This window comes from Cynocephalus volans, chromosome 13 (genome assembly GCF_027409185.1).
Source record: "Cynocephalus volans isolate mCynVol1 chromosome 13, mCynVol1.pri, whole genome shotgun sequence".
Classification (NCBI taxonomy): Eukaryota; Metazoa; Chordata; class Mammalia; order Dermoptera; family Cynocephalidae; genus Cynocephalus; species Cynocephalus volans.
In genome coordinates, this window is record NC_084472.1 from 16,200,477 (window position 1) to 16,488,834 (window position 288,358).

A 288,358-nucleotide genomic window follows, 5' to 3' on the forward strand; every position below is an offset into this window, starting at 1 on the left:
CCCCCTGACTCTGCAGAGAGTCCCCCCCCGCCCCGTTGGAGTAAGACCCTCACTAGATGTACCCCCTCTGCTTGGACTTTCCAGCCTCCTAAACTGTAAGAAAAAAATGCTCGGTTTCTTTAAAAATGACCCAGTTTTAGGTGTTCTGTTGTAAGCAACAGAAAACAGTAAGATAGTGAATGAGACTGTCTTCGCCTCACCCAGTTCCACCCCTGCGCCTGACCTTCAGCTCTGGATATCTGACTCATGAGCTGGTGGAGTGCCACCACCTCCTCTGGCGGCTCTGGTTCTAGAGTTGATGCCAGCTGTGACACTCTCCAGTGTGCGGTCTTGGGCGTGCACCCCGGCCACCCTTCCCTGTTTCCTCATCGGGAGAGGATCCCCTGAGAACTCATATTACTGTCGTCGACGTTGTCCCCGGCACCCCTGGAGGAAGAGGCAGACACAGGCACGCTCCATGAGCCTCGTTAACCTCCTCGCCACTCTGTGAGGCCCGCACAACAGGCTCGTCGTCATCCCTACGGTCTCCGGGTGAGAAAACAGAAGCCGGAGGCGGGGGCGTGCCTTGCCCAGGGCTTCGCGGCCGAGGCCTGGCTTCCTAGAAACTGCTGGGCTAGTTTGCCGAAGGAAGCCCTGCCTACCGCATCCACCAGCGGCCTGGAGGAAGCCACGTGCCGACAGGATGGAGCAGCGTGCGAGGCGGACACCGGCTGCTTCTGCAGCTCCTCTGCCCTCCTGCACAGCCGGGCTGCCATCACTGCGTCCCGTCACCAGGGCTCCTGCCACATTCTCCACCTGGCCACGGCAGACACATCCTTCTCCTGCTAGTCCGCGCAAGACGGGACTGAAGTTTTCCTGTCAACTTTCAGTGAGAAAGCAAAACGCACCACAACAAAACCAAACAACTCACCTCTGCCTATGTCCCCAAACACCTGCCCCCATCTCTCAGCCTCTACTTTACCTTTTTGCTCAGTACCTTCTCTTTTCTACATAAGTTTTCAAAACTACGGGAGCCTTTTCTGTGAAGGGGAAAGAAAGAAAGATTAATTTGGGAATAATGGGGCGACCTGTAAGTTCAAGTTTGTTTGTTTATCTGTTTGTCTGTTTGTTTTTTTGAGACTGCAAACAATCCAAACTGCCTTGAGGAGAGTTGTCAGCTGGCTTCCTCTGAGTCCTGTGGGCTCCGGGGCCCTGGGAGAGGGGCTCTCGTGTTGGTCACCTGGGCCCCGTCCCCATTTCAACTGAGAAGCTCTGTTTTACAGTTTAGACGTGAGTAGGACAAGGTCTTATTGTGTCTAGCAAACACTTGAAACTGCCAGTTTGGTAAAAACCCGTGCCTGACACTTAATGAAAGTAGAAAACAAAGCAAAATGAAACTTTAGCTTGGGGTAAGAAATCCTGGGCTAAGTTCCCGGGGAGTCTCCCAGGGAGACCCTAGTCATGAGCCCATTCTTGCCTCAGTGCCTCTGACCTCCCGGTCCCTGCCACGGTCATTAAGGGGGCAATGCCCAAACCTGTGGGGGCGTCCCCGGTCCACCCCTGTGCTCCTACAGAAAGAGGCCCACCCACCTGGAAACTTCTCTCCATGTCCTTCTCATTCGATGGATCGGTGTGCTCTGCAGAGCGGAGAGGATGGCGTGGACTGAGGAGAAGTTCCTGAGGACCAAGCACTCCTGGGGAGGAAAGAGAATGAACCAGGAGGTGGGGAGTTGGAGCCCGCCTGCTCCAGCTTCAGCCCCTCGGCTGACATCTCCCCTCTTGGATGAGGCAGAGAGCCGGGCAGCCACGGGAGGGCACAGCTGGAACCCAACGAGCAGAACTCACAGAGGGAGGATGTTAGCTCAACCCAAGAGCCCAGATAGGAAGTGAGCCTCCAGCACTGGGACATGGGGGTCAAGGCCAGTGTGCCCTGAGAGGAAAGGCCCAGGGATTGTGCAGGGACTTGACCACAGGCGACTGCCCTGATGGTGGTTGTTAATAAAAGGCAGTTCCCAAGTCTGCAGAGAGGGGATCCCCTGGGTCCTCCCACGGCTTACCCTGGCCACCTTGATCCAGTGCTCCAGCACCCTGGCTCTGTCCTGGGCCTTCCTGCTGTCATCCCCAAGGCAGGTGGTGATGACGCAACTGGCCACACTGTTAAATTGGGCGACGGTGGCACGAACGGTGGGTGCCAGGTGCTCCTTCCCCTTCTTGTGGCGTTGGGACCAGATGGAGCCCAGGCAGTCATAGGGCACCACCTCCCTAAACAGCTCCTGGAGAGGAAGAGTGTGTCACACACAGGCTACTCTTGTGAAAGAGTTTGGATCTGGCTATGCGCCCACTAAAGGCACCCAAGAGCTAATACTGGCAGGCAAGGAACGAGTGGCATGGTCAGGCAGGCCGTTCTCACTAGCTCCGAGCACTAGAAAATGGCTCGGGTGTGCTCATCTTGAGGCCGCATCCAGTGTGCATCCTGATGAGCCCTTTGTTCTATTTCCTTCCTCAGATGCGCACTGCCTGTGGCAGCTATGACTACGGGTTCTCTTAGGGTGTCTGCTAGGGAGTCGAGTCCATATCAGGTCCTAAGAAGTGCTGAGGTTGGTGAGGTCACACGGGAGGATGGGTGGGTAACTCCTGAACCCAGCTGCCCCTCAGTGAGCACCCTCCGTCAACCAGAGAAGCCAGGCCCCCGTGCTGCCTTCTCTCTGTCCCTTTTCATGTTAGCTTGGGTCGCTCTGCAACTGGTACTGTTGATGTCTCAACTTGACTGTCGACATGTGGACAGGGAAGGCTTGGGAATGAAGAAACTCATCCAGGTCACATCATTGGTAAGATGTGGAGCTGGTATTGGACCCAGATCACTGGACTCTGGTGAGTAATGGCTTGTCTGGGACACCAGGTGCAAGAAGGACAGCCTGTCTAGGCAACCGCCCTCCTCGCCCCCCGCAGAGGCGAGCTGCTCACCGCGTCCATCAGAGTCAGCTGCTCTGCCAGCAGCTTAGGAGGGAATGCCCTGATGTCCCACAGGTCTCCACGGGGCCGGTTCAATGTTGCCACAGGAGAGGGGCACGAGGGCTTTGAAGGGTCCTCTAGCTTCAGCCGTATCACATGTGGTGGCTCTTCTCCTGGCACTGCTGCTGGCACGGAAGCTGGCGGTGGACCCAGTTGCACAGGTGACTCTGAGTGCAGGGCGGGCCCCAGCTCTACCGGAGGTGCTGGCACTGGCTCTAGAGCTTGCCTGGGAAGTGCCTGTGGTTCTGGACATGAAACAGGAGCAGGGGGGAAAATAGAAAAGGTTCACCAGCATCAGTCATTTCCCACTGGCCTTTCCAAACACGGAAAGGATCTGACTGCATTAAAGGGAGTTCTAGCCCCAAAGCACCACCCCTGGTAATTCTTCCAGACTGCGGTCCCCTCACCATCTGTTTCTGCCTCAAAGAGCTCTGGGTGCCTCAGGTTGGTCAGCAGAACGTACACACTGGCACCCGTGTCCAATCCAGGCAAGCTGACCTGCACGTGGTCGATCTTCACTTTCAACGATGGAAAGTGCAGGGGCTGATGGAAATCTGTGCAGAAACGCTCCGGCATAGTGACCACAGTGTGACAGATGGTGCTGGAAGTGTGAGAGTGGGCAGCAAAGTCAGAGGCTGGCCTTTGCTTCCACGCTGTGCTCCCAGGGCACGCTTGCGTGGTTCTGGGCCCCTGGGCCTGCCACTGCCTGTCTGGAGGACAAAGCCCCCCCCCACCCAAGCCCTGTGTGGCGGTCCTGACAGTGGCAGACCTGGCCATTAGACAGGACAAGTACAGACCCTCGTGAGCCTCACCCTTACACTCACATGGGTTTTCCGAAGGGACGGGACACCCACCTATGTGCACCTGTGAACTAAGGACCAAGGCCCCAGGCAGGTCTGTGGGCAGGTTGCTCATAACTTCAGGCCTGAGCCGCTGTTGTCTGGGTCAGGAGGGACAGAGGTGGGATGGAGGACGGGCAGAGCTAGGATGCCACTGTCCTGGGGACGTGTCTCTCGAGAGCTGGCGGTGAGCCCCAGACTCCCCCTGTTTTGCAGGGAGACTGTGACCCCATCCACAGCTCCGTTGGACTCCTTTTCACTTGCAGGGAAAGCCCCCAGACCTCAGCGCCCTCGTGGGAATTACAAGTTGTCTCAGATTCACAGCTTTGTCAGTCCCTCCCCAGCCACGGTCCGTATGTGCCCCCGCACTCTGGGGTACAGTGAGCTCTCTCTCTGGATCAAAAGTCCACATACTTTCTAGTTGGGTGCTGGGCCTGTCATTGTGGGTAGGACGCGGGAGAATGCACCTCCACCTTGAGGAGGCCACGAGGGCGTCACCACTGACATGCTGTGGACGTGACGTGCTCACGGTGTCTACCGTGAGTATCTCACTCCATGACCAGAATTGAGACCCAGTGTCTGTGGTCTGCTTTGGTCACTGAATTATGCCAAGCGTCTAGAAAAGTGACTTTACAAAGGAAGGGCTTCTAAATGTGTTGAATAAGTAAGCCCCAAGCAGAGCATTCCCAGATATCTGAGTGGACCTGGGGTCCCTTCCTCTGGTGCCCATGGAGCCTGTTCGTTCTATATCAGGGACAAAGACAAGTTAGAAGAAATCTCAAATAAAAGTGCTAAATCAGATATGCCTTCTCTGGGCTTTTGCAAACTCAGAGAGACACCGGCCATGGGGTGGGGGTGGGGGGCATGAGGCAGAGAGCTTTTTCAGCCAAACAGGAAAGAAAAATAATAAATATGACCAAGCACAGTGCATCCAGCTGAGCCAGGCACTAGGCATCTCCTTGCCATGTCTTATGAAATTTGGCCCCTATAAAGACTCGATGGGGTTCATCCTCTTACCACCCCACTCCTCAGAGGAGCAAACAGGCTCAGAGTGCTGCAGTGGCATTCCCGAGACACAGCTTCTAGGTGGCAGAGTCACCACGGTGCCTTGGAGGGGGCGGGCACTCACCTACTGAAGAGCTGGTCCAGGAACTGTGGGATGGTGGCGAAGTCCCAGTAGGAGCAAAGGAAGGTGGAGAAGTGGGGGACCGTTCTGCCCTGGAGAACTGGCACCAGGGACTCCAGCAGCTTCGCCCTTGTGCCTGGCTGGAGGGTCCGCATCATGCGGATCTCTTGCAGGTCCAGGGTACGACCCTTTTTACCCTGGAAGGAACAAGGAGGGACACGCTTTCAGTGTCATCACCGTGAATCGCCAGAGAACTGGGGCCTGGAGCTCAGACCAGGAAGCCCCAACCCTTTAGGGATCTGCTCATGTGGGAGACATGAGTGACCGTCGTGAAAAAGATTATAGGCTCTCAAAGCAAAAGTTGACGTGGGGGCGCTGGACAGAAAAGAACTAAGAAAGTAGTACCTTGGCAGTATCTTCAGTGTGGTTTGTTAGCTGTGGAGCAACTAAGTGCCTGTATTAGTAGCCTGTATTAGAGATCACTGTCCCGGTGAGTTCTCAAAAATGACTCCCACTGTAGCCACAGGAAACACAGGCATTTGGATGTCAGTGGCTGCTCGACAGCACACAGGTCGGCGCTGAGAACTGTCCTCAGCTGTGGCTGCAGGTTCCCACTGAGCTCCCAGGGGCTTGGTCTGCTGCTGGCATGGGAAGGAAGGGGGCGGTGGGAACCTCATTTCCTCCCCATTTTGGAGACTGTGTGCAGAGAAAGACACCTGAAGAGAACCCTCACAACTTAAACAACACAATTGTGCTCCTTTCATTTAGATCAGAGAGAGCCACGCTGATCCCAGATGCCACACAGTGGGAGCGCTGGCAGCTTCTGGGGCAGGAGGAAGCCCATTGCAGTGCCAAGATCTGAGCAGACGATTGAGGAAAAAGAAAGACCAAGTGTGCGGTAAGTGGCTGACTGTGACTGAGACGTATCCGTTGCGAGGTTGAAAATGAAGGAAAACAAATGGTCATCTTATTTGCCACAAGGTCTCCAGACGGGTAAAATATCGAAAAGAATGTTAACACCCAGGAAAGGCTGAGGCAGGGAAGCAGCTCCGTTCTGAGACTGCTGCTGACCATGCACCTGCTACATCACTTTGGAAAGTCATCTGGCTTTAGCTATCAACATTTGACACGTGCACAGCTTTTCACCCAGGAATCCCTTTCCCCGGAGGCTGTTTTAGGAGGGGATTAGTATATGTTCTGGGCTGAACTGTATTCCCTTCTTAAAATTCACGATTGATGTTGTAATACCCAGTGCATAAGGTGATGACTGCGGTAGGACACAGGTCTTTGGAAAGGCAATTAAGTTTGAGTAAATTCGTTAGTGTTCGCTTTGATTTGACATGACACGGGCCGTCACAGGAAGACGTGGTAAGGACACAGAGAAGCAGTAGAGAAGAGCATGTGAACAGAGGTATAGAACGTGGCCGTCTCCAAGCCCAGGAGAGAGACCTCAGGGGAAACCACCCCAGCCAACAGCTTGACATCAAATTTCTAGCCTCCAGAACTGTGGGAACATATATTTTTGTTGTCAGAGGCCTCTAGTGTGTGGCGCTGTGTTACGGCATCCCTAGCCAGCTCACACAGTCTGTCGGGCACACATAAGATGTTCCCTGCAGCGCGGCTGAAGTGGAAATTACAACTGAACCGTGTCACGTTCCACCGGCACCGAGAGACTGAACTGCCAGGGAAAATGGCCTCTGTTACAGGAAAACATGAAGACATGGGAGGGCACAGCTCCCGGCCTGGTGGGGCTCCAGCGATATGCTCTGCGAGATGACCCATTGCAGACAAACGTGTAGAACAGCCGGACCCCCTTTTTTGTGTGACTTCTCTTTTGTGTGTGTGTGAACACACCCTGCCCCATAAGGGGGATGGTTTGTAAGTCTTGGAGGAGACCTGGGAGGCAGTGGGGCTGACTGCTGCACAGGACACCTGGGGTGGGGAGCTAAAACAGTAAGAAGAGTGGCAACGAGCAGAGATACTCACGGCCTAGTGTAGAGTGAAACCACACAGAAGTGCCTACTCTTATAGTCCTGCAAGTGAGAGAACAGGGACTTTGCACCTTAAGCGAGTTGCCAGTGGGTAGTACTAGAGGCCAGATTCCTGTGGGAGTGGGACTGTGGGTCACTCCAGTGGGAACGCTTGAGTATAGTTTCCAGGGGAGTCCCCATATTTGGGTCGGGGTCCTGGGCCCACTCTGGTCATTTTGCGTTCCTTTCTGTGGAGACCTCTCTGTGCCTGCTCTCACCTTAGACCAGCGCTGGCCTTGGTTGGTGACATGGTGCGCCTGCCCCTTGTCCAGGGAGATGGGGTATTCGGACCCATCGGACACCTCCTCGGTGACCTCCTGCGTGGAGCTCTGTAATGAGAGTGGCCGGCATTTGGGCCAGTAAGAGTCAGCAGCCTCCTGCCTGTGTCCGTGGGAGATACCCCGACTAGAAATTCTGCCCCCCTGATCGGGCACAGAGAAGCATCTGCATAGACCTCTAGCCAGGGAGGAAACCAGATAACAGCTGGAGGTGAAGAATTTACTTCTGAGGATACAGACTTGGTCCCTAACAGTTACTTTCCCATCCTTCCAGCCACAACGTGAGACGTGGACAGACCTTCCAGGGTTTCATCCCCTAACGCGACCATCTCCTGTTCAGGAGGGGCCCTTCTCCTCCTCTTTATTCTCTCTCTCTCTCTCTCTCTCTCTCTCTCTCTCTCTCTCTCTCTCTCTCTCTCTCTCTCACTCTCACTCTCTCTTGCACACACACACACACACACACACAGGCACACACACACAGGCACACACCCACACCCACACCCACACACACACACACACACACACACACACACACGGTGATTGGAATTTGGTGGAAAACTGCCCAGATGGGATCACAGGTGTGGACTGTCCTGGATTGGGCTACCCTGTGTTACCTGGGGGTGCCCCCTGCCAAACGGCCACAGGCATCGGAGGAGAGGACGGAACCAACGTCTCCATCGTCTCCACAGGCTCTCTCTCCAGGAATTCCTGAAGTGAGATCGTCGAAAACTCGGGATGCGACCTGAATCCATCTTTCTCTCTTGGCAGTTGCTTGCCAAGTGAGCTGCACGGTTACCAGAGTTCTAAGTTCTCTTGCGGTCCATCACTAAGGAAGTGAGGTCACTTCTTATAAGATTCCATGACATGGGGTCCTTCCTTCAGTATGATCTACCCAGTGGTCTCTCTGGGCTGACGACTGCTCACCCTCTTCCCCCATGTCAACTCCTTAACTGCACACAAGTGTGCAAACACAGCACTCCCTCAGCCCCTTGGGTGTGCAGCAAGGGCCCCAGGTTTCAAGGCAGGGGTTGGTCAGAATCTGCTTTTTCTCACCATTTCTGTGATCCAAGACAGGATATCGTGTCTTTCAAGACCTGCCCAGTTTCCCAACATGCCCAGTGGGGATTGTGCAAGCCTTTATTTCCTATGAAATTCATGAGGTGTCTATGAGATAAATCTTATGGAAACTCATGGGTTGGTGTCTGTAGTGGATTGAATTATGTCCCCCCAAAAGTCATTGAAGCTTGCATCCCCCGAATTTTATGTATTAGAAACTTAGTCCCCACTGCGATTGTTAAGAGGGTGGGAAATCCTGTTATGGTAATTGGAAGGCAGAGCCTTGGAGGGGATCGGATTGTGGGACTGTGCTGAATGGATTAAAGATGGTGGTCAGGGGTGTGGTTCTGAGAGCTTTAAAAGAAGAGAAAAATCTGTCTTGCTCTCTCCTCTCTCTGCTTCCACCATCTTGCAATGCGAGACCCCTGGGTTGCTGTCACCACCTCCAGATGGACTTTGGACTTCCCAGCCTCAGAAACTGTAAGCAAATAAATTTCATTTTCTTTATAAATTACCCAGATCCAGGTATTCTGTTAGAGCAACACAAAAGGGAATGAATACAGTGTCAAATGTACATACTGCACATACATGGAGATATTTGAATTACAAAAAAGAGTGAAATATAGCAGGAGATACAATTCAAAGAGGCCTGAGTTCCAGCAGTATAATCTTGGGAAAGTCCTTTGTTGTGACCAGGTTTTTTGTGGTTTTTTTTTCCCCCCTGCAGTGATAACACACTGAAATTAATTTCAGGTATTGTCATCTCCTAATAGTAAACTTTTCACTGCCTTCCTATGATATTTAGAATCAGTCCCATGGGCTTTACCTCGGCCTATGTGGTGGCAGCCTGCACAATGAATGGCTCCCAGCACTAAGTGGTCAGCCACTTCCTTCTGACCAGGAGAACACAGCACAAGTGATGGGATGTCACTTCTGTCTGAGTCAGTTCAGGCTGCTGTAACAAAGTACCATAGTGTGGGTAGCTTATATCCAACATCAATTTATTCCTCAGAGATCTGGAGCATGGAAGGTGGAGATCAAAGTCCCAGCAGAGTTGGGTTCAGGTGAGGAATCTCTTTTGGTTTGAAGACAGCAGACCTCAGGTTGTATCCTTTAGAGACAGCACTCAAGTCAGCTTTCCAAAGGTACCTCTGACCGTTGACGACAGCTGAAATAACGGGTGGACAGAAGGTCAGAGACAGAACGCGGGAAAGTTGCGGGACACGAGGGAAGAAAGCCCTTCCCGCAGCACTTGGCAGGGAACAGAAACTTAGCGGCCAAACCTCCACCCTCCTGGAGGAACTGCCACACCAGGGAGAGACCTGCGAGGGGAGCGGCGTGGTGGAGCCGGTAGGACCCGGGTGAGGGGGCTGTAGCTCCCGAGCGAGGCAGGGGAGTAGCGTGGTCGGGCTGAGACGGAGGCGGCACGGGGTGCATTAGGAGGGTTCCCCAGGTCCTGAGTTCAGGAGGGGCGGCGGAGGCCAGCGGGGAGGGATGCAGACGGCGGGCGGGGTGCCCGGCGCTGGCAGAGACAGGAGGCTGGGACGCCCTCCTCCCCTCCGGTGGAGCCCAGCGCTGCCCCACCGTCCGTCCGTCCTTCCGTCCGTCCGTCCCCAGCACGCAGGATCGCCTTGTCCCAGGGCTGCTGCGGGAGCAGCCGGTCGGGGGCGGTGCGGGGGCCAGACCGGAGTAGCAGGTGCAGCTGGGCTGTGGCCTCCTGGTCACGGGCCGTGTCTTGGGGTCCCGGGCCTGGTGAGCCATCGCCGCCGCTGCGAGTGCGAGGGCGGCGGGGACGAGGACACTGGGTTAGGGCGGGGAGCGGTTTTGTCGTCATCCTTGTAGGTTGAGTGTGTTCTTTGTATTTCTACTTCCATGACTGCTGACTTTCGTCCCTGCGGACGTGGTGCTGGGGCACGTCAGCGTCATCTTTGAGTTGGAAGAGCCCTGTGCAGCGCTTTGGGAGAGCGGTCAGCTGTGGGGGATCCTCTCGGCCTTCGTCTGTCTGGGAGAGGATTGTCTCTCTCCCTGTTTGAAGGATGCTCTTGTCCGGTACAGTGCTCTTGTCTTGTTGTTGTTGTTGTTGTTGAATTTTTTATTTGACTAGAAGATCTCTTTGTCTCCTGGACTGGGTGTTTTCTGTTGAAGAATTTACTGAAATCTGTATTAGGACTTTCTTGTGAGTGAGTGACTGAGTGAGTGAGTGAGTGAGTGAGAGTGTGTGTGTGTGTGTGTGTGTGTGTGTGTGTGTGTGTGTGTCTGTATGTGTGTGTCTGTGTGTGCATGTCAGTTTGTGTGAGAGAGTCTGTGTGTGTGTGTGTGTGTGTGTTTTCCTCTCATGCAGCTTTCAGTATTCTTCCTTGGCGTTCTGTGTGGTTTTGACTGTTTGACTAGTGTAAGTGGGGCTGATCTGAGGTTTCATGTACAAACTTTTGTGTGGACAGATTTTCAGTTTTCGTTCGTATGTACCCAGCGGTAGGATTGCTGGGCCACGTAGTAAGTTTACATTTCACATTTTGAAAAACTACCGACCTGATTTCCTGGCAGTCTGTAGCATTTTCCAGTCTCTCCGTCAATATATGAGGGTTGTGATATCTCCATAGCCTTGTGAACACTTTGTCTTGACTGTCTTTTTGATTTACAGCCCTTCTAACGGCTACGACACATTATGTCACTGCGGTATTGATAGATATTCCCTTATGGGTGACGATGAATATCTCTTTCGGTGCTTATTGGGCTTTCCTATATCTCACTTAGAGAAATGCTTATTTGAATTATCTGAGCAGGTTTGTGGTTGGTTTGTTACGGCGGCTGGCCTGTGTGGGGATCCTAAGCCTTGATCTTGGTATGAGAACACCACACTCTAACCAACAGAGCGAACTGGCCGACTCTTCCTCTGACCATTTTTTAAATTGAGCTAATTGTCTTTTGCTGTGTGTATATTGGATGAAACGTTTTCAGTAGTCTTGTTAAATAGGAACTGTCCAAGGTCATAATGCCTGTTACGTTAAATGAGCCATTGACCTCATTAAATGGTGATACTGGTGAAGCTTTTTTTTAATTTTTTTTTTTTCCTGCACCTGCTTCATGCCCGGAAGAACGGGCACTTCCCACACAGGCTCTAGAGCCAGCCTTGCCTGCTCTGCACCCAGAGTCACCTGTAGGACTGGATCCATGACCATCTTCCGAGCCCACACCAGGGGCAGGGAAGTGGTCACCTCCAGTGATGGAGCTGGAACTTGAGCGATCTCCAGAGCCCTTCTACCCCTGTCCTGTGATACGATGAACCAGCCCAGTGTGGACATGCGTGACATCATGGCATTCTCTCCCAAGCTGTTGGCAGAGCAGGTGATGCTGATGGACACGGTGAGTGGCTCGGCTCTGCAGAGTGGGGCCTAGACAGGCTTCCTTCTTGTGCCTGATGTCCCAGACCAGCCATTCGTGACCAGAGTGCAGTGATCTGGGTCTGGTATCAGTTACGCATCTTACTAACCACGTGAACTGACCTAGTTTTATAATGCCTGTGACGTTCCTCTCCACACGTCAACAGTACAGATGGGGCACCGACAGCACCAGGTGCACGGAGTGACTGTGAAGATCAAATGAGTTGGGACGTATGGGAAGCAAGTCCAGGCCCTGGGCCATTTGGGGATGGAGGGTGCTCACTGAGGTGCAGGCAGTTCCATGGGTCTCTTCCACCCACCCTCCCAGGAGGCTTCACCAGCTTCAGCACTTATTTAGCACCTGATGTGGACTAGACACTGTAGCAGAGGCCCAAGTGGAGCCCCTAGTTGTAGCTTCCAAAGGGAGTGTGAATCTGAATGGGGAAATGGACCTGAGGACTCATTAGGATGGGTTAAGATGCCACCTTGAGATGTGCATGCCCGGCACAGCTTCTGGGGGTGGGGCTGGTGAGAATAACCTGGCTGCAGTGGTACAGACCCTTCGTCAGCAGTGGTAGGCCTGGGACATCATGTATTTAAATACCCTCAGTGGGTAGAGAACCCAACCCAGGGACTCCTGCCAGCCTCCGGCCACATGCTGAGCTTCCTGGGCTCCAGCTCAGACCACCGTCACCTGCCTGGGGACTGCAGGATACTGTGGATTCTGAACTGGGGTGGGCCATGCCCCCGCAAAGTTCTCCTCCTGTCTAGTAGGTGTGCAAGAAGGTGGTGCCCTGTGACCACCGGAACCCCCGCTGGTCCCAGTAGAACAAGAAGGTCAAGGAGCACCTGGCAGCAACTGTCCATGCCACCATTACCCCGTTCAGCAGTGTGGCCGACCGTGTCATCAGCACCTGCCTCGGGGACCACAGCTGGAAGGCCCAGGAACTGCTTTCCGTTTCATAGATTTTTGTGTTCCCTTCTCAGGAGAGCCACCATTTAGGACGTTTTTCTCACTCTCTGCCATTGTCTGTACCCCGCCTGGCACGTCTGCTCACTGTCTGAAGAAGACACGGAGAGACCTTGGGAGGTAGGGAGGACATCTCCCTACCAGGGAAGGAGCACCAGGGACGACCGGGGACCTCTGTTGTGCTAAACATTGCTTCCTCGGTGAGCCTGGAAGTCGCTGGGGCCAGGGACACTGGAGGCTGGGATGAGCTGGTTGAAGAGGCCTGTCAATCTTTCTGGGACCTTAGGCCAGCAGTTCTGCCCCAGGATTCAGTGTTATCAACTGTCAGGCACAGGCTGGAGCCAGTTGGACACTATCAAGTGTTTAGTAACAGCAAAGGAACTCTCTGCACAACTGAAATCTCAACTGTAAAACCAGAGCCGCTCAGTTGAAATGGGGATGGGGCGCAGGTGGCCAGCGTGAGAGCTCCTCTGCCCAGTCCCTCGCAGCCCTTAGGACTCAGAGAAGCCCAGCTGGAAATTCTCATCCAGACAATGGGAATTCTTTGGATTTTCAAACTAAAGGAATTTGAACTCACACAACTCCACATTATTCACACTTTTTCCTCTTTGCCCTCTTGGGCGGGGGGGGGAAGCTTCCTGACATTTTAAAGCTGTGTGCCAAAGACAACTCACTGAGCAGAAATGTGCTCATCTAGTAAAGAGGAGGTGAGGGGATAGGGGAGTGAATTGGGGGAAACAACAGGGCGAGAGTGGAAGGGGGTTGCCTGCCTGGTGGTGATTTTAACTTTCCCCCTGAATGTTTCTGTGAAAACTCTCAGGCTTGTCCAGATTGATGGGAATAGAGATGCGTTTGTGCAGAGGCACTGGGCGTTCTGGGGGCAGGAAGCCCTGGAAATGGGTGCAGTGATGCAGCTGGGCTGTGCCGGGGTGGAAGAGAAGGCCGTGGAGAGAAGGAAGGGCACCTACCTTCCCTGGAATAGAAGGGATGAGAAGTGATGACAGCAGACACAGTCAAGTAGTCACCTGAAATTCGTTGTCATCTGAAGGCTCACCCAGGAAAGAATGGGCTTCTGACCTCACTCAGGGTGTTGGCATCATTCGTGTCTGGTGGTGTGTGACTGGGAGCCCCAGCTTCTGACTGGCAAATGTGGGCTGCCCTCAGCGTAGGGGCCACTGCAGTTCCCCACCTCGTGAAACTTTCCACAGTTCAGCTGGAGGGTGTCTCTCCAGGCTGCTCCGTGGTTTCTTGTACAACAGACCAGATTCATGGTGGCAGCAGCCTGTCAGCTTTCCTCTATTCACCCGGACTGGAAAAATCACAGATTCTTCCCACACTTAAAAGAGGAGGGTGACACAGAGAGCAAAGGTTGCGGACGTCATGAGGCCATTTTAAGATTCTTCCTCCTACGCCCACCTTTCTACGGAATCCGGTTCGTGATTTTAGAAAAAGCTTCCCCTCGCATTATTGGAGAAATGGTGTTCTATTAAAGAAAACCGACATAAAAATAACGGTCCCCAAAGGTGGGAGAAAAGAAGATTTCCCTCGATCGGGACTTCTCAGCCTTGGCAATCTTGATATTTTGGGCTGGGTAATTCTTCGCCAGGCATGAGACGGTGCGATGTAGGAGATGATGGTAGCTACCTACTAGACGCCAGTGGAAACCTTCATGTGAAAACTAGAAATGTCTCCACAGGTGTTACAAGGTGTCTTGTGGGAGGCAAAACTGCCCCAGCCGAGAAGCACTGCTACACCCCATCTGCAAATATACACACGTGCGGGCAGTCTTTGCTTGGCGTGGTAGCGCAGAACTCTTAAGAATGACCATACGAGCTTCCAGTATTTTACTGTTTGAACTTTCAGGGCTGTGAAATACGTCTGGGATTTCCTTGAATGTGCAGTGTTACTGGCATCACTATTTCTGGGCTATCTGTTCCTTTGACAAGTTCTCTTATTTGTGTGTGTAAGGTCACCTTCACTGTGGCTGAGTAGTGGGAGTCTTTGCAATGGCAGAAGTGTCAAGATTCTCACAGTTGCCCACTTTCCCCGCCTCTATTTACATTTGATTCCAGTTTCCTTTCCAGCCTCATCACTTCTTGTTTCTTTGTTGCACTTTCATCCTTGTCGGCAAATTCCCTTTCCTGAGTGAGTGAGTGTCGGTCTCTGTTAACTGCCACATGGCTTATCCCTGGGAGTCCGGGAGGCGACACAGCTACACAAGCTGCTGTCTGTGCGTGTAGTAGGGAACAGATGCACAGCCACCCCTTGCCAAACAGACTTGGAAAGGAGGGACATGACTGGACACTGATGATGACGCCCATCTGTTGTTTGTGTAGGGACTGTGGGCCGACGGGAGAGCCCTGAGTTTGCACGGTAGCACTTGAGGTGTTCGCTCACGGTTCCTGGCCTGTGGTACTGACATTTGAACAGTGTTGTTGAGGGACTGGTGTACTTAACTAGACGGTGGTGACAGAGAACCATGCGTATGGACACACTTCAAAGAAGGAAACACGTGTGTGTCCACAGAATGCTGAAAAATCTAAACTTTCTAACCCCTCCAAGCAAACGTGGGAAGATGTGGAGTGAGACAATATTTTAAAACCGAGCACCAACCAAATGATCTGCCACTTCTCCCTCAGGAGATTAGACCCTGAGAATCTACAGAGAAGAGAAAATGCAGCTCCACGCAACTGCTATCGGTGCAGAAAGCTTTGCAGTAGCTTTCAGCGAGAAAGAGCTCTTCCGTCGGTTCAGCAGGAAAGACAGATGGTGGCGTGTGTGCGCTGCTGGAGCTCGCTGTCACGTTGAAACGCAAGCAGTTATTCTGTCTGTGTTCATAGGGCACCATCTCCAAAGATCAGATATCGTCAAATTAAATATTGAAAGACGCACAACGTGCAACGTGACTATATTGATTTTAATGAAAACACCAAGAAAGACAATACTCCTGTGATTCCAGGTAAAGATAGGTGTGTTCGTCCGTTTAGTGTTGCTATAGGAGAATACCTGAAACTGGGTGATGTATGAAGAAAAATGGCATTTATTTCTCTCAGTTTCCGAGGCTGGGAAGTCTAAATGCCATTTGGTGGTGGCGACAGTGACTCGGGGTCTCACCTTGCATGATGGTGGGAGCAGAGAGAGCAGAGAGAGAGAGAGAGAGGGGCAGACTCTCCTCTTCTTCTTAATGCCCCCAGAACCACGCCCCCGACCACCATTTTCAATCCATTCACTACTGCAGGGTCCTACAATCCTCTCACCTCTTCAAGGCTCCACCTTTCATATTACTGTAATCGGATTTCCCACCCTCTTCACAGTCCCACGGGGGACTAAGTTTCTAATCTACAAAACTTGGGGGACACATTTCAAGCTTAAGTGAGTTTTGGGGGTACATAATTCAACCCACTCCAATAGGTAAAACTGAAAAAGGGATTGAATTTATTAGAATCAGGGCCGGTCGGAGGTGGAGCTGGGAAGGCAGTTGCCGCTGCCTGGCTTCCTTGGGCCTGCTCTTCTTTGCCTCGAGGGTGTCGCCGGCCTAGTGGGATGGGGGCTCCAGCTGGCAGGAGAGCTTGTAGCTGCAGGACAGAGAGGCAGCTGCGAGTCTACCTAGCGGGAGCCACATCTCAGCTCTCCCTCCCAGTGCGTGCCCCCTAGCTGGAGTCCTGGTGCCCCAGGGGTCACCGTGCAACAGGGTCTGCGGCTGACCAGACAGCCATGGCCCCAGGCTCTCTGCAGCTGCCACCAGAAAGAGTCCCCTATGCCCTGACTATCGTCAAATTCCTGCAAGGCCCTCACCTCTCGTTGTCACTGAGCCACTCAGTGGAGGTAAACCAGTGTCCGAATTCTTCCTCCTTCTCGATGTGGTAATTGTTGGCTGCCACCTGGAGGAGCTGGATCTCTCTGAGGACTTTAACTTCCTGGGGCCACAGAAAAAAACAGGATGCTGACAGGGCCTGGGTGGGAGATGCTAAAGGGGCCTTGTGGGGGAGGGATGGAGCAGGGAGCTGGTTGGCAGACTTGTCTCTCAAGTGATACCCTCCTCTCCTTCCATCCCATCCATGCCCCAACCTGATCTCAGAGTCGGGTTCCAACAGTCTGTCCCCCAGAAATGTGTCCTTGATTCCTGTCCCCTTCCCACACCCTCCAGTGGGATGGGATGCCCCCCTCCGTCTCTCAAATCTTCCTAATACATCAGAGTTGCAGGGGATGCAGGCAGGAAGTGTCCTGCCCGGGTGAGAGGGGCCGTCTCTGACTTCCACATCCCCACGCTCCCTCGAGCGAGGGCCGCAGCTACTCACCTTCCGCCTTTTCTGGGTGTTGAATACCTTTCCCTGAAAGAGTGATGGTCCGAATCTCTCAGAAAGGCCCCCTAGCCCATTTCTAGCCCCATCCTCACCCGTTCCCGTGTTGCACTAAGGCCAGGGCCACCGGGGTCAGGGGGTTTGCACAAAACAGGGCTTGCACCTAGGTCAGGCTCTGAGCTCTGGAGAAGGATGACATGGGAGCTGAGGATCGAGGACCTTCTGTCTCAGCCCTCCCTGATGACAAGTGAGGATGCTGAAGCCTCTGATCAAAAGGGGCTGCTGGCCACTCCCAAGCTGCCTGCCATCAGAGGGGCCCGATCTCACTCTCTTCCCATGGCAAGCAGCGAAGGGAGAGGCTGAGTCCAGCTGAGCTCTGCGACTTGTCCACTTGGAGAACAGGGACTGGGTGGGGGCTTATGCGGAGGCTCCATCGCTCACGGGTGAGAAGGGCGTGACCCCCCCAGCACACGGGCAGCCGTGAGGTCTCGTGAGTAGAGGTTTGCCGAGTGCTGAGTTCTAAGGGCTCTCCCCTCCCCAGCCTCAGGGTCCTGGCCCCCGAGCTGCCCGTCCCCAGGCTCACTCACATCCACATAGTCGTCCATCGCAGCGTCTAGCATCACCAGGTCGCTGAGATAGGTTCCCAGGAAGGGGACGATGCCCTGTGACATTGGGGTGGTAGTGGTGATGAGCACCAGCTCCTGGGTGTCCACACTTGGCTTATTCTATAAAAATCTTATCAACCTCGTCTTTCTGGACCCCCCCCCGCCCCCAGCCAGGTTTTCCACTTGGAGCCACAGAGCAACCTCGGGCGCCTCCCCTCTGTGGCCACACTGCTCTCTCCCCGGCTGGCGTCCAAAGACACCGTGTACCCCCTAGCTACCTCTGTGGTGAACGTTTCATGTCACAGTGGTTACGTGGTTCCTGCCACACCTCGCTCTGTAATCCCCTCTAGGCCAGCTCTTCCAGGTCCTGGACCTGGTGTCCCTAACAAAGGCATCTCAGATGCCCTGGCCACAGGAAGGCAGGCCCCTTAGGGTGGAAGCTGTCTCCTCTTTGGATGTGGAGGCCTCCAGCTGGAAGGGAGGGGCCCCTGTCATCTACTCCCTAGAGCCCCTCCCAGTCACAGACACACTCGCCTTTTTCTGCTGCCGCTGCCTCATCTGGGCTCTCTGATGGTTCATCTCCAAGGTGGCCAGTTTGACAGTCCCCACCTGACAGGGTCAGGGACAAGGTTAGTGCTATGTCCAAATGAATGTCCCCTCCTAAGTTCATGTGGAAACATGATACCCACTGTAACTGTATTAAGAGGGTGGAAGATTCTACAACACTGTTTGAAAGGTGGGGCCCTGTAAGAGGTGACTGGATTAGGACTACTCTGCCCTCATGAATGAACGAATTCGTTCGTGGGCTATCGTGGAACCGGACTGGCGGCTTCCTAAAGAGTGCGTGGACATACGCTCTTGCCCTCTTGCCATCTGATACGCTGTGCCACCCCCTGACTCTGCAGAGAGTCCCCCCCCGCCCCGCTGGAGTAAGACCCTCACTAGATGTGTACCCCCTCTGCTTGGACTTTCCAGCCTCCTAAACTGTAAGAAAAAAATGCTCGGTTTCTTTAAAAATGACCCAGTTTTAGGTGTTCTGTTGTAAGCAACAGAAAACAGTAAGATAGTGAATGAGACTGTCTTCGCCTCACCCAGTTCCACCCCTGCGCCTGACCTTCAGCTCTGGATATCTGACTCATGAGCTGGTGGAGTGCCACCACCTCCTCTGGCGGCTCTGGTTCTAGAGTTGATGCCAGCTGTGACACTCTCCAGTGTGCGGTCTTGGGCGTGCACCCCGGCCACCCTTCCCTGTTTCCTCATCGGGAGAGGATCCCCTGAGAACTCATATTACTGTCGTCGACGTTGTCCCCGGCACCCCTGGAGGAAGAGGCAGACACAGGCACGCTCCATGAGCCTCGTTAACCTCCTCGCCACTCTGTGAGGCCCGCACAACAGGCTCGTCGTCATCCCTACGGTCTCCGGGTGAGAAAACAGAAGCCGGAGGCGGGGGCGTGCCTTGCCCAGGGCTTCGCGGCCGAGGCCTGGCTTCCTAGAAACTGCTGGGCTAGTTTGCCGAAGGAAGCCCTGCCTACCGCATCCACCAGCGGCCTGGAGGAAGCCACGTGCCGACAGGATGGAGCAGCGTGCGAGGCGGACACCGGCTGCTTCTGCAGCTCCTCTGCCCTCCTGCACAGCCCGGCTGCCGTCACCGCGTCCCGTCACCAGGGCTCCTGCCACATTCTCCACCTGGCCACGGCAGACACATCCTTCTCCTGCTAGTCCGCGCAAGACGGGACTGAAGTTTTCCTGTCAACTTTCAGTGAGAAAGCAAAACGCACCACAACAAAACCAAACAACTCACCTCTGCCTATGTCCCCAAACACCTGCCCCCATCTCTCAGCCTCTACTTTACCTTTTTGCTCAGTACCTTCTCTTTTCTACATAAGTTTTCAAAACTACGGGAGCCTTTTCTGTGAAGGGGAAAGAAAGAAAGATTAATTTGGGAATAATGGGGCGACCCGTAAGTTCAAGTTTGTTTGTTTATCTGTTTGTCTGTTTGTTTTTTTGAGACTGCAAACAACCCAAACTGCCTTGAGGAGAGTTGTCAGCTGGCTTCCTCTGAGTCCTGTGGGCTCCGGGGCCCTGGGAGAGGGGCTCTCGTGTTGGTCACCTGGGCCCCGTCCCCATTTCAACTGAGAAGCTCTGTTTTACAGTTTAGACGTGAGTAGGACAAGGTCTTATTGTGTCTAGCAAACACTTGAAACTGCCAGTTTGGTAAAAACCCGTGCCTGACACTTAATGAAAGTAGAAAACAAAGCAAAATGAAACTTTAGCTTGGGGTAAGAAATCCTGGGCTAAGTTCCCGGGGAGTCTCCCAGGGAGACCCTAGTCATGAGCCCATTCTTGCCTCAGTGCCTCTGACCTCCCGGTCCCTGCCACGGTCATTAAGGGGGCAATGCCCAAACCTGTGGGGGCGTCCCCGGTCCACCCCTGTGCTCCTACAGAAAGAGGCCCACCCACCTGGAAACTTCTCTCCATGTCCTTCTCATTCGATGGATCGGTGTGCTCTGCAGAGCGGAGAGGATGGCGTGGACTGAGGAGAAGTTCCTGAGGACCAAGCACTCCTGGGGAGGAAAGAGAATGAACCAGGAGGTGGGGAGTTGGAGCCCGCCTGCTCCAGCTTCAGCCCCTCGGCTGACATCTCCCCTCTTGGATGAGGCAGAGAGCCGGGCAGCCACGGGAGGGCACAGCTGGAACCCAACGAGCAGAACTCACAGAGGGAGGATGTTAGCTCAACCCAAGAGCCCAGATAGGAAGTGAGCCTCCAGCACTGGGACATGGGGGTCAAGGCCAGTGTGCCCTGAGAGGAAAGGCCCAGGGATTGTGCAGGGACTTGACCACAGGCGACTGCCCTGATGGTGGTTGTTAATAAAAGGCAGTTCCCAAGTCTGCAGAGAGGGGATCCCCTGGGTCCTCCCACGGCTTACCCTGGCCACCTTGATCCAGTGCTCCAGCACCCTGGCTCTGTCCTGGGCCTTCCTGCTGTCATCCCCAAGGCAGGTGGTGATGACGCAACTGGCCACACTGTTAAATTGGGCGACGGTGGCACGAACGGTGGGTGCCAGGTGCTCCTTCCCCTTCTTGTGGCGTTGGGACCAGATGGAGCCCAGGCAGTCATAGGGCACCACCTCCCTAAACAGCTCCTGGAGAGGAAGAGTGTGTCACACACAGGCTACTCTTGTGAAAGAGTTTGGATCTGGCTATGCGCCCACTAAAGGCACCCAAGAGCTAATACTGGCAGGCAAGGAACGAGTGGCATGGTCAGGCAGGCCGTTCTCACTAGCTCCGAGCACTAGAAAATGGCTCGGGTGTGCTCATCTTGAGGCCGCATCCAGTGTGCATCCTGATGAGCCCTTTGTTCTATTTCCTTCCTCAGATGCGCACTGCCTGTGGCAGCTATGACTACGGGTTCTCTTAGGGTGTCTGCTAGGGAGTCGAGTCCATATCAGGTCCTAAGAAGTGCTGAGGTTGGTGAGGTCACAGGGGAGGATGGGTGGGTAACTCCTGAACCCAGCTGCCCCTCAGTGAGCACCCTCCGTCAACCAGAGAAGCCAGGCCCCCGTGCTGCCTTCTCTCTGTCCCTTTTCATGTTAGCTTGGGTCGCTCTGCAACTGGTACTGTTGATGTCTCAACTTGACTGTCGACATGTGGACAGGGAAGGCTTGGGAATGAAGAAACTCATCCAGGTCACATCATTGGTAAGATGTGGAGCTGGTATTGGACCCAGATCACTGGACTCTGGTGAGTAATGGCTTGTCTGGGACACCAGGTGCAAGAAGGACAGCCTGTCTAGGCAACCGCCCTCCTCGCCCCCCGCAGAGGCGAGCTGCTCACCGCGTCCATCAGAGTCAGCTGCTCTGCCAGCAGCTTAGGAGGGAATGCCCTGATGTCCCACAGGTCTCCACGGGGCCGGTTCAATGTTGCCACAGGAGAGGGGCACGAGGGCTTTGAAGGGTCCTCTAGCTTCAGCCGTATCACATGTGGTGGCTCTTCTCCTGGCACTGCTGCTGGCACGGAAGCTGGCGGTGGACCCAGTTGCACAGGTGACTCTGAGTGCAGGGCGGGCCCCAGCTCTACCGGAGGTGCTGGCACTGGCTCTAGAGCTTGCCTGGGAAGTGCCTGTGGTTCTGGACATGAAACAGGAGCAGGGGGGAAAATAGAAAAGGTTCACCAGCATCAGTCATTTCCCACTGGCCTTTCCAAACACGGAAAGGATCTGACTGCATTAAAGGGAGTTCTAGCCCCAAAGCACCACCCCTGGTAATTCTTCCAGACTGCGGTCCCCTCACCATCTGTTTCTGCCTCAAAGAGCTCTGGGTGCCTCAGGTTGGTCAGCAGAACGTACACACTGGCACCCGTGTCCAATCCAGGCAAGCTGACCTGCACGTGGTCGATCTTCACTTTCAACGATGGAAAGTGCAGGGGCTGATGGAAATCTGTGCAGAAACGCTCCGGCATAGTGACCACAGTGTGACAGATGGTGCTGGAAGTGTGAGAGTGGGCAGCAAAGTCAGAGGCTGGCCTTTGCTTCCACGCTGTGCTCCCAGGGCACGCTTGCGTGGTTCTGGGCCCCTGGGCCTGCCACTGCCTGTCTGGAGGACAAAGCCCCCCCCCACCCAAGCCCTGTGTGGCGGTCCTGACAGTGGCAGACCTGGCCATTAGACAGGACAAGTACAGACCCTCGTGAGCCTCACCCTTACACTCACATGGGTTTTCCGAAGGGACGGGACACCCACCTATGTGCACCTGTGAACTAAGGACCAAGGCCCCAGGCAGGTCTGTGGGCAGGTTGCTCATAACTTCAGGCCTGAGCCGCTGTTGTCTGGGTCAGGAGGGACAGAGGTGGGATGGAGGACGGGCAGAGCTAGGATGCCACTGTCCTGGGGACGTGTCTCTCGAGAGCTGGCGGTGAGCCCCAGACTCCCCCTGTTTTGCAGGGAGACTGTGACCCCATCCACAGCTCCGTTGGACTCCTTTTCACTTGCAGGGAAAGCCCCCAGACCTCAGCGCCCTCGTGGGAATTACAAGTTGTCTCAGATTCACAGCTTTGTCAGTCCCTCCCCAGCCACGGTCCGTATGTGCCCCCGCACTCTGGGGTACAGTGAGCTCTCTCTCTGGATCAAAAGTCCACATACTTTCTAGTTGGGTGCTGGGCCTGTCATTGTGGGTAGGACGCGGGAGAATGCACCTCCACCTTGAGGAGGCCACGAGGGCGTCACCACTGACATGCTGTGGACGTGACGTGCTCACGGTGTCTACCGTGAGTATCTCACTCCATGACCAGAATTGAGACCCAGTGTCTGTGGTCTGCTTTGGTCACTGAATTATGCCAAGCGTCTAGAAAAGTGACTTTACAAAGGAAGGGCTTCTAAATGTGTTGAATAAGTAAGCCCCAAGCAGAGCATTCCCAGATATCTGAGTGGACCTGGGGTCCCTTCCTCTGGTGCCCATGGAGCCTGTTCGTTCTATATCAGGGACAAAGACAAGTTAGAAGAAATCTCAAATAAAAGTGCTAAATCAGATATGCCTTCTCTGGGCTTTTGCAAACTCAGAGAGACACCGGCCATGGGGTGGGGGTGGGGGGCATGAGGCAGAGAGCTTTTTCAGCCAAACAGGAAAGAAAAATAATAAATATGACCAAGCACAGTGCATCCAGCTGAGCCAGGCACTAGGCATCTCCTTGCCATGTCTTATGAAATTTGGCCCCTATAAAGACTCGATGGGGTTCATCCTCTTACCACCCCACTCCTCAGAGGAGCAAACAGGCTCAGAGTGCTGCAGTGGCATTCCCGAGACACAGCTTCTAGGTGGCAGAGTCACCACGGTGCCTTGGAGGGGGCGGGCACTCACCTACTGAAGAGCTGGTCCAGGAACTGTGGGATGGTGGCGAAGTCCCAGTAGGAGCAAAGGAAGGTGGAGAAGTGGGGGACCGTTCTGCCCTGGAGAACTGGCACCAGGGACTCCAGCAGCTTCGCCCTTGTGCCTGGCTGGAGGGTCCGCATCATGCGGATCTCTTGCAGGTCCAGGGTACGACCCTTTTTACCCTGGAAGGAACAAGGAGGGACACGCTTTCAGTGTCATCACCGTGAATCGCCAGAGAACTGGGGCCTGGAGCTCAGACCAGGAAGCCCCAACCCTTTAGGGATCTGCTCATGTGGGAGACATGAGTGACCGTCGTGAAAAAGATTATAGGCTCTCAAAGCAAAAGTTGACGTGGGGGCGCTGGACAGAAAAGAACTAAGAAAGTAGTACCTTGGCAGTATCTTCAGTGTGGTTTGTTAGCTGTGGAGCAACTAAGTGCCTGTATTAGTAGCCTGTATTAGAGATCACTGTCCCGGTGAGTTCTCAAAAATGACTCCCACTGTAGCCACAGGAAACACAGGCATTTGGATGTCAGTGGCTGCTCGACAGCACACAGGTCGGCGCTGAGAACTGTCCTCAGCTGTGGCTGCAGGTTCCCACTGAGCTCCCAGGGGCTTGGTCTGCTGCTGGCATGGGAAGGAAGGGGGCGGTGGGAACCTCATTTCCTCCCCATTTTGGAGACTGTGTGCAGAGAAAGACACCTGAAGAGAACCCTCACAACTTAAACAACACAATTGTGCTCCTTTCATTTAGATCAGAGAGAGCCACGCTGATCCCAGATGCCACACAGTGGGAGCGCTGGCAGCTTCTGGGGCAGGAGGAAGCCCATTGCAGTGCCAAGATCTGAGCAGACGATTGAGGAAAAAGAAAGACCAAGTGTGCGGTAAGTGGCTGACTGTGACTGAGACGTATCCGTTGCGAGGTTGAAAATGAAGGAAAACAAATGGTCATCTTATTTGCCACAAGGTCTCCAGACGGGTAAAATATCGAAAAGAATGTTAACACCCAGGAAAGGCTGAGGCAGGGAAGCAGCTCCGTTCTGAGACTGCTGCTGACCATGCACCTGCTACATCACTTTGGAAAGTCATCTGGCTTTAGCTATCAACATTTGACACGTGCACAGCTTTTCACCCAGGAATCCCTTTCCCCGGAGGCTGTTTTAGGAGGGGATTAGTATATGTTCTGGGCTGAACTGTATTCCCTTCTTAAAATTCACGATTGATGTTGTAATACCCAGTGCATAAGGTGATGACTGCGGTAGGACACAGGTCTTTGGAAAGGCAATTAAGTTTGAGTAAATTCGTTAGTGTTCGCTTTGATTTGACATGACACGGGCCGTCACAGGAAGACGTGGTAAGGACACAGAGAAGCAGTAGAGAAGAGCATGTGAACAGAGGTATAGAACGTGGCCGTCTCCAAGCCCAGGAGAGAGACCTCAGGGGGAAACCACCCCAGCCAACAGCTTGACATCAAATTTCTAGCCTCCAGAACTGTGGGAACATATATTTTTGTTGTCAGAGGCCTCTAGTGTGTGGCGCTGTGTTACGGCATCCCTAGCCAGCTCACACAGTCTGTCGGGCACACATAAGATGTTCCCTGCAGCGCGGCTGAAGTGGAAATTACAACTGAACCGTGTCACGTTCCACCGGCACCGAGAGACTGAACTGCCAGGGAAAATGGCCTCTGTTACAGGAAAACATGAAGACATGGGAGGGCACAGCTCCCGGCCTGGTGGGGCTCCAGCGATATGCTCTGCGAGATGACCCATTGCAGACAAACGTGTAGAACAGCCGGACCCCCTTTTTTGTGTGACTTCTCTTTTGTGTGTGTGTGAACACACCCTGCCCCATAAGGGGGATGGTTTGTAAGTCTTGGAGGAGACCTGGGAGGCAGTGGGGCTGACTGCTGCACAGGACACCTGGGGTGGGGAGCTAAAACAGTAAGAAGAGTGGCAACGAGCAGAGATACTCACGGCCTAGTGTAGAGTGAAACCACACAGAAGTGCCTACTCTTATAGTCCTGCAAGTGAGAGAACAGGGACTTTGCACCTTAAGCGAGTTGCCAGTGGGTAGTACTAGAGGCCAGATTCCTGTGGGAGTGGGACTGTGGGTCACTCCAGTGGGAACGCTTGAGTATAGTTTCCAGGGGAGTCCCCATATTTGGGTCGGGGTCCTGGGCCCACTCTGGTCATTTTGCGTTCCTTTCTGTGGAGACCTCTCTGTGCCTGCTCTCACCTTAGACCAGCGCTGGCCTTGGTTGGTGACATGGTGCGCCTGCCCCTTGTCCAGGGAGATGGGGTATTCGGACCCATCGGACACCTCCTCGGTGACCTCCTGCGTGGAGCTCTGTAATGAGAGTGGCCGGCATTTGGGCCAGTAAGAGTCAGCAGCCTCCTGCCTGTGTCCGTGGGAGATACCCCGACTAGAAATTCTGCCCCCCTGATCGGGCACAGAGAAGCATCTGCATAGACCTCTAGCCAGGGAGGAAACCAGATAACAGCTGGAGGTGAAGAATTTACTTCTGAGGATACAGACTTGGTCCCTAACAGTTACTTTCCCATCCTTCCAGCCACAACGTGAGACGTGGACAGACCTTCCAGGGTTTCATCCCCTAACGCGACCATCTCCTGTTCAGGAGGGGCCCTTCTCCTCCTCTTTATTCTCTCTCTCTCTCTCTCTCTCTCTCTCTCTCTCTCTCTCTCTCTCTCTCTCTCTCTCTCTCTCTCTCTCACTCTCACTCTCTCTTGCACACACACACACACACACACACACAGGCACACACACACAGGCACACACCCACACCCACACCCACCCACACACACACACACACACACACACACACACGGTGATTGGAATTTGGTGGAAAACTGCCCAGATGGGATCACAGGTGTGGACTGTCCTGGATTGGGCTACCCTGTGTTACCTGGGGGTGCCCCCTGCCAAACGGCCACAGGCATCGGAGGAGAGGACGGAACCAACGTCTCCATCGTCTCCACAGGCTCTCTCTCCAGGAATTCCTGAAGTGAGATCGTCGAAAACTCGGGATGCGACCTGAATCCATCTTTCTCTCTTGGCAGTTGCTTGCCAAGTGAGCTGCACGGTTACCAGAGTTCTAAGTTCTCTTGCGGTCCATCACTAAGGAAGTGAGGTCACTTCTTATAAGATTCCATGACATGGGGTCCTTCCTTCAGTATGATCTACCCAGTGGTCTCTCTGGGCTGACGACTGCTCACCCTCTTCCCCCATGTCAACTCCTTAACTGCACACAAGTGTGCAAACACAGCACTCCCTCAGCCCCTTGGGTGTGCAGCAAGGGCCCCAGGTTTCAAGGCAGGGGTTGGTCAGAATCTGCTTTTTCTCACCATTTCTGTGATCCAAGACAGGATATCGTGTCTTTCAAGACCTGCCCAGTTTCCCAACATGCCCAGTGGGGATTGTGCAAGCCTTTATTTCCTATGAAATTCATGAGGTGTCTATGAGATAAATCTTATGGAAACTCATGGGTTGGTGTCTGTAGTGGATTGAATTATGTCCCCCCAAAAGTCATTGAAGCTTGCATCCCCCGAATTTTATGTATTAGAAACTTAGTCCCCACTGCGATTGTTAAGAGGGTGGGAAATCCTGTTATGGTAATTGGAAGGCAGAGCCTTGGAGGGGATCGGATTGTGGGACTGTGCTGAATGGATTAAAGATGGTGGTCAGGGGTGTGGTTCTGAGAGCTTTAAAAGAAGAGAAAAATCTGTCTTGCTCTCTCCTCTCTCTGCTTCCACCATCTTGCAATGCGAGACCCCTGGGTTGCTGTCACCACCTCCAGATGGACTTTGGACTTCCCAGCCTCAGAAACTGTAAGCAAATAAATTTCATTTTCTTTATAAATTACCCAGATCCAGGTATTCTGTTAGAGCAACACAAAAGGGAATGAATACAGTGTCAAATGTACATACTGCACATACATGGAGATATTTGAATTACAAAAAAGAGTGAAATATAGCAGGAGATACAATTCAAAGAGGCCTGAGTTCCAGCAGTATAATCTTGGGAAAGTCCTTTGTTGTGACCAGGTTTTTTGCGGTTTTTTTTCCCCCCTGCAGTGATAACACACTGAAATTAATTTCAGGTATTGTCATCTCCTAATAGTAAACTTTTCACTGCCTTCCTATGATATTTAGAATCAGTCCCATGGGCTTTACCTCGGCCTATGTGGTGGCAGCCTGCACAATGAATGGCTCCCAGCACTAAGTGGTCAGCCACTTCCTTCTGACCAGGAGAACACAGCACAAGTGATGGGATGTCACTTCTGTCTGAGTCAGTTCAGGCTGCTGTAACAAAGTACCATAGTGTGGGTAGCTTATATCCAACATCAATTTATTCCTCAGAGATCTGGAGCATGGAAGGTGGAGATCAAAGTCCCAGCAGAGTTGGGTTCAGGTGAGGAATCTCTTTTGGTTTGAAGACAGCAGACCTCAGGTTGTATCCTTTAGAGACAGCACTCAAGTCAGCTTTCCAAAGGTACCTCTGACCGTTGACGACAGCTGAAATAACGGGTGGACAGAAGGTCAGAGACAGAACGCGGGAAAGTTGCGGGACACGAGGGAAGAAAGCCCTTCCCGCAGCACTTGGCAGGGAACAGAAACTTAGCGGCCAAACCTCCACCCTCCTGGAGGAACTGCCACACCAGGGAGAGACCTGCGAGGGGAGCGGCGTGGTGGAGCCGGTAGGACCCGGGTGAGGGGGCTGTAGCTCCCGAGCGAGGCAGGGGAGTAGCGTGGTCGGGCTGAGACGGAGGCGGCACGGGGTGCATTAGGAGGGTTCCCCAGGTCCTGAGTTCAGGAGGGGCGGCGGAGGCCAGCGGGGAGGGATGCAGACGGCGGGCGGGGTGCCCGGCGCTGGCAGAGACAGGAGGCTGGGACGCCCTCCTCCCCTCCGGTGGAGCCCAGCGCTGCCCCACCGTCCGTCCGTCCTTCCGTCCGTCCGTCCCCAGCACGCAGGATCGCCTTGTCCCAGGGCTGCTGCGGGAGCAGCCGGTCGGGGGCGGTGCGGGGGCCAGACCGGAGTAGCAGGTGCAGCTGGGCTGTGGCCTCCTGGTCACGGGCCGTGTCTTGGGGTCCCGGGCCTGGTGAGCCATCGCCGCCGCTGCGAGTGCGAGGGCGGCGGGGACGAGGACACTGGGTTAGGGCGGGGAGCGGTTTTGTCGTCATCCTTGTAGGTTGAGTGTGTTCTTTGTATTTCTACTTCCATGACTGCTGACTTTCGTCCCTGCGGACGTGGTGCTGGGGCACGTCAGCGTCATCTTTGAGTTGGAAGAGCCCTGTGCAGCGCTTTGGGAGAGCGGTCAGCTGTGGGGGATCCTCTCGGCCTTCGTCTGTCTGGGAGAGGATTGTCTCTCTCCCTGTTTGAAGGATGCTCTTGTCCGGTACAGTGCTCTTGTCTTGTTGTTGTTGTTGTTGTTGAATTTTTTATTTGACTAGAAGATCTCTTTGTCTCCTGGACTGGGCGTTTTCTGTTGAAGAATTTACTGAAATCTGTATTAGGACTTTCTTGTGAGTGAGTGACTGAGTGAGTGAGTGAGTGAGTGAGAGTGTGTGTGTGTGTGTGTGTGTGTGTGTGTGTGTGTGTGTGTCTGTATGTGTGTGTCTGTGTGTGCATGTCAGTTTGTGTGAGAGAGTCTGTGTGTGTGTGTGTGTGTGTGTTTTCCTCTCATGCAGCTTTCAGTATTCTTCCTTGGCGTTCTGTGTGGTTTTGACTGTTTGACTAGTGTAAGTGGGGCTGATCTGAGGTTTCATGTACAAACTTTTGTGTGGACAGATTTTCAGTTTTCGTTCGTATGTACCCAGCGGTAGGATTGCTGGGCCACGTAGTAAGTTTACATTTCACATTTTGAAAAACTACCGACCTGATTTCCTGGCAGTCTGTAGCATTTTCCAGTCTCTCCGTCAATATATGAGGGTTGTGATATCTCCATAGCCTTGTGAACACTTTGTCTTGACTGTCTTTTTGATTTACAGCCCTTCTAACGGCTACGACACATTATGTCACTGCGGTATTGATAGATATTCCCTTATGGGTGACGATGAATATCTCTTTCGGTGCTTATTGGGCTTTCCTATATCTCACTTAGAGAAATGCTTATTTGAATTATCTGAGCAGGTTTGTGGTTGGTTTGTTACGGCGGCTGGCCTGTGTGGGGATCCTAAGCCTTGATCTTGGTATGAGAACACCACACTCTAACCAACAGAGCGAACTGGCCGACTCTTCCTCTGACCATTTTTTAAATTGAGCTAATTGTCTTTTGCTGTGTGTATATTGGATGAAACGTTTTCAGTAGTCTTGTTAAATAGGAACTGTCCAAGGTCATAATGCCTGTTACGTTAAATGAGCCATTGACCTCATTAAATGGTGATACTGGTGAAGCTTTTTTTTAATTTTTTTTTTTTCCTGCACCTGCTTCATGCCCGGAAGAACGGGCACTTCCCACACAGGCTCTAGAGCCAGCCTTGCCTGCTCTGCACCCAGAGTCACCTGTAGGACTGGATCCATGACCATCTTCCGAGCCCACACCAGGGGCAGGGAAGTGGTCACCTCCAGTGATGGAGCTGGAACTTGAGCGATCTCCAGAGCCCTTCTACCCCTGTCCTGTGATACGATGAACCAGCCCAGTGTGGACATGCGTGACATCATGGCATTCTCTCCCAAGCTGTTGGCAGAGCAGGTGATGCTGATGGACACGGTGAGTGGCTCGGCTCTGCAGAGTGGGGCCTAGACAGGCTTCCTTCTTGTGCCTGATGTCCCAGACCAGCCATTCGTGACCAGAGTGCAGTGATCTGGGTCTGGTATCAGTTACGCATCTTACTAACCACGTGAACTGACCTAGTTTTATAATGCCTGTGACGTTCCTCTCCACACGTCAACAGTACAGATGGGGCACCGACAGCACCAGGTGCACGGAGTGACTGTGAAGATCAAATGAGTTGGGACGTATGGGAAGCAAGTCCAGGCCCTGGGCCATTTGGGGATGGAGGGTGCTCACTGAGGTGCAGGCAGTTCCATGGGTCTCTTCCACCCACCCTCCCAGGAGGCTTCACCAGCTTCAGCACTTATTTAGCACCTGATGTGGACTAGACACTGTAGCAGAGGCCCAAGTGGAGCCCCTAGTTGTAGCTTCCAAAGGGAGTGTGAATCTGAATGGGGAAATGGACCTGAGGACTCATTAGGATGGGTTAAGATGCCACCTTGAGATGTGCATGCCCGGCACAGCTTCTGGGGGTGGGGCTGGTGAGAATAACCTGGCTGCAGTGGTACAGACCCTTCGTCAGCAGTGGTAGGCCTGGGACATCATGTATTTAAATACCCTCAGTGGGTAGAGAACCCAACCCAGGGACTCCTGCCAGCCTCCGGCCACATGCTGAGCTTCCTGGGCTCCAGCTCAGACCACCGTCACCTGCCTGGGGACTGCAGGATACTGTGGATTCTGAACTGGGGTGGGCCATGCCCCCGCAAAGTTCTCCTCCTGTCTAGTAGGTGTGCAAGAAGGTGGTGCCCTGTGACCACCGGAACCCCCGCTGGTCCCAGTAGAACAAGAAGGTCAAGGAGCACCTGGCAGCAACTGTCCATGCCACCATTACCCCGTTCAGCAGTGTGGCCGACCGTGTCATCAGCACCTGCCTCGGGGACCACAGCTGGAAGGCCCAGGAACTGCTTTCCGTTTCATAGATTTTTGTGTTCCCTTCTCAGGAGAGCCACCATTTAGGACGTTTTTCTCACTCTCTGCCATTGTCTGTACCCCGCCTGGCACGTCTGCTCACTGTCTGAAGAAGACACGGAGAGACCTTGGGAGGTAGGGAGGACATCTCCCTACCAGGGAAGGAGCACCAGGGACGACCGGGGACCTCTGTTGTGCTAAACATTGCTTCCTCGGTGAGCCTGGAAGTCGCTGGGGCCAGGGACACTGGAGGCTGGGATGAGCTGGTTGAAGAGGCCTGTCAATCTTTCTGGGACCTTAGGCCAGCAGTTCTGCCCCAGGATTCAGTGTTATCAACTGTCAGGCACAGGCTGGAGCCAGTTGGACACTATCAAGTGTTTAGTAACAGCAAAGGAACTCTCTGCACAACTGAAATCTCAACTGTAAAACCAGAGCCGCTCAGTTGAAATGGGGATGGGGCGCAGGTGGCCAGCGTGAGAGCTCCTCTGCCCAGTCCCTCGCAGCCCTTAGGACTCAGAGAAGCCCAGCTGGAAATTCTCATCCAGACAATGGGAATTCTTTGGATTTTCAAACTAAAGGAATTTGAACTCACACAACTCCACATTATTCACACTTTTTCCTCTTTGCCCTCTTGGGCGGGGGGGGGAAGCTTCCTGACATTTTAAAGCTGTGTGCCAAAGACAACTCACTGAGCAGAAATGTGCTCATCTAGTAAAGAGGAGGTGAGGGGATAGGGGAGTGAATTGGGGGAAACAACAGGGCGAGAGTGGAAGGGGGTTGCCTGCCTGGTGGTGATTTTAACTTTCCCCCTGAATGTTTCTGTGAAAACTCTCAGGCTTGTCCAGATTGATGGGAATAGAGATGCGTTTGTGCAGAGGCACTGGGCGTTCTGGGGGCAGGAAGCCCTGGAAATGGGTGCAGTGATGCAGCTGGGCTGTGCCGGGGTGGAAGAGAAGGCCGTGGAGAGAAGGAAGGGCACCTACCTTCCCTGGAATAGAAGGGATGAGAAGTGATGACAGCAGACACAGTCAAGTAGTCACCTGAAATTCGTTGTCATCTGAAGGCTCACCCAGGAAAGAATGGGCTTCTGACCTCACTCAGGGTGTTGGCATCATTCGTGTCTGGTGGTGTGTGACTGGGAGCCCCAGCTTCTGACTGGCAAATGTGGGCTGCCCTCAGCGTAGGGGCCACTGCAGTTCCCCACCTCGTGAAACTTTCCACAGTTCAGCTGGAGGGTGTCTCTCCAGGCTGCTCCGTGGTTTCTTGTACAACAGACCAGATTCATGGTGGCAGCAGCCTGTCAGCTTTCCTCTATTCACCCGGACTGGAAAAATCACAGATTCTTCCCACACTTAAAAGAGGAGGGTGACACAGAGAGCAAAGGTTGCGGACGTCATGAGGCCATTTTAAGATTCTTCCTCCTACGCCCACCTTTCTACGGAATCCGGTTCGTGATTTTAGAAAAAGCTTCCCCTCGCATTATTGGAGAAATGGTGTTCTATTAAAGAAAACCGACATAAAAATAACGGTCCCCAAAGGTGGGAGAAAAGAAGATTTCCCTCGATCGGGACTTCTCAGCCTTGGCAATCTTGATATTTTGGGCTGGGTAATTCTTCGCCAGGCATGAGACGGTGCGATGTAGGAGATGATGGTAGCTACCTACTAGACGCCAGTGGAAACCTTCATGTGAAAACTAGAAATGTCTCCACAGGTGTTACAAGGTGTCTTGTGGGAGGCAAAACTGCCCCAGCCGAGAAGCACTGCTACAGCCCATCTGCAAATATACACACGTGCGGGCAGTCTTTGCTTGGCGTGGTAGCGCAGAACTCTTAAGAATGACCATACGAGCTTCCAGTATTTTACTGTTTGAACTTTCAGGGCTGTGAAATACGTCTGGGATTTCCTTGAATGTGCAGTGTTACTGGCATCACTATTTCTGGGCTATCTGTTCCTTTGACAAGTTCTCTTATTTGTGTGTGTAAGGTCACCTTCACTGTGGCTGAGTAGTGGGAGTCTTTGCAATGGCAGAAGTGTCAAGATTCTCACAGTTGCCCACTTTCCCCGCCTCTATTTACATTTGATTCCAGTTTCCTTTCCAGCCTCATCACTTCTTGTTTCTTTGTTGCACTTTCATCCTTGTCGGCAAATTCCCTTTCCTGAGTGAGTGAGTGTCGGTCTCTGTTAACTGCCACATGGCTTATCCCTGGGAGTCCGGGAGGCGACACAGCTACACAAGCTGCTGTCTGTGCGTGTAGTAGGGAACAGATGCACAGCCACCCCTTGCCAAACAGACTTGGAAAGGAGGGACATGACTGGACACTGATGATGACGCCCATCTGTTGTTTGTGTAGGGACTGTGGGCCGACGGGAGAGCCCTGAGTTTGCACGGTAGCACTTGAGGTGTTCGCTCACGGTTCCTGGCCTGTGGTACTGACATTTGAACAGTGTTGTTGAGGGACTGGTGTACTTAACTAGACGGTGGTGACAGAGAACCATGCGTATGGACACACTTCAAAGAAGGAAACACGTGTGTGTCCACAGAATGCTGAAAAATCTAAACTTTCTAACCCCTCCAAGCAAACGTGGGAAGATGTGGAGTGAGACAATATTTTAAAACCGAGCACCAACCAAATGATCTGCCACTTCTCCCTCAGGAGATTAGACCCTGAGAATCTACAGAGAAGAGAAAATGCAGCTCCACGCAACTGCTATCGGTGCAGAAAGCTTTGCAGTAGCTTTCAGCGAGAAAGAGCTCTTCCGTCGGTTCAGCAGGAAAGACAGATGGTGGCGTGTGTGCGCTGCTGGAGCTCGCTGTCACGTTGAAACGCAAGCAGTTATTCTGTCTGTGTTCATAGGGCACCATCTCCAAAGATCAGATATCGTCAAATTAAATATTGAAAGACGCACAACGTGCAACGTGACTATATTGATTTTAATGAAAACACCAAGAAAGACAATACTCCTGTGATTCCAGGTAAAGATAGGTGTGTTCGTCCGTTTAGTGTTGCTATAGGAGAATACCTGAAACTGGGTGATGTATGAAGAAAAATGGCATTTATTTCTCTCAGTTTCCGAGGCTGGGAAGTCTAAATGCCATTTGGTGGTGGCGACAGTGACTCGGGGTCTCACCTTGCATGATGGTGGGAGCAGAGAGAGCAGAGAGAGAGAGAGAGAGGGGCAGACTCTCCTCTTCTTCTTAATGCCCCCAGAACCACGCCCCCGACCACCATTTTCAATCCATTCACTACTGCAGGGTCCTACAATCCTCTCACCTCTTCAAGGCTCCACCTTTCATATTACCGTAATCGGATTTCCCACCCTCTTCACAGTCCCACGGGGGACTAAGTTTCTAATCCACAAAACTTGGGGGACACATTTCAAGCTTAAGTGAGTTTTGGGGGTACATAATTCAACCCACTCCAATAGGTAAAACTGAAAAAGGGATTGAATTTATTAGAATCAGGGCCGGTCGGAGGTGGAGCTGGGAAGGCAGTTGCCGCTGCCTGGCTTCCTTGGGCCTGCTCTTCTTTGCCTCGAGGGTGTCGCCGGCCTAGTGGGATGGGGGCTCCAGCTGGCAGGAGAGCTTGTAGCTGCAGGACAGAGAGGCAGCTGCGAGTCTACCTAGCGGGAGCCACATCTCAGCTCTCCCTCCCAGTGCGTGCCCCCTAGCTGGAGTCCTGGTGCCCCAGGGGTCACCGTGCAACAGGGTCTGCGGCTGACCAGACAGCCATGGCCCCAGGCTCTCTGCAGCTGCCACCAGAAAGAGTCCCCTATGCCCTGACTATCGTCAAATTCCTGCAAGGCCCTCACCTCTCGTTGTCACTGAGCCACTCAGTGGAGGTAAACCAGTGTCCGAATTCTTCCTCCTTCTCGATGTGGTAATTGTTGGCTGCCACCTGGAGGAGCTGGATCTCTCTGAGGACTTTAACTTCCTGGGGCCACAGAAAAAAACAGGATGCTGACAGGGCCTGGGTGGGAGATGCTAAAGGGGCCTTGTGGGGGAGGGATGGAGCAGGGAGCTGGTTGGCAGACTTGTCTCTCAAGTGATACCCTCCTCTCCTTCCATCCCATCCATGCCCCAACCTGATCTCAGAGTCGGGTTCCAACAGTCTGTCCCCCAGAAATGTGTCCTTGATTCCTGTCCCCTTCCCACACCCTCCAGTGGGATGGGATGCCCCCCTCCGTCTCTCAAATCTTCCTAATACATCAGAGTTGCAGGGGATGCAGGCAGGAAGTGTCCTGCCCGGGTGAGAGGGGCCGTCTCTGACTTCCACATCCCCACGCTCCCTCGAGCGAGGGCCGCAGCTACTCACCTTCCGCCTTTTCTGGGTGTTGAATACCTTTCCCTGAAAGAGTGATGGTCCGAATCTCTCAGAAAGGCCCCCTAGCCCATTTCTAGCCCCATCCTCACCCGTTCCCGTGTTGCACTAAGGCCAGGGCCACCGGGGTCAGGGGGTTTGCACAAAACAGGGCTTGCACCTAGGTCAGGCTCTGAGCTCTGGAGAAGGATGACATGGGAGCTGAGGATCGAGGACCTTCTGTCTCAGCCCTCCCTGATGACAAGTGAGGATGCTGAAGCCTCTGATCAAAAGGGGCTGCTGGCCACTCCCAAGCTGCCTGCCATCAGAGGGGCCCGATCTCACTCTCTTCCCATGGCAAGCAGCGAAGGGAGAGGCTGAGTCCAGCTGAGCTCTGCGACTTGTCCACTTGGAGAACAGGGACTGGGTGGGGGCTTATGCGGAGGCTCCATCGCTCACGGGTGAGAAGGGCGTGACCCCCCCAGCACACGGGCAGCCGTGAGGTCTCGTGAGTAGAGGTTTGCCGAGTGCTGAGTTCTAAGGGCTCTCCCCTCCCCAGCCTCAGGGTCCTGGCCCCCGAGCTGCCCGTCCCCAGGCTCACTCACATCCACATAGTCGTCCATCGCAGCGTCTAGCATCACCAGGTCGCTGAGATAGGTTCCCAGGAAGGGGACGATGCCCTGTGACATTGGGGTGGTAGTGGTGATGAGCACCAGCTCCTGGGTGTCCACACTTGGCTTATTCTATAAAAATCTTATCAACCTCGTCTTTCTGGACCCCCCCCCGCCCCCAGCCAGGTTTTCCACTTGGAGCCACAGAGCAACCTCGGGCGCCTCCCCTCTGTGGCCACACTGCTCTCTCCCCGGCTGGCGTCCAAAGACACCGTGTACCCCCTAGCTACCTCTGTGGTGAACGTTTCATGTCACAGTGGTTACGTGGTTCCTGCCACACCTCGCTCTGTAATCCCCTCTAGGCCAGCTCTTCCAGGTCCTGGACCTGGTGTCCCTAACAAAGGCATCTCAGATGCCCTGGCCACAGGAAGGCAGGCCCCTTAGGGTGGAAGCTGTCTCCTCTTTGGATGTGGAGGCCTCCAGCTGGAAGGGAGGGGCCCCTGTCATCTACTCCCTAGAGCCCCTCCCAGTCACAGACACACTCGCCTTTTTCTGCTGCCGCTGCCTCATCTGGGCTCTCTGATGGTTCATCTCCAAGGTGGCCAGTTTGACAGTCCCCACCTGACAGGGTCAGGGACAAGGTTAGTGCTATGTCCAAATGAATGTCCCCTCCTAAGTTCATGTGGAAACATGATACCCACTGTAACTGTATTAAGAGGGTGGAAGATTCTACAACACTGTTTGAAAGGTGGGGCCCTGTAAGAGGTGACTGGATTAGGACTACTCTGCCCTCATGAATGAACGAATTCGTTCGTGGGCTATCGTGGAACCGGACTGGCGGCTTCCTAAAGAGTGCGTGGACATACGCTCTTGCCCTCTTGCCATCTGATACGCTGTGCCACCCCCTGACTCTGCAGAGAGTCCCCCCCCGCCCCGCTGGAGTAAGACCCTCACTAGATGTGTACCCCCTCTGCTTGGACTTTCCAGCCTCCTAAACTGTAAGAAAAAAATGCTCGGTTTCTTTAAAAATGACCCAGTTTTAGGTGTTCTGTTGTAAGCAACAGAAAACAGTAAGATAGTGAATGAGACTGTCTTCGCCTCACCCAGTTCCACCCCTGCGCCTGACCTTCAGCTCTGGATATCTGACTCATGAGCTGGTGGAGTGCCACCACCTCCTCTGGCGGCTCTGGTTCTAGAGTTGATGCCAGCTGTGACACTCTCCAGTGTGCGGTCTTGGGCGTGCACCCCGGCCACCCTTCCCTGTTTCCTCATCGGGAGAGGATCCCCTGAGAACTCATATTACTGTCGTCGACGTTGTCCCCGGCACCCCTGGAGGAAGAGGCAGACACAGGCACGCTCCATGAGCCTCGTTAACCTCCTCGCCACTCTGTGAGGCCCGCACAACAGGCTCGTCGTCATCCCTACGGTCTCCGGGTGAGAAAACAGAAGCCGGAGGCGGGGGCGTGCCTTGCCCAGGGCTTCGCGGCCGAGGCCTGGCTTCCTAGAAACTGCTGGGCTAGTTTGCCGAAGGAAGCCCTGCCTACCGCATCCACCAGCGGCCTGGAGGAAGCCACGTGCCGACAGGATGGAGCAGCGTGCGAGGCGGACACCGGCTGCTTCTGCAGCTCCTCTGCCCTCCTGCACAGCCCGGCTGCCGTCACCGCGTCCCGTCACCAGGGCTCCTGCCACATTCTCCACCTGGCCACGGCAGACACATCCTTCTCCTGCTAGTCCGCGCAAGACGGGACTGAAGTTTTCCTGTCAACTTTCAGTGAGAAAGCAAAACGCACCACAACAAAACCAAACAACTCACCTCTGCCTATGTCCCCAAACACCTGCCCCCATCTCTCAGCCTCTACTTTACCTTTTTGCTCAGTACCTTCTCTTTTCTACATAAGTTTGCAAAACTACGGGAGCCTTTTCTGTGAAGGGGAAAGAAAGAAAGATTAATTTGGGAATAATGGGGCGACCCGTAAGTTCAAGTTTGTTTGTTTATCTGTTTGTCTGTTTGTTTTTTTGAGACTGCAAACAACCCAAACTGCCTTGAGGAGAGTTGTCAGCTGGCTTCCTCTGAGTCCTGTGGGCTCCGGGGCCCTGGGAGAGGGGCTCTCGTGTTGGTCACCTGGGCCCCGTCCCCATTTCAACTGAGAAGCTCTGTTTTACAGTTTAGACGTGAGTAGGACAAGGTCTTATTGTGTCTAGCAAACACTTGAAACTGCCAGTTTGGTAAAAACCCGTGCCTGACACTTAATGAAAGTAGAAAACAAAGCAAAATGAAACTTTAGCTTGGGGTAAGAAATCCTGGGCTAAGTTCCCGGGGAGTCTCCCAGGGAGACCCTAGTCATGAGCCCATTCTTGCCTCAGTGCCTCTGACCTCCCGGTCCCTGCCACGGTCATTAAGGGGGCAATGCCCAAACCTGTGGGGGCGTCCCCGGTCCACCCCTGTGCTCCTACAGAAAGAGGCCCACCCACCTGGAAACTTCTCTCCATGTCCTTCTCATTCGATGGATCGGTGTGCTCTGCAGAGCGGAGAGGATGGCGTGGACTGAGGAGAAGTTCCTGAGGACCAAGCACTCCTGGGGAGGAAAGAGAATGAACCAGGAGGTGGGGAGTTGGAGCCCGCCTGCTCCAGCTTCAGCCCCTCGGCTGACATCTCCCCTCTTGGATGAGGCAGAGAGCCGGGCAGCCACGGGAGGGCACAGCTGGAACCCAACGAGCAGAACTCACAGAGGGAGGATGTTAGCTCAACCCAAGAGCCCAGATAGGAAGTGAGCCTCCAGCACTGGGACATGGGGGTCAAGGCCAGTGTGCCCTGAGAGGAAAGGCCCAGGGATTGTGCAGGGACTTGACCACAGGCGACTGCCCTGATGGTGGTTGTTAATAAAAGGCAGTTCCCAAGTCTGCAGAGAGGGGATCCCCTGGGTCCTCCCACGGCTTACCCTGGCCACCTTGATCCAGTGCTCCAGCACCCTGGCTCTGTCCTGGGCCTTCCTGCTGTCATCCCCAAGGCAGGTGGTGATGACGCAACTGGCCACACTGTTAAATTGGGCGACGGTGGCACGAACGGTGGGTGCCAGGTGCTCCTTCCCCTTCTTGTGGCGTTGGGACCAGATGGAGCCCAGGCAGTCATAGGGCACCACCTCCCTAAACAGCTCCTGGAGAGGAAGAGTGTGTCACACACAGGCTACTCTTGTGAAAGAGTTTGGATCTGGCTATGCGCCCACTAAAGGCACCCAAGAGCTAATACTGGCAGGCAAGGAACGAGTGGCATGGTCAGGCAGGCCGTTCTCACTAGCTCCGAGCACTAGAAAATGGCTCGGGTGTGCTCATCTTGAGGCTGCATCCAGTGTGCATCCTGATGAGCCCTTTGTTCTATTTCCTTCCTCAGATGCGCACTGCCTGTGGCAGCTATGACTACGGGTTCTCTTAGGGTGTCTGCTAGGGAGTCGAGTCCATATCAGGTCCTAAGAAGTGCTGAGGTTGGTGAGGTCACACGGGAGGATGGGTGGGTAACTCCTGAACCCAGCTGCCCCTCAGTGAGCACCCTCCGTCAACCAGAGAAGCCAGGCCCCCGTGCTGCTTTCTCTCTGTCCCTTTTCATGTTAGCTTGGGTCGCTCTGCAACTGGTACTGTTGATGTCTCAACTTGACTGTCGACATGTGGACAGGGAAGGCTTGGGAATGAAGAAACTCATCCAGGTCACATCATTGGTAAGATGTGGAGCTGGTATTGGACCCAGATCACTGGACTCTGGTGAGTAATGGCTTGTCTGGGACACCAGGTGCAAGAAGGACAGCCTGTCTAGGCAACCGCCCTCCTCGCCCCCCGCAGAGGCGAGCTGCTCACCGCGTCCATCAGAGTCAGCTGCTCTGCCAGCAGCTTAGGAGGGAATGCCCTGATGTCCCACAGGTCTCCACGGGGCCGGTTCAATGTTGCCACAGGAGAGGGGCACGAGGGCTTTGAAGGGTCCTCTAGCTTCAGCCGTATCACATGTGGTGGCTCTTCTCCTGGCACTGCTGCTGGCACGGAAGCTGGCGGTGGACCCAGTTGCACAGGTGACTCTGAGTGCAGGGCGGGCCCCAGCTCTACCGGAGGTGCTGGCACTGGCTCTAGAGCTTGCCTGGGAAGTGCCTGTGGTTCTGGACATGAAACAGGAGCAGGGGGGAAAATAGAAAAGGTTCACCAGCATCAGTCATTTCCCACTGGCCTTTCCAAACACGGAAAGGATCTGACTGCATTAAAGGGAGTTCTAGCCCCAAAGCACCACCCCTGGTAATTCTTCCAGACTGCGGTCCCCTCACCATCTGTTTCTGCCTCAAAGAGCTCTGGGTGCCTCAGGTTGGTCAGCAGAACGTACACACTGGCACCCGTGTCCAATCCAGGCAAGCTGACCTGCACGTGGTCGATCTTCACTTTCAACGATGGAAAGTGCAGGGGCTGATGGAAATCTGTGCAGAAACGCTCCGGCATAGTGACCACAGTGTGACAGATGGTGCTGGAAGTGTGAGAGTGGGCAGCAAAGTCAGAGGCTGGACTTTGCTTCCACGCTGTGCTCCCAGGGCACGCTTGCGTGGTTCTGGGCCCCTGGGCCTGCCACTGCCTGTCTAGAGGACACAGCCCCCCCCCCCACCCAAGCCCTGTGTGGCGGTCCTGATAGTGGCAGACCTGGCCATTAGACAGGACAAGTACAGACCCTCGTGAGCCTCACCCTTACACTCACATGGGTTTTCCGAAGGGACGGGACACCCACCTATGTGCACCTGTGAACTAAGGACCAAGGCCCCAGGCAGGTCTGTGGGCAGGTTGCTCATAACTTCCGGCCTGAGCCGCTGTTGTCTGGGTCAGGAGGGACAGAGGTGGGATGGAGGACGGGCAGAGCTAGGATGCCACTGTCCTGGGGACGTTTCTCTTGAGAGCTGGCGGTGAGCCCCAGACTCCCCCTGTTTTGCAGGGAGACTGTGACCCCATCCACAGCTCCGTTGGACTCCTTTTCACTTGCAGGGAAAGCCCCCAGACCTCAGCGCCCTCGTGGGAATTACAAGTTGTCTCAGATTCACAGCTTTGTCAGTCCCTCCCCAGCCACGGTCCGTATGTGCCCCCGCACTCTGGGGTACAGTGAGCTCTCTCTCTGGATCAAAAGTCCACATACTTTCTAGTTGGGTGCTGGGCCTGTCATTGTGGGTAGGACGCGGGAGAATGCACCTCCACCTTGAGGAGGCCACGAGGGCGTCACCACTGACATGCTGTGGACGTGACGTGCTCACGGTGTCTACCGTGAGTATCTCACTCCATGACTAGAATTGAGACCCAGTGTCTGTGGTCTGCTTTGGTCACTGAATTATGCCAAGCGTCTAGAAAAGTGACTTTACAAAGGAAGGGCTTCTAAATGTGTTGAATAAGTAAGCCCCAAGCAGAGCATTCCCAGATATCTGAGTGGACCTGGGGTCCCTTCCTCTGGTGCCCATGGAGCCTGTTCGTTCTATATCAGGGACAAAGACAAGTTAGAAGAAATCTCAAATAAAAGTGCTAAATCAGATATGCCTTCTCTGGGCTTTTGCAAACTCAGAGAGACACCGGCCATGGGGTGGGGGAGGGGTTGGGGGGCATGAGGCAGAGAGCTTTTTCAGCCAAACAGGAAAGAAAAATAATAAATATGAACAAGCACAGTGCATCCAGCTGAGCCAGGCACTAGGCATCTCCTTGCCATGTCTTATGAAATTTGGCCCCTATAAAGACTCGATGGGGTTCATCCTCTTACCACCCCACTCCTCAGAGGAGCAAACAGGCTCAGAGTGCTGCAGTGGCATTCCCGAGACACAGCTTCTAGGTGGCAGAGTCACCACGGTGCCTTGGAGGGGGCGGGCACTCACCTACTGAAGAGCTGGTCCAGGAACTGTGGGATGGTGGCGAAGTCCCAGTAGGAGCAAAGGAAGGTGGAGAAGTGGGGGACCGTTCTGCCCTGGAGAACTGGCACCAGGGACTCCAGCAGCTTCGCCCTTGTGCCTGGCTGGAGGGTCCGCATCATGCGGATCTCTTGCAGGTCCAGGGTACGACCCTTTTTACCCTGGAAGGAACAAGGAGGGACACGCTTTCAGTGTCATCACCGTGAATCGCCAGAGAACTGGGGCCTGGAGCTCAGACCAGGAAGCCCCAACCCTTTAGGGATCTGCTCATGTGGGAGACATGAGTGACCGTCGTGAAAAAGATTATAGGCTCTCAAAGCAAAAGTTGACGTGGGGGCGCTGGACAGAAAAGAACTAAGAAAGTAGTACCTTGGCAGTATCTTCAGTGTGGTTTGTTAGCTGTGGAGCAACTAAGTGCTTGTATTAGTAGCCTGTATTAGAGATCACTGTCCCGGTGAGTTCTCAAAAATGACTCCCACTGTAGCCACAGGAAACACAGGCATTTGGATGTCAGTGGCTGCTCGACAGCACACAGGTCGGCGCTGAGAACTGTCCTCAGCTGTGGCTGCAGGTTCCCACTGAGCTCCCAGGGGCTTGGTCTGCTGCTGGCATGGGAAGGAAGGGGGCGGTGGGAACCTCATTTCCTCCCCATTTTGGAGACTGTGTGCAGAGAAAGACACCTGAAGAGAACCCTCACAACTTAAACAACACAATTGTGCTCCTTTCATTTAGATCAGAGAGAGCCACGCTGATCCCAGATGCCACACAGTGGGAGCGCTGGCAGCTTCTGGGGCAGGAGGAAGCCCATTGCAGTGCCAAGATCTGAGCAGACGATTGAGGAAAAAGAAAGACCAAGTGTGCGGTAAGTGGCTGACTGTGACTGAGACGTATCCGTTGCGAGGTTGAAAATGAAGGAAAACAAATGGTCATCTTATTTGCCACAAGGTCTCCAGACGGGTAAAATATCGAAAAGAATGTTAACACCCAGGAAAGGCTGAGGCAGGGAAGCAGCTCCGTTCTGAGACTGCTGCTGACCATGCACCTGCTACATCACTTTGGAAAGTCATCTGGCTTTAGCTATCAACATTTGACACGTGCACAGCTTTTCACCCAGGAATCCCTTTCCCCGGAGGCTGTTTTAGGAGGGGATTAGTATATGTTCTGGGCTGAACTGTATTCCCTTCTTAAAATTCACGATTGATGTTGTAATACCCAGTGCATAAGGTGATGACTGCGGTAGGACACAGGTCTTTGGAAAGGCAATTAAGTTTGAGTAAATTCGTTAGTGTTCGCTTTGATTTGACATGACACGGGCCGTCACAGGAAGACGTGGTAAGGACACAGAGAAGCAGTAGAGAAGAGCATGTGAACAGAGGTATAGAACGTGGCCGTCTCCAAGCCCAGGAGAGAGACCTCAGGGGGAAACCACCCCAGCCAACAGCTTGACATCAAATTTCTAGCCTCCAGAACTGTGGGAACATATATTTTTGTTGTCAGAGGCCTCTAGTGTGTGGCGCTGTGTTACGGCATCCCTAGCCAGCTCACACAGTCTGTCGGGCACACATAAGATGTTCCCTGCAGCGCGGCTGAAGTGGAAATTACAACTGAACCGTGTCACGTTCCACCGGCACCGAGAGACTGAACTGCCAGGGAAAATGGCCTCTGTTACAGGAAAACATGAAGACATGGGAGGGCACAGCTCCCGGCCTGGTGGGGCTCCAGCGATGTGCTCTGCGAGATGACCCATTGCAGACAAACGTGTAGAACAGCCGGACCCCCTTTTTTGTGTGACTTCTCTTTTGTGTGTGTGTGAACACACCCTGCCCCATAAGGGGGATGGTTTGTAAGTCTTGGAGGAGACCTGGGAGGCAGTGGGGCTGACTGCTGCACAGGACACCTGGGGTGGGGAGCTAAAACAGTAAGAAGAGTGGCAACGAGCAGAGATACTCACGGCCTAGTGTAGAGTGAAACCACACAGAAGTGCCTACTCTTATAGTCCTGCAAGTGAGAGAACAGGGACTTTGCACCTTAAGCGAGTTGCCAGTGGGTAGTACTAGAGGCCAGATTCCTGTGGGAGTGGGACTGTGGGTCACTCCAGTGGGAACGCTTGAGTATAGTTTCCAGGGGAGTCCCCATATCTGGGTCGGGGTCCTGGGCCCACTCTGGTCATTTTGCGTTCCTTTCTGTGGAGACCTCTCTGTGCCTGCTCTCACCTTAGACCAGCGCTGGCCTTGGTGGGTGACATGGTGCGCCTGCCCCTTGTCCAGGGAGATGGGGTATTCGGACCCATCGGACACCTCCTCGGTGACCTCCTGCGTGGAGCTCTGTAATGAGAGTGGCCGGCATTTGGGCCAGTAAGAGTCAGCAGCCTCCTGCCTGTGTCCGTGGGAGATACCCCGACTAGAAATTCTGCCCCCCTGATCGGGCACAGAGAAGCATCTGCATGGACCTCTAGCCAGGGAGGAAACCAGATAACAGCTGGAGGTGAAGAATTTACTTCTGAGGATACAGACTTGGTCCCTAACAGTTACTTTCCCATCCTTCCAGCCACAACGTGAGACGTGGACAGACCTTCCAGGGTTTCATCCCCTAACGCGACCATCTCCTGTTCAGGAGGGGCCCTTCTCCTCTTTATTCTCTCTCTCTCTCTCTCTCTCTCTCTCTCTCTCTCTCTCTCTCATTCTCACTCTCTCTCACTCTCTCTCACTCTCACTCTCACTCTCTCTCACTCTCACTCTCACTCTCTCTTGCACACACACACACACACACACACAGGCACACACACACAGGCACACACCCACACACACACACACACACACACACACACACACACACACGGTGATTGGAATTTGGTGGAAAACTGCCCAGATGGGATCACAGGTGTGGACTGTCCTGGATTGGGCTACCCTGTGTTACCTGGGGGTGCCCCCTGCCAAACGGCCACAGGCATCGGAGGAGAGGACGGAACCAACGTCTCCATCGTCTCCACAGGCTCTCTCTCCAGGAATTCCTGAAGTGAGATCGTCGAAAACTCGGGATGCGACCTGAATCCATCTTTCTCTCTTGGCAGTTGCTTGCCAAGTGAGCTGCACGGTTACCAGAGTTCTAAGTTCTCTTGCGGTCCATCACTAAGGAAGTGAGGTCACTTCTTATAAGATTCCATGACATGGGGTCCTTCCTTCAGTATGATCTACCCAGTGGTCTCTCTGGGCTGACGACTGCTCACCCTCTTCCCCCATGTCAACTCCTTAACTGCACACAAGTGTGCAAACACAGCACTCCCTCAGCCCCTTGGGTGTGCAGCAAGGGCCCCAGGTTTCAAGGCAGGGGTTGGTCAGAATCTGCTTTTTCTCACCATTTCTGTGATCCAAGACAGGATATCGTGTCTTTCAAGACCTGCCCAGTTTCCCAACATGCCCAGTGGGGATTGTGCAAGCCTTTATTTCCTACGAAATTCATGAGGTGTCTATGAGATAAATCTTATGGAAACTCATGGGTTGGTGTCTGTAGTGGATTGAATTATGTCCCCCCAAAAGTCATTGAAGCTTGCATCCCCCGAATTTTATGTATTAGAAACTTAGTCCCCACTGCGATTGTTAAGAGGGTGGGAAATCCTGTTATGGTAATTGGAAGGCAGAGCCTTGGAGGGGATCGGATTGTGGGACTGTGCTGAATGGATTAAAGATGGTGGTCAGGGGTGTGGTTCTGAGAGCTTTAAAAGAAGAGAAAAATCTGTCTTGCTCTCTCCTCTCTCTGCTTCCACCATCTTGCAATGCGAGACCCCTGGGTTGCTGTCACCACCTCCAGATGGACTTTGGACTTCCCAGCCTCAGAAACTGTAAGCAAATAAATTTCATTTTCTTTATAAATTACCCAGATCCAGGTATTCTGTTAGAGCAACACAAAAGGGAATGAATACAGTGTCAAATGTACATACTGCACAAACGTGGAGATATTTGAATTACAAAAAAGAGTGAAATATAGCAGGAGATACAATTCAAAGAGGCCTGAGTTCCAGCAGTATAATCTTGGGAAAGTCCTTTGTTGTGACCAGGTTTTTTGGGGTTTTTTTTTTCCCCCCTGCAGTGATAACACACTGAAATTAATTTCAGGTATTGTCATCTCCTAATAGTAAACTTTTCACTGCCTTCCTATGATATTTAGAATCAGTCCCATGGGCTTTACCTCGGCCTATGTGGTGGCAGCCTGCACAATGAATGGCTCCCAGCACTAAGTGGTCAGCCACTTCCTTCTGACCAGGAGAACACAGCACAAGTGATGGGATGTCACTTCTGTCTGAGTCAGTTCAGGCTGCTGTAACAAAGTACCATAGTGTGGGTAGCTTATATCCAACATCAATTTATTCCTCAGAGATCTGGAGCATGGAAGGTGGAGATCAAAGTCCCAGCAGAGTTGGGTTCAGGTGAGGAATCTCTTTTGGTTTGAAGACAGCAGACCTCAGGTTGTATCCTTTAGAGACAGCACTCAAGTCAGCTTTCCAAAGGTACCTCTGACCGTTGACGACAGCTGAAATAACGGGTGGACAGAAGGTCAGAGACAGAACGCGGGAAAGTTGCGGGACACGAGGGAAGAAAGCCCTTCCCGCAGCACTTGGCAGGGAACAGAAACTTAGCGGCCAAACCTCCACCCTCCTGGAGGAACTGCCACACCAGGGAGAGACCTGCGAGGGGAGCGGCGTGGTGGAGCCGGTAGGACCCGGGTGAGGGGGCTGTAGCTCCCGAGCGAGGCAGGGGAGTAGCGTGGTCGGGCTGAGACGGAGGCGGCATGGGGTGCATTAGGAGGGTTCCCCGGGTCCTGAGTTCAGGAGGGGCGGCGGAGGCCAGCGGGGAGGGATGCAGACGGCGGGCGGGGTGCCCGGCGCTGGCAGAGACAGGAGGCTGGGACGCCCTCCTCCCCTCCGGTGGAGCCCAGCGCTGCCCCACCGTCCGTCCGTCCTTCCGTCCGTCCGTCCCCAGCACGCAGGATCGCCTTGTCCCAGGGCTGCTGCGGGAGCAGCCGGTCGGGGGCGGTGCGGGGGCCAGACCGGAGTAGCAGGTGCAGCTGGGCTGTGGCCTCCTGGTCACGGGCCGTGTCTTGGGGTCCCGGGCCTGGTGAGCCATCGCCGCCGCTGCGAGTGCGAGGGCGGCGGGGACGAGGACACTGGGTTAGGGCGGGGAGCGGTTTTGTCGTCATCCTTGTAGGTTGAGTGTGTTCTTTGTATTTCTACTTCCATGACTGCTGACTTTCGTCCCTGCGGACGTGGTGCTGGGGCACGTCAGCGTCATCTTTGAGTTGGAAGAGCCCTGTGCAGCGCTTTGGGAGAGCGGTCTGCTGTGGGGGATCCTCTCGGCCTTCGTCTGTCTGAGAGAGGATTGTCTCTCTCCCTGTTTGAAGGATGCTCTTGTCCGGTACAGTGCTCTTGTCTTGTTGTTGTTGTTGTTGTTGAATTTTTTATTTGACTAGAAGATCTCTTTGTCTCCTGGACTGGGCGTTTTCTGTTGAAGAATTTACTGAAATCTGTATTAGGACTTTCTTGTGAGTGAGTGACTGAGTGAGTGAGTGAGTGAGTGAGAGTGTGTGTGTGTGTGTGTGTGTGTGTGTGTGTGTGTGTCTGTATGTGTGTGTCTGTGTGTGCATGTCAGTTTGTGTGAGAGAGTCTGTGTGTGTGTGTGTGTGTGTTTTCCTCTCATGCAGCTTTCAGTATTCTTCCTTGGCGTTCTGTGTGGTTTTGACTGTTTGACTAGTGTAAGTGGGGCTGATCTGAGGTTTCATGTACAAACTTTTGTGTGGACAGATTTTCAGTTTTCGTTCGTATGTACCCAGCGGTAGGATTGCTGGGCCACGTAGTAAGTTTACATTTCACATTTTGAAAAACTACCGACCTGATTTCCTGGCAGTCTGTAGCATTTTCCAGTCTCTCCGTCAATATATGAGGGTTGTGATATCTCCATAGCCTTGTGAACACTTTGTCTTGACTGTCTTTTTGATTTACAGCCCTTCTAACGGCTACGACACATTATGTCACTGCGGTATTGATAGATATTCCCTTATGGGTGACGATGAATATCTCTTTCGGTGCTTATTGGGCTTTCCTATATCTCACTTAGAGAAATGCTTATTTGAATTATCTGAGCAGGTTTGTGGTTGGTTTGTTACGGCGGCTGGCCTGTGTGGGGATCCTAAGCCTTGATCTTGGTATGAGAACACCACACTCTAACCAACAGAGCGAACTGGCCGACTCTTCCTCTGACCATTTTTTAAATTGAGCTAATTGTCTTTTGCTGTGTGTATATTGGATGAAACGTTTTCAGTAGTCTTGTTAAATAGGAACTGTCCAAGGTCATAATGCCTGTTACGTTAAATGAGCCATTGACCTCATTAAATGGTGATACTGGTGAAGCTTTTTTTTAATTTTTTTTTTTTCCTGCACCTGCTTCATGCCCGGAAGAACGGGCACTTCCCACACAGGCTCTAGAGCCAGCCTTGCCTGCTCTGCACCCAGAGTCACCTGTAGGACTGGATCCATGACCATCTTCCGAGCCCACACCAGGGGCAGGGAAGTGGTCACCTCCAGTGATGGAGCTGGAACTTGAGCGATCTCCAGAGCCCTTCTACCCCTGTCCTGTGATACGATGAACCAGCCCAGTGTGGACATGCGTGACATCATGGCATTCTCTCCCAAGCTGTTGGCAGAGCAGGTGATGCTGATGGACACGGTGAGTGGCTCGGCTCTGCAGAGTGGGGCCTAGACAGGCTTCCTTCTTGTGCCTGATGTCCCAGACCAGCCATTCGTGACCAGAGTGCAGTGATCTGGGTCTGGTATCAGTTACGCATCTTACTAACCACGTGAACTGACCTAGTTTTATAATGCCTGTGACGTTCCTCTCCACACGTCAACAGTACAGATGGGGCACCGACAGCACCAGGTGCACGGAGTGACTGTGAAGATCAAATGAGTTGGGACGTATGGGAAGCAAGGCCAGGCCCTGGTCCATTTGGGGATGGAGGATGCTCACTGAGGTGCAGGCAGGTCCATGGGTCCGTTCCACCCACCCTCCCAGGAGGCTTCACCAGCTTCAGCACTTATTTAGCACCTGATGTGGACTAGACACTGTAGCAGAGGCCCAAGTGGAGCCCCTAGTTGTAGCTTCCAAAGGGAGTGTGAATCTGAATGGGGAAATGGACCTGAGGACTCATTAGGATGGGTTAAGATGCCACCTTGAGATGTGCATGCCCGGCACAGCTTCTATGTGTGGGGCTGGTGAGAATAACCTGGCTGCAGTGGTACAGACCCTTCGTCAGCAGTGGTAGGCCTGGGACATCATGTATTTAAATACCCTCAGTGGGTAGAGAACCCAACCCAGGGACTCCTGCCAGCCTCCGGCCACATGCTGAGCTTCCTGGGCTCCAGCTCAGACCACCGTCACCTGCCTGGGGACTGCAGGATACTGTGGATTCTGAACTGGGGTGGGCCATGCCCCCGCAAAGTTCTCCTCCTGTCTAGTAGGTGTGCAAGAAGGTGGTGCCCTGTGACCACCGGAACCCCCGCTGGTCCCAGTAGAACAAGAAGGTCAAGGAGCACCTGGCAGCAACTGTCCATGCCACCATTACCCCGTTCAGCAGTGTGGCCGACCGTGTCATCAGCACCTGCCTCGGGGACCACAGCTGGAAGGCCCAGGAACTGCTTTCCGTTTCATAGATTTTTGTGTTCCCTTCTCAGGAGAGCCACCATTTAGGACGTTTTTCTCACTCTCTGCCATTGTCTGTACCCCGCCTGGCACGTCTGCTCACTGTCTGAAGAAGACACGGAGAGACCTTGGGAGGTAGGGAGGACATCTCCCTACCAGGGAAGGAGCACCAGGGACGACCGGGGACCTCTGTTGTGCTAAACATTGCTTCCTCGGTGAGCCTGGAAGTCGCTGGGGCCAGGGACACTGGAGGCTGGGATGAGCTGGTTGAAGAGGCCTGTCAATCTTTCTGGGACCTTAGGCCAGCAGTTCTGCCCCAGGATTCAGTGTTATCAACTGTCAGGCACAGGCTGGAGCCAGTTGGACACTATCAAGTGTTTAGTAACAGCAAAGGAACTCTCTGCACAACTGAAATCTCAACTGTAAAACCAGAGCCGCTCAGTTGAAATGGGGATGGGGCGCAGGTGGCCAGCGTGAGAGCTCCTCTGCCCAGTCCCTCGCAGCCCTTAGGACTCAGAGAAGCCCAGCTGGAAATTCTCATCCAGACAATGGGAATTCTTTGGATTTTCAAACTAAAGGAATTTGAACTCACACAACTCCACATTATTCACACTTTTTCCTCTTTGCCCTCTTGGGCGGGGGGGGAAGCTTCCTGAAATTTCAAAAGCTGTGTGCCAAAGACAACTCACTGAGCAGAAATGTGCTCATCTAGTAAAGAGGAGGTGAGGGGATAGGGGAGTGAATTGGGGGAAACAACAGGGCGAGAGTGGAAGGGGGGGCGCCTGCCTGGTGGTGATTTTAACTTTCCCCCTGAATGTTTCTGTGAAAACTCTCAGGCTTGTCCAGATTGATGGGAATAGAGATGCGTTTGTGCAGAGGCACTGGGCGTTCTGGGGGCAGGAAGCCCTGGAAATGGGTGCAGTGATGCAGCTGGGCTGTGCCGGGGTGGAAGAGAAGGCCGTGGAGAGAAGGAAGGGCACCTACCTTCCCTGGAATAGAAGGGATGAGAAGTGATGACAGCAGACACAGTCAAGTAGTCACCTGAAATGCGTTGTCATCTGAAGGCTCACCCAGGAAAGAATGGGCTTCTGACCTCACTCAGGGTGTTGGCATCATTCGTGTCTGGTGGTGTGTGACTGGGAGCCCCAGCTTCTGACTGGCAAATGTGGGCTGCCCTCAGCGTAGGGGCCACTGCAGTTCCCCACCTCGTGAAACTTTCCACAGTTCAGCTGGAGGGTGTCTCTCCAGGCTGCTCCGTGGTTTCTTGTACAACAGACCAGATTCATGGTGGCAGCAGCCTGTCAGCTTTCCTCTATTCACCCGGACTGGAAAAATCACAGATTCTTCCCACACTTAAAAGAGGAGGGTGACACAGAGAGCAAAGGTTGCGGACGTCATGAGGCCATTTTAAGATTCTTCCTCCTACGCCCACCTTTCTACGGAATCCGGTTCGTGATTTTAGAAAAAGCTTCCCCTCGCATTATTGGAGAAATGGTGTTCTATTAAAGAAAACCGACATAAAAATAACGGTCCCCAAAGGTGGGAGAAAAGAAGATTTCCCTCGATCGGGACTTCTCAGCCTTGGCAATCTTGATATTTTGGGCTGGGTAATTCTTCGCCAGGCATGAGACGGTGCGATGTAGGAGATGATGGTAGCTACCTACTAGACGCCAGTGGAAACCTTCATGTGAAAACTAGAAATGTCTCCACAGGTGTTACAAGGTGTCTTGTGGGAGGCAAAACTGCCCCAGCCGAGAAGCACTGCTACACCCCATCTGCAAATATACACACGTGCGGGCAGTCTTTGCTTGGCGTGGTAGCGCAGAACTCTAAGAATGACCATACGAGCTTCCAGTATTTTACTGTTTGAACTTTCAGGGCTGTGAAATACGTCTGGGATTTCCTTGAATGTGCAGTGTTACTGGCATCACTATTTCTGGGCTATCTGTTCCTTTGACAAGTTCTCTTATTTGTGTGTGTAAGGTCACCTTCACTGTGGCTGAGTAGTGGGAGTCTTTGCAATGGCAGAAGTGTCAAGATTCTCACAGTTGCCCACTTTCCCCGCCTCTATTTACATTTGATTCCAGTTTCCTTTCCAGCCTCATCACTTCTTGTTTCTTTGTTGCACTTTCATCCTTGTCGGCAAATTCCCTTTCCTGAGTGAGTGAGTGTCGGTCTCTGTTAACTGCCACATGGCTTATCCCTGGGAGTCCGGGAGGCGACACAGCTACACAAGCTGCTGTCTGTGCGTGTAGTAGGGAACAGATGCACAGCCACCCCTTGCCAAACAGACTTGGAAAGGAGGGACATGACTGGACACTGATGATGACGCCCATCTGTTGTTTGTGTAGGGACTGTGGGCCGACGGGAGAGCCCTGAGTTTGCACGGTAGCACTTGAGGTGTTCGCTCACGGTTCCTGGCCTGTGGTACTGACATTTGAACAGTGTTGTTGAGGGACTGGTGTACTTAACTAGACGGTGGTGACAGAGAACCATGCGTATGGACACACTTCAAAGAAGGAAACACGTGTGTGTCCACAGAATGCTGAAAAATCTAAACTTTCTAACCCCTCCAAGCAAACGTGGGAAGATGTGGAGTGAGACAATATTTTAAAACCGAGCACCAACCAAATGATCTGCCACTTCTCCCTCAGGAGATTAGACCCTGAGAATCTACAGAGAAGAGAAAATGCAGCTCCACGCAACTGCTATCGGTGCAGAAAGCTTTGCAGTAGCTTTCAGCGAGAAAGAGCTCTTCCGTCGGTTCAGCAGGAAAGACAGATGGTGGCGTGTGTGCGCTGCTGGAGCTCGCTGTCACGTTGAAACGCAAGCAGTTATTCTGTCTGTGTTCATAGGGCACCATCTCCAAAGATCAGATATCGTCAAATTAAATATTGAAAGACGCACAACGTGCAACGTGACTATATTGATTTTAATGAAAACACCAAGAAAGACAATACTCCTGTGATTCCAGGTAAAGATAGGTGTGTTCGTCCGTTTAGTGTTGCTATAGGAGAATACCTGAAACTGGGTGATGTATGAAGAAAAATGGCATTTATTTCTCTCAGTTTCCGAGGCTGGGAAGTCTAAATGCCATTTGGTGGTGGCGACAGTGACTCGGGGTCTCACCTTGCATGATGGTGGGAGCAGAGAGAGCAGAGAGAGAGAGAGAGGGTGGACAGACTCTCCTCTTCTTCTTAATGCCCACAGAACCACGCCCCCGACCACCATTTTCAATCCATTCACTACTGCAGGGTCCTACAATCCTCTCACCTCTTCAAGGCTCCACCTTTCATATTACCGTAATCGGATTTCCCACCCTCTTCACAGTCCCACGGGGGACTAAGTTTCTAATCTACAAAACTTGGGGGACACATTTCAAGCTTAAGTGAGTTTTGGGGGTACATAATTCAACCCACTCCAATAGGTAAAACTGAAAAAGGGATTGAATTTATTAGAATCAGGGCCGGTCGGAGGTGGAGCTGGGAAGGCAGTTGCCGCTGCCTGGCTTCCTTGGGCCTGCTCTTCTTTGCCTCGAGGGTGTCGCCGGCCTAGTGGGATGGGGGCTCCAGCTGGCAGGAGAGCTTGTAGCTGCAGGACAGAGAGGCAGCTGCGAGTCTACCTAGCGGGAGCCACATCTCAGCTCTCCCTCCCAGTGCGTGCCCCCTAGCTGGAGTCCTGGTGCCCCAGGGGTCACCGTGCAACAGGGTCTGCGGCTGACCAGACAGCCATGGCCCCAGGCTCTCTGCAGCTGCCACCAGAAAGAGTCCCCTATGCCCTGACTATCGTCAAATTCCTGCAAGGCCCTCACCTCTCGTTGTCACTGAGCCACTCAGTGGAGGTAAACCAGTGTCCGAATTCTTCCTCCTTCTCGATGTGGTAATTGTTGGCTGCCACCTGGAGGAGCTGGATCTCTCTGAGGACTTTAACTTCCTGGGGCCACAGAAAAAAACAGGATGCTGACAGGGCCTGGGTGGGAGATGCTAAAGGGGCCTTGTGGGGGAGGGATGGAGCAGGGAGCTGGTTGGCAGACTTGTCTCTCAAGTGATACCCTCCTCTCCTTCCATCCCATCCATGCCCCAACCTGATCTCAGAGTCGGGTTCCAACAGTCTGTCCCCCAGAAATGTGTCCTTGATTCCTGTCCCCTTCCCACACCCTCCAGTGGGATGGGATGCCCCCCTCCGTCTCTCAAATCTTCCTAATACATCAGAGTTGCAGGGGATGCAGGCAGGAAGTGTCCTGCCCGGGTGAGAGGGGCCGTCTCTGACTTCCACATCCCCACGCTCCCTCGAGCGAGGGCCGCAGCTACTCACCTTCCGCCTTTTCTGGGTGTTGAATACCTTTCCCTGAAAGAGTGATGGTCCGAGTCTCTCAGAAAGGCCCCCTAGCCCATTTCTAGCCCCATCCTCACCCGTTCCCGTGTTGCACTAAGGCCAGGGCCACCGGGGTCAGGGGGTTTGCACAAAACAGGGCTTGCACCTAGGTGAGGCTCTGAGCTCTGGAGAAGGATGACATGGGAGCTGAGGATCGAGGACCTTCTGTCTCAGCCCTCCCTGATGACAAGTGAGGATGCTGAAGCCTCTGATCAAAAGGGGCTGCTGGCCACTCCCAAGCTGCCTGCCATCAGAGGGGCCCGATCTCACTCTCTTCCCATGGCAAGCAGCGAAGGGAGAGGCTGAGTCCAGCTGAGCTCTGCGACTTGTCCACTTGGAGAACAGGGACTGGGTGGGGGCTTATGCGGAGGCTCCATCGCTCACGGGTGAGAAGGGCGTGACCCCCGCAGCACACGGGCAGCCGTGAGGTCTCGTGAGTGGAGGTTTGCCGAGTGCTGAGTTCTAAGGGCTCTCCCCTCCCCAGCCTCAGGGTCCTGGCCCCCGAGCTGCCCGTCCCCAGGCTCACTCACATCCACATAGTCGTCCATCGCAGCGTCTAGCATCACCAGGTCGCTGAGATAGGTTCCCAGGAAGGGGACGATGCCCTGTGACATTGGGGTGGTAGTGGTGATGAGCACCAGCTCCTGGGTGTCCACACTTGGCTTATTCTATAAAAATCTTATCAACCTCGTCTTTCTGGACCCCCCCCCGCCCCCAGCCAGGTTTTCCACTTGGAGCCACAGAGCAACCTCGGGCGCCTCCCCTCTGTGGCCACACTGCTCTCTCCCCGGCTGGCGTCCAAAGACACCGTGTATCCCCTAGCTACCTCTGTGGTGAACGTTTCATGTCACAGTGGTTACGTGGTTCCTGCCACACCTCGCTCTGTAATCCCCTCTAGGCCAGCTCTTCCAGGTCCTGGACCTGGTGTCCCTAACAAAGGCATCTCAGATGCCCTGGCCACAGGAAGGCAGGCCCGTTAGGGTGGAAGCTGTCTCCTCTTTGGATGTGGAGGCCTCCAGCTGGAAGGGAGGGGCCCCTGTCATCTACTCCCTAGAGCCCCTCCCAGTCACAGACACACTCGCCTTTTTCTGCTGCCGCTGCCTCATCTGGGCTCTCTGATGGTTCATCTCCAAGGTGGCCAGTTTGACAGTCCCCACCTGACAGGGTCAGGGACAAGGTTAGTGCTATGTCCAAATGAATGTCCCCTCCTAAGTTCATGTGGAAACATGATACCCACTGTAACTGTATTAAGAGGGTGGAAGATTCTACAACACTGTTTGAAAGGTGGGGCCCTGTAAGAGGTGACTGGATTAGGACTACTCTGCCCTCATGAATGAACGAATTCGTTCGTGGGCTATCGTGGAACCGGACTGGCGGCTTCCTAAAGAGTGCGTGGACATACGCTCTTGCCCTCTTGCCATCTGATACGCTGTGCCACCCCCTGACTCTGCAGAGAGTCCCCCCCCGCCCCGCTGGAGTAAGACCCTCACTAGATGTACCCCCTCTGCTTGGACTTTCCAGCCTCCTAAACTGTAAGAAAAAAATGCTCGGTTTCTTTAAAAATGACCCAGTTTTAGGTGTTCTGTTGTAAGCAACAGAAAACAGTAAGATAGTGAATGAGACTGTCTTCGCCTCACCCAGTTCCACCCCTGCGCCTGACCTTCAGCTCTGGATATCTGACTCATGAGCTGGTGGAGTGCCACCACCTCCTCTGGCGGCTCTGGTTCTAGAGTTGATGCCAGCTGTGACACTCTCGAGTGTGCGGTCTTGGGCGTGCACCCCGGCCACCCTTCCCTGTTTCCTCATCGGGAGAGGATCCCCTGAGAACTCATATTACTGTCGTCGACGTTGTCCCCGGCACCCCTGGAGGAAGAGGCAGACACAGGCACGCTCCATGAGCCTCGTTAACCTCCTCGCCACTCTGTGAGGCCCGCACAACAGGCTCGTCGTCATCCCTACGGTCTCCGGGTGAGAAAACAGAAGCCGGAGGCCGGGGCCTGCCTTGCCCAGGGCTTCGCGGCCGAGGCCTGGCTTCCTAGAAACTGCTGGGCTAGTTTGCCGAAGGAAGCCCTGCCTACCGCATCCACCAGCGGCCTGGAGGAAGCCACGTGCCGACAGGATGGAGCAGCGTGCGAGGCGGACACCGGCTGCTTCTGCAGCTCCTCTGCCCTCCTGCACAGCCCGGCTGCCGTCACCGCGTCCCGTCACCAGGGCTCCTGCCACATTCTCCACCTGGCCACGGCAGACACATCCTTCTCCTGCTAGTCCGCGCAAGACGGGACTGAAGTTTTCCTGTCAACTTTCAGTGAGAAAGCAAAACGCACCACAACAAAACCAAACAACTCACCTCTGCCTATGTCCCCAAACACCTGCCCCCATCTCTCAGCCTCTACTTTACCTTTTTGCTCAGTACCTTCTCTTTTCTACATAAGTTTGCAAAACTACGGGAGCCTTTTCTGTGAAGGGGAAAGAAAGAAAGATTAATTTGGGAATAATGGGGCGACCCATAAGTTCAAGTTTGTTTGTTTATCTGTTTGTCTGTTTGTTTTTTTGAGACTGCAAACAACCCAAACTGCCTTGAGGAGAGTTGTCAGCTGGCTTCCTCTGAGTCCTGTGGGCTCCGGGGCCCTGGGAGAGGGGCTCTCGTGTTGGTCACCTGGGCCCCGTCCCCATTTCAACTGAGAAGCTCTGTTTTACAGTTTAGACATGAGTAGGACAAGGACTTATTGTGTCTAGCAAACACTTGAAACTGCCAGTTTGGTAAAAACCCGTGCCTGACACTTAATGAAAGTAGAAAACAAAGCAAAATGAAACTTTAGCTTGGGGTAAGAAATCCTGGGCTAAGTTCCCGGGGAGTCTCCCAGGGAGACCCTAGTCATGAGCCCATTCTTGCCTCAGTGCCTCTGACCTCCCGGTCCCTGCCACGGTCATTAAGGGGGCAATGCCCAAACCTGTGGGGGCGTCCCCGGTCCACCCCTGTGCTCCTACAGAAAGAGGCCCACCCACCTGGAAACTTCTCTCCATGTCCTTCTCATTCGATGGATCGGTGTGCTCTGCAGAGCGGAGAGGATGGCGTGGACTGAGGAGAAGTTCCTGAGGACCAAGCACTCCTGGGGAGGAAAGAGAATGAACCAGGAGGTGGGGAGTTGGAGCCCGCCTGCTCCAGCTTCAGCCCCTCGGCTGACATCTCCCCTCTTGGATGAGGCAGAGAGCCGGGCAGCCACGGGAGGGCACAGCTGGAACCCAACGAGCAGAACTCACAGAGGGAGGATGTTAGCTCAGCCCAAGAGCCCAGATAGGAAGTGAGCCTCCACCACTGGGACATGGGGGTCAAGGCCAGTGTGCCCTGACAGGAGACGCCCAGGCATTGTGCAGGGACTTAAGCACACAAGACTACCCTGATGGTGGTTGTTAATAAAAGGCAGTTCCCAAGTCTGCAGAGAGGGGATCCCCTGGGTCCTCCCACGGCTTACCCTGGCCACCTTGATCCAGTGCTCCAGCACCCTGGCTCTGTCCTGGGCCTTCCTGCTGTCATCCCCAAGGCAGGTGGTGATGACGCAACTGGCCACACTGTTAAATTGGGCGACGGTGGCACGAACGGTGGGTGCCAGGTGCTCCTTCCCCTTCTTGTGGCGTTGGGACCAGATGGAGCCCAGGCAGTCATAGGGCACCACCTCCCTAAACAGCTCCTGGAGAGGAAGAGTGTGTCACACACAGGCTACTCTTGTGAAAGAGTTTGGATCTGGCTATGCGCCCACTAAAGGCACCCAAGAGCTAATACTGGCAGGCAAGGAACGAGTGGCATGGTCAGGCAGGCCGTTCTCACTAGCTCCGAGCACTAGAAAATGGCTCGGGTGTGCTCATCTTGAGGCCGCATCCAGTGTGCATCCTGATGAGCCCTTTGTTCTATTTCCTTCCTCAGATGCGCACTGCCTGTGGCAGCTATGACTACGGGTTCTCTTAGGGTGTCTGCTAGGGAGTCGAGTCCATATCAGGTCCTAAGAAGTGCTGAGGTTGGTGAGGTCACATGGGAGGATGGGTGGGTAACTCCTGAACCCAGCTGCCCCTCAGTGAGCACCCTCCGTCAACCAGAGAAGCCAGGCCCCCGTGCTGCTTTCTCTCTGTCCCTTTTCATGTTAGCTTGGGTCGCTCTGCAACTGGTACTGTTGATGTCTCAACTTGACTGTCGACATGTGGACAGGGAAGGCTTGGGAACGAAGAAACTCATCCAGGTCACATCATTGGTAAGATGTGGAGCTGGTATTGGACCCAGATCACTGGACTCTGGTGAGTAATGGCTTGTCTGGGACACCAGGTGCAAGAAGGACAGCCTGTCTAGGCAACCGCCCTCCTCGCCCCCCGCAGAGGCGAGCTGCTCACCGCGTCCATCAGAGTCAGCTGCTCTGCCAGCAGCTTAGGAGGGAATGCCCTGATGTCCCACAGGTCTCCACGGGGCCGGTTCAATGTTGCCACAGGAGAGGGGCACGAGGGCTTTGAAGGGTCCTCTAGCTTCAGCCGTATCACTTGTGGTGGCTCTTCTCCTGGCACTGCTGCTGGCACGGAAGCTGGCGGTGGACCCAGTTGCACAGGTGACTCTGAGTGCAGGGCGGGCCCCAGCTCTACCGGAGGTGCTGGCACTGGCTCTAGAGCTTGCCTGGGAAGTGCCTGTGGTTCTGGACATGAAACAGGAGCAGGGGGGAAAATAGAAAAGGTTCACCAGCATCAGTCATTTCCCACTGGCCTTTCCAAACACGGAAAGGATCTGACTGCATTAAAGGGAGTTCTAGCCCCAAAGCACCACCCCTGGTAATTCTTCCAGACTGCGGTCCCCTCACCATCTGTTTCTGCCTCAAAGAGCTCTGGGTGCCTCAGGTTGGTCAGCAGAACGTACACACTGGCACCCGTGTCCAATCCAGGCAAGCTGACCTGCACGTGGTCGATCTTCACTTTCAACGATGGAAAGTGCAGGGGCTGATGGAAATCTGTGCAGAAACGCTCCGGCATAGTGACCACAGTGTGACAGATGGTGCTGGAAGTGTGAGAGTGGGCAGCAAAGTCAGAGGCTGGCCTTTGCTTCCACGCTGTGCTCCCAGGGCACGCTTGCATGGTTCTGGGCCCCTGGGCCTGCCACTGCCTGTCTAGAGGACACAGCCCCCCCCCACCCAAGCCCTGTGTGGCGGTCCTGACAGTGGCAGACCTGGCCATTAGACAGGACAAGTACAGACCCTCGTGAGCCTCATCCTTACACTCACATGGGTTTTCCGAAGGGACGGGACACCCACCTATGTGCACCTGTGAACTAAGGACCAAGGCCCCAGGCAGGTCTGTGGGCAGGTTGCTCATAACTTCAGGCCTGAGCCGCTGTTGTCTGGGTCAGGAGGGACAGAGGTGGGATGGAGGACGGGCAGAGCTAGGATGCCACTGTCCGGGGGACGTGTCTCTCGAGAGCTGGCGGTGAGCCCCAGACTCCCCCTGTTTTGCAGGGAGACTGTGACCCCATCCACAGCTCCGTTGGACTCCTTTTCACTTGCAGGGAAAGCCCCCAGACCTCAGCGCCCTCGTGGGAATTACAAGTTGTCTCAGATTCACAGCTTTGTCAGTCCCTCCCCAGCCACGGTCCGTATGTGCCCCCGCACTCTGGGGTACAGTGAGCTCTCTCTCTGGATCAAAAGTCCACATACTTTCTAGTTGGGTGCTGGGCCTGTCATTGTGGGTAGGACGTGGGAGAATGCACCTCCACCTTGAGGAGGCCACGAGGGCGTCACCACTGACATGCTGTGGACGTGACGTGCTCACGGTGTCTACCGTGAGTATCTCACTCCATGAACAGAATTGAGACCCAGTGTCTGTGGTCTGCTTTGGTCACTGAATTATGCCAAGCGTCTAGAAAAGTGACTTTACAAAGGAAGGGCTTCTAAATGTGTTGAATAAGTAAGCCCCAAGCAGAGCATTCCCAGATATCTGAGTGGACCTGGGGTCCCTTCCTCTGGTGCCCATGGAGCCTGTTCGTTCTATATCAGGGACAAAGACAAGTTAGAAGAAATCTCAAATAAAAGTGCTAAATCAGATATGCCTTCTCTGGGCTTTTGCAAACTCAGAGAGACACCGGCCATGGGGTGGGGGTGGGGGGCATGAGGCAGAGAGCTTTTTCAGCCAAACAGGAAAGAAAAATAATAAATAAGACCAAGCACAGTGCATCCAGCTGAGCCAGGCACTAGGCATCTCCTTGCCATGTCTTATGAAATTTGGCCCCTATAAAGACTCGATGGGGTTCATCCTCTTACCACCCCACTCCTCAGAGGAGCAAACAGGCTCAGAGTGCTGCAGTGGCATTCCCGAGACACAGCTTCTAGGTGGCAGAGTCACCACGGTGCCTTGGAGGGGGCGGGCACTCACCTACTGAAGAGCTGGTCCAGGAACTGTGGGATGGTGGCGAAGTCCCAGTAGGAGCAAAGGAAGGTGGAGAAGTGGGGGACCGTTCTGCCCTGGAGAGCTGGCAGCAGGGACTCCAGCAGCTTCGCCCTTGTGCCTGGCTGGAGGGTCCGCATCATGCGGATCTCTTGCAGGTCCAGGGTACGACCCTTTTTACCCTGGAAGGAACAAGGAGGGACACGCTTTCAGTGTCATCACCGTGAATCGCCAGAGAACTGGGGCCTGGAGCTCAGACCAGGAAGCCCCAACCCTTTAGGGATCTGCTCATGTGGGAGACATGAGTGACCGTCGTGAAAAAGATTATAGGCTCTTAAAGCAAAAGTTGACGTGGGGGCGCTGGACAGAAAAGAACTAAGAAAGTAGTACCTTGGCAGTATCTTCAGTGTGGTTTGTTAGCTGTGGAGCAACTAAGTGCCTGTATTAGTAGCCTGTATTAGAGATCACTGTCCCGGTGAGTTCTCAAAAATGACTCCCACTGTAGCCACAGGAAACACAGGCATTTGGATGTCAGTGGCTGCTCGACAGCACACAGGTCGGCGCTGAGAACTGTCCTCAGCTGTGGCTGCAGGTTCCCACTGAGCTCCCAGGGGCTTGGTCTGCTGCTGGCATGGGAAGGAAGGGGGCGGTGGGAACCTCATTTCCTCCCCATTTTGGAGACTGTGTGCAGAGAAAGACACCTGAAGAGAACCCTCACAACTTAAACAACACAATTGTGCTCCTTTCATTTAGATCAGAGAGAGCCACGCTGATCCCAGATGCCACACAGTGGGAGCGCTGGCAGCTTCTGGGGCAGGAGGAAGCCCATTGCAGTGCCAAGATCTGAGCAGACGATTGAGGAAAAAGAAAGACCAAGTGTGCGGTAAGTGGCTGACTGTGACTGAGACGTATCCGTTGCGAGGTTGAAAATGAAGGAAAACAAATGGTCATCTTATTTGCCACAAGGTCTCCAGACGGGTAAAATATCGAAAAGAATGTTAACACCCAGGAAAGGCTGAGGCAGGGAAGCAGCTCCGTTCTGAGACTGCTGCTGACCATGCACCTGCTACATCACTTTGGAAAGTCATCTGGCTTTAGCTATCAACATTTGACACGTGCACAGCTTTTCACCCAGGAATCCCTTTCCCCGGAGGCTGTTTTAGGAGGGGATTAGTATATGTTCTGGGCTGAACTGTATTCCCTTCTTAAAATTCACGATTGATGTTGTAATACCCAGTGCATAAGGTGATGACTGCGGTAGGACACAGGTCTTTGGAAAGGCAATTAAGTTTGAGTAAATTCGTTAGTGTTCGCTTTGATTTGACATGACACGGGCCGTCACAGGAAGACGTGGTAAGGACACAGAGAAGCAGTAGAGAAGAGCATGTGAACAGAGGTATAGAACGTGGCCGTCTCCAAGCCCAGGAGAGAGACCTCAGGGGGAAACCACCCCAGCCAACAGCTTGACATCAAATTTCTAGCCTCCAGAACTGTGGGAACATATATTTTTGTTGTCAGAGGCCTCTAGTGTGTGGCGCTGTGTTACGGCATCCCTAGCCAGCTCACACAGTCTGTCGGGCACACATAAGATGTTCCCTGCAGCGCGGCTGAAGTGGAAATTACAACTGAACCGTGTCACGTTCCACCGGCACCGAGAGACTGAACTGCCAGGGAAAATGGCCTCTGTTACAGGAAAACATGAAGACATGGGAGGGCACAGCTCCCGGCCTGGTGGGGCTCCAGCGATGTGCTCTGCGAGATGACCCATTGCAGACAAACGTGTAGAACAGCCGGACCCCCTTTTTTGTGTGACTTCTCTTTTGTGTGTGTGTGAACACACCCTGCCCCATAAGGGGGATGGTTTGTAAGTCTTGGAGGAGACCTGGGAGGCAGTGGGGCTGACTGCTGCACAGGACACCTGGGGTGGGGAGCTAAAACAGTAAGAAGAGTGGCAACGAGCAGAGATACTCACGGCCTAGTGTAGAGTGAAACCACACAGAAGTGCCTACTCTTATAGTCCTGCAAGTGAGAGAACAGGGACTTTGCACCTTAAGCGAGTTGCCAGTGGGTAGTACTAGAGGCCAGATTCCTGTGGGAGTGGGACTGTGGGTCACTCCAGTGGGAACGCTTGAGTATAGTTTCCAGGGGAGTCCCCATATCTGGGTCGGGGTCCTGGGCCCACTCTGGTCATTTTGCGTTCCTTTCTGTGGAGACCTCTCTGTGCCTGCTCTCACCTTAGACCAGCGCTGGCCTTGGTGGGTGACATGGTGCGCCTGCCCCTTGTCCAGGGAGATGGGGTATTCGGACCCATCGGACACCTCCTCGGTGACCTCCTGCGTGGAGCTCTGTAATGAGAGTGGCCGGCATTTGGGCCAGTAAGAGTCAGCAGCCTCCTGCCTGTGTCCGTGGGAGATACCCCGACTAGAAATTCTGCCCCCCTGATCGGGCACAGAGAAGCATCTGCATGGACCTCTAGCCAGGGAGGAAACCAGATAACAGCTGGAGGTGAAGAATTTACTTCTGAGGATACAGACTTGGTCCCTAACAGTTACTTTCCCATCCTTCCAGCCACAACGTGAGACGTGGACAGACCTTCCAGGGTTTCATCCCCTAACGCGACCATCTCCTGTTCAGGAGGGGCCCTTCTCCTCTTTATTCTCTCTCTCTCTCTCTCTCTCTCTCTCTCTCTCTCATTCTCACTCTCTCTCACTCTCTCTCACTCTCACTCTCACTCTCTCTCACTCTCACTCTCACTCTCTCTTGCACACACACACACACACACACACAGGCACACACACACAGGCACACACCCACACACACACACACACACACACACACACACACGGTGATTGGAATTTGGTGGAAAACTGCCCAGATGGGATCACAGGTGTGGACTGTCCTGGATTGGGCTACCCTGTGTTACCTGGGGGTGCCCCCTGCCAAACGGCCACAGGCATCGGAGGAGAGGACGGAACCAATGTCTCCATCGTCTCCACAGGCTCTCTCTCCAGGAATTCCTGAAGTGAGATCGTCGAAAACTCGGGATGCGACCTGAATCCATCTTTCTCTCTTGGCAGTTGCTTGCCAAGTGAGCTGCACGGTTACCAGAGTTCTAAGTTCTCTTGCGGTCCATCACTAAGGAAGTGAGGTCACTTCTTATAAGATTCCATGACATGGGGTCCTTCCTTCAGTATGATCTACCCAGTGGTCTCTCTGGGCTGACGACTGCTCACCCTCTTCCCCCATGTCAACTCCTTAACTGCACACAAGTGTGCAAACACAGCACTCCCTCAGCCCCTTGGGTGTGCAGCAAGGGCCCCAGGTTTCAAGGCAGGGGTTGGTCAGAATCTGCTTTTTCTCACCATTTCTGTGATCCAAGACAGGATATCGTGTCTTTCAAGACCTGCCCAGTTTCCCAACATGCCCAGTGGGGATTGTGCAAGCCTTTATTTCCTACGAAATTCATGAGGTGTCTATGAGATAAATCTTATGGAAACTCATGGGTTGGTGTCTGTAGTGGATTGAATTATGTCCCCCCAAAAGTCATTGAAGCTTGCATCCCCCGAATTTTATGTATTAGAAACTTAGTCCCCACTGCGATTGTTAAGAGGGTGGGAAATCCTGTTATGGTAATTGGAAGGCAGAGCCTTGGAGGGGATCGGATTGTGGGACTGTGCTGAATGGATTAAAGATGGTGGTCAGGGGTGTGGTTCTGAGAGCTTTAAAAGAAGAGAAAAATCTGTCTTGCTCTCTCCTCTCTCTGCTTCCACCATCTTGCAATGCGAGACCCCTGGGTTGCTGTCACCACCTCCAGATGGACTTTGGACTTCCCAGCCTCAGAAACTGTAAGCAAATAAATTTCATTTTCTTTATAAATTACCCAGATCCAGGTATTCTGTTAGAGCAACACAAAAGGGAATGAATACAGTGTCAAATGTACATACTGCACAAACGTGGAGATATTTGAATTACAAAAAAGAGTGAAATATAGCAGGAGATACAATTCAAAGAGGCCTGAGTTCCAGCAGTATAATCTTGGGAAAGTCCTTTGTTGTGACCAGGTTTTTTGGGGTTTTTTTTTTCCCCCCTGCAGTGATAACACACTGAAATTAATTTCAGGTATTGTCATCTCCTAATAGTAAACTTTTCACTGCCTTCCTATGATATTTAGAATCAGTCCCATGGGCTTTACCTCGGCCTATGTGGTGGCAGCCTGCACAATGAATGGCTCCCAGCACTAAGTGGTCAGCCACTTCCTTCTGACCAGGAGAACACAGCACAAGTGATGGGATGTCACTTCTGTCTGAGTCAGTTCAGGCTGCTGTAACAAAGTACCATAGTGTGGGTAGCTTATATCCAACATCAATTTATTCCTCAGAGATCTGGAGCATGGAAGGTGGAGATCAAAGTCCCAGCAGAGTTGGGTTCAGGTGAGGAATCTCTTTTGGTTTGAAGACAGCAGACCTCAGGTTGTATCCTTTAGAGACAGCACTCAAGTCAGCTTTCCAAAGGTACCTCTGACCGTTGACGACAGCTGAAATAACGGGTGGACAGAAGGTCAGAGACAGAACGCGGGAAAGTTGCGGGACACGAGGGAAGAAAGCCCTTCCCGCAGCACTTGGCAGGGAACAGAAACTTAGCGGCCAAACCTCCACCCTCCTGGAGGAACTGCCACACCAGGGAGAGACCTGCGAGGGGAGCGGCGTGGTGGAGCCGGTAGGACCCGGGTGAGGGGGCTGTAGCTCCCGAGCGAGGCAGGGGAGTAGCGTGGTCGGGCTGAGACGGAGGCGGCATGGGGTGCATTAGGAGGGTTCCCCGGGTCCTGAGTTCAGGAGGGGCGGCGGAGGCCAGCGGGGAGGGATGCAGACGGCGGGCGGGGTGCCCGGCGCTGGCAGAGACAGGAGGCTGGGACGCCCTCCTCCCCTCCGGTGGAGCCCAGCGCTGCCCCACCGTCCGTCCGTCCTTCCGTCCGTCCGTCCCCAGCACGCAGGATCGCCTTGTCCCAGGGCTGCTGCGGGAGCAGCCGGTCGGGGGCGGTGCGGGGGCCAGACCGGAGTAGCAGGTGCAGCTGGGCTGTGGCCTCCTGGTCACGGGCCGTGTCTTGGGGTCCCGGGCCTGGTGAGCCATCGCCGCCGCTGCGAGTGCGAGGGCGGCGGGGACGAGGACACTGGGTTAGGGCGGGGAGCGGTTTTGTCGTCATCCTTGTAGGTTGAGTGTGTTCTTTGTATTTCTACTTCCATGACTGCTGACTTTCATCCCTGCGGACGTGGTGCTGGGGCACGTCAGCGTCATCTTTGAGTTGGAAGAGCCCTGTGCAGCGCTTTGGGAGAGCGGTCTGCTGTGGGGGATCCTCTCGGCCTTCGTCTGTCTGAGAGAGGATTGTCTCTCTCCCTGTTTGAAGGATGCTCTTGTCCGGTACAGTGCTCTTGTCTTGTTGTTGTTGTTGTTGTTGAATTTTTTATTTGACTAGAAGATCTCTTTGTCTCCTGGACTGGGCGTTTTCTGTTGAAGAATTTACTGAAATCTGTATTAGGACTTTCTTGTGAGTGAGTGACTGAGTGAGTGAGTGAGTGAGTGAGAGTGTGTGTGTGTGTGTGTGTGTGTGTGTGTGTGTGTCTGTATGTGTGTGTCTGTGTGTGCATGTCAGTTTGTGTGAGAGAGTCTGTGTGTGTGTGTGTGTGTGTGTTTTCCTCTCATGCAGCTTTCAGTATTCTTCCTTGGCGTTCTGTGTGGTTTTGACTGTTTGACTAGTGTAAGTGGGGCTGATCTGAGGTTTCATGTACAAACTTTTGTGTGGACAGATTTTCAGTTTTCGTTCGTATGTACCCAGCGGTAGGATTGCTGGGCCACGTAGTAAGTTTACATTTCACATTTTGAAAAACTACCGACCTGATTTCCTGGCAGTCTGTAGCATTTTCCAGTCTCTCCGTCAATATATGAGGGTTGTGATATCTCCATAGCCTTGTGAACACTTTGTCTTGACTGTCTTTTTGATTTACAGCCCTTCTAACGGCTACGACACATTATGTCACTGCGGTATTGATAGATATTCCCTTATGGGTGACGATGAATATCTCTTTCGGTGCTTATTGGGCTTTCCTATATCTCACTTAGAGAAATGCTTATTTGAATTATCTGAGCAGGTTTGTGGTTGGTTTGTTACGGCGGCTGGCCTGTGTGGGGATCCTAAGCCTTGATCTTGGTATGAGAACACCACACTCTAACCAACAGAGCGAACTGGCCGACTCTTCCTCTGACCATTTTTTAAATTGAGCTAATTGTCTTTTGCTGTGTGTATATTGGATGAAACGTTTTCAGTAGTCTTGTTAAATAGGAACTGTCCAAGGTCATAATGCCTGTTACGTTAAATGAGCCATTGACCTCATTAAATGGTGATACTGGTGAAGCTTTTTTTAAATTTTTTCTTTTCCTGCACCTGCTTCATGCCCGGAAGAACGGGCACTTCCCACACAGGCTCTAGAGCCAGCCTTGCCTGCTCTGCACCCAGAGTCACCTGTAGGACTGGATCCATGACCATCTTCCGAGCCCACACCAGGGGCAGGGAAGTGGTCACCTCCAGTGATGGAGCTGGAACTTGAGCGATCTCCAGAGCCCTTCTACCCCTGTCCTGTGATACGATGAACCAGCCCAGTGTGGACATGCGTGACATCATGGCATTCTCTCCCAAGCTGTTGGCAGAGCAGGTGATGCTGATGGACACGGTGAGTGGCTCGGCTCTGCAGAGTGGGGCCTAGACAGGCTTCCTTCTTGTGCCTGATGTCCCAGACCAGCCATTCGTGACCAGAGTGCAGTGATCTGGGTCTGGTATCAGTTACGCATCTTACTAACCACGTGAACTGACCTAGTTTTATAATGCCTGTGACGTTCCTCTCCACACGTCAACAGTACAGATGGGGCACCGACAGCACCAGGTGCACGGAGTGACTGTGAAGATCAAATGAGTTGGGACGTATGGGAAGCAAGGCCAGGCCCTGGTCCATTTGGGGATGGAGGATGCTCACTGAGGTGCAGGCAGGTCCATGGGTCCGTTCCACCCACCCTCCCAGGAGGCTTCACCAGCTTCAGCACTTATTTAGCACCTGATGTGGACTAGACACTGTAGCAGAGGCCCAAGTGGAGCCCCTAGTTGTAGCTTCCAAAGGGAGTGTGAATCTGAATGGGGAAATGGACCTGAGGACTCATTAGGATGGGTTAAGATGCCACCTTGAGATGTGCATGCCCGGCACAGCTTCTATGTGTGGGGCTGGTGAGAATAACCTGGCTGCAGTGGTACAGACCCTTCGTCAGCAGTGGTAGGCCTGGGACATCATGTATTTAAATACCCTCAGTGGGTAGAGAACCCAACCCAGGGACTCCTGCCAGCCTCCGGCCACATGCTGAGCTTCCTGGGCTCCAGCTCAGACCACCGTCACCTGCCTGGGGACTGCAGGATACTGTGGATTCTGAACTGGGGTGGGCCATGCCCCCGCAAAGTTCTCCTCCTGTCTAGTAGGTGTGCAAGAAGGTGGTGCCCTGTGACCACCGGAACCCCCGCTGGTCCCAGTAGAACAAGAAGGTCAAGGAGCACCTGGCAGCAACTGTCCATGCCACCATTACCCCGTTCAGCAGTGTGGCCGACCGTGTCATCAGCACCTGCCTCGGGGACCACAGCTGGAAGGCCCAGGAACTGCTTTCCGTTTCATAGATTTTTGTGTTCCCTTCTCAGGAGAGCCACCATTTAGGACGTTTTTCTCACTCTCTGCCATTGTCTGTACCCCGCCTGGCACGTCTGCTCACTGTCTGAAGAAGACACGGAGAGACCTTGGGAGGTAGGGAGGACATCTCCCTACCAGGGAAGGAGCACCAGGGACGACCGGGGACCTCTGTTGTGCTAAACATTGCTTCCTCGGTGAGCCTGGAAGTCGCTGGGGCCAGGGACACTGGAGGCTGGGATGAGCTGGTTGAAGAGGCCTGTCAATCTTTCTGGGACCTTAGGCCAGCAGTTCTGCCCCAGGATTCAGTGTTATCAACTGTCAGGCACAGGCTGGAGCCAGTTGGACACTATCAAGTGTTTAGTAACAGCAAAGGAACTCTCTGCACAACTGAAATCTCAACTGTAAAACCAGAGCCGCTCAGTTGAAATGGGGATGGGGCGCAGGTGGCCAGCGTGAGAGCTCCTCTGCCCAGTCCCTCGCAGCCCTTAGGACTCAGAGAAGCCCAGCTGGAAATTCTCATCCAGACAATGGGAATTCTTTGGATTTTCAAACTAAAGGAATTTGAACTCACACAACTCCACATTATTCACACTTTTTCCTCTTTGCCCTCTTGGGCGGGGGGGGAAGCTTCCTGAAATTTCAAAAGCTGTGTGCCAAAGACAACTCACTGAGCAGAAATGTGCTCATCTAGTAAAGAGGAGGTGAGGGGATAGGGGAGTGAATTGGGGGAAACAACAGGGCGAGAGTGGAAGGGGGGGCGCCTGCCTGGTGGTGATTTTAACTTTCCCCCTGAATGTTTCTGTGAAAACTCTCAGGCTTGTCCAGATTGATGGGAATAGAGATGCGTTTGTGCAGAGGCACTGGGCGTTCTGGGGGCAGGAAGCCCTGGAAATGGGTGCAGTGATGCAGCTGGGCTGTGCCGGGGTGGAAGAGAAGGCCGTGGAGAGAAGGAAGGGCACCTACCTTCCCTGGAATAGAAGGGATGAGAAGTGATGACAGCAGACACAGTCAAGTAGTCACCTGAAATGCGTTGTCATCTGAAGGCTCACCCAGGAAAGAATGGGCTTCTGACCTCACTCAGGGTGTTGGCATCATTCGTGTCTGGTGGTGTGTGACTGGGAGCCCCAGCTTCTGACTGGCAAATGTGGGCTGCCCTCAGCGTAGGGGCCACTGCAGTTCCCCACCTCGTGAAACTTTCCACAGTTCAGCTGGAGGGTGTCTCTCCAGGCTGCTCCGTGGTTTCTTGTACAACAGACCAGATTCATGGTGGCAGCAGCCTGTCAGCTTTCCTCTATTCACCCGGACTGGAAAAATCACAGATTCTTCCCACACTTAAAAGAGGAGGGTGACACAGAGAGCAAAGGTTGCGGACGTCATGAGGCCATTTTAAGATTCTTCCTCCTACGCCCACCTTTCTACGGAATCCGGTTCGTGATTTTAGAAAAAGCTTCCCCTCGCATTATTGGAGAAATGGTGTTCTATTAAAGAAAACCGACATAAAAATAACGGTCCCCAAAGGTGGGAGAAAAGAAGATTTCCCTCGATCGGGACTTCTCAGCCTTGGCAATCTTGATATTTTGGGCTGGGTAATTCTTCGCCAGGCATGAGACGGTGCGATGTAGGAGATGATGGTAGCTACCTACTAGACGCCAGTGGAAACCTTCATGTGAAAACTAGAAATGTCTCCACAGGTGTTACGAGGTGTCTTGTGGGAGGCAAAACTGCCCCAGCCGAGAAGCACTGCTACACCCCATCTGCAAATATACACACGTGCGGGCAGTCTTTGCTTGGCGTGGTAGCGCAGAACTCTAAGAATGACCATACGAGCTTCCAGTATTTTACTGTTTGAACTTTCAGGGCTGTGAAATACGTCTGGGATTTCCTTGAATGTGCAGTGTTACTGGCATCACTATTTCTGGGCTATCTGTTCCTTTGACAAGTTCTCTTATTTGTGTGTGTAAGGTCACCTTCACTGTGGCTGAGTAGTGGGAGTCTTTGCAATGGCAGAAGTGTCAAGATTCTCACAGTTGCCCACTTTCCCCGCCTCTATTTACATTTGATTCCAGTTTCCTTTCCAGCCTCATCACTTCTTGTTTCTTTGTTGCACTTTCATCCTTGTCGGCAAATTCCCTTTCCTGAGTGAGTGAGTGTCGGTCTCTGTTAACTGCCACATGGCTTATCCCTGGGAGTCCGGGAGGCGACACAGCTACACAAGCTGCTGTCTGTGCGTGTAGTAGGGAACAGATGCACAGCCACCCCTTGCCAAACAGACTTGGAAAGGAGGGACATGACTGGACACTGATGATGACGCCCATCTGTTGTTTGTGTAGGGACTGTGGGCCGACGGGAGAGCCCTGAGTTTGCACGGTAGCACTTGAGGTGTTCGCTCACGGTTCCTGGCCTGTGGTACTGACATTTGAACAGTGTTGTTGAGGGACTGGTGTACTTAACTAGACGGTGGTGACAGAGAACCATGCGTATGGACACACTTCAAAGAAGGAAACACGTGTGTGTCCACAGAATGCTGAAAAATCTAAACTTTCTAACCCCTCCAAGCAAACGTGGGAAGATGTGGAGTGAGACAATATTTTAAAACCGAGCACCAACCAAATGATCTGCCACTTCTCCCTCAGGAGATTAGACCCTGAGAATCTACAGAGAAGAGAAAATGCAGCTCCACGCAACTGCTATCGGTGCAGAAAGCTTTGCAGTAGCTTTCAGCGAGAAAGAGCTCTTCCGTCGGTTCAGCAGGAAAGACAGATGGTGGCGTGTGTGCGCTGCTGGAGCTCGCTGTCACGTTGAAACGCAAGCAGTTATTCTGTCTGTGTTCATAGGGCACCATCTCCAAAGATCAGATATCGTCAAATTAAATATTGAAAGACGCACAACGTGCAACGTGACTATATTGATTTTAATGAAAACACCAAGAAAGACAATACTCCTGTGATTCCAGGTAAAGATAGGTGTGTTCGTCCGTTTAGTGTTGCTATAGGAGAATACCTGAAACTGGGTGATGTATGAAGAAAAATGGCATTTATTTCTCTCAGTTTCCGAGGCTGGGAAGTCTAAATGCCATTTGGTGGTGGCGACAGTGACTCGGGGTCTCACCTTGCATGATGGTGGGAGCAGAGAGAGCAGAGAGAGAGAGAGAGGGGGGCAGACTCTCCTCTTCTTCTTAATGCCCCCAGAACCACGCCCCCGACCACCATTTTCAATCCATTCACTACTGCAGGGTCCTACAATCCTCTCACCTCTTCAAGGCTCCACCTTTCATATTACCGTAATCGGATTTCCCACCCTCTTCACAGTCCCACGGGGGACTAAGTTTCTAATCCACAAAACTTGGGGGACACATTTCAAGCTTAAGTGAGTTTGGGGGGGACATAATTCAACCCACTCCAATAGGTAAAACTGAAAAAGGGATTGAATTTATTAGAATCAGGGCCGGTCGGAGGTGGAGCTGGGAAGGCAGTTGCCGCTGCCTGGCTTCCTTGGGCCTGCTCTTCTTTGCCTCGAGGGTGTCGCCGGCCTAGTGGGATGGGGGCTCCAGCTGGCAGGAGAGCTTGTAGCTGCAGGACAGAGAGGCAGCTGCGAGTCTACCTAGCGGGAGCCACATCTCAGCTCTCCCTCCCAGTGCGTGCCCCCTAGCTGGAGTCCTGGTGCCCCAGGGGTCACCGTGCAACAGGGTCTGCGGCTGACCAGACAGCCATGGCCCCAGGCTCTCTGCAGCTGCCACCAGAAAGAGTCCCCTATGCCCTGACTATCGTCAAATTCCTGCAAGGCCCTCACCTCTCGTTGTCACTGAGCCACTCAGTGGAGGTAAACCAGTGTCCGAATTCTTCCTCCTTCTCGATGTGGTAATTGTTGGCTGCCACCTGGAGGAGCTGGATCTCTCTGAGGACTTTAACTTCCTGGGGCCACAGAAAAAAACAGGATGCTGACAGGGCCTGGGTGGGAGATGCTAAAGGGGCCTTGTGGGGGAGGGATGGAGCAGGGAGCTGGTTGGCAGACTTGTCTCTCAAGTGATACCCTCCTCTCCTTCCATCCCATCCATGCCCCAACCTGATCTCAGAGTCGGGTTCCAACAGTCTGTCCCCCAGAAATGTGTCCTTGATTCCTGTCCCCTTCCCACACCCTCCAGTGGGATGGGATGCCCCCCTCCGTCTCTCAAATCTTCCTAATGAATCAGAGTTGCAGGGGATGCAGGCAGGAAGTGTCCTGCCCGGGTGAGAGGGGCCGTCTCTGACTTCCACATCCCCACGCTCCCTCGAGCGAGGGCCGCAGCTACTCACCTTCCGCCTTTTCTGGGTGTTGAATACCTTTCCCTGAAAGAGTGATGGTCCGAGTCTCTCAGAAAGGCCCCCTAGCCCATTTCTAGCCCCATCCTCACCCATTCCCGTGTTGCACTAAGGCCAGGGCCACCGGGGTCAGGGGGTTTGCACAAAACAGGGCTTGCACCTAGGTCAGGCTCTGAGCTCTGGAGAAGGATGACATGGGAGCTGAGGATCGAGGACCTTCTGTCTCAGCCCTCCCTGATGACAAGTGAGGATGCTGAAGCCTCTGATCAAAAGGGGCTGCTGGCCACTCCCAAGCTGCCTGCCATCAGAGGGGCCCGATCTCACTCTCTTCCCATGGCAAGCAGCGAAGGGAGAGGCTGAGTCCAGCTGAGCTCTGCGACTTGTCCACTTGGAGAACAGGGACTGGGTGGGGGCTTATGCGGAGGCTCCATCGCTCACGGGTGAGAAGGGCGTGACCCCCCCAGCACACGGGCAGCCGTGAGGTCTCGTGAGTGGAGGTTTGCCGAGTGCTGAGTTCTAAGGGCTCTCCCCTCCCCAGCCTCAGGGTCCTGGCCCCCGAGCTGCCCGTCCCCAGGCTCACTCACATCCACATAGTCGTCCATCGCAGCGTCTAGCATCACCAGGTCGCTGAGATAGGTTCCCAGGAAGGGGACGATGCCCTGTGACATTGGGGTGGTAGTGGTGATGAGCACCAGCTCCTGGGTGTCCACACTTGGCTTATTCTATAAAAATCTTATCAACCTCGTCTTTCTGGACCCCCCCCCCGCCCCCAGCCAGGTTTTCCACTTGGAGCCACAGAGCAACCTCGGGCGCCTCCCCTCTGTGGCCACACTGCTCTCTCCCCGGCTGGCGTCCAAAGACACCGTGTACCCCCTAGCTACCTCTGTGGTGAACGTTTCATGTCACAGTGGTTACGTGGTTCCTGCCACACCTCGCTCTGTAATCCCCTCTAGGCCAGCTCTTCCAGGTCCTGGACCTGGTGTCCCTAACAAAGGCATCTCAGATGCCCTGGCCACAGGAAGGCAGGCCCCTTAGGGTGGAAGCTGTCTCCTCTTTGGATGTGGAGGCCTCCAGCTGGAAGGGAGGGGCCCCTGTCATCTACTCCCTAGAGCCCCTCCCAGTCACAGACACACTCGCCTTTTTCTGCTGCCGCTGCCTCATCTGGGCTCTCTGATGGTTCATCTCCAAGGTGGCCAGTTTGACAGTCCCCACCTGACAGGGTCAGGGACAAGGTTAGTGCTATGTCCAAATGAATGTCCCCTCCTAAGTTCATGTGGAAACATGATACCCACTGTAACTGTATTAAGAGGGTGGAAGATTCTACAACACTGTTTGAAAGGTGGGGCCCTGTAAGAGGTGACTGGATTAGGACTACTCTGCCCTCATGAATGAACGAATTCGTTCGTGGGCTATCGTGGAACCGGACTGGCGGCTTCCTAAAGAGTGCGTGGACATACGCTCTTGCCCTCTTGCCATCTGATACGCTGTGCCACCCCCTGACTCTGCAGAGAGTCCCCCCCCGCCCCGCTGGAGTAAGACCCTCACTAGATGTACCCCCTCTGCTTGGACTTTCCAGCCTCCTAAACTGTAAGAAAAAAATGCTCGGTTTCTTTAAAAATGACCCAGTTTTAGGTGTTCTGTTGTAAGCAACAGAAAACAGTAAGATAGTGAATGAGACTGTCTTCGCCTCACCCAGTTCCACCCCTGCGCCTGACCTTCAGCTCTGGATATCTGACTCATGAGCTGGTGGAGTGCCACCACCTCCTCTGGCGGCTCTGGTTCTAGAGTTGATGCCAGCTGTGACACTCTCCAGTGTGCGGTCTTGGGCGTGCACCCCGGCCACCCTTCCCTGTTTCCTCATCGGGAGAGGATCCCCTGAGAACTCATATTACTGTCGTCGACGTTGTCCCCGGCACCCCTGGAGGAAGAGGCAGACACAGGCACGCTCCATGAGCCTCGTTAACCTCCTCGCCACTCTGTGAGGCCCGCACAACAGGCTCGTCGTCATCCCTACGGTCTCCGGGTGAGAAAACAGAAGCCGGAGGCGGGGGCGTGCCTTGCCCAGGGCTTCGCGGCCGAGGCCTGGCTTCCTAGAAACTGCTGGGCTAGTTTGCCGAAGGAAGCCCTGCCTACCGCATCCACCAGCGGCCTGGAGGAAGCCACGTGCCGACAGGATGGAGCAGCGTGCGAGGCGGACACCGGCTGCTTCTGCAGCTCCTCTGCCCTCCTGCACAGCCCGGCTGCCGTCACCGCGTCCCGTCACCAGGGCTCCTGCCACATTCTCCACCTGGCCACGGCAGACACATCCTTCTCCTGCTAGTCCGCGCAAGACGGGACTGAAGTTTTCCTGTCAACTTTCAGTGAGAAAGCAAAACGCACCACAACAAAACCAAACAACTCACCTCTGCCTATGTCCCCAAACACCTGCCCCCATCTCTCAGCCTCTACTTTACCTTTTTGCTCAGTACCTTCTCTTTTCTACATAAGTTTTCAAAACTACGGGAGCCTTTTCTGTGAAGGGGAAAGAAAGAAAGATTAATTTGGGAATAATGGGGCGACCCGTAAGTTCAAGTTTGTTTGTTTATCTGTTTGTCTGTTTGTTTTTTTGAGACTGCAAACAATCCAAACTGCCTTGAGGAGAGTTGTCAGCTGGCTTCCTCTGAGTCCTGTGGGCTCCGGGGCCCTGGGAGAGGGGCTCTCGTGTTGGTCACCTGGGCCCCGTCCCCATTTCAACTGAGAAGCTCTGTTTTACAGTTTAGACGTGAGTAGGACAAGGTCTTATTGTGTCTAGCAAACACTTGAAACTGCCAGTTTGGTAAAAACCCATGCCTGACACTTAATGAAAGTAGAAAACAAAGCAAAATGAAACTTTAGCTTGGGGTAAGAAATCCTGGGCTAAGTTCCCGGGGAGTCTCCCAGGGAGACCCTAGTCATGAGCCCATTCTTGCCTCAGTGCCTCTGACCTCCCGGTCCCTGCCACGGTCATTAAGGGGGCAATGCCCAAACCTGTGGGGGCGTCCCCGGTCCACCCCTGTGCTCCTACAGAAAGAGGCCCACCCACCTGGAAACTTCTCTCCATGTCCTTCTCATTCGATGGATCGGTGTACTCTGCAGAGCGGAGAGGATGGCGTGGACTGAGGAGAAGTTCCTGAGGACCAAGCACTCCTGGGGAGGAAAGAGAATGAACCAGGAGGTGGGGAGTTGGAGCCCGCCTGCTCCAGCTTCAGCCCCTCGGCTGACATCTCCCCTCTTGGATGAGGCAGAGAGCCGGGCAGCCACGGGAGGGCACAGCTGGAACCCAACGAGCAGAACTCACAGAGGGAGGATGTTAGCTCAACCCAAGAGCCCAGATAGGAAGTGAGCCTCCAGCACTGGGACATGGGGGTCAAGGCCAGTGTGCCCTGAGAGGAAAGGCCCAGGGATTGTGCAGGGACTTGACCATAGGCGACTGCCCTGATGGTGGTTGTTAATAAAAGGCAGTTCCCAAGTCTGCAGAGAGGGGATCCCCTGGGTCCTCCCACGGCTTACCCTGGCCACCTTGATCCAGTGCTCCAGCACCCTGGCTCTGTCCTGGGCCTTCCTGCTGTCATCCCCAAGGCAGGTGGTGATGACGCAACTGGCCACACTGTTAAATTGGGCGACGGTGGCACGAACGGTGGGTGCCAGGTGCTCCTTCCCCTTCTTGTGGCGTTGGGACCAGATGGAGCCCAGGCAGTCATAGGGCACCACCTCCCTAAACAGCTCCTGGAGAGGAAGAGTGTGTCACACACAGGCTACTCTTGTGAAAGAGTTTGGATCTGGCTATGCGCCCACTAAAGGCACCCAAGAGCTAATACTGGCAGGCAAGGAACGAGTGGCATGGTCAGGCAGGCCGTTCTCACTAGCTCCGAGCACTAGAAAATGGCTCGGGTGTGCTCATCTTGAGGCCGCATCCAGTGTGCATCCTGATGAGCCCTTTGTTCTATTTCCTTCCTCAGATGCACACTGCCTGTGGCAGCTATGACTACGGGTTCTCTTAGGGTGTCTGCTAGGGAGTCGAGTCCATATCAGGTCCTAAGAAGTGCTGAGGTTGGTGAGGTCACACGGGAGGATGGGTGGGTAACTCCTGAACCCAGCTGCCCCTCAGTGAGCACCCTCTGTCAACCAGAGAAGCCAGGCCCCCGTGCTGCTTTCTCTCTGTCCCTTTTCATGTTAGCTTGGGTCGCTCTGCAACTGGTACTGTTGATGTCTCAACTTGACTGTCGACATGTGGACAGGGAAGGCTTGGGAACGAAGAAACTCATCCAGGTCACATCATTGGTAAGATGTGGAGCTGGTATTGGACCCAGATCACTGGACTCTGGTGAGTAATGGCTTGTCTGGGACACCAGGTGCAAGAAGGACAGCCTGTCTAGGCAACCGCCCTCCTCGCCCCCCGCAGAGGCGAGCTGCTCACCGCGTCCATCAGAGTCAGCTGCTCTGCCAGCAGCTTAGGAGGGAATGCCCTGATGTCCCACAGGTCTCCACGGGGCCGGTTCAATGTTGCCACAGGAGAGGGGCACGAGGGCTTTGAAGGGTCCTCTAGCTTCAGCCGTATCACATGTGGTGGCTCTTCTCCTGGCACTGCTGCTGGCACGGAAGCTGGCGGTGGACCCAGTTGCACAGGTGACTCTGAGTGCAGGGCGGGCCCCAGCTCTACCGGAGGTGCTGGCACTGGCTCTAGAGCTTGCCTGGGAAGTGCCTGTGGTTCTGGACATGAAACAGGAGCAGGGGGGAAAATAGAAAAGGTTCACCAGCATCAGTCATTTCCCACTGGCCTTTCCAAACACGGAAAGGATCTGGCTGCATTAAAGGGAGTTCTAGCCCCAAAGCACCACCCCTGGTAATTCTTCCAGACTGCGGTCCCCTCACCATCTGTTTCTGCCTCAAAGAGCTCTGGGTGCCTCAGGTTGGTCAGCAGAACGTACACACTGGCACCCGTGTCCAATCCAGGCAAGCTGACCTGCACGTGGTCGATCTTCACTTTCAACGATGGAAAGTGCAGGGGCTGATGGAAATCTGTGCAGAAACGCTCCGGCATAGTGACCACAGTGTGACAGATGGTGCTGGAAGTGTGAGAGTGGGCAGCAAAGTCAGAGGCTGGCCTTTGCTTCCACGCTGTGCTCCCAGGGCACGCTTGCGTGGTTCTGGGCCCCTGGGCCTGCCACTGCCTGTCTAGAGGACACAGCCCCCCCCCACCCAAGCCCTGTGTGGCGGTCCTGACAGTGGCAGACCTGGCCATTAGACAGGACAAGTACAGACCCTCGTGAGCCTCACCCTTACACTCACATGGGTTTTCCGAAGGGACGGGACACCCACCTATGTGCACCTGTGAACTAAGGACCAAGGCCCCAGGCAGGTCTGTGGGCAGGTTGCTCATAACTTCAGGCCTGAGCCGCTGTTGTCTGGGTCAGGAGGGACAGAGGTGGGATGGAGGACGGGCAGAGCTAGGATGCCACTGTCCTGGGGACGTGTCTCTCGAGAGCTGGCGGTGAGCCCCAGACTCCCCCTGTTTTGCAGGGAGACTGTGACCCCATCCACAGCTCCGTTGGACTCCTTTTCACTTGCAGGGAAAGCCCCCAGACCTCAGCGCCCTCGTGGGAATTACAAGTTGTCTCAGATTCACAGCTTTGTCAGTCCCTCCCCAGCCACGGTCCGTATGTGCCCCCGCACTCTGGGGTACAGTGAGCTCTCTCTCTGGATCAAAAGTCCACATACTTTCTAGTTGGGTGCTGGGCCTGTCATTGTGGGTAGGACGCGGGAGAATGCACCTCCACCTTGAGGAGGCCACGAGGGCGTCACCACTGACATGCTGTGGACGTGACGTGCTCACGGTGTCTACCGTGAGTATCTCACTCCATGACTAGAATTGAGACCCAGTGTCTGTGGTCTGCTTTGGTCACTGAATTATGCCAAGCGTCTAGAAAAGTGACTTTACAAAGGAAGGGCTTCTAAATGTGTTGAATAAGTAAGCCCCAAGCAGAGCATTCCCAGATATCTGAGTGGACCTGGGGTCCCTTCCTCTGGTGCCCATGGAGCCTGTTCGTTCTATATCAGGGACAAAGACAAGTTAGAAGAAATCTCAAATAAAAGTGCTAAATCAGATATGCCTTCTCTGGGCTTTTGCAAACTCAGAGAGACACCGGCCATGGGGTGGGGGAGGGGTTGGGGGGCATGAGGCAGAGAGCTTTTTCAGCCAAACAGGAAAGAAAAATAATAAATATGAACAAGCACAGTGCATCCAGCTGAGCCAGGCACTAGGCATCTCCTTGCCATGTCTTATGAAATTTGGCCCCTATAAAGACTCGATGGGGTTCATCCTCTTACCACCCCACTCCTCAGAGGAGCAAACAGGCTCAGAGTGCTGCAGTGGCATTCCCGAGACACAGCTTCTAGGTGGCAGAGTCACCATGGTGCCTTGGAGGGGGCGGGCACTCACCTACTGAAGAGCTGGTCCAGGAACTGTGGGATGGTGGCGAAGTCCCAGTAGGAGCAAAGGAAGGTGGAGAAGTGGGGGACCGTTCTGCCCTGGAGAGCTGGCAGCAGGGACTCCAGCAGCTTCGCCCTTGTGCCTGGCTGGAGGGTCCGCATCATGCGGATCTCTTGCAGGTCCAGGGTACGACCCTTTTTACCCTGGAAGGAACAAGGAGGGACACGCTTTCAGTGTCATCACCGTGAATTGCCAGAGAACTGGGGCCTGGAGCTCAGACCAGGAAGCCCCAACCCTTTAGGGATCTGCTCATGTGGGAGACATGAGTGACCGTCGTGAAAAAGATTATAGGCTCTCAAAGCAAAAGTTGACGTGGGGGTGCTGGACAGAAAAGAACTAAGAAAGTAGTACCTTGGCAGTATCTTCAGTGTGGTTTGTTAGCTGTGGAGCAACTAAGTGCCTGTATTAGTAGCCTGTATTAGAGATCACTGTCCCGGTGAGTTCTCAAAAATGACTCCCACTGTAGCCACAGGAAACACAGGCATTTGGATGTCAGTGGCTGCTCGACAGCACACAGGTCGGCGCTGAGAACTGTCCTCAGCTGTGGCTGCAGGTTCCCACTGAGCTCCCAGGGGCTTGGTCTGCTGCTGGCATGGGAAGGAAGGGGGCGGTGGGAACCTCATTTCCTCCCCATTTTGGAGACTGTGTGCAGAGAAAGACACCTGAAGAGAACCCTCACAACTTAAACAACACAATTGTGCTCCTTTCATTTAGATCAGAGAGAGCCACGCTGATCCCAGATGCCACACAGTGGGAGCGCTGGCAGCTTCTGGGGCAGGAGGAAGCCCATTGCAGTGCCAAGATCTGAGCAGACGATTGAGGAAAAAGAAAGACCAAGTGTGCGGTAAGTGGCTGACTGTGACTGAGACGTATCCGTTGCGAGGTTGAAAATGAAGGAAAACAAATGGTCATCTTATTTGCCACAAGGTCTCCAGACGGGTAAAATATCGAAAAGAATGTTAACACCCAGGAAAGGCTGAGGCAGGGAAGCAGCTCCGTTCTGAGACTGCTGCTGACCATGCACCTGCTACATCACTTTGGAAAGTCATCTGGCTTTAGCTATCAACATTTGACACGTGCACAGCTTTTCACCCAGGAATCCCTTTCCCCGGAGGCTGTTTTAGGAGGGGATTAGTATATGTTCTGGGCTGAACTGTATTCCCTTCTTAAAATTCACGATTGATGTTGTAATACCCAGTGCATAAGGTGATGACTGCGGTAGGACACAGGTCTTTGGAAAGGCAATTAAGTTTGAGTAAATTCGTTAGTGTTCGCTTTGATTTGACATGACACGGGCCGTCACAGGAAGACGTGGTAAGGACACAGAGAAGCAGTAGAGAAGAGCATGTGAACAGAGGTATAGAACGTGGCCGTCTCCAAGCCCAGGAGAGAGACCTCAGGGGGAAACCACCCCAGCCAACAGCTTGACATCAAATTTCTAGCCTCCAGAACTGTGGGAACATATATTTTTGTTGTCAGAGGCCTCTAGTGTGTGGCGCTGTGTTACGGCATCCCTAGCCAGCTCACACAGTCTGTCGGGCACACATAAGATGTTCCCTGCAGCGCGGCTGAAGTGGAAATTACAACTGAACCGTGTCACGTTCCACCGGCACCGAGAGACTGAACTGCCAGGGAAAATGGCCTCTGTTACAGGAAAACATGAAGACATGGGAGGGCACAGCTCCCGGCCTGGTGGGGCTCCAGCGATGTGCTCTGCGAGATGACCCATTGCAGACAAACGTGTAGAACAGCCGGACCCCCTTTTTTGTGTGACTTCTCTTTTGTGTGTGTGTGAACACACCCTGCCCCATAAGGGGGATGGTTTGTAAGTCTTGGAGGAGACCTGGGAGGCAGTGGGGCTGACTGCTGCACAGGACACCTGGGGTGGGGAGCTAAAACAGTAAGAAGAGTGGCAACGAGCAGAGATACTCACGGCCTAGTGTAGAGTGAAACCACACAGAAGTGCCTACTCTTATAGTCCTGCAAGTGAGAGAACAGGGACTTTGCACCTTAAGCGAGTTGCCAGTGGGTAGTACTAGAGGCCAGATTCCTGTGGGAGTGGGACTGTGGGTCACTCCAGTGGGAACGCTTGAGTATAGTTTCCAGGGGAGTCCCCATATTTGGGTCGGGGTCCTGGGCCCACTCTGGTCATTTTGCGTTCCTTTCTGTGGAGACCTCTCTGTGCCTGCTCTCACCTTAGACCAGCGCTGGCCTTGGTGGGTGACATGGTGCGCCTGCCCCTTGTCCAGGGAGATGGGGTATTCGGACCCATCGGACACCTCCTCAGTGATCTCCTGCGTGGAGCTCTGTAATGAGAGTGGCCGGCATTTGGGCCAGTAAGAGTCAGCAGCCTCCTGCCTGTGTCCGTGGGAGATACCCCGACTAGAAATTCTGCCCCCCTGATCGGGCACAGAGAAGCATCTGCATAGACTTCTAGCCAGGGAGGAAACCAGATAACAGCTAGAGGTGAAGAATTTACTTCTGAGGATACAGACTTGGTCCCTAACAGTTACTTTCCCATCCTTCCAGCCACAACGTGAGACGTGGACAGACCTTCCAGGCTTTCATCCCCTAACGCGACCATCTCCTGTTCAGGAGGGGCCCTTCTCCTCCTCTTTATTCTCTCTCTCTCTCTCTCTCTCTCTCTCTCACTCTCACTCTCTCTCACTCTCACTCTCTCTTGCACACACACACACACACACAGGCACACACACACAGGCACACACCCACACACACACCCACACACACACACACACACACACACACACACACGGTGATTGGAATTTGGTGGAAAACTGCCCAGATGGGATCACAGGTGTGGACTGTCCTGGATTGGGCTACCCTGTGTTACCTGGGGGTGCCCCCTGCCAAACGGCCACAGGCATCGGAGGAGAGGACGGAACCAATGTCTCCATCGTCTCCACAGGCTCTCTCTCCAGGAATTCCTGAAGTGAGATCGTCGAAAACTCGGGATGCGACCTGAATCCATCTTTCTCTCTTGGCAGTTGCTTGCCAAGTGAGCTGCACGGTTACCAGAGTTCTAAGTTCTCTTGCGGTCCATCACTAAGGAAGTGAGGTCACTTCTTATAAGATTCCATGACATGGGGTCCTTCCTTCAGTATGATCTACCCAGTGGTCTCTCTGGGCTGACGACTGCTCACCCTCTTCCCCCATGTCAACTCCTTAACTGCACACAAGTGTGCAAACACAGCACTCCCTCAGCCCCTTGGGTGTGCAGCAAGGGCCCCAGGTTTCAAGGCAGGGGTTGGTCAGAATCTGCTTTTTCTCACCATTTCTGTGATCCAAGACAGGATATCGTGTCTTTCAAGACCTGCCCAGTTTCCCAACATGCCCAGTGGGGATTGTGCAAGCCTTTATTTCCTACGAAATTCATGAGGTGTCTATGAGATAAATCTTATGGAAACTCATGGGTTGGTGTCTGTAGTGGATTGAATTATGTCCCCCCAAAAGTCATTGAAGCTTGAATCCCCCGCATTTTATGTATTAGAAACTTAGCCCCCACTGTGATTGTTAAGAGGGTGGGAAATCCTGTTATGGTAATTGAAAGGCAGAGCCTTGGAGGGGATCGGATTGTGGGACTGTGCTGAATGGATTAAAGATGGTGGTCAGGGGTGTGGTTCTGAGAGCTTTAAAAGAAGAGAAAAATCTGTCTTGCTCTCTCCTCTCTCTGCTTCCACCATCTTGCAATGCGAGACCCCTGGGTTGCTGTCACCACCTCCAGATGGACTTTGGACTTCCCAGCCTCAGAAACTGTAAGCAAATAAATTTCATTTTCTTTATAAATTACCGAGATCCAGGTATTCTGTTAGAGCAACACAAAAGGGAATGAATACAGTGTCAAATGTACATACTGCACATACGTGGAGATATTTGAATTACAAAAAAGAGTGAAATATAGCAGGAGATACAATTCAAAGAGGCCTGAGTTCCAGCAGTATAATCTTGGGAAAGTCCTTTGTTGTGACCAGGTTTTTTGGGGGTTTTTTTCCCCCCCTGCAGTGATAACACACTGAAATTAATTTCAGGTATTGTCATCTCCTAATAGTAAACTTTTCACTGCCTTCCTATGATATTTAGAATCAGTCCCATGGGCTTTACCTCGGCCTATGTGGTGGCAGCCTGCACAATGAATGGCTCCCAGCACTAAGTGGTCAGCCACTTCCTTCTGACCAGGAGAACACAGCACAAGTGATGGGATGTCACTTCTGTCTGAGTCAGTTCAGGCTGCTGTAACAAAGTACCATAGTGTGGGTAGCTTATATCCAACATCAATTTATTCCTCAGAGATCTGGAGCATGGAAGGTGGAGATCAAAGTCCCAGCAGAGTTGGGTTCAGGTGAGGAATCTCTTTTGGTTTGAAGACAGCAGACCTCAGGTTGTATCCTTTAGAGACAGCACTCAAGTCAGCTTTCCAAAGGTACCTCTGACCGTTGACGACAGCTGAAATAACGGGTGGACAGAAGGTCAGAGACAGAACGCGGGAAAGTTGCGGGACACGAGGGAAGAAAGCCCTTCCCGCAGCACTTGGCAGGGAACAGAAACTTAGCGGCCAAACCTCCACCCTCCTGGAGGAACTGCCACACCAGGGAGAGACCTGCGAGGGGAGCGGCGTGGTGGAGCCGGTAGGACCCGGGTGAGGGGGCTGTAGCTCCCGAGCGAGGCAGGGGAGTAGCGTGGTCGGGCTGAGACGGAGGCGGCACGGGGTGCATTAGGAGGGTTCCCCGGGTCCTGAGTTCAGGAGGGGCGGCGGAGGCCAGCGGGGAGGGATGCAGACGGCGGGCGGGGTGCCCGGCGCTGGCAGAGACAGGAGGCTGGGACGCCCTCCTCCCCTCCGGTGGAGCCCAGTGCTGCCCCGCCGTCCGTCCGTCCTTCCCGTCCGTCCGTCCCCAGCACGCAGGATCGCCTTGTCCCAGGGCTGCTGCGGGAGCAGCCGGTCGGGGGCGGTGCGGGGGCCAGACCGGAGTAGCAGGTGCAGCTGGGCTGTGGCCTCCTGGTCACGGGCCGTGTCTTGGGGTCCCGGGCCTGGTGAGCCATCGCCGCCGCTGCGAGTGCGAGGGCGGCGGGGACGAGGACACTGGGGGAGGGCGGGGAGCGGTTTTGTCGTCATCCTTGTAGGTTGAGTGTGTTCTTTGTATTTCTACTTCCATGACTGCTGACTTTCGTCCCTGAGGACGTGGTGCTGGGGCACGTCAGCGTCATCTTTGAGTTGGAAGAGCCCTGTGCAGCGCTTTGGGAGAGTGGTCTGCTGTGGGGGATCCTCTCGGCCTTCGTCTGTCTGGGAGAGGATTGTCTCTCTCCCTGTTTGAAGGATGCTCTTGTCCGGTACAGTGCTCTTGTCTTGTTGTTGTTGTTGTTGTTGAATTTTTTATTTGACTAGAAGATCTCTTTGTCTCCTGGAGTGGGCGTTTTCTGTTGAAGAATTTACTGAAATCTGTATTAGGACTTTCTTGTGAGTGAGTGACTGAGTGAGTGAGTGAGTGAGTGAGAGTGTGTGTGTGTGTGTATGTGTGTGTGTGTGTGTGTGTGTGTGTGTCTGTATGTGTGTGTCTGTGTGTGCATGTCAGTTTGTGTGAGAGAGTCTGTGTGTGTGTGTGTGTGTTTTCCTCTCATGCAGCTTTCAGTATTCTTCCTTGGCGTTCTGTGTGGTTTTGACTGTTTGACTAGTGTAAGTGGGGCTGATCTGAGGTTTCATGTACAAACTTTTGTGTGGACAGATTTTCAGTTTTCGTTCGTATGTACCCAGCGGTAGGATTGCTGGGCCACGTAGTAAGTTTACATTTCACATTTTGAAAAACTACCGACCTGATTTCCTGGCAGTCTGTAGCATTTTCCAGTCTCTCCGTCAATATATGAGGGTTGTGATATCTCCATAGCCTTGTGAACACTTTGTCTTGACTGTCTTTTTGATTTACAGCCCTTCTAACGGCTACGACACATTATGTCACTGCGGTATTGATAGATATTCCCTTATGGGTGACGATGAATATCTCTTTCGGTGCTTATTGGGCTTTCCTATATCTCACTTAGAGAAATGCTTATTTGAATTATCTGAGCAGGTTTGTGGTTGGTTTGTTACGGCGGCTGGCCTGTGTGGGGATCCTAAGCCTTGATCTTGGTATGAGAACACCACACTCTAACCAACAGAGCGAACTGGCCGACTCTTCCTCTGACCATTTTTTAAATTGAGCTAATTGTCTTTTGCTGTGTGTATATTGGATGAAACGTTTTCAGTAGTCTTGTTAAATAGGAACTGTCCAAGGTCATAATGCCTGTTACGTTAAATGAGCCATTGACCTCATTAAATGGTGATACTGGTGAAGCTTTTTTTTAATTTTTTTTTTTCCTGCACCTGCTTCATGCCCGGAAGAACGGGCACTTCCCACACAGGCTCTAGAGCCAGCCTTGCCTGCTCTGCACCCAGAGTCACCTGTAGGACTGGATCCATGACCATCTTCCGAGCCCACACCAGGGGCAGGGAAGTGGTCACCTCCAGTGATGGAGCTGGAACTTGAGCGATCTCCAGAGCCCTTCTACCCCTGTCCGGTGATACGATGAACCAGCCCAGTGTGGACATGCGTGACATCATGGCATTCTCTCCCAAGCTGTTGGCAGAGCAGGTGATGCTGATGGACACGGTGAGTGGCTCGGCTCTGCAGAGTGGGGCCTAGACAGGCTTCCTTCTTGTGCCTGATGTCCCAGACCAGCCATTCGTGACCAGAGTGCAGTGATCTGGGTCTGGTATCAGTTACGCATCTTACTAACCACGTGAACTGACCTAGTTTTATAATGCCTGTGACGTTCCTCTCCACATGTCAACAGTACAGATGGGGCACCGACAGCACCAGGTGCACGAAGTGACTGTGAAGATCAAATGAGTTGGGACGTATGGGAAGCAAGTCCAGGCCCTGGTCCATTTGGGGATGGAGGGTGCTCACTGAGGTGCAGGCAGGTCCATGGGTCTCTTCCACCCACCCTCCCAGGAGGCTTCACCAGCTTCAGCACTTATTTAGCACCTGATGTGGACTAGACACTGTAGCAGAGGCCCAAGTGGAGCCCCTAGTTGTAGCTTCCAAAGGGAGTGTGAATCTGAATGGGGAAATGGACCTGAGGACTCATTAGGATGGGTTAAGATGCCACCTTGAGATGTGCATGCCCGGCACAGCTTCTGGGGGTGGGGCTGGTGAGAATAACCTGGCTGCAGTGGTACAGACCCTTCGTCAGCAGTGGTAGGCCTGGGACATCATGTATTTAAATACCCTCAGTGGGTAGAGAACCCAACCCAGGGACTCCTGCCAGCCTCCGGCCACATGCTGAGCTTCCTGGGCTCCAGCTCAGACCACCGTCACCTGCCTGGGGACTGCAGGATACTGTGGATTCTGAACTGGGGTGGGCCATGCCCCCGCAAAGTTCTCCTCCTGTCTAGTAGGTGTGCAAGAAGGTGGTGCCCTGTGACCACCGGAACCCCCGCTGGTCCCAGTAGAACAAGAAGGTCAAGGAGCACCTGGCAGCAACTGTCCATGCCACCATTACCCCGTTCAGCAGTGTGGCCGACCGTGTCATCAGCACCTGCCTCGGGGACCACAGCTGGAAGGCCCAGGAACTGCTTTCCGTTTCATAGATTTTTGTGTTCCCTTCTCAGGAGAGCCACCATTTAGGACGTTTTTCTCACTCTCTGCCATTGTCTGTACCCCGCCTGGCACGTCTACTCACTGTCTGAAGAAGACACGGAGAGACCTTGGGAGGTAGGGAGGACATCTCCCTACCAGGGAAGGAGCACCAGGGACGACCGGGGACCTCTGTTGTGCTAAACATTGCTTCCTCGGTGAGCCTGGAAGTCGCTGGGGCCAGGGACACTGGAGGCTGGGATGAGCTGGTTGAAGAGGCCTGTCAATCTTTCTGGGACCTTAGGCCAGCAGTTCTGCCCCAGGATTCAGTGTTATCAACTGTCAGGCACAGGCTGGAGCCAGTTGGACACTATCAAGTGTTTAGTAACAGCAAAGGAACTCTCTGCACAACTGAAATCTCAACTGTAAAACCAGAGCCGCTCAGTTGAAATGGGGATGGGGCGCAGGTGGCCAGCGTGAGAGCTCCTCTGCCCAGTCCCTCGCAGCCCTTAGGACTCAGAGAAGCCCAGCTGGAAATTCTCATCCAGACAATGGGAATTCTTTGGATTTTCAAACTAAAGGAATTTGAACTCACACAACTCCACATTATTCACACTTTTTCCTCTTTGCCCTCTTGGGCGGGGGGGGAAGCTTCCTGAAATTTCAAAAGCTGTGTGCCAAAGACAACTCACTGAGCAGAAATGTGCTCATCTAGTAAAGAGGAGGTGAGGGGATAGGGGAGTGAATTGGGGGAAACAACAGGGCGAGAGTGGAAGGGGGGGCGCCTGCCTGGTGGTGATTTTAACTTTCCCCCTGAATGTTTCTGTGAAAACTCTCAGGCTTGTCCAGATTGATGGGAATAGAGATGCGTTTGTGCAGAGGCACTGGGCGTTCTGGGGGCAGGAAGCCCTGGAAATGGGTGCAGTGATGCAGCTGGGCTGTGCCGGGGTGGAAGAGAAGGCCGTGGAGAGAAGGAAGGGCACCTACCTTCCCTGGAATAGAAGGGATGAGAAGTGATGACAGCAGACACAGTCAAGTAGTCACCTGAAATGCGTTGTCATCTGAAGGCTCACCCAGGAAAGAATGGGCTTCTGACCTCACTCAGGGTGTTGGCATCATTCGTGTCTGGTGGTGTGTGACTGGGAGCCCCAGCTTCTGACTGGCAAATGTGGGCTGCCCTCAGCGTAGGGGCCACTGCAGTTCCCCACCTCGTGAAACTTTCCACAGTTCAGCTGGAGGGTGTCTCTCCAGGCTGCTCCGTGGTTTCTTGTACAACAGACCAGATTCATGGTGGCAGCAGCCTGTCAGCTTTCCTCTATTCACCCGGACTGGAAAAATCACAGATTCTTCCCACACTTAAAAGAGGAGGGTGACACAGAGAGCAAAGGTTGCGGACGTCATGAGGCCATTTTAAGATTCTTCCTCCTACGCCCACCTTTCTACGGAATCCGGTTCGTGATTTTAGAAAAAGCTTCCCCTCGCATTATTGGAGAAATGGTGTTCTATTAAAGAAAACCGACATAAAAATAACGGTCCCCAAAGGTGGGAGAAAAGAAGATTTCCCTCGATCGGGACTTCTCAGCCTTGGCAATCTTGATATTTTGGGCTGGGTAATTCTTCGCCAGGCATGAGACGGTGCGATGTAGGAGATGATGGTAGCTACCTACTAGACGCCAGTGGAAACCTTCATGTGAAAACTAGAAATGTCTCCACAGGTGTTACAAGGTGTCTTGTGGGAGGCAAAACTGCCCCAGCCGAGAAGCACTGCTACACCCCATCTGCAAATATACACACGTGCGGGCAGTCTTTGCTTGGCGTGGTAGCGCAGAACTCTAAGAATGACCATACGAGCTTCCAGTATTTTACTGTTTGAACTTTCAGGGCTGTGAAATACGTCTGGGATTTCCTTGAATGTGCAGTGTTACTGGCATCACTATTTCTGGGCTATCTGTTCCTTTGACAAGTTCTCTTATTTGTGTGTGTAAGGTCACCTTCACTGTGGCTGAGTAGTGGGAGTCTTTGCAATGGCAGAAGTGTCAAGATTCTCACAGTTGCCCACTTTCCCCGCCTCTATTTACATTTGATTCCAGTTTCCTTTCCAGCCTCATCACTTCTTGTTTCTTTGTTGCACTTTCATCCTTGTCGGCAAATTCCCTTTCCTGAGTGAGTGAGTGTCGGTCTCTGTTAACTGCCACATGGCTTATCCCTGGGAGTCCGGGAGGCGACACAGCTACACAAGCTGCTGTCTGTGCGTGTAGTAGGGAACAGATGCACAGCCACCCCTTGCCAAACAGACTTGGAAAGGAGGGACATGACTGGACACTGATGATGACGCCCATCTGTTGTTTGTGTAGGGACTGTGGGCCGACGGGAGAGCCCTGAGTTTGCACGGTAGCACTTGAGGTGTTCGCTCACGGTTCCTGGCCTGTGGTACTGACATTTGAACAGTGTTGTTGAGGGACTGGTGTACTTAACTAGACGGTGGTGACAGAGAACCATGCGTATGGACACACTTCAAAGAAGGAAACACGTGTGTGTCCACAGAATGCTGAAAAATCTAAACTTTCTAACCCCTCCAAGCAAACGTGGGAAGATGTGGAGTGAGACAATATTTTAAAACCGAGCACCAACCAAATGATCTGCCACTTCTCCCTCAGGAGATTAGACCCTGAGAATCTACAGAGAAGAGAAAATGCAGCTCCACGCAACTGCTATCGGTGCAGAAAGCTTTGCAGTAGCTTTCAGCGAGAAAGAGCTCTTCCGTCGGTTCAGCAGGAAAGACAGATGGTGGCGTGTGTGCGCTGCTGGAGCTCGCTGTCACGTTGAAACGCAAGCAGTTATTCTGTCTGTGTTCATAGGGCACCATCTCCAAAGATCAGATATCATCAAATTAAATATTGAAAGACGCACAACGTGCAACATGACTATATTGATTTTAATGAAAACACCAAGAAAGACAATACTCCTGTGATTCCAGGTAAAGATAGGTGTGTTCGTCCGTTTAGTGTTGCTATAGGAGAATACCTGAAACTGGGTGATGTATGAAGAAAAATGGCATTTATTTCTCTCAGTTTCCGAGGCTGGGAAGTCTAAATGCCATTTGGTGGTGGCGACAGTGACTCGGGGTCTCACCTTGCATGATGGTGGGAGCAGAGAGAGCAGAGAGAGAGAGAGAGGGGGGCAGACTCTCCTCTTCTTCTTAATGCCCCCAGAACCACGCCCCCGACCACCATTTTCAATCCATTCACTACTGCAGGGTCCTACAATCCTCTCACCTCTTCAAGGCTCCACCTTTCATATTACCATAATCGGATTTCCCACCCTCTTCACAGTCCCACGGGGGACTAAGTTTCTAATCCACAAAACTTGGGGGACACATTTCAAGCTTAAGTGAGTTTGGGGGGGACATAATTCAACCCACTCCAATAGGTAAAACTGAAAAAGGGATTGAATTTATTAGAATCAGGGCCGGTCGGAGGTGGAGCTGGGAAGGCAGTTGCCGCTGCCTGGCTTCCTTGGGCCTGCTCTTCTTTGCCTCGAGGGTGTCGCCGGCCTAGTGGGATGGGGGCTCCAGCTGGCAGGAGAGCTTGTAGCTGCAGGACAGAGAGGCAGCTGCGAGTCTACCTAGCGGGAGCCACATCTCAGCTCTCCCTCCCAGTGCGTGCCCCCTAGCTGGAGTCCTGGTGCCCCAGGGGTCACCGTGCAACAGGGTCTGCGGCTGACCAGACAGCCATGGCCCCAGGCTCTCTGCAGCTGCCACCAGAAAGAGTCCCCTATGCCCTGAGTATCGTCAAATTCCTGCAAGGCCCTCACCTCTCGTTGTCACTGAGCCACTCAGTGGAGGTAAACCAGTGTCCGAATTCTTCCTCCTTCTCGATGTGGTAATTGTTGGCTGCCACCTGGAGGAGCTGGATCTCTCTGAGGACTTTAACTTCCTGGGGCCACAGAAAAAAACAGGATGCTGACAGGGCCTGGGTGGGAGATGCTAAAGGGGCCTTGTGGGGGAGGGATGGAGCAGGGAGCTGGTTGGCAGACTTGTCTCTCAAGTGATACCCTCCTCTCCTTCCATCCCATCCATGCCCCAACCTGATCTCAGAGTCGGGTTCCAGCAGTCTGTCCCCCAGAAATGTGTCCTTGATTCCTGTCCCCTTCCCACACCCTCCAGTGGGATGGGATGCCCCCCTCCGTCTCTCAAATCTTCCTAATACATCAGAGTTGCAGGGGATGCAGGCAGGAAGTGTCCTGCCCGGGTGAGAGGGGCCGTCTCTGACTTCCACATCCCCACACTCCCTCGAGCGAGGGCCGCAGCTACTCACCTTCCGCCTTTTCTGGGTGTTGAATACGTTTCCCTGAAAGAGTGATGGTCCGAGTCTCTCAGAAAGGCCCCCTAGCCCATTTCTAGCCCCATCCTCACCCGTTCCCGTGTTGCACTAAGGCCAGGGCCACCGGGGTCAGGGGGTTTGCACAAAACAGGGCTTGCACCTAGGTGAGGCTCTGAGCTCTGGAGAAGGATGACATGGGAGCTGAGGATCGAGGACCTTCTGTCTCAACCCTCCCTGATGACAAGTGAGGATCCTGAAGCCTCTGATCAAAAGGGGCTGCTGGCCACTCCCAAGCTGCCTGCCATCAGAGGGGCCCGATCTCACTCTCTTCCCATGGCAAGCAACGAAGGGAGAGGCTGAGTCCAGCTGAGCTCTGCGACTTGTCCACTTGGAGAACAGGGACTGGGTGGGGGCTTATGCGGAGGCTCCATCGCTCACGGGTGAGAAGGGCGTGACCCCCCCAGCACACGGGCCGCCGTGAGGTCTCGTGAGTGGAGGTTTGCCGAGTGCTGAGTTCTAAGGGCTCTCCCCTCCCCAGCCTCAGGGTCCTGGCCCCCGAGCTGCCCGTCCCCAGGCTCACTCACATCCACATAGTCGTCCATCGCAGTGTCTAGCATCACCAGGTCGCTGAGATAGGTTCCCAGGAAGGGGACATTGGGGTGGTAGTGGTGATGAGCACCAGCTCCTGGGTGTCCACAGTTGGCTTATTCTATAAAAATCTTATCAACCTCGTCTTTCTGGACCCCCCCGCCCCCAGCCAGGTTTTCCACTTGGAGCCACAGAGCAACCTCGGGCGCCTCCCCTCTGTGGCCACACTGCTCTCTCCCCGGCTGGCGTCCAAAGACACCGTGTACCCCCTAGCTACCTCTGTGGTGAACGTTTCATGTCACAGTGGTTACGTGGTTCCTGCCACACCTCGCTCTGTAATCCCCTCTAGGCCAGCTCTTCCAGGTCCTGGACCTGGTGTCCCTAACAAAGGCATCTTAGATGCCCTGGCCACAGGAAGGCAGGCCCCTTAGGGTGGAAGCTGTCTCCTCTTTGGATGTGGAGGCCTCCAGCTAGAAGGGAGGGGCCCCTGTCATCTACTCCCTAGAGCCCCTCCCAGTCACAGACACACTCACCTTTTTCTGCTGCCGCTGCCTCATCTGGGCTCTCTGATGGTTCATCTCCAAGGTGGCCAATTTGACGGTCCCCAGCTGACAGGGTCAGGGACAAGGTTAGCGCTATGTCCAAATGAATGTCCCTTCCAAACTTCATGTGGAAACATGATACCCACTGTAACTGTATTAAGAGGGTGGAAGATTCCACAACACTGTTTGAAAGGTGGGGCCCTGTAAGAGGTGACCGGACTAGGATTACTCTGCCCTCATGAATGAATGAATTCGTTCATGGGTTATCACGGAACCGGACTGGCGGCTTCCTAAAGAGTCAGTGGAAATACGCTCTTGCCCTCTTGCCATCTGATACGCTGGGCCACCTCCTGACTCTGCAGAGAGTCGCCCCCACCCCTCTGGAGTAAGACCCTCACTAGATGTACGCCCTCTGCTTGGACTTCCCAGCCTCCTCAAATGTAAGAAAAAAATGGTCTGTTTCTTTAAAAACGACCCAATTTTAGATATTCTGTTGTAAGCAACAGAACACAGTAAGACGGTGAATGAGACTGTCTTCCCCTCACTCAGTTTCACCCCTGCGCCTGACCTTCAACTCTGGATATCTGACTCGTGAGCTGGTGTAGTGCCACCACCGCCTCTAGCGGCTCTGGTTCTAGAGTTGATGCCAGCTGTGACACTCTCCAGTGTGTGGTCTTGGGCGTGCACCCTGGCCACCCTTCCCTGTTTCCTCATGTGGAGAGGATCCCCTGAGAACTCCTAGTACTGTCCTGGACATTGTCCCCAGCACCCCTGGAGGAAGAGGCAGACACAGGCACGCTCCATGAGCCTCGTCAACCCCATCGCCACTCTGTGAGGCCCGCACAAGAAGCTCGTCATCCCTACGGCTTCCAGGTGAGAAGACAGAAGCCGGAGGTGGGGGCGTGCCTTGCCCAGGGCTTCGCGGGAGAGGCCGGCTCCTCCCCAGCAAGTGGAGGCCGTGACCCAGCTGCCTTCACCCCACCCACCAGCACCACCGCTGGCGAGGGGATCGGCTTGTGGGCTCTCTGTAAGCCTCCTTGTCACCAGCCAGGCCCAGCCTTGGTGAAGGAGGGACAGCGTGTTCTGAGAAGGCTGGTTTAGGGGTTCCTGCCCACCCCAGCACCACTGATGTCTGTGCACCCAACGCTGGGTTTGAGGCCACGTCAAAGGCTTCACCTCCCCAGTAATGCGCCGAGAGAGTTCCCTGCGCAGAACCCTCTCTTCCTCCGCTCAGGATGTGGTCTCCCAAGATGCCACCTCTGACCAGCAGGGCAGAGGATTCCCGGAGCACTGGCCAGTGACAGCTTCTCACTCCTTTATGTGGAAGGTTCTATGATCTGGTCAGGAAGGACCTTCTAGGAACGTGTGAGTCCCTTAGGTACTTCTCATGAGTCATCTGGCGCACACGTCCGTGCTAACTGGGCACAGGGGTGAGAATCCTGGGGCTGTGATCGATTAGTACTGTCTGCACAGGGCACAGTGGGGACTAGCAGCAATCACATGCATCTGCCCCAAGTACACCTTGGGCCCCCAAACTGTGCAGGCCATGTGATGATCCGGCCCGTGGGTTTTCTCTGCTGTACACGTCCCTGGTGCAGGCGGGTGTCCCCACCCCATGGAGGTGCCGTGCAGTCAGCAGCGACAGAGGCCTGGCTTCCTAAAAACTGCTGGGCTAGTTTGCCGAAGGAAGCCCTGCCTACCGCATCCACCAACGGCCTGGAGAAAGCCACGTGCCGACAGGATGGAGCAGCGTGCGAGGCGGACACCGGCTGCTTCTGCAGCCCCTCTGCCCTCCTGCACAGCCCGGCTGCCATCACTGCGTCCCATCACCAGGGCTCCTGCCACATTCTCCACCTGGCCACGGCAGACACATCCTTCTCCTGCTAGTCCACGCAAGATGAGACTGAAATTTTCCTGTCAACTTTCAGTGAGAAAGCAAAACGCACCACAACAAAACAAGACAACTCACCTCTGCCTATGTCCCCAAACACCTGCCCCCACCTCTCAGCCTCTACTTTACCTTTTTGCTTAGTACCTTCTCTTTGCTACATAATTTTTCAAAACTACGGGAGCCTTTTCTGTGAAGGGGAAAGAAAGAAAGATTAATTTGGGAGTAATGGGGCGACGTGTAAGTTCAAGTTTGTTTGTTTGTTTGTTTGTTTGCTGATACGTTTGTTTTTTTGAGACTGCAAACAATCCAAACTGCCTTGAGGAGAGTTGTCAGCTGGCTTCCTCTGAGTCCTATGGGCTCCGGGGCCCTGGGAGAGGAGCTCTCATGTTGGTCACCTGGGCCCCGTCCCCATTTCAACTGAGAAGCTCTGTTTTACAGTTGAGATGTGAGTATGACAAGGTCTTATTGTGTATAGCAAACCCTTGAAATTGCCAGTTTGGTAAAAACCTGTGCCTGACACTTAATAAGAGAAGAAAACAGAGCAAAATGAAACTTTAGCTTGGGGTAAGAAATCCTGGGCTTAGTTCCCAGGGAGTCTTAGAGACCCTGGTCATGAGCCCATTCTTGCCTCAGTGCCTCTGACCTCCCAGTCCCTGCCAGGGTCATTGAGGGGGCAATGGCCAAACCTGTGGGAGGTCCCTGGTCCACCCCTGTGCTCCTAGAGACAGAGGCCCACCCACCTGGAAATTTCTCTCCATGTCCTTCTCATTCGATGGATCGGTGTGCTCTGCAGAGCGGAGAGGATGGCGTGCACCGAGGAGAAGTTCCTGGGGACCAAGCATTCCTGGGGAGGAAAGAGAGTGAACCATGAGGTGGAGAGTTGGATCCCGCCTGCTCCAGCTTCAGCCCCTCGGCTGACATCTCCCCTCTTGGATGAGGCAGAGGCCCGGGCAGCCACGGGAGGGCACAGCTGGAACCCCACGAGCAGAACTCACAGAGGGAGGATGTGAGCTCGACCCAAGAGCCCAGATAGGAAGTGAGCCTCCACCACTGGGACATGGGGGTCAAGGCCAGTGTGCCCTGACAGGAGACGCCCAGGCATTGTGCAGGGACTTAAGCACACAAGACTACCCTGATGGTGGTTGTAAGTCAAAGGCAGTTCCCAGGTCTGCAGAGAGGGGATCCCCTGGGTCCTCCCACGGCTTACCCTGGCCACCTTGATCCAGTGCTCCAGCACCCTGGCTCTGTCCTGGGCCTTCATGCTGTAATCCCCAAGGCAGGTGGTGATGACGCAATTGGCCACATTGTTAAATTGGGCGACGGTGGCACGAACGGTGGGTGCCAGGTGCTCCTTTCCCTTCTTGTTGCGTTGGGACCAGATGGAGCCCAGGCAGTCATAGGGCACCACCTCCCTAAACAGCTCCTTTAGAGGAAGAGTGTGTCACACAGGCTACTCTTGTGAAAGAGTTTGGATCTGGCTATGTGCCCACTGAAGGCACCCAAGAGCTAATACTGGCAGGCAAGGAACGAGTGGCATTGTCAGGCAGGCCGTTCTCACTAACTCCAAGCACTAGGAAATGGCTCGGGTGTGCTCATCTTGAGGCTGCATCCAGTGTGCACCCCGATCAGCCCTTTGTTCTATTTCCTTCCTCAGATGCCCCCTGCCTGTGGCAGCTATGACTACGGGTTCTCTTTGGGTGTCTGCTAGGGAGTCTAGTACATATCAGGTCCTGAGAAGTGCTGAGGTTGGTGAGGTCACATGGGAGGATGGGTGGGTAACTCCTGAACCCACCTGCCCCTCAGTGAGCACCGTCCCAGAACCAGATAAGCCAGGCCCCCATGCTGCTTTCTCTCTGTCCCATCTCATCTTAGCTTCGGTCCCTCTGCAACTGGTACTGTTGATGTCTCAAGTCGACTGTCGACATGTGGACAGGGAAGGCTTGGGAATGAAGAAACTCATCCAGATCACATCACTGGTAAGATGTGGACCTGGTATTGGACCCAAATCACTGGACTCTGGTCAGTAATGGCTTGTCTGGGACACCAGGTGCAAGAAGGACAGCCTGTCTAGGCAGCCCCCCCTGCCCCCCGCAGAGGCGAGCTGCTCACCGCGTCCATCAGAGTCAGCTGCTCTGCCAGCAGCTTAGGAGGGAATGCCCTGATGTCCCACATGTCTACACGGGGCCGGTTCATTGTTGCCACAGGAGAGGGGCACGAGGGCTTTGAAGGTTCCTGTAGCTTCAGTCCTGTCACATGTGGTGGCTGTTCTCCTGGCATTGGTGCTGGCACTGAAGCTGGTGGTCGACCCAGTTGTACAGGTGACTCTGAGTGCAGGGCAGGCCCCAGCTCTACCGGAGGTGCTGGCACTGGCTCCAGAGCTTGCCTGGGAAGTGCCTGTGGCTCTGGACATGAAGCAGGAGCGGGGAGGGGGGGAAGTTCACCAGCATCAGTCATTTCCCACTGGCCTTTCCAAACACAGAAAGGATCTGACTGCATTAAAGGGAGTTCTAACCCCAAAGCACCACCCCTGGTAGTTCTTCCAGACTGCGGTCCCCTCACCATCTGTTTCTGCCTCAAAGAGCTCTGGATGCCTCAGGGTGGTGAGCAGAATGTCCACATGGGCACCCATGTCCAATCCAGGCCAGCTGACCTGAACGCAGTCGATCTTAACTTTCAACGATGGAAAGTGCAGGGGCTGATGAAAATCTGTGCAGAAACGCTCCGGCATAGTGACCAAAGTGTGACAGATGGTGCTGGAAGTGTGAGAGTGGGCAGCAGAGTCAGAGGCTGGCCTTTCCTTCCATGCTGCGCTCCCAGGGCACGCTTGTGTGGATCTGGGCCCCTGGGCCTGCCACTGCCTGTCTAGAGGACAACCTGCCCCCCCTGAAGCGCTGTGTGGCTGTCCTGACAGTGGCAGACCCGGCCATTAGACAGGACAAGTACAGACCCTTGTGAGCCTCACCCTTACACTCACATGGGTTTTCTGAAGGGACGGGTCAGCCACCTATGTGCACCTGTGAACTAAGGACCAAGGCCCCAGGCAGATTTGTGGGCAGGTTGCTCATAATAACTTCAGGCCTGAGCCCCTGTTGCCTGGGTCAGGAGGGACAGAGGTGGGATGGAGGACGGGCAGAGCTAGGATGCCACTGTCCTGGGGACGTGTCTGTGGAGAGCTGGCTGTGAGCCCCAGACTCCCCCTGTTCTGCAGGGAGCCTGTGACCCCATCCACAGCTCTGTTTGACTCCTTTTCACTTGCAGGGAAAGCCCCCAGACCTCAGCGCCCTCGTGGGAATTCCAAGTTGTCTCAGGTTCACAGCTTTGTCAGTCCCTCCCCAGCCACGGTCCATATGTGCCCCCACACTGTGGGGTACAGCGAGCTCTCTTTCTGGATCAAAAGTCCACATGCTTTCTAGTTGGGTGCTGGGCCTGTCATTGTGGGTAGAATGCGGGAGAATGCACCTCCACCTTGAGGAGGCCGTGAGGGCGTCACAACTGACATGCTGTGGACGTGACTTGCTTACGGTGTCTACCGTGAGTATCTCACTCCATGACTAGAATTGAGACCCAATGTCTGTTGTCTGCTTTGGTCACTGAATTATGCCAAGCGTCTAGAAAAGTGACTTTACAAAGGAAGGGCTTATAAATGTGTTGAATAAGTAAGCCCCAAGCAGAGCATTCCCAGATATCTGAGTGGACCTGGGGTCTCCTTCTCTGGTGCCCATGGAGCCTGTTCTTTCTATATCGAGGACAAAGACAAGTTAGAAGAGATCTCCAATGAAAGTGCTGAGTCAGATATGCCTTCTATGGGCTTTTGCAAACTCAGAGAGACCCTGGCCATGGGGGCATGAGGCAGAGAGCTTTTTCAGCCAAACAGGAAAGAAAAATAATAAATATGAGAAAGCACAGTGCATCCAGCAGAGCCAGGCACCAGGCATCTCCTTGTCATGTCTTATGGCATTTGGCCCCTATAAGGACTCTCTGGGGTTCATCCTCTTACCACCCCACTTCTCGGAGGAGCAAACTGAGGCTCAGAGTGCTGTAGTGGCATTCCCGAGACACAGCTTATAGGTGGCAGAGTCACCATGGTGCCTTGGAGGGGGCGGGCACTCACCTACTGAAGAGCTGGTCCAGGAACTGTGGGATGGTGGTGAAGTCCCAGTAGGAGCAAAGGAAGGTGGAGAAGTGGGGGACGGCTCTACCCTGGAGAGCTGGCAGCAGGGACTCCACCAGCTTCACCCTTGTGCCTGGCTGGAGGGTCCGCATCACGCGGATCTCTTGTAGGTCCAGGGTACGACCACTTTTATCCTGGAAGGAACAAGGAGGGACACGCTTTCAGTGTCATCACCATGAATTGCCAGAGAACTGCGGCCTGGAGCTCAGACCAGGAAGTCCCAACCCTTTAGGGATCTGCTCATGTGGAAGACATGAGTGTCCATCGTGAAAAAGATTATAGGCTCTCGAAGTCAAATTTGACGTGGGGGACAGAAAAGAACTATGAAAATAGTACCTTCGCAGTATGTTCAATGTAGTTTGTTAGCTGTGGAGCAACTAACTTCCTGTATTAGTAGCCTGTATAGAGATCACTGTCCCAGTGAGTTCTCAAAAATGACTCCCACGGTAGCCACAGGAAACACAGGCATTTGGATGTCAGTGGCTGCTCGACAGCACACAGGTTGGCACTGAGAACTGTCCTCAGCTGTGGCTGCAGGTTCCCACTGAGCTCCCTGGGGCTTGGTGTGCTGCTGGCACGGAAAGGAAGGGGGCGGTGGGAACCTCATTTCCTCCCCATTTTGGAGACAGCGTGCAGAGAAAGACACCTGAAGAGAACCCTCACAACTTAAACAACACAATTGTCTTCCTTTCGTTTCCATCAGAGCGAGCCACGGTGATCCCAGATGCCACACAGAGGGAATGCTGGCAGCTCCTGGGGCAGGAGGAAGCCCTTTGCAGTGCCAAGATCTGAGCAGATGATTCAGGGGAAAGAAGGATCAAGTGGCCGGTAAGTGGCTGACTGTGACTGAGACTGTCAGTTGCGAGGTTGGGAATGAAGAAAAATCAATGGTCTTTTTATTTGCCACATGGTCTCCAGATGGGTAAAATATTGCAAAGAATGTGAACACCCAGGAAAGGCTGAGGCAGGGAAGCAGCTCCGTTCTGAGACTGCTGCCGAGCATGCACCTGCTACATCACTTTGGAAAGTCATCTGGCTTCAGCTATCAACATTTTACACGTGCATAGCTTTTCACCCAGGAATCCCTTTCCCCAGAGGCTGGTTTAGGAGGGGATTAGTCTATGTTCTGGGCTGAACTGTATTCCCCTCTTAAAATTCACAATTGATGTGGTAATACCCAGTGCATAAGACGATGACTGCGGTAGGACACAGGTCTTTCGAAAGGCAATTAAGTTCGAGTAAATTCGTTAGTGTTCGCTTTGATTTGACATGGCACTGGCCCTCAGAAGAAGACGTGGTAAGGACACAGGGAAGCAGGAGAGAAGAGCATGTGAACAGAGATATAGAACGTGGCCATCTACAAGCCCAGGAGAGAGACCTCAGGGGAAACCACCCCAGCCAACAGCTTGATATCAAATTTCTAGCCTCCAGAATTGTGGGAACATATATTTTTGTTGTCAGGGGCCTCTAGTGTGTGGTGCTGTGTTACGGCATCCCTAGCCAGCTCACACAGCCTGTCGGGCACACATAAGATGTTCCCTGCAGCACGGCTGAAATGGAAATTACAACTGAACCGTGTCACGTCCCACCGGCACCGAGAGACTGAACTGCCAGGGAAAATGGCCTCTGTTACAGGAAAACCTGAAGACGTGGGATGGCACAGCTCCCGGCCTGGTGGGGCTCCAGCGATGTGCTCTGTGAGATGATCCATTGCAGACAAATGTGTAGAACAGCCGGACCCCCTTTTTTGTGTGACTTCTCTGTTTTGTGTGTGTGAACACCCCCCTCCCCCATAAGAGTGATGGTTTGTAAGTCTTGGAGGAGACCTGGGAGGCAGCGGGGCTGACTGCTGCACAGGACACCTGGGGTGGGGAGCTAAAACAGTAAGAAGAGTGGCAACGAGCAAAGATGCTCACGGCCTAGTGTAGAGCGAAACCACACAAAAGTGCCTTCTCTTATAGTCCTGCAAGTGGGAGAACAGGGACTTTGCACCTAAGCGAGTTGCCAGTGGGTAGTACTAGAGGCCAGATTCCTGTGGGAGTGGAACTGTGGGTCACTCCAGTGGGACGGCTTGAGTACAGTTTCCAGGGGAGTGCCCATATTTGGGTCGGGGTCCTGGGCCCACTCTGGTCATTATGGGTTCCTGTCTGTGGAGACCTCTCTGTGCCTGCTCTCACCTTAGACCAGCGCTGGCCTTGGTGGGTGACATGGTGCGCCTGGCCCTTGTCCAAGGAGATGGAGTATTTGGACCCATCAAACACCTCCTCGGTGCTCTCCTGCATGGAGCTCTGTAATGAAAGTGGCCAGCATTTGGGCCAATAAGAGTCAGCAGCCTCCTGCCTGTGTCCATGGGACATACCCCGACTAGAAATTCTTCCCCCTCCCCCGGTCAGGCACAGAGGAGCATCTGCATAGACCTCTAGCCGGGGGAGGAAACCAGATAACAGCTAGAGGTTCAGGATTTACTTCTGAGGATACAGACTTGGTCCCTAACGGTTACTTTCCCATCCTGCCAGCCACAACGTGAGACATGGACAGACCTTCCAGGGTTTCATCACCTAACGACCAGCTCCTGTTCAGGAGGGGCCCCTCTTATCCTCTTCATTCTCTCTCTCTCTCTCTCTCTCTCTCTCTGTCTCTCTCTCTCTCTCTCTCCCAGTCTCTCACTCTCACTCTCTCTCTCTCACACACAGACGCAGACACGCACACACACGCAAAGACACACGGAAACACACACACACACACACACACACACACACGGTGATTGGAAGGTGGTGAAAAACTGCCCAGATGCGATCACAGGTGTGGACCGTCCTGGATTGGGCTGCCCTGTGTTACCTGGGGCTGCCCCCTGCCAAATGGCCACAGGCAGCAGAGGGGAGGACGGAGCCAACGTCTCCATCGTCTCAACAAGCTCTCTCTCTGGGAATTCCTGAGGTGAGATCGTCGAAAACTCGGGAAGCAACATGAATCCATCTTTCTCTCTTGGCAGTTGCTTGCCAAGTGAGTTGGATGGTTACCAGAGTTCTAAGTTCTGTTGCGGTCCATCACTAAGGAAGTGAGGTCACTTCTTTAAGATTCCATGACATGGCGTCTTTCCTTCAGTATGATCTATCCAGTGGTCTCTCTGGGCTGACGACTGCTCACCCTCTTCCCCCATGTCAACTTGTTAACTGCACGCAAGTGTGCAAACACAGCACTCCCTCAGCCCTTTGGGCGTGCAGCAAGGGCCCCAGGTTTCAAGGCAGAGGTTGATCAGAATCTCCTTTTTCTCACCATTTCTGTGATCCAAGACAAGATATCGTGTCTTTCAAGACCTCCTCAGTTTCCCAATATGCCCAATGGGGATTATGCAAGCATTTACTTCCTACGAAATTCATGAGGTGTATATGAGCTAAATCTTATTGAAACTCATGGGTTGGTGTCTGTAGTGGATCGAATTATGTCCCCCCAAAAGTCATTGAAGCTTGTATCCCCCACACATTATGTATTAGAAACGTAGCCCCCACTGTGATTGTTAAGAGGGTGCGAAATCCTATTACGGTAATTGGAAGGTGGAGCCTTGGAGGGGATCGGATTGTGAGACTGTGCTGAATGGATTAAAGGTGGTGGTCAGGGGTGTGGTTCTGAGAGCTTTAAAAGAAGAGGATAATCTGTCTTGCTCTCTCCTCTCTCTGCTTCCACCATCTTGCAATGCGAGACCCCTGGGTTGCTGTCACCACCACCAGATGGACGTTGGACCTCCCGGCCTCAGAAACTGTAAGCAAAAAAATTTCATTTTCTTTGTAAATTACCCAGATCCAGGTATTCTGTTAGAGCAACACAAAAGGGAATGAATACAGTGTCAAATGTACATACTGCACATACATGGAGATGTTTGAATTGCAAAAAAGAGTGAAATATAGCATGAGATACAATTCCAAGAGGCCTGATTTCCAGCAGTGTCATCATCTTGGGAAAGTCCTTTTTTGTGACCAGGTTTTTTTTTTTTCCCCCCTGCAGTGATAACACAGTGAAATTAAATTCAGGTATTGTCATCTCCTGATAGTAAAATTTTCAGTGCCTTCCTATGATATTTAGAATCAGTCCCATGGGCTTTACCTCGGCCTGTGTGGTGGCATCCTGCACAATGAATGGCTTCCAGCACTAAGTGGTTAGCCACTTCGTTCTGACCAAGGGAACACAACACAAGTGATGGGATGGGATGTCACTTGTGTCTGAGTCAGTTCAGGCTGCTATAACAAAGTACCATAGTGTGGGTAGCTTATATCCAACATCAATTTGTTTCTCAGAGTTCTGGAGCATGGAAGGTGGAGATCAAGGTCTGAGCATAGTTGGGTTCAGGTGAGGAATCTCTTTTGGTTTGAAGACAGCAGACCTCAGGTTGTATCCTTTAGAGAAAGCACTCAAGTCAGCTTTAAAAAGGTACCTCTCACCGTTGACGACAGCTGAAATAAGGGGTGGACAGAAGGTCAGAGACAGAACGCGGGAATGTTGCGGGACATGAGGGAAGAAAGCCCTTCCCACAGCACTTGTCAGGAAACAGAAAATTAGTGGCCAAACCTCCACCCTCCTGGAGGAATTGCCACACCAGGGTGACACGAACACGGAGAAGTGAAGGTCAGCCATCAAAGCAGGCCCTGCCGATACTGATCGTGGTGGGTGTGCGTACCACCTCCTGTCACTGTACCCTTCTCAGAGGAAAGGGGGCAAGGCCCAGGGGTACGAAACAGAGGCACAGACTAGGGAGAGAGAGGTCTATGTCTTTTAAGAAAAAGCAAACAAGGCAGCTTCAAATAAGAGAAAGATGACATCATCAGAGGCCCATATGTATCTGCATAATGTCTTCTAGATGCATCCGAGTTGTTGCAAATGACAGGATTTTGTTCTTTTCTAATGCCGAATAGTATTTCGTTGTGTACGTATACCACCTTTTCTTTATCTGTTCGTCTGTTAATAAACACTCAGTTTGATTCTATATCTTGACTCTTATGAATAATGCCTCAATGAACATGGGAGTACAGATATCTCTTCAACCTATTGACTTCACTTCTTTGGGGGATATTCCCTGAAGTGGGATTGCTGGATCATATGGTAATTCTGTTTACAGTTTTTTGAGAAACCTCCACGCTGTTTTCTGTAATGGCCGTACGTTCCTACCAGCAGTGTACAAGGGTTTCCTTTTGTCCACATCCAGGCAATGCTAGATATCTTTTGTCTTTTTGATAACAGCCATTCTATTGGGTATGAAGTAATAGCTCCTAGTGATTTTAATTCGTATTTCCCTGATGATGAGTGAGGTTGAGCATTTTTTCATCAAACTGTTGGTTACGTGGAGGTCTTATTCTGAGAAATGGATATTCAGTTACTCTGCCCATTTTTGAATTGAGTTATTGTCTTGCTATTGAGTTGTTTGAATTTTGTACATATTTTCGGATACTTATTCATTACCAGATGTATAGTTTTCCAGTATTTTCTCTCATTCCAGACATTGTGTCTTAACTCTTCTTATTGTTCTTTTCCTGTGCGGAAGCTTTTTAATTGGATGCAATCCCATTTTTGTCTGTGTTTGAGTTTGTCACCTTGCTTTTGGGGTTAACTCCGAAAAATCATTGCCCAGACCAGTGTTGTGGAGCTTTTCCCATATGTTTTCTTCTAGTAGTTTGACAGTTTCAGGTGTTCCATTTACCTGTCTAATCCATATTGAGTGTCGATTTTTGTATGTGGTCTCAGATAAGATAAGGGTTCAAGTTCATTTTTCTGAATGTGTATACACGGTTTTGCCAGCACCGGTTATTGAAGAAACTGTTATTTGCTCATTAAGTGTTCTTGGTACCTTTATTGAAAATCATTTGACTGTAAATGTGTAGGTTTATTTTGCAGCTCCAGTGTGTTTCATTGGTTGATGTTCCTGTTTTTAGTCTACTACCTTGTTGTTTTGATGACTGTAGCATTTGTCTTAGTCCATTTCTGTTGCTTATAACAGAATTCCCTCAAACTGGGTGATTTATAAAGAAACAGTCTTTATCGCTTACAGTTTCAGATGCTGGGAAACCGAAAGTCTAGGAAACACATCTGGTGAGGATCTTCTTTGGTGGTGACTTCAACGACACAGGGTATCACACTGTAAGAAAGGCAGGAGCGAGCGAGCGAGTGAGAGAGAGAGAGAGAGAGAGAAAGAGAAATGGCATGCTCCTTGTGTGCTCTCCTTTTAAAGACCCCGGAACCATGCCCCTGACCACCATTAAAACCATCAGTTTATTAATCTCTTTACTAAAGCATGGTCCTCACAATCTAATCACCTCTTCAAGGCCCCACCTTTCAATTCCCATAGGAAGAATTCCCACCCTGTTAACACTGTCACAGTGGGAGTTCAACTTCTATTACATGAACTCTGAGGGACAGAATTCAACCCACAGCTGCTTTGTAGTATATCTTGAAGTCAGGTCGTGTGATGCCTCCAGCCGTGTTCATTTTGCTCAAGTTTGCCTATTCAGGGTCTTTTGAGTTCCACAGGAAAAATGAAAAATGACGTTGGACTTTCGATAGGGGTTGCATTCCATCTGTATATCACTCCAGGCCCTATGAACATTTGAACAATATTAATTTGTCTGATCTATAAATATGAACATGTATTTTCACTCATTTGTGTTTGCTTCCATTTCTTCCATCGGTGTTTTATGGTGTTCAATATACAGACGTTTCATATCCTGGTTAAATTTACTTCTAAATGTTTTTTGGCTGGTATCGTGAATGGGATGGTGTTCTTGTTTTTGGACAGTTCATTGTTGGCGTATAGAAGTGTGACTGATTTTTGTGTGTTGATTTTGTATCCTACAACCTTACTGAATTTCTTTTTCAGTGCTCACAGATTTTGGTGGCATCTTTAGGTGTTTGTGTTCTATATGCAAGATCACGTTGCCAGCAAACTGACAATTTCACTTCTTCCCTTTTGATTGGGGAAGAAGTGATTCCTTTTATTTCATTTCTTGCCTAATTGCTGTGGCTAGGACTTCCATTATGATACTGAAAGCAGTGAGAGTGGGCATCCTCGTCTTGTTCCTGATCCTGGAAGAAAAGGTCTCAACTTTTCACCATTGATTGTGGTGTTGGCTGGGGTTTGGTCACATGTGGCCTTTATTGTGTTGACGTGTATTTCTTCTATACCTGATTTGTTGGGTCTTTTTATCACGAGAAGTTGTTGAAGTTTTCAGATGCTTTTTCCGCATCTGTTCAGGTGCTCTTGTAGTTTTGGTCCTTCATTCTGTTCATATGGTATATCACATGTATTATTTCGCATGTTTTGGAGCATCCTTGCATCCCAGGTATAAATCCCACTTGATGATGGTGGATGATCTTTTTAATGTGTTGTTAAAATTGTGGAGAAGCCCATATCAGATCTTTCCTCTCATGATTAGACTCATATGTACAAATGCATATTCCTAGTATATGCCTCTGTGTCATATGGCATTTCTATCTGCAGTTGTTCAAGGGACCTCCATGCTGTTCTCCATAATAGCATGGTTGCACTATCTTTCAGTCCTCCCAGCAGTGTAGGAAGGTTCCCCCTTCTCCACATCTTCACCAGCTTTTGTTATTCTGTCTTTTTGATAATAGGCAGTCTAATTGGTTTGAGGTGATATCTCAGAGTTGTTTTGATTTGCATTTCCCTGATGACTGGTGATGTTGAGCTTTTCTTCATATACCTACTGGCCATCTGTATGTCTTCCTTTGAAAGGTGTCTACTCAGCCCCTTTGTCCATTTTTTAATTGGATTATTTGGTTTTTGAGTGTAAAGATATTTGAGCTCTTTGTACATTCTGGATATCCACTGTATACATTTTTATTTTTTAAAATCCTTTTTTTTAAAGCAGCAGTTTTACTTTTTAAGAGCAAATTTGAGTGTTCCTGTATCCCCCGTTCCCCCACAGATGCACAGCCTTCACTTCACCATTTTCAGCAGTCCTCGCCGGAGTGCTGCTACACTTTTTATACTGATGCACCTACGTTGATCCCTTTCTCCCCTGTCCCCCTGGGCAACCGCTGATCTTTTCACTGTCTGCATAGATTTTCCTGTCCTAGAATGTCATATGGTCGGTATCGTACAGTATGTGGCCTTTTTAGACGGGCCTCTTCACTCAGCAGTATGCATTTAAGTATCTCTCATGTCTTTTCATGGCTTGATAGCCCATTTCTTTTTAGCACTGAATAATATTCCAAAGGTAACCTTTCTTGCTCAGCCTTTTACCGTGTTAATTTCTACATCATTACACAAGACTGTTTTATCCTCAGAGAGCTTGAAGTCCGGTCAAGGAGACTGGGTCGGCCCCCTGCACTGTGATAAATGCATGACAGGGAATGTACTCGGGGAAACGAGGCCCATAGGGACATTTGGGTCAGGGGCCATGTGCCATGTGGCCCTCTCTCCTTGAGGTGGTGAGGATGTGTGTGGAGTATAAGATATTGCCCCGCTTTTCAGGAATTGTATTACTGTACAGTTAGCAGATAAGCTGGCTAGTACCCATGACATAGCAGCAAGTAATAGAACCTAATGTGTGATCAAAGGGTAAGATGAGAGCAGTAAATTCTGGAACCGCCGGGGTTGGAGAGAGAGGGAAGCCAATGAGAGTTGGAATGCTTGCGGAGAAAAATCTTGAACTGAGCCGTGAAATCTGGGAAGGCTGTAGAGGAGTTAAGGGGAGAGCAGGGCATTGCAGGTCGGGAGTGGGTTCATCACGAGATGCTTAATCCAGTGCCGAAACCAGTACCTGGCACATAGTAGGTGCTCAGTTCAGTGTTTTTTAAGTGGCTGAGTGGACATGGCCAGATGAACAGATTGAAAGTAATGTACCTCTTTGACCACCCTTTGATGTTAAAAGAAGATCTGACTGAATGTAGCATTGATGGTGGTATAAATTGGTCAAGCCTTTTTGGAAGACATTGAGCTTGGGAGTATCTGTAAAAATTTTAAACGAGCATGCATTTGACCCAGAAACTCCACTTAGAGAAATCTACTTTAAAGCCATATTTGCCTATATTCTTAAGGGTATATGATTAAATAGTCCATGGCATATTCATGTGTGGACTTTGATATTTAACAAACACGTATAAGCATTTTCAAATGTGCCTAGAACTGGTCTAAGTGTTTTGTGACTGTTAGTCTTAAAATAATACTTTGTGGTAGATACTATGGTATTAGTACCATCTCATTGATGAGGAATCTGACACCACTTTTAACTTGACCAAGTCACATATCTAGTGATTAGCAAAGCCGGGAGTGGAAGTCATGTCTGGTTCAGTGGTCCTGCCATCACACTATCCAGTAATTACGAAGAACTTGGTAGGCTCAATGTATGTACCTCACATGTGCGTGAGACCCCCAGAACACAGTGAAAGTGTAGTCGGTCAATGCATCGATGAGATATATCATGCATTACGGAACGAAACACTGCCCACCCCTGTCTTTATGTGCCTATGTGCATATATGTAAATACACAGGTATGTGTCCCATACTGTTAGTGATGCTTCGTGTCTGGGGAGAGTAGTTGCAAAGTGAAGCAGAGAGAGATTTTTATGTTTTTACTTGCATTTTAATAAGTTTTATAGGAAGGAAGTTATATAGTCCTCTATTCGTTTTTTTTTAACAGAGAAGAAATAAAGGTTTTTTTAAGTACAAGAAAGAGAGCCATGGACATCTCAGTTAAGACAAGCTTTGGTAGTCCCAGTTTCACTGCATTTTCCCCAACAGTGAATCTCTAAGTTTAATGAGATCTGAGGGTATATATATTTGAGCATTCTTTTCTCTCTGTGCATGGATTCCTATTCTCACCATTGTCTCCCCAGGGAGGCAGCAGTCAATCCACCATCACAATTATGCGGATTGGTATGATGTGGACATTTAAGGGGAAAAAGTCAGAGCTAAGTCAGGTGGCATCCAGCCTGGATTGCACCTCAGGATGCAGGCTCCATGAGAGACCAGATTCCCAAGGGAAAGGTCAATACTGGTAGGCAGAAGTTGGGGAAGATCATGAGAATATTCCAGAGAATATCTAGATAAGTTGGTTACTTAGTGAACTTTGAATGACCTCGTGATGATGTTGCTTGCTGGTGGCACTTGGTAAATAGAGTTGAAAGGTTGCAATTCAAGTCAGAGATGCCCTGCCCAATCATTAAATTTTTTTGAGAGGCTACTGGGATGGTGTCATTCTGGCAGACAGAATTTAAAATCTGTTCTGTAAAATACACAATAGCGTTCCAGTACCCCAGTCCACAATTATACTACATTGGTGTGCTCAGAAAAACTCAACGTTGTCAGACAAAAACAGTCTAAAATTTCTTTTGGAAAATTATTTACAAAATGGTATACTGTATGTTTTTGATCCTTGGCGCACTGTTAGAAGGGAAACTTAGGCACAGTGAAATTTTGGCAAGTTTATCTGAGCAGACAATGATTAGGACTCTGGCAGCCCCAGATCTCAAGAGGTCCAGTGCCCCAGCAAGGGGGTGAGTGGGGGAAATGTTTGTTAGTTGTTCTTTGAGGAAGCAAGACAAAGAAGATGCATTTGATTGGTGGAAGTGGAAAGTTTTTAGTTACAGGTTAGTTTGGGTGGGTTCTGATTGGTAAGGCTTGAGTTGACATTGAGTTGGATTTCGGTTTGCTTATGTAGGAGGAACCCAAGGCAATGGAGCTGTCTCAGCCTAATGGCCCCCCAATTATTTTAACACCACCATGAAGATTTGTGCTTTTTGTGTCCCCATCACCTTCATATCCCATATCCTAAGTCTGATCCAAGACAGACTTAATAATAATCATCTGCTCATGCTCATCACTAGCTGGTGAGCCCCTTGAAGCTGCAGAGAGTATTTGGGGAGTCTTTGAATTTCCTTCGAGGCCCAGAACAGTATAGGTCTTTGGAAAGGTTTGTGAAATTGAACTGATAGAAATGAAATTTCATGAATTGCTCTTTTCTGTTACTTCTTTTCCACGAACATATTACGTAAAGATAACAACAGGTAAGTTTGCTGTGTGCATATTGGACGAAACGTTTTCAGTATTCTTGTTAAATAGGAACTGTCCAAGGTCACGATGCCAGTTACATTATATGAACTGTTGAGCTCATTAAATGGTGATATTGTTGAGGCTTTCTTTTTTCTTCCTGCTCCTGCTTCTTGCCCGGAGCAGCACATGGATGAATCTCAAAAATACCATGCTAAATAGAGGAAGGAACCAAAAAGGATCCATACTCCATGATTCCATTTATCTGAATTCTAAGAACAAGCAAATCTAATCTGCTATTTTAGAAATCAGAATAGTGGTTGCCTCCAGGGTGGGGAATGACTAGAATGCAGCACAGGAAAGCCTTTTTGGGTGTTGGAAATGTCCCATGTCATGACACAGGTGCGGATTCCAGTGGTACATGCATTTGTCAGAGCTGATCAGATGGCACACTTAAGATGTGTGCGTTTTAGCAAATGTAAATTACACATGAATAGGAATAACAGTAATGAAGAAGCACGATCCATGCCATCCATTGGGAAGCCATCCACTTGTTCCCCACATACTGTCGCACCCCTCCAGGTGCCTCTTTTTGAGTGGACACAGAGTCTGGGGCATGGTTTTGATTCTTTTGCATGCATGTCTTGAAGACCTGCCAAGAGATAGTACTGTCTGTCTGTCCATCCGTCCATCCCCTTCTCCCACCCTCACCATCCTCTTCTCTATTTCTTTTCTTCTTCCCTCCCCCCATCATCTCTTTTCCTCCCGTCTTCCCGTCTTCTCTGTCTCTCTCTCGTATTTCTTTTTCAATTCTGGGCACTTCTTTCCAGTTGCATCTGGTTCTTCCCAGAACCTCTGGAATGAGGCTGTGTGGTATCTTTGCTTTTCTCAGAAGAAAGTGAGCTGGCCTCAACTACACCTGTTCTTTGGGTCTATTCCCACACAGCCCATGCCAAGAGGGGAGGACAGGTTCACCCCAAGGACTCCGTGGATTGAAAAAGTGTGGGAGAGCCCTGTAGCACCCAGGGTCATGTGCTTTATCAATGATGGACTTTTCCAAATTGTGGCCACCCCCATGCAAACTGAGATGGCTGCAGGCACACACTACCCAGGCCAAATCCAAGAAGGGAGAGAGCCTGCCTCTTGCAAGAAATTAGCTTAAGAAACTTTTTCTCCTTCCTGCCCCAGCGTCCCCTGTGAGCCCTGCTCCCCACCCCCACCTGCAGAGAAATCGGATTTAATGCCTCAACTGAGAGAATGAGATGTTCTGTTATTTTTCATGGGAAATTAAATCCGACCCTGCTCTCAGTTAGCTCATGCCAAGGGTGGATGGATGGCCTGGGGCATGGCTCTTAACCCCCGCTCTGAGCACACCAGGGCAGGGACAGAGGCACTCGGAGGCAGGCCTGGCTGGGGGCCAGCCATGATGTCATCTTCTGTGGGGTGGGGGTGAGTATGGCAGGAAAGGTCAGAGAGTCTTCATCCAGGTGATGGAGAGCAGTGAGCATTGGTGTCACGCACGACAGTGCCACTTCTGATGGTGGCCTCAACCTGCAGATCCAGGGGAGACTCAGGCTGTTCCTGTCTCTTTCAGCCCCCAACTCTACCTCATGCCCCACTGAGGAAAGCTGGTGGTCGGGAGTGGCGATCGTCATTGCTGTATGTTGTGCCTCTCTGGTGTTCCTGACTGTGCTTGTCATCATTTGCTACAAAGCCATAAAATGGTGAGTGCCACCCATGCGCCAGCTCTGAGCCAAGGGAACCCCAGGTGGGCTCAGGCTCTTGCACCCACCTCTATCATTTTCTTTTGTTAAAAAGAAATTGTTAAATATGTAAGAAGCAGAAACATACAATGAACTTCCACCGACCCTCAGCCCAATTCAACAGTTATCAAGATTTATATCTGCTATATCTATTTCCTTTTTTTCCTTTTATCTTCTTCATTGCTGCAATATTTTAATGTTTGTCTTAGACATAATACCCCCGTCTTTTTCAGTGGTTTGATTCCACAAACATTTGATTAGCACTAATTATATGACAGGCACAGTGTAATACCAAAAAAAAAGAAAAAAGAATTGCAAAACACCAAAGGATAATAGGAGTTGCTAATAATACAATGTTTCTAAGAAAGTTTTTAAAAAATTCCCTGATGCCCAAAGTTAGAGGGTCCACATTAAGAACAATCGTAACACCCAAAATACTTAATTATACTCTTTTAATCGGTTGTTTATGATTTCACTTTAATAATGTAAAAGCAGGAAGAGTAAACTATCAACTTAAAAGTCTTAAAACAAGCACATGGTCAGGCACACAGGAAAAAGGGCCATAAAAAGCCAACATCCTGGGAGCATCCTGCCAAGTGGGCAGAAGGGACAGGACACCAGGGCCAGGCAGGGCAGCTCCATGTAGGACAGGCCGTGCCCTCGGCATCTGTCTCCCAACTGAAAACCCCCCTGTTCCCCCAAAGCTCATGCTGCAGGGCAATCTCTGAAAACAAGGCTAAATGATAAGGGAATGACTGTGGTGTGGGACTGGTCTGGGCACTGGACTCATCTCACCACTGTTCTCTCAGTTCATCTTTTCCCAGTCAGCTCCATTTTGCAGATGAGGAAACTGAGGTTCTAAGGAGTTAGGCAGCTGCCCCGGAGGGCAAAGCCAGTAAACACTGGAGCCAGAACTAGGAGACTTCAAAGCCCAGTCCTGACCGCAGTGCCGTGTTACCAGCAAGCTTGACTCCAGTGTTGGGCTTAGAACAGACCTCCATGTTCTGTCTGACCGTCCCCAGAGGTGTGGAAGATGGGTGACCAGGGGTGTGGTGAGGCATGTCTGTGCCTCTCTGAGGCCAGAAGGACAGACAGAAAGGCCCAAGGCTCTGAGACCCTGTAACTCTGAGCAAGGGCCTGGCCTTGGAAACCAAGGTGGATGCTGGAGTCTCCCAGGGCACAGGGCTAGTCCAGTTCCCAAGTGTTTTGTAGGTGCCTAAAAGGTGCCAGGCCTGTGGGCACAGGTAAGACCCTGGCTGTGCCTACAGGCTGCTCACCTAACCACCCAGGGTTGGGGCTGATAAGGGCCATGAGGCTGCGGGAGGTGTTGGCAGCCTGTTGGAGGTGTCCAGTGGAGTCATGGTGAACTCTGATCTGGACTGTACAGCGTGTGAGCTGACAGCCTGCTGGAAGGGAGGAGGGTGTTAAGCAGGGAAGGCACTGCAGGCAAAGGCACCCGTGTGAGCAAAAGCACCAGGAGGCCCTGTGACACAGAAGATGAGGCTGCAGGGAGCCGTGAACCTGACTGGGGAGGCCACCATTACCGGGCACCAGGAGAGACTGAGGGTTTTTGAGGAAGACTGTGTACCACCAGGGAATGTGCTGCCAGTCCCCTCAAGAACGACCCCACACACACACCGGACCTCCCTGCCCCAATCCTTCCTGAAGAAATGTGCTACCTGCTTCAGCCAGAGGAGGAAAGAGAGCATATCAGAACAAACTCATGTTAACATCTCACTACAGTAACGCTGTCCCACTGAAGCTGTGCTCAGCTTTCAACGGGGTGCGGGGGGTTTCGGCTGGATGGGTGGGGGGTTTCAGCTGTGTGGGAGGGTCTCCCGGGAAGGAAGGGTATGGGGGCGCCATGCTGAGCTCCCCTCAGAAAAGCCTCCTGTCTGCCCTCTGTCCCCTTCCACTTCTAGCTCTTGGTTCCAGGTCTGTCAGCATCCTGGAAAAAAACAGAACTCGTTCCAGATGGCTCTTTCCAGGGGGGTGCTCCTTCCAGGGGTGGGGGGTGTTGAGGGCTTCTTGGGGGGCATGGGCATGTCTAGGAGTGAATGGGGCAGTGGTGCTCAGGGACTAGCAGCAGTAGGAAAAGTTAACACCCCTAGGATGATAGGGAAGGGAAGGACATAGTGCCATGGGGACCTAGTGAGAGCCAGAGACTCATGCCCACCAGGGGAGCTGCCCAGCAAGAGCTATGGTCGGACCTGCCAGAGAAGCAGCCCCCAAACAGGGAGGAAGCAGGAGGAAATGCCCCAGCCTCTCTCCATGCTCTCAGGTCTCCCGTGGCCGAACCCTAGAGGCATAGGCAGGGCAATGCGGGAGATACAGTCAGCAAGGTCAGCCTCCTGGGGCCCGGGGCAGGGAGAGAGAGGGGAATGGGCAGCTGGGGGTGTAAACGAAGACTGCAGCACTGTCCCTTTTCTGCCCCAGCAGCATGCTCTGCCTCCATCGCCTGGGGACACAGGGGAATAAGACCCAGCCTTCCTAGGGTGTCCCCGGCATGCACAGGCATTCAGTAACAGGAGGGGGCTCTGCCAGACCCACCTAGAAGAAGGCTGGGGAGGGAGGCTTACCCCCCCAGGGAGAGAGAAGGAGGCAGCAGATGCCAGGAGCTGGCGTGGGAAAGCAGGGTGCCCTCGCTGCCTCCCAGGCACGGACCTCAGCTGGGACTGTAAGTGATAGCATCTCACCCAGGATCTGCCTGTCTGCATTTCTCTCCAGAGTAAACGGAGGATTTCTTGCTCACAGCCAACTCTTTTTGGTCAATAATTCATCTGAAACATGCCTTTACTCTCAGTAAACAAAAGTATCCCATGTCACTGTAAAACCATTAAATGGTAGATTCAGTGATACACCCGTCTTTTTTAAAAAACTCTCACAGCCTTGAGTCCTAGGGGAGGATTTCTGAGACATCTTTGTGAATGGCCCCGACACAGTCTTTTGGATCCAGATGGCTGGGAGGATGATTCTAGAATCCACTGGGGTAGGAAGGAGGGATTCTGGAGATGCCAGCTTCTGGCCACGGGGCCACAGGCCTCGGCAGGGTGGGAGGAGACTGAGGATTGAGTTACAGATGTAGAAGGCACACCCTGCAGAGCCCTCACATCTGTCCATGGCCTGGCTGGAGGAGGGTAGACCTCCGCAGGAGGTGGCGTCTATTCAGCACTTCCTAGACACAGATTTGGTGAATCAGCACCTCATCCTGTGACTCCACATTCTCCAAGTCCCAACTCTGCTGGGTGATATGGTGGGGGCAGGGGGCTTGGGGCATTCTAACCTGCTTTGGGCTTATGTGTTCACCCCCAGGAGACCCACCCACTGTGATGGGCAATAAACAACCCCCCTGGTGGGGAGAGACAGACAACAGGATGAGCCCCCACCCAGCGTCCTGGGGCAATGGGGCCATGCGAACATGCCACTGACAGAGCTAAGCAGGCTAAGGATGTGCTCAGGCCGGCTAATGGGAAACCCAGGCAGGCCCCTGCTTCTTGGGGCGTCTTTGTGAGTCTGGGAGCTCTGGTGGACAGGCCATTTCTCAGTCACAGACACCATCTGCAGACCCCTTGTTTGTTTCAGGAGCCCCCTGTGTTAACCAGGCTGTACTGGGCAGGCACCCCCGATGGTGCCCATAGTGACCAGGCTGGGGTGGGCTGGCCCGGGGCAGTGGACCCTCCTTCCTACCTGACCTCGCCAGCCCCTGGACACCAAGGAGCCCAGGCTGGCATGACCATCCAGGGGCTCAGAACAGGCTTGAACTATCCCTGTCTCTACTGGAAACCTGCCTCTAGGAAGAACAGATGGCTACGTTGCCAGTGAAAGTTTTATGTGACAGTAAAACCAGGTGAAGGGATGGTTTTTGAGACCTAGGCCTGGTATTCAAGGGCACTCCCACATTTGGTAGCAGCCTGTCCCCACTGGTTCTGTTGCCTGGTACAGACCTCAGCTTAAGGTCACATCCACCCAGAGGTATTCCCTGACCCCCCAATCTAGAGGGGGATGGGAGGGGGATGTTGTCCCTGGAGCCCAGGAGGCAGGTGCCCAGACCCCAATGAGATGGGAGCCATCTGGGCTGCCTCTGCTCACAGTCTCTCCAGCAGGGATCTCCATCCCAGTGCCATTCTGTCATTTCAGGGGCTTGAAGGACAGTCACCAAGTCACGAGCTAGCTTGTAGGTCCCCTGTCCTGGGCTCTGTATGCCTCCAGCGTCCTTTCTCCAGCACGCAGGCTAGGAAGGACTTTTCCCTGAAATAAATCCCAGGCTGCAGAGCAGGATTGCAGGGGAAAGGGAGTGTCATGGGCTGTGAGGGCCCTGCCAAGCTCACAGCCCCCAGGGAGAAGGCAAGCCTAGGAGGCTCACAGGCGCCAGTTCTGCGACTGCCCAGCATGGGAGGCTGCACCAGTGAGCCTGGGAGATGGCTCACAGCTGGCCGCACTGAGCATGGGGACCTTTGCCTGGTCACGGAGGCTGGAAATGGGGCTGCTGCTGCTTGCATTCACACCCTCAGCAGGCCCGAAAAGCTTCTTCTGGCTTCTTGGCCAGAGTGTGGGGAAGTCTGCAGTCTACAGAGAAGGCTTATTGTGGAACTGTGTGTGTGTGTGCACACGTGTGGGTGTATGAGTGTGTGTTCCTGTGTATGTGTGTGTACATATGGATGTGTGGGTGTGCATATGCATGGCTGTCTGTGCACGGGTGCACATGTGTGCATGTGTGCGCATGTGTGGGTGGGTGGGCGGTGGGGAGGATGAATGCCTTCAGAAGAGGGAAGTCTGCGACCTTTAACCTTCATTTCATTGAAAACCAAGGCTTCCAGGGCTGCGTGAGATGGGAAGCCAGCTGGGCAGCCCCCTTCTCAGACTCCTCAGAGCTGTTCTGTGTCTCCACCTCCCCTGCGGAGCAGCAGGCTGGGGTGGAAGCTGTCGCACCATTGTCAGCTGGGACCAGGCCCCCACCCCCTCCCTGTCCTCCTCCTGCCACACCCCGGTGGAGGCACACTTTCCACGGAGGCCCCTGGCGACCGCTGGCATGTGCAGCGCGGCTCTCCAAGAAAAGATGCAGAGCACCTGCTGCTTGTGAAGCCCAGGGCAGGGGAGAGGAGGCCTCAAGGTGGGGGGCCCGCCCTCCTACAGGCAGGAATCCTGGGCCTGGCGAGGACAAGCTCACTTCCCTTTCTCTTGGTTTCTACGAACCATGCCCTTTCGGGAGCCCTCTGTGACCCTGTCTGCCTGGACCAGGTGGAAGTGTCTCTCCGTGGAGTAGCGGGACCGGCCCAGGCTGCCAGCTCACAGAGCCACAGGGCCAGGCTGGGCCCAGCAACGCTCCGGCATTTCCAGAGCCTCACAGGGCACACGTTAGGTAGGACCCACGTGCAGACTGCGAAAGCTGCCGGGACGTGACAGGAGCAGCTCCCCGACACCCTCCTGCTAGCAGCACCCAGAGCTAACAGACATATACGGAGCACTCACTGCGTGCCAGCCGCTCGATTAAGTGCTTGACACGTATCAGTGTATTTAATCCTTCCAAAAGGCCTACAAAATGGACATCATTCTTGTGCTCCTTCTATAGACGAGGAAACTGAGGCAAAGAGAGGTGACAGATCTTGCCCAAGGTCATACAGCCAGAAAGTGATGGAGCAGGGGTTTTCAGAGCCATGGCATCTGCCTCCAGCACTTCCGCGGTGTCACCCTGAAGCGTGCGCTGGTGAGAGGCTGGGGGTGGGGTGCAGAGGGAGAGCTGCCTTCTGCTCGAGGTGAAGTCCAGCTTCCGATGGGCTCCATAGAAGCCCAGAAAGGCTTTAGGAGCGGGTTAGGGCAGCAGCCCAGGGAGCAGGGTGGTTGGGGACTCAGCTCTGGTGGCAGGAGGGGAGCAGACCAAGTCTACTACTCGGGGAAGCCCCTGGAATGCCGCCCTCTCCCCTCACCATGTGCAGGTTCCAGAATGCTCCTGTCTGGGGCCGTGCCAGCCAACGTGCCTTCTTTGCTGCTAGACACCCCTGCCCACCCCCCTGGTCCCCTTTCCTGTCCAGGAACCTGGCTCAGCAGCTGGAAGGCATGGGGCCACCTACTTTCCCTGTCCCACAGGTGCCCTCCTGCCAGGCTTGTTTCCCACCTAGACCTTCAGAGCCACATTTCCCCCTCAGGCCCCAGAAGGACAAAAGGACCTCACAGCCCACAGCCTGGCTCTAGAAATCTCTCTCCTTCTGCCCGAAGAAAACCTGATGACTCTCTAAAAGAGTTGTCTCACCCCAAAAAGGGCAGAAACGTTATGCCCTCCAGACTCTGCCCATTTCCATGTGAGCTGCAACCCTTTAAGGCCCTTAAGCCTTGTCTCCTACAACCTGGCCTGTGCAGTTGATTTTTTAGACCTAAGCCCAAGATTTAATATTAAGGAGAAATGCAGCGTGGGCTTGGGCCCAGAGTTTCTTGTCTTTTAATACTTTCTGTAATCCTGATGCTGACGTCCATTCACTCCTTGTACGTTAATGATAAATCCATTGGTGACCTCATGGGGGGCGGCACAGGATACAACTGTAAGGAAATGCCCCTGCCCACCCCCACCCCCAAATTTTCCAGGCCATGCAAATTCTCTGAGTGGTTAGTCAGGGCCACCTAGCAATTCAGAGCTGCTTGAGGCTTCCTGAAAGGGATGGGCAGGGCAGGAAAGGGGGGGGAGGGGACAGAGGGCAGAGCTTGGCTGCAGAGGCCATCATTTCCCACGGGGCCCATCACAAACAAGGCAGCACAGCTGAGCTCTGAAAAACCCGGGGGTTCCAGGGGCATCTGCGAGCATCTACAGAAATAGCGTTCTCGGATCCCATCACATGGGATTTACTGGGTTAAAGTGGGCTTGGTATGGGCTTCTTGGAAGATTCTGCAGAACTTCTGTGACTCTCTGAGAGGAGGATGGAGGAAGGCTTTCCCAAGCCAACTGGACCACAGAGGACAGAGGGAATGCCTGCTGGGAAGGCTGGTTTAATGGAAAGATGTTTGGACCAGGACATGGTGGAAGTGTGTGGTGGTCCAGGCCCTACCACAAACCAACTGGGGCCCCTGAGCAAATCACAGCCCTCCCTAAGCCTCAGTTTCCCCATGAGATGACTCCCTTAACTCTAGGCCTAGCTTCTTCAAGGAACGAGGAAATCCCTGTGACCGAGAGTGCTTTACACAAGCATGATACCGTGGGAGGAAGGTGGGTTTGCATCCTGCATTTCTAGAGGGAGCCACCATGGCTGGGCTTGAACAGCCAGAGTGAGCACACCTGGTTTCTTCACATGCGTGGTGAGCTGCCTCTGCTGCAAGAGAAAAGGGAGTAGTTCATAGATTTGATCGTGGTGTGTTGTTGCTGAGTAGGCCTGGTAATCCCACCCATGAAACTGTTGATAATCGCCTCACAGACCCTCCCTCCCCCGAACTAATTCAATCAGACCTTTATCCCATAGGCATAAGACTGATCACCAAGTTCCAGCCTTTCTCACAATGGCTTTGGAGAGGCTCTGGAGACATTTGAGAAGGCAGAAGCAATCAATCCCTGGGCTTCTGATGATGACCATAAATGTTCCTTTTGGATAGCACCCAGCAAGGGCCAGTTCAGGCTCTGCCCAGCACCCCTGAGGACACAGGCGCTACGGCCCCATGGGGATTGGATGCACCCAAGAGACAGCAGCATTGTGCTGTGGAATTGGGCTACACGGAATGTACATCCTAGACCAGGAGGGTATGGACACAAGCTGGAGGCCAGAGCCTTCCTGAGTGACTTGAGGGAAGAAGTGAGATTTGAGCCAGACCAGAAAGTAGCAATGTGAGTGATTTCAGAACCTCAGCGGGTGAACACAAGCCTTCTCAAAGCCTCCTTCCCAGCCATCCTGATCCCGTGTATACACGGGAGGAGTCGTTCTTGGGCCCAAGTGACCTCTGGAATGAGCTTCAAATGGCTCAATGTGAAGTGTTCAGGAATCACTGGTGTATACTGACTAATGTAATTTGGATATTCACCACCATCATCACCACCACCACTGTCAACCCAACCACTACCACCACCATTACCATTACCATCACTGTCAACATTTCCATTATCACTACCATGTCCACCACTGTCATCATCATTACCACCTCCACCATCATCATCATCACCACCACCTCCACCACCACCATCATCACCATTACACATCCACCATCATCATCGTCACCATCACCTCCACCACCATCATCACCATGACCACCTGCACTATCATCATCATCACCACCACCTCCACCACCACCATCATCACCATTACACCTCCACCATCATCATCGTCACCATCACCTCCACCACCATCATCACCATGACCACCTGCACTATCATCATCATCACCACCACCTCCACCTCCACCACCATCACCACCTCCACCACCATCATCATCACTGTTACCACCTGCAACATCATCATCACCATTACCATCTCCACCACCATCATCATCATTACCATTACCACCTCCACCATCATCATCATCACCACCACCTCCACCACCACCATCATCATCACTGTTACCAACTCCACCACCATCATCATCACTGTAACCACCTTCACCACTGTCGTCATCATCACCGTTACCACCTCCACCACCATCATCATCACTACCACCTCCACCACCATCATCATCACTGTTACCACCTGCAACATCATCATCACCATTACCACCTCCACCACCATCATCACCATCACCACCTGCAACATCATCATCACCATTACCATCTCCACCACCATCATCACCATTACCATTACCACCTCCACCGTCATCATCATCACCACCACGTCCACCACCATCATCATCACTGTTACCACCTCCAACATCATCATCACCATTACCACCTCCACCATCATCATCATCACCATCACCACCTCCACCACCATCATCACCATTACCACCTCCACCATCATCATCATCACCACCACCTCCACCACCATCATCATCACTGTTACCACCTCCAACATCATCATAACTGTTACCACCTCCACCACCATCATCATCACTACCACCTCCACCACCACCATCACCATCACCACCTCCACCACCATCATCACTGTTATCACCTGCAACATCATCATCACCATTACCACCTCCACCACCATCATCACCATTACCACCTCCACCACCATCATCACTGTTATCACCTGCAACATCATCATCACCATTACCACCTCCACCACCATCATCACCATTACCACCTCCACCACCATCATCATCACCATTACCACATCCACCACCATCATCATCACTGTTACCACCCCCACCACCATCATCATCACTGTTACCACCTCCACCGCCATTGTCATTACCGTTACAACCTCCACCACTGTCATCACCACCAGCATCACTGTCACCACCACTATCAACCCAACCATCACCACCATTACCCTTATCATTGCTATTATCACCACCATCATCAGCATCACCATGATCACCATCACCACCAGCATCACCATTACCACCATCCCCTTTGTCACATTTTTTATTTGCCTTTGACCACACAGAGGCAAGACTGCAGATTCCAGCCACTAGCACCTCCCTTCTATGAACTGTCTACACCCACAAATATTCATCTTCATGTCTGTCTGCTCATAATGAAAGAAATCAGTCAAAGCCTTACTATGTACTAGGCTGACCATACACTCTCACTTGTACAGAACAATCCCAATTCATGCCTGTTGTCCAGCTTCATTATTAATAGCTCCCCTCTTTCACTCAGCTGTGCCCTGGTTTTCATGGCTAATTGTGTGGTCACCCTAGGTAAGAGCACATCCAGCTTCTGATTGACCCCACAAGGACTAGCAGCCCAAGGATGCTTACCCAGAAGAGTGCCTAGTGGGCTTCCTTCTGGGACTCTCAGGGAGCATGAATGCTAGCTGGGAGGTTACACCCCCACAGTCACTGATTACTAATGTGTCCCTGCCTTCCCCTCCCTTGCCTTCCCTGCCCCCTCTACCCGCTTCCAGGAAACCACTGCGAAAAGATGAAAATGTCACCAGTGTTGCTGAGTACCCCATGAGCTCCTCACAGAGCAACAAAGGGGTGGACGTGAACAACGTGGTAGTGTGAGTCTATAGGCTCTGGACCCAATGGCCAAATGGACACCTTGGTGGTACTAGTGGACATGGGAAAGCAGGTGGACACAAGCAGATACTAGGCTTGTCGAGGGCATTATTGCCTCCTGAAGGAGAAATCATCCTCTTCCCAGGCTTGGTGCTGGTCAGCTTGTGCACCGGTGGGGCCACTCAGATGCCAGGCTGAGCGCGGCTCACCCTGCATTCAGTGCCTGGGGCAGCAGCTCCCCCCGAGCCTCCTCACATTCGCTTCCTTGTCTTTTGTCTGATCGGTGGACTGTCCCCAGCTGCTGTCCAAAGCACGTGCACTGGCAAAGGCAGGGGTGTCTGCTGGGGCTGGGATGCATGCTCCTTCAACCCAAAGAAAAGTGACCCATGGGCCCACTTGCCTGCCTGAAAATGTCTCCTCCTCCCAGGAAGCCCACCTGCTCCTCTATAGACGCTCCAACAGAAGCCATCAGCACAGCCATGAGACAGACGTCCCGTTTCAAAGGTGCTTCCCACACATCTGTCTGTCACCCCAAATGCAATTGTCTTCAGCCTTCAGAGCCTGCTTTGTCCCTCCCATCCCCCTGACACCCCAGGCCCTTGGCTCCTGACTGCCTGCCATGGAGCCAGGAAAACCCCTTCCTCAGCAGACAAAGGGGCTCGTTTACACTCGGCGCAAAATGACTTGCTGAACCCTAGCCAAGGACCACCAGGGAAGGGCAGAGGCCACTGCGTCTGTTCATTCCCATGCCTGACCCCATAGGAACCAATGCATCTGTGTGTGCCAGGTCCTGCCGTAGTCGGCAGAGGCCATCACTTGTGCCAAACCCACTGTGGGCGCTCTGTGCTAGGCCAATGCTGGCCTGGCACCGGGTCCCCCCGACAGTCCCCTGAGGCCTGACCATGGCACTCTGACCCTCTCCGAGAGTCTGCCAGTCTCCCCTCACCAAGGAGGACGTGGTGGTCTTCCAATGCCTCCCTGTAAATGTCTCTTTCCATGGTCTTATGCTCTAAAAGTGCTGAACCCTCCAGAGTGGCTAGAGGAGGGAGGGGCAAGTGGATGGGAGAAGAGGAGCCCTCCAGGCTTGGGAACACCCCCCAGGTGGCCGCCTGCCCCATGGGTTGTGGTTCTGCATCCCCCAGCACCTCCTCCCATCCCACACACTTGCTCAGAAGGGACCACCGCCTCTAATGCTTCTACTCTTGCCATGGAGGGATTTAGCTGGATGGGCCTGGTTTGCCTCCTAAACCAGTGTAGCTCGCTGGTGAGCCTTTGGGCTTCAGGTGAGACTTTCAAGTCCAGGAAAGACTGACAGACATGAAAAGCAGTCTCCATTTGGGCCGGACCTTGAAATGTCCATTGTCCCAGAGCCCTTGTGTCTACCATTTCGCCCGAGCTCAGTGGTGCAGGCTGAGGACAGGCACAGGGCACACCCTCCCATAAAGGGTTTTCTCTTCTTTTCCCTTTGCCTTCTGTTCGGGGACTTATTTTCGGTTTGAGTTTGAATTTTGCTTTCCTGACACACCTTGGCATTGTGTCGGCCCCTGCCCCCTGTCCCCAACCCAGTGAGCGCTCTATAGGGCTCTTGGGATGCAGAGCCAGGTGATAAACAGGCCGGAGGATGTGGGCTGGTGGCAGGTCAGGGACGAGAAGAACCCCCCCACTGCCTGCAGCCTCCCAGTGCCTGCTGAGCCCCCTGCCTGTTCCCTATGCAGACACCCAAGTGGGACCCCAGCCCTAACACACACCACCCTGGGTATCTCCAGTGAGAAGATGCTGTACTTTGGGCACCTTTGGCCAGAGGGGAGGCTCCTGGCTGAGGAGTCAGGGAGTGCTGGGGCAGCCCAAGGGGGCTGGACACAGCCCAGCTCTTCACACACCCGCCAGCCCCCACCATCCCCAACCTTGGCTTCAACTGCTCCTCCAGCCCCGGGCAAGGCTCCCTGCAAGGAACCAAAGCTGAGCCATTCTGCAGGCTTTGGGGCCTGTATGCCCTTCCTCAGCCACGAACACATCCAGGACTCCTGTTTGCCTGTAAACTCCCCCCTCCGTTGGGCTCGTAAAATCCCTTCTCACTCTATTAGTGAAAACCACAGGAAGAGCCCAGTTTTTAAAAAGGATCTACTCAAGAACGAACCTAGTACCAGCCATTCGGAAGATATATTTCATAGTTCAGCGAGAGTCCCAGCAGATTTTTAGCTTACCAGACCGCAGTGTACTGCACTGGCATTTGAGCCAGTATTTGAGCTTAGAACTTTTATTTAAAATGAATCTGCAGCCCCTAAACACAGTCCAGTTCTCAGACTAGCCCAAGCTCTGAAGTCAAGAATAAAATGCACATTCCTTCTCTGCATTTTCTCAAATAGTTTTTGGCCGTCTTGTAGCTGAGCCCAACTTTAGAACTTAATGGCATATGGATCTCTCAGATTTTTCAGGTGTTCTAAAGAAGCTTCTAAAGGAAGTTTTGGAAGAAAGATGAATAGGTGTAAAAATATAGACATATATATTATATACAGTTATATATTACTTAAAGAGATATCGATATATATAAAAAATTGCTGTACCCTCTGCATCTGTACAAAGTATGATTTAAACAGCCAGATAGTGTGAGATGTGTAATGCATGAATGGAAATATCCCGAAATCTGCCTTCTTAGCAGTGTGCTGTGCGTGCAGGGAAGATGACTAGTTCCTAGGAGTTCCGCCTCGGTGGACAAATATACAAGCCAATGCCGTCTTGTCCACCAACGAGCCATTAATATCAATTTTGTGCTGAGGATTTTGTACAGGAAGCGGGACCGGCAGCATTGGGGGATGCTCTGCTCTGTATGCTTCCTACAAGGAAGGAAGCACCATGACTTTTTTGTTTTCAATAAAAATGTACTTATAAAGATGGCTACCAGCTGTCATTTGTGTGGGTCTTGGCCCTGGGCATGAGGTGGAAAGGGCAGGCTGGGGTGGGGACAGGGTGATCCTTCACTGAGGTCCTGCTTTATAGGGCTGGGCTGGGTACCCTGCTTGCGTTATTTCTGTACCATTTTATCCTAACACCTTGAGGTCAGAATTTATGGGGATTTCTAAGGCCAATCCTGTCTCTCATCCCCCCACCCACCACCTTGATCCTTGACTTAATTGAAAATAGGGCCACCAACCTTTCCAATTTGCCTGGGACAGGAGTTTCTCCTGAACTTGAGAGTTTCAGGGTTAAAAACAGAAATGTCCTGGGCAAACAGGACAAGCTGGTCACCCTAATTTGACAAGTGCTCATAGGGATCATAGGGAGCAAGAATCAGCTGACCACACTGGAAGGGAGACTGGGGTTAGGCCTGTGGCCACTGTCAGGCCTCCTTGTACATCCATCCCTGGGTCTAGACCTCAGCACCCACAGAGCTGGTCTGCACCTTTCGTCTACTAGCTGCATGGAGAATTGCAGCCTGCTTTGCATCCCCAAGCGGAGGGCCCCAAAGAGCACCTGCTCCCTGAAGGGAGTGGCGCAAGAGCCACCTGCGGGGCCCCGCTCACCTCTTCCAGCCACACCACCAGGGGAGCCTCCCCTGAAGCCACCGTCCCTCCTGGGACCCCTTCTTGGGAACGGGTCCTACCTGATGGGCTGGAGGGATGCAGGCAGAGAGAGAAAGCGGTTGCCCTGTAGCATCGTCATCCCTGTCGTTGGAGTGAGGAGACAGGTCAGGGATGGAGCATGGTGGCCAAGGTCAAGTAGATAGCAGGAAACAGAAATGGGGCTAGGGTTCAAACCCCACCCGACTAGTGACCTGGCCCCTGGACTACCACTTCCCCCTCCTCTGTCACCCCCACCCTGCCCCCACCCAGGCACTAAATGCCTTTCTGCTCTCCTCTCTTCTGAATTCCGCTGTAAGCATCTAACAAATCCCATGACACAAGCTGGATTCCCTGTCTCCACCCCTGGCACAAACGGTGCCCCCAGCCAGGGCTCCAGGCGCTCCATCTACCTTTCCCTGGTGTATCTCTCTCCTGCCCCGTCCCCTGCTGGGTGAGCAGCACTCTCCCAAGCCCCGTGCTCCCCTCCTCTCTGGGCCCTGCTGAACGTGCATCCTCCGGCTCCTGGCTTTGGCTGTCCATCATGTGTCTATTCATTCGGTCAGTGCCCAAATACAGAGAATCGGGTTCAACATCCCTCACCCAATGTCCCAGCTGGAAAACATCAGAGGTCCCGGCTCCTCCCCACCCTCGCATCACATGGGTCCTGCCGTGGCCCCCCAATCTGCTCTCCAATCCCACCTCCACTGGCCCAACCCATCCCCATACCAGCCGCCCCACTTCCGGTCCCTCTCCCCTGCACCTGTTTCCTCACTCCAGCCAGCCACTGTCTGACCCCCTGAACTTCCTTGAGCCCTCCCCACTGCCCACTGGCTGCTATGGGCCCATCCGTGGCCACAGTCTTTAGTCTGGCTGCCCTGGGCCCTGCTGCCCTCCCCAGCCCCAGCCTCTCTTCACACCCCCACCCTCCACCTCCCAACCCCCACCATCCGGCAACCCAGACAAGCCTCGTGTTTCCTGCTTCCACTCCTCTGCCGGGCTTCACTGTCCTGGCCCAGCAGGTCTGTCTCTCATTTCCGCATGGCCCTCTTATCTGCTGTCCAGGTCCCTCTCAGAAGCTGCCTCCTCCCTGAACACACATGGAACGCAAATGCACACATGCACACAGCCAGAGCAATGTCCCCTTTTCTGGGCAGCACAGACCACCTTGCATGCTTAGCTCTTGCTTCTGTTCTCTCCCACGGAAACCTCGGTCGTGTTGTGCTCTGCTGTCTGAACCTGGCAGCCCTGTGAGAGACTTTGCCCACTCATACTCCAGGTGTTTGATGGGAGACCCGTCCCGTGTCCTGGGGACACAGAGAAGCAAGATAGGGCCTCCACCCTCCAGGAGCAGGTTGTGGGTGGCAATGGATCCGCAATGTTCACAGAGACGGTGACACCAGTGTGGAGGTAAAGGAGCACCCAGGGCCAGCTTCCCAGTACTTTATATACCTTATCTCTTTTTAACCTTCCCCTCAAGTCTAGGAGATCACCCCCATTTTACAGATGAGTAAACTGAGGTTCAGAGAGGTTAAGGGGTGTACCAAGGGTCAAAGAAGCAGTAAGTGGGCGAGCTGCAATTGAGTCCTAGCTCTGTGTGGCTACAGGTTCCGGGCTCTTCCAACTCAGACAGGCTCTTAGATTTCAAATGGTCCATTCCAGCTGGATTTGCATCCAATTACCTTCCAGCCCTTGGGAAACAAACAGGACATTTAGCCAAGGATTTCTGGATCTAACACAAATCACTTAGTATGTGACTTCCAGCAAGGCTCTTCCTCTCTCAACGCCTCGGTTCTCTCATCTGTAAAATGGGAAGATAAACCTGGCTGGCTCTTTTCCCCAATTACCACTTTGTGGCTTTCTTTGACCACCTCTGTTTTGACCACCTCCATTCTGTCACCCTAGTTTATCTTCAATACGGCACTTCTCACCACCTAAGAATCACGGTTAATCTGTGTACGTGTTTACTGTCTTTCTTCTCTCTTAGAATAGAAAGTACGTGGGAACAGGGGCCTTCTCTGGTTTTTGGTTTTATTCATTACCAAATCTCCAGCCTCCAAACATTCAAACATGCTTGGCAAGGGACGTATTTGTGGAATTAATTAATTACTAATAGCGGGTTACAAATTTAACACAGTGCACACAGGCTGAAAGAAAAGAACAGAGCATTTTATCTCACGTAACTGTCGGAAGCCCCCGCCTCACTGGGTGTGGGTGCGGGTGGGGCTGGAAAACCTGAACTTGCAAGTTGACAGCATTTTGGCCTCTTCTGTTTTCACTGGTGACTTTTGGACAACTCAGTTGCTTGGGGGTAGGTGCTTAGTCTGAGACAACTTCCCTGGGCCTGCTCCCCTCTAAGAAGCAGCCATGTGTGCCCCTGAGCAGGTGACTCTAGTCTCTGGTGCAGGGGAGCTGGTCTCAGGCCACATGGTGTGTTCTGGGCTCTCGCAGGTCTCTGCTGCAGAGAAGCTGGCCTAGGCTGCTTCCCGAACAGGTGGCTGCAGGGCTGTGCCTGGGCCCTTCTGGCCTTGGAGGGTGACCAGCTGGCCACCACCAATCCAGTGGCAAATGTCCAGGCTGTAGTAGTCTCATCCTCCTGACCATGGCCTCTGCCCATCTTCCTGCTCTCTCAACACCAGACTCATGGGGACTTGTGGACTCTGCACGATTACATGGGCCAAGGGGGGCTATGGACATGTCTCCTGGAGGTTTATGTGCCACCATCTTCCAGGGCTCCTTAGTGCATTTCCACCGGGCATTCTACAATGTCCTCAACCCTAAAAGGGAAGGAGAAGACATGTCCAGCCCTGCCCTACATTGGTCTCCCTTTTGCTTTTGCCAACGTCCACGGGGGTCCAGAAGAGGTGGGCTCTCTGCTCCTTCATTCTGTCTGACCAGAACTTTCCCTACATCCTAATCTCCTGCCCCACACCATCCATGGAACTAGACTGGGACACATGGTTTCCTGGAGAAGAATAAAGAACATATCCATTTATTATTTTCAAAATAGTATCCCCATTACAAACACAATGATGTGCTCACAACACGAGAAGTCCAAATGCTGACAGAAAGTGCATACGGAGGAGGAGCTCCCAGTTGCTCATTTAAACACAGAAACGTGGGGGCCTTGAGTCACCGCACAAAGCTCAGCAGCGTGGGAATGCCACACGCGGGGGAATCGGAGCCAAATACCCATTGCAAGCTGTGATTTCATTTCAGCAAAACACCAGCTGTCACATGGTGTTACAATTTGAAGGGTAAATGGCTGCATGAATGTGAGATATTTAACACAGAGCCAGGAACACACAGAACAGGAGTAGCTCCTATTCTTGTTTGCGATTTCTTCTCTCTGCTAAGTCCCTGACAGACATCATATCGTTTATTCTGTACAGGAGAGAGGAATTGTATCCCTATCTTGCAGTTGATGAAACAGGCTTAGTGAGATTAAGTGACTCACCTGTGGTCAGAGAGCAGGTCAGCCACAAAGTCCAGAATCCATCCCCGAATCAATCTGGCTGCCAAGCCTGTGTCTGCATACCCTCCCTCTGCCTCCTTGAACCCTGAGCCCCAAGGCCAGCATTGGGGCCCAGCTTCTGCACTGTTAAGCCCAAGGCTCTGGGCACACCCTGCTGTATGCAGAGCTCCCCACCCTCCACCCCAGCACCCCCTTCTGGGCAGTGTGATTGTCCTCACCTGGAGAGTGTGTCCGTCCTTCATGCTTGATTACTTGATGGTTTCTTTCTTTTCCAAGTGGCCACTTCAAGGAATGGAAAGCAGGGTGTCAGCCAGGCAGCCCCAGGAGGCTCCCTTCTTCACCAGCCTGCGGGTGCCTGTCTGGGCTGAATAATTAAAAAGCCAGCTGTTTGTTCCCGTAACAGGCAAATCCGTGGCTTCCGCAAAGGACCTGTGCAACCTGCAGGGAAGAGCTGGTGCCAGGGCCTCACCTTGCACCACGCCCCTGACTTCAGCTTCTCTGAGCAGGAAGAATCCAGGACGGTGATGGGCTGGAGAGACCAGCCCCAGCAGGAAACAGGGTGGAGACTGACGGGTGGACGTGTGGAGGGGCACGGCCACCAGCCCTGTGCCATGCAGGTGGGGGCAGAGGAGTGATGCCAGGGAAAGGAGGGCCCATCTGGGGCTGAGAGCATGGCCCCAAGTCCTGCGTGGCCACTGGATGGCTTACTGAGTGATGCTGGGGAAATCCCATCCCCTCTTGGGCCCATAAAATGAGCGGGTCCGTCTAAACCAGGGTAGCAAACTCACAGGCCTGCAGGGCCGGGCAGGTGATTGAGGCACGCCAGGCCTTGTAAACCAACCCGGGGCAACAGGGTTCTGCCTAGAAACGGTTGTGTTGGTTCTTCCTGCTTCACAGAGTAGCCTGCATGCTCCACCAAAGGTATTCAAACCAAAAGAAGAAATAGAAAATTCAAGCTCATCAAACAAAATATGCTGTGGGCCAAGGTCAGCCAGTAGGCTGCCAGCTGGTGACTTCTGATCTAAATGATTCTAGGTTACGTTGTTGGTCAGATGAGCAGCCAACGATTCTACCTTTTAACTACCAGTATTATATAAGAGATAGAACCTGGGCGTTGGAGGCATATCCAGCTCTTTTACTGAATGACCCCTGCCAATATTTAATCTCTCTGTGCCTGTTTCCTCATGTCTAACATGGGGTTAATAACAGAAGTGCCTACCACACGCCATTGTTGTGAAGATTAAATGAGATGGCTACATATTGAAAGTGCCTGCCTTCTAGTGAGCCCTCTACATGGTAGCTCGGGCTATAATTAATTAGGGGCAAGTCTCCTCAGGGCTGAGTGAACTCTCAATAGGCTCCAAATCTAACACACTTCATCATCACAATTTTTAATTCACACCATTTTATTCTTTTTTATAAAACTATTATATTAAGTGGGAAACTAAATGTGATTTAATTTGTAATCCATAGTTTTTTTCATATAAATGAATTCCCAAAGCAAGGGGGAAAATGCCCTTGTCAGATGAAGCAATGCTGGCTTGACTGAAATTGATGATAGACAATTAATAAACAGAGATGCCAATAAGACTGAGCGGCCTTTAAAAAAGTCCTCAGATTTCTCTACCCCCTACTCCTGGCACATTTTAGCCAAAAGAGCCTAGACCCCCAAAAAAGGAAGAGGAATTGACATTGAGTGATGCTGTGACTTGCAGGCAGTCAGGTGGCCTTCTGGCACTAATGCTACTACCACCAGCTATGTGACCTTGGATGAGGCACTTAATCTCTGGGCCTCCGTTGCCTCACCTGCAAAATGAGAATACTAATAACACCTATCTCAAGGGTGGGAGCAGGCTAAGAGGAGCAAAGACAGTGTATGTAAAGTTCTTGGGACCTAGCAGATGCTCAATAAATGGTGGTTCTTGTGGTTTCTCTTGAATCCCCTTCCCAGGAGGCTGCCTGCTTGCTCCTGTCAGTGGAAGGAACTGGCCAGCCTCTTACTAGTAACACCCCAGCCATCTCCCAAAGGGTTTGAATTTCATGAAAACATGGTTTGGTACCTTTCCACCGAGTTCCAACCACTCTTTCTTAAGTACCTGCCATTCCTGTCAAAACACTCAATTTTCCCAATATACACATTTGCAAATTAATTAGAAGTATGATAAATGATTTGCATTGTCCAACTAATGCCAGAGGCCCTTCAATCCCAGCTCATGAAAGAGTCTTGGTGGATAACCCCTCTTCTCTGATCCAATCCAATCTTACTTGGCCTGTTGTAGCTTGGAAATGGAGATGAAGTTCCTGCAAACACTTGGCCTCAGATGAGACTCTTGGGGAAGAGATTTGCTGGAAATATCCTGATGTTAGGCAGACTGACATGCTTGCAAAGAAACGGCATACAGTGGACACTGGACACAATTGGCTAATGACCATAGGTTGGCTCTTAAGGGTCTTGTAGGTCTTGATTCTGAGGCACTGGCTGAAGGAAAAACCAAGTGAGCCAGCAGCTGTGAGCTGTCCCCTTGTGTGGTCTTCCCAGAGGTGTGTAGATTCCAGCACAGTCTCCCAAGCACCATCACAGTCCTCTGCCCATTTGAGCTTTGCACCCCAGGGAGATGGGTAGATAGCTCCATTTTACAAATAGGAAAAAACAGAGGTCCAGAGAAGTTTACTAACTTGTCCAAGGTCACCCCACAGGTAAGAGGCATGCCCATTATAAAAAGTCATTCAGAATGGAATCTATGCATTTGGAGACTTTGGCCCATTCCACCCTTGGGAATCCCAGAATGTTCTGTTCATACTCTGAAACCAGCAGGACTCCATGAGGAAAGGAAAACAATCTTTTCCTTGGCCTTCCTCTAAGCCGATAATTAGCGCTGGCCAAATCCGAATCAGGTAAACTGGTTGGGATCTCTGTGTCCTCTGCTCTGCTTTCACAGCTGTCACCTGGGGCTGGCATGCGGTACAGCAGGAGTTATTACGGGCAGTGGTTGGGAGCACAGTCCTTGGGGGTCAGACAGCCTGTGGTCAAGCCTCTGCTCTGTCCCTTGCTAGCTGCATGACCTTGGGCAAGTAGCTTTACTTCTCTAGGTCTTAACATGAGAATAAAAATAATAATTGATAACTTTTGAGTGCTTACCACATGCCAGGTGTTGCCCTAAGCTCTTTTCTTGCATTCTTTCATCACTTCAACAACCCTATGAGGTAGAATGTGTCACTGTCCCCATTTTACAGATGAGGAAACACTAATAATGGAATCCCAAAACCCCTGGGGTGGTAGGGAAAAGAAATCCATGCAAGGGTTCTAGCTCAGTGTTCCTCAGTGGCCTTCACCTAGGCCAGGGGTCAGGACATTTTTCATGTAAATGGCCAGATGATAAATATTTTAGACTTTCTCGACTATACAGTTCAGAAATAAAAGAAGGTACCACTGGAAATGTGTGGGTGCAGGATAGGCTGGAGATGCTCACTGGTCTCTATCAGCCAGTGACGTGGCTGGGTGTTAGCAGGGGCAGTGTTCAGGTCAGGCTGGCGGAATAAAAGTGTTACAGTTCTCAAGGGCAAAGACAGAGATTTGTCTGAGTGGGACCAAGACCCCAGGTTGGGGCTGTGGTAAAAGAAACATATGCAGACAAGGGAAAGCATTCAATGGGGCCAGAGGGCTCCGAGTTGAGGGCTCATCGCCAGCCCTAGCGGGAGCAGGCAAACACAAGGGAAGCTGAGGCGGAAGCCCATTCAAAGAACGGAGCAAAGAAGAGAGGGCTGGAGAAGAAGCTGAGAATAACTGTGGGCCTTGTCTATTGGCAGGATGGGGCCACTAAGGTCCTGGCTGCTTGGGGCAGGGTGGGCTCGGGTCTAGCCGAGAGCCAGGCCTACAGCTAAGTCTGGATGGAAAAGTCAGAAAACCCCTCACAGGGAAAGCAGCCAGGGCCTCCGCCTGTTTCTGTCAGCCCCTCTAGGAATCCCTGCCCCCAATCGAGAATGTCACAACTCAGCCCTTGCTGAGCCCATTGGGGTAGCCCAAGAAAGACCTGTTGCTTAACTGAGTCCATTCAATTCAACAGACATTAATTAAACACATACTATGTGCCAAACCCTGGCGATACAGAGATAGTCCACACCCTCAAAGCTGTCACAGTTTACAGAGAGAGAAATATATGCACAACTCACTATAATACAGAACAAAATGTTCACCGAAGCAGAGCCAAACGCAACTGGCACTGAGAGTTCTGACTGGGCCAAGGCCTTTCAGAAGACTTTGTTTGTAAAATACAAAGAGAAATAAGTTCTATGTGCTTCACATAGGGTCCTATTGTTGCCCTGCTAGTTTTCATAAGAATGAAGATCTGCCATCTGTCTCTCTAGAACTCAGGTCAAACACTCAAACATCTGAGGAGATGTTTTCCCCTGAGAAGCACTGAGATGTCAGACCTCCCAGAAGAAAGAAGAAGAAAAAACAGAAAAGAAAAAAGGACCCCCGTCCTATGCCCTCAAAGTCCTTCCTAGAGAACGGGCTTCCAATAAGTTGTGTATTTCTCTCACCAAACGACCTGAAAGCAAGCCTTTTCCTCCAAATAATTGAAATTTTAAGGGAAGTTAGGAGTTCTAAAAGTTTAGAAGAAATGGTAGGCAGGAACTAACCTCTAGCTCTACAAATTGTTTTTAAATAACCCCAGGCTCAAAAAGATAATAAAAATAAAATGCCTTTAATAGCATGTCAATATACAGCTTCAATGTGTATTAAGTCTTCTTTTAGTCAGTGTATTACAAGGATAAAGAAAAGACATTTCATTTGGAATGCACAGTCAATGCTACGTATAAGTGCTGAGAAACCTTGGTGCTCTTACACTATTAAAATTCCGTTGTATGAAACGTCACTCCGTGCAGCTCTGTGCCAGCGCGGGGACTCGCCTGGTCCAGTACGCAATCTACAGTTCTAAATTGAGTTGTATACAAGTATTAACAAAAGAATAGAATTTATTACTCACAAAACTAAAGCGGTTATCATAAAGTTTACAAGAAAGTACAGCCTAGAACTCATGAGTTGAAAAACTAGTTTTAAAAATAATAAGACTTACTGGACAGTTTTGGAAAATGATATTATAAAACAAAGGAAACAGTTCGCACAGTTTAACCACCTAATTTCTAAGTGCACTTTGTAATGTTCCTCGCAAGCTGCCACTTTTCCCAGGGTAATGACCAAAAGCTCCAGGCAGGTGTCACTGGCTTATGGTGACGGGTTTTTTATTGCATTGCCAAGAGTGGATTTTAAGAAAAAACACTACAAAGGTTTCAAAAACCCTATTTATTCTCTATCATCAAAAATAGCAACAGGGGGACTTATACAACTTTTCTGTGAGTACCCACCAGTCTATTTTTTTTCTTAAAAAAAATAGAAGTTAGTTAAAGGAAAATGATTTGGTGTTTAAAAAATAATGTAAGGAAACACTTAATCAGGTAGCCCAAGGAGTCATCAGAAATGTGTGGAGCAAGAAAGCTTCGTTAGTGGCCCTCTCTGGCCTTTGCACGTCTTTCACTAAACTAGAAAGAGAACGTACAGTACCAATATGTTCCCCAACTGCTTGGATCCAATTGTTTTGTTTTTAAACCCATTATTGCTAAACCAGAGTGTTGACGCTGACAGCCGAGGAGTCCGCTCATAGAGGATAAAACTGAGAGGCTGCTTCTGAGGACTGGATCTCCACCTGGGCCATTTGGAACTGGGTGCACTGCAGCCACTTGCGAAGGGCCACCAGGCGTGTCCTTAGGCTGTGGTGGTTCACGTCGTTCTGAATGGCCTGGAGGCGAAGCTGGAGGCCCACAGACAAGTGCTGTTAGGAACGGGCGAGACGGGTGAGTTTCCTCCTAGCGCTCACGGGCAACTCGGGAAGCGGCAACCGGGGCTGCTTCTGCAAGAAGAACTTACGCTGGGCTCGGGCTGTCTGGCAAACTCTCAAATTTGGCAGCGCTCAGGGCAGGGGACATGGGCCCATACCATGTTTCTAGAGTCACCCTGGCTCAATCTAGCCTTCAAATGACATGCCACAGGAGCATGAAGCTGACACCCCAGCATCTGGGCTGACACCCACTTTTACCCCCAGGAGCTACATCCCACATGGCCCAGTGTGCTGGGGACGCACAGGGTTCTGCTGACAGGCTCCCTGGGTGCAAAGCCTGGCTCCTCTGTAGGCAACTTTGGGCACAAGGTTTTCCGTCTGTTTTGGGTTTTCTCATGGGTCAAGTGGAGGTAGTAACCTTTATTTAGCAGGGTGGGAGGTTGTAAGGATAAATGAGTGAACAGAGAGTTTCGAACAGAATTTGGCACATAGTAAGTGCTCATTCCGTTTTAATGACGATTAGTCTCTCTGTCCGCAGGTGAGTGCACATGAAGCAGCTGGGAACGAAAGCTCTTCTTCTTTCTCCTAGCTTCGCATCAAGTTCTCTCGGCCTTCTCTTGGCACTTTGTGAATGTAAAATCGCCACAGACTGCCACAAAGTGGAGAAAGTAATGGGTGCGAGAGGCAATCTGCAATGCTTCAAGGTGGAAGTACAAGCAACTCACTTTTCCCAGGAAAAACCAGTACTGAGATGAGGTTTTCAGCAGTGCTCATGCCCCCACCAGTGGCCACAAACAGCATCAATGACAGCATCATTCAAGGTGAGGCCTGGGATTGGGAAACACATTCAGCCAGGGTCTTCCCCTTCCAGGCGTGGGACCCTGTCCAAGTCACTCTTCCTTTTGGTCCTAAATTTCCTCATATGCAAAATGAGGGGGTAGGTTCCTTCAAGCCTAATTCTGTCATCCATTGAATGTTATCCTTTCTTAATAGAATTCTTCCCATTGTAGAAAATCAACCTTAGTGGCCAGGAAATATCACTAGATGTGCCTGGGCCTAGATCCCATGGTTATTCCCCAGAGATGAGGTGACTTTTCAGCCTGATTGTCATCAGTGGGTTGAGCCTCGCTTGGACTCTGGGCTACTCCCCCTCCACCTGCACTGTCATCACCAGTGACCGGCAGGACAGTAGCTTCTGCTGTCAGCCTCTGCCTGCAGGCCCCTTACCTGTCCCATAGGGTCTCCTCAATGATCAGCCCTCTAAGACCACAAGCAAGTTGAATTCATCCTTCTCCATAGTCAGTGGAGCATCAACAATCCCTGTGAGTGTCTGATATTCTCTGGAGGACAGTGAGCTTCCAGGAAGCCCAGGGGTGACTTACCTGCGTATTTGACTGAATCGTTGGCGACCACACCGGTATCCGCTGTGCGGAGGAAGACAGAAGTTTGGTATTATCATTCGCCCTTATCCCACATGAGCTTCGACTACTGCGAGGGGAAACAGGCCACACCAAACCCCTCTAGCTTCATGCAAGGACGTGGGCCCTGCTGTGGAGCTACCCATTATCAGCAAAATGTCTTTCTGAGGCCAAACCCTGCTGAGCTGGTGGCATTTAGAGGTTAATAAGCACCACATGAGTGCCTGAAATACACACCTTAGAGTAAATGACTGATAATCTCTTGAAAGCTACCAAGTAGGGAAATTCAATGTGTATTTATTTAATTAAATCCTCACTTTCTTGAAATAGAATTTCCTCCAAGGGATCTTTAGAACTGAGTCTCCAAGTGGAATGGCGACTCTATTTGCACATAGTCCTTAAGAAAATACCGCTGGGCAGTGGTCAGAATGCCTCAGTGATACAGAAAGACAACCCCTAGAGTTTCCTGGCTGTGATTTGGAAGGCGAAATACAGCAAGATCGAGCCGGGCATTTGTAGAGTGTGGGTGCACACACAGACAAACAGCAAGACCCTGCTGGGGTGACTTGTCCCTCTGCCACCTCTCTGGTTGGCCCTTCACCCCTATGATGTGGCCCTTCCTAGGAGATCACTGGGGTGCCCCAGCCCAAGTGCTTCCAGGAGCAGCTCCCAGATCTCCGCTTTGGTCTCTTGGCCATGTTTTAGTCCTTCAAAATATAAGTAAATATTCATTGCCTTGTAAATCTGAAAGTTGGGACAGACTAGAACACTTCCCGAGCCGTGTTCCACAAAACTCTAGTTTGGTGAAATATAAATTTTAAATGCGGGAGAGGGGCTATGATCCAGTAAGTTAGGAAATGCTAGTTTCTTTACCTCAGTACTTCTCAGATCCTTACTATGCTACATGCATCATATCATCTCACTCCACGTTCCTTCCAACCCTCCACTCCAAAAGAGGAGTAGAATGTTACGGATTGAATTATCTCCTCAAAATCTTTCCTAACACTCACTGCCTCAGAACGTGATCTTACTTGGACATGAGGTTGTTTCAGATGTAATTAGTTAAGATGGGTTCATCCTGGAGTTGGGTGAGCCCCTAATCCAATATGGTTGGATCCTCATAGAAAGGGAACACACACACACAGAGGGAAAATTCCACATAAACGTGAAGGTAGCGATCTACAAGCCAAGGAATGCCAAAGACTGCCAGCAAACCACCAGAAGCTAGAGGAGAGGCTTGGAACAGATCCTTCCTCATAGCCTCAGATGGAACCAGCCCTGCTGACACCTTGATCTCAGACTCTGGCCTCCAGAACTTCGAGAAAATATAGTTCTGTTGTATAAGCCACTCAGATTGTAGTACTTTGTCATGGTAGCCCTACGAAACTAATACAAGGGCACTGCAAGGGAGAAAGTAGCAGAAGCAAAGCTCAGAGGTGGGGGTGGGCAGAGAGATCAGGGAGGGAGGCATTTGTGTGGTGCTGACGTGTGAGGTCCTTAGGAGAGGGTCATGAAAAATGAGTTCAGAAAAGCAGAAGCTGGAGCCTCTCATCATCTGCCCACAGATGACCCTGAATGCCCAATGAGGGGGGCTGGATTTTATTTCAAATTCAACACGATTTTCAAAGGGGGCTCCGATCACCGTGAGCAGGACTGTGCTGCAGAAGGGTCACTGGGGCCGCAGTCTGCTGACTAGGGGGAGGAAGCCATGGAGAATGGAGGCAGGGCCCAGAGTGGAGGCTGCCTCGATGGTCCAGGAACAGTCTCTAGGGATGGAGAGGGATGCTGCCTGCAGAGACATCCCCTGAGGGTCCCAGGACGAGCTTGCTCTTTGGAGTGAGGAAAATGTCAAAGAAGAGGCTCAGGTTTCCAGCCTGGGCCAAGTGGAGGACAGAGATGCAAGGAATGAAACCAAAGACCCAGAAGGAGAGCCTGTTTGCAAGGTGGTGGGGCAGACAGGGTATTGCTGACCTTGTAGTTCATAGTTAGCCATAGCCATGGGCTGCTGGTCTTGCTGAATTCATCAAAATAGTTTCTTAAAGATAAACCTGCTGAAGTGATAAATGACTTCTCTCTATGGTTCTGCTCCCAAGACTAAATCTGGCTGTTGCTCTACTTTTGACATTCTGTTGATGTACACAGTTTGCTAATTTGACTTCCATCGACGTTTACTCCTAAACATCCCTAACACAGCGTTGTGTCAAGGCCAGCTAATGCTCTGCCTCTAACAAAAAATTGTGTTTGGAAATGGAGTATGGTGTGTACCAGAAGATGGCATTGAACTCAAACTCCAAATAGCAGAAAGTGACACCCTCTCCATGCCTCCCCCAGACCCCCCAATCTTGTAACAAAACTGGGATTACAAAGGTTGGTACCAGATATGCTCCCTGGCCCTTAGTAGGACTAGTTCATCTAAACATTATGAATGGGAAAAAATAGCTCGTCTAGCCATCACCCCCACAACATCTGCTCAGCAAAAAGCAGGCCCTGGGGGTCCTAATCTACAGATTTTTGTTGGCCTTTGACTAATATGGAAACAGGCCCATATGCCTCTTGACTTGATATTTGGGAAACAACTTGAACTAACCTCCCAGTAAGAATTCTGAGGGACTGTGGAGGGTTGGGGGCCAGGGAGCATCATGTGCCCTGGCCCTGGGTACACGCCCTCCCAGTCTGTCCCTGGGGCTGAGGGCCCAGATGAGGCAAGCAAGGGAAATGGTGATGTTGGTTTTAAAAAGGGTTTTGTTATTTTCCCACTGATGTAACTTGTGACCATGTGATTCTAAAACGCACCTGCAAGGAACCTTCAGGTTTGTGATTTACAGATCACCTGACTAAAGGCATCAGGTCAAAGCTCATCATTATTGATAGGATTCTATAACCCAGCAGTCATCCTACTTACAGAACGCTAATTTGACTTATGTAATAACATCCATTTTAGTTCTCTTCTGTTAGTGATTCTTTCAAAGCTGTCAGTAAGAATTAGATGTAATTTATTTGGGTGGCTCTGTCATGTTATAATAAAGTAAATTGGTTGGGTTTTTTCCCTCTCCAGAAACAATATCCATAAAACTAAAGGACATCTAAAAAAAATACATTGTTTTTTACAAAAATAAAAGTGAAATGTTTCCTCTTATCTTTGTTTATGCTACAGAATAAATGGAAGACTCCTGCTTGGTTGGAAATATTCATTTCACCTCTACTTGTTCCAGCCCTCAAAATTAAAATTGATGATGAAACTTTCTATTGTAGCCAAGATGGTATAACAAAGGTCAGATTTACCCTCCTGCCCGGACAACTAAAACTCCAAACAAACGATATACAACAATGGTTTCCAGACATTGAGCATTGTGCAGTGCAGGACAGAGATCACTGAGGAGGGAGAAGCAGACAAGGTGAGCCCTGCAGTCATCCCAGCTCACCACCTAGAGGGAGTTTTCCCTGCAGCAGAGGGAGCAGGAACCCAGGTAGAGCCTGGCATCTTCCTGAGTTGAGGAGAGATACAGCAAGTCCAGGGAGGCAGAGGTGCTAGAGTTTGCAAGGCAGAGTACTGGAGAGGAGAGCTCACACAGAGAGAGAAACCCAAAGATCTGCAAAGGGTTCCCTTTGAGGCTTCAGCTGAATACTGAGCAGAGCACACAGGGAAGAAAACTACCTAACACTGAAGAAAACAACAACTCCAAAAGATTAGAAGGCATAATCCCTGGTGATCACATAGGGCCAGGAATAGTTTGTGTACCTACTAGTCAGAGTGGAAAAATCTTGTAATTCATAGACTATCAAGTAAAGCACTCACAAGGACAATGCTGTAGCAGTAGCAGAAGTAGTGAAGAAATATGAGCCCTAGAAAAAATGCTGCTCTGATCCTACCTAACAAAGCTTAAATGCAAGCCTCAAAAAATAAAAATATCTGTAAGTAATTTCATTGTGTCACAGGATACAGCTCAAGAATACTTATATGAATACAAAACTATCCAGCACACAAGATAGTCAAATCTATAGTCTCAAGAATCCAATAAAAAAATTACCAGACATGAATTGCAATAGGAAAATGTGACCCACAAATGACGAGAAAAATCAATCAATTGGAAAAAAACAAAAATGACACAGATAACAGAATTAGCAGACATAGACATTAGAACAGTTATTACAACGATATTCAACATGGTCAAAAATGTAGAGGAGAGATTGAACATGTTGAATAGAAGCACTGAAGAAAATAGTTGATGAAACAATGGCTGACACTTTTCTGAATCTACTAAAAACTATAAATCCACATATCCAAGAAGCTCACAAGCCCAGAAAAAACTATACCAAGGTATATCATCATCAAATTGCTTAACAAAAGTGGCAAAGACAAAATCTTCAAGCAGCCAGAGAAAAAAGACATATCACATACAGATGAGAAATGATAACACCACCACATATTTCTTGTTGGAAACGATGTGAGCAAGAAAACAGTGGAGGAGCAATAGCTTTAAGGTACTAAAAAACAAAACAAAACAAGAAAAACCCGGTTAATCTAGAATTCAATACACAGGGAAATTAACTTTCAAAATGAAGGGCAAAGATTTTCTGAGGCGTACAAACGCTAAAGGAAACCCATGCAAGCCGGCAGACCCATGCAAGAAGTGTTAGCCAAAGCCCTTTGGGCAAAAGGGAAGATAACGAAAGATGTAAGTTTAGGTCTATAGAAAGCAATGAAGAGCACTGGAAATGGCAAATATAAATATGACAATAATAGAAAATATAAATAAATATAATGCTTTAAAAAAGTCTCTTTAAGACATAGTTGACTGTTTTTAAAGCAAAAATAATAACAATGTATGGTTTGGTTTATAATATATAGAGAAGTAAAATATCTGACAATAACAGCATAAAGCCAGCAGCGGGAAGAGGACCTACACTTTTGTGCAGTTTTATACAATATGTGAAATGGTTACTACCACCTGAAGGCAGATTGTGATGAGTTAAAAATGCACACTATAACCTCTAAATCAGTCAGTAAAACAACAACCAAAGACATCTAGCTAATAAGATAATTAAGAAATCCACTTCTAAATAACCTATGTGTCAAAGAAGAACCCAAAATGGAAATTAGAAAGTATTTTGAACTAAATGAAAATAAGAAAATGTCAAAATTTGGGGTAACACAGCTAAAGCCATACTTAAAAGGAAACTCAGAGCACTAAATACTGATGTTTGAAAAGGAGAAAGTTAATTATCTGTTTCCATCTTAAGAAACTAGACAAAGAGGAAATTACATCAAAAATTTAATCATAAAAACCTCTATTAATCCAAAAGAAGGGATGCAAAGAGAGAACAGGGGCAAAGAACTAAGAAACATGGGAAACAAATAGCAAGATGGCAGATTTAAACCCAGCAATATCACAAAACACATCAAATAAAAATGATATAAAAACCCCAATCAAAAGGAAGGGATTGTTAGATTGCATTTTTTAAAAAGCAACATCCAACTGTATGCTGCCTATAAGAAATACATTTTAAACATAAAGACACAGATAGGTTAGAAGTAAAAGCATAGAAGAAGACATGTCATCCTAACACTAGTTAGAAGAAGCTGTACTACTTTTATTAGTATCAGACAAAGCAGCTTAAAGATCAAAGAATATTACCAAGGATAAAGAGGGACATTCTATAATTTCAATTCATTAAGAAAACATAACAATCCTAAACATTTATGCAATAAAAGAGCTTCCCAATATATAAAGCAAAAATTGAAAAGATAAATAAAAGATAAATAAACACATCCACAGTGATAGAGACTTTTCAATACCCCGTTCTCAATAATTCATAGAATAAATAAACAGATGTAGAAGGAAGGACACAGAAGACTTGCGCAACATTATCAGCAGGTTTGAACCGACATCGGAAACTCCGACCACCAACAGCAGAAGACACGTTTTCTCCAGTGCACGCAGAGCATTTACAAAGGTAGACAATGTTGTGGGCCATAAAACAAGTCTCAATAATTTTAAATGATTCAAATTACATAACGTATGTTCTCTGACTACCACAAAATTAAATTAGAAATCCATAACAGAAAAATCTCTGGAAATCCCCAAATATTTAGAAACTAAATAATATACTTCTATATAATCAGTGGGCCCAAAAAGAAAGCAAAAAAGAAATTAGAAAGCATTTTGAACTGAATGAAATGAGAACACAATATCCCAAATTGTGGAATGTAGTTAATCCAGTGCTTAGAGGGAAATTTATAGGACCAATCACTTATGTCAGAAAAAATAATTCTCAAATCAATGAGCTTCCACTCCCACCTTGAGAAACTAGAAAAAGAAGAGCAAATAAAATCTGAAGTAATCAGAAAGAAGAAAACAAATAGAAATAAAAAGTAATGGTCTGATACATGCAACAACATGGATTCATCTCAATATAATTATTATGGGTGAAAGAAGGCAGAAAAACATGTGTGTACTGTATAAATCCACTTATAGAAAATTCCAGAAAGCACAAACTAATGTATAGTAACAGAAAGCAGGTCAGTAGCTGCCAGACGTCAGAGAGACGAATAGCAAGTGAGGGAACAAAGGCACTGTAAACGGGCATGAGAAAACTTTTGGAGGTAACAGATATGTTTATTGTCTTGATTGTGGTGATGGTTTCATGGGTATAATATATGTCAAGACTTAGCAAACTGTACATTTTAACTAGGTACAGTTTTTCATGTGTAAATTATGCTTCAGCAACACTGTAAAAAATAAAATCAGGTACAGTCACCTAGTTGTCAGTCACATAGTTCCTCTCAGAGATACATGCATCCCATTTGAACCAATGACCTTGCACTGTTCTGAAAGCTTTCCCTGAAATTGGGCTGCTTTTCTTCAGCAAAGTGTGACTTAACGTGACAAGTGACCAAGAGTGGAGTTAACCAAGAAGTGAAATAACAAGTTATAAGTTTCCAAACTGATGAACTTCGGTGGATGGTGGCGGTGGTGACGGCGGCCAAGATAACAGAGCATGGAAGTGAAAGGGAGAGAAGGAAGGGGACAAGAGGAAGGAAAAGCACCAGCGGGACAAAGAGTGGGGGTGGCAGGACGCAAAGGAAACAGAGGGAAGCTGGAGGTAAAGGGAGTGAGAAAACAAGTTCTTGACTCTTTATTCTTTTTAATCACACTTGCTTGTTTCTGATGTCCCTGAGTTGATGACAAATACCTGAATTACTTTCATACACTGTCTAATGATTTAGAATAACAATATTCGAAACTAAATGAATTTGTCTGAGATAAAAGCACCGGATACAATTACAGACTGCGGTATTTTCCCTGGTGTTCTGGCTATCTTTTACAAGGTGCGGTACCACCAACCAATTTATAATTACTACAGGGTTATTTTCAGATCAGTTTCCTGAGTAAGATTTTAATTATCTGTGTTACACATAACCACAGTCTGACATATTTAACCCAGGTAGAGTTGGCCACAGTGGCAGAGCAAGAGAAAAAAATCAAACAATAATCACTTTAAATCATTTTAAATATGTACAGTTGGGTTAAATAAAGGGTTGTTATAGGATCCTAAATCCTCCAGTCCCCGATAAGCTTTTTTTAATTTTAATTTTAATTTTTCTTAAGTTTATTTATTCATATTATTATTATTTTACATTCTACAATGTTGTTACAGAGCGGTTGGAGGGGAGGGAGAGAGAGGAAGGGGAAGGAAACAGGGTGGGAGCAGGAAGGGGCTGGTGGAGGCCTTGGCACCCCTCCCAGTCCTGCAGGGGAGATCAGGGGGCTTCCAGTGGGGGTTGGGACATTGCGGGGCTGGATGCAGATGTCAGGGGGGTGTGGCTGAAGCCCTCAGCTTCCCACCCCCCCAGCCCCAGCTTGGGAGAACAGTGCGTCCAGCCCCAACTTTGAATGTTAAAACTAAATCAGTTTTACTTTTCTCTTGAGAAAGGACAATCCAAATAAATCCACATTTGTTTTTAGTAGTAAGAAATGGTCTATAAAAGTCATTAAGATTTTCCTACCTTGACAAAAACGGTTGAATTGCATTCTTGCAATGCCTCCATTAAACTAATCACATGGAGACACCCCATTTCTACCACCTGAAACAACAAACATGAAAGTCAATTCCACTCCCAGTGACATGGAAACCTGCAGCCAGACGACTGATATCCTGTGCCTGTGAGGTCCTTCCACATAATGATCATAGAGGACCACAGGCAGTGGTGTTCATTCACCTCTAAAACTTCAAACCAGAAACCAGAGATTTTGCAATTGTCATGCCTTCCTCACCCAGCTCGGGGCTGCCAACGGAACGTATTGATGTCACCACTCTGCACTGCACCGTAACTCACACCAAAGGATAAATGGCTCCTGCTTCCTTCGTTTGCAACTATAGAACTCTTTGGGCTTAGGTCCTTTCCTCCATCTTGATCCTTTCTCCACAGTTTTTTCATGAGGAATGGTTGTTTAATTTACTGCAGATCTGCCTCTGAGGCTTTATTCTCTGTGGAACAAGGTAGCCATGCTTAGAACAATTCAAAAGTACTGTACAGATGATATCTCTCATCAGAACTTTCTAAAGCTAGACTGGCAGCAATCCGGGGGGGATTTTAAGGGACTGGCTTGTACAGTTTAACAAAATTTTCAGAATAAAATTAATTTGCACTTATTACAAAATCCATTGGTAACAAATTCATTTGTAACATTTGAATATCAAGAGTGCTTTGGAGGAGAGGTATTATTGGTATCAAAACACTAATGACAATAGAAGGAAAATTTTAATCTCTAGCTCAAGTTTAAGTTCCCAGTTTCATTGTAAAATAACAGAACAGAATGCTTGATCTCCAAGTTCTTCTTTAGTACTAAAAGCTGTGCTCCAATAAATATAATTATCTCCATAGTACTCAGAACTATTTGCAAGGCCAAAAATTTTCACATAAATTTCCTTTAAATTGAACTAAAACATCTCTCTACTTAGAATTGCCTTATTTCATCTGCTTCTGTAAAGAAAAGAAAGTGCTTCACTAAAGGAAATATATATTCCCCTTTCCAATTAGAGCTAAAAGAAAATATTTCTTAGTATAATATTCCATCAGTTAAAAAATCATTTCCTGAATGCATCTGTGGACAGTGCAATGTCGGGTTCCTGGGCACCCTGGAATCATCATTAGGATGTTCTTCCAGGCCCTCTGCCCCTCACAGACAAGACCACTGATGGTGCCCCCATAGCCAAGACTGGCTGCTACTGTCCCAGCTGAGAAACTTCCTCCAATGTAGCAAACTGAACCCAGGGACTCCTTTGTAAATTCCTTCCATACACCCTCCAATCATGACTCCATGAGGGCCAATCCAAGCAAGTTCAATGAAGTAGACTCAGGTTAACCGCACCCCACACTTTCCACTGAGGCTTAGAGCAGCCCCTCTCTTGGTGAGCCATCTACATTCAAATGGAACTGGGTTTGACGATTAGAGAGCTTAGGTCCTCCCAGGTCAACCCCACAAGGTGAGGCTCTTTTCAGGCTTTGAGGCCTCGGTGGAATGAACACCTGTGGTCAGTCTGTTCTTAAACCACTGCAAAAAGAAAACCTAATTGGCTCAGGTGTTTCCAAATTGCTTTGGAATCCAAAAATAATATGAATCTCACTCCTAATCCTCTGACTTTACAGCACAAAAACAACCCTTAAATATCATTTAAAAGAAATGTCATTTAAATTTCATTTGGCATTAGGCAGAGAAAATAAAAAATTGTTTATACTAAATTTACTTCTTTGTTTTATTTGTTTGGGGTTTTAAAAAAATATTTACGGTGTACAATATGATGGTTGGATATATGTATACGTTATGGAGTGACTGAATCAAGCTATTTAATATATATATGCATTATCTCAGAAACTCATCATTCTTTGTGCTGAGAATACTTAAAATCCGCTCTCTTAGCAATTTTCAAGTATACAATATATCATTATTAACTATAGTCATCATCACGTACTAGACGTGCACTATTGTTTGCTTTGTTTTTAACTGAAATCCTTATGCAAGTAGAACATCCAGCTTATAACAAACCACCAATCCATTTATACAATCTTACAACCGAGATCTGTAAAGAAACAGGTAGTGTGAGGAGCAGTCTAGCATTTTGAGATTCTATCGTGGAGGGGACCCTTCTCCGTGAACTCACCACTTTGTTATGGGCCATTAGCTGAAGGATCTGGGTGTCACCCTACTCCAAAACTGCAGAGCCGTCAGTATGGCCGTGAAGCTGAATTCATTCTGACTTTGCACATTTGTAGCTACGGCACTTTGTTCGCAACACACTGTCCAGAGCTGAGCAAAGATGAAGGTGTGGAACAGGGAACACATGTGCAGCACGGAGGTCTGAAAAGGAAGATGACAGGGCGCTGTCCCATCTCAGTACAGCTGGGGCCCTGCCGGGGAGACCACCGAAGCACAAAGGAGTTATCTGAGCTACACACTCGTGATTCATCACCTGAAAACAGTCTGCTCTTCACTCAGTCAGTGCGAGTGTGCTCAGAGAACAAAGCATCTTTCCCAAGAGAGGGCACCTTAATTTGCTGAATAAATCTACCCACCCCCTTGTCCTTTAATGAAACTGACATTCCCATCCCTAAACTAGATTAAACAGAAAAGTCGTTCTGCCATTTTAGGATGTTTCCTCATCTGTAGAATGGGGATATTAGTAGCCTCCTCAAAGAGTTGGGGTGAAGAGTAAATGAGAACGCACTGCCCGGCACCTGGTCATGATAGTAACAGTAGCAGCTGCGGCAGCAGCAGAGCTGGTCCTCCTACTGGCGGGAAGCACGCGCTGAGCACCTACAACATGCCACAGACCCTGCGGAAGACTTTTCATAGACCACCTCCACAACTCTCAAGCCATCCTCTCACCTAATTTACAGATGAAAAATGAAGCTCAGAGAGGTTAAGTAACTTCTCAAACTCACAAAATCACAAATACCAAGGTTCAGAATCAAACACAGGTCTGGGTTGAACTATCAGGAACTGACTGCCTACTTCCTTTTGCAAACATCATTCAGGTCATTTGGATGGGTGCTCTATTTTATCACACAGTCAGCTTGCTCTGGCCTAAATCTCAGCTGTCCCCAAACCCACCAGGATCTCCAGAACTTGTCTAAGGTCTGGGAAGGGCCCTTGGTTCCTCGCAGCTGATTAGTACCTACGCGCATGGTTTGCTTGTATGGACTCCTGATGGACGCTTGCCTTGGGTTTACTTTCCTCCCTTAAGCACATCGTCTGTCTCTACAATTAACAAAGTTTCTCTGTGTGGGTGATTCCAATGTGAACTTTAGTGAGTTCCCAACTGGCCTTATTTTCATTTTGTATCTTCGTGTATCTCTAGAGATTTGAGTTGAAAAGATACTGCATGAAGAATAAGATAGAGCAGAAATTTTCTTCCACTTTGTCTTTGGTTCTAAGAACCGATCACAGAATTTTTATTGTATTTGTAGCCTTTTATTTTTCTTCATTATTTTGAGACAGAAATGCCTAGGAAGCCATATCTTGCTTGCCTCCATAATTTATCTTCATAAAAGTAAGCCAAAAAACAATTTAGGGGGAGAAAAATATAGTCTGGGAATTTAAACAACTTTAAATAAGGCATTAGCACTAAGTTGCTTTTCTTACATCTACAGCAGGGCAAGTGACAATAAATGCATGTTCTTCTGAAAAGAAACATAATTGGCTGATAACGGTTTCCATTAGCAATTTCAGTGTATATGGTCTTAATCGTGCAGAAATGACTTACCTTTGATTGCTCTGGAAATCCAATCAGGATAACAATAAGATGGTCTGCAGTATGGGAACCTGCATCCAGAGGTGTGGGCAGGCAGGGAGAGGAGGCATTTGGACACACTGCATTGTGAGTGAGGGAACTCAAAAGCAGCCACGACAACAGCCGGATGTGGGAGACACATTCGATGAATTCCTTAGGCCTGTTAGGGAAGAAGGAAGCGTTAAAGGTGACTGCATGCTTTCTGTTTTGTGGGTGCTCAATAAATCCTTATTGAAGGAAGGGATGAAAACTGTAGTCTTGTGGGCAATTACGTAAAATAAAACACCAAGGCAACAGTGTGTCAACCAAATAATGTATCTGTTTTTCTTGTTTTCTGCTCTAATCCTAGATCTTAGCTTCTTGAACAAAGAAGCCTTTGGTGACACAGGATTAAATATGATTCTTCCACAAATCTGGCTGCCTCTCTGACTAGCTTCTCTTTCTAAACTCTTTCTTCCTCTCATTAGAAAGTTCTTCTCTGCCATCCCCACTGGAGGGGAGAGGAGAGAGGGGGAGAGACAAGACACAGCCATACATTGCCCTGCCCAGCAGTAATCTTGTCCCCCGCCCTCCTCCAAACCTTTCCTCCAGCCAGGAAGGCTAACCACACAAAACGGCAGGCTCACGCCCGACCTGAGTGCCCAGGAAAACCGGCCCTCGCGTGCCCCTCTCTTCTTCAGCCTCCCTTAGGGGCAGGCAGGGACTTGTGCCTCCATGCGCTCTATTTCATGTCTACTTTAGCTTTTGTTCCAGCTAGAACCTAGGCTGCTTGAAGGCAGAGGCCAAGCAAGTGTTCACACGTATCTGCTGATTTAACTCATCATCCACTAGGATGACTGAGGGTTTTGTTTGAGGGCAAGTCTCTTTTGTTGGCAGCATGTCACAAAGTGCTCTGGATTGGCAAGTTAAGTATGGAGCTGGGCCTCAACATCCGCCTTCCCAACCAAGCGTACTCCACTCTCACAGATCTTCAATGCACTCATTGGCTGTAGCTGAGCCCCAGGAAACTCAGGGGCATTTCCTGCCTTACTCACCCTCATTCCTGGAATAAGAAGCGGCTTACCCTTGCTGCATTGCAGAAGGCGGATGATAGAGCCAAGGCAGATAGCGGATCACAGCTTTGTTATCTCTGTGTTGCCCCGTGAGATCTCCATGGCTGCAATCTGAGCCAGCCCAACTTTGAGATGTCAACCAAAGGTATCTTCATGCAGAGGCTGGGAACATGTCTTTATGTGGCTCTACAAAACCACATGGAATTCTGTAACTTTGGCAGATGCCTGGAGACATTCCAGGTCACTCTTCTTAAAAGATCAGGTTGTCATTTTCACCCCTCCTGTCACCAGTCCAAGCACACAACCTGCTCAAACTGCTTAAGTGGCTCCCCATTGTTCTTAGGACAAAGGGCGGGGGGGGGGGGGGATTCCCCAGCATGGCCTGCAGAGCCGGGAACGGTCTAGCTACTGCAGACCCCTGCATCCTACCCCTTCATCCTGTGGCTCCAGCCACACTGCTCTCCATGTTCCCTCCTACTACTATTCCCTCTGCTCAAAATACTGTTCCTGCCTCTCTTCACCTACTTGCTAAGATCATAATTCAAGTGTCACTTCTCCCGTGAAGACTTCCCTGAGCTCCCTGGCTGGGTCCATGCCACAGTCTACCCCCTCTTTACAGCAATGTGAGAGTCACAATTCTACTTCAGTTTGCGTGAAATGTTCATTAAATTTTGCCTCCACTACCAGACTGTAAATCAAATGAGGACAGTCACTGTGTCTGCTTTTGCTCATCAGGGCATCCCCAATGCCCAGAACAGAGCCAGGAACAGTACAGGTGTTCAATACATATTTGATGAATTAATTTAGAAAGATTTCTTTGTTCAGTGTGGCCTGGTAGGAAGAGCACTGAACTAGATTCTAGGCCCACTTGTGTCCTAAGTAGTTGCGTGGCCTTGGATAAGCCACTTGCCATTTAACCTTTCTGATCAGTTTCCTACCATGTAAAGTCAGAGGGTTGGATTATGCCTGTAGTTCCCAACCTTTTGATCATCGTGGATCCTTCTTGGAAAAGTGTCTGCAAAACAAGCTAAAAATATTTAGGAAAAATCGCTTCCTCTTCTTTAGACATCAAAATCATGTAAGTGTGGGCAACCAGGTTCACCAATCAGTAACCAGCGTAAAAGCAAATGACAGGGGAACTTACTAAGAAATGACTGGGTTTAGATACCATGCAAAATTATCAGCTTAAATTTTGATTCTACTTTCCACCTAGCAGTTACAAATCTATCCCTATACCAAGAAACACTGTGAATTATCTGAGCCAAGTCTGAAAACTGAGTTCAGTGATGAAGGAATCATATTTTGAGCTGGTGAACTTCTGGGATCACTAGTTTCCGGTTTATCAAAAAAGAATCATTTAGTGCCAGATTGCAATTTGGCTGCTCCCTGGACCGTGTTTACATTCTCTTCTGCCCTCTGTCCAGGGCCTTCCTCAGATCTTTCAGACTATTAATCTTGTAGCTCCCTAGTCGAATCACGGCAGGGAGGTTGGACCTGCATCAGCAATTCATCCCGCCCTACAAACCACCAATAAATTCAACAACTTCACTGGGATTTGGCCATATGTAAATTAAATGTTGTTCTATACCCTTTTAAAAATTATTTTCTTGAAGAAGATATCTTAGATACAGATAAAAATAATAAATGGTTTATGTTTGCATAACGTGCTACAATTTATGAAAGTCTCTTTGCATACATTATTTTATACCAAACCTTGTGCCAGTCAGGCAAGGTAGGTGTTATTAGACGTGTTCTTCAAATGAGGAAACTGAGTCTCAAGGTAAGTGAATGATGCTACATGATATGGTGAAAAGAGAATGGATTGGGAGACACAACAGTTTTAGGTTCAACCTTGACTTCACCACTTACTAGCAGTGTGACCTTGAGCAATGGACTACATCATCCCAAGCCTCAGTTTCTACATTTGTAAAATGAAGATAATATCTTAATACGGACATTGTGAGAATTGAATAAACAGCAAAAGTAATGCTGTGCAAAGAGCTGATGCCATGTGAATATCCTTTCCCTTCTTCTTTCCCTCTTTGCAGAGCTGGGCCCTGGTTCTTCAGACCCCCAAGACAGGATCATTCAGCGGAGCCACAGCTGCCTCCCCAGGTAGCAATACATTCCTGCATGGTCTGTTCAATTCTCTAAGAGTGTCTCTATGTTTCACGAACCTAGGAGATGAGTGATGGGAGCCGCCTCACCTTCAGTTTGGTTAGTGTATGCATGTCTGCCATGAAATCCAGCACTTCATTGATGTACTGACGCATGCACCCCATCGCTGCGGTCCCACACTGAAACACAAAGACACAGCTGGGTCACAGCTCCAACTGTGCCCTGACTGCAATGACTGTCTCACTCTGGTTTCATGCTGTTTACTAATGAGTTGTTTCATTTTCTGGATTTCTGACCCAATCCATTCCTCTCAGCATAGTCTGTGATTGTCTGCCCACAGTTTGGACAAAAATTGATAAAAGGTTTGGGGTGGAGAGCAAAAAATAAATAAATAAAATAAAAGGTTGGGATGGAAAGGAAAGGCCTGTGAGAGACAGGGGTTTTCCACTGGGTAATTGAACTGATTTTTGTTTACTTGTCTTTAAACTGGTTTGTATACAAAGATTCAGCCTGTGTAATGCCATTAGTGTTAGAGTCTTTATGACATGAATAGCCCCAAAACTACAGTAACATGTTATCACTCTAGGGAAGTCTTAGATGTACATAAACATGTGCCACCAAATTCTACCACCAGAACCTTGTATCTTTTTCTATCCAAAAAAAAAAAAGGACAGAAATAAACATCATGTTTGCTGAAAAAGGCAGAAATTCTCACTCAATTCACCTACAAATTAACTTTTTATACATAGTAGATATACTATTAAATAGATAAATGTACCACTTATCATCAAGTTCTTACTGAGGATAAATAAAAGAAATAAACAAAATGGTCATCTTCCCCATGCAGTTGGGGAAGAATGTTTGGGAAGTTTTAAAGGAGAAGAAAGCAAGCCTGTTTTACTTATTAAATGGCATGAACCTGCTCTCTCAGGGCAATGCAGTGAATTCAGGATTATAAGCAAAGCAAAGGAAAATGAGCAGACAGGCCGCTGCACCAAAGCTGCACGAGAGGCCACGCATCAGGCTGGGTATAATGCGGGTCAGAAGCAGGCAGTCTTTGAAGCCATATGAATACTATGCTAAAGGCCTTTTTTGGCTTTCTTAGGAAAATCTGGGACATTATATACTTAAGTAGCTCACCCAGTGGCTCTTAGTTTCCTATATTCATGTAAATCTGCACAGCATTGACCTATATCACCTTCTCTCTCTTCTAGAATGTTACGCTTGTCAGTTCTTCTGACAGGATAACAAACAGTAAAATAAGGTCATTGGCAGTCTGTCAGAGTGTTTTCCAAGCATTGCATATGTTCTAAGGTTTTCTTCTTTTAATTTAAATCAGGTGGAGGAATTATAAAAGGTTATTGTGTTCTTGCTTTTGGGATATTAATCCTTTAGTGCAAGAAAGGATTTCCCCCTGATTTATTCCATTTTCTCTGACCTTTCACGTCATGCAAACAGGAGCGTAGACTCTGTTCATGCATTTCTTGAAAGGGATTTGTTGCCTTTTATAGGCAATATTTTATACCATTTCAACTAAGCAAATGTCACCAAAAATAATAATGAGGACCATTATTCAATATTTTTCTTTTAAGTTGGAATCTCAAAAAGTGAGAGTGAAAAATTTACTATTATCTATTTACTTTTGTTCTAGAGACAATAATTACATCTAATAAAATCCTTAAAATCCACTTTAAAGTCAGGCGCATCTTAGCCATCTACATTTATAAAACAAAGCATATAATTTCCATTCCACTGCCTCTCCCCCTTTTTTTACTTTGCAAAGTGTAAATATAGCCTTAGGTGTGTTATTTAAAAAACAAAACAAAACATAAGGAGCCAAGCTGCGTTTGTTTCAAAGACCTATATTTATTTCAATAGGAAAATTGAGGTAAAGAACTTGAAAACATACACTAACCTCAAACATGAACTGAAGCAAATCATATCCGATTCTTCCTCAAAACTTGTATGTTATTTTAAAGTTAGATTTCTTAGATTATGAAAGTAACACATGTTCTATGTAGAAAGTTTATAATGTACAAATTACTAAAAAGGAAAATTAAAACCACCATAATCCTAATTCTGGTCTTCCACCTCTGAGAAAACCACTTAGTTACTATTTCCTCCCAAGTTTTTTTTGAGTGCATATAACATACACACATACATATAATTTTTATAAGATTGAGATAACTTTTTTCTAAGTTGCTTTTTCATTAAATCCATCCTAAGCATTTTCCAATTAATTAAACATTGTTTGAAACTTTGATTTCGTAGCCACATAATAGTCTATGTTATTTTATTTAAACAATACCAGAATGTTGGACATTTGTTTACATATTTTTTTTCTATTTTAAGTGATGTTTAAATATTCATACTTATATATAAATCTTTATGTACATATTTATTTTCTCAAACATAGTCCTAGAAATAGATTTTCAAGCTGCCTTCCAGCAAGGTTGGTTTCACTGCCACCAGTAGCATGTAAGGATGCTTCCCTCACTTCACCATCAGTAAGTTCAATCATCGAGAAAAATCTGCTGTGGGGTGATGAATGAGGAGGGATTAGTCAAAGGGTACAAAGTTGCAGTTATGCAGATGAATAAGTCCTAGAGATCTACTGCACAGCATAGTGCCTATAGTTGGCAATATTGTATTATATACTTAAAAACTAGCTAAGAGGATAGATCTTATGTAAAGTGTTCTTATCACTAATAACAATAATTAGTACATAAATAAAGAGGGTAGGAAGAACCTTTTGGAGATGATGGATATGCTTATGTCACAGATTGTGGTGATTGTTTCATGGGTATACACTTATTGCCAAACTAATCAATTTGCATATATTAAAGATGTTCGGCTTTTTGTATGTCAATCATACCTCAATAAAGTGATTTTTTTTTAAGTAAAGGAAAAATCTGCTGGTTTGCTAGCCAATTTTAATTTTTATATTTTTAAATATTTTTATATTAATTTATAATTCATTGATTGCTAGGGAGGGTAAAAGGTTTATTTGAATGGCTTATTGGTCATTGGGAAGGACGCTGTATGTAAATCCTATAACTGTTGCTTTTTTGTTGTTGGTATTAGAATGTTTGTCTTTTACTCACGGATTTCTATAAATCTTTCTATATTAGAGATGTTATTGTTTTTAGCTATCACAGAGGTAACAAATATTGAGTTTTAAAGAATTAAACCGTAAGGAAACAGCAAGTGCAGCAGAGACTGGCTAGCTACTCTGCAGACCCATTTCTCTTGTTCCTGGCACACAACTAGACCACATTTCCCATCCTCCCTTCAGTTCGGTGTGGTGATGTGACAGTTCTGGTCAATGCAACCTGAGTAGAAGAGACATGCACTTCTAGATTTGGTCATGAAAACCTTCCACATACCGTATTCTCTTCTCTTAACCCAAACGCCAGCTGATGGCAGAGGACTGAGTGATAGAAGGATCCTGACCCCTGCACATCCATGTAGAAGTCCCACTCCCCTATCAATCAGGACACCCCTTTAAACTTCACATGAGCAAACAATAAACTGCTTTTGTGTTAAGTCGCTGAAAATTGGGATTTTATCTCATTGCATCTTGTACTATCCTAACTATTATCAAGAACCCTTAAAAAAATCATAGTCTAGTAATTCTACTCCCAGAAATCTATTATAAAGACAGCCTAAAATATAAACAAGGATTCAGGCACAAAGATGTTCACTGCATTTTAATTACAATTGCAGAATATTGAAAAAAACCTAAAATATCCAATAATAGATAATGTTTATTAATATTATTTTTAATAGATAGCATTTACTCAGCACTTACTATATGTCTGGCAGCATGTTCATATGCTTTATATGCATTTTCTCATTCAATCCTCCACTTGCACATTAGGCCATGTTATGTCCATTCCACAGATGATACAAATCAAAGTATCATAGGTTAAAATACTTTCCTAAAATCATACAGCTAGTAAATGGCAGGCTTCAAACCCTGGCACGACTCTAAAGCCTACATTCTCAACCACTATTCTATGAAATATAAAAATGTAGTCAATTAATTTGGTCAGGACTTACTCCAGGTACAGAGGCTATCATCTGCTTGCTCAGGATTGTTGACTCAGCTAGTTTGGTTCCAGCATCTGCACAAATAAACTAAGAAAAAATTGAAAGGATAATTATTTTAAGAGTACTTGGACAGTAATAAGTAATTTATAATTTTATTAATTTGGCTTAAACTCATTAGTGTTTACTCTTGTGACAATCTGCCCTGGATATGTCAGACTTGCTAATCACGATAGTTCATTCTTATCAGAAACTCAGAACTACAGTACTGACATTAGCATGCAGATTTTTACTTTACCCAGAAAGATAAATGGCACTGAAATGGTACATTCAATCAAGGAAGAAATAATAGATGTCAGCATTGTCAGATTTATTCTGAAGTCACTGTATTTATTCTTTAGCACTTTTTGACAGTACTGTTATGCACACATTCACAGATTTTCATAACTTTTATCATTGTATCATATGTATAGAATAAAACCAGGAAAACAATCAACCTCAGAGTGAGTATTCAACCTGTTTCTTCCCCTCCAAGGGCCTTCAGCGTCTGGTCTTCCACCCACCACTTCATCCACATGTATCCTCTGCTGATAATGACCCCACTCCTGCTCTGGCCACCCACAGGACTTCACACACTTGCATTCTAACAGTCATCACATTATACTGCAGTGACCTATGAGTCTATCTCTCAATCTGTGAGGAGCCCTTCAAGAGCACACGCTTGACGCACCTCATTCCCAGCACCAGCCTAGTGCCTGCCATCTCAGAGGGGCTCAGCCAGAGTTTATGAAGCAAAATAGATTAATCAGTTATGACTTGAGATCACGGTGAGGATGACTTTTCCAGATTACAATTTAATTTGCTTCATTACACGTTTTGACAGGTGCTCCCCACTTAATGTAACATTCGACTAAGTATTTATGGTGTTAGGAAAAAAAGTTAAACACAGTCTGCAGAGTTTGCTATGTGCAATTAGTTCCTGTTTAATTTCTCTTTCCTGGCCTCTGGCCAGTGGCCCTAACAATGTGGGGGTCCAAAGCTGCTGTTACACAGCAGAGTTCAATGGCTCTGAAGAAGTTTCAACACTGACAGCTCCTCCTCCTCATTCATTCCTTTTTCATACCGAAGGCACAGGAAAGCTGGGTGGGTCCTGGAGCCCCTCAAGTATGCCTGCATGACCTGGCTGGCTCCTTGAAGACAAGAGAAGATTGGTGAAGAAGCAAAACTTCAAATGTCTCTATCTCCCTTCAGCAGATGCCTTTCCCACCTACCATACTCAGCAAAATCGACTGAGTAGCCTAATGGAATCACATGGTCAGCATGGTTAACAGCCATGCAGGGTCAAGATCTGAGGTCAAATTCAAATGTCTGACTTGTGATAACCCTTATAAGTCAGAATTCATTTAAAAAAATCACCCTAAAATTAATGGAGGTGCCTCAGAGAGTCTGGCATATCAAAGGGAATAAAAGCGCATACACCTCTAAAATCATCTATTATTTATCAATGCATTTTAATCCACTGTATTTTCACATCATACATACAATTAAAACCTTAAAAAATCCCTCTGTCTTTGTTTTCTATGGCTGCTAAACATGAACTGAAAAAAATCCACTATAATTTTATAGAACTGCTCAAAGTATAAAGATATAACTAACATCAGAGAGGGAAATTATAATTCCTATAGAAGGAAGAAATCTATATTTTCAGAGAGAAATATGCCACTGAAATATGCACTGCCCCATGAATACAAAAGAAACACAATATCCATTATGTATCATTATGAAATTTATTATCAAAATGATACCCAAAATAGTATCTCCACCTCTCATCCCGTAGAGTGATTGGATTATTACCAACTCAACTAATATTAATAACCCCCCTCCACAGCAACTCCCTGAGTTAAAGACAACAGCCATACCACTGCTATTTCTTTGTCCTCCAGCCCACAACTAACCTATCTTTAAAAGAAAACCTTTCACTGACACGATTTCTCATAAGTTGAACAGACAAGTAGATCCCACAGAGTGGGAGGGGTACATGCAAATCAGCAGAACATATACTCTCAACACATAGTGGGAGCTGAGGAAATTCATTTTGATTTGAACATAAATAGACTTTATGGTGGCTTTTAATGAGTTATCACTCAATTATGAACACTCTCCTTTAATCTATGTCAAGAACAATTGTAATAACCTATTACATCTAAAATATCTACAGCAAACCAGCAGAAGAGAACATGTTATAAGCAAAAGCATAAATGACGATAGATCTGAATTAAAATAACATGTTATTGCATCTGTCCAAAGTACAGGAGAACTATGCCCTGGTGGTCCACAGTTTAGACTCTAAAGAATATAATTTTTTTCTATTTGGCAAATTCTTTCCTATCTCCATGCCTTTTTTTCTTTGGGAAAAAAAAATCCAGTTGAACATTTAAAGCCACCTGACCTCATAGGTAAGTAAAATCAGATAATAGCAGTCATGACTAGACAACCACAATATAGCAGGCTGGGAAATGTCCCATGACGCCAGGCCTCCTGGAAGAGTTCTAGGAATTAAAAAAGACTCGTACCTGTTACTGCTTGACATGTTTAGAACTTGGGAACCCCACATTCCTGGGGCAAGTGCTTCATTGTCCTAAAAAGGGTTTCTTTTTCTGCCAGAGAATTTGGTAAACAACAAAGGCACGGTCTATCTATGAGAAGAATATAAACGCTTCCATCTCAGTGAACTCATCTGTCCACTAAGTCATTAATTAGAGAAGTAGTAGATAAAATACCCCAGTGATTCCTCATAGTGAAAGAATAAATGGTAAACCCAGCATTGGAGCAACTGACTCTGTTCTCACTGGTGGGGCCAGTGTCATTCATGATTGATCACCTGGGGAGTTTTTCTTTTCAAACATTGCTTTCTTTTCTGTTTCCAAGTTGCATTTTCAGTTAAACAGACCCTCCCCCACTGCCTTCAGAGGATGGTCACTGATAGCCGTAATGCACGTCACTGACGCAATATCCATCCATACGGTGCGCCTGGTTGTCCAGGTGCCCAGAACTGACATTGCCCGTCAGTACAGGGCAGAGCTTCCCTCTGACTCCAGCCAGGATCCTCCGGCCCTAGAGAAGCTCCCAGAGAGCAGGCTGTCACCTCCACTGTCCCCCAGAGGACACCTGGAGGGCCCAGGCAGTCAAGGGCAGGAGCAAAAGGAACTGGGAAACCCTACAGAAAGGGGCTCTACTCATGAACAGAAACAAAAACACTCCTTCATCCTAGGACTTCTCTCCGTGACAGGCAGGACCACAGGGCAGAAAGGGGAACTACTCTGTTTTTTACAGTATGCCTCACTTTTATTTCTCTCATTAGTAATCAAAATGGTTTACTCCAAGAGTTTATAGAACAAGGATACGTTATTTCAAAATGGCATGATGTTTAACATTCTTCACTGGAGAAGGCGGAAACACTACTGATAAAGTTGTTCCTCATGGTCATGGTCTCAAAATGTCTCCAAAATGCCTTTCCAACCTTAATAATTTGACTTTTTAAACTTAACTTAATGATTCAATGACAAATACATATTTGTTTTTAAAACATGAAAATGTTATACATTTTAAATGGCAGATGAAAAAATCCATAAAACATATTTAGGAGTATCTACTTTTTGCCTTCTTTCTTCCTACAGCTAATTTGTTTTTTTGTTATTTATTCACCTGACTGGGATGGAATAATCACTGTTTTCATGGTTTCCTTAAGCACTGGGTAATTTATACTGTCATTGTTCTTTTGCTGTCTTGTGACAAGTGCTTATTATGCTTGGCTAATGTACTTCATAGAACACCACCCCTCGGCGTTACAGCATGGGGTGCTAGACCCCAAGAAGATCAGCCACACAGATCTGCTCTGCTGAGGATTAAGGGCAATTAAGGGAAGAACTGTCCAATGCCCACAGAAAAGCCCCTTCAGGCCCTAAAACCTAGGTTGTTTTTGTCCCAACCGAAATGCCATCAGAAGCAAGTGACCTCCAGACACTGTTGATCTGCTAACCTTAAATCCTTCCAGGGCTATTTCACTAAGCCCTGTTCACCTGCCCTCTCCTCCAAACGAGCACATGTTCCATTCATCTTTAAAGTCGGTTTGCATCAGAGTTGCTTGTACTGGAAAGCAGCACTGCTGCTGCCGTGTGCGTAGGAGGCGCTGGCCAAGGCCGGTCCACGGGGAGAGGTTCAGTTTGCCTCTCCTTAGGAGAGCACATATTTTCTGGTTGTGATTTTGCTTCTGTCTTCCTCTGGGGCTGTCTAGTGTCTGGGTACGATGGGAGCCATTTCAGTCTGACTTCATCATGCCCAACATCCATCGCTGTCATTTTCCAGCAGTCACGAACTCTCACTAGCATATGCTCTCAGAGAGCTTCAGTGTGCCCTGGACAGCTCTTCAGAGATAACTTAACTCTTTACTGAAAGTACACCAACTTTGTATTAAATCACAAGCCTTTGAGAAAAACTAAATTCTGGTCCTAATGATTAGAAATGCATGGAGGGGACGAAGGGGACAGGCAGTGGATATTAAATGGTAAATGACAAGCGTTGCTCCTCCTCTTCTCTTACTGGGTAGACACCTGAACTGCGCATCGTTTGAGGTCCACGCGGTCCCTTTTCTACACCACTTCCTCACTCAGTCCGCACCTCTACTCCTGCACCCATTACACTGTGTTGGAATTTTTTGTTTATACATCACCTTCACCTACTAGATTGCAAACTCCTGGAAGGAAGGGGCCATGGCTCATATGTCTGTTTTCCCAGCACCCTGCGTGGCATTCTGTGGCACTTCAGAAGCCTTCCTCCATCTCTCAGGCTGAGTTAGCCACTCCCTCCTCCACAGTACTTTAGTGACAGTAGTTAGCACATTATCAGGATATGCCTTTCACATCTCTATAACCCCAGAACCTAGTCCAACACAGGTGGTCGGGAAATATTTGTAGTGGGAAATAATGCTGCATAGTCAAATGCAGCCAGGTGATGGAAGACCTGGATATTTCAGGTGCTACAAGGTCACTCTAGGTTTTTAATGCAGGGAGTGAACCGATAAAAAGCATAGTTTTAGCAAAATTCTGCTAGGCAGCCATAGGCCAGAAGATTGGATGGGAGTGGACAGGGATAAAGGCGGGGCAAAAAGCTAAGGGTTACTACAGTAATCCAGGCAAGAGACATAAAGAGCCTGACTAGGCTGTGCTTCACACTGACTAGAGTGGGTTCTGGAGTCCTAACGCCCTGTGGTCATATGCTGAGACTATCAGTTAGGCCGGCTGTGTGCTCTGAGCAAGCCGCTGAACCCCTCTGCAGTGCAGAACCGATACCTCACACGGTTTGTGAGGATTAAGTGGGGGGAGCATGTAAAGCACCCAACACACTGCTTGGCACATAACAGGTGCTCAATTAATGTTCCTTTCTCCCTCTCTCTCCAAACGGTACCTACAATTCAGGGAAATCTATCCAGTTCCTTGACCAACCTTCCATTTTCCTCCAATAATTTAACCTCAGACTCATCTGCCCAGACTCTGAGACTGGTCTTAATGCTCATCAGGGAGAATTGAAAAGAGCTGTGATGCAGTTGGGGGCACTCAGCACAAAAGCCATCTGGATGATGCCCTGATCCCAGCTGTAGCTCACGGCTGTCTTTAAATCCAGCCTCAGCCCTTGGCTGGGAGGTGGCGTCCTAGGTCACCTGATCCCCTACTAACTCATCTGGCACTGCCAGTCTTCTTTTTCTCAACCCCATTTATTTAGGGATAAATTCATTATCCCTAAATTTATCCCACCTTCCTGCCTAAGCCTCCCCTATTGCTTAAAACCAGCCAGCTTCTGGGCTGAACCCCAACTCCAGGAAAAGACATTTGTCTGCATCCACCAGTCCTTCGTGACCCAGCTTGAATGTCATGTCACTTCCTTCATGAAGTCTTCCCTGATTTCACACCACATGAGGTGGGATCCCTCCTGCTCCCAAATTCCCCCAGGACACACACACACTCTCTCTCTCTCTCTCTCACACACACACACACACACACTCCACTAGTCATAGCCAGTCTCAGGTGATCAAAACCTGCATGCTTGCCTAAGATGCTGAGTTAAGGATGCTGGGGATGGAGGGCCTCAGCACTCATAAGCAGCCCTACAACCTAAAGCATAACTGTTGTCAGTTCTCCAGAACCTGCCTGGTATGCATTCAAGCCCCTCTGCCTCAGCGGTCCCATGAGGGCTGATTCACATCTACTCCCACCTTGGTTTGGCTCAGTATATCCTGCCATTTGACTGTATCTTGCCTGGCCCACCATGCACTTCACTCCTGCTTCAGAGAGATTAGATGACCCACCCATACTCTTCTGACTCTGCAATGAGACCTCAGGCTCAGCCTGCTCCCTAATATTTTTCTTTGATTGGCAGCTGGGGATCCGAACCCTTGCACTTGGTTTTGGCAGCACAACACTCTACCAACTGAGCTGACTGGCCAGCCTCCCCCATTTCTGGCTTCATCAGTCCTGTCTTACCTCTGGTGAGTCAGTTGCCCATCCGACCTACTGGATTACAAATTTCTTGAGGACAGAAATTATTTCATTCTTCTTTCTGTCCCTCACAGAACTAATTCCACAGTGGGAGCAAAATAAATACTCCTTCTGTCTTTTTCAGCAAGTGGAAGTGCCAAGTGCCTAGCATTACTTAGATCATGGCTCATATAAGATGTATTATTTCTCCTCTCCAGGCAAAGACATTTGGTTTTATGCATATGCTCCACACCTCCCTTAATATTTCCAAACACGCATGGATGTCATGACAAATTTTATAAATAAAGCATAAGCCTACCTGGACAAGCAAAAGGAGGTTTGTATCTGGTAAAGGAGATTTGAGCTTTAGGGCCTGCAGAAGTTCTAGATCTACGAGACAAGTAGAATTTATCCCGTTCCTAAAGAAAACAAAATAGAAGAAGGTAAGGGATTTAAAAATTCAGTTAGAGTAGATCTATGTCAGAAACGCTTCCAAAAGATTCACACATCATATATAAAAAATGGCATTTAAGAAGGTGTAGTGAACTGTCCTTAAGAAATAAAATTAAAACTGAAAAGAAAAAAGGCGTTTTTTGGTGTGTTATTACTGAAGCACTGAGAACACATAATTTAGTGGATAAGAAAAAAAATAGGCTATCTCTTAAATATTGAAACCACAGGATTTGGTTCTTAGTCACAGGAGATAGGTCCCAAGAACTGCAGCCATTAAACAAGTCTAAAAGTTTTTTTTTTTCAATACAAAATTATTTACAGAAAATGATATATAACTTTTAATGGGTTCCATCTCTCTCCAAGGAACTTACTTTTTATTAACTATTTCAAGCATACAGGAAAAATAGAGAATGGAATATGTTACATACCTACCACCCTTCTTCGTTAAATTGTGTCATTTTGCTTTATTTTATTCATCCTTTTTAGTGATAAAATACTACAAAACAGTTGCAGCTACCTATACAGTGCTCTCTTCTCTTTCCTCTTTCCTCCCTTCCTGGAAGTAGCCACTATTCTGAATCAAGTGCTTATTATTTCATGCATATTTTTACACTTTGACCACATACATCTGCCTCTATTAAGATGTATAAAATTGTCCTGCATGCTTTTTAACTTTCTATAATGGCATCACCCTGTCCATATCTTTCTGCAACTTACAATTATTCACTACATTATATTTTTGAGAATAATCCCTATTGATACATGTAGCTTTAATTCTTCTAAAATACAGCTTAATAAAATTTTACTGTATGAACATACCGAAATTCATCTATCAATCCTCCCATTGATTGGTTTCAATTTTGTAAGCATTTTTTATTGTCAAATAGAACACACATGCAGAAAAGTACATAAGATATAAGCATACAGTTAAATGGACTGAGGTGGACTGAACACTCATGCAATCACCCACCCACGCAGGATTAACAGCACATGGCAATTGCAAACTCCTTCAAAGGCCCTGTGTGTCCTTTCTTGATCCTTTCGTAATCAAGTAACTAGAGTCCCTGCAGTCTGAATCCACTGTCTCTTCTTTGTACTCATTTTCCCTCATTGTACCTTGCCTCCTCATATGTCTGGTTATCTTTGTGTGCTGGATGCTTTACCAAAAAATTCTTTGCAGAAATAATTTGTGGCTTGAAATGTTATTTTCCTTCAAAGAGCTTTCAGTTTGATTTTGCAAGATGACTGTAGGTACTGGCAGACCAGGGTTACCTTAATATACATCTAAGGCTTATAATATCTTACCTTGGGCCACCACAGGGCTTGCCACTGAGCTATACGCATGTAAAGGCAAGTTTGCTTCTGGGTTATCTTTACTTTGTGGTCCCAGCCAAAAGTGTGTGAGTCAAGGGGCGTAGTATCAGGGTGCCCGCTCTCAGTAAGTCCTGGATTCTAATTTTGGTCCCTCTAGCCTTCTGGGGCTTCCATAATTGCAACTCAGCCTCTCAGTTGCATCTTCCAGATTAACAAACACCTCCAGGGCAAAAAAGGCCTTTAGTGCTAGGCTCCCACCTCTGTATTTCTGTGCTCTCCCAGATCTTAGCCTCACAATTCCTCTATATCTGATTAGCATTTTGATGGTTTTAAGAAGTTTCCAGGAAATATTTTTTCTTTTTTTTTTTTTTTACTTTTTAAGTTAAGTGGGAGGATAGGTTCAAATTATCTAGTCCACCATTATCAGAAGAGAAAGTCCAGGATTGTGATTGAAATTACACTAGACATATAGGTGATTCTATGAGAATTAGCTATCTTTATTATACTGGGTCCTCATCCATGAACATGAGATCTGTTTCCATCTATTTAACATTCTTCGATGTTCTTCAGTAAAGTTTTCTGGTTATTTCCATAAAGTTTTTGCACATACTTGTTAGACTTATTTTTTGTTGCCATAATAAATGACATTTTAAAAAATATTTTATTTTATTTTATTTTGTCAAAATACAAAGTGGTTGATTATTGGGGCCAATTACCAAAACCTCCCTCCCTCATTTTATAATCATTTTTAGTGAATATTGAAAGTAGGTGATTTCTGAGTATTCAGTTTTATCCAGCATCCTCACTGAACTCTCTCATAAATTCTAAAACGATGGATTCTCTTTGATTCATCTGGGGTCACATCATTTATGAAAAATGAGAGTTGTATTTTTCCTTTCCAATCCTTACACCTGTGATTTCGTCTTCCTGTCTTGCTGAACCGAGTAGGACCTCCAGCACCATGACGAATAGTGCAGTAATAATAAGCATCCTTGTTTTACTTATGATTTTAAAGGGACTACTGTTTGCATTTCATCATTAAACTTAATGCTTGCAAGAGGTTTCTGGTAGACCCCCTTTATCAAGTTAAGTTCCTTCTATTCCTAGTTTGATAAGTGTTTATGATAAATGCGTGCTGAATTGTAAAAAAATGCTTTCCTTGCATCTGCTGAAATAATGATAAAAGTTTTTCTCTTTAATCTGGCATAACATGGTGACATTAACACAGGTTATAATATTTAAACCATTTTATATTTCAAGAAAATCCCAACTGGGTCATGAGGCTCTATTTTTAGAGCATTGATTTGCTATAATTCATTCAGAATTTTTGCATCTATGAAGGATATTGGTCTACGATTTTCCTCTCCCCTATTGCTCTTGTCTGGTTGGTATCAATATTCTATTGACCTCATAAAATGTGTTGGGAAATGTTCCCTTCTTCTATTCTACCAGTTTGTATAAAGTAGAGATCAGTCTTTCCTAAATGTTTAACAGAAGTTGTCTCCAGAGCTGCGATGGTTTTTGTTGGTATGTTTTTAACTACTGATTCCTTTTTAATCATATAAGTCTAATCAGTTTTTTCCTCTTTCTTTTTTTTTCTGATTGTTACATATTACATTTTTCTGGAGAATTGTCCATATTACCCAAGATTTCGAATTTACAGGCACAAAGCTTTTCATTTTTAAATCTCTAATACGTCTGCAGCTATGTTCCCTTCTTCATTGTCTGTTTTATTAGTCTAATCAAATAGCCCCATTTTGGTTGCACTGATTCTCTACTGTATTTATGTTATCTATTTCATTGATTTCTGCTCTTTAAAAAAACAATTTAAGACTAGTCCAGCACAGTAGTGAGAAGGGGAAAAAGCAGAACAAGGAGTTAGGTCTGCAACTGACAGATCAGTGGAGATCACTCACCGCCTTTGGACCAGCCTGATTTCTGCTCTCATTTTTATTTCCTTCCTTTAAATTTTCTTGCACTTATTCTTATTCTAACTCAAACTGACTTTACCTCATTTAGTTTTTCTTCTTTTCCAATAAAAGTGTTTAAGACAATTTTTTTTCTAAATATCTCTGTGTCTATATCTCTCAAAATTTGGAATGTACTATTTTCACAATAGTTTATTTTGAATATTTTTTCTAAATTTTCATAACATTTCCTTTGATCTATGAATTATTTAAAACTATATTTTTAATTTCCAAATATAGCAAGTCCCAGACACCATTAACTCATACAGCACCTTTGTATGAATCAGAAAAAGTACATACACAGACAGACAGACAGACACACACACACACACACACACATTACTATATGACTACAAAACCTGAACAACTACATGAGTTTTCAGAGCCCTGGCAGTCAACGGCCCTGGCTACACGTGTGCACGTGCACTCTCACCCACTCACACACACCCTCAATGCCACACATGCACTCACTCTGCACACCCCATCCCTGCAGGGTAAGTGACTGGGTCAGAATCTGGCAAGGGGACAGGATTCAGACATCTGAGAACAGGGGGTAGTTAAAAGAAGAATCTCAAAGTCTCCTGGGACATAGTTGGGACACGGCACAGCCATGTACAACTGTGTGTACCAGTCATGTGTGCGTGTATATTCTCCATGTTTGCAGAACCCTGTGACCTGGTGTGGTTTTATGTGGGGGGACACTCTTCCAGCTGCTCTAAGACTTAACCAAGAAGCCCCACATCTCTACACCTGCTTCAATCCTCAATAAAATTTAAAGTCTAAAATGTAAATAGTATCCCCTTAGATGTGGAGGCCTTGTTCAGGCTACCCTTGAATACTTATATGCAATGATGGTTTTTTTATGGATTTACAATTTAATTGCATTGTGATTAGAGAACTTTGTCTCCTTGAAACTAACTCTCCAGTACATGTTAAGACCTAATTTATAGCCTATTACCTGTTCTGTGTTTTAAAATGTTACATATTTTTACATATATTCTCAAATTGGTGGATTTGAGATTCTTTTTATGTCTGTTGGATCCCATTTGTTCACTGTATTGTTCAAATCTACTACAGTCTTATTCATTTTTTATCTGTTTGTTCTATCAATTACTGAAAAAGAGCTGTTAAAATCTACCCCTATGATTATGAATTTGTAAATTTCTCTTTGCAATCCTATTAATTTTTGTTTTATATATATTTTGAGGCTTTATTATTAGCTCTGTGGAGATTCAGAATTGTCATGTTTTCCCTGTGAATTACTCCTTTTATCGAGATATAGTGACTTCCTTTATAATAATGCTTTTCAAATTAAAATCAGTTTACTGACTACAGCTTTCTTTTAATGAGTATTTGCCTGGCATAGCTTTTTTCACCCTTTTTCTTTCAAATTTTCCTAGTGTCTTCAGACATGTTTTAGATGTGTCTCATATAAATAACATATCACTCAATTTTTAAAATCCAATCTGAGAGAACTGAGGCCACCAGAGGCAGGTAAGGGGGAGGCAGAGGGGGGCTAGCGAGAAGGTGGTAAAGGGCCACAAAAAATGATTACAATGTGTAATGTCGAATACACTAACTATCCTGATTTGAGCATCACATATTGCACACAGGTATTGATATTCAATGTTGCATGCCAAAGATATGTACACTCAATTATGTTTCAATAAATAAAAAATAATAATCAAATAAGGCAATAAAATCCAATCTGATAATCCCTAGTGAGTTTACTAAATTTATATTTATTGTGATTACTGGAATATTTGGAATTTATTTCTTTCATCTTACTTGTGCTTATTATAGCTTGTTCTATGATTCTCTTTTTGACTGAATTTTTATTACTGCTTTATCCTCTACTTGCTTGGAACTTATATATTGTATTTCTGGCCTTTGGAGTTTATACTTAAAACAATTACATATATTCTTAAGAATTTAAAGTTACTCATTATTTCTACCCTTCTCGTGAACAATATATAGAATGCTTTAACTCCAATCCACAACCACATACATGTGCACACCTCCATCTTCCAGGTTGTTATCCAGTATCTTAGTGTCATTTTGTTTTTATACCCATCTGATTAACATTATTATTACTGCTGCCTTATATTGTCAATGATCACTTAGATTTTCAAGCTTTACCAATTTCTTTGAGCACCATTCCTTCATACATTTCACTCCTTCCTTCTTCATTCATTCTTACTAATATATATCTTTCAGTAGTTGTTTCAATAAGAATGTATCAGAAAATTTCTTATTTTCCTGATAGCATACAAGTATTTACTCAGCCATCACTCTTGAAGAGTAGCCTAGCTGGTAGAGAATTCCAGGTACACAGTTCTTTTTTTCTCACCATCTGAAAGACATTTCTCTCCTTATCTTGTGGCATCCATTGTGCTATTGAGAAGTCTGTTGTCAGTATCTTTAGAGTGTCTTTTCTCTTGGTTACTCTTAAAATATTTTCTTTGTGGCTGTTCTGCTAAGTTCTAGCTACTCATATAAACTGTGATGTGAGTGGGTAAAACTTCAGTTTATTTGTAATATTTTGTAGGGCTTATTGTTCTTCCTGAATCAGAGAATTAATGATTTAAATCAATTCTGGAACTAATAAAAGGCCTGTTTTCCTTCTCTAAAACACTTATTAGATATGTTAGATCTTCTCTTCATATCCTCCATCTCTTTATCTCTTTTTGCTGCATTGTAGGTTAATTTCTTCACATCTATTTTCCATTTCACCAATTATCTCTTTAGCTGTATCTAATTTTCTGTTTAACTTGAGAATTGAGTTTTTTATGTCAGTCACTGGTTTTCATTTCTAGAATTTCTACTTTGTTCAAATGTCTGGTAGTTGTTCTTTTTCCTCTTCTTTTGAAAGTGACTAGATAGCTTCTGGGGTTTTTTTCCTTTATCCTTTATCTGCTTATCATTTAAAGCATTTTTATAGCCTCTATTGCATAGTCTTAATATTGGAAGTCCTTGGGGAATAATCTTGCTATTTATTGACTTTACTAATCTAGCCTACAGCGGGTTATTTCTTCATTTGTTTTGTAATTTTAAATTGTGAGTTCATGTTCATCAGTATTTTAACTCTGGGAATCTTGTTGGGCCTACGTTGAAGGCATATCCCTCCAGAGAGGTTTGAGGCTTGCTTTTGAGCTTGCTTCTGCCAGATATTTATTCTTAGCACCAATGTTACTTGACTTTTCAGCTTGGGGGTTCCCAAAACATTCAGGTACTATAAATCCAAATTCTAAGCCTATTTAAAGAGAAGCCCATGCTCATTAATTTCTAAAGGAGACAATAAATAATTCTGCCAGTTCCCAGGCTGAGATGGATACCATTCCTCATCACTTCCTTATAAGAGTATATTCTTTCCAAACCACCCTTTTACAAAGTGTATAACCTTTCAAGGGTTCTGACTTTCTGCTGGGATGACTCAGCTCCAACTCCCAGCCTGGAATAGTCCCAAGACCTCATCTTCTTTCCTTCTGTGGGCTTTAAAACTCAGACCACTAAGTTACAAAGACAAGCCATTCCCCTACCCCAGGACTACTTATATGCTTACCACTCTGGTTCTCAATTGCCTCTTCATTTTTGCCCCTTATAAAATTAGCTATACATTTAAAATCATGTTTATTACAATTCATTCAGCACTTCTAGTATTTTAAGTGAGATAGTTTTCAGGTTACCCAGACTGCCAAATTGCCACAAAGGGAAGTCTCCAAAGCTCTTACCTTTCCATGCTTTGTCTTTTGATTATGTAAGGGAGAAGGCTCAATTAGATACTGTTATTTTAAGTATTTCTTATAGTTTCTCATTATCTATGAGGAAGGTAGGAATACCCTGGATTGAAGCTTTCTACAAATAACAATCATTTTGTGTTGGAGAAATGAGGACGGGTGAATGACTAAGGGAAGTGAAATGCCACTAAAATTATGATGGGTTATGAAGGGATAGAATGTATAATGAATATCCAAAACGATGAACATCTTGAATTCAGAATGCTGGAAGGTCCCCTGCAATCAATACCTGTAGTTCACGACATAGAAAGTACAAACTCATTATGATTCTTCCTCTGACAAAAGGTATAAACAAATCAAACAAAAAGATAATTAAGAAATAAAATGACTTCTAAAAATAGAACATCTTTTTATTATATTTGGTGCTGTGTCTTACAGATCTACTTTTATCAGTGGAAAAAAGGGGGGGGTATTTTTCAAGGAGGATTTGAAAGAAGAAAACAGTGCTGAATATTTTGGTAATTAGAAAACATATTGCTCCAGGCAGGGTGATAGTTTATAATCAGAAAAGTCAAAGGCATGGTTATCATGGAACACTTAACATGGCAGAATGGACACAAATCGGAAAGAAAGGAAATAAGGGCGTTTTAAATAGAATGAAAGCCTTAGTATAAAATTAGATTTTTATGAAGAAAATAAAGGGCTTATAGAAGGGGACAACATGAATAAAGGAGCATTCTGAATGTTCAAGAGAGAACAACAGAAACAGATACCCCATTGAAAATAAACTTAGAAAATTTGGAAACAGGAAGGGTAATAACATTTGCACATTGTTCTTAAGGACAGAAATGCTCCCGTTTGCCCGGCCTTCTGCTTTTCCATGCGGACAGTGTCTGCCAGCTCCAACAAGGCTGCTATATCTACAGGGCAAGTGGTACTTTTCCACTTGCTCAGTAGTGAAGGGGTACTAGAGATAATGAAATAGAGAAACCATTACTGAGGCAAGATGACAAAAGATGAGATTACAATCTCAGAGGCCAAGAGCCCAGAAGTGGACCGAGTCACGAATGATGAAAATTAAGGAGCTCTCCACAGGCTTTTACAAATGACAAGCCAATATCTTCCTATTCTGGGTATAAAAATGATAACTCGTGTTGGCTTACACACTGATCATGGTGGGATAGTGAACTTGAAAAGGGCCTTAGGAGGTCATGTAGAACATCACCTTGTTTCATTCAAAATACCACTTCTCTTCGAAACCACATGACCCTCAATTCTCCATATCTGCATATTTTAGACACAGTTTATGTATGTATGTGTACAGTGTTTCCTCCCAATGATATTTATTAGACCTCAGTGGAATTACCCATTTTTTAACTATGATGAAACAATTAATCTAACAGATATTTGACAATGATCAGAAAGAATATATTTCTGCCAATTTTCACAGGAACACACGTATGGAAACTTACCTTAGTGAAAGTTCAGTGACACAAGCCGCACAGCTCCACCAGGTAGGCCACAGTGAAGGCAGCGTTCTGAATTACAAAGCTGAGTAGTTTTGAAAATGGTTCCAACAAACTCCGCAATGAGATTGGGAACAAATAAAATCAATTGCTCATTCCCTTGTTAAAAAAAAAGTATTAAAGTCTTATGGTACTTTAACTAATGGAATCATACTTTTTTTATTTAAAATCTGTTGCCAGATGGCTACTGTAGCAACCATGTTGGTCTAATAGAAACAGACCTACACCTTCAATTAATGGCTCAAAGAGCATGATTCAATCATGATTAATAGATTTAATCACTCTGTTGCTAAAATAAAATCCATTTTTCCATGTGACATCATTTACAAACCTAACTACACCCTATCCTCATGTCCACCCTATGCAATCAAGACTCAGTGAAGTTTGCATTAGGATGTTCCACTCTATTTTTAGCAACTTCAGGTGTCAATGGGTTCATCAGATTGAGATCTTCAGATCCTCTAGAAGCCTGTCTTCTCAGTTAAAAAGCACAAACCACCCTTGTCTGTAAGTACCAAAGTACTATTAGCTTAGACAAAATTCAGCACGACCCAGTCTCCTGCCAATGTTTATCCGGAAGGCAATGTTCATTTTGGTTTTGCCACCTGAATCCCATCCATAAAGGGTAATTTTAGTTCCGTATGCTTTCTGAAGTCATTTTGAAACATTTACCTACCAAGTGTCAGGCAGAGGTAGGTGTTTTCATATAGTTCATCTCATTCAAACTTCTTATAACTATCCTGGGAGACAGCATATTCTAACATAGTTAATGACACAAGCTCTAGATTCTGACACAAGTGTTTCCAAACTCCAGCTCTCTGTGACCTTGAATAAATGATTTAACCTCTCTGGAACTTAGTTTTCTCCTAAGAGATAGCAATGGCTTCCACCTCATTAGAGTTGTTGTGAGAACTGAAGGAGATAACATATGTAAAGCACTTAGCAACAGTAAGCCCTCCATCAATATTAGGCATGATCTTCACTATTAACCCCCTGAAGCTTTAGTATCCCTCTCTATTCTACAGCTGAGGCAGTTAAGTAGACAAGTAACTTGCCTAAGGCCATACAGCTATCAATTGGAATTCATACCCAAGTTCCAGGGAAATTTTCTAAAGCTGGAATTGCTCTGTAGAGAAGACAGTATTTTAAATGGACCCCAAGAGATATTCACACCTTAATTTCCACTACTTCTCATCCTCTATAGTCCTTACTGTCTGGATTATAAAAGTAATACATGCTCAATGTGCGAACTCAGGATATGTAGGAAAGTACAGACTGGGAAACAGAAGTCATCCATAGTCCCACCACCTAGTGAAAACATTTTTATATATTTCCCTTCCTCATCGTGTACCAGTTCACTTAGTTGAAATCTTACACATAAATGCTCCCACATTTTGTTTTTTATTAACTTAATAAAACCTAAGAAATTTCCAGTGCTATTTAATTCTTCATAATAATCCATTTTAATGGCACAAAAGCCACATTTTACTATAAATAACATCCCAATAAATATATGCTTGCATGAAATTGTCATTTTCATTTTCTTACTTAGAATAGATTCCCAGAAAAAGAATGACTAAATCAAAGAACATGAGCATTTTTGAGGTTCTTTCTCCTTATTGATAAAAAAATGAATTCACTACATGCTAGTTGCCTCTGAGGATATGAATTACGTCTTTTACCCATTTGTATTCCACACAGAAACCCATGTAGTGCTTTCCATGTAGAAAATCTTAAAGAAATTCTTTGAAATAGTATGTTGATTCAGTATTCTTTGCTCCATGTAAATGTTGTGGCCTTGAAACACTGATAATGGATGAACGGGATGGAAATCTGTCTCAGGTTGATATATAATGCACCTTATTGTGCAAAATGAGAAACCGGAATTCAAGCCTATATAGAAATTTGCCCTTATATCTAGCAGAGCAGCATGGTGATGGGGCAATATGATACAACAGGATAACCAAGGAACTTGGACTCCAAGGACCTGTGTTCAAGTCTCAAATCTACTAACCAGCTACGTGACCTTGGCCAAGTCACTCATCTCTCTGAACCTTTTTCTTTATCTGTAAATGAGCAGACTGAACCAAATGATCTCTTTGCAACTTTCTAGAATAAACCTTGAGTCTATGAAAGCAGTCAAGGTAAACAGTTGCAGGAGACGTGCATTGTTGGTATAGTAACTAGCAATTACAAGCTATTGCAATGCAAACTATCGCAACAGCATTTGATGCAGCCCAGAAATACTGCCAGGAATACAAAAGTGAGTGAGACACAGCACTGGCTTCATGAAGCTCACAGTCGCACTGGGGAGACTTCAGGACAATGTCAGTGCTAATATAAAGAGCTCTATCAAGTATTGTGCGAGATGATATGGGAGGAAGTTGCTACAGATGAGATGAGCATTTATTTTTAATTTAAATGGAACCCTGAAGAATGAGAAAGAGTTCACACCGACATGGGTACAAAGCATTCAGGCAAAGGAAATGGTCTAAGCAAAGGCAAGGAGACAGGAAATTAAGTAAGATTATATATGTAAAGCACTACGCACATTGCCTGCCATATGGTAAGTGTCCAACAAATTATGGTTGTTGTTTTGATGATGATAAAAATGCTGATTCTAAAAATGTATCAGAGGCATGGGCATGGAACAAGTAGCCAAAGATTAAATTGGAAAGGTATGCTGGCAGGTTCTGAGGAAATTTCTTGTATGCAATATTAAGAAATATGGACAATATCCTGAAAGAAATGAGAAGTTATCAAAGATTTTTAAGCAAGGAACCAACACAATGAGATCTGTGTTTACAAGGATCACTTAGTTAGTAGTATGGAGGGTGGATTGGTGGGCAGCGTCCAGAACTAGGAAGACCAATTATAAGCAATGACATTGTGATGTATTAGAGCTCTTTATACTAGACATTGAGCTAGCACAAGGATAGGAAAGGACGTGGAAAGGGAGGCATTCAGTATGCTATAACTATGTCTTCAGTGTTGTTGCATGCCTGTCTTTTTAGGTTAAAACATAATTGAATAACCAACTGGTTATGTTTTTCTAAAACATACATACCCTTGTGGCATTGGTAGAGGGTATCTTCAAGAGGCAGATCATGATTCTCAAACTGGAATCTAAAGAACACTGTGAACAAATATGAAAAAGCAGAAGTAAATTCCCTTAATACATCTCTTGCTTCAAATATTTCCTGAAAGCATTTAGTTTAGCAAAAAGAAAAATGTGAAATACAAGTGCCTCTCAACAGTTTCCCACACCATATACTCACATTGAAAAAAATCCTTTTTTAAAATTTTTAACCAAACAATTAATTAAACCATGTTAAACAATTGAACACAGATCCTAAACTATTTTTCAAAGATACAGCCCTAAAATTAAATCAGATAGAGAACTGGATGGATGAATGGATAAATAGATGGAAGGACACATAGGTGAACAGGTAGATATTAAATGTATCCAACTGTAAAGAGGTGCACTAATTTGTGAGAAGCCATGTTGGGGGGGTAACCCTACTTAGATCTATTTAAAAATCATTAGTCCAAATAAGAACCGGCTTTATCTTCCCTTTCTCTGCTACAAAAAGACATGACAAAACCTGGGAAAAAGCAGCAAAATTTCTACAAGAGAAAATCATGCCTTATGTATCTGTTAAGAATTCCATTTTGGCAAGATTCCACATCAAAATGTACTTTTAAAATTGAGTTTACTTGGATTGGGGGAAAATGTTACAGCAAGAATAAATGATATTATTTAATATTTCAAAGATATCACAGTAGCAGGCTATAGTGAAGTTTTTGCAGCTGTGTATATTAACCTCTTTAAGGTGGTACAAACTAAGCCAGTGATTGTCCAAGTGGAGTCCCTGGACCAGCAGCATCTCTATCACATGGAAATTTGCTAGAATGCAAATCCTCAGGCCCCACCCCTACTGAATCAGAAACTCTAGATTCGGGCCCAGTAATTTGTGTTTTAGCAAGTCCTTTAGAGACACTGATGTTCGCTGAAGTCTGAGATCCACTTCTCTAAACTGATGAGAACAAACAACAGACAGTTTTTCAATTGATTAACATCTTCCCCAGAGATTAAAAATAAAAGCAGAAAATGTTTTGAAGTAGTGCTCAGATCTGCCCAGATCTGACCTAGCAGGGCAGATTCTTATATAAAATCTGAAAGTATTTCACAAGTGCCTCCTAAGGGAACCACTGGTCTATTCAGTCTGCTCAATACCCACTAGAGTTGATGTGACATTTACATTACTTTAAACCAGGGGCTGAAAACTGGCTGCTCATCAGGCCTCTGGAGAGATGTAAAAATCAGGAAATGTCATCTTGGAAAAAAATGGGAAGTGTGACAACATGAAGTTTGCATTCCCGCATAACTACAATAGTCAGGAGTGGAGTAGCAGCTGACCCTGGTAGGACTGGTGTGTTCCAGTTCTCAAGGGTCTCAGCTCTGCTTATTATCCTGTCTCACCCCACTACGCTCATTATTCTTGCAGGCAGGATCCCCACGGGCAGGGCTAATTGTCACAAAGTAGGCATACCAGTTGTTTACAGCTGGCAACAATTCGGACTGGTCGGTGTTCAAGTTAAATATTTTGACTATCATATATGCCTACAGGCACTTGAATTTGCCACATCTGTCCCACCCCTTCTCTTAGAGTTTGTGGCTCTTTAGCAAAGAATGGCCCTGAATGGCTCTCTGGTCCTGGGGAGATTCCGTGTGGCCATGTTAAAATGTACAGATTTGATTTCCTATGAGTGTATGTACAGTAACTATATACAATACATGGTTTCAAAGTACTAGTCCTTCTGGCTTGGGTTTTTCAGCTACTGCAGATTTGTGGGCAAGCAAGGATCATAGAATGTGAGAGGTGGTAAAGACGCCTTCTTCACACCCCTGCTACTCACAGTAACTTCAAACTCAAAGCAGCATACACCAAGCTAAGGTTCCCTGAGTTATCATCTGTAGTGGATTGAATTATGTCCCCCCAAAACTCATTGAAGCTTGAATTGTGCCCCTCACAACTTATGTATTAGAAACTTAGTCCCCACTGTGACTGTTAAGAGGGTGGGGAATCCTATGATGATAATTGAAAGGTGGAGCCTTGAAGAGGTGATTGGATTGTAGGACCTTGCAGTAGTGAATGGATTGAAAATGGTGGTCAGGGGTGTGGTTCTGAGGGCTTTTAAAGAAGAGAAGAGTCTGTCTTGCTCTCTCTCTGCTCTCTCTGCTTCCACCATCTTGCAATGTGAGACCCCTGGGTCACTCTCCCCACCACCAGACTGACTTTGGACTTCTCAGCCTCAGAAACTGTAAGCAATAAATTTCATTTTCTTTATATGTCACCCAGTTCCGTGTACTCTGTTAGAAGCAACACAAATGGACTAACATATCACCGCTACAGCCCCTATTAGTGGCATCTGCCGGTTTGGGAAAAGGTATTATCAGAGGTGGATGATCTTTATAAGACATTTTACATATGTAGAGTAATCAGTTCAGAAGTGGAGCTACCAACATGTAACTTCACTTATCAGATCAGCAAATGATTCATCCTGTTTCAGGTTAATGCTTCTATTTATGATCTGCATAGAGAAAGCACAAAAAGCCCTGTAGAACAAGCGAGATTCAAAGACAGCGATGCCGCTGCCAGCCACCTCCTTCCTCCCTGCTCTAGAGACGTGAATGCCTTCAACTCACCCCTGAGCTGGGCACTCGTAGTCCATTAGTGGAAAGGGCACTGGACTGTGAGTCAGGAGACTTGAGCTCTAATCCTCACTCTGCCACCACCAAGCTGTTTAAGCAAGTCACACCACCTCCCTGAATCTGTAGTCCCCCATCTAGAAAATGGGGACATTGGAAAGGATGATCTTCATAGGACTCTTCCAGCTTTAACCGTACAGGCTCCAGTTTTTGCATTTAATGGGCTCATGTTGATGATGAACCTTGGGCCACCAGATTTCCAGTTAGGCAATTGTGTGTGTATCCTTGGGGACGGTGTGGCATTGAGGGGAAAGCAGACAAACGGAAATATCATCTTGGTCTTACAACTACTTTATTCACAAAACACAAGCAATCACCTCCCTTTAGATAATTCTCTAAAATTGAAACTTTACATTATATGTATAGGCTCCTTATCTATTTACTTATTTAATATCCACCTGAGAAATATTTCTAGATAAACATAATCTACTAATGTCTTCCTGACCTTTTAAAAAATAAACTGGAAACATGTAATCACTGCGCATATTCATAATCAGTGAGCCAAATGCCCACTACTCCGTATTGCTGTCATTCTGTAATATTAGAACTTAAAGAACTCTCTTCACTGTGTGGCTGACAGAGATCCTTACAGTCCTTCGTAATACATTAAATCATCCAACATTTTGCTTCTTACATCGTTCTCTGTAACGAAATGGTCTGCAAATAGCAAGAAAATAATTTAAAATATCCTGGGCTCAACTTACCTTCAGAGGTAAAACACAAGGCAGCTTGGCAAAAAACGTCTGAAACTGATTGCTGATTGTGGTCCAGAGACTACTAGGAGAGTCCACGGGCAAAGCTTCCATGAAGGCAGCAATGTTTTCCAAACAACTATCATACCACCCCCTGCTGGTAAATTCTTTTTGTTATTTAGACCCCAAAAACAAAAGCATACACAATCTACTGCTGAGACAGCATGGGAATTCATGTAGCTCTTTGGTAAAGATCAGTTTAAAAACCACATATTCAGGGCCGAGCCCGGGGCGCACTCGGGAGAGTGCGGCGCTGGGAGCGCAGCGACGCTTCCGCCACGGGTTCGGATCCTATACAGGAATGGCCGGTGCACTCAGTGGCTGAGTGCCCGTCACGAAAAAGACAAAAAAAAAAAAAAAAAAACCACATATTCACAATCATAATAGGCAGGAGGCATACAAAGAAAAATCGACAAGTTCAGACAAATTTTAGGGGAAAAACTGGTGATCTTTGACTCAGTGAGAAGTGTAATGTGAGGAAGAAATAAGAAACGTCTTCAAAAGGGCTGGGGGGTAGCTCAGTGGGTTAAAGTATGGTGTTGGTAACACAAAGGTCAAGGGTTCGGATCCCCATACCGGACAGCCTCCCCCAAAAGATCTTCCAAGGATCGACAGTCGGCATGGTTGGGTATTAAGAAGATACAAGGAATGATGCTAGCAGGAAAGAATTCTCCAGGACAAAGAATGGAAATAAGAGCTAGAAGAGCAACAGCTTCCCATCCTGCAACCAGCAATCGCCCCAAGATAACAGAGCTAACAAGCACTGGGGCTGAGACTTGAACCGAGTCTCGCGATACAGCGGAAAAACAGTGGAGCGGGGAGCTGAGCCTTGGATCCAAGTCTCGCCATACAGTGCACACAGCTCTACCCACTGCACCGCATTGCAAAGCCAGTTAGTTTGGTGGAGGTGAGCGCTCAACGGTGGGTTCACTATTTAATTACAGTGTCCAGAAGCTTTAAATGAATAGTAAGTCCACACAGAACAGCAATGTCCAAATGACACTTTCTATGCCCTAAAATTAATTTTTTTTTAATTTTTATTTTTAAATTCAATAACGGAATTTCCTCCTCAGCAGAACTATGTGGACTGACTCAGACACGTGCCTTGCTAACTCGCCTGGGGCTGAGGGGATCGTTAAAGCAAACCTACCTCCAGGAGCTGACTGAGGGCGGCAATAGAGCTCAGCTCATTGAAGTCCATCAGAGACGTGGCTAAGGTCCGTAAAAAAGTCCCATCTGGGGCCGAGCCCGTGGCGCACTCGGTAGAGTGCTGCGCTGAGAGCGCGGCGACGCTCCCGCCGCGGGTTCGGATCCTATATAGGAATGACCGGTGCACTCACTGGCTGAGTGCCGGTCACGAAAAAACGACAAAAAAAAAAAAAAAAAAAAAAGTCCCATCTGGAAAGTCAACAGTCGGATTTAGTCGTGCTCAGGTTTCAGGGACTAGCCAAGTTTGGGGTGTGTGGGTCCTGAACGGATGAATTACCTTTGCTAGTGCTCTGGAACAGCTGCGGGAAGATGCCATTGGGGGCCAGCTGATGGAAACACAGCGCAGGAACTGCTTGGCCACCCCTGCTGCATTGCCAGGAACCATCATGCTGGGGTTGATCAGGGAGAGAAAAGACAAGAAATCGTGGGCCAGCGAGCAAGTGTTCAGGTATTTATTTATTTACTTAGAGTTTAGGCATTTACACACCAGTCCTCTTATGATTCCATAAGTCCTTATGGTCCTCTTATTGTCGTGTTCATGGGTGAGATGAAATATTCTAATCAGATCTAATCCCTTTTAACAAGTTTTAGCAAGAACCATGAAGTGCCAAAGCAGTCAGAGACTTACTCCTGGCCCCACAACGTACAGATGAGGTTCCAAGGTCCAGAGAGAAAAGGTGACCTGCAGAGGCCACATGTCCAGAGAATGGCAGTTAGGACTAGAACCTTGGAAGAGGATTATCAGCAAGATCCTCGCAGAAAAATGCCATTGACTAAGAGAGAGATGCTCTGAGGAAAAATGCAGGGAGGGAGATGTTCATTCCCACTGGGAGATCCGGGGCAGTTTTCTTGAGGAATCTGAGCTGGCACTTGTAAAAAAGGATAAGACTTTAATAGGTGCGGTTTTCCCTTTGCCCGTTGTACCCTTCTGCATGTCAGAAAGGGAGCTAAAAGATCTTCATGAGCCCTGCCCCCGCAGATCAAGGTACTAGATGTTTACTGAGATGGTTAGGGGCTAAGTTACCAAAGGAGAAAGAAGAAATCAAAGAACCCAAATGGATAAGGGGTGAGAAGCCCACTTAATTATGCCTACTGCCTTGTTATACCATGTCTACCCTGAAATTCTGGTTCAAACTTTTAGGTCAAAAATGTTCTTCAGGAAAAAATAACACCAAACTTAAAGTAACTTTAGGAAAATAGGGAAGGAGGGAACCCTTCCCAGTTTGTTTTATGAGGCTGGCATAGCCCTAAAACTAAAATCAGATAAAGCCATTATCAAAATAAATAAATAAATAAAAACAAAGAAGGAAACAAAAAAGAAATAAAAAGAGAAAAGACAAACCAAAAGTCCTCATGGATACTAAATCCAACTATACATTAAAAGAATATACATCATGACCAAGTAGGGCTTATCCCAGGAAGTTAAGAATAGTTTAATATCAAAAATCAATCGATGCAATTCAATATATTAAAGAATAAAGGACAAAAACCTTTTGATTATTTCAATAGGTGCAGAAAATACATTTGACTAAAATCAACACATATTCATGGTAAAAACTCAACAAACTGGAAATAGAAGGAAACATTCTCAATTTGCTAAAGGACTTCTATTTTTTTTAAACTCTATAGTTAATGTAATTAATAGTAAGGGATTGAAAACTTTCTTGTAAGATAGGAAACAAGGCAAGGATGCCCACTCTCACATCTCTAATATTGTACTGGAGATCCTAGCCATCACAATAAGGCAATAAAAAGAAGTAAAAAGGCATAAAGATCGAAAAGGAAGTTGGAAAAACTGTCACTATCTATGGACAATATGATTTTTTTCCATAAAAAATCAAATCTTAAGGAATCTACAAAGTGCTGCTTTGTGTTGCTTCGCCCCCCACGGATTTGTCACCCCACTTCCCCTGCGTGACGGAGATGCAAAGGATTACTCAAAGCTCATCTCTTCTGAGCAGTGAGAAACCCCGAAGTGGTTAACTTCCCTGGGAATGCTTCAGCGAGAGGCAACCCTTCCTCAGGAAATTAACCCTGAATTCGGGTTTTCTTCCTGCGTTTATTTTCCAGATCAGGAAGTTACAGGAAGAAAACATAGGTGGGTTTATAGTTTAACAGTATAGGCTGGTAACTTTCAGTGAAACAAGCCAGATGACATTCCATCAGACAATTAAGTGATCCTCCAACAAAAGCTTGATCTTAGCAAACATTCCTTCTCCCTCTACAATTTTCCAGTATCTTTACATTTCAATCAGTAACTAGTCTGTCCTTGAGCCAGCAGCCTTGCTGTGCCACAAATCTTTATCTTACACCAGAGACTTTATAGCCTGAGGAAATTTTCCAGTCCTCTGCAAGGTTAATACTTGAAACTGCAAGGCTTTGGAAAACCAGGCCCTGTGAGGTACATATGCTTTATAGTATATTCCACAACAAAGGAACTACTAAAACTAATAAATGAAGTTAGCTAGGATACAATGTTAATATACAAAAATCAATTTCTATACCAGTAGTAAAAATTTGCAAATGAAAATTTTAAATATTCCATTTATATTAGCATCATAAAATTCCTGGGAAAAAAATTTAACAAAAGAAGTGCAAGTCTTCTACATTAAAAACTAAAAAACATTGCTGAGAGGAATTACAGAAGATCTAATGAAATAGAGATATATATCATGCTCATGAATTGAAAGATTCAATATTTTTATGATGTCAGTTATCCCCAAATTGATTCATACTTTCAATACAATCCCAGCAGGTTTTTTGGTAAAAAAAAAATTAGAAGTTTATTCCAAAATTTATATGGAAAGTGGGACAACTCACACTACCTGACTTTGAGCTTTTTAACTGTAACCAAGACAGTGTGGTGCTGACTTAGGGGTCAACATATAGATTGATGGAACAGGACAAGGAGCCCAGAGATAGACCCACCTACCCTTACATGGTTTTGTGAATTTAACAGACACTACAATAACGCAATGAGGAAAGGGACAGTCCTTTTTTAAAAAAATGGTGTTGAAACAACTGGATGTCCATGTGGATAAAAAGGAACCCCTCCCCCTACCTAACACCATACATAAAAATTAATTTGAGATGGATCATATAAATGCTAAATATAAATACTAAAACCATAAAACTTTTAGAAGAAAACATTGGAGAGTATCTTCACGTCTTGGAAGTAGACAAAGATTTCTTAGACAAACGACAGGAAGCAATCATTGTAAATTTTTTAAAACTTTTAAAAAGTTAGAATTCATCTAAATTAAAAACTTCTCAGCAAAAGATACCACTAAGAAAAGGAATAGGCAAGCCCCAGTCAGGGTGAAAATAGTCTCAAAACGTATTTAACAAAGGACTGCTTTTCAGGATATATAATGAAGTCCACAGCTCAGTAATAGAAAGACAAAAACCCAATTAAAAATACACAAAAGATTTGAGCAAACACTTCACAAAAGAATATATACAAAGGGTCAATAAACACTTGAAAAAAATGTCATCAGGGAAATGCAAATTAAAACTACAATGAGATACCCACTACACACCCACCAGAATGGTTTAAATTAAAAAGACCAGTGGCTGGCCAGTTAGCTCAGTTGCCTAGAGCGCAGTCTTATAACATTAAGGTCACTGGTTCAGATCCCTGTACCAGCCAGCTGCAAAAAATAAATAAAGACCAACAGTACCAAACTTTGGCAAGGATATGGAACAACCAGCGATCTCATACATTGATGATGGGAATATAAAATGGCATAACCACTTCAAGAGAAATGCAGGTGTATGCATTTGTCAAAATTCAATGAATATACTCAAGATTTGTTCACTTTCTGCATGTAAATGTAACAAAAGAAAGAAACAAACCTGACGTACAGCATGGTTACTACAGTTAATAATAATGTGTTGTATACTTGAAATTTGCTAAAAGAGTACATTTCAAATGTTCTCACCAAAAAAAAAAAGAAGGTAACCACGTGAGGTGATGGCTATGTTAATTAGCTTGATGTGGTGACCATTTCACAGTGTATACATACATCAAAACATCATGTGTACACCTTAAATATGTACAATTTTTTTATGTCAATCACATCTCAATAAAGCTGGGGGGGGAAGAAACTACCATATACAAAAACCGAACTTTAGTTAATGCTCACTTTGTTGAGGTATGTAGGGGAGAAAGTATACTAATGTCTGAAATTTACTTTGAAATGCATCCAAAAACAAAACGGATTGATGGATGGATAGAGGGTTAGATGTATGATAAAGCAAATAAAATGTTCATTGTAGTCTGGTCCGTGAGCTCAGATAGTTAGAGTGCAATCTTATAACACCAAGGTCAAGGGTTTGGATTTCTGTACCGGCCAGATGCCAAAAAAAAAAAAAAAAGTGTTCATTGTAGAATCTATGTGCTAGGTATATGAGTGTTTGCTATAAAATTCTTTCGACTTTGCAGTATGTTTTAAATTTCTTATAATAAAATGTTGAGAAAAAAGTTTTTAAAAAAATTCTATCACTGGGCCGGCCCCGTGGCTCACTCGGGAGAGTGTGGCACTGGTGGCGCCAAGGCCACGGGTCTGGATCCTATGTAGGGATGGCCAGTGCGCTCACTGGCTGAGCGTGGTGCAGACAACACCGTGCCGAGGGTTGCGATCCCCTTACCGGTCAAAATAAAAAAAAATTATATCACTGAATAGAACAAGAGAAAAGCAAACATCTGCAAGACCATAAGTTATAGGACACCCCCTCATGTTTGTGGACCTGCTACAGTTACAGTATCACACACGCTCTATCACACGGACACACAGCAGATACCCCTGTGGCACAAGAAGGGCATATATCATTATTGCTCTTTCACAGATGAGATAACTAAGAGAGAGAGATCAGTGTGCCTAAAGCCACACAGCATCCATTCCTGCCCTTTTCTAGTTCTTTCTCTTCCCACTGCAGCCAAAGTAACCTTTCTACACGGCACATGCATGCACACACACAGTGCTGCTTAAAAATCCTTCAGTAGCTTCCTACTGCTGCTAGAAGGAAGCCCAAAATATCTAACATTGTTTACAAGCCCTGCACAATCTGGCAAGCAGGTCTCAGCAGGAGCCTGCATCTCTGTGCTGTAGCCACCCTGGGCTTTTCATAGTTCCTCTTGCACACTGTTCTTTATCACCTCAGGACCCCCCTGCACATGCTCTTTCCATAACTATTTTCATTATTAAGTTCAGCTCATTTTTTCTACTTTTTTTGTGTGTGTGTATGTGTTTAAACATGTTTTTATTTTAATTTATCAATATACAATGTACTTGATTTTCATGTCCCTTTACCAATTCCTCTTTCCCCCCTTCTTCTCCGCTCCCCCATCAACCTCATATCTGTTCACTTGTCTTACCAAGTTCAAGGAATCTTTGTGTTGTTGTGTCTTCTTCCCCCCACCTCATTTATTTGTTTGTATACTTATTTATTTATTTTTTAGCTCCCACAAATAATTGAGAACATGTGGTATTTCTTTTTCTGTGCCTGGCTTATTTTACTTAATATAATTTTCTCTAGGTCCATCCATGTGGTTGCAAATGGCAGTATTTCATTCTTTTTTATAGCAGAGTAGTATTCCATTGTGTAGATGTACCACAACATCCTTATCCACTCATCTGATGATGGACACTTGGGCTGGTTCCAACTCTTGGCTATTGTAAAGAGTGCTGCGATGAATATTGGGGAACAGGTATACCTTTGACTCGATGATTTCCATTCCTTTGGGTATATTCCCAGCAGTGGGATAGCTGGGTCATATGGTAGGTCTATCTGCAATTGTTTGAGGAACCTCCATACCATTTTCCATAAAGGCTGCACCATTTTGCAGTCCCACCTACAATGTATGAGAGTTCCTTTTTCTCCGCAATCTCATCAGCATTTATCGTTCACAGTCTTTTGGATTTTAGCCATCCTCACTGGGGTGAGATGGTATCTCAGTGTGGTTTTGATTTGCCTTTCCCAAATGCTGAGTGACGTTGAGCATTTTTTCATGTGTCTGTTGGCCATTCGTATATCTTCCTTTAAGAAATGCCTATTCAGCTCCTTTGCCCATTTTTTAATTGAGTTACTTGTGTTTTTTTTTTTTGCTGTTAAGTTGTTTGAGTTCCTTGTATATTCTGGATATAAATTCTTTGTCATATGTATATTTTGCAAGTATTTTCTCCCACTCTGTTGGTTATCTTTTCGCTCTGTTAATTGTTTCTTTTGCTGCGCAGAAGGTTTTTCGTTTGATATAATCCCATTTGTTTATTTTTCCTTTGGTTGCCTGTGCTTTTAAAACAGCACTTAAGGGAAGCCCTTCCTACCTTCTCCCTTCCTCTACCACTACCCAGACCAGATCGAGACTGCCTGCTATGCCTGCTATGGCACTACCTCTCAGCGAGGCTTGCCCGTCTCAGTGAATGGCACACCCATCGACCTAATTGTTCAGACCAAAACCTGGAAATCATTCTTGCCTCTTCTCCTTCTCTCACTACTAACCATCCAATCTATCAGCAAATTCTGTTGGCTCAACTTTCAAAATATTTTCTGACTATATCTTTAATGTGACCACTTCTCACCACCTTAGCCCAAGCCATTGTCATCTCTTACCTGTACCTTTGAAATGGTCTCCAGACTGGTTCCCTGCTTCCACTCTTACCCACCGTCCCTCCACCTTGACTATTTTAAACACATTGGCCACAGTGATCTCCTCTTTTATCTTTTTAAAAATTTTAATTTTATTCTGATAAGAACACTTAACAGATCTGTCCTCTTAACATATTTTTAAGTGTACACTATTGTTGGCCATAGGTACAATGCTGTAGAGGTGCTTCACTCAAACTTTATGCCCATTGATTAGGAATTCCCATTTCCCCTTCCCACACGCCCCCTCCCCCCTCCCAGGTCCCTGGCAACCACCATTCTACTCTTTGATTCTGTGAATTAGACTAGACAGTGATCCTCTCAAAACACAAGTTAAAGCATGCCACTCATCACTCGTCACTCCTATGGCTCCCTGTTTCATTCAGTAAAAACCAAACTCCTTACACTGACTTTCAGGGCTCCACCTGGCCTGGCTTCCCCTTACCTCTTCCATCCCACTCCTCCCACTCTTGTCCATGCTTACTCCGCTCCAGCCACATCCATGTGTTCCCCAAATATACGAGGCATTTTCCTGACTTAGAGACTGCACCAGCTGCTCCCTCTGTCTGGAATGTTATTTCCATCAATTGCTGCATGGATGACTCTCACTTCATTCAGATTTTGTCCACATGTTGCTTCCTCAGAGAAGCTGTTCCTGACCATTATATCTAAAATACCACTTCCAGTCACTCTCTATCTCCTGGACTAACTTGATTAATTTTCATAGCAGTTAGCACTAAATGACATTATTGTACACTGTCAGTTTTCTTGTTGGTTAATTTGCTTATTTTCACCCTCCTTAACTGGAATATAAGTTCCATGAAAGCCAGGATTTGCTGTTTTGTGAACCACTGTATCCTCAGTACCTAGAATTAACTCCATAAATACTTGTTGAATAAATTGATGTTATATGTCTCTCTGTACATTTTTTCCCACAGAACTAGCAGTTTACAGTTACAAATTTGTGCAAATATTTTATTTACGTTAGCCACCCCAATAGATTGTGAGCCCCACGAGGGCAGGAATAATGTTATTTTTCACCCAGTTAAAATCTAAGTATCTAACACAGGGTGAACTTAAAAGTATTTATTGTCTAAAATGAGGAATAAATGAATGAATGAAGTCATGAACAGAAAAAGAACACCTAGTGCTCTCTGGTGCTACAACTGGAACCTAGCAATATCCCTCCCATGGTGTGCACTCTGGTATTTTAGAAATGAGATGGACATGCATGGAAGACAAAAAGAAAGTGAGGTTTGGGCTCACTTAAGGACCTTACCTTTCTGCTTGATTCAAAAAAGTAGTGCTGGGTGCCAATCTAGGAAACAAAAGAAACAGTCACAGAAATATCTTAAGTTTTCATGATGAAATGAGTTAATGTTATGGTAGGACCTGTTGCAGCTCAGGTTTGGGTGGGGAGACATGAATAACTGTTGACAATTACCCTGACCAGGGACAGAGGGCCCACTCAGTGGTTAGCCTCCAGCGTTAAACTTAACCCAGTCCCTGAAACCTACTTTCTGTGTCAAGTCAGATATTTCCACAGAGAGGCATACAATTAAAGTTGATTTTCTATCACTCAGCCAATTTACAAAATGATCTCTGCGATTATTACAGAGATTAGACAGATAGCAGAACAGCATTTGACCCAGTCCATCTCCATGTTAACTCAATTCATTTCTTTGTACACAATCTCTGAAACCTAACTACAAACAAACCAGGAATGGTAACAGCCTCTATAAGATGCTAAAATAGATAACAGAGGTATTTGTCAGCTAATAGTTGGGTTGAAATGAAGAGGAGGGAAACCTGTTATATTGAGAAAAGAAATGTATTGGTTAAGTACTCAATGCGTAACATGTAATTTTTGAAAAGCATTATTATATGGTTTCTTATGCATGGAAATAGTCTACATGTTATGTAGAAACAGAGTGTACTAAATCGATAGGTGTAGAAGAACATGTCTGGACCAATAACATACTGGAGAAACAGATAAGGAAAATGCTGCACATTTATTTACTTTATTAAGACCGCAAGAGCGAGCTGAGGCAAGAGCCTGTTCAGACAGGAACAGAGGGTCCAGCAACCACTAACAGCAGACGCCGTTTCCAGCTGCTCTGTTTACAGGCCCTCTCCTGCTCATGGCACAACAACGAATAGATAAATGTCGGCCAATAAACTAAACAGTAATTAAGGCTGCAGTAAACGTAATGTAAATGTGGTCAAGAAAAAAGGATAGGTAAAGTTTAAAAGGGATCCAAGTAGAGAATAAAATATGAAGTCATATGGAAAATCTTGGATGATAAATAAAAGGTTATGCTGAGTTTACATACTCTTAGAAGACCCTGGGAATGGTTCCTGTGGTCCTAACTAGCAAAAATAAACTACGTGTTTGTGAATCCACATTACCTCATCTGTTCTTCCTGGTGGAGTGAGGCATGCAAAGAAACCCTGAAAAAGTGACTGCTGAATCTGTTTTCTTGGTTGCTTTGGTGATTAGGCTTAGGTTGCTAAGAATTGTGGCCGCTTGCATTAAATGCTCTCCCTGACTCTTGCTAGTCTAGCCAAAAGAGGTAGAGATTTAAATATATGTATATGTAAAAATAAAGAAATGTATCTGCTACTGTTTTTCCTTTGCTTTTCATCAATGCTCTTGTGTTTACATCCTAACAGTTGGCAATGCTTGAACATGGAATGTTCTCGCTTATGAAACAAACAAAAACAAAACAAAAACAAACTCCTCTATACAGTTATGACAACTTCGGTCAGTTGTTTCAAAGAGATGGTAACAGACCAGAACAATAATTCTATCTGTTCTGAAACTAAAAAGTCCTGACGGTAGGAATTGTGCATTAATAAAACCCTTCAACTCCATTAAGTGTGGCTGATACAACATTTATTCCACAATTTCTATGATTAGGTCCAAATTAAGGGCTTAAATGAGATAATCTTTTTTTATCTCTCTATATCCCCATATTCATGACTTACTGAGCACATTGGCCATTTCAAAGTTTAAAGCTGGAATGGTTCGAGTTATCTTTATGTCATCTCTCTCTATATGACTCCTAAGAATACCACCAAAAAAAAAAATTGGGGAAGGGGGATAAGAGGGTCATATACTTTTGGGCTTGAGGATTTTTTAATATTTTCCTGTTTGTCTTTAACTTGAAATCAGCTTTTTTCTTCACTTAAAAAAAAGTTTAAATTTTAGCTCCATTAAGATTCATTCTCTTTCCCTCCCTCAAATGCCGGAAATTTGCAGAATCCAGTTCTTGTCCTACCTCCTCTTTATCGACCTTCCGTAAGAAATATTTTCTATCCTAACTTGTGTAGCACTTACCCCTCATTACAGCACTTAAGCATGCCCTATCTTGTAAGGCTACTCAATGATTTCACAAATAATCATCCTCTCCGACAACTAAGCCACAGATTATTTGAGGGCACGAGCTAGGTCTCAACGCCTGCAGCCTGAAGCACCTGGCACTGTGCTAGCTCAGTTTGGAAACAGAATAAATTCACGCAGAATTAATTCAATCCTCTCCTATAAGTTGTGAATGCTAGGGCTACAGTTTGCTATTGATTTTGAACTTTATTCCTATCCATGAAATACATCACTTATCTTCTAATGTCCTATCTACTAAAATTAAATTTTCTTAACATGAACACTCTCAAGGCAATTAAGGTTAATCTTCCCCAAAATGTGTGCTTCCTTCTTTATCTGAGTAACAAATGGGAAACTGCTATATTTCCATGCATCCCCTCACATAACAATGGCTCAAGTTTGCCATGGACAACAAAATGCCTAGAGAATCCATCTCAAAACAGGTAAAGAGAAATAATAACAACAACAGTGGTTAATACTTAATAGTGCTTGCCGTGAATTACTGACAGTTCCGCGCACTGTTACATACATTTATAACAACAGAGAACAACGAGCAGCAGCGTTTCCTTGGTGCAGTTTCCTCAGGCTTCAGTCAGACATTGGGACTCAAGACCCTCCATAGCTGGGGAATTCAATATCAAATCAGGCCGTTTGGGTTTTCAAACTCATCTGATGTGATCGCGCGGAAGCGAATCACCTACAAGGTGACTGAATGTCTCACTTTTGAACTGGTAGACGTTACTTTACACGAAACATAATTGGCTCTCCTGCACTGCACAATGCTCAATGTCTGGAAACCATTGTTGTATATCGTTTGTTTGGAGTTTTAGTTGTCCAGGCAGGAGGGTAAATCTGACCTTTGTTATACCATCTTGGCTACAATAGAAAGTTTCGTCATCAATTTTAATTTTGAGGGCTGGAACAAGTAGAGGTGAAATGAATATTTCCAACCAAGCAGAAGTCTTCCATTTATTCTGTAGCATAAACAAAGATAAGAGGAAATGTTTCACTTTTATTTTTGTAAAAAACAATGTATTTTTTTTAAATGTCCTTTAGTTTTATGGATATTGTTTCTGGAGAGGGAAAAAACCCAACCAATTTACTTTCTTATAACATGACAGAGACCCCAAATAAATTACATCTAATTCTTACTGACAGCTTTGAAAGAATCACTAGCAGAAGAGAACTAAAATGGATGTTATTACATAAGTCAAATTAGCGTTCTGTAAGTAGGATGACTGCTGGGTTATAGAATCCTATCAATAATGATGAGCTTTGACCTGATGCCTTTAGTCAGGTGATCTGTAAATCACAAACCTGAAGGTTCCTTGCAGGTGCATTTTAGAATCACATGGTCACAAGTTACATCAGTGGGAAAATAACAAAACCCTTTTAAAACCAACATCACCATTTCCCTTGCTTGCCTCATCTGGGCCCTCAGCCCCAGGGACAGACTGGGAGGGCGTGTACCCAGGGCCAGGGCACTTGATGCTCACGGCCCCCAACCCTCCACAGTCCCACAGAATTCTTATTGGGAGGTTAGTTCAAGTCGTTTCCCAAATATCAAGTCAAGAGGCATATGGGCCTGTTTCCATATTAGTCAAAGGCCAACAAAAATCTGTAGATTAGGACCCCCAGGGCCTGCTTTTTGCTGAGCAGATGTTGTGGGGGTGATGGCTAGACGAGCTATTTTTTCCCATTCATAATGTTTAGATGAACTAGTCCTACTAAGGGCCAGGGAGCATAGCCGTATCTGGTACCAACCTTTGTAATCCCAATTTTGTTACAAGATTCGGAGGTCTGGGGGAGGCATGCAGAGGGTGTCACTTTCTGCTATTTGGAGTTTGAGTTCAATGCCATCTTCTGGTACACACCATACTCCATTTCCAAACACAATTTTTTGTTAGAGGCAGAGCATTAGCTGGCCTTGACACAACGCTGTGTTAGGGATGTTTAGGAGTAAACGTCGATGGAAGTCAAATTAGCAAACTGTGTACATCAACAGAATGTTAAAAGTAGAGCAACAGCCAGATTTAGTCTTGGGAGCAGAACCATAGAGAGAAGTCATTTATCACTTCACCAGGTTTATCTTTAAGAAAATATTTTTGATGAATTCAGCAAGACCAGCAGCCAATGGCTAAGGTTATCTATGAACTACAAGGTCAGCAATACCCTGTCTGCCCCACCACCTTGCAAACAGGCTCTCCTCCTGGGTCTTTGGTTTCATTCCTTGCATCTCTGTCCTCCACTTGGCCCAGGCTGGAAACCTGAGCCTCTTCTTTGACATTTTCCTCACTCCAAAGAGCAAGCTCGTCCTGGGACCCTCAGGGGTTGTCTCTGCAGGCAGCATCCCTCTCCATCCCTAGAGACTGTTCCTGGACCATCGAGGCAGCCTCCACTCTGGGCCCTGCCTCCATTCTCCATGGCTTCCTCCCCCTAGTCAGCAGACTGCGGCCCCAGTGACCCTTCTGCAGCACAGTCCTGCTCACGGTGATCGGAGCCCCCTCTTTGAAAGTCGTATTGAATTTGAAATAAAATCCAGCCCCCCTCATTGGGCATTCAGGGTCATCTGTGGGCAGATGATGAGAGGCTCCAGCTTCTGCTTTTCTGAACTCATTTTTCATGACCCTCTCCTAAGGACCTCACACGTCAGCACCACACAAATGCCTCCCTCCCTGATCTCTCTGCCCACCCCCACCTCTGAGCTTTGCTTCTGCTACTTTCTCCCTTGCAGTGCCCTTGTATTAGTTTCGTAGGGCTACCATGACAAAGTACTACAATCTCAGTGGCTTATACAACAGAACTATATTTTCTTGTAGTTCTGGAGGCCAGAGTCTGAGATCAAGGTGTCAGCAGGGCTGGTTCCATCTGAGGCTATGAGAGAGGATCTGTTCCAAGCCTCTCCTCTAGCTTCTGGTGGTTTGCTGGCAGTCTTTGGCATTCCTCGGCTTGTAGATCGCTACCTTCATGTTTACGTGGAATTTTCCCTCTGTGTGTGTGTGTTCCCTTTCTATGAGGATCCAACCATATTGGATTAGGGGCTCACCCCACTCCAGGATGACCCCATCTTAACTAACTACATCTGAAACAACCTCATGTCCATGTAAGATCACATTCTGAGGCAGTGAGGGTTAGGAAAGATTTTGAGGAGATAATTCAATCCGTAACATTCTACTCCTCTTTTGGAGTGGAGGGTTGGAAGGAACATGGAGTGAGATGATGTGATGCATGTAGCATAGTAAGGATCTGAGAAGTACTGAGGTAAAGAAACTAGCATTTCCTAACTTACTGGATCATAGCCCCTCTCCCCCATTTAAAATTTAAATCTCACCAAACTAGAGTTTTGTGGAACACGGCTCAGGAAGTGTTCTAGTCTGTCCCAACTTTCAGATTTACAAGGCTATGTATATTTACTTATATTTTGAAGGACTAAAACATGGCCAAGAGACCAAAGCAGAGATCAGGGAGCTGCTCCTGGAAGCACTTGGGCTGGGGCACCCCAGTGATCTCCTAGGAAGGGCCACATCATAGGGGTGAAGGGCCAACCAGAGAGGTGGCAGAGGGACAAGTCACCCCAGCAGGGTCTTGCTCTTTGTCTCCGTGTGCACCCACACTCTACAAATGCCCGGCTCGATCTTGCTGTATTTCGCCTTCCAAATCACAGCCAGGAAACTCTAGGGGTGGTCTTTCTGTATCACTGAGGCATTCTGACCACTGCCCAGCGGTATTTTCTTAAGGACTATGTGCAGATAGAGTCGCCATTCCACTTGGAGACTCAGTTCTAAAGATCCCTTGGAGGAAATTCTATTTCAAGAAAGTGAGGATTTAATTAAATAAATACACATTGAATTTCCCTACTTGGTAGCTTTCAAGAGATAATCAGTCATTTACTCTAAGGTGTGTATTTCAGGCACTCATGTGGTGCTTATTAACCTCTAAATGCCACCAGCTCAGCAGGGTTTGGCCTCAGAAAGACATTTTGCTGATAATGGGTAGCTCCACAGCAGGGCCCACGTCCTTGCATGAAGCTAGAGGGGTTTGGTGTGGCCTGTTTCCCCTCGCAGTAGTCGAAGCTTACGTGGGATAAGGGCGAATGATAATACCAAACTTCTGTCTTCCTCCGCACAGCGGATACCGGTGTGGTCGCCAACGATTCAGTCAAATACGCAGGTAAGTCACCCCTGGGCTTCCTGGAAGCTCACTGTCCTCCAGAGAATATCAGACACTCACAGGGATTGTTGATGCTCCACTGACTATGGAGAAGGATGAATTCAACTTGCTTGTGGTCTTAGAGGGCTGATCATTGAGGAGACCCTATGGGACAGGTAAGGGGCCTGCAGGCAGAGGCTGACAGCAGAAGCTACTGTCCTGCCGGTCACTGGTGATGACAGTGCAGGTGGAGGGGGAGTAGCCCAGAGTCCAAGCGAGGCTCAGCCCACTGATGACAATCAGGCTGAAAAGTCACCTCATCTCTGGGGAATAACCATGGGATCTAGGCCCAGGCACATCTAGTGATATTTCCTGGCCACTAAGGTTGATTTTCTACAATGGGAAGAATTCTATTAAGAAAGGATAACATTCAATGGATGACAGAATTAGGCTTGAAGGAACCTACCCCCTCATTTTGCATATGAGGAAATTTAGGACCAAAAGGAAGAGTGACTTGGACAGGGTCCCACGCCTGGAAGGGGAAGACCCTGGCTGAATGTGTTTCCCAATCCCAGGCCTCACCTTGAATGATGCTGTCATTGATGCTGTTTGTGGCCACTGGTGGGGGCATCAGCACTGCTGAAAACCTCATCTCAGTACTGGTTTTTCCTGGGAAAAGTGAGTTGCTTGTACTTCCACCTTGAAGCATTGCAGATTGCCTCTCGCACCCATTACTTTCTCCACTTTGTGGCAGTCTGTGGCGATTTTACATTCACAAAGTGCCAAGAGAAGGCCGAGAGAACTTGATGCGAAGCTAGGAGAAAGAAGAAGAGCTTTCGTTCCCAGCTGCTTCATGTGCACTCACCTGCGGACAGAGAGACTAATCGTCATTAAAACGTAATGAGCACTTACTATGTGCCAAATTCTGTTCGAAACTCTCTGTTCACTCATTTATCCTTACAACCTCCCACCCTGCTAAATAAAGGTTACTACCTCCACTTGACCCATGAGAAAACCCAAAACAGACGGAAAACCTTGTGCCCAAAGTTGCCTACAGAGGAGCCAGGCTTTGCACCCAGGGAGCCTGTCAGCAGAACCCTGTGCGTCCCCAGCACACTGGGCCATGTGGGATGTAGCTCCTGGGGGTAAAAGTGGGTGTCAGCCCAGATGCTGGGGTGTCAGCTTCATGCTCCTGTGGCATGTCATTTGAAGGCTAGATTGAGCCAGGGTGACTCTAGAAACATGGTATGGGCCCATGTCCCCTGCCCTGAGCGCTGCCAAATTTGAGAGTTTGCCAGACAGCCCCTGAGCCCAGCGTAAGTTCTTCTTGCAGAAGCAGCCCCGGTTGCCGCTTCCCGAGTTGCCCGTGAGCGCTACGAGGAAACTAACCCATCTCGCCCATTCCTAACAGCACTTGTCTGTGGGCCTCCAGCTTCGCCTCCAGGCCATTCAGAACGACGTGACCCACCACAGCCTAAGGACACGCCTGGTGGCCCTTCGCAAGTGGCTGCAGTGCACCCAGTTCCAAATGGCCCAGGTGGAGATCCAGTCCTCAGAAGCAGCCTCTCAGTTTATCCTCTATGAGCGGACTCCTCGGCTGTCAGCGTCAACACTCTGGTTCAGCAATAATGGGTTTAAAAACAAAACAATTGGATCCAAGCAGTTGGGGAACATATTGGTACTGTACGTTCTCTTTCTAGTTTAGTGAAAGACGTGCAAAGGCCAGAGAGGGCCACTAACGAAGCTTTCTTGCTCCACACATTTCTGATGACTCCTTGGGCTACCTGATTAAGTGTTTCCTTACATTATTTTTTAAACACCAAATCATTTTCCTTTAACTAACTTCTATTTTTTTTAAGAAAAAAAATAGACTGGTGGGTACTCACAGAAAAGTTGTATAAGTCCCCCTGTTGCTATTTTTGATGATAGAGAATAAATAGGGTTTTTGAAACCTTTGTAGTGTTTTTTCTTAAAATCCACTCTTGGCAATGCAATAAAAAACCCGTCACCATAAGCCAGTGACACCTGCCTGGAGCTTTTGGTCATTACCCTGGGAAAAGTGGCAGCTTGCGAGGAACATTACAAAGTGCACTTAGAAATTAGGTGGTTAAACTGTGCGAACTGTTTCCTTTGTTTTATAATATCATCTTCCAAAACTGTCCAGTAAGTCTTATTATTTTTAAAACTAGTTTTTCAACTCATGAGTTCTAGGCTGTACTTTCTTGTAAACTTTATGATAACCGCTTTAGTTTTGTGAGTAATAAATTTTATTCTTTTGTTAATACTTGTATACAACTCAATTTAGAACTGTAGATTGCGTACTGGACCAGGCGAGTCCCTGCGCTGGCACAGAGCTGCACGGAGTGACGTTTCATACAACGGAATTTGAATAGTGTAAGAGCACCAAGGTTTATCTGCACTTATACGTAGCATTTGACTGTGCATTCCAAATGAAATGTCTTTTCTTTATCTCTGTAATACACTGACTAAAAGAAGACTTAATACACATTGAAGCTGTATATTGACATGCTATTAAAGGCATTTTATTTTTATAATCTTTTCGAGCCTGGGGTTATTTAAAAACAATTTGTAGAGCTAGAGGTTAGTTCCTGCCTACCATTTCTTCTAAACTTTTAGAACTCCTAACTTCCCTTAAAATTTCAATTATTTGGAGGAAAAGGCTTGCTTTCAGGTCGTTTGGTGAGAGAAATACACAACTTATTGGAAGCCCGTTCTCTAGGAAGGACTTTGAGGGCATAGGACGGGGGTCCTTTTTTCTTTTCTGTTTTTTCTTCTTCTTTCTTCTGGGAGGTCTGACATCTCAGTGCTTCTCAGGGGAAAACATCTCCTCAGATGTTTGAGTGTTTGACCTGAGTTCTAGAAAGACAGATGGCAGATCTTCATTCTTATGAAAACTAGCAGGGCAACAATAGGACCCTATGTTAAGCACATAGAACCTATTTCTCTTTGTATTTTACAAACAAAGTCTTCTGAAAGGCCTTGGCCCAGTCAGAACTCTCAGTGCCAGTTGCGTTTGGCTCTGCTTCGGTGAACATTTTGTTCTGTATTATAGTGAGTTGTGCATATATTTCTCTCTCTGTAAACTGTGACAGCTTTGAGGGTGTGGACTATCTCTGTATCCCCAGGGTTTGGCACATAGTATGTGTTTAATTAATGTCTGTTGAATTGAATGGACTCAGTTAAGCAACAGGTCTTTCTTGGGCTACCCCAATGGGCTCAGCAAGGGCTGAGTTGTGACATTCTCGATTGGGGGCAGGGATTCCTAGAGGGGCTGACAGAAACAGGCGGAGGCCCTGGCTGCTTTCCCTGTGAGGGGTTTTCTGACTTTTCCATCCAGACTTAGCTGTAGGCCTGGCTCTCGGCTAGCCCCGAGCCCACCCTGCCCCAAGCAGCCAGGACCTTAGTGGCCCCATCCTGCCAATAGACAAGGCCCACAGTTATTCACAGCTTCTTCTCCAGCCCTCTCTTCTTTGCTCCGTTCTTTGAATGGGCTTCCGCCTCAGCTTCCCTTGTGTTTGCATGCTCCCGCTAGGGCTGGCGATGAGCCCTCAACTCGGAGCCCTCTGGCCCCATTGAATGCTTTCCCTTGTCCGGATATGTTTCTTTTACCACAGCCCCAACCTGGGGTCTTGGTCCCACTCAGACAAATCTCTGTCTTTGCCCTTGAGAACTGTAACACTTTTATTCCGCCAGCCTGACCTGAACACTGCCCCTGCTAACACCCAGCCACGTCACTGGCTGATAGAGACCAGTGAGCATCTCCAGCCTATCCTGCACCCACACATTTCCAGTGGTACCTTCTTTTATTTCTGAACTGTATAGTCTAGAAAGTCTAAAATATTTATCATCTGGCCATTTACATGAAAAATGTGCTGACCCCTGGCCTAGGTGAAGGCCACTGAGGAACACTGAGCTAGAACCCTTGCATGGATTTCTTTTCCCTACAACCCCAGGGGTTTTGGGATTCCATTATTAGTGTTTCCTCATCTGTAAAATGGGGACAGTGACACATTCTACCTCATAGGGTTGTTGAAGTGATGAAAGAATGCAAGAAAAGAGCTTAGGGCAACACCTGGCACGTGGTAAGCACTCAAAAGTTATCAATTATTATTTTTATTCTCATGTTAAGACCTAGAGAAGTAAAGCTACTTGCCCAAGGTCATGCAGCTAGCAAGGGGCAGAGCAGAGGCTTGACCACAGGCTGTCTGACCCCCAAGGACTGTGCTCCCAACCACTGCCCGTAATAACTCCTGCTGTACCGCATGCCAGCCCCAGGTGACAGCTGTGAAAGCAGAGCAGAGGACACAGAGATCCCAACCAGTTTACCTGATTCGGATTTGGCCAGCGCTAATTATCGGCTTAGAGGAAGGCCAAGGAAAAGATTGTTTTCCTTTCCTCATGGAGTCCTGCTGGTTTCAGAGTATGAACAGAACATTCTGGGATTCCCAAGGGTGGAATGGGCCAAAGTCTCCAAATGCATAGATTCCATTCTGAATGATTTTTTATAATGGGCATGCCTCTTACCTGTGGGGTGACCTTGGACAAGTTAGTAAACTTCTCTGGACCTCTGTTTTTTCCTATTTGTAAAATGGAGCTATCTACCCATCTCCCTGGGGTGCAAAGCTCAAATGGGCAGAGGACTGTGATGGTGCTTGGGAGACTGTGCTGGAATCTACACACCTCTGGGAAGACCACACAAGGGGACAGCTCACAGCTGCTGGCTCACTTGGTTTTTCCTTCAGCCAGTGCCTCAGAATCAAGACCTACAAGACCCTTAAGAGCCAACCTATGGTCATTAGCCAATTGTGTCCAGTGTCCACTGTATGCCGTTTCTTTGCAAGCATGTCAGTCTGCCTAACATCAGGATATTTCCAGCAAATCTCTTCCCCAAGAGTCTCATCTGAGGCCAAGTGTTTGCAGGAACTTCATCTCCATTTCCAAGCTACAACAGGCCAAGTAAGATTGGATTGGATCAGAGAAGAGGGGTTATCCACCAAGACTCTTTCATGAGCTGGGATTGAAGGGCCTCTGGCATTAGTTGGACAATGCAAATCATTTATCATACTTCTAATTAATTTGCAAATGTGTATATTGGGAAAATTGAGTGTTTTGACAGGAATGGCAGGTACTTAAGAAAGAGTGGTTGGAACTCGGTGGAAAGGTACCAAACCATGTTTTCATGAAATTCAAACCCTTTGGGAGATGGCTGGGGTGTTACTAGTAAGAGGCTGGCCAGTTCCTTCCACTGACAGGAGCAAGCAGGCAGCCTCCTGGGAAGGGGATTCAAGAGAAACCACAAGAACCACCATTTATTGAGCATCTGCTAGGTCCCAAGAACTTTACATACACTGTCTTTGCTCCTCTTAGCCTGCTCCCACCCTTGAGATAGGTGTTATTAGTATTCTCATTTTGCAGGTGAGGCAACGGAGGCCCAGAGATTAAGTGCCTCATCCAAGGTCACATAGCTGGTGGTAGTAGCATTAGTGCCAGAAGGCCACCTGACTGCCTGCAAGTCACAGCATCACTCAATGTCAATTCCTCTTCCTTTTTTGGGGGTCTAGGCTCTTTTGGCTAAAATGTGCCAGGAGTAGGGGGTAGAGAAATCTGAGGACTTTTTTAAAGGCCGCTCAGTCTTATTGGCATCTCTGTTTATTAATTGTCTATCATCAATTTCAGTCAAGCCAGCATTGCTTCATCTGACAAGGGCATTTTCCCCCTTGCTTTGGGAATTCATTTATATGAAAAAAACTATGGATTACAAATTAAATCACATTTAGTTTCCCACTTAATATAATAGTTTTATAAAAAAGAATAAAATGGTGTGAATTAAAAATTGTGATGATGAAGTGTGTTAGATTTGGAGCCTATTGAGAGTTCACTCAGCCCTGAGGAGACTTGCCCCTAATTAATTATAGCCCGAGCTACCATGTAGAGGGCTCACTAGAAGGCAGGCACTTTCAATATGTAGCCATCTCATTTAATCTTCACAACAATGGCGTGTGGTAGGCACTTCTGTTATTAACCCCATGTTAGACATGAGGAAACAGGCACAGAGAGATTAAATATTGGCAGGGGTCATTCAGTAAAAGAGCTGGATATGCCTCCAACGCCCAGGTTCTATCTCTTATATAATACTGGTAGTTAAAAGGTAGAATCGTTGGCTGCTCATCTGACCAACAACGTAACCTAGAATCATTTAGATCAGAAGTCACCAGCTGGCAGCCTACTGGCTGACCTTGGCCCACAGCATATTTTGTTTGATGAGCTTGAATTTTCTATTTCTTCTTTTGGTTTGAATACCTTTGGTGGAGCATGCAGGCTACTCTGTGAAGCAGGAAGAACCAACACAACCGTTTCTAGGCAGAACCCTGTTGCCCCGGGTTGGTTTACAAGGCCTGGCGTGCCTCAATCACCTGCCCGGCCCTGCAGGCCTGTGAGTTTGCTACCCTGGTTTAGACGGACCCGCTCATTTTATGGGCCCAAGAGGGGATGGGATTTCCCCAGCATCACTCAGTAAGCCATCCAGTGGCCACGCAGGACTTGGGGCCATGCTCTCAGCCCCAGATGGGCCCTCCTTTCCCTGCCATCACTCCTCTGCCCCCACCTGCATGGCACAGGGCTGGTGGCCGTGCCCCTCCACACGTCCACCCGTCAGTCTCCACCCTGTTTCCTGCTGGGGCTGGTCTCTCCAGCCCATCACCGTCCTGGATTCTTCCTGCTCAGAGAAGCTGAAGTCAGGGGCGTGGTGCAAGGTGAGGCCCTGGCACCAGCTCTTCCCTGCAGGTTGCACAGGTCCTTTGTGGAAGCCACGGATTTGCCTGTTACGGGAACAAACAGCTGGCTTTTTAATTATTCAGCCCAGACAGGCACCCGCAGGCTGGTGAAGAAGGGAGCCTCCTGGGGCTGCCTGGCTGACACCCTGCTTTCCATTCCTTGAAGTGGCCACTTGGAAAAGAAAGAAACCATCAAGTAATCAAGCATGAAGGACGGACACACTCTCCAGGTGAGGACAATCACACTGCCCAGAAGGGGGTGCTGGGGTGGAGGGTGGGGAGCTCTGCATACAGCAGGGTGTGCCCAGAGCCTTGGGCTTAACAGTGCAGAAGCTGGGCCCCAATGCTGGCCTTGGGGCTCAGGGTTCAAGGAGGCAGAGGGAGGGTATGCAGACACAGGCTTGGCAGCCAGATTGATTCGGGGATGGATTCTGGACTTTGTGGCTGACCTGCTCTCTGACCACAGGTGAGTCACTTAATCTCACTAAGCCTGTTTCATCAACTGCAAGATAGGGATACAATTCCTCTCTCCTGTACAGAATAAACGATATGATGTCTGTCAGGGACTTAGCAGAGAGAAGAAATCGCAAACAAGAATAGGAGCTACTCCTGTTCTGTGTGTTCCTGGCTCTGTGTTAAATATCTCACATTCATGCAGCCATTTACCCTTCAAATTGTAACACCATGTGACAGCTGGTGTTTTGCTGAAATGAAATCACAGCTTGCAATGGGTATTTGGCTCCGATTCCCCCGCGTGTGGCATTCCCACGCTGCTGAGCTTTGTGCGGTGACTCAAGGCCCCCACGTTTCTGTGTTTAAATGAGCAACTGGGAGCTCCTCCTCCGTATGCACTTTCTGTCAGCATTTGGACTTCTCGTGTTGTGAGCACATCATTGTGTTTGTAATGGGGATACTATTTTGAAAATAATAAATGGATATGTTCTTTATTCTTCTCCAGGAAACCATGTGTCCCAGTCTAGTTCCATGGATGGTGTGGGGCAGGAGATTAGGATGTAGGGAAAGTTCTGGTCAGACAGAATGAAGGAGCAGAGAGCCCACCTCTTCTGGACCCCCGTGGACGTTGGCAAAAGCAAAAGGGAGACCAATGTAGGGCAGGGCTGGACATGTCTTCTCCTTCCCTTTTAGGGTTGAGGACATTGTAGAATGCCCGGTGGAAATGCACTAAGGAGCCCTGGAAGATGGTGGCACATAAACCTCCAGGAGACATGTCCATAGCCCCCCTTGGCCCATGTAATCGTGCAGAGTCCACAAGTCCCCATGAGTCTGGTGTTGAGAGAGCAGGAAGATGGGCAGAGGCCATGGTCAGGAGGATGAGACTACTACAGCCTGGACATTTGCCACTGGATTGGTGGTGGCCAGCTGGTCACCCTCCAAGGCCAGAAGGGCCCAGGCACAGCCCTGCAGCCACCTGTTCGGGAAGCAGCCTAGGCCAGCTTCTCTGCAGCAGAGACCTGCGAGAGCCCAGAACACACCATGTGGCCTGAGACCAGCTCCCCTGCACCAGAGACTAGAGTCACCTGCTCAGGGGCACACATGGCTGCTTCTTAGAGGGGAGCAGGCCCAGGGAAGTTGTCTCAGACTAAGCACCTACCCCCAAGCAACTGAGTTGTCCAAAAGTCACCAGTGAAAACAGAAGAGGCCAAAATGCTGTCAACTTGCAAGTTCAGGTTTTCCAGCCCCACCCGCACCCACACCCAGTGAGGCGGGGGCTTCCGACAGTTACGTGAGATAAAATGCTCTGTTCTTTTCTTTCAGCCTGTGTGCACTGTGTTAAATTTGTAACCCGCTATTAGTAATTAATTAATTCCACAAATACGTCCCTTGCCAAGCATGTTTGAGTGTTTGGAGGCTGGAGATTTGGTAATGAATAAAACCAAAAACCAGAGAAGGCCCCTGTTCCCACGTACTTTCTATTCTAAGAGAGAAGAAAGACAGTAAACACGTACACAGATTAACCGTGATTCTTAGGTGGTGAGAAGTGCCGTATTGAAGATAAACTAGGGTGACAGAATGGAGGTGGTCAAAACAGAGGTGGTCAAAGAAAGCCACAAAGTGGTAATTGGGGAAAAGAGCCAGCCAGGTTTATCTTCCCATTTTACAGATGAGAGAACCGAGGCGTTGAGAGAGGAAGAGCCTTGCTGGAAGTCACATACTAAGTGATTTGTGTTAGATCCAGAAATCCTTGGCTAAATGTCCTGTTTGTTTCCCAAGGGCTGGAAGGTAATTGGATGCAAATCCAGCTGGAATGGACCATTTGAAATCTAAGAGCCTGTCTGAGTTGGAAGAGCCCGGAACCTGTAGCCACACAGAGCTAGGACTCAATTGCAGCTCGCCCACTTACTGCTTCTTTGACCCTTGGTACACCCCTTAACCTCTCTGAACCTCAGTTTACTCATCTGTAAAATGGGGGTGATCTCCTAGACTTGAGGGGAAGGTTAAAAAGAGATAAGGTATATAAAGTACTGGGAAGCTGGCCCTGGGTGCTCCTTTACCTCCACACTGGTGTCACCGTCTCTGTGAACATTGCGGATCCATTGCCACCCACAACCTGCTCCTGGAGGGTGGAGGCCCTATCTTGCTTCTCTGTGTCCCCAGGACACGGGATGGGTCTCCCATCAAACACCTGGAGTATGAGTGGGCAAAGTCTCTCACAGGGCTGCCAGGTTCAGACAGCAGAGCACAACACGACCGAGGTTTCCGTGGGAGAGAACAGAAGCAAGAGCTAAGCATGCAAGGTGGTCTGTGCTGCCCAGAAAAGGGGACATTGCTCTGGCTGTGTGCATGTGTGCATTTGCGTTCCATGTGTGTTCAGGGAGGAGGCAGCTTCTGAGAGGGACCTGGACAGCAGATAAGAGGGCCATGCGGAAATGAGAGACAGACCTGCTGGGCCAGGACAGTGAAGCCCGGCAGAGGAGTGGAAGCAGGAAACACGAGGCTTGTCTGGGTTGCCGGATGGTGGGGTTTGGGAGGTGGAGGGTGGGGGTGTGAAGAGAGGCTGGGGCTGGGGAGGGCAGCAGGGCCCAGGGCAGCCAAACTAAAGACTGTGGCCACGGATGGGCCCATAGCAGCCAGTGAGCAGTGGGGAGGGCTCAAGGAAGTTCAGGGTGTCAGACAGTGGCTGGCTGGAGTGAGGAAACAGGTGCAGGGGAGAGGGACCGGAAGTGGGGCGGCTGGTATGGGGATGGGTTGGGCCAGTGGAGGTGGGATTGGAGAGCAGATTGGGGGGCCACGGCAGGACCCATGTGATGCGAGGGTGGGGAGGAGCCGGGACCTCTGATGTTTTCCAGCTGGGACATTGGGTGAGGGATGTTGAACCCGATTCTCTGTATTTGGGCACTGACCGAATGAATAGACACATGATGGACAGCCAAAGCCAGGAGCCGGAGGATGCACGTTCAGCAGGGCCCAGAGAGGAGGGGAGCACGGGGCTTGGGAGAGTGCTGCTCACCCAGCAGGGGACGGGGCAGGAGAGAGACCAGGGAAAGGTAGATGGAGCGCCTGGAGCCCTGGCTGGGGGCACCGTTTGTGCCAGGGGTGGAGACAGGGAATCCAGCTTGTGTCATGGGATTTGTTAGATGCTTACAGCGGAATTCAGAAGAGAGGAGAGCAGAAAGGCATTTAGTGCCTGGGTGGGGGCAGGGTGGGGGTGACAGAGGAGGGGGAAGTGGTAGTCCAGGGGCCAGGTCACTAGTCGGGTGGGGTTTGAACCCTAGCCCCATTTCTGTTTCCTGCTATCTACTTGACCTTGGCCACCATGCTCCATCCCTGACCTGTCTCCTCACTCCAACGACAGGGATGACGATGCTACAGGGCAACCGCTTTCTCTCTCTGCCTGCATCCCTCCAGCCCATCAGGTAGGACCCGTTCCCAAGAAGGGGTCCCAGGAGGGACGGTGGCTTCAGGGGAGGCTCCCCTGGTGGTGTGGCTGGAAGAGGTGAGCGGGGCCCCGCAGGTGGCTCTTGCGCCACTCCCTTCAGGGAGCAGGTGCTCTTTGGGGCCCTCCGCTTGGGGATGCAAAGCAGGCTGCAATTCTCCATGCAGCTAGTAGACGAAAGGTGCAGACCAGCTCTGTGGGTGCTGAGGTCTAGACCCAGGGATGGATGTACAAGGAGGCCTGACAGTGGCCACAGGCCTAACCCCAGTCTCCCTTCCAGTGTGGTCAGCTGATTCTTGCTCCCTATGATCCCTATGAGCACTTGTCAAATTAGGGTGACCAGCTTGTCCTGTTTGCCCAGGACATTTCTGTTTTTAACCCTGAAACTCTCAAGTTCAGGAGAAACTCCTGTCCCAGGCAAATTGGAAAGGTTGGTGGCCCTATTTTCAATTAAGTCAAGGATCAAGGTGGTGGGTGGGGGGATGAGAGACAGGATTGGCCTTAGAAATCCCCATAAATTCTGACCTCAAGGTGTTAGGATAAAATGGTACAGAAATAACGCAAGCAGGGTACCCAGCCCAGCCCTGGGTTTATAGCAGGACCTCAGTGAAGGATCACCCTGTCCCCACCCCAGCCTGCCCTTTCCACCTCATGCCCAGGGCCAAGACCCACACAAATGACAGCTGGTAGCCATCTTTATAAGTACATTTTTATTGAAAACAAAAAAGTCATGGTGCTTCCTTCCTTGTAGGAAGCATACAGAGCAGAGCATCCCCCAATGCTGCCGGTCCCGCTTCCTGTACAAAATCCTCAGCACAAAATTGATATTAATGGCTCGTTGGTGGACAAGACGGCATTGGCTTGTATATTTGTCCACCGAGGCGGAACTCCTAGGAACTAGTCATCTTCCCTGCACGCACAGCACACTGCTAAGAAGGCAGATTTCGGGATATTTCCATTCATGCATTACACATCTCACACTATCTGGCTGTTTAAATCATACTTTGTACAGATGCAGAGGGTACAGCAATTTTTTATATATATCGATATCTCTTTAAGTAATATATAACTGTATATAATATATATGTCTATATTTTTACACCTATTCATCTTTCTTCCAAAACTTCCTTTAGAAGCTTCTTTAGAACACCTGAAAAATCTGAGAGATCCATATGCCATTAAGTTCTAAAGTTGGGCTCAGCTACAAGACGGCCAAAAACTATTTGAGAAAATGCAGAGAAGGAATGTGCATTTTATTCTTGACTTCAGAGCTTGGGCTAGTCTGAGAACTGGACTGTGTTTAGGGGCTGCAGATTCATTTTAAATAAAAGTTCTAAGCTCAAATACTGGCTCAAATGCCAGTGCAGTACACTGCGGTCTGGTAAGCTAAAAATCTGCTGGGACTCTCGCTGAACTATGAAATATATCTTCCGAATGGCTGGTACTAGGTTCGTTCTTGAGTAGATCCTTTTTAAAAACTGGGCTCTTCCTGTGGTTTTCACTAATAGGGTGAGAAGGGATTTTACGAGCCCAACTGAGGGGGGAGTTTACAGGCAAACAGGAGTCCTGGATGTGTTCGTGGCTGAGGAAGGGCATACAGGCCCCAAAGCCTGCAGAATGGCTCAGCTTTGGTTCCTTGCAGGGAGCCTTGCCCGGGGCTGGAGGAGCAGTTGAAGCCAAGGTTGGGGATGGTGGGGGCTGGCGGGTGTGTGAAGAGCTGGGCTGTGTCCAGCCCCCTTGGGCTGCCCCAGCACTCCCTGACTCCTCAGCCAGGAGCCTCCCCTCTGGCCAAAGGTGCCCAAAGTACAGCATCTTCTCACTGGAGATACCCAGGGTGGTGTGTGTTAGGGCTGGGGTCCCACTTGGGTGTCTGCATAGGGAACAGGCAGGGGGCTCAGCAGGCACTGGGAGGCTGCAGGCAGTGGGGGGGTTCTTCTCGTCCCTGACCTGCCACCAGCCCACATCCTCCGGCCTGTTTATCACCTGGCTCTGCATCCCAAGAGCCCTATAGAGCGCTCACTGGGTTGGGGACAGGGGGCAGGGGCCGACACAATGCCAAGGTGTGTCAGGAAAGCAAAATTCAAACTCAAACCGAAAATAAGTCCGCGAACAGAAGGCAAAGGGAAAAGAAGAGAAAACCCTTTATGGGAGGGTGTGCCCTGTGCCTGTCCTCAGCCTGCACCACTGAGCTCGGGCGAAATGGTAGACACAAGGGCTCTGGGACAATGGACATTTCAAGGTCCGGCCCAAATGGAGACTGCTTTTCATGTCTGTCAGTCTTTCCTGGACTTGAAAGTCTCACCTGAAGCCCAAAGGCTCACCAGCGAGCTACACTGGTTTAGGAGGCAAACCAGGCCCATCCAGCTAAATCCCTCCATGGCAAGAGTAGAAGCATTAGAGGCGGTGGTCCCTTCTGAGCAAGTGTGTGGGATGGGAGGAGGTGCTGGGGGATGCAGAACCACAACCCATGGGGCAGGCGGCCACCTGGGGGGTGTTCCCAAGCCTGGAGGGCTCCTCTTCTCCCATCCACTTGCCCCTCCCTCCTCTAGCCACTCTGGAGGGTTCAGCACTTTTAGAGCATAAGACCATGGAAAGAGACATTTACAGGGAGGCATTGGAAGACCACCACGTCCTCCTTGGTGAGGGGAGACTGGCAGACTCTCGGAGAGGGTCAGAGTGCCATGGTCAGGCCTCAGGGGACTGTCGGGGGGACCCGGTGCCAGGCCAGCATTGGCCTAGCACAGAGCGCCCACAGTGGGTTTGGCACAAGTGATGGCCTCTGCCGACTACGGCAGGACCTGGCACACACAGATGCATTGTTTCCTATGGGGTCAGGCATGGGAATGAACAGACGCAGTGGCCTCTGCCCTTCCCTGGTGGTCCTTGGCTAGGGTTCAGCAAGTCATTTTGCGCCGAGTGTAAACGAGCCCCTTTGTCTGCTGAGGAAGGGGTTTTCCTGGCTCCATGGCAGGCAGTCAGGAGCCAAGGGCCTGGGGTGTCAGGGGGATGGGAGGGACAAAGCAGGCTCTGAAGGCTGAAGACAATTGCATTTGGGGTGACAGACAGATGTGTGGGAAGCACCTTTGAAACGGGACGTCTGTCTCATGGCTGTGCTGATGGCTTCTGTTGGAGCGTCTATAGAGGAGCAGGTGGGCTTCCTGGGAGGAGGAGACATTTTCAGGCAGGCAAGTGGGCCCATGGGTCACTTTTCTTTGGGTTGAAGGAGCATGCATCCCAGCCCCAGCAGACACCCCTGCCTTTGCCAGTGCACATGCTTTGGACAGCAGCTGGGGACAGTCCACCGATCAGACAAAAGACAAGGAGGCAAATGTGAGGAGGCTCGGGGGGAGCTGCTGCCTCAGGCACTGAATGCAGGGTGAGCCGCGCTCAGCCTGGCATCTGAGTGGCCCCACCGGTGCACAAGCTGACCAGCACCAAGCCTGGGAAGAGGATGATTTCTCCTTCAGGAGGCAATAATGCCCTCGACAAGCCTAGTATCTGCTTGTGTCCACCTGCTTTCCCATGTCCACTAGTACCACCAAGGTGTCCATTTGGCCATTGGGTCCAGAGCCTACAGACTCACACTACCACGTTGTTCACGTCCACCCCTTTGTTGCTCTGTGAGGAGCTCATGGGGTACTCAGCAACACTGGTGACATTTTCATCTTTTCGCAGTGGTTTCCTGGAAGCGGGTAGAGGGGGCAGGGAAGGCAAGGGAGGGGAAGGCAGGGACACATTAGTAATCAGTGACTGTGGGGGTGTAACCTCCCAGCTAGCATTCATGCTCCCTGAGAGTCCCAGAAGGAAGCCCACTAGGCACTCTTCTGGGTAAGCATCCTTGGGCTGCTAGTCCTTGTGGGGTCAATCAGAAGCTGGATGTGCTCTTACCTAGGGTGACCACACAATTAGCCATGAAAACCAGGGCACAGCTGAGTGAAAGAGGGGAGCTATTAATAATGAAGCTGGACAACAGGCATGAATTGGGATTGTTCTGTACAAGTGAGAGTGTATGGTCAGCCTAGTACATAGTAAGGCTTTGACTGATTTCTTTCATTATGAGCAGACAGACATGAAGATGAATATTTGTGGGTGTAGACAGTTCATAGAAGGGAGGTGCTAGTGGCTGGAATCTGCAGTCTTGCCTCTGTGTGGTCAAAGGCAAATAAAAAATGTGACAAAGGGGATGGTGGTAATGGTGATGCTGGTGGTGATGGTGATCATGGTGATGCTGATGATGGTGGTGATAATAGCAATGATAAGGGTAATGGTGGTGATGGTTGGGTGGATAGTGGTGGTGACAGTGATGCTGGTGGTGATGACAGTGGTGGAGGTTGTAACGATAATGACAATGGCGGTGGAGGTGGTAACAGTGATGATGATGGTGGTGGGGGTGGTAACAGTGATGATGATGGTGGTGGATGTGGTAATGGTGATGATGATGGTGGTGGAGGTGGTAATGGTGATGATGGTGGTGGAGGTGGTAATGGTGATGATGATGTTGCAGGTGATAACAGTGATGATGGTGGTGGAGGTGGTGATGGTGATGGTGGTGGTGGAGGTGGTAACAGTGATGATGATGGTGGTGGAGGTGGTAACAGTTATCATGATGTTGGAGGTGGTAACAGTGATGATGATGGTGGTGGAGGTGGTGGTGATGATGATGATGGTGGAGGTGGTAATGGTGATGATGGTGGTGGAGGTGGTGATGGTGATGATGATGATGGTGGAGGTGGTAATGGTGATGATGATGTTGGAGGTGGTAACAGTGATGATGATGGTGGTGGACGTGGTGGTGATGATGATGACGGTGGAGGTGGTAATGGTAATGGTGATGATGGTGGTGGAGATGGTAATGGTGATGATGATGTTGCAGGTGGTGATGGTGATGATGGTGGTGGAGGTGGTAATGGTGATGATGATGTTGCAGGTGGTAACAGTGATGATGATGGTGGTGGAGGTGGTAGTGATGATGATGGTGGTGGAGGTGGTAACGGTGATGATGACGACAGTGGTGAAGGTGGTTACAGTGATGATGATGGTGGTGGAGTTGGTAACAGTGATGATGATGGTGGTGGTGGAGGTGGTGGTGATGATGATGATGGTGGAGGTGGTAATGGTAATGGTGATGATGGTGGTGGAGATGGTAATGGTGATGATGATGTTGCAGGTGGTAACAGTGATGATGATGGTGGTGGAGGTGGTGATGGTGGTGGAGGTGGAGGTGGTGGTGATGATGATGATAGTGCAGGTGGTCATGGTGATGATGGTGGTGGAGGTGATGGTGACGATGATGATGGTGGAGGTGTAATGGTGATGATGGTGGTGGTGGAGGTGGTGGTGATGATGATGATAGTGCAGGTGGTCATGGTGATGATGGTGGTGGAGGTGATGGTGACGATGATGATGGTGGATGTGTAATGGTGATGATGGTGGTGGTGGAGGTGGTGGTGATGGTGATGATGGTGGAGGTGGTAATGATGATGACAGTGGTGGACATGGTAGTGATAATGGAAATGTTGACAGTGATGGTAATGGTAATGGTGGTGGTAGTGGTTGGGTTGACAGTGGTGGTGGTGATGATGGTGGTGAATATCCAAATTACATTAGTCAGTATACACCAGTGATTCCTGAACACTTCACATTGAGCCATTTGAAGCTCATTCCAGAGGTCACTTGGGCCCAAGAACGACTCCTCCCGTGTATACACGGGATCAGGATGGCTGGGAAGGAGGCTTTGAGAAGGCTTGTGTTCACCCGCTGAGGTTCTGAAATCACTCACATTGCTACTTTCTGGTCTGGCTCAAATCTCACTTCTTCCCTCAAGTCACTCAGGAAGGCTCTGGCCTCCAGCTTGTGTCCATACCCTCCTGGTCTAGGATGTACATTCCGTGTAGCCCAATTCCACAGCACAATGCTGCTGTCTCTTGGGTGCATCCAATCCCCATGGGGCCGTAGCGCCTGTGTCCTCAGGGGTGCTGGGCAGAGCCTGAACTGGCCCTTGCTGGGTGCTATCCAAAAGGAACATTTATGGTCATCATCAGAAGCCCAGGGATTGATTGCTTCTGCCTTCTCAAATGTCTCCAGAGCCTCTCCAAAGCCATTGTGAGAAAGGCTGGAACTTGGTGATCAGTCTTATGCCTATGGGATAAAGGTCTGATTGAATTAGTTCGGGGGAGGGAGGGTCTGTGAGGCGATTATCAACAGTTTCATGGGTGGGATTACCAGGCCTACTCAGCAACAACACACCACGATCAAATCTATGAACTACTCCCTTTTCTCTTGCAGCAGAGGCAGCTCACCACGCATGTGAAGAAACCAGGTGTGCTCACTCTGGCTGTTCAAGCCCAGCCATGGTGGCTCCCTCTAGAAATGCAGGATGCAAACCCACCTTCCTCCCACGGTATCATGCTTGTGTAAAGCACTCTCGGTCACAGGGATTTCCTCGTTCCTTGAAGAAGCTAGGCCTAGAGTTAAGGGAGTCATCTCATGGGGAAACTGAGGCTTAGGGAGGGCTGTGATTTGCTCAGGGGCCCCAGTTGGTTTGTGGTAGGGCCTGGACCACCACACACTTCCACCATGTCCTGGTCCAAACATCTTTCCATTAAACCAGCCTTCCCAGCAGGCATTCCCTCTGTCCTCTGTGGTCCAGTTGGCTTGGGAAAGCCTTCCTCCATCCTCCTCTCAGAGAGTCACAGAAGTTCTGCAGAATCTTCCAAGAAGCCCATACCAAGCCCACTTTAACCCAGTAAATCCCATGTGATGGGATCCGAGAACGCTATTTCTGTAGATGCTCGCAGATGCCCTTGGAACCCCCGGGTTTTTCAGAGCTCAGCTGTGCTGCCTTGTTTGTGATGGGCCCCGTGGGAAATGATGGCCTCTGCAGCCAAGCTCTGCCCTCTGTCCCCTCCCCCCCCTTTCCTGCCCTGCCCATCCCTTTCAGGAAGCCTCAAGCAGCTCTGAATTGCTAGGTGGCCCTGACTAACCACTCAGAGAATTTGCATGGCCTGGAAAATTTGGGGGTGGGGGTGGGCAGGGGCATTTCCTTACAGTTGTATCCTGTGCCGCCCCCCATGAGGTCACCAATGGATTTATCATTAACGTACAAGGAGTGAATGGACGTCAGCATCAGGATTACAGAAAGTATTAAAAGACAAGAAACTCTGGGCCCAAGCCCACGCTGCATTTCTCCTTAATATTAAATCTTGGGCTTAGGTCTAAAAAATCAACTGCACAGGCCAGGTTGTAGGAGACAAGGCTTAAGGGCCTTAAAGGGTTGCAGCTCACATGGAAATGGGCAGAGTCTGGAGGGCATAACGTTTCTGCCCTTTTTGGGGTGAGACAACTCTTTTAGAGAGTCATCAGGTTTTCTTTGGGCAGAAGGAGAGAGATTTCTAGAGCCAGGCTGTGGGCTGTGAGGTCCTTTTGTCCTTCTGGGGCCTGAGGGGGAAATGTGGCTCTGAAGGTCTAGGTGGGAAACAAGCCTGGCAGGAGGGCACCTGTGGGACAGGGAAAGTAGGTGGCCCCATGCCTTCCAGCTGCTGAGCCAGGTTCCTGGACAGGAAAGGGGACCAGGGGGGTGGGCAGGGGTGTCTAGCAGCAAAGAAGGCACGTTGGCTGGCACGGCCCCAGACAGGAGCATTCTGGAACCTGCACATGGTGAGGGGAGAGGGCGGCATTCCAGGGGCTTCCCCGAGTAGTAGACTTGGTCTGCTCCCCTCCTGCCACCAGAGCTGAGTCCCCAACCACCCTGCTCCCTGGGCTGCTGCCCTAACCCGCTCCTAAAGCCTTTCTGGGCTTCTATGGAGCCCATCGGAAGCTGGACTTCACCTCGAGCAGAAGGCAGCTCTCCCTCTGCACCCCACCCCCAGCCTCTCACCAGCGCACGCTTCAGGGTGACACCGCGGAAGTGCTGGAGGCAGATGCCATGGCTCTGAAAACCCCTGCTCCATCACTTTCTGGCTGTATGACCTTGGGCAAGATCTGTCACCTCTCTATGCCTCAGTTTCCTCGTCTATAGAAGGAGCACAAGAATGATGTCCATTTTGTAGGCCTTTTGGAAGGATTAAATACACTGATACGTGTCAAGCACTTAATCGAGCGGCTGGCACGCAGTGAGTGCTCCGTATGTGTCTGTTAGCTCTGGGTGCTGCTAGCAGGAGGGTGTCGGGGAGCTGCTCCTGTCACGTCCCGGCAGCTTTCGCAGTCTGCACGTGGGTCCTACCTAACGTGTGCCCTGTGAGGCTCTGGAAATGCCGGAGCGTTGCTGGGCCCAGCCTGGCCCTGTGGCTCTGTGAGCTGGCAGCCTGGGCCGGTCCCGCTACTCCACGGAGAGACACTTCCACCTGGTCCAGGCAGACAGGGTCACAGAGGGCTCCCGAAAGGGCATGGTTCGTAGAAACCAAGAGAAAGGGAAGTGAGCTTGTCCTCGCCAGGCCCAGGATTCCTGCCTGTAGGAGGGCGGGCCCCCCACCTTGAGGCCTCCTCTCCCCTGCCCTGGGCTTCGCAAGCAGCAGGTGCTCTGCATCTTTTCTTGGAGAGCCGCGCTGCACATGCCAGCGGTCGCCAGGGGCCTCCGTGGAAAGTGTGCCTCCACCGGGGTGTGGCAGGAGGAGGACAGGGAGGGGGTGGGGGCCTGGTCCCAGCTGACAATGGTGCGACAGCTTCCACCCCAGCCTGCTGCTCCGCAGGGGAGGTGGAGACACAGAACAGCTCTGAGGAGTCTGAGAAGGGGGCTGCCCAGCTGGCTTCCCATCTCACGCAGCCCTGGAAGCCTTGGTTTTCAATGAAATGAAGGTTAAAGGTCGCAGACTTCCCTCTTCTGAAGGCATTCATCCTCCCCACCGCCCACCCACCCACACATGCGCACACATGCACACATGTGCACCCGTGCACAGACAGCCATGCATATGCACACCCACACATCCATATGTACACACACATACACAGGAACACACACTCATACACCCACACGTGTGCACACACACACACAGTTCCACAATAAGCCTTCTCTGTAGACTGCAGACTTCCCCACACTCTGGCCAAGAAGCCAGAAGAAGCTTTTCGGGCCTGCTGAGGGTGTGAATGCAAGCAGCAGCAGCCCCATTTCCAGCCTCCGTGACCAGGCAAAGGTCCCCATGCTCAGTGCGGCCAGCTGTGAGCCATCTCCCAGGCTCACTGGTGCAGCCTCCCATGCTGGGCAGTCGCAGAACTGGCGCCTGTGAGCCTCCTAGGCTTGCCTTCTCCCTGGGGGCTGTGAGCTTGGCAGGGCCCTCACAGCCCATGACACTCCCTTTCCCCTGCAATCCTGCTCTGCAGCCTGGGATTTATTTCAGGGAAAAGTCCTTCCTAGCCTGCGTGCTGGAGAAAGGACGCTGGAGGCATACAGAGCCCAGGACAGGGGACCTACAAGCTAGCTCGTGACTTGGTGACTGTCCTTCAAGCCCCTGAAATGACAGAATGGCACTGGGATGGAGATCCCTGCTGGAGAGACTGTGAGCAGAGGCAGCCCAGATGGCTCCCATCTCATTGGGGTCTGGGCACCTGCCTCCTGGGCTCCAGGGACAACATCCCCCTCCCATCCCCCTCTAGATTGGGGGGTCAGGGAATACCTCTGGGTGGATGTGACCTTAAGCTGAGGTCTGTACCAGGCAACAGAACCAGTGGGGACAGGCTGCTACCAAATGTGGGAGTGCCCTTGAATACCAGGCCTAGGTCTCAAAAACCATCCCTTCACCTGGTTTTACTGTCACATAAAACTTTCACTGGCAACATAGCCATCTGTTCTTCCTAGAGGCAGGTTTCCAGTAGAGACAGGGATAGTTCAAGCCTGTTCTGAGCCCCTGGATGGTCATGCCAGCCTGGGCTCCTTGGTGTCCAGGGGCTGGCGAGGTCAGGTAGGAAGGAGGGTCCACTGCCCCGGGCCAGCCCACCCCAGCCTGGTCACTATGGGCACCATCGGGGGTGCCTGCCCAGTACAGCCTGGTTAACACAGGGGGCTCCTGAAACAAACAAGGGGTCTGCAGATGGTGTCTGTGACTGAGAAATGGCCTGTCCACCAGAGCTCCCAGACTCACAAAGACGCCCCAAGAAGCAGGGGCCTGCCTGGGTTTCCCATTAGCCGGCCTGAGCACATCCTTAGCCTGCTTAGCTCTGTCAGTGGCATGTTCGCATGGCCCCATTGCCCCAGGACGCTGGGTGGGGGCTCATCCTGTTGTCTGTCTCTCCCCACCAGGGGGGTTGTTTATTGCCCATCACAGTGGGTGGGTCTCCTGGGGGTGAACACATAAGCCCAAAGCAGGTTAGAATGCCCCAAGCCCCCTGCCCCCACCATATCACCCAGCAGAGTTGGGACTTGGAGAATGTGGAGTCACAGGATGAGGTGCTGATTCACCAAATCTGTGTCTAGGAAGTGCTGAATAGACGCCACCTCCTGCGGAGGTCTACCCTCCTCCAGCCAGGCCATGGACAGATGTGAGGGCTCTGCAGGGTGTGCCTTCTACATCTGTAACTCAATCCTCAGTCTCCTCCCACCCTGCCGAGGCCTGTGGCCCCGTGGCCAGAAGCTGGCATCTCCAGAATCCCTCCTTCCTACCCCAGTGGATTCTAGAATCATCCTCCCAGCCATCTGGATCCAAAAGACTGTGTCGGGGCCATTCACAAAGATGTCTCAGAAATCCTCCCCTAGGACTCAAGGCTGTGAGAGTTTTTAAAAAAAGACGGGTGTATCACTGAATCTACCATTTAATGGTTTTACAGTGACATGGGATACTTTTGTTTACTGAGAGTAAAGGCATGTTTCAGATGAATTATTGACCAAAAAGAGTTGGCTGTGAGCAAGAAATCCTCCGTTTACTCTGGAGAGAAATGCAGACAGGCAGATCCTGGGTGAGATGCTATCACTTACAGTCCCAGCTGAGGTCCGTGCCTGGGAGGCAGCAAGGGCACCCTGCTTTCCCACGCCAGCTCCTGGCATCTGCTGCCTCCTTCTCTCTCCCTGGGGGGGTAAGCCTCCCTCCCCAGCCTTCTTCTAGGTGGGTCTGGCAGAGCCCCCTCCTGTTACTGAATGCCTGTGAATGCCGGGGACACCCTAGGAAGGCTGGGTCTTATTCCCCTGTGTCCCCAGGCGATGGAGGCAGAGCATGCTGCTGGGGCAGAAAAGGGACAGTGCTGCAGTCTTCGTTTACACCCCCAGCTGCCCATTCCCCTCTCTCTCCCTGCCCCGGGCCCCAGGAGGCTGACCTTGCTGACTGTATCTCCCGCATTGCCCTGCCTATGCCTCTAGGGTTCGGCCACGGGAGACCTGAGAGCATGGAGAGAGGCTGGGGCATTTCCTCCTGCTTCCTCCCTGTTTGGGGACTGCTTCTCTGGCAGGTCCGACCATAGCTCTTGCTGGGCAGCTCCCCTGGTGGGCATGAGTCTCTGGCTCTCACTAGGTCCCCATGGCACTATGTCCTTCCCTTCCCTATCATCCTAGGGGTGTTAACTTTTCCTACTGCTGCTAGTCCCTGAGCACCACTGCCCCATTCACTCCTAGACATGCCCATGCCCCCCAAGAAGCCCTCAACACCCCCCACCCCTGGAAGGAGCACCCCCCTGGAAAGAGCCATCTGGAACGAGTTCTGTTTTTTTCCAGGATGCTGACAGACCTGGAACCAAGAGCTAGAAGTGGAAGGGGACAGAGGGCAGACAGGAGGCTTTTCTGAGGGGAGCTCAGCATGGCGCCCCCATACCCTTCCTTCCCGGGAGACCCTCCCACACAGCTGAAACCCCCCACCCATCCAGCCGAAACCCCCCGCACCCCGTTGAAAGCTGAGCACAGCTTCAGTGGGACAGCGCTACTGTAGTGAGATGTTAACATGAGTTTGTTCTGATATGCTCTCTTTCCTCCTCTGGCTGAAGCAGGTAGCACATTTCTTCAGGAAGGATTGGGGCAGGGAGGTCCGGTGTGTGTGTGGGGTCGTTCTTGAGGGGACTGGCAGCACATTCCCTGGTGGTACACAGTCTTCCTCAAAAACCCTCAGTCTCTCCTGGTGCCCGGTAATGGTGGCCTCCCCAGTCAGGTTCACGGCTCCCTGCAGCCTCATCTTCTGTGTCACAGGGCCTCCTGGTGCTTTTGCTCACACGGGTGCCTTTGCCTGCAGTGCCTTCCCTGCTTAACACCCTCCTCCCTTCCAGCAGGCTGTCAGCTCACACGCTGTACAGTCCAGATCAGAGTTCACCATGACTCCACTGGACACCTCCAACAGGCTGCCAACACCTCCCGCAGCCTCATGGCCCTTATCAGCCCCAACCCTGGGTGGTTAGGTGAGCAGCCTGTAGGCACAGCCAGGGTCTTACCTGTGCCCACAGGCCTGGCACCTTTTAGGCACCTACAAAACACTTGGGAACTGGACTAGCCCTGTGCCCTGGGAGACTCCAGCATCCACCTTGGTTTCCAAGGCCAGGCCCTTGCTCAGAGTTACAGGGTCTCAGAGCCTTGGGCCTTTCTGTCTGTCCTTCTGGCCTCAGAGAGGCACAGACATGCCTCACCACACCCCTGGTGACCCATCTTCCACACCTCTGAGGACGGTCAGACAGAACATGGAGGTCTGTTCTAAGCCCAACACTGGAGTCAAGCTTGCTGGTAACACGGCACTGCGGTCAGGACTGGGCTTTGAAGTCTCCTAGTTCTGGCTCCAGTGTTTACTGGCTTTGCCCTCCGGGGCAGCTGCCTAACTCCTTAGAACCTCAGTTTCCTCATCTGCAAAATGGAGCTGACTGGGAAAAGATGAACTGAGAGAACAGTGGTGAGACGAGTCCAGTGCCCAGACCAGTCCCACACCACAGTCATTCCCTTATCATTTAGCCTTGTTTTCAGAGATTGCCCTGCAGCATGAGCTTTGGGGGAACAGGGGGGTTTTCAGTTGGGAGACAGATGCCGAGGGCACGGCCTGTCCTACATGGAGCTGCCCTGCCTGGCCCTGGTGTCCTGTCCCTTCTGCCCACTTGGCAGGATGCTCCCAGGATGTTGGCTTTTTATGGCCCTTTTTCCTGTGTGCCTGACCATGTGCTTGTTTTAAGACTTTTAAGTTGATAGTTTACTCTTCCTGCTTTTACATTATTAAAGTGAAATCATAAACAACCGATTAAAAGAGTAAAATTAAGTATTTTGGGTGTTACGATTGTTCTTAATGTGGACCCTCTAACTTTGGGCATCAGGGAATTTTTTAAAAACTTTCTTAGAAACATTGTATTATTAGCAACTCCTATTATCCTTTGGTGTTTTGCAATTCTTTTTTCTTTTTTTTTGGTATTACACTGTGCCTGTCATATAATTAGTGCTAATCAAATGTTTGTGGAATCAAACCACTGAAAAAGACGGGGGTATTATGTCTAAGACAAACATTAAAATATTGCAGCAATGAAGAAGATAAAAGGAAAAAAAGGAAATAGATATAGCAGATATAAATCTTGATAACTGTTGAATTGGGCTGAGGGTCGGTGGAAGTTCATTGTATGTTTCTGCTTCTTACATATTTAACAATTTCTTTTTAACAAAAGAAAATGATAGAGGTGGGTGCAAGAGCCTGAGCCCACCTGGGGTTCCCTTGGCTCAGAGCTGGCGCATGGGTGGCACTCACCATTTTATGGCTTTGTAGCAAATGATGACAAGCACAGTCAGGAACACCAGAGAGGCACAACATACAGCAATGACGATCGCCACTCCCGACCACCAGCTTTCCTCAGTGGGGCATGAGGTAGAGTTGGGGGCTGAAAGAGACAGGAACAGCCTGAGTCTCCCCTGGATCTGCAGGTTGAGGCCACCATCAGAAGTGGCACTGTCGTGCGTGACACCAATGCTCACTGCTCTCCATCACCTGGATGAAGACTCTCTGACCTTTCCTGCCATACTCACCCCCACCCCACAGAAGATGACATCATGGCTGGCCCCCAGCCAGGCTGGCCTCCGAGTGCCTCTGTCCCTGCCCTGGTGTGCTCAGAGCGGGGGTTAAGAGCCATGCCCCAGGCCATCCATCCACCCTTGGCATGAGCTAACTGAGAGCAGGGTCGGATTTAATTTCCCATGAAAAATAACAGAACATCTCATTCTCTCAGTTGAGGCATTAAATCCAATTTCTCTGCAGGTGGGGGTGGGGAGCAGGGCTCACAGGGGACGCTGGGGCAGGAAGGAGAAAAAGTTTCTTAAGCTAATTTCTTGCAAGAGGCAGGCTCTCTCCCTTCTTGGATTTGGCCTGGGTAGTGTGTGCCTGCAGCCATCTCAGTTTGCATGGGGGTGGCCACAATTTGGAAAAGTCCATCATTGATAAAGCACATGACCCTGGGTGCTACAGGGCTCTCCCACACTTTTTCAATCCACGGAGTCCTTGGGGTGAACCTGTCCTCCCCTCTTGGCATGGGCTGTGTGGGAATAGACCCAAAGAACAGGTGTAGTTGAGGCCAGCTCACTTTCTTCTGAGAAAAGCAAAGATACCACACAGCCTCATTCCAGAGGTTCTGGGAAGAACCAGATGCAACTGGAAAGAAGTGCCCAGAATTGAAAAAGAAATACGAGAGAGAGACAGAGAAGACGGGAAGACGGGAGGAAAAGAGATGATGGGGGGAGGGAAGAAGAAAAGAAATAGAGAAGAGGATGGTGAGGGTGGGAGAAGGGGATGGACGGATGGACAGACAGACAGTACTATCTCTTGGCAGGTCTTCAAGACATGCATGCAAAAGAATCAAAACCATGCCCCAGACTCTGTGTCCACTCAAAAAGAGGCACCTGGAGGGGTGCGACAGTATGTGGGGAACAAGTGGATGGCTTCCCAATGGATGGCATGGATCGTGCTTCTTCATTACTGTTATTCCTATTCATGTGTAATTTACATTTGCTAAAACGCACACATCTTAAGTGTGCCATCTGATCAGCTCTGACAAATGCATGTACCACTGGAATCCGCACCTGTGTCATGACATGGGACATTTCCAACACCCAAAAAGGCTTTCCTGTGCTGCATTCTAGTCATTCCCCACCCTGGAGGCAACCACTATTCTGATTTCTAAAATAGCAGATTAGATTTGCTTGTTCTTAGAATTCAGATAAATGGAATCATGGAGTATGGATCCTTTTTGGTTCCTTCCTCTATTTAGCATGGTATTTTTGAGATTCATCCATGTGCTGCTCCGGGCAAGAAGCAGGAGCAGGAAGAAAAAAGAAAGCCTCAACAATATCACCATTTAATGAGCTCAACAGTTCATATAATGTAACTGGCATCGTGACCTTGGACAGTTCCTATTTAACAAGAATACTGAAAACGTTTCGTCCAATATGCACACAGCAAACTTACCTGTTGTTATCTTTACGTAATATGTTCGTGGAAAAGAAGTAACAGAAAAGAGCAATTCATGAAATTTCATTTCTATCAGTTCAATTTCACAAACCTTTCCAAAGACCTATACTGTTCTGGGCCTCGAAGGAAATTCAAAGACACCCCAAACACTCTCTGCAGCTTCAAGGGGCTCACCAGCTAGTGATGAGCATGAGCAGATGATTATTATTAAGTCTGTCTTGGATCAGACTTAGGATATGGGATATGAAGGTGATGGGGACACAAAAAGCACAAATCTTCATGGTGGTGTTAAAATAATTGGGGGGCCATTAGGCTGAGACAGCTCCATTGCCTTGGGTTCCTCCTACATAAGCAAACCGAAATCCAACTCAATGTCAACTCAAGCCTTACCAATCAGAACCCACCCAAACTAACCTGTAACTAAAAACTTTCCACTTCCACCAATCAAATGCATCTTCTTTGTCTTGCTTCCTCAAAGAACAACTAACAAACATTTCCCCCACTCACCCCCTTGCTGGGGCACTGGACCTCTTGAGATCTGGGGCTGCCAGAGTCCTAATCATTGTCTGCTCAGATAAACTTGCCAAAATTTCACTGTGCCTAAGTTTCCCTTCTAACAGTGCGCCAAGGATCAAAAACATACAGTATACCATTTTGTAAATAATTTTCCAAAAGAAATTTTAGACTGTTTTTGTCTGACAACGTTGAGTTTTTCTGAAAACACCAATGTAGTATAATTGTGGACTGGGGTACTGGAACGCTAGTGTGTATTTTACAGAACAGATTTTAAATTCTGTCTGCCAGAATGACACCATCCCAGTAGCCTCTCAAAAAAATTTAATGATTGGGCAGGGCATCTCTGACTTGAATTGCAACCTTTCAACTCTATTTACCAAGTGCCACCAGCAAGCAACATCATCACGAGGTCATTCAAAGTTCACTAAGTAACCAACTTATCTAGATATTCTCTGGAATATTCTCATGATCTTCCCCAACTTCTGCCTACCAGTATTGACCTTTCCCTTGGGAATCTGGTCTCTCATGGAGCCTGCATCCTGAGGTGCAATCCAGGCTGGATGCCACCTGACTTAGCTCTGACTTTTTCCCCTTAAATGTCCACATCATACCAATCCGCATAATTGTGATGGTGGATTGACTGCTGCCTCCCTGGGGAGACAATGGTGAGAATAGGAATCCATGCACAGAGAGAAAAGAATGCTCAAATATATATACCCTCAGATCTCATTAAACTTAGAGATTCACTGTTGGGGAAAATGCAGTGAAACTGGGACTACCAAAGCTTGTCTTAACTGAGATGTCCATGGCTCTCTTTCTTGTACTTAAAAAAACCTTTATTTCTTCTCTGTTAAAAAAAAACGAATAGAGGACTATATAACTTCCTTCCTATAAAACTTATTAAAATGCAAGTAAAAACATAAAAATCTCTCTCTGCTTCACTTTGCAACTACTCTCCCCAGACACGAAGCATCACTAACAGTATGGGACACATACCTGTGTATTTACATATATGCACATAGGCACATAAAGACAGGGGTGGGCAGTGTTTCGTTCCGTAATGCATGATATATCTCATCGATGCATTGACCGACTACACTTTCACTGTGTTCTGGGGGTCTCACGCACATGTGAGGTACATACATTGAGCCTACCAAGTTCTTCGTAATTACTGGATAGTGTGATGGCAGGACCACTGAACCAGACATGACTTCCACTCCCGGCTTTGCTAATCACTAGATATGTGACTTGGTCAAGTTAAAAGTGGTGTCAGATTCCTCATCAATGAGATGGTACTAATACCATAGTATCTACCACAAAGTATTATTTTAAGACTAACAGTCACAAAACACTTAGACCAGTTCTAGGCACATTTGAAAATGCTTATACGTGTTTGTTAAATATCAAAGTCCACACATGAATATGCCATGGACTATTTAATCATATACCCTTAAGAATATAGGCAAATATGGCTTTAAAGTAGATTTCTCTAAGTGGAGTTTCTGGGTCAAATGCATGCTCGTTTAAAATTTTTACAGATACTCCCAAGCTCAATGTCTTCCAAAAAGGCTTGACCAATTTATACCACCATCAATGCTACATTCAGTCAGATCTTCTTTTAACATCAAAGGGTGGTCAAAGAGGTACATTACTTTCAATCTGTTCATCTGGCCATGTCCACTCAGCCACTTAAAAAACACTGAACTGAGCACCTACTATGTGCCAGGTACTGGTTTCGGCACTGGATTAAGCATCTCGTGATGAACCCACTCCCGACCTGCAATGCCCTGCTCTCCCCTTAACTCCTCTACAGCCTTCCCAGATTTCACGGCTCAGTTCAAGATTTTTCTCCGCAAGCATTCCAACTCTCATTGGCTTCCCTCTCTCTCCAACCCCAGCGGTTCCAGAATCGACTGCTCTCAACTTAGCCTTTGATCACACATTAGGTTCTATTACTTGCTGTTACGTCACGGGTACAAGCCAGCTTATCTGCTAACTGTACAGTAATACAATTCCTGAAAAGAGGGGCAATATCTTATACTCCACACACATCCTCACCACCTCAAGGAGAGAGGGCCACATGGCACATGGCCCCTGACCCAAATGTCCCTATGGGCCTCGTTTCCCCGAGTACATTCCCTGTCATGCATTTATCACAGTGCAGGGGGCCGACCCAGTCTCCTTGACCGGACTTCAAGCTCTCTGAGGATAAAACAGTCTTGTGTAATGATGTAGAAATTAACACGGTAAAAGGCTGAGCAAGAAAGGTTACCTTTGGAATATTATTCAGTGCTAAAAAGAAATGGGCTATCAAGCCATGAAAAGACATGAGAGATACTTAAATGCATACTGCTGAGTGAAGAGGCCCGTCTAAAAAGGCCACATACTGTGCGATACCGACCATATGACATTCTAGGACAGGAAAATCTATGCAGACAGTGAAAAGATCAGCGGTTGCCCAGGGGGACAGGGGAGAAAGGGATCAACGTAGGTGCATCAGTATAAAAAGTGTAGCAGCACTCCGGCGAGGACTGCTGAAAATGGTGAAGTGAAGGCTGTGCATCTGTGGGGGAACGGGGCATACAGGAACACTCAAATTTGCTCTTAAAAAGTAAAACTGCTGCTTTAAAAAAAAGGATTTTAAAAAATAAAAATGTATACAGTGGATATCCAGAATGTACAAAGAGCTCAAATATCTTTACACTCAAAAACCAAATAATCCAATTAAAAAATGGACAAAGGGGCTGAGTAGACACCTTTCAAAGGAAGACATACAGATGGCCAGTAGGTATATGAAGAAAAGCTCAACATCACCAGTCATCAGGGAAATGCAAATCAAAACAACTCTGAGATATCACCTCAAACCAATTAGATTGCCTATTATCAAAAAGACAGAATAACAAAAGCTGGTGAAGATGTGGAGAAGGGGGAACCTTCCTACACTGCTGGGAGGACTGAAAGATAGTGCAACCATGCTATTATGGAGAACAGCATGGAGGTCCCTTGAACAACTGCAGATAGAAATGCCATATGACACAGAGGCATATACTAGGAATATGCATTTGGACATATGAGTCTAATCATGAGAGGAAAGATCTGATATGGGCTTCTCCACAATTTTAACAACACATTAAAAAGATCATCCACCATCATCAAGTGGGATTTATACCTGGGATGCAAGGATGCTCCAAAACATGCGAAATAATACATGTGATATACCATATGAACAGAATGAAGGACCAAAACTACAAGAGCACCTGAACAGATGCGGAAAAAGCATCTGAAAACTTCAACAACTTCTCGTGATAAAAAGACCCAACAAATCAGGTATAGAAGAAATACACGTCAACACAATAAAGGCCACATGTGACCAAACCCCAGCCAACACCACAATCAATGGTGAAAAGTTGAGACCTTTTCTTCCAGGATCAGGAACAAGACGAGGATGCCCACTCTCACTGCTTTCAGTATCATAATGGAAGTCCTAGCCACAGCAATTAGGCAAGAAATGAAATAAAAGGAATTCCAATCAAAAGGGAAGAAGTGAAATTGTCAGTTTGCTGGCAACGTGATCTTGCATATAGAACACAAACACCTAAAGATGCCACCAAAATCTGTGAGCACTGAAAAAGAAATTCAGTAAGGTTGTAGGATACAAAATCAACACACAAAAATCAGTCACACTTCTATACGCCAACAATGAACTGTCCAAAAACAAGAACACCATCCCATTCACGATACCAGCCAAAAAACATTTAGAAGTAAATTTAACCAGGATATGAAACGTCTGTATATTGAACACCATAAAACACCGATGGAAGAAATGGAAGCAAACACAAATGAGTGAAAATACATGTTCATATTTATAGATCAGACAAATTAATATTGTTCAAATGTTCATAGGGCCTGGAGTGATATACAGATGGAATGCAACCCCTATCGAAAGTCCAACGTCATTTTTCATTTTTCCTGTGGAACTCAAAAGACCCTGAATAGGCAAACTTGAGCAAAATGAACACGGCTGGAGGCATCACACGACCTGACTTCAAGATATACTACAAAGCAGCTGTGGGTTGAATTCTGTCCCTCAGAGTTCATGTAATAGAAGTTGAACTCCCACTGTGACAGTGTTAACAGGGTGGGAATTCTTCCTATGGGAATTGAAAGGTGGGGCCTTGAAGAGGTGATTAGATTGTGAGGACCATGCTTTAGTAAAGAGATTAATAAACTGATGGTTTTAATGGTGGTCAGGGGCATGGTTCCGGGGTCTTTAAAAGGAGAGCACACAAGGAGCATGCCATTTCTCTTTCTCTCTCTCTTTCTCTCTCTCACTCGCTCGCTCGCTCCTGCCTTTCTTACAGTGTGATACCCTGTGTCGTTGAAGTCACCACCAAAGAAGATCCTCACCAGATGTGTTTCCTAGACTTTCGGTTTCCCAGCATCTGAAACTGTAAGCGATAAAGACTGTTTCTTTATAAATCACCCAGTTTGAGGGAATTCTGTTATAAGCAACAGAAATGGACTAAGACAAATGCTACAGTCATCAAAACAACAAGGTAGTAGACTAAAAACAGGAACATCAACCAATGAAACACACTGGAGCTGCAAAATAAACCTACACATTTACAGTCAAATGATTTTCAATAAAGGTACCAAGAACACTTAATGAGCAAATAACAGTTTCTTCAATAACCGGTGCTGGCAAAACCGTGTATACACATTCAGAAAAATGAACTTGAACCCTTATCTTATCTGAGACCACATACAAAAATCGACACTCAATATGGATTAGACAGGTAAATGGAACACCTGAAACTGTCAAACTACTAGAAGAAAACATATGGGAAAAGCTCCACAACACTGGTCTGGGCAATGATTTTTCGGAGTTAACCCCAAAAGCAAGGTGACAAACTCAAACACAGACAAAAATGGGATTGCATCCAATTAAAAAGCTTCCGCACAGGAAAAGAACAATAAGAAGAGTTAAGACACAATGTCTGGAATGAGAGAAAATACTGGAAAACTATACATCTGGTAATGAATAAGTATCCGAAAATATGTACAAAATTCAAACAACTCAATAGCAAGACAATAACTCTATTCAAAAATGGGCAGAGTAACTGAATATCCATTTCTCAGAATAAGACCTCCACGTAACCAACAGTTTGATGAAAAAATGCTCAACCTCACTCATCATCAGGGAAATACGAATTAAAATCACTAGGAGCTATTACTTCATACCCAATAGAATGGCTGTTATCAAAAAGACAAAAGATATCTAGCATTGCCTGGATGTGGACAAAAGGAAACCCTTGTACACTGCTGGTAGGAACGTACGGCCATTACAGAAAACAGCGTGGAGGTTTCTCAAAAAACTGTAAACAGAATTACCATATGATCCAGCAATCCCACTTCAGGGAATATCCCCCAAAGAAGTGAAGTCAATAGGTTGAAGAGATATCTGTACTCCCATGTTCATTGAGGCATTATTCATAAGAGTCAAGATATAGAATCAACCTGAGTGTTTATTAACAGACGAACAGATAAAGAAAAGGTGGTATACGTACACAACGAAGTACTATTCGGCATTAGAAAAGAACAAAATCCTGTCATTTGCAACAACTCGGATGCATCTAGAAGACATTATGCAGATACATATGGGCCTCTGATGATGTCATCTTTCTCTTATTTGAAGCTGCCTTGTTTGCTTTTTCTTAAAAGACATAGACCTCTCTCTCCCTAGTCTGTGCCTCTGTTTCGTACCCCTGGGCCTTGCCCCCTTTCCTCTGAGAAGGGTACAGTGACAGGAGGTGGTACGCACACCCACCACGATCAGTATCGGCAGGGCCTGCTTTGATGGCTGACCTTCACTTCTCCGTGTTCGTGTCACCCTGGTGTGGCAATTCCTCCAGGAGGGTGGAGGTTTGGCCACTAATTTTCTGTTTCCTGACAAGTGCTGTGGGAAGGGCTTTCTTCCCTCATGTCCCGCAACATTCCCGCGTTCTGTCTCTGACCTTCTGTCCACCCCTTATTTCAGCTGTCGTCAACGGTGAGAGGTACCTTTTTAAAGCTGACTTGAGTGCTTTCTCTAAAGGATAAAACCTGAGGTCTGCTGTCTTCAAACCAAAAGAGATTCCTCACCTGAACCCAACTATGCTCAGACCTTGATCTCCACCTTCCATGCTCCAGAACTCTGAGAAACAAATTGATGTTGGATATAAGCTACCCACACTATGGTACTTTGTTATAGCAGCCTGAACTGACTCAGACACAAGTGACATCCCATCCCATCACTTGTGTTGTGTTCCCTTGGTCAGAACGAAGTGGCTAACCACTTAGTGCTGGAAGCCATTCATTGTGCAGGATGCCACCACACAGGCCGAGGTAAAGCCCATGGGACTGATTCTAAATATCATAGGAAGGCACTGAAAATTTTACTATCAGGAGATGACAATACCTGAATTTAATTTCACTGTGTTATCACTGCAGGGGGGGGGGGGAAACCTGGTCACAAAAAAGGACTTTCCCAAGATGATGACACTGCTGGAAATCAGGCCTCTTGGAATTGTATCTCATGCTATATTTCACTCTTTTTTGCAATTCAAACATCTCCATGTATGTGCAGTATGTACATTTGACACTGTATTCATTCCCTTTTGTGTTGCTCTAACAGAATACCTGGATCTGGGTAATTTACAAAGAAAATGAAATTTTTTTGCTTACAGTTTCTGAGGCCGGGAGGTCCAACGTCCATCTGGTGGTGGTGACAGCAACCCAGGGGTCTCGCATTGCAAGATGGTGGAAGCAGAGAGAGGAGAGAGCAAGACAGATTATCCTCTTCTTTTAAAGCTCTCAGAACCACACCCCTGACCACCACCTTTAATCCATTCAGCACAGTCTCACAATCCGATCCCCTCCAAGGCTCCACCTTCCAATTACCGTAATAGGATTTCGCACCCTCTTAACAATCACAGTGGGGGCTACGTTTCTAATACATAATGTGTGGGGGATACAAGCTTCAATGACTTTTGGGGGGACATAATTCGATCCACTACAGACACCAACCCATGAGTTTCAATAAGATTTAGCTCATATACACCTCATGAATTTCGTAGGAAGTAAATGCTTGCATAATCCCCATTGGGCATATTGGGAAACTGAGGAGGTCTTGAAAGACACGATATCTTGTCTTGGATCACAGAAATGGTGAGAAAAAGGAGATTCTGATCAACCTCTGCCTTGAAACCTGGGGCCCTTGCTGCACGCCCAAAGGGCTGAGGGAGTGCTGTGTTTGCACACTTGCGTGCAGTTAACAAGTTGACATGGGGGAAGAGGGTGAGCAGTCGTCAGCCCAGAGAGACCACTGGATAGATCATACTGAAGGAAAGACGCCATGTCATGGAATCTTAAAGAAGTGACCTCACTTCCTTAGTGATGGACCGCAACAGAACTTAGAACTCTGGTAACCATCCAACTCACTTGGCAAGCAACTGCCAAGAGAGAAAGATGGATTCATGTTGCTTCCCGAGTTTTCGACGATCTCACCTCAGGAATTCCCAGAGAGAGAGCTTGTTGAGACGATGGAGACGTTGGCTCCGTCCTCCCCTCTGCTGCCTGTGGCCATTTGGCAGGGGGCAGCCCCAGGTAACACAGGGCAGCCCAATCCAGGACGGTCCACACCTGTGATCGCATCTGGGCAGTTTTTCACCACCTTCCAATCACCGTGTGTGTGTGTGTGTGTGTGTGTGTGTGTGTGTGTGTGTGTTTCCGTGTGTCTTTGCGTGTGTGTGCGTGTCTGCGTCTGTGTGTGAGAGAGAGAGAGTGAGAGTGAGAGACTGGGAGAGAGAGAGAGAGAGACAGAGAGACAGAGAGAGAGAGAGAGAATGAAGAGGATAAGAGGGGCCCCTCCTGAACAGGAGCTGGTCGTTAGGTGATGAAACCCTGGAAGGTCTGTCCATGTCTCACGTTGTGGCTGGCAGGATGGGAAAGTAACCGTTAGGGACCAAGTCTGTATCCTCAGAAGTAAATCCTGAACCTCTAGCTGTTATCTGGTTTCCTCCCCCGGCTAGAGGTCTATGCAGATGCTCCTCTGTGCCTGACCGGGGGAGGGGGAAGAATTTCTAGTCGGGGTATGTCCCATGGACACAGGCAGGAGGCTGCTGACTCTTATTGGCCCAAATGCTGGCCACTTTCATTACAGAGCTCCACGCAGGAGAGCACCGAGGAGGTGTTTGATGGGTCCAAATACTCCATCTCCTTGGACAAGGGCCAGGCGCACCATGTCACCAACCAAGGCCAGCGCTGGTCTAAGGTGAGAGCAGGCACAGAGAGGTCTCCACAGACAGGAACCCATAATGACCAGAGTGGGCCCAGGACCCCGACCCAAATATGGGCACTCCCCTGGAAACTGTACTCAAGCCGTCCCACTGGAGTGACCCACAGTTCCACTCCCACAGGAATCTGGCCTCTAGTACTACCCACTGGCAACTCGCTTAGGTGCAAAGTCCCTGTTCTCCCACTTGCAGGACTATAAGAGAAGGCACTTTTGTGTGGTTTCGCTCTACACTAGGCCGTGAGCATCTTTGCTCGTTGCCACTCTTCTTACTGTTTTAGCTCCCCACCCCAGGTGTCCTGTGCAGCAGTCAGCCCCGCTGCCTAACAGGTCTCCTCCAAGACTTACAAACCATCACTCTTATGGGGGAGGGGGGTGTTCACACACACAAAACAGAGAAGTCACACAAAAAAGGGGGTCCGGCTGTTCTACACATTTGTCTGCAATGGATCATCTCACAGAGCACATCGCTGGAGCCCCACCAGGCCGGGAGCTGTGCCATCCCACGTCTTCAGGTTTTCCTGTAACAGAGGCCATTTTCCCTGGCAGTTCAGTCTCTCGGTGCCGGTGGGACGTGACACGGTTCAGTTGTAATTTCCATTTCAGCCGTGCTGCAGGGAACATCTTATGTGTGCCCGACAGGCTGTGTGAGCTGGCTAGGGATGCCGTAACACAGCACCACACACTAGAGGCCCCTAACAACAAAAATATATGTTCCCACAATTCTGGAGGCTAGAAATTTGATATCAAGCTGTTGGCTGGGGTGGTTTCCCCTGAGGTCTCTCTCCTGGGCTTGTAGATGGCCACGTTCTATATCTCTGTTCACATGCTCTTCTCTCCTGCTTCCCTGTGTCCTTACCACGTCTTCTTCTGAGGGCCCGTGCCATGTCAAATCAAAGCGAACACTAACGAATTTACTCGAACTTAATTGCCTTTCGAAAGACCTGTGTCCTACCGCAGTCATCGTCTTATGCACTGGGTATTACAACATCAATTGTGAATTTTAAGAGGGGAATACAGTTCAGCCCAGAACATAGACTAATCCCCTCCTAAACCAGCCTCTGGGGAAAGGGATTCCTGGGTGAAAAGCTGTGCACGTGTAAAATGTTGATAGCTGAAGCCAGATGACTTTCCAAAGTGATGTAGCAGGTGCATGCTCAGCAGCAGTCTCAGAACGGAGCTGCTTCCCTGCCTCAGCCTTTCCTGGGTGTTCACATTCTTTGCAATATTTTACCCATCTGGAGACCATGTGGCAAATAAAAAGACCATTGATTTTTCTTCATTTCCAACCTCGCAACTGACAGTCTCAGTCACAGTCAGCCACTTACCGGCCACTTGATCCTTCTTTCCCCTGAATCATCTGCTCAGATCTTGGCACTGCAATGGGCTTCCTCCTGCCCCAGGAGCTGCCAGCATTCCCTCTGTGTGGCATCTGGGATCACCGTGGCTCGCTCTGATGGAAACGAAAGGAAGACAATTGTGTTGTTAAAGTTGTGAGGGTTCTCTTCAGGTGTCTTTCTCTGCACGCTGTCTCCAAAATGGGGAGGAAATGAGGTTCCCACCGCCCCCTTCCTTTCCGTGCCAGCAGCACACCAAGCCCCAGGGAGCTCAGTGGGAACCAGCAGCCACAGCTGAGGACAGTTCTCAGTGCCAACCTGTGTGCTGTCGAGCAGCCACTGACATCCAAATGCCTGTGTTTCCTGTGGCTACCGTGGGAGTCATTTTTGAGAACTCACTGGGACAGTGATCTCTATACAGGCTACTAATACAGGAAGTTAGCTGCTCCACAGCTAACAAACTACATTGAACATACTGCGAAGGTACTATTTTCTTAGTTCTTTTCTGTCCCCCACGTCGAATTTGACTTCGAGAGCCTATAATCTTTTCCACGATGGACACTCATGTCTTCCACATGAGCAGATCCCTAAAGGGTTGGGACTTCCTGGTCTGAGCTCCAGGCCCCAGTTCTCTGGCAATTCATGGTGATGACACTGAAAGCGTGTCCCTCCTTGTTCCTTCCAGGATAAAAGTGGTCGTACCCTGGACCTACAAGAGATCCGCGTGATGCGGACCCTCCAGCCAGGCACAAGGGCGAAGCTGGTGGAGTCCCTGCTGCCAGCTCTCCAGGGCAGAGCCGTCCCCCACTTCTCCACCTTCCTTTGCTCATACTGGGACTTCACCACCATCCCACAGTTCCTGGACCAGCTCTTCAGTAGGTGAGTGCCCGCCCCCTCCAAGGCACCATGGTGACTCTGCCACCTATAAGCTGTGTCTCGGGAATGCCACTACAGCACTCTGAGCCTCAGTTTGCTCCTCCGAGAAGTGGGGTGGTAAGAGGATGAACCCCAGAGAGTCCTTATAGGGGCCAAATGCCATAAGACATGACAAGGAGATGCCTGGTGCCTGGCTCTGCTGGATGCACTGTGCTTTCTCATATTTATTATTTTTCTTTCCTGTTTGGCTGAAAAAGCTCTCTGCCTCATGCCCCCATGGCCAGGGTCTCTCTGAGTTTGCAAAAGCCCATAGAAGGCATATCTGACTCAGCACTTTCATTGGAGATCTCTTCTAACTTGTCTTTGTCCTCGATATAGAAAGAACAGGCTCCATGAGCACCAGAGAAGGAGACCCCAGGTCCACTCAGATATCTGGGAATGCTCTGCTTGGGGCTTACTTATTCAACACATTTATAAGCCCTTCCTTTGTAAAGTCACTTTTCTAGATGCTTGGCATAATTCAGTGACCAAAGCAGACAACAGACATTGGGTCTCAATTCTAGTCACGGAGTGAGATACTCACGGTAGACACCATAAGCAAGTCACGTCCACAGCATGTCAGTTGTGACGCCCTCACGGCCTCCTCAAGGTGGAGGTGCATTCTCCCGCATTCTACCCACAATGACAGGCCCAGCACCCAACTAGAAAGCATGTGGACTTTTGATCCAGAAAGAGAGCTCGCTGTACCCCACAGTGTGGGGGCACATATGGACCGTGGCTGGGGAGGGACTGACAAAGCTGTGAACCTGAGACAACTTGGAATTCCCACGAGGGTGCTGAGGTCTGGGGGCTTTCCCTGCAAGTGAAAAGGAGTCAAACAGAGCTGTGGATGGGGTCACAGGCTCCCTGCAGAACAAGGGGAGTCTGGGGCTCACAGCCAGCTCTCCACAGACACGTCCCCAGGACAGTGGCATCCTAGCTCTGCCCGTCCTCCATCCCACCTCTGTCCCTCCTGACCCAGGCAACAGGGGCTCAGGCCTGAAGTTATTATGAGCAACCTGCCCACAAATCTGCCTGGGGCCTTGGTCCTTAGTTCACAGGTGCACATAGGTGGCTGACCCGTCCCTTCAGAAAACCCATGTGAGTGTAAGGGTGAGGCTCACAAGGGTCTGTACTTGTCCTGTCTAATGGCCGGGTCTGCCACTGTCAGGACAGCCACACAGCGCTTGAGGGGGGGCAGGTTGTCCTCTAGACAGGCAGTGGCAGGCCCAGGGGCCCAGATCCACACAAGCGTGCCCTGGGAGCGCAGCATGGAAGGAAAGGCCAGCCTCTGACTCTGCTGCCCACTCTCACACTTCCAGCACCATCTGTCACACTTTGGTCACTATGCCGGAGCGTTTCTGCACAGATTTTCATCAGCCCCTGCACTTTTCATCGTTGAAAGTTAAGATCGACTGCGTTCAGGTCAGCTGGCCTGGATTGGACATGGGTGCCCATGTGGACATTCTGCTCACCACCCTGAGGCATCCAGAGCTCTTTGAGGCAGAAACAGATGGTGAGGGGACCGCAGTCTGGAAGAACTACCAGGGGTGGTGCTTTGGGGTTAGAACTCCCTTTAATGCAGTCAGATCCTTTCTGTGTTTGGAAAGGCCAGTGGGAAATGACTGATGCTGGTGAACTTCCCCCCCTCCCCGCTCCTGCTTCATGTCCAGAGCCACAGGCACTTCCCAGGCAAGCTCTGGAGCCAGTGCCAGCACCTCCGGTAGAGCTGGGGCCTGCCCTGCACTCAGAGTCACCTGTACAACTGGGTCCACCACCAGCTTCAGTGCCAGCACCAATGCCAGGAGAACAGCCACCACATGTGACAGGACTGAAGCTACAGGAACCTTCAAAGCCCTCCTGCCCCTCTCCTGTGGCAACAATGAACCGGCCCCGTGTAGACATGTGGGACATCAGGGCATTCCCTCCTAAGCTGCTGGCAGAGCAGCTGACTCTGATGGACGCGGTGAGCAGCTCGCCTCTGCGGGGGGCAGGGGGGGCTGCCTAGACAGGCTGTCCTTCTTGCACCTGGTGTCCCAGACAAGCCATTACTGACCAGAGTCCAGTGATTTGGGTCCAATACCAGGTCCACATCTTACCAGTGATGTGATCTGGATGAGTTTCTTCATTCCCAAGCCTTCCCTGTCCACATGTAGACAGTCGACTTGAGACATCAACAGTACCAGTTGCAGAGGGACCGAAGCTAAGATGAGATGGGACAGAGAGAAAGCAGCATGGGGGCCTGGCTTATCTGGTTCTGGGACGGTGCTCACTGAGGGGCAGGTGGGTTCAGGAGTTACCCACCCATCCTCCCATGTGACCTCACCAACCTCAGCACTTCTCAGGACCTGATATGTACTAGACTCCCTAGCAGACACCCAAAGAGAACCCGTAGTTATAGCTGCCACAGGCAGGGCGCATCTGAGGAAGGAAATAGAACAAAGGGCTGATCGGGGTGCACACTGGATGCAGCCTCAAGATGAGCACACCCGAGCCATTTCCTAGTGCTTGGAGTTAGTGAGAACGGCCTGCCTGACAATGCCACTCGTTCCTTGCCTGCCAGTATTAGCTCTTGGGTGCCTTCAGTGGGCACATAGCCAGATCCAAACTCTTTCACAAGAGTAGCCTGTGTGACACACTCTTCCTCTCCAGGAGCTGTTTAGGGAGGTGGTGCCCTATGACTGCCTGGGCTCCATCTGGTCCCAATGCAACAAGAAGGGAAAGGAGCACCTGGCACCCACCGTTCGTGCCACCGTCGCCCAATTTAACAATGTGGCCAATTGCGTCATCACCACCTGCCTTGGGGATTACAGCATGAAGGCCCAGGACAGAGCCAGGGTGCTGGAGCACTGGATCAAGGTGGCCAGGGTAAGCCGTGGGAGGACCCAGGGGATCCCCTCTCTGCAGACCTGGGAACTGCCTTTGACTTACAACCACCATCAGGGTAGTCTTGTGTGCTTAAGTCCCTGCACAATGCCTGGGCGTCTCCTGTCAGGGCACACTGGCCTTGACCCCCATGTCCCAGTGGTGGAGGCTCACTTCCTATCTGGGCTCTTGGGTCGAGCTCACATCCTCCCTCTGTGAGTTCTGCTCGTGGGGTTCCAGCTGTGCCCTCCCGTGGCTGCCCGGGCCTCTGCCTCATCCAAGAGGGGAGATGTCAGCCGAGGGGCTGAAGCTGGAGCAGGCGGGCTCCAACTCTCCACCTCATGGTTCACTCTCTTTCCTCCCCAGGAATACTTGGTCCCCAGGAACTTCTCCTCGGTGCACGCCATCCTCTCCGCTCTGCAGAGCACACCGATCCATCGAATGAGAAGGACATGGAGAGAAGTTTCCAGGTGGGTGGGCCTCTGTCTCTAGGAGCACAGGGGTGGACCAGGGACCTCCCACAGGTTTGGCCATTGCCCCCTCAATGACCCTGGCAGGGACTGGGAGGTCAGAGGCACTGAGGCAAGAATGGGCTCATGACCAGGGTCTCTAAGACTCCCTGGGAACTAAGCCCAGGATTTCTTACCCCAAGCTAAAGTTTCATTTTGCTCTGTTTTCTTCTCTTATTAAGTGTCAGGCACAGGTTTTTACCAAACTGGCAATTTCAAGGGTTTGCTATACACAATAAGACCTTGTCATACTCACATCTCAACTGTAAAACAGAGCTTCTCAGTTGAAATGGGGACGGGGCCCAGGTGACCAACATGAGAGCTCCTCTCCCAGGGCCCCGGAGCCCATAGGACTCAGAGGAAGCCAGCTGACAACTCTCCTCAAGGCAGTTTGGATTGTTTGCAGTCTCAAAAAAACAAACGTATCAGCAAACAAACAAACAAACAAACAAACTTGAACTTACACGTCGCCCCATTACTCCCAAATTAATCTTTCTTTCTTTCCCCTTCACAGAAAAGGCTCCCGTAGTTTTGAAAAATTATGTAGCAAAGAGAAGGTACTAAGCAAAAAGGTAAAGTAGAGGCTGAGAGGTGGGGGCAGGTGTTTGGGGACATAGGCAGAGGTGAGTTGTCTTGTTTTGTTGTGGTGCGTTTTGCTTTCTCACTGAAAGTTGACAGGAAAATTTCAGTCTCATCTTGCGTGGACTAGCAGGAGAAGGATGTGTCTGCCGTGGGCAGGTGGAGAATGTGGCAGGAGCCCTGGTGATGGGACGCAGTGATGGCAGCCGGGCTGTGCAGGAGGGCAGAGGGGCTGCAGAAGCAGCCGGTGTCCGCCTCGCACGCTGCTCCATCCTGTCGGCACGTGGCTTTCTCCAGGCCGTTGGTGGATGCGGTAGGCAGGGCTTCCTTCGGCAAACTAGCCCAGCAGTTTTTAGGAAGCCAGGCCTCTGTCGCTGCTGACTGCACGGCACCTCCGTGGGGTGGGGACACCCGCCTGCACCAGGGACGTGTACAGCAGAGAAAACCCACGGGCCGGATCGTCACATGGCCTGCACAGTTTGGGGGCCCAAGGTGTACTTGGGGCAGATGCATGTGATTGCTGCTAGTCCCCACTGTGCCCTGTGCAGACAGTACTAATCGATCACAGCCCCAGGATTCTCACCCCTGTGCCCAGTTAGCACGGACGTGTGCGCCAGATGACTCATGAGAAGTACCTAAGGGACTCACACGTTCCTAGAAGGTCCTTCCTGACCAGATCATAGAACCTTCCACATAAAGGAGTGAGAAGCTGTCACTGGCCAGTGCTCCGGGAATCCTCTGCCCTGCTGGTCAGAGGTGGCATCTTGGGAGACCACATCCTGAGCGGAGGAAGAGAGGGTTCTGCGCAGGGAACTCTCTCGGCGCATTACTGGGGAGGTGAAGCCTTTGACGTGGCCTCAAACCCAGCGTTGGGTACACAGACATCAGTGGTGCTGGGGTGGGCAGGAACCCCTAAACCAGCCTTCTCAGAACACGCTGTCCCTCCTTCACCAAGGCTGGGCCTGGCTGGTGACAAGGAGGCTTACAGAGAGCCCACAAGCCGATCCCCTCGCCAGCGGTGGTGCTGGTGGGTGGGGTGAAGGCAGCTGGGTCACGGCCTCCACTTGCTGGGGAGGAGCCGGCCTCTCCCGCGAAGCCCTGGGCAAGGCACGCCCCCACCTCCGGCTTCTGTCTTCTCACCTGGAAGCCGTAGGGATGACGAGCTTCTTGTGCGGGCCTCACAGAGTGGCGATGGGGTTGACGAGGCTCATGGAGCGTGCCTGTGTCTGCCTCTTCCTCCAGGGGTGCTGGGGACAATGTCCAGGACAGTACTAGGAGTTCTCAGGGGATCCTCTCCACATGAGGAAACAGGGAAGGGTGGCCAGGGTGCACGCCCAAGACCACACACTGGAGAGTGTCACAGCTGGCATCAACTCTAGAACCAGAGCCGCTAGAGGCGGTGGTGGCACTACACCAGCTCACGAGTCAGATATCCAGAGTTGAAGGTCAGGCGCAGGGGTGAAACTGAGTGAGGGGAAGACAGTCTCATTCACCGTCTTACTGTGTTCTGTTGCTTACAACAGAATATCTAAAATTGGGTCGTTTTTAAAGAAACAGACCATTTTTTTCTTACATTTGAGGAGGCTGGGAAGTCCAAGCAGAGGGCGTACATCTAGTGAGGGTCTTACTCCAGAGGGGTGGGGGCGACTCTCTGCAGAGTCAGGAGGTGGCCCAGCGTATCAGATGGCAAGAGGGCAAGAGCGTATTTCCACTTACTCTTTAGGAAGCCGCCAGTCCGGTTCCGTGATAACCCATGAACGAATTCATTCATTCATGAGGGCAGAGTAATCCTAGTCCGGTCACCTCTTACAGGGCCCCACCTTTCAAACAGTGTTGTGGAATCTTCCACCCTCTTAATACAGTTACAGTGGGTATCATGTTTCCACATGAAGTTTCGAAGGGACATTCATTTGGACATAGCGCTAACCTTGTCCCTGACCCTGTCAGCTGGGGACCGTCAAATTGGCCACCTTGGAGATGAACCATCAGAGAGCCCAGATGAGGCAGCGGCAGCAGAAAAAGGTGAGTGTGTCTGTGACTGGGAGGGGCTCTAGGGAGTAGATGACAGGGGCCCCTCCCTTCCAGCTGGAGGCCTCCACATCCAAAGAGGAGACAGCTTCCACCCTAAGGGGCCTGCCTTCCTGTGGCCAGGGCATCTGAGATGCCTTTGTTAGGGACACCAGGTCCAGGACCTGGAAGAGCTGGCCTAGAGGGGATTACAGAGCGAGGTTTGGCAGGAACCACGTAACCACTGTGACATGAAACGTTCACCACAGAGGTAGCTAGGGGGTACACGGTGTCTTTGGACGCCAGCCGGGGAGAGAGCAGTGTGGCCACAGAGGGGAGGCGCCCGAGGTTGCTCTGTGGCTCCAAGTGGAAAACCTGGCTGGGGGCGGGGGGGTCCAGAAAGACGAGGTTGATAAGATTTTTATAGAATAAGCCAAGTGTGGACACCCAGGAGCTGGTGCTCATCACCACTACCACCCCAATGTCACAGGGCATCGTCCCCTTCCTGGGAACCTATCTCAGCGACCTGGTGATGCTAGACGCTGCGATGGACGACTATGTGGATGTGAGTGAGCCTGGGGACGGGCAGCTCGGGGGCCAACACCCTGAGGCTGGGGAGGGGAGAGCCCTTAGAACTCAGCACTCGGCAAACCTCCACTCACGAGACCTCACGGCTGCCCGTGTGCTGGGGGGGTCACGCCCTTCTCACCCGTGAGCGATGGAGCCTCCGCATAAGCCCCCACCCAGTCCCTGTTCTCCAAGTGGACAAGTCGCAGAGCTCAGCTGGACTCAGCCTCTCCCTTCGCTGCTTGCCATGGGAAGAGAGTGAGATCGGGCCCCTCTGATGGCAGGCAGCTTGGGAGTGGCCAGCAGCCCCTTTTGATCAGAGGCTTCAGCATCCTCACTTGTCATCAGGGAGGGCTGAGACAGAAGGTCCTCGATCCTCAGCTCCCATGTCATCCTTCTCCAGAGCTCAGAGCCTGACCTAGGTGCAAGCCCTGTTTTGTGCAAACCCCCTGACCCCGGTGGCCCTGGCCTTAGTGCAACACGGGAACGGGTGAGGACGGGGCTAGAAATGGGCTAGGGGGCCTTTCTGAGAGACTCGGACCATCACTCTTTCAGGGAAAGGTATTCAACACCCAGAAAAGGCGGAAGGTGAGTAGCTGCGGCCCTCGCTCGAGGGAGCGTGGGGATGTGGAAGTCAGAGACGGCCCCTCTCACCCGGGCAGGACACTTCCTGCCTGCATCCCCTGCAACTCTGATTCATTAGGAAGATTTGAGACACGGAGGGGGGCATCCCATCCCACTGGAGGGTGTGGGAAGGGGACAGGAATCAAGGACACATTTCTGGGGGACAGACTGTTGGAACCCGACTCTGAGATCAGGTTGGGGCATGGATGGGATGGAAGGAGAGGAGAGTATCACTTGAGAGACAAGTCTGCCAACCAGCTCCCTGCTCCATCCCTCCCCCACAAGGCCCCTTTAGCATCTCCCACCCAGGCCCTGTCAGCATCCTGTTTTTTTCTGTGGCCCCAGGAAGTTAAAGTCCTCAGAGAGATCCAGCTCCTCCAGGTGGCAGCCAACAATTACCACATCGAGAAGGAGGAAGAATTTGGACACTGGTTTACCTCCACTGAGTGGCTCAGTGACAACGAGAGGTGAGGGCCTTGCAGGAATTTGACGATAGTCAGGGCATAGGGGACTCTTTCTGGTGGCAGCTGCAGAGAGCCTGGGGCCATGGCTGTCTGGTCAGCCGCAGACCCTGTTGCACGGTGACCCCTGGGGCACCAGGACTCCAGCTAGGGGGCACGCACTGGGAGGGAGAGCTGAGATGTGGCTCCCGCTAGGTAGACTCGCAGCTGCCTCTCTGTCCTGCAGCTACAAGCTCTCCTGCCAGCTGGAGCCCCCATCCCACTAGGCCGGCGACACCCTCGAGGCAAAGAAGAGCAGGCCCAAGGAAGCCAGGCAGCGGCAACTGCCTTCCCAGCTCCACCTCCGACCGGCCCTGATTCTAATAAATTCAATCCCTTTTTCAGTTTTACCTATTGGAGTGGGTTGAATTATGTCCCCCCAAAACTCACTTAAGCTTGAAATGTGTCCCCCAAGTTTTGTGGATTAGAAACTTAGTCCCCCGTGGGACTGTGAAGAGGGTGGGAAATCCGATTACGGTAATATGAAAGGTGGAGCCTTGAAGAGGTGAGAGGATTGTAGGACCCTGCAGTAGTGAATGGATTGAAAATGGTGGTCGGGGGCGTGGTTCTGTGGGCATTAAGAAGAAGAGGAGAGTCTGCCCCCCTCTCTCTCTCTCTCTGCTCTCTCTGCTCCCACCATCATGCAAGGTGAGACCCCGAGTCACTGTCGCCACCACCAAATGGCATTTAGACTTCCCAGCCTCGGAAACTGAGAGAAATAAATGCCATTTTTCTTCATACATCACCCAGTTTCAGGTATTCTCCTATAGCAACACTAAACGGACGAACACACCTATCTTTACCTGGAATCACAGGAGTATTGTCTTTCTTGGTGTTTTCATTAAAATCAATATAGTCACGTTGCACGTTGTGCGTCTTTCAATATTTAATTTGACGATATCTGATCTTTGGAGATGGTGCCCTATGAACACAGACAGAATAACTGCTTGCGTTTCAACGTGACAGCGAGCTCCAGCAGCGCACACACGCCACCATCTGTCTTTCCTGCTGAACCGACGGAAGAGCTCTTTCTCGCTGAAAGCTACTGCAAAGCTTTCTGCACCGATAGCAGTTGCGTGGAGCTGCATTTTCTCTTCTCTGTAGATTCTCAGGGTCTAATCTCCTGAGGGAGAAGTGGCAGATCATTTGGTTGGTGCTCGGTTTTAAAATATTGTCTCACTCCACATCTTCCCACGTTTGCTTGGAGGGGTTAGAAAGTTTAGATTTTTCAGCATTCTGTGGACACACACGTGTTTCCTTCTTTGAAGTGTGTCCATACGCATGGTTCTCTGTCACCACCGTCTAGTTAAGTACACCAGTCCCTCAACAACACTGTTCAAATGTCAGTACCACAGGCCAGGAACCGTGAGCGAACACCTCAAGTGCTACCGTGCAAACTCAGGGCTCTCCCGTCGGCCCACAGTCCCTACACAAACAACAGATGGGCGTCATCATCAGTGTCCAGTCATGTCCCTCCTTTCCAAGTCTGTTTGGCAAGGGGTGGCTGTGCATCTGTTCCCTACTACACGCACAGACAGCAGCTTGTGTAGCTGTGTCGCCTCCCGGACTCCCAGGGATAAGCCATGTGGCAGTTAACAGAGACCGACACTCACTCACTCAGGAAAGGGAATTTGCCGACAAGGATGAAAGTGCAACAAAGAAACAAGAAGTGATGAGGCTGGAAAGGAAACTGGAATCAAATGTAAATAGAGGCGGGGAAAGTGGGCAACTGTGAGAATCTTGACACTTCTGCCATTGCAAAGACTCCCACTACTCAGCCACAGTGAAGGTGACCTTACACACACAAATAAGAGAACTTGTCAAAGGAACAGATAGCCCAGAAATAGTGATGCCAGTAACACTGCACATTCAAGGAAATCCCAGACGTATTTCACAGCCCTGAAAGTTCAAACAGTAAAATACTGGAAGCTCGTATGGTCATTCTTAGAGTTCTGCGCTACCACGCCAAGCAAAGACTGCCCGCACGTGTGTATATTTGCAGATGGGGTGTAGCAGTGCTTCTCGGCTGGGGCAGTTTTGCCTCCCACAAGACACCTTGTAACACCTGTGGAGACATTTCTAGTTTTCACATGAAGGTTTCCACTGGCGTCTAGTAGGTAGCTACCATCATCTCCTACATCGCACCGTCTCATGCCTGGCGAAGAATTACCCAGCCCAAAATATCAAGATTGCCAAGGCTGAGAAGTCCCGATCGAGGGAAATCTTCTTTTCTCCCACCTTTGGGGACCGTTATTTTTATGTCGGTTTTCTTTAATAGAACACCATTTCTCCAATAATGCGAGGGGAAGCTTTTTCTAAAATCACGAACCGGATTCCGTAGAAAGGTGGGCGTAGGAGGAAGAATCTTAAAATGGCCTCATGACGTCCGCAACCTTTGCTCTCTGTGTCACCCTCCTCTTTTAAGTGTGGGAAGAATCTGTGATTTTTCCAGTCCGGGTGAATAGAGGAAAGCTGACAGGCTGCTGCCACCATGAATCTGGTCTGTTGTACAAGAAACCACGGAGCAGCCTGGAGAGACACCCTCCAGCTGAACTGTGGAAAGTTTCACGAGGTGGGGAACTGCAGTGGCCCCTACGCTGAGGGCAGCCCACATTTGCCAGTCAGAAGCTGGGGCTCCCAGTCACACACCACCAGACACGAATGATGCCAACACCCTGAGTGAGGTCAGAAGCCCATTCTTTCCTGGGTGAGCCTTCAGATGACAACGCATTTCAGGTGACTACTTGACTGTGTCTGCTGTCATCACTTCTCATCCCTTCTATTCCAGGGAAGGTAGGTGCCCTTCCTTCTCTCCACGGCCTTCTCTTCCACCCCGGCACAGCCCAGCTGCATCACTGCACCCATTTCCAGGGCTTCCTGCCCCCAGAACGCCCAGTGCCTCTGCACAAACGCATCTCTATTCCCATCAATCTGGACAAGCCTGAGAGTTTTCACAGAAACATTCAGGGGGAAAGTTAAAATCACCACCAGGCAGGCGCCCCCCCTTCCACTCTCGCCCTGTTGTTTCCCCCAATTCACTCCCCTATCCCCTCACCTCCTCTTTACTAGATGAGCACATTTCTGCTCAGTGAGTTGTCTTTGGCACACAGCTTTTGAAATTTCAGGAAGCTTCCCCCCCCGCCCAAGAGGGCAAAGAGGAAAAAGTGTGAATAATGTGGAGTTGTGTGAGTTCAAATTCCTTTAGTTTGAAAATCCAAAGAATTCCCATTGTCTGGATGAGAATTTCCAGCTGGGCTTCTCTGAGTCCTAAGGGCTGCGAGGGACTGGGCAGAGGAGCTCTCACGCTGGCCACCTGCGCCCCATCCCCATTTCAACTGAGCGGCTCTGGTTTTACAGTTGAGATTTCAGTTGTGCAGAGAGTTCCTTTGCTGTTACTAAACACTTGATAGTGTCCAACTGGCTCCAGCCTGTGCCTGACAGTTGATAACACTGAATCCTGGGGCAGAACTGCTGGCCTAAGGTCCCAGAAAGATTGACAGGCCTCTTCAACCAGCTCATCCCAGCCTCCAGTGTCCCTGGCCCCAGCGACTTCCAGGCTCACCGAGGAAGCAATGTTTAGCACAACAGAGGTCCCCGGTCGTCCCTGGTGCTCCTTCCCTGGTAGGGAGATGTCCTCCCTACCTCCCAAGGTCTCTCCGTGTCTTCTTCAGACAGTGAGTAGACGTGCCAGGCGGGGTACAGACAATGGCAGAGAGTGAGAAAAACGTCCTGAATGGTGGCTCTCCTGAGAAGGGAACACAAAAATCTATGAAACGGAAAGCAGTTCCTGGGCCTTCCAGCTGTGGTCCCCGAGGCAGGTGCTGATGACACGGTCGGCCACACTGCTGAACGGGGTAATGGTGGCATGGACAGTTGCTGCCAGGTGCTCCTTGACCTTCTTGTTCTACTGGGACCAGAGGGGGTTCCGGTGGTCACAGGGCACCACCTTCTTGCACACCTACTAGACAGGAGGAGAACTTTGCGGGGGCATGGCCCACCCCAGTTCAGAATCCACAGTATCCTGCAGTCCCCAGGCAGGTGACGGTGGTCTGAGCTGGAGCCCAGGAAGCTCAGCATGTGGCCGGAGGCTGGCAAGAGTCCCTGGGTTGGGTTCTCTACCCACTGAGGGTATTTAAATACATGATGTCCCAGGCCTACCACTGCTGACGAAGGGTCTGTACCACTGCAGCCAGGTTATTCTCACCAGCCCCACACACAGAAGCTGTGCCGGGCATGCACATCTCAAGGTGGCATCTTAACCCATCCTAATGAGTCCTCAGGTCCATTTCCCCATTCAGATTCACACTCCCTTTGGAAGCTACAACTAGGGGCTCCACTTGGGCCTCTGCTACAGTGTCTAGTCCACATCAGGTGCTAAATAAGTGCTGAAGCTGGTGAAGCCTCCTGGGAGGGTGGGTGGAAGAGACCCATGGACCTGCCTGCACCTCAGTGAGCACCCTCCATCCCCAAATGGACCAGGGCCTGGACTTGCTTCCCATACGTCCCAACTCATTTGATCTTCACAGTCACTCCGTGCACCTGGTGCTGTCGGTGCCCCATCTGTACTGTTGACGTGTGGAGAGGAACGTCACAGGCATTATAAAACTAGGTCAGTTCACGTGGTTAGTAAGATGCGTAACTGATACCAGACCCAGATCACTGCACTCTGGTCACGAATGGCTGGTCTGGGACATCAGGCACAAGAAGGAAGCCTGTCTAGGCCCCACTCTGCAGAGCCGAGCCACTCACCGTGTCCATCAGCATCACCTGCTCTGCCAACAGCTTGGGAGAGAATGCCATGATGTCACGCATGTCCACACTGGGCTGGTTCATCGTATCACAGGACAGGGGTAGAAGGGCTCTGGAGATCGCTCAAGTTCCAGCTCCATCACTGGAGGTGACCACTTCCCTGCCCCTGGTGTGGGCTCGGAAGATGGTCATGGATCCAGTCCTACAGGTGACTCTGGGTGCAGAGCAGGCAAGGCTGGCTCTAGAGCCTGTGTGGGAAGTGCCCGTTCTTCCGGGCATGAAGCAGGTGCAGGAAAAAAAAAAATTAAAAAAAAGCTTCACCAGTATCACCATTTAATGAGGTCAATGGCTCATTTAACGTAACAGGCATTATGACCTTGGACAGTTCCTATTTAACAAGACTACTGAAAACGTTTCATCCAATATACACACAGCAAAAGACAATTAGCTCAATTTAAAAAATGGTCAGAGGAAGAGTCGGCCAGTTCGCTCTGTTGGTTAGAGTGTGGTGTTCTCATACCAAGATCAAGGCTTAGGATCCCCACACAGGCCAGCCGCCGTAACAAACCAACCACAAACCTGCTCAGATAATTCAAATAAGCATTTCTCTAAGTGAGATATAGGAAAGCCCAATAAGCACCGAAAGAGATATTCATCGTCACCCATAAGGGAATATCTATCAATACCGCAGTGACATAATGTGTCGTAGCCGTTAGAAGGGCTGTAAATCAAAAAGACAGTCAAGACAAAGTGTTCACAAGGCTATGGAGATATCACAACCCTCATATATTGACGGAGAGACTGGAAAATGCTACAGACTGCCAGGAAATCAGGTCGGTAGTTTTTCAAAATGTGAAATGTAAACTTACTACGTGGCCCAGCAATCCTACCGCTGGGTACATACGAACGAAAACTGAAAATCTGTCCACACAAAAGTTTGTACATGAAACCTCAGATCAGCCCCACTTACACTAGTCAAACAGTCAAAACCACACAGAACGCCAAGGAAGAATACTGAAAGCTGCATGAGAGGAAAACACACACACACACACACAGACTCTCTCACACAAACTGACATGCACACACAGACACACACATACAGACACACACACACACACACACACACACACACACACACACACTCTCACGCACTCACTCACTCACTCAGTCACTCACTCACAAGAAAGTCCTAATACAGATTTCAGTAAATTCTTCAACAGAAAACGCCCAGTCCAGGAGACAAAGAGATCTTCTAGTCAAATAAAAAATTCAACAACAACAACAACAACAAGACAAGAGCACTGTACCGGACAAGAGCATCCTTCAAACAGGGAGAGAGACAATCCTCTCCCAGACAGACGAAGGCCGAGAGGATCCCCCACAGCAGACCGCTCTCCCAAAGCGCTGCACAGGGCTCTTCCAACTCAAAGATGACGCTGACGTGCCCCAGCACCACGTCCGCAGGGACGAAAGTCAGCAGTCATGGAAGTAGAAATACAAAGAACACACTCAACCTACAAGGATGACGACAAAACCGCTCCCCGCCCTAACCCAGTGTCCTCGTCCCCGCCGCCCTCGCACTCGCAGCGGCGGCGATGGCTCACCAGGCCCGGGACCCCAAGACACGGCCCGTGACCAGGAGGCCACAGCCCAGCTGCACCTGCTACTCCGGTCTGGCCCCCGCACCGCCCCCGACCGGCTGCTCCCGCAGCAGCCCTGGGACAAGGCGATCCTGCGTGCTGGGGACGGACGGACGGAAGGACGGACGGACGGCGGGGCAGCGCTGGGCTCCACCGGAGGGGAGGAGGGCGTCCCAGCCTCCTGTCTCTGCCAGCGCCGGGCACCCCGCCCGCCGTCTGCATCCCTCCCCGCTGGCCTCCGCCGCCCCTCCTGAACTCAGGACCCGGGGAACCCTCCTAATGCACCCCGTGCCGCCTCCGTCTCAGCCCGACCACGCTACTCCCCTGCCTCGCTCGGGAGCTACAGCCCCCTCACCCGGGTCCTACCGGCTCCACCACGCCGCTCCCCTCGCAGGTCTCTCCCTGGTGTGGCAGTTCCTCCAGGAGGGTGGAGGTTTGGCCGCTAAGTTTCTGTTCCCTGCCAAGTGCTGCGGGAAGGGCTTTCTTCCCTCGTGTCCCGCAACTTTCCCGCGTTCTGTCTCTGACCTTCTGTCCACCCGTTATTTCAGCTGTCGTCAACGGTCAGAGGTACCTTTGGAAAGCTGACTTGAGTGCTGTCTCTAAAGGATACAACCTGAGGTCTGCTGTCTTCAAACCAAAAGAGATTCCTCACCTGAACCCAACTCTGCTGGGACTTTGATCTCCACCTTCCATGCTCCAGATCTCTGAGGAATAAATTGATGTTGGATATAAGCTACCCACACTATGGTACTTTGTTACAGCAGCCTGAACTGACTCAGACAGAAGTGACATCCCATCACTTGTGCTGTGTTCTCCTGGTCAGAAGGAAGTGGCTGACCACTTAGTGCTGGGAGCCATTCATTGTGCAGGCTGCCACCACATAGGCCGAGGTAAAGCCCATGGGACTGATTCTAAATATCATAGGAAGGCAGTGAAAAGTTTACTATTAGGAGATGACAATACCTGAAATTAATTTCAGTGTGTTATCACTGCAGGGGGGGAAAAAAAACCCCAAAAAACCTGGTCACAACAAAGGACTTTCCCAAGATTATACTGCTGGAACTCAGGCCTCTTTGAATTGTATCTCCTGCTATATTTCACTCTTTTTTGTAATTCAAATATCTCCACGTATGTGCAGTATGTACATTTGACACTGTATTCATTCCCTTTTGTGTTGCTCTAACAGAATACCTGGATCTCGGTAATTTATAAAGAAAATGAAATTTATTTGCTTACAGTTTCTGAGGCTGGGAAGTCCAAAGTCCATCTGGAGGTGGTGACAGCAACCCAGGGGTCTCGCATTGCAAGATGGTGGAAGCAGAGAGAGGAGAGAGCAAGACAGATTTTTCTCTTCTTTTAAAGCTCTCAGAACCACACCCCTGACCACCATCTTTAATCCATTCAGCACAGTCCCACAATCCGATCCCCTCCAAGGCTCTGCCTTTCAATTACCATAACAGGATTTCCCACCCTCTTAACAATCACAGTGGGGGCTAAGTTTCTAATACATAAAATGCGGGGGATTCAAGCTTCAATGACTTTTGGGGGGACATAATTCAATCCACTACAGACACCAACCCATGAGTTTCCATAAGATTTATCTCATAGACACCTCATGAATTTCGTAGGAAATAAAGGCTTGCACAATCCCCACTGGGCATGTTGGGAAACTGGGCAGGTCTTGAAAGACACGATATCCTGTCTTGGATCACAGAAATGGTGAGAAAAAGCAGATTCTGACCAACCCCTGCCTTGAAACCTGGGGCCCTTGCTGCACACCCAAGGGGCTGAGGGAGTGCTGTGTTTGCACACTTGTGTGCAGTTAAGGAGTTGACATGGGGGAAGAGGGTGAGCAGTCGTCAGCCCAGAGAGACCACTGGGTAGATCATACTGAAGGAAGGACCCCATGTCATGGAATCTTATAAGAAGTGACCTCACTTCCTTAGTGATGGACCGCAAGAGAACTTAGAACTCTGGTAACCGTGCAGCTCACTTGGCAAGCAACTGCCAAGAGAGAAAGATGGATTCAGGTCGCATCCCGAGTTTTCGACGATCTCACTTCAGGAATTCCTGGAGAGAGAGCCTGTGGAGACGATGGAGACGTTGGTTCCGTCCTCTCCTCCGATGCCTGTGGCCGTTTGGCAGGGGGCACCCCCAGGTAACACAGGGTAGCCCAATCCTGGACAGTCCACACCTGTGATCCCATCTGGGCAGTTTTCCACCAAATTCCAATCACCGTGTGTGTGTGCCTGTGTGTGTGTGCCTGTGTGTGTGTGTGTGTGTGTGTGTGTGTGTGCAAGAGAGAGTGAGAGTGAGAGTGAGAGTGAGAGAGAGTGAGAGAGAGTGAGAATGAGAGAGAGAGAGAGAGAGAGAGAGAGAATAAAGAGGAGGAGAAGGGCCCCTCCTGAACAGGAGATGGTCACGTTAGGGGATGAAACCCTGGAAGGTCTGTCCACGTCTCACGTTGTGGCTGGAAGGATGGGAAAGTAACTGTTAGGGACCAAGTCTGTATCCTCAGAAGTAAATTCTTCACCTCCAGCTGTTATCTGGTTTCCTCCCTGGCTAGAGGTCTATGCAGATGCTTCTCTGTGCCCGATCAGGGGGGCAGAATTTCTAGTCGGGGTATCTCCCACGGACACAGGCAGGAGGCTGCTGACTCTTACTGGCCCAAATGCCGGCCACTCTCATTACAGAGCTCCACGCAGGAGATCACCGAGGAGGTGTCCGATGGGTCCGAATACCCCATCTCCCTGGACAAGGGGCAGGCGCACCATGTCACCCACCAAGGCCAGCGCTGGTCTAAGGTGAGAGCAGGCACAGAGAGGTCTCCACAGAAAGGAACGCAAAATGACCCAGAGTGGGCCCAGGACCCCGACCCAAATATGGGGACTCCCCTGGAAACTATACTCAAGCGTTCCCACTGGAGTGACCCACAGTCCCACTCCCACAGGAATCTGGCCTCTAGTACTACCCACTGGCAACTCGCTTAAGGTGCAAAGTCCCTGTTCTCTCACTTGCAGGACTATAAGAGTAGGCACTTCTGTGTGGTTTCACTCTACACTAGGCCGTGAGTATCTCTGCTCGTTGCCACTCTTCTTACTGTTTTAGCTCCCCACCCCAGGTGTCCTGTGCAGCAGTCAGCCCCACTGCCTCCCAGGTCTCCTCCAAGACTTACAAACCATCCCCCTTATGGGGCAGGGTGTGTTCACACACACACAAAAGAGAAGTCACACAAAAAAGGGGGTCCGGCTGTTCTACACGTTTGTCTGCAATGGGTCATCTCGCAGAGCACATCGCTGGAGCCCCACCAGGCCGGGAGCTGTGCCCTCCCATGTCTTCATGTTTTCCTGTAACAGAGGCCATTTTCCCTGGCAGTTCAGTCTCTCGGTGCCGGTGGAACGTGACACGGTTCAGTTGTAATTTCCACTTCAGCCGCGCTGCAGGGAACATCTTATGTGTGCCCGACAGACTGTGTGAGCTGGCTAGGGATGCCGTAACACAGCGCCACACACTAGAGGCCTCTGACAACAAAAATATATGTTCCCACAATTCTGGAGGCTAGAAATTTGATGTCAAGCTGTTGGCTGGGGTGGTTTCCCCTGAGGTCTCTCTCCTGGGCTTGGAGACGGCCACGTTCTATACCTCTGTTCACATGCTCTTCTCTACTGCTTCTCTGTGTCCTTACCACGTCTTCCTGTGACGGCCCGTGTCATGTCAAATCAAAGCGAACACTAACGAATTTACTCAAACTTAATTGCCTTTCCAAAGACCTGTGTCCTACCGCAGTCATCACCTTATGCACTGGGTATTACAACATCAATCGTGAATTTTAAGAAGGGAATACAGTTCAGCCCAGAACATATACTAATCCCCTCCTAAAACAGCCTCCGGGGAAAGGGATTCCTGGGTGAAAAGCTGTGCACGTGTCAAATGTTGATAGCTAAAGCCAGATGACTTTCCAAAGTGATGTAGCAGGTGCATGGTCAGCAGCAGTCTCAGAACGGAGCTGCTTCCCTGCCTCAGCCTTTCCTGGGTGTTAACATTCTTTTCGATATTTTACCCGTCTGGAGACCTTGTGGCAAATAAGATGACCATTTGTTTTCCTTCATTTTCAACCTCGCAACGGATACGTCTCAGTCACAGTCAGCCACTTACCGCACACTTGGTCTTTCTTTTTCCTCAATCGTCTGCTCAGATCTTGGCACTGCAATGGGCTTCCTCCTGCCCCAGAAGCTGCCAGCGCTCCCACTGTGTGGCATCTGGGATCAGCGTGGCTCTCTCTGATCTAAATGAAAGGAGCACAATTGTGTTGTTTAAGTTGTGAGGGTTCTCTTCAGGTGTCTTTCTCTGCACACAGTCTCCAAAATGGGGAGGAAATGAGGTTCCCACCGCCCCCTTCCTTCCCATGCCAGCAGCAGACCAAGCCCCTGGGAGCTCAGTGGGAACCTGCAGCCACAGCTGAGGACAGTTCTCAGCGCCGACCTGTGTGCTGTCGAGCAGCCACTGACATCCAAATGCCTGTGTTTCCTGTGGCTACAGTGGGAGTCATTTTTGAGAACTCACCGGGACAGTGATCTCTAATACAGGCTACTAATACAGGCACTTAGTTGCTCCACAGCTAACAAACCACACTGAAGATACTGCCAAGGTACTACTTTCTTAGTTCTTTTCTGTCCAGCGCCCCCACGTCAACTTTTGCTTTGAGAGCCTATAATCTTTTTCACGACGGTCACTCATGTCTCCCACATGAGCAGATCCCTAAAGGGTTGGGGCTTCCTGGTCTGAGCTCCAGGCCCCAGTTCTCTGGCGATTCACGGTGATGACACTGAAAGCGTGTCCCTCCTTGTTCCTTCCAGGGTAAAAAGGGTCGTACCCTGGACCTGCAAGAGATCCGCATGATGCGGACCCTCCAGCCAGGCACAAGGGCGAAGCTGCTGGAGTCCCTGCTGCCAGCTCTCCAGGGCAGAACGGTCCCCCACTTCTCCACCTTCCTTTGCTCCTACTGGGACTTCGCCACCATCCCACAGTTCCTGGACCAGCTCTTCAGTAGGTGAGTGCCCGCCCCCTCCAAGGCACCGTGGTGACTCTGCCACCTAGAAGCTGTGTCTCGGGAATGCCACTGCAGCACTCTGAGCCTGTTTGCTCCTCTGAGGAGTGGGGTGGTAAGAGGATGAACCCCATCGAGTCTTTATAGGGGCCAAATTTCATAAGACATGGCAAGGAGATGCCTAGTGCCTGGCTCAGCTGGATGCACTGTGCTTGTTCATATTTATTATTTTTCTTTCCTGTTTGGCTGAAAAAGCTCTCTGCCTCATGCCCCCCACCCCCACCCCATGGCCGGTGTCTCTCTGAGTTTGCAAAAGCCCAGAGAAGGCATATCTGATTTAGCACTTTTATTTGAGATTTCTTCTAACTTGTCTTTGTCCCTGATATAGAACGAACAGGCTCCATGGGCACCAGAGGAAGGGACCCCAGGTCCACTCAGATATCTGGGAATGCTCTGCTTGGGGCTTACTTATTCAACACATTTAGAAGCCCTTCCTTTGTAAAGTCACTTTTCTAGACGCTTGGCATAATTCAGTGACCAAAGCAGACCACAGACACTGGGTCTCAATTCTAGTCATGGAGTGAGATACTCACGGTAGACACCGTGAGCACGTCACGTCCACAGCATGTCAGTGGTGACGCCGCCCTCGTGGCCTCCTCAAGGTGGAGGTGCATTCTCCCGCGTCCTACCCACAATGACAGGCCCAGCACCCAACTAGAAAGTATGTGGACTTTTGATCCAGAGAGAGAGCTCACTGTACCCCAGAGTGTGGGGGCACATACGGACCGTGGCTGGGGAGGGACTGACAAAGCTGTGAATCTGAGACAACTTGTAATTCCCACGAGGGCGCTGAGGTCTGGGGGCTTTCCCTGCAAGTGAAAAGGAGTCCAACGGAGCTGTGGATGGGGTCACAGTCTCCCTGCAAAACAGGGGGAGTCTGGGGCTCACCGCCAGCTCTCGAGAGACACGTCCCCAGGACAGTGGCATCCTAGCTCTGCCCGTCCTCCATCCCACCTCTGTCCCTCCTGACCCAGACAACAGCGGCTCAGGCCGGAAGTTATGAGCAACCTGCCCACAGACCTGCCTGGGGCCTTGGTCCTTAGTTCACAGGTGCACATAGGTGGGTGTCCCGTCCCTTCGGAAAACCCATGTGAGTGTAAGGGTGAGGCTCACGAGGGTCTGTACTTGTCCTGTCTAATGGCCAGGTCTGCCACTGTCAGGACCGCCACACAGGGCTTGGGTGGGGGGGGGCTGTGTCCTCTAGACAGGCAGTGGCAGGCCCAGGGGCCCAGAACCACGCAAGCGTGCCCTGGGAGCACAGCGTGGAAGCAAAGGCCAGCCTCTGACTTTGCTGCCCACTCTCACACTTCCAGCACCATCTGTCACACTGTGGTCACTATGCCGGAGCGTTTCTGCACAGATTTCCATCAGCCCCTGCACTTTCCATCGTTGAAAGTGAAGATCGACCACGTGCAGGTCAGCTTGCCTGGATTGGACACGGGTGCCAGTGTGTACGTTCTGCTGACCAACCTGAGGCACCCAGAGCTCTTTGAGGCAGAAACAGATGGTGAGGGGACCGCAGTCTGGAAGAATTACCAGGGGTGGTGCTTTGGGGCTAGAACTCCCTTTAATGCAGTCAGATCCTTTCCGTGTTTGGAAAGGCCAGTGGGAAATGACTGATGCTGGTGAACCTTTTCTATTTTCCCCCCTGCTCCTGTTTCATGTCCAGAACCACAGGCACTTCCCAGGCAAGCTCTAGAGCCAGTGCCAGCACCTCCGGTAGAGCTGGGGCCCGCCCTGCACTCAGAGTCACCTGTGCAACTGGGTCCACCGCCAGCTTCCGTGCCAGCAGCAGTGCCAGGAGAAGAGCCACCACATGTGATACGGCTGAAGCTAGAGGACCCTTCAAAGCCCTCGTGCCCCTCTCCTGTGGCAACATTGAACCGGCCCCGTGGAGACCTGTGGGACATCAGGGCATTCCCTCCTAAGCTGCTGGCAGAGCAGCTGACTCTGATGGACGCGGTGAGCAGCTCGCCTCTGCGGGGGGCGAGGAGGGCGGTTGCCTAGACAGGCTGTCCTTCTTGCACCTGGTGTCCCAGACAAGCCATTACTCACCAGAGTCCAGTGATCTGGGTCCAATACCAGCTCCACATCTTACCAATGATGTGACCTGGATGAGTTTCTTCGTTCCCAAGCCTTCCCTGTCCACATGTCGACAGTCAAGTTGAGACATCAACAGTACCAGTTGCAGAGCGACCCAAGCTAACATGAAAAGGGACAGAGAGAAAGCAGCACGGGGGCCTGGCTTCTCTGGTTGACGGAGGGTGCTCACTGAGGGGCAGCTGGGTTCAGGAGTTACCCACCCATCCTCCCGTGTGACCTCACCAACCTCAGCACTTCTTAGGACCTGATATGGACTCGACTCCCTAGCAGACACCCTAAGAGAACCCGTAGTCATAGCTGCCACAGGCAGTGCGCATCTGAGGAAGGAAATAGAACAAAGGGCTCATCAGGATGCACACTGGATGCGGCCTCAAGATGAGCACACCCGAGCCATTTTCTAGTGCTCGGAGCTAGTGAGAACGGCCTGCCTGACCATGCCACTCGTTCCTTGCCTGCCAGTATTAGCTCTTGGGTGCCTTTAGTGGGCGCATAGCCAGATCCAAACTCTTTCACAAGAGTAGCCTGTGTGTGACACACTCTTCCTCTCCAGGAGCTGTTTAGGGAGGTGGTGCCCTATGACTGCCTGGGCTCCATCTGGTCCCAACGCCACAAGAAGGGGAAGGAGCACCTGGCACCCACCGTTCGTGCCACCGTCGCCCAATTTAACAGTGTGGCCAGTTGCGTCATCACCACCTGCCTTGGGGATGACAGCAGGAAGGCCCAGGACAGAGCCAGGGTGCTGGAGCACTGGATCAAGGTGGCCAGGGTAAGCCGTGGGAGGACCCAGGGGATCCCCTCTCTGCAGACTTGGGAACTGCCTTTTATTAACAACCACCATCAGGGCAGTCGCCTGTGATCAAGTCCCTGCACAATCCCTGGGCCTTTCCTCTCAGGGCACACTGGCCTTGACCCCCATGTCCCAGTGCTGGAGGCTCACTTCCTATCTGGGCTCTTGGGTTGAGCTAACATCCTCCCTCTGTGAGTTCTGCTCGTTGGGTTCCAGCTGTGCCCTCCCGTGGCTGCCCGGCTCTCTGCCTCATCCAAGAGGGGAGATGTCAGCCGAGGGGCTGAAGCTGGAGCAGGCGGGCTCCAACTCCCCACCTCCTGGTTCATTCTCTTTCCTCCCCAGGAGTGCTTGGTCCTCAGGAACTTCTCCTCAGTCCACGCCATCCTCTCCGCTCTGCAGAGCACACCGATCCATCGAATGAGAAGGACATGGAGAGAAGTTTCCTGGTGGGTGGGCCTCTTCCTGTAGGAGCACAGGGGTGGACCGGGGACGCCCCCACAGGTCTGGGCATTGCCCCCTTAATGACCGTGGCAGGGACCGGGAGGTCAGAGGCACTGAGGCAAGAATGGGCTCATGACTAGGGTCTCCCTGGGAGACTCCCCGGGAACTTAGCCCAGGATTTCTTACCCCAAGCTAAAGTTTCATTTTGCTTTGTTTTCTACTTTCATTAAGTGTCAGGCACGGGTTTTTACCAAACTGGCAGTTTCAAGTGTTTGCTAGACACAATAAGTCCTTGTCCTACTCATGTCTAAACTGTAAAACAGAGCTTCTCAGTTGAAATGGGGACGGGGCGCAGGTGACCAACACGAGAGCCCCTCTCCCAGGGCCCCGGAGCCCACAGGACTCAGAGGAAGCCAGCTGACAACTCTCCTCAAGGCAGTTTGGGTTGTTTGCAGTCGCAAAAAAACAAACAGACAAACAGATAAACAAACAAACTTGAACTTACGGGTCGCCCCATTATTCCCTAATTAATCTTTCTTTCTTTCCCCTTCACAGAAAAGGCTCCCGTAGTTTTGAAAACTTATGTAGAAAAGAGAAGGTACTGAGCAAAAAGGTAAAGTAGAGGCTGAGAGATGGGGGCAGGTGTTTGGGGACATAGGCAGAGGTGAGTTGTTTGGTTTTGTTGTGGTGCGTTTTGCTTTCTCACTGAAAGTTGACAGGAAAACTTCAGTCCCGTCTTGCGCGGACTAGCAGGAGAAGGATGTGTCTGCCGTGGCCAGGTGGAGAATGTGGCAGGAGCCCTGGTGACGGGACGCGGTGACGGCAGCCGGGCTGTGCAGGAGGGCAGAGGAGCTGCAGAAGCAGCCGGTGTCCGCCTCGCACGCTGCTCCATCCTGTCGGCACGTGGCTTCCTCCAGGCCGCTGGTGGATGCGGTAGGCAGGGCTTCCTTCGGCAAACTAGCCCAGCAGTTTCTAGGAAGCCAGGCCTCGGCCGCGAAGCCCTGGGCAAGGCACGCCCCCGCCTCCGGCTTCTGTTTTCTCACCCGGAGACCGTAGGGATGACGACGAGCCTGTTGTGCGGGCCTCACAGAGTGGCGAGGAGGTTAACGAGGCTCATGGAGCGTGCCTGTGTCTGCCTCTTCCTCCAGGGGTGCCGGGGACAACGTCGACGACAGTAATATGAGTTCTCAGGGGATCCTCTCCCGATGAGGAAACAGGGAAGGGTGGCCGGGGTGCACGCCCAAGACCGCACACTGGAGAGTGTCACAGCTGGCATCAACTCTAGAACCAGAGCCGCCAGAGGAGGTGGTGGCACTCCACCAGCTCATGAGTCAGATATCCAGAGCTGAAGGTCAGGCGCAGGGGTGGAACTGGGTGAGGCGAAGACAGTCTCATTCACTATCTTACTGTTTTCTGTTGCTTACAACAGAACACCTAAAACTGGGTCATTTTTAAAGAAACCGAGCATTTTTTTCTTACAGTTTAGGAGGCTGGAAAGTCCAAGCAGACGGGGTACATCTAGTGAGGGTCTTACTCCAGCGGGGCGGGGGGGGACTCTCTGCAGAGTCAGGGGGTGGCACAGCGTATCAGATGGCAAGAGGGCAAGAGCGTATGTCCACGCACTCTTTAGGAAGCCGCCAGTCCGGTTCCACGATAGCCCACGAACGAATTCGTTCATTCATGAGGGCAGAGTAGTCCTAATCCAGTCACCTCTTACAGGGCCCCACCTTTCAAACAGTGTTGTAGAATCTTCCACCCTCTTAATACAGTTACAGTGGGTATCATGTTTCCACATGAACTTAGGAGGGGACATTCATTTGGACATAGCACTAACCTTGTGCCTGACCCTGTCAGGTGGGGACTGTCAAACTGGCCACCTTGGAGATGAACCATCAGAGAGCCCAGATGAGGCAGCGGCAGCAGAAAAAGGCGAGTGTGTCTGTGACTGGGAGGGGCTCTAGGGAGTAGATGACAGGGGCCCCTCCCTTCCAGCTGGAGGCCTCCACATCCAAAGAGGAGACAGCTTCCACCCTAACGGGCCTGCCTTCCTGTGGCCAGGGCATCTGAGATGCCTTTGTTAGGGACACCAGGTCCAGGACCTGGAAGAGCTGGCCTAGAGGGGATTACAGAGCGAGGTGTGGCAGGAACCACGTAACCACTGTGACATGAAACGTTCACCACAGAGGTAGCTAGGGGGTACACGGTGTCTTTGGACGCCAGCCGGGGAGAGAGCAGTGTGGCCACAGAGGGGAGGCGCCCGAGGTTGCTCTGTGGCTCCAAGTGGAAAACCTGGCTGGGGGCGGGGGGGGGGTCCAGAAAGACGAGGTTGATAAGATTTTTATAGAATAAGCCAAGTGTGGACACCCAGGAGCTGGTGCTCATCACCACTACCACCCCAATGTCACAGGGCATCGTCCCCTTCCTGGGAACCTATCTCAGCGACCTGGTGATGCTAGACGCTGCGATGGACGACTATGTGGATGTGAGTGAGCCTGGGGACGGGCAGCTCGGGGGCCAGGACCCTGAGGCTGGGGAGGGGAGAGCCCTTAGAACTCAGCACTCGGCAAACCTCCACTCACGAGACCTCACGGCTGCCCGTGTGCTGGGGGGGTCACGCCCTTCTCACCCGTGAGCGATGGAGCCTCCGCATAAGCCCCCACCCAGTCCCTGTTCTCCAAGTGGACAAGTCGCAGAGCTCAGCTGGACTCAGCCTCTCCCTTCGCTGCTTGCCATGGGAAGAGAGTGAGATCGGGCCCCTCTGATGGCAGGCAGCTTGGGAGTGGCCAGCAGCCCCTTTTGATCAGAGGCTTCAGCATCCTCACTTGTCATCAGGGAGGGCTGAGACAGAAGGTCCTCGATCCTCAGCTCCCATGTCATCCTTCTCCAGAGCTCAGAGCCTGACCTAGGTGCAAGCCCTGTTTTGTGCAAACCCCCTGACCCCGGTGGCCCTGGCCTTAGTGCAACACGGGAACGGGTGAGGATGGGGCTAGAAATGGGCTAGGGGGCCTTTCTGAGAGACTCGGACCATCACTCTTTCAGGGAAAGGTATTCAACACCCAGAAAAGGCGGAAGGTGAGTAGCTGTGGCCCTCGCTCGAGGGAGCGTGGGGATGTGGAAGTCAGAGACGGCCCCTCTCACCCGGGCAGGACACTTCCTGCCTGCATCCCCTGCAACTCTGATGTATTAGGAAGATTTGAGAGATGGAGGGGGGCATCCCATCCCACTGGAGGGTGTGGGAAGGGGACAGGAATCAAGGACACATTTCTGGGGGACAGACTGTTGGAACCCGACTCTGAGATCAGGTTGGGGCATGGATGGGATGGAAGGAGAGGAGGGTATCACTTGAGAGACAAGTCTGCCAACCAGCTCCCTGCTCCATCCCTCCCCCACAAGGCCCCTTTAGCATCTCCCACCCAGGCCCTGTCAGCATCCTGATTTTTTCTGTGGCCCCAGGAAGTTAAAGTCCTCAGAGAGATCCAGCTCCTCCAGGTGGCAGCCAACAATTACCACATCGAGAAGGAGGAAGAATTCGGACACTGGTTTACCTCCACTGAGTGGCTCAGTGACAACGAGAGGTGAGGGCCTTGCAGGAATTTGACGATAGTCAGGGCATAGGGGACTCTTTCTGGTGGCAGCTGCAGAGAGCCTGGGGCCATGGCTGTCTGGTCAGCCGCAGACCCTGTTGCACGGTGACCCCTGGGGCACCAGGACTCCAGCTAGGGGGCACGCACTGGGAGGGAGAGCTGAGATGTGGCTCCCGCTAGGTAGACTCGCAGCTGCCTCTCTGTCCTGCAGCTACAAGCTCTCCTGCCAGCTGGAGCCCCCATCCCACTAGGCCGGCGACACCCTCGAGGCAAAGAAGAGCAGGCCCAAGGAAGCCAGGCAGCGGCAACTGCCTTCCCAGCTCCACCTCCGACCGGCCCTGATTCTAATAAATTCAATCCCTTTTTCAGTTTTACCTATTGGAGTGGGTTGAATTATGTCCCCCCCAAACTCACTTAAGCTTGAAATGTGTCCCCCAAGTTTTGTGGATTAGAAACTTAGTCCCCCGTGGGACTGTGAAGAGGGTGGGAAATCCGATTACGGTAATATGAAAGGTGGAGCCTTGAAGAGGTGAGAGGATTGTAGGACCCTGCAGTAGTGAATGGATTGAAAATGGTGGTCGGGGGCGTGGTTCTGTGGGCATTAAGAAGAAGAGGAGAGTCTGCCCCCCTCTCTCTCTCTCTCTGCTCTCTCTGCTCCCACCATCATGCAAGGTGAGACCCCGAGTCACTGTCGCCACCACCAAATGGCATTTAGACTTCCCAGCCTCGGAAACTGAGAGAAATAAATGCCATTTTTCTTCATACATCACCCAGTTTCAGGTATTCTCCTATAGCAACACTAAACGGACGAACACACCTATCTTTACCTGGAATCACAGGAGTATTGTCTTTCTTGGTGTTTTCATTAAAATCAATATAGTCACGTTGCACGTTGTGCGTCTTTCAATATTTAATTTGACGATATCTGATCTTTGGAGATGGTGCCCTATGAACACAGACAGAATAACTGCTTGCGTTTCAACGTGACAGCGAGCTCCAGCAGCGCACACACGCCACCATCTGTCTTTCCTGCTGAACCGACGGAAGAGCTCTTTCTCGCTGAAAGCTACTGCAAAGCTTTCTGCACCGATAGCAGTTGCGTGGAGCTGCATTTTCTCTTCTCTGTAGATTCTCAGGGTCTAATCTCCTGAGGGAGAAGTGGCAGATCATTTGGTTGGTGCTCGGTTTTAAAATATTGTCTCACTCCACATCTTCCCACGTTTGCTTGGAGGGGTTAGAAAGTTTAGATTTTTCAGCATTCTGTGGACACACACGTGTTTCCTTCTTTGAAGTGTGTCCATACGCATGGTTCTCTGTCACCACCGTCTAGTTAAGTACACCAGTCCCTCAACAACACTGTTCAAATGTCAGTACCACAGGCCAGGAACCGTGAGCGAACACCTCAAGTGCTACCGTGCAAACTCAGGGCTCTCCCGTCGGCCCACAGTCCCTACACAAACAACAGATGGGCGTCATCATCAGTGTCCAGTCATGTCCCTCCTTTCCAAGTCTGTTTGGCAAGGGGTGGCTGTGCATCTGTTCCCTACTACACGCACAGACAGCAGCTTGTGTAGCTGTGTCGCCTCCCGGACTCCCAGGGATAAGCCATGTGGCAGTTAACAGAGACCGACACTCACTCACTCAGGAAAGGGAATTTGCCGACAAGGATGAAAGTGCAACAAAGAAACAAGAAGTGATGAGGCTGGAAAGGAAACTGGAATCAAATGTAAATAGAGGCGGGGAAAGTGGGCAACTGTGAGAATCTTGACACTTCTGCCATTGCAAAGACTCCCACTACTCAGCCACAGTGAAGGTGACCTTACACACACAAATAAGAGAACTTGTCAAAGGAACAGATAGCCCAGAAATAGTGATGCCAGTAACACTGCACATTCAAGGAAATCCCAGACGTATTTCACAGCCCTGAAAGTTCAAACAGTAAAATACTGGAAGCTCGTATGGTCATTCTTAAGAGTTCTGCGCTACCACGCCAAGCAAAGACTGCCCGCACGTGTGTATATTTGCAGATGGGGTGTAGCAGTGCTTCTCGGCTGGGGCAGTTTTGCCTCCCACAAGACACCTTGTAACACCTGTGGAGACATTTCTAGTTTTCACATGAAGGTTTCCACTGGCGTCTAGTAGGTAGCTACCATCATCTCCTACATCGCACCGTCTCATGCCTGGCGAAGAATTACCCAGCCCAAAATATCAAGATTGCCAAGGCTGAGAAGTCCCGATCGAGGGAAATCTTCTTTTCTCCCACCTTTGGGGACCGTTATTTTTATGTCGGTTTTCTTTAATAGAACACCATTTCTCCAATAATGCGAGGGGAAGCTTTTTCTAAAATCACGAACCGGATTCCGTAGAAAGGTGGGCGTAGGAGGAAGAATCTTAAAATGGCCTCATGACGTCCGCAACCTTTGCTCTCTGTGTCACCCTCCTCTTTTAAGTGTGGGAAGAATCTGTGATTTTTCCAGTCCGGGTGAATAGAGGAAAGCTGACAGGCTGCTGCCACCATGAATCTGGTCTGTTGTACAAGAAACCACGGAGCAGCCTGGAGAGACACCCTCCAGCTGAACTGTGGAAAGTTTCACGAGGTGGGGAACTGCAGTGGCCCCTACGCTGAGGGCAGCCCACATTTGCCAGTCAGAAGCTGGGGCTCCCAGTCACACACCACCAGACACGAATGATGCCAACACCCTGAGTGAGGTCAGAAGCCCATTCTTTCCTGGGTGAGCCTTCAGATGACAACGCATTTCAGGTGACTACTTGACTGTGTCTGCTGTCATCACTTCTCATCCCTTCTATTCCAGGGAAGGTAGGTGCCCTTCCTTCTCTCCACGGCCTTCTCTTCCACCCCGGCACAGCCCAGCTGCATCACTGCACCCATTTCCAGGGCTTCCTGCCCCCAGAACGCCCAGTGCCTCTGCACAAACGCATCTCTATTCCCATCAATCTGGACAAGCCTGAGAGTTTTCACAGAAACATTCAGGGGGAAAGTTAAAATCACCACCAGGCAGGCGCCCCCCCTTCCACTCTCGCCCTGTTGTTTCCCCCAATTCACTCCCCTATCCCCTCACCTCCTCTTTACTAGATGAGCACATTTCTGCTCAGTGAGTTGTCTTTGGCACACAGCTTTTGAAATTTCAGGAAGCTTCCCCCCCCGCCCAAGAGGGCAAAGAGGAAAAAGTGTGAATAATGTGGAGTTGTGTGAGTTCAAATTCCTTTAGTTTGAAAATCCAAAGAATTCCCATTGTCTGGATGAGAATTTCCAGCTGGGCTTCTCTGAGTCCTAAGGGCTGCGAGGGACTGGGCAGAGGAGCTCTCATGCTGGCCACCTGCGCCCCATCCCCATTTCAACTGAGCGGCTCTGGTTTTACAGTTGAGATTTCAGTTGTGCAGAGAGTTCCTTTGCTGTTACTAAACACTTGATAGTGTCCAACTGGCTCCAGGCTGTGCCTGACAGTTGATAACACTGAATCCTGGGGCAGAACTGCTGGCCTATGGTCCCAGAAAGATTGACAGGCCTCTAACCAGCTCATCGCAGCCTCCAGTGTCCCTGGCCCCAGCGACTTCCAGGCTCACCGAGGAAGCAATGTTTAGCACAACAGAGGTCCCCGGTCGTCCCTGGTGCTCCTTCCCTGGTAGGGAGATGTCCTCCCTACCTCCCAAGGTCTCTCCGTGTCTTCTTCAGACAGTGAGCAGACGTGCCAGGCGGGGTACAGACAATGGCAGAGAGTGAGAAAAACGTCCTAAATGGTGGCTCTCCTGAGAAGGGAACACAAAAATCTATGAAACGGAAAGCAGTTCCTGGGCCTTCCAGCTGTGGTCCCCGAGGCAGGTGCTGATGACACGGTCGGCCACACTGCTGAACGGGGTAATGGTGGCATGGACAGTTGCTGCCAGGTGCTCCTTGACCTTCTTGTTCTACTGGGACCAGCGGGGGTTCCGGTGGTCACAGGGCACCACCTTCTTGCACACCTACTAGACAGGAGGAGAACTTTGCAGGGGCATGGCCCACCCCAGTTCAGAATCCACAGTATCCTGCAGTCCCCAGGCAGGTGACGGTGGTCTGAGCTGGAGCCCAGGAAGCTCAGCATGTGGCCGGAGGCTGGCAAGAGTCCCTGGGTTGGGTTCTCTACCCACTGAGGGTATTTAAATACATGATGTCCCAGGCCTACCACTGCTGACGAAGGGTCTGTACCACTGCAGCCAGGTTATTCTCACCAGCCCCACCCCCAGAAGCTGTGCCGGGCATGCACATCTCAAGGTGGCATCTTAACCCATCCTAATGAGTCCTCAGGTCCATTTCCCCATTCAGATTCACACTCCCTTTGGAAGCTACAACTAGGGGCTCCACTTGGGCCTCTGCTACAGTGTCTAGTCCACATCAGGTGCTAAATAAGTGCTGAAGCTGGTGAAGCCTCCTGGGAGGGTGGGTGGAAGAGACCCATGGACCTGCCTGCACCTCAGTGAGCACCCTCCATCCCCAAATGGACCAGGGCCTGGACTTGCTTCCCATACGTCCCAACTCATTTGATCTTCACAGTCACTCCGTGCACCTGGTGCTGTCGGTGCCCCATCTGTACTGTTGACGTGTGGAGAGGAACGTCACAGGCATTATAAAACTAGGTCAGTTCACGTGGTTAGTAAGATGCGTAACTGATACCAGACCCAGATCACTGCACTCTGGTCACGAATGGCTGGTCTGGGACATCAGGCACAAGAAGGAAGCCTGTCTAGGCCCCACTCTGCAGAGCCGAGCCACTCACCGTGTCCATCAGCATCACCTGCTCTGCCAACAGCTTGGGAGAGAATGCCATGATGTCACGCATGTCCACACTGGGCTGGTTCATCGTATCACAGGACAGGGGTAGAAGGGCTCTGGAGATCGCTCAAGTTCCAGCTCCATCACTGGAGGTGACCACTTCCCTGCCCCTGGTGTGGGCTCGGAAGATGGTCATGGATCCAGTCCTACAGGTGACTCTGGGTGCAGAGCAGGCAAGGCTGGCTCTAGAGCCTGTGTGGGAAGTGCCCGTTCTTCCGGGCATGAAGCAGGTGCAGGAAAAAAAAAATTAAAAAAAAGCTTCACCAGTATCACCATTTAATGAGGTCAATGGCTCATTTAACGTAACAGGCATTATGACCTTGGACAGTTCCTATTTAACAAGAGTACTGAAAACGTTTCATCCAATATACACACAGCAAAAGACAATTAGCTCAATTTAAAAAATGGTCAGAGGAAGAGTCGGCCAGTTCGCTCTGTTGGTTAGAGTGTGGTGTTCTCATACCAAGATCAAGGCTTAGGATCCCCACACAGGCCAGCCGCCGTAACAAACCAACCACAAACCTGCTCAGATAATTCAAATAAGCATTTCTCTAAGTGAGATATAGGAAAGCCCAATAAGCACCGAAAGAGATATTCATCGTCACCCATAAGGGAATATCTATCAATACCACAGTGACATAATGTGTCGTAGCCGTTAGAAGGGCTGTAAATCAAAAAGACAGTCAAGACAAAGTGTTCACAAGGCTATGGAGATATCACAACCCTCATATATTGACGGAGAGACTGGAAAATGCTACAGACTGCCAGGAAATCAGGTCGGTAGTTTTTCAAAATGTGAAATGTAAACTTACTACGTGGCCCAGCAATCCTACCGCTGGGTACATACGAACGAAAACTGAAAATCTGTCCACACAAAAGTTTGTACATGAAACCTCAGATCAGCCCCACTTACACTAGTCAAACAGTCAAAACCACACAGAACGCCAAGGAAGAATACTGAAAGCTGCATGAGAGGAAAACACACACACACACACACACACAGACTCTCTCACACAAACTGACATGCACACACAGACACACACATACAGACACACACACACACACACACACACACACACACACTCTCACTCACTCACTCACTCACTCAGTCACTCACTCACAAGAAAGTCCTAATACAGATTTCAGTAAATTCTTCAACAGAAAACGCCCAGTCCAGGAGACAAAGAGATCTTCTAGTCAAATAAAAAATTCAACAACAACAACAACAACAAGACAAGAGCACTGTACCGGACAAGAGCATCCTTCAAACAGGGAGAGAGACAATCCTCTCCCAGACAGACGAAGGCCGAGAGGATCCCCCACAGCAGACCGCTCTCCCAAAGCGCTGCACAGGGCTCTTCCAACTCAAAGATGACGCTGACGTGCCCCAGCACCACGTCCGCAGGGACGAAAGTCAGCAGTCATGGAAGTAGAAATACAAAGAACACACTCAACCTACAAGGATGACGACAAAACCGCTCCCCGCCCTAACCCAGTGTCCTCGTCCCCGCCGCCCTCGCACTCGCAGCGGCGGCGATGGCTCACCAGGCCCGGGACCCCAAGACACGGCCCGTGACCAGGAGGCCACAGCCCAGCTGCACCTGCTACTCCGGTCTGGCCCCCGCACCGCCCCCGACCGGCTGCTCCCGCAGCAGCCCTGGGACAAGGCGATCCTGCGTGCTGGGGACGGACGGACGGAAGGACGGACGGACGGCGGGGCAGCGCTGGGCTCCACCGGAGGGGAGGAGGGCGTCCCAGCCTCCTGTCTCTGCCAGCGCCGGGCACCCCGCCCGCCGTCTGCATCCCTCCCCGCTGGCCTCCGCCGCCCCTCCTGAACTCAGGACCCGGGGAACCCTCCTAATGCACCCCGTGCCGCCTCCGTCTCAGCCCGACCACGCTACTCCCCTGCCTCGCTCGGGAGCTACAGCCCCCTCACCCGGGTCCTACCGGCTCCACCACGCCGCTCCCCTCGCAGGTCTCTCCCTGGTGTGGCAGTTCCTCCAGGAGGGTGGAGGTTTGGCCGCTAAGTTTCTGTTCCCTGCCAAGTGCTGCGGGAAGGGCTTTCTTCCCTCGTGTCCCGCAACTTTCCCGCGTTCTGTCTCTGACCTTCTGTCCACCCGTTATTTCAGCTGTCGTCAACGGTCAGAGGTACCTTTGGAAAGCTGACTTGAGTGCTGTCTCTAAAGGATACAACCTGAGGTCTGCTGTCTTCAAACCAAAAGAGATTCCTCACCTGAACCCAACTCTGCTGGGACTTTGATCTCCACCTTCCATGCTCCAGATCTCTGAGGAATAAATTGATGTTGGATATAAGCTACCCACACTATGGTACTTTGTTACAGCAGCCTGAACTGACTCAGACAGAAGTGACATCCCATCACTTGTGCTGTGTTCTCCTGGTCAGAAGGAAGTGGCTGACCACTTAGTGCTGGGAGCCATTCATTGTGCAGGCTGCCACCACATAGGCCGAGGTAAAGCCCATGGGACTGATTCTAAATATCATAGGAAGGCAGTGAAAAGTTTACTATTAGGAGATGACAATACCTGAAATTAATTTCAGTGTGTTATCACTGCAGGGGGGGAAAAAAAACCCCAAAAAACCTGGTCACAACAAAGGACTTTCCCAAGATTATACTGCTGGAACTCAGGCCTCTTTGAATTGTATCTCCTGCTATATTTCACTCTTTTTTGTAATTCAAATATCTCCACGTATGTGCAGTATGTACATTTGACACTGTATTCATTCCCTTTTGTGTTGCTCTAACAGAATACCTGGATCTCGGTAATTTATAAAGAAAATGAAATTTATTTGCTTACAGTTTCTGAGGCTGGGAAGTCCAAAGTCCATCTGGAGGTGGTGACAGCAACCCAGGGGTCTCGCATTGCAAGATGGTGGAAGCAGAGAGAGGAGAGAGCAAGACAGATTTTTCTCTTCTTTTAAAGCTCTCAGAACCACACCCCTGACCACCATCTTTAATCCATTCAGCACAGTCCCACAATCCGATCCCCTCCAAGGCTCTGCCTTTCAATTACCATAACAGGATTTCCCACCCTCTTAACAATCACAGTGGGGGCTAAGTTTCTAATACATAAAATGCGGGGGATTCAAGCTTCAATGACTTTTGGGGGGACATAATTCAATCCACTACAGACACCAACCCATGAGTTTCCATAAGATTTATCTCATAGACACCTCATGAATTTCGTAGGAAATAAAGGCTTGCACAATCCCCACTGGGCATGTTGGGAAACTGGGCAGGTCTTGAAAGACACGATATCCTGTCTTGGATCACAGAAATGGTGAGAAAAAGCAGATTCTGACCAACCCCTGCCTTGAAACCTGGGGCCCTTGCTGCACACCCAAGGGGCTGAGGGAGTGCTGTGTTTGCACACTTGTGTGCAGTTAAGGAGTTGACATGGGGGAAGAGGGTGAGCAGTCGTCAGCCCAGAGAGACCACTGGGTAGATCATACTGAAGGAAGGACCCCATGTCATGGAATCTTATAAGAAGTGACCTCACTTCCTTAGTGATGGACCGCAAGAGAACTTAGAACTCTGGTAACCGTGCAGCTCACTTGGCAAGCAACTGCCAAGAGAGAAAGATGGATTCAGGTCGCATCCCGAGTTTTCGACGATCTCACTTCAGGAATTCCTGGAGAGAGAGCCTGTGGAGACGATGGAGACGTTGGTTCCGTCCTCTCCTCCGATGCCTGTGGCCGTTTGGCAGGGGGCACCCCCAGGTAACACAGGGTAGCCCAATCCTGGACAGTCCACACCTGTGATCCCATCTGGGCAGTTTTCCACCAAATTCCAATCACCGTGTGTGTGTGCCTGTGTGTGTGTGTGTGTGTGTGTGTGTGTGTGCAAGAGAGAGTGAGAGTGAGAGTGAGAGTGAGAGAGAGTGAGAGAGAGTGAGAATGAGAGAGAGAGAGAGAGAGAGAGAGAGAATAAAGAGGAGGAGAAGGGCCCCTCCTGAACAGGAGATGGTCACGTTAGGGGATGAAACCCTGGAAGGTCTGTCCACGTCTCACGTTGTGGCTGGAAGGATGGGAAAGTAACTGTTAGGGACCAAGTCTGTATCCTCAGAAGTAAATTCTTCACCTCCAGCTGTTATCTGGTTTCCTCCCTGGCTAGAGGTCTATGCAGATGCTTCTCTGTGCCCGATCAGGGGGGCAGAATTTCTAGTCGGGGTATCTCCCACGGACACAGGCAGGAGGCTGCTGACTCTTACTGGCCCAAATGCCGGCCACTCTCATTACAGAGCTCCACGCAGGAGATCACCGAGGAGGTGTCCGATGGGTCCGAATACCCCATCTCCCTGGACAAGGGGCAGGCGCACCATGTCACCCACCAAGGCCAGCGCTGGTCTAAGGTGAGAGCAGGCACAGAGAGGTCTCCACAGAAAGGAACGCAAAATGACCCAGAGTGGGCCCAGGACCCCGACCCAAATATGGGGACTCCCCTGGAAACTATACTCAAGCGTTCCCACTGGAGTGACCCACAGTCCCACTCCCACAGGAATCTGGCCTCTAGTACTACCCACTGGCAACTCGCTTAAGGTGCAAAGTCCCTGTTCTCTCACTTGCAGGACTATAAGAGTAGGCACTTCTGTGTGGTTTCACTCTACACTAGGCCGTGAGTATCTCTGCTCGTTGCCACTCTTCTTACTGTTTTAGCTCCCCACCCCAGGTGTCCTGTGCAGCAGTCAGCCCCACTGCCTCCCAGGTCTCCTCCAAGACTTACAAACCATCCCCCTTATGGGGCAGGGTGTGTTCACACACACACAAAAGAGAAGTCACACAAAAAAGGGGGTCCGGCTGTTCTACACGTTTGTCTGCAATGGGTCATCTCGCAGAGCACATCGCTGGAGCCCCACCAGGCCGGGAGCTGTGCCCTCCCATGTCTTCATGTTTTCCTGTAACAGAGGCCATTTTCCCTGGCAGTTCAGTCTCTCGGTGCCGGTGGAACGTGACACGGTTCAGTTGTAATTTCCACTTCAGCCGCGCTGCAGGGAACATCTTATGTGTGCCCGACAGACTGTGTGAGCTGGCTAGGGATGCCGTAACACAGCGCCACACACTAGAGGCCTCTGACAACAAAAATATATGTTCCCACAATTCTGGAGGCTAGAAATTTGATGTCAAGCTGTTGGCTGGGGTGGTTTCCCCTGAGGTCTCTCTCCTGGGCTTGGAGACGGCCACGTTCTATACCTCTGTTCACATGCTCTTCTCTACTGCTTCTCTGTGTCCTTACCACGTCTTCCTGTGACGGCCCGTGTCATGTCAAATCAAAGCGAACACTAACGAATTTACTCAAACTTAATTGCCTTTCCAAAGACCTGTGTCCTACCGCAGTCATCACCTTATGCACTGGGTATTACAACATCAATCGTGAATTTTAAGAAGGGAATACAGTTCAGCCCAGAACATATACTAATCCCCTCCTAAAACAGCCTCCGGGGAAAGGGATTCCTGGGTGAAAAGCTGTGCACGTGTCAAATGTTGATAGCTAAAGCCAGATGACTTTCCAAAGTGATGTAGCAGGTGCATGGTCAGCAGCAGTCTCAGAACGGAGCTGCTTCCCTGCCTCAGCCTTTCCTGGGTGTTAACATTCTTTTCGATATTTTACCCGTCTGGAGACCTTGTGGCAAATAAGATGACCATTTGTTTTCCTTCATTTTCAACCTCGCAACGGATACGTCTCAGTCACAGTCAGCCACTTACCGCACACTTGGTCTTTCTTTTTCCTCAATCGTCTGCTCAGATCTTGGCACTGCAATGGGCTTCCTCCTGCCCCAGAAGCTGCCAGCGCTCCCACTGTGTGGCATCTGGGATCAGCGTGGCTCTCTCTGATCTAAATGAAAGGAGCACAATTGTGTTGTTTAAGTTGTGAGGGTTCTCTTCAGGTGTCTTTCTCTGCACACAGTCTCCAAAATGGGGAGGAAATGAGGTTCCCACCGCCCCCTTCCTTCCCATGCCAGCAGCAGACCAAGCCCCTGGGAGCTCAGTGGGAACCTGCAGCCACAGCTGAGGACAGTTCTCAGCGCCGACCTGTGTGCTGTCGAGCAGCCACTGACATCCAAATGCCTGTGTTTCCTGTGGCTACAGTGGGAGTCATTTTTGAGAACTCACCGGGACAGTGATCTCTAATACAGGCTACTAATACAGGCACTTAGTTGCTCCACAGCTAACAAACCACACTGAAGATACTGCCAAGGTACTACTTTCTTAGTTCTTTTCTGTCCAGCGCCCCCACGTCAACTTTTGCTTTGAGAGCCTATAATCTTTTTCACGACGGTCACTCATGTCTCCCACATGAGCAGATCCCTAAAGGGTTGGGGCTTCCTGGTCTGAGCTCCAGGCCCCAGTTCTCTGGCGATTCACGGTGATGACACTGAAAGCGTGTCCCTCCTTGTTCCTTCCAGGGTAAAAAGGGTCGTACCCTGGACCTGCAAGAGATCCGCATGATGCGGACCCTCCAGCCAGGCACAAGGGCGAAGCTGCTGGAGTCCCTGCTGCCAGCTCTCCAGGGCAGAACGGTCCCCCACTTCTCCACCTTCCTTTGCTCCTACTGGGACTTCGCCACCATCCCACAGTTCCTGGACCAGCTCTTCAGTAGGTGAGTGCCCGCCCCCTCCAAGGCACCGTGGTGACTCTGCCACCTAGAAGCTGTGTCTCGGGAATGCCACTGCAGCACTCTGAGCCTGTTTGCTCCTCTGAGGAGTGGGGTGGTAAGAGGATGAACCCCATCGAGTCTTTATAGGGGCCAAATTTCATAAGACATGGCAAGGAGATGCCTAGTGCCTGGCTCAGCTGGATGCACTGTGCTTGTTCATATTTATTATTTTTCTTTCCTGTTTGGCTGAAAAAGCTCTCTGCCTCATGCCCCCCAACCCCACCCCATGGCCGGTGTCTCTCTGAGTTTGCAAAAGCCCAGAGAAGGCATATCTGATTTAGCACTTTTATTTGAGATTTCTTCTAACTTGTCTTTGTCCCTGATATAGAACGAACAGGCTCCATGGGCACCAGAGGAAGGGACCCCAGGTCCACTCAGATATCTGGGAATGCTCTGCTTGGGGCTTACTTATTCAACACATTTAGAAGCCCTTCCTTTGTAAAGTCACTTTTCTAGACGCTTGGCATAATTCAGTGACCAAAGCAGACCACAGACACTGGGTCTCAATTCTAGTCATGGAGTGAGATACTCACGGTAGACACCGTGAGCACGTCACGTCCACAGCATGTCAGTGGTGACGCCGCCCTCGTGGCCTCCTCAAGGTGGAGGTGCATTCTCCCGCGTCCTACCCACAATGACAGGCCCAGCACCCAACTAGAAAGTATGTGGACTTTTGATCCAGAGAGAGAGCTCACTGTACCCCAGAGTGTGGGGGCACATACGGACCGTGGCTGGGGAGGGACTGACAAAGCTGTGAATCTGAGACAACTTGTAATTCCCACGAGGGCGCTGAGGTCTGGGGGCTTTCCCTGCAAGTGAAAAGGAGTCCAACGGAGCTGTGGATGGGGTCACAGTCTCCCTGCAAAACAGGGGGAGTCTGGGGCTCACCGCCAGCTCTCGAGAGACACGTCCCCAGGACAGTGGCATCCTAGCTCTGCCCGTCCTCCATCCCACCTCTGTCCCTCCTGACCCAGACAACAGCGGCTCAGGCCGGAAGTTATGAGCAACCTGCCCACAGACCTGCCTGGGGCCTTGGTCCTTAGTTCACAGGTGCACATAGGTGGGTGTCCCGTCCCTTCGGAAAACCCATGTGAGTGTAAGGGTGAGGCTCACGAGGGTCTGTACTTGTCCTGTCTAATGGCCAGGTCTGCCACTGTCAGGACCGCCACACAGGGCTTGGGTGGGGGGGGGCTGTGTCCTCTAGACAGGCAGTGGCAGGCCCAGGGGCCCAGAACCACGCAAGCGTGCCCTGGGAGCACAGCGTGGAAGCAAAGGCCAGCCTCTGACTTTGCTGCCCACTCTCACACTTCCAGCACCATCTGTCACACTGTGGTCACTATGCCGGAGCGTTTCTGCACAGATTTCCATCAGCCCCTGCACTTTCCATCGTTGAAAGTGAAGATCGACCACGTGCAGGTCAGCTTGCCTGGATTGGACACGGGTGCCAGTGTGTACGTTCTGCTGACCAACCTGAGGCACCCAGAGCTCTTTGAGGCAGAAACAGATGGTGAGGGGACCGCAGTCTGGAAGAATTACCAGGGGTGGTGCTTTGGGGCTAGAACTCCCTTTAATGCAGTCAGATCCTTTCCGTGTTTGGAAAGGCCAGTGGGAAATGACTGATGCTGGTGAACCTTTTCTATTTTCCCCCCTGCTCCTGTTTCATGTCCAGAACCACAGGCACTTCCCAGGCAAGCTCTAGAGCCAGTGCCAGCACCTCCGGTAGAGCTGGGGCCCGCCCTGCACTCAGAGTCACCTGTGCAACTGGGTCCACCGCCAGCTTCCGTGCCAGCAGCAGTGCCAGGAGAAGAGCCACCACATGTGATACGGCTGAAGCTAGAGGACCCTTCAAAGCCCTCGTGCCCCTCTCCTGTGGCAACATTGAACCGGCCCCGTGGAGACCTGTGGGACATCAGGGCATTCCCTCCTAAGCTGCTGGCAGAGCAGCTGACTCTGATGGACGCGGTGAGCAGCTCGCCTCTGCGGGGGGCGAGGAGGGCGGTTGCCTAGACAGGCTGTCCTTCTTGCACCTGGTGTCCCAGACAAGCCATTACTCACCAGAGTCCAGTGATCTGGGTCCAATACCAGCTCCACATCTTACCAATGATGTGACCTGGATGAGTTTCTTCATTCCCAAGCCTTCCCTGTCCACATGTCGACAGTCAAGTTGAGACATCAACAGTACCAGTTGCAGAGCGACCCAAGCTAACATGAAAAGGGACAGAGAGAAAGCAGCACGGGGGCCTGGCTTCTCTGGTTGACGGAGGGTGCTCACTGAGGGGCAGCTGGGTTCAGGAGTTACCCACCCATCCTCCCGTGTGACCTCACCAACCTCAGCACTTCTTAGGACCTGATATGGACTCGACTCCCTAGCAGACACCCTAAGAGAACCCGTAGTCATAGCTGCCACAGGCAGTGCGCATCTGAGGAAGGAAATAGAACAAAGGGCTCATCAGGATGCACACTGGATGCGGCCTCAAGATGAGCACACCCGAGCCATTTTCTAGTGCTCGGAGCTAGTGAGAACGGCCTGCCTGACCATGCCACTCGTTCCTTGCCTGCCAGTATTAGCTCTTGGGTGCCTTTAGTGGGCGCATAGCCAGATCCAAACTCTTTCACAAGAGTAGCCTGTGTGTGACACACTCTTCCTCTCCAGGAGCTGTTTAGGGAGGTGGTGCCCTATGACTGCCTGGGCTCCATCTGGTCCCAACGCCACAAGAAGGGGAAGGAGCACCTGGCACCCACCGTTCGTGCCACCGTCGCCCAATTTAACAGTGTGGCCAGTTGCGTCATCACCACCTGCCTTGGGGATGACAGCAGGAAGGCCCAGGACAGAGCCAGGGTGCTGGAGCACTGGATCAAGGTGGCCAGGGTAAGCAGTGGGAGGACCCAGGGGATCCCCTCTCTGCAGACTTGGGAACTGCCTTTTATTAACAACCACCATCAGGGCAGTCGCCTGTGGTCAAGTCCCTGCACAATCCCTGGGCCTTTCCTCTCAGGGCACACTGGCCTTGACCCCCATGTCCCAGTGCTGGAGGCTCACTTCCTATCTGGGCTCTTGGGTTGAGCTAACATCCTCCCTCTGTGAGTTCTGCTCGTTGGGTTCCAGCTGTGCCCTCCCGTGGCTGCCCGGCTCTCTGCCTCATCCAAGAGGGGAGATGTCAGCCGAGGGGCTGAAGCTGGAGCAGGCGGGCTCCAACTCCCCACCTCCTGGTTCATTCTCTTTCCTCCCCAGGAGTGCTTGGTCCTCAGGAACTTCTCCTCAGTCCACGCCATCCTCTCCGCTCTGCAGAGCACACCGATCCATCGAATGAGAAGGACATGGAGAGAAGTTTCCAGGTGGGTGGGCCTCTTTCTGTAGGAGCACAGGGGTGGACCGGGGACGCCCCCACAGGTCTGGGCATTGCCCCCTTAATGACCGTGGCAGGGACCGGGAGGTCAGAGGCACTGAGGCAAGAATGGGCTCATGACTAGGGTCTCCCTGGGCGACTCCCCGGGAACTTAGCCCAGGATTTCTTACCCCAAGCTAAAGTTTCATTTTGCTTTGTTTTCTACTTTCATTAAGTGTCAGGCACGGGTTTTTACCAAACTGGCAGTTTCAAGTGTTTGCTAGACACAATAAGACCTTGTCCTACTCACGTCTAAACCGCAAAACAGAGCTTCTCAGTTGAAATGGGGACGGGGCGCAGGTGACCAACACGAGAGCCCCTCTCCCAGGGCCCCGGAGCCCACAGGACTCAGAGGAAGCCAGCTGACAACTCTCCTCAAGGCAGTTTGGATTGTTTGCAGTCTCAAAAAAACAAACAGACAAACAGATAAACAAACAAACTTGAACTTACGGGTCGCCCCATTATTCCCAAATTAATCTTTCTTTCTTTCCCCTTCACAGAAAAGGCTCCCGTAGTTTTGCAAACTTACGTAGAAAAGAGAAGGTACTGAGCAAAAAGGTAAAGTAGAGGCTGAGAGATGGGGGCAGGTGTTTGGGGACATAGGCAGAGGTGAGTTGTTTGGTTTTGTTGTGGTGCGTTTTGCTTTCTCACTGAAAGTTGACAGGAAAACTTCAGTCCCGTCTTGCGCGGACTAGCAGGAGAAGGATGTGTCTGCCGTGGTCAGGTGGAGAATGTGGCAGGAGCCCTGGTGATGGGACGCGGTGACGGCAGCCGGGCTGTGCAGGAGGGCAGAGGAGCTGCAGAAGCAGCCGGTGTCCGCCTCGCACGCTGCTCCATCCTGTCGGCACGTGGCTTCCTCCAGGCCGCTGGTGGATGCGGTAGGCAGGGCTTCCTTCGGCAAACTAGCCCAGCAGTTTCTAGGAAGCCAGGCCTCGGCCGCGAAGCCCTGGGCAAGGCACGCCCCCGCCTCCGGCTTCTGTTTTCTCACCCGGAGACCGTAGGGATGACGACGAGCCTGTTGTGCGGGCCTCACAGAGTGGCGAGGAGGTTAACGAGGCTCATGGAGCGTGCCTGTGTCTGCCTCTTCCTCCAGGGGTGCCGGGGACAACGTCGACGACAGTAATATGAGTTCTCAGGGGATCCTCTCCCGATGAGGAAACAGGGAAGGGTGGCCGGGGTGCACGCCCAAGACCGCACACTGGAGAGTGTCACAGCTGGCATCAACTCTAGAACCAGAGCCACCAGAGGAGGTGGTGGCACTCCACCAGCTCATGAGTCAGATATCCAGAGCTGAAGGTCAGGCGCAGGGGTGGAACTGGGTGAGGCGAAGACAGTCTCATTCACTATCTTACTGTTTTCTGTTGCTTACAACAGAACACCTAAAACTGGGTCATTTTTAAAGAAACCGAGCATTTTTTTCTTACAGTTTAGGAGGCTGGAAAGTCCAAGCAGAGGGGGTACATCTAGTGAGGGTCTTACTCCAGCGGGGCGGGGGGGGACTCTCTGCAGAGTCAGGGGGTGGCACAGCGTATCAGATGGCAAGAGGGCAAGAGCGTATGTCCACGCACTCTTTAGGAAGCCGCCAGTCCGGTTCCACGATAGCCCACGAACGAATTCGTTCATTCATGAGGGCAGAGTAGTCCTAATCCAGTCACCTCTTACAGGGCCCCACCTTTCAAACAGTGTTGTAGAATCTTCCACCCTCTTAATACAGTTACAGTGGGTATCATGTTTCCACATGAACTTAGGAGGGGACATTCATTTGGACATAGCACTAACCTTGTGCCTGACCCTGTCAGGTGGGGACTGTCAAACTGGCCACCTTGGAGATGAACCATCAGAGAGCCCAGATGAGGCAGCGGCAGCAGAAAAAGGCGAGTGTGTCTGTGACTGGGAGGGGCTCTAGGGAGTAGATGACAGGGGCCCCTCCCTTCCAGCTGGAGGCCTCCACATCCAAAGAGGAGACAGCTTCCACCCTAACGGGCCTGCCTTCCTGTGGCCAGGGCATCTGAGATGCCTTTGTTAGGGACACCAGGTCCAGGACCTGGAAGAGCTGGCCTAGAGGGGATTACAGAGCGAGGTGTGGCAGGAACCACGTAACCACTGTGACATGAAACGTTCACCACAGAGGTAGCTAGGGGGTACACGGTGTCTTTGGACGCCAGCCGGGGAGAGAGCAGTGTGGCCACAGAGGGGAGGCGCCCGAGGTTGCTCTGTGGCTCCAAGTGGAAAACCTGGCTGGGGGCGGGGGGGGGGTCCAGAAAGACGAGGTTGATAAGATTTTTATAGAATAAGCCAAGTGTGGACACCCAGGAGCTGGTGCTCATCACCACTACCACCCCAATGTCACAGGGCATCGTCCCCTTCCTGGGAACCTATCTCAGCGACCTGGTGATGCTAGACGCTGCGATGGACGACTATGTGGATGTGAGTGAGCCTGGGGACGGGCAGCTCGGGGGCCAGGACCCTGAGGCTGGGGAGGGGAGAGCCCTTAGAACTCAGCACTCGGCAAACCTCCACTCACGAGACCTCACGGCTGCCCGTGTGCTGGGGGGGTCACGCCCTTCTCACCCGTGAGCGATGGAGCCTCCGCATAAGCCCCCACCCAGTCCCTGTTCTCCAAGTGGACAAGTCGCAGAGCTCAGCTGGACTCAGCCTCTCCCTTCGCTGCTTGCCATGGGAAGAGAGTGAGATCGGGCCCCTCTGATGGCAGGCAGCTTGGGAGTGGCCAGCAGCCCCTTTTGATCAGAGGCTTCAGCATCCTCACTTGTCATCAGGGAGGGCTGAGACAGAAGGTCCTCGATCCTCAGCTCCCATGTCATCCTTCTCCAGAGCTCAGAGCCTGACCTAGGTGCAAGCCCTGTTTTGTGCAAACCCCCTGACCCCGGTGGCCCTGGCCTTAGTGCAACACGGGAACGGGTGAGGATGGGGCTAGAAATGGGCTAGGGGGCCTTTCTGAGAGACTCGGACCATCACTCTTTCAGGGAAAGGTATTCAACACCCAGAAAAGGCGGAAGGTGAGTAGCTGTGGCCCTCGCTCGAGGGAGCGTGGGGATGTGGAAGTCAGAGACGGCCCCTCTCACCCGGGCAGGACACTTCCTGCCTGCATCCCCTGCAACTCTGATGTATTAGGAAGATTTGAGAGATGGAGGGGGGCATCCCATCCCACTGGAGGGTGTGGGAAGGGGACAGGAATCAAGGACACATTTCTGGGGGACAGACTGTTGGAACCCGACTCTGAGATCAGGTTGGGGCATGGATGGGATGGAAGGAGAGGAGGGTATCACTTGAGAGACAAGTCTGCCAACCAGCTCCCTGCTCCATCCCTCCCCCACAAGGCCCCTTTAGCATCTCCCACCCAGGCCCTGTCAGCATCCTGATTTTTTCTGTGGCCCCAGGAAGTTAAAGTCCTCAGAGAGATCCAGCTCCTCCAGGTGGCAGCCAACAATTACCACATCGAGAAGGAGGAAGAATTCGGACACTGGTTTACCTCCACTGAGTGGCTCAGTGACAACGAGAGGTGAGGGCCTTGCAGGAATTTGACGATAGTCAGGGCATAGGGGACTCTTTCTGGTGGCAGCTGCAGAGAGCCTGGGGCCATGGCTGTCTGGTCAGCCGCAGACCCTGTTGCACGGTGACCCCTGGGGCACCAGGACTCCAGCTAGGGGGCACGCACTGGGAGGGAGAGCTGAGATGTGGCTCCCGCTAGGTAGACTCGCAGCTGCCTCTCTGTCCTGCAGCTACAAGCTCTCCTGCCAGCTGGAGCCCCCATCCCACTAGGCCGGCGACACCCTCGAGGCAAAGAAGAGCAGGCCCAAGGAAGCCAGGCAGCGGCAACTGCCTTCCCAGCTCCACCTCCGACCGGCCCTGATTCTAATAAATTCAATCCCTTTTTCAGTTTTACCTATTGGAGTGGGTTGAATTATGTCCCCCCCAAACTCACTTAAGCTTGAAATGTGTCCCCCAAGTTTTGTGGATTAGAAACTTAGTCCCCCGTGGGACTGTGAAGAGGGTGGGAAATCCGATTACGGTAATATGAAAGGTGGAGCCTTGAAGAGGTGAGAGGATTGTAGGACCCTGCAGTAGTGAATGGATTGAAAATGGTGGTCGGGGGCGTGGTTCTGTGGGCATTAAGAAGAAGAGGAGAGTCTGCCCCCCTCTCTCTCTCTCTCTGCTCTCTCTGCTCCCACCATCATGCAAGGTGAGACCCCGAGTCACTGTCGCCACCACCAAATGGCATTTAGACTTCCCAGCCTCGGAAACTGAGAGAAATAAATGCCATTTTTCTTCATACATCACCCAGTTTCAGGTATTCTCCTATAGCAACACTAAACGGACGAACACACCTATCTTTACCTGGAATCACAGGAGTATTGTCTTTCTTGGTGTTTTCATTAAAATCAATATAGTCACGTTGCACGTTGTGCGTCTTTCAATATTTAATTTGACGATATCTGATCTTTGGAGATGGTGCCCTATGAACACAGACAGAATAACTGCTTGCGTTTCAACGTGACAGCGAGCTCCAGCAGCGCACACACGCCACCATCTGTCTTTCCTGCTGAACCGACGGAAGAGCTCTTTCTCGCTGAAAGCTACTGCAAAGCTTTCTGCACCGATAGCAGTTGCGTGGAGCTGCATTTTCTCTTCTCTGTAGATTCTCAGGGTCTAATCTCCTGAGGGAGAAGTGGCAGATCATTTGGTTGGTGCTCGGTTTTAAAATATTGTCTCACTCCACATCTTCCCACGTTTGCTTGGAGGGGTTAGAAAGTTTAGATTTTTCAGCATTCTGTGGACACACACGTGTTTCCTTCTTTGAAGTGTGTCCATACGCATGGTTCTCTGTCACCACCGTCTAGTTAAGTACACCAGTCCCTCAACAACACTGTTCAAATGTCAGTACCACAGGCCAGGAACCGTGAGCGAACACCTCAAGTGCTACCGTGCAAACTCAGGGCTCTCCCGTCGGCCCACAGTCCCTACACAAACAACAGATGGGCGTCATCATCAGTGTCCAGTCATGTCCCTCCTTTCCAAGTCTGTTTGGCAAGGGGTGGCTGTGCATCTGTTCCCTACTACACGCACAGACAGCAGCTTGTGTAGCTGTGTCGCCTCCCGGACTCCCAGGGATAAGCCATGTGGCAGTTAACAGAGACCGACACTCACTCACTCAGGAAAGGGAATTTGCCGACAAGGATGAAAGTGCAACAAAGAAACAAGAAGTGATGAGGCTGGAAAGGAAACTGGAATCAAATGTAAATAGAGGCGGGGAAAGTGGGCAACTGTGAGAATCTTGACACTTCTGCCATTGCAAAGACTCCCACTACTCAGCCACAGTGAAGGTGACCTTACACACACAAATAAGAGAACTTGTCAAAGGAACAGATAGCCCAGAAATAGTGATGCCAGTAACACTGCACATTCAAGGAAATCCCAGACGTATTTCACAGCCCTGAAAGTTCAAACAGTAAAATACTGGAAGCTCGTATGGTCATTCTTAGAGTTCTGCGCTACCACGCCAAGCAAAGACTGCCCGCACGTGTGTATATTTGCAGATGGGGTGTAGCAGTGCTTCTCGGCTGGGGCAGTTTTGCCTCCCACAAGACACCTTGTAACACCTGTGGAGACATTTCTAGTTTTCACATGAAGGTTTCCACTGGCGTCTAGTAGGTAGCTACCATCATCTCCTACATCGCACCGTCTCATGCCTGGCGAAGAATTACCCAGCCCAAAATATCAAGATTGCCAAGGCTGAGAAGTCCCGATCGAGGGAAATCTTCTTTTCTCCCACCTTTGGGGACCGTTATTTTTATGTCGGTTTTCTTTAATAGAACACCATTTCTCCAATAATGCGAGGGGAAGCTTTTTCTAAAATCACGAACCGGATTCCGTAGAAAGGTGGGCGTAGGAGGAAGAATCTTAAAATGGCCTCATGACGTCCGCAACCTTTGCTCTCTGTGTCACCCTCCTCTTTTAAGTGTGGGAAGAATCTGTGATTTTTCCAGTCCGGGTGAATAGAGGAAAGCTGACAGGCTGCTGCCACCATGAATCTGGTCTGTTGTACAAGAAACCACGGAGCAGCCTGGAGAGACACCCTCCAGCTGAACTGTGGAAAGTTTCACGAGGTGGGGAACTGCAGTGGCCCCTACGCTGAGGGCAGCCCACATTTGCCAGTCAGAAGCTGGGGCTCCCAGTCACACACCACCAGACACGAATGATGCCAACACCCTGAGTGAGGTCAGAAGCCCATTCTTTCCTGGGTGAGCCTTCAGATGACAACGCATTTCAGGTGACTACTTGACTGTGTCTGCTGTCATCACTTCTCATCCCTTCTATTCCAGGGAAGGTAGGTGCCCTTCCTTCTCTCCACGGCCTTCTCTTCCACCCCGGCACAGCCCAGCTGCATCACTGCACCCATTTCCAGGGCTTCCTGCCCCCAGAACGCCCAGTGCCTCTGCACAAACGCATCTCTATTCCCATCAATCTGGACAAGCCTGAGAGTTTTCACAGAAACATTCAGGGGGAAAGTTAAAATCACCACCAGGCAGGCGCCCCCCCTTCCACTCTCGCCCTGTTGTTTCCCCCAATTCACTCCCCTATCCCCTCACCTCCTCTTTACTAGATGAGCACATTTCTGCTCAGTGAGTTGTCTTTGGCACACAGCTTTTGAAATTTCAGGAAGCTTCCCCCCCCCGCCCAAGAGGGCAAAGAGGAAAAAGTGTGAATAATGTGGAGTTGTGTGAGTTCAAATTCCTTTAGTTTGAAAATCCAAAGAATTCCCATTGTCTGGATGAGAATTTCCAGCTGGGCTTCTCTGAGTCCTAAGGGCTGCGAGGGACTGGGCAGAGGAGCTCTCATGCTGGCCACCTGCGCCCCATCCCCATTTCAACTGAGCGGCTCTGGTTTTACAGTTGAGATTTCAGTTGTGCAGAGAGTTCCTTTGCTGTTACTAAACACTTGATAGTGTCCAACTGGCTCCAGCCTGTGCCTGACAGTTGATAACACTGAATCCTGGGGCAGAACTGCTGGCCTATGGTCCCAGAAAGATTGACAGGCCTCTAACCAGCTCATCGCAGCCTCCAGTGTCCCTGGCCCCAGCGACTTCCAGGCTCACCGAGGAAGCAATGTTTAGCACAACAGAGGTCCCCGGTCGTCCCTGGTGCTCCTTCCCTGGTAGGGAGATGTCCTCCCTACCTCCCAAGGTCTCTCCGTGTCTTCTTCAGACAGTGAGCAGACGTGCCAGGCGGGGTACAGACAATGGCAGAGAGTGAGAAAAACGTCCTAAATGGTGGCTCTCCTGAGAAGGGAACACAAAAATCTATGAAACGGAAAGCAGTTCCTGGGCCTTCCAGCTGTGGTCCCCGAGGCAGGTGCTGATGACACGGTCGGCCACACTGCTGAACGGGGTAATGGTGGCATGGACAGTTGCTGCCAGGTGCTCCTTGACCTTCTTGTTCTACTGGGACCAGCGGGGGTTCCGGTGGTCACAGGGCACCACCTTCTTGCACACCTACTAGACAGGAGGAGAACTTTGCAGGGGCATGGCCCACCCCAGTTCAGAATCCACAGTATCCTGCAGTCCCCAGGCAGGTGACGGTGGTCTGAGCTGGAGCCCAGGAAGCTCAGCATGTGGCCGGAGGCTGGCAAGAGTCCCTGGGTTGGGTTCTCTACCCACTGAGGGTATTTAAATACATGATGTCCCAGGCCTACCACTGCTGACGAAGGGTCTGTACCACTGCAGCCAGGTTATTCTCACCAGCCCCACCCCCAGAAGCTGTGCCGGGCATGCACATCTCAAGGTGGCATCTTAACCCATCCTAATGAGTCCTCAGGTCCATTTCCCCATTCAGATTCACACTCCCTTTGGAAGCTACAACTAGGGGCTCCACTTGGGCCTCTGCTACAGTGTCTAGTCCACATCAGGTGCTAAATAAGTGCTGAAGCTGGTGAAGCCTCCTGGGAGGGTGGGTGGAAGAGACCCATGGAACTGCCTGCACCTCAGTGAGCACCCTCCATCCCCAAATGGACCAGGGCCTGGACTTGCTTCCCATACGTCCCAACTCATTTGATCTTCACAGTCACTCCGTGCACCTGGTGCTGTCGGTGCCCCATCTGTACTGTTGACGTGTGGAGAGGAACGTCACAGGCATTATAAAACTAGGTCAGTTCACGTGGTTAGTAAGATGCGTAACTGATACCAGACCCAGATCACTGCACTCTGGTCACGAATGGCTGGTCTGGGACATCAGGCACAAGAAGGAAGCCTGTCTAGGCCCCACTCTGCAGAGCCGAGCCACTCACCGTGTCCATCAGCATCACCTGCTCTGCCAACAGCTTGGGAGAGAATGCCATGATGTCACGCATGTCCACACTGGGCTGGTTCATCGTATCACAGGACAGGGGTAGAAGGGCTCTGGAGATCGCTCAAGTTCCAGCTCCATCACTGGAGGTGACCACTTCCCTGCCCCTGGTGTGGGCTCGGAAGATGGTCATGGATCCAGTCCTACAGGTGACTCTGGGTGCAGAGCAGGCAAGGCTGGCTCTAGAGCCTGTGTGGGAAGTGCCCGTTCTTCCGGGCATGAAGCAGGTGCAGGAAAAAAAATAAAAATAAAAAAAAGCTTCACCAGTATCACCATTTAATGAGGTCAATGGCTCATTTAACGTAACAGGCATTATGACCTTGGACAGTTCCTATTTAACAAGACTACTGAAAACGTTTCATCCAATATACACACAGCAAAAGACAATTAGCTCAATTTAAAAAATGGTCAGAGGAAGAGTCGGCCAGTTCGCTCTGTTGGTTAGAGTGTGGTGTTCTCATACCAAGATCAAGGCTTAGGATCCCCACACAGGCCAGCCGCCGTAACAAACCAACCACAAACCTGCTCAGATAATTCAAATAAGCATTTCTCTAAGTGAGATATAGGAAAGCCCAATAAGCACCGAAAGAGATATTCATCGTCACCCATAAGGGAATATCTATCAATACCGCAGTGACATAATGTGTCGTAGCCGTTAGAAGGGCTGTAAATCAAAAAGACAGTCAAGACAAAGTGTTCACAAGGCTATGGAGATATCACAACCCTCATATATTGACGGAGAGACTGGAAAATGCTACAGACTGCCAGGAAATCAGGTCGGTAGTTTTTCAAAATGTGAAATGTAAACTTACTACGTGGCCCAGCAATCCTACCGCTGGATACATACGAACGAAAACTGAAAATCTGTCCACACAAAAGTTTGTACATGAAACCTCAGATCAGCCCCACTTACACTAGTCAAACAGTCAAAACCACACAGAACGCCAAGGAAGAATACTGAAAGCTGCATGAGAGGAAAACACACACACACACACACAGACTCTCTCACACAAACTGACATGCACACACAGACACACACATACAGACACACACATACACACACACACACACACACACACACACACTCTCACTCACTCACTCACTCACTCAGTCACTCACTCACAAGAAAGTCCTAATACAGATTTCAGTAAATTCTTCAACAGAAAACGCCCAGTCCAGGAGACAAAGAGATCTTCTAGTCAAATAAAAAATTCAACAACAACAACAACAACAAGACAAGAGCACTGTACCGGACAAGAGCATCCTTCAAACAGGGAGAGAGACAATCCTCTCCCAGACAGACGAAGGCCGAGAGGATCCCCCACAGCAGACCGCTCTCCCAAAGCGCTGCACAGGGCTCTTCCAACTCAAAGATGATGCTGACGTGCCCCAGCACCACGTCCGCAGGGACGAAAGTCAGCAGTCATGGAAGTAGAAATACAAAGAACACACTCAACCTACAAGGATGACGACAAAACCGCTCCCCGCCCTCCCCCAGTGTCCTCGTCCCCGCCGCCCTCGCACTCGCAGCGGCGGCGATGGCTCACCAGGCCCGGGACCCCAAGACACGGCCCGTGACCAGGAGGCCACAGCCCAGCTGCACCTGCTACTCCGGTCTGGCCCCCGCACCGCCCCCGACCGGCTGCTCCCGCAGCAGCCCTGGGACAAGGCGATCCTGCGTGCTGGGGACGGACGGACGGAAGGACGGACGGACGGCGGGGCAGCGCTGGGCTCCACCGGAGGGGAGGAGGGCGTCCCAGCCTCCTGTCTCTGCCAGCGCTGGGCACCCCGCCCGCCGTCTGCATCCCTCCCCGCTGGCCTCCGCCGCCCCTCCTGAACTCAGGACCCGGGGAAGCCTCCTAATGCACCCCGTGCCGCCTCCGTCTCAGCCCGACCACGCTACTCCCCTGCCTCGCTCGGGAGCTACAGCCCCCTCACCCGGGTCCTACCGGCTCCACCACGCCGCTCCCCTCGCAGGTCTCTCCCTGGTGTGGCAGTTCCTCCAGGAGGGTGGAGGTTTGGCCGCTAAGTTTCTGTTCCCTGCCAAGTGCTGCGGGAAGGGCTTTCTTCCCTCGTGTCCCGCAACTTTCCCGCGTTCTGTCTCTGACCTTCTGTCCACCCGTTATTTCAGCTGTCGTCAATGGTCAGAGGTACCTTTGGAAAGCTGACTTGAGTGCTGTCTCTAAAGGATACAACCTGAGGTCTGCTGTCTTCAAACCAAAAGAGATTCCTCACCTGAACCCAACTCTGCTGGGACTTTGATCTCCACCTTCCATGCTCCAGATCTCTGAGGAATAAATTGATGTTGGATATAAGCTACCCACACTATGGTACTTTGTTACAGCAGCCTGAAATGACTCAGACAGAAGTGACATCCCATCACTTGTGCTGTGTTCTCCTGGTCAGAAGGAAGAGGCTGACCACTTAGTGCTGGGAGCCATTCATTGTGCAGGCTGCCACCACATAGGCCGAGGTAAAGCCCATGGGACTGATTCTAAATATCATAGGAAGGCAGTGAAAAGTTTACTATTAGGAGATGACAATACCTGAAATTAATTTCAGTGTGTTATCACTGCAGGGGGGGAAAAAAAACCCCAAAAATCCTGGTCACAACAAAGGACTTTCCCAAGATTATACTGCTGGAACTCAGGCCTCTTTGAATTGTATCTCCTGCTATATTTCACTCTTTTTTGTAATTCAAATATCTCCACGTATGTGCAGTATGTACATTTGACACTGTATTCATTCCCTTTTGTGTTGCTCTAACAGAATACCTGGATCTCGGTAATTTATAAAGAAAATGAAATTTATTTGCTTACAGTTTCTGAGGCTGGGAAGTCCAAAGTCCATCTGGAGGTGGTGACAGCAACCCAGGGGTCTCGCATTGCAAGATGGTGGAAGCAGAGAGAGGAGAGAGCAAGACAGATTTTTCTCTTCTTTTAAAGCTCTCAGAACCACACCCCTGACCACCATCTTTAATCCATTCAGCACAGTCCCACAATCCGATCCCCTCCAAGGCTCTGCCTTTCAATTACCATAACAGGATTTCCCACCCTCTTAACAATCACAGTGGGAGCTAAGTTTCTAATACATAAAATGCGGGGGATTCAAGCTTCAATGACTTTTGGGGGGACATAATTCAATCCACTACAGACACCAACCCATGAGTTTCCATAAGATTTATCTCATAGACACCTCATGAATTTCGTAGGAAATAAAGGCTTGCACAATCCCCACTGGGCATGTTGGGAAACTGGGCAGGTCTTGAAAGACACGATATCCTGTCTTGGATCACAGAAATGGTGAGAAAAAGCAGATTCTAACCAACCCCTGCCTTGAAACCTGGGGCCCTTGCTGCACACCCAAGGGGCTGAGGGAGTGCTGTGTTTGCACACTTGTGTGCAGTTAAGGAGTTGACATGGGGGAAGAGGGTGAGCAATCATCAGCCCAGAGAGACCACTGGGTAGATCATACTGAAGGAAGGACCCCATGTCATGGAATCTTATAAGAAGTGACCTCACTTCCTTAGTGATGGACCGCAAGAGAACTTAGAACTCTGGTAACCGTGCAGCTCACTTGGCAAGCAACTGCCAAGAGAGAAAGATGGATTCAGGTCGCATCCCGAGTTTTCGACGATCTCACTTCAGGAATTCCTGGAGAGAGAGCCTGTGGAGACGATGGAGACGTTGGTTCCGTCCTCTCCTCCGATGCCTGTGGCCGTTTGGCAGGGGGCACCCCCAGGTAACACAGGGCAGCCCAGTACAGGACAGTCCACACATGTGATCCCATCTAGGCAGTTTTTCACCAAATTCCAATCACCGTGTGTGTGTGCCTGTGTGTGTGTGTGTCTCTCTGTGTGTGTGAGTGTGTCTGTGTGTGTGTGTGTGTGTGTGTTTGTGTGTGCCTGTGTGTGTGTGAGCAAGTGAGAGTGAGAGAGAGAGAGAGAGAGAGAGAGAGAGAGAGAGAGAGAATAAAGAGGAGGAGAAGGGCCCCTCCTGAACAGGAGATGGTCACGTTAGGGGATGAAACCCTGGAAGGTCTGTCCACGTCTCACGTTGTGGCTGGAAGGATGGGAAAGTAACTGTTAGGGACCAAGTCTGTATCCTCAGAAGTAAATTCTTCACCTCCAGCTGTTATCTGGTTTCCTCCCTGGCTAGAGGTCTATGCAGATGCTTCTCTGTGCCCGATCAGGGGGGCAGAATTTCTAGTCGGGGTATCTCCCACGGACACAGGCAGGAGGCTGCTGACTCTTACTGGCCCAAATGCCGGCCACTCTCATTACAGAGCTCCACGCAGGAGATCACCGAGGAGGTGTCCGATGGGTCCGAATACCCCATCTCCCTGGACAAGGGGCAGGCGCACCATGTCACCCACCAAGGCCAGCGCTGGTCTAAGGTGAGAGCAGGCACAGAGAGGTCTCCACAGAAAGGAACGCAAAATGACCCAGAGTGGGCCCAGGACCCCGACCCAAATATGGGGACTCCCCTGGAAACTATACTCAAGCGTTCCCACTGGAGTGACCCACAGTCCCACTCCCACAGGAATCTGGCCTCTAGTACTACCCACTGGCAACTCGCTTAAGGTGCAAAGTCCCTGTTCTCTCACTTGCAGGACTATAAGAGTAGGCACTTCTGTGTGGTTTCACTCTACACTAGGCCGTGAGTATCTCTGCTCGTTGCCACTCTTCTTACTGTTTTAGCTCCCCACCCCAGGTGTCCTGTGCAGCAGTCAGCCCCACTGCCTCCCAGGTCTCCTCCAAGACTTACAAACCATCCCCCTTATGGGGCAGGGTGTGTTCACACACACACAAAAGAGAAGTCACACAAAAAAGGGGGTCCGGCTGTTCTACACGTTTGTCTGCAATGGGTCATCTCGCAGAGCACATCGCTGGAGCCCCACCAGGCCGGGAGCTGTGCCCTCCCATGTCTTCATGTTTTCCTGTAACAGAGGCCATTTTCCCTGGCAGTTCAGTCTCTCGGTGCCGGTGGAACGTGACACGGTTCAGTTGTAATTTCCACTTCAGCCGCGCTGCAGGGAACATCTTATGTGTGCCCGACAGACTGTGTGAGCTGGCTAGGGATGCCGTAACACAGCGCCACACACTAGAGGCCTCTGACAACAAAAATATATGTTCCCACAATTCTGGAGGCTAGAAATTTGATGTCAAGCTGTTGGCTGGGGTGGTTTCCCCTGAGGTCTCTCTCCTGGGCTTGGAGACGGCCACGTTCTATACCTCTGTTCACATGCTCTTCTCTACTGCTTCTCTGTGTCCTTACCACGTCTTCCTGTGACGGCCCGTGTCATGTCAAATCAAAGCGAACACTAACGAATTTACTCAAACTTAATTGCCTTTCCAAAGACCTGTGTCCTACCGCAGTCATCACCTTATGCACTGGGTATTACAACATCAATCGTGAATTTTAAGAAGGGAATACAGTTCAGCCCAGAACATATACTAATCCCCTCCTAAAACAGCCTCCGGGGAAAGGGATTCCTGGGTGAAAAGCTGTGCACGTGTCAAATGTTGATAGCTAAAGCCAGATGACTTTCCAAAGTGATGTAGCAGGTGCATGGTCAGCAGCAGTCTCAGAACGGAGCTGCTTCCCTGCCTCAGCCTTTCCTGGGTGTTAACATTCTTTTCGATATTTTACCCGTCTGGAGACCTTGTGGCAAATAAGATGACCATTTGTTTTCCTTCATTTTCAACCTCGCAACGGATACGTCTCAGTCACAGTCAGCCACTTACCGCACACTTGGTCTTTCTTTTTCCTCAATCGTCTGCTCAGATCTTGGCACTGCAATGGGCTTCCTCCTGCCCCAGAAGCTGCCAGCGCTCCCACTGTGTGGCATCTGGGATCAGCGTGGCTCTCTCTGATCTAAATGAAAGGAGCACAATTGTGTTGTTTAAGTTGTGAGGGTTCTCTTCAGGTGTCTTTCTCTGCACACAGTCTCCAAAATGGGGAGGAAATGAGGTTCCCACCGCCCCCTTCCTTCCCATGCCAGCAGCAGACCAAGCCCCTGGGAGCTCAGTGGGAACCTGCAGCCACAGCTGAGGACAGTTCTCAGCGCCGACCTGTGTGCTGTCGAGCAGCCACTGACATCCAAATGCCTGTGTTTCCTGTGGCTACAGTGGGAGTCATTTTTGAGAACTCACCGGGACAGTGATCTCTAATACAGGCTACTAATACAGGCACTTAGTTGCTCCACAGCTAACAAACCACACTGAAGATACTGCCAAGGTACTACTTTCTTAGTTCTTTTCTGTCCAGCGCCCCCACGTCAACTTTTGCTTTGAGAGCCTATAATCTTTTTCACGACGGTCACTCATGTCTCCCACATGAGCAGATCCCTAAAGGGTTGGGGCTTCCTGGTCTGAGCTCCAGGCCCCAGTTCTCTGGCGATTCACGGTGATGACACTGAAAGCGTGTCCCTCCTTGTTCCTTCCAGGGTAAAAAGGGTCGTACCCTGGACCTGCAAGAGATCCGCATGATGCGGACCCTCCAGCCAGGCACAAGGGCGAAGCTGCTGGAGTCCCTGCTGCCAGCTCTCCAGGGCAGAACGGTCCCCCACTTCTCCACCTTCCTTTGCTCCTACTGGGACTTCGCCACCATCCCACAGTTCCTGGACCAGCTCTTCAGTAGGTGAGTGCCCGCCCCCTCCAAGGCACCGTGGTGACTCTGCCACCTAGAAGCTGTGTCTCGGGAATGCCACTGCAGCACTCTGAGCCTGTTTGCTCCTCTGAGGAGTGGGGTGGTAAGAGGATGAACCCCATCGAGTCTTTATAGGGGCCAAATTTCATAAGACATGGCAAGGAGATGCCTAGTGCCTGGCTCAGCTGGATGCACTGTGCTTGTTCATATTTATTATTTTTCTTTCCTGTTTGGCTGAAAAAGCTCTCTGCCTCATGCCCCCCACCCCCACCCCATGGCCGGTGTCTCTCTGAGTTTGCAAAAGCCCAGAGAAGGCATATCTGATTTAGCACTTTTATTTGAGATTTCTTCTAACTTGTCTTTGTCCCTGATATAGAACGAACAGGCTCCATGGGCACCAGAGGAAGGGACCCCAGGTCCACTCAGATATCTGGGAATGCTCTGCTTGGGGCTTACTTATTCAACACATTTAGAAGCCCTTCCTTTGTAAAGTCACTTTTCTAGACGCTTGGCATAATTCAGTGACCAAAGCAGACCACAGACACTGGGTCTCAATTCTAGTCATGGAGTGAGATACTCACGGTAGACACCGTGAGCACGTCACGTCCACAGCATGTCAGTGGTGACGCCGCCCTCGTGGCCTCCTCAAGGTGGAGGTGCATTCTCCCGCGTCCTACCCACAATGACAGGCCCAGCACCCAACTAGAAAGTATGTGGACTTTTGATCCAGAGAGAGAGCTCACTGTACCCCAGAGTGTGGGGGCACATACGGACCGTGGCTGGGGAGGGACTGACAAAGCTGTGAATCTGAGACAACTTGTAATTCCCACGAGGGCGCTGAGGTCTGGGGGCTTTCCCTGCAAGTGAAAAGGAGTCCAACGGAGCTGTGGATGGGGTCACAGTCTCCCTGCAAAACAGGGGGAGTCTGGGGCTCACCGCCAGCTCTCGAGAGACACGTCCCCAGGACAGTGGCATCCTAGCTCTGCCCGTCCTCCATCCCACCTCTGTCCCTCCTGACCCAGACAACAGCGGCTCAGGCCGGAAGTTATGAGCAACCTGCCCACAGACCTGCCTGGGGCCTTGGTCCTTAGTTCACAGGTGCACATAGGTGGGTGTCCCGTCCCTTCGGAAAACCCATGTGAGTGTAAGGGTGAGGCTCACGAGGGTCTGTACTTGTCCTGTCTAATGGCCAGGTCTGCCACTGTCAGGACCGCCACACAGGGCTTGGGTGGGGGGGGGCTGTGTCCTCTAGACAGGCAGTGGCAGGCCCAGGGGCCCAGAACCACGCAAGCGTGCCCTGGGAGCACAGCGTGGAAGCAAAGGCCAGCCTCTGACTTTGCTGCCCACTCTCACACTTCCAGCACCATCTGTCACACTGTGGTCACTATGCCGGAGCGTTTCTGCACAGATTTCCATCAGCCCCTGCACTTTCCATCGTTGAAAGTGAAGATCGACCACGTGCAGGTCAGCTTGCCTGGATTGGACACGGGTGCCAGTGTGTACGTTCTGCTGACCAACCTGAGGCACCCAGAGCTCTTTGAGGCAGAAACAGATGGTGAGGGGACCGCAGTCTGGAAGAATTACCAGGGGTGGTGCTTTGGGGCTAGAACTCCCTTTAATGCAGTCAGATCCTTTCCGTGTTTGGAAAGGCCAGTGGGAAATGACTGATGCTGGTGAACCTTTTCTATTTTCCCCCCTGCTCCTGTTTCATGTCCAGAACCACAGGCACTTCCCAGGCAAGCTCTAGAGCCAGTGCCAGCACCTCCGGTAGAGCTGGGGCCCGCCCTGCACTCAGAGTCACCTGTGCAACTGGGTCCACCGCCAGCTTCCGTGCCAGCAGCAGTGCCAGGAGAAGAGCCACCACATGTGATACGGCTGAAGCTAGAGGACCCTTCAAAGCCCTCGTGCCCCTCTCCTGTGGCAACATTGAACCGGCCCCGTGGAGACCTGTGGGACATCAGGGCATTCCCTCCTAAGCTGCTGGCAGAGCAGCTGACTCTGATGGACGCGGTGAGCAGCTCGCCTCTGCGGGGGGCGAGGAGGGCGGTTGCCTAGACAGGCTGTCCTTCTTGCACCTGGTGTCCCAGACAAGCCATTACTCACCAGAGTCCAGTGATCTGGGTCCAATACCAGCTCCACATCTTACCAATGATGTGACCTGGATGAGTTTCTTCATTCCCAAGCCTTCCCTGTCCACATGTCGACAGTCAAGTTGAGACATCAACAGTACCAGTTGCAGAGCGACCCAAGCTAACATGAAAAGGGACAGAGAGAAAGCAGCACGGGGGCCTGGCTTCTCTGGTTGACGGAGGGTGCTCACTGAGGGGCAGCTGGGTTCAGGAGTTACCCACCCATCCTCCCGTGTGACCTCACCAACCTCAGCACTTCTTAGGACCTGATATGGACTCGACTCCCTAGCAGACACCCTAAGAGAACCCGTAGTCATAGCTGCCACAGGCAGTGCGCATCTGAGGAAGGAAATAGAACAAAGGGCTCATCAGGATGCACACTGGATGCGGCCTCAAGATGAGCACACCCGAGCCATTTTCTAGTGCTCGGAGCTAGTGAGAACGGCCTGCCTGACCATGCCACTCGTTCCTTGCCTGCCAGTATTAGCTCTTGGGTGCCTTTAGTGGGCGCATAGCCAGATCCAAACTCTTTCACAAGAGTAGCCTGTGTGTGACACACTCTTCCTCTCCAGGAGCTGTTTAGGGAGGTGGTGCCCTATGACTGCCTGGGCTCCATCTGGTCCCAACGCCACAAGAAGGGGAAGGAGCACCTGGCACCCACCGTTCGTGCCACCGTCGCCCAATTTAACAGTGTGGCCAGTTGCGTCATCACCACCTGCCTTGGGGATGACAGCAGGAAGGCCCAGGACAGAGCCAGGGTGCTGGAGCACTGGATCAAGGTGGCCAGGGTAAGCCGTGGGAGGACCCAGGGGATCCCCTCTCTGCAGACTTGGGAACTGCCTTTTATTAACAACCACCATCAGGGCAGTCGCCTGTGGTCAAGTCCCTGCACAATCCCTGGGCCTTTCCTCTCAGGGCACACTGGCCTTGACCCCCATGTCCCAGTGCTGGAGGCTCACTTCCTATCTGGGCTCTTGGGTTGAGCTAACATCCTCCCTCTGTGAGTTCTGCTCGTTGGGTTCCAGCTGTGCCCTCCCGTGGCTGCCCGGCTCTCTGCCTCATCCAAGAGGGGAGATGTCAGCCGAGGGGCTGAAGCTGGAGCAGGCGGGCTCCAACTCCCCACCTCCTGGTTCATTCTCTTTCCTCCCCAGGAGTGCTTGGTCCTCAGGAACTTCTCCTCAGTCCACGCCATCCTCTCCGCTCTGCAGAGCACACCGATCCATCGAATGAGAAGGACATGGAGAGAAGTTTCCAGGTGGGTGGGCCTCTTTCTGTAGGAGCACAGGGGTGGACCGGGGACGCCCCCACAGGTCTGGGCATTGCCCCCTTAATGACCGTGGCAGGGACCGGGAGTTCAGAGGCACTGAGGCAAGAATGGGCTCATGACTAGGGTCTCCCTGGGCGACTCCCCGGGAACTTAGCCCAGGATTTCTTACCCCAAGCTAAAGTTTCATTTTGCTTTGTTTTCTACTTTCATTAAGTGTCAGGCACGGGTTTTTACCAA